The 288,358-nt window shown below is 36.8% G+C and overlaps 1 protein-coding gene across 5 annotated transcripts; it reads left to right on the forward strand.

Annotated features, from left to right (window-relative positions):
- The first annotated feature begins 60,791 nt into the window (after positions 1–60,791).
- On the forward strand, positions 60,792–177,245 carry SPAG16 (sperm associated antigen 16). Of its 5 annotated transcripts, none has more exons than XM_073020053.1 (10): positions 60,817–61,110; positions 72,188–72,234; positions 73,382–73,477; positions 87,410–87,528; positions 94,550–94,687; positions 117,549–117,656; positions 124,133–124,250; positions 137,906–137,975; positions 145,901–146,010; positions 174,550–177,245. In XM_073020053.1, the coding sequence occupies exons 1-10, from the start codon at positions 60,975–60,977 to the stop codon at positions 174,649–174,651; spliced, it is 1,044 nt and encodes a 347-aa protein (XP_072876154.1). In that variant the 5' UTR covers positions 60,817–60,974; the 3' UTR covers positions 174,652–177,245. The 5 variants fall into 5 exon arrangements, with proteins under 5 accessions (XP_037857504.1, XP_072876154.1, XP_072876155.1 ...); XM_073020054.1 differs by having other exon boundaries at positions 60,819–61,110; positions 174,467–177,245; XM_038001574.2 differs by lacking the exons at positions 124,133–124,250; positions 137,906–137,975; positions 145,901–146,010; positions 174,550–177,245 and adding an exon at positions 119,843–119,888 and having other exon boundaries at positions 60,832–61,110.
- Positions 177,246–288,358: the final 111,113 nt, after the last annotated feature.

Raw genomic sequence — 288,358 nt, forward strand, 5'->3', positions numbered from 1 at the left:
TAAATCTTCTATTTCCCAAGCCTTTGTCTCTCTCTGACATCAAAGATAAATGACTATTACTAGAATTAATATCTCTTAAATATATCATGATTCTTCAACATTATTACCAAAAGGCTGTTATGAAAACTTCACTAAAATAGAATTTGATTTTCTTTCTATGAACTGTAAGGGTGACTGATTTTTAGTACTTGTAGTGGAAATGTCTCCCATATTAACTCAGCAGGTTTTCTTAGAGGAATAAAATTATTTTATATGTGAGAAAGGAAATTATAAAATACAGTGGCAAAATTATTCTAGTTTTTTAATCTTTGGAAAGTATGATCATTTAAATCACTTTGAAGAGTTAATGTCACTTCCAGGCTCTGGATCTTGCTTTAAAATAACATGAACTTGGGAACAAAATAATACAACTTAATTGACCTAGGGAGAGCTCTTAAGAAACTTCCTCGAGATCTTTGAAGTACTCCTATTTCTAGTACCAGAAGCAAAAGATAATTTTAGTTTAATTTTCTTTGTACTATTGTGAATTACAAACATCATTTCTCTAGAAACTTGTGCGCATGTGAAAGCTACTATCATAGTTGCTATGGAACTAATTTCTGACATTAACATCATTAAGGCTTATTTTGGATTTGAAGGAAATGCATCTGTAAGACCTTGAAAACTGCTTCCAAAATTTGGAGCTGAGGAAGACAAATGTTGGAGAGTGGCAAAAAATGTAAGAAAATATTTGCAAGGGTCAGTTATGCATGAATATTTTACATATTTTATTGATGATAGTATCAGGAAAGCAAATATTTTATAGGATTGTTTCCTATGTCAACATCAATGAAAAGATCTTTTAACTTCTGGAATTATGATGCTTTTATTTTTATTTTGTTTATTTATTTATTTATTTATTTATTTATTTATTTTGAGACAGTCTTGCTCTGTCATCCAGGCTGGAGTGCAGTGGCATGATCTCAGCTCACTGCAAGTTCCCCCCTCCACCAGGTTCACACCATTCTCCTGCCTCAGCCTCCCAAGTAGCTGGGACTACAGGTGCCCACCACCACGACTGGCTATTTATTTATTTATTTATTTTGTATTTTTAGTAGAGACAGGGTTTCACCGTGTTAGCCAGGATGGTCTTAGTCTCCTGTCCTTGTGATCTGCCCATCTTGGCCTCCCAAAGATTATGTAGTGGCTTGGTTACATAGCCAGAGCCAAACAATACTGACCCACTTTAAATTTTAGAAATCATCTTGTTTATTTTCAGGTATGCTCTAGTGTAGGCAAAACTGTAAAATAATTTAAAAATGTACACTTATCCTATATGCCTGAGGTAGTTGGGGTTTTTATGCTTTCTCCATCTACCCTTTCTCACTATCAACAGCTTGTCTCTGACGATGAGGACATCAGTTTACACTAAGATGACAGTCATTGGCTATGGAAAAGCTAATATTCAAATAAAAAAATCATGTAAACTGTCTACCAATCCTTTCCCTGACTTGATTTTATATTTCTCTCCTTATATTTCCTCTTGTTCTGATCTTCCTACTCAACTCTTTAACCTAATCTTTTCCCCTTTATTTTAGAAGCTGTCCCAAATTTATTTTCAGATGAAATTGAGGTATGAATAGACACATAAAACTAATACAAATGATCAATTCAGACTGTGCAACAATTAGCATCATGTCATTTTCATAGGTAAGAATGCTGTAGAACAGGGAGGGTAAGTGACTTTCCTCAATTTATTAGCATTTTTTTAAGTTACAATTTAGGGCCTAGAGCTCAAGCACTTCTAGTTTAGAAATATTATTCTCAGTGGAACCCCTGACTTTTCGGAGGATGGCTGTGAAGCCACGTTGCTTGTTGTGACTGGAACACTAAATGTGTTAATCCTGTATTTGAAAAAGTAAATTGTTCACTTTTTGAAACATATCCCTTCCTAATTTTGTAATCATAGGTCTGAAATGTAGATGAATCACTTTAGACAGCTACCAGTCTCTTACTTACAAAGGATAAGCCTCTAGTGGAACAGGAGGAGGAGGTGAATCCTACATATCATGTGGCCTACAAGGAGGAGAAACTTGGCAGAGAGAGTGACTACTATTACAAAAAAAAAAAAAAAAATAAGCACACAGAAAAAAAGCTGAAAAGAAATGGACTCCTTTGTGTTGAGATCATTACTTCTCCATTATATCATTGTCACACCACCCCAAAAGCCCTCGTCGGCAAATTTGTGTTCTCATAAATGAAGTATATAATATACAATGAAATTCAGTTTCCACATTACCTTTGAATTTTATTTTTAATATGAAGATCAGATGTATGAAAGGATATGAGTTTGTTTATAATTAAAGCTAAATCACATTTGAAACTTCTGAGTTTTTCCACAATTTTTAATTTTCTCAGACTTCCTGCATATCCAGTTTGACTACTCGTGCAGATTTTTATCATCAAATTGTAAATTTTGAAAACTTTTTCTTCATAATGCTCCACTCTTTTTTTTAAAAAAAAAATAATGCTTATGTTTAAAACTAGAATAGTTTTTATAACATATATCAGTAAATAACATTTATGGCAAAATAATGAAATAAACAACCATAGGTAACTGCTATATACTCATCAAATTCAGTGCTACTAGGATGAGAGAAGAAATCTATTAAATCTCTGAGGAGGGAGAAAGAAAACAGAGAAAATGTGGCTGTATGTTTCTCCACTGAATGTATATTTCCCTGAGATTACTTTTATAACCTGTACATGATTTTCATTATATTGACACTTAACTAGTGTCACTAATTAAGACACTTCGTGTCCTTGTCATTATAATTTCTGGCCAATTTTTTTATATTTGACATTTCAGAATATTTTCTTCATCAGAAATACTATAAAATTTTTGTGTCCAGGCTATCACATGTATTTTCCAAAATATGTGCTGCCTAAAGTAGAAGTTTTTACATAACAATGTCTAGTTTTCTATGTATTAATTGAAATAACTATAACCTCTGTAACTAAAAATACAAAGCGATAAAAGGGTGTATTTTAAGTTTACCATATATTAAATTGGGGAAAGTTAATATAAATAAGTTTAAAAAGAAGTACCTTTTTCACTAGTGATTACTTACTGAAAGCATTACTATGGAAAAAATAATATATAAACGAGCTGTCTTAACTGCAAGTAGATCATTTAACATACAAAAGCATCATGTTTTCAAAGGTAGAAGGGGGTGTTGAATTAGATGAATTCTAAAATCTCTTCCAACTTTAACCTTATAAATAACCCTTCTTTTAATGTTCTCACTTAAAAACTACCTAAATAATGGAACTATATGGGAGTGCTCCTCTCTGTATTTGTCAAAATCTCATATGCTTTTGAGGGAGGTAAATTAGATTAATCTGGTCATATCATCTGTTTTACTTGTACCTAGGGGTCAGAGTAGTTGAAAAACATCTACTAACTGTTTATTCAGAGTAGTTGAATAAACAAAATGAAACTGAGGTTGTGACGTAAGGAAGTTCACGTGACGCGAGAGGGTATGAAGGAGGAAATTCACTACTAGAATACACTATGAAAGGATATGGTGATCCCAGGTTCTAAAGAAACAGAACTATTATTAAGAAAGATATTGCAGAGCAGTACAGTGAAGATATATTCCTTCATGAAAATCTATAGAATTGTGGAGGGTATGTGTGTGAGGCTAAAAGGAGATTAGAAACAAAATTAGGCAGTATCTCACCGTAGTTACCAGGCTGAACTTTAAAGTTGATTGCCTGGGCTCCTATCTTGAATATGTCACTTATAGCTGTGGAACCCTGGACAACTTATTTAGTCTCTTTGTCCTTCAAATTCCTCATCTGTAGAATGTGGGTGATGATAATACTTAACTCACAGGGTTATTGTAAGGATTAAATAAGATTGAACACAAATCTCCAGGCATAAAGAAGGTGCTCAATAAATATTAATTATTATCGCTGTAGAAGAGTATTAGACAGGACTTGACCAAAGAAAGTGAATAGATAATATTCACCTGGTGCAAATGACAAAGTTGGACTTTAAGTGCACATTTAACTGAAAATCTAATTTCTTGAAAGCTGAGCATTTCATAAGGTCTTGTTTTAGCTCACTGACAGTTTTCATCCAGTAAAAGGTGAAGAAAGTTATGGGAAATTGGTACTGTTGGCCTACACATTTTCATATTCCTGGAAGAAAAACAACACAGAGCAATGTACTGAAAGAAACTAGTATAACTTCCCAGGAAAGAACTGACAAGATCAGATTTTAAATTGATAAGACACAAGAAGAAAGGCTACCTACTTAAATATTACAATGATACTGACTGTCAGGATAATGTCAAAGGTACTAAAGTCTAAAATGAACTGTGATGTATGAAAAATGTTAAGGTTAACAAAAATGGAAAAATATATAAAGGAGTTTCCGAGGAAGTGGAATTAATGTATATGGTGTATATTCTTTGGCAAAAACTGCTGCTAATGAGGAAAGCTTGAGGCCTGCTGGTGAAGGAGATGATCAAACCCAGTTGCTATTTAGTAGAAAAGGGATAAAGATCCTCAACTTCTTCCACATTAGATTTAAAGTTGTGGCAATTGCTGGGATTAGCATTATCCTGTGTCTTTTAGTCTACAAAGGCAATTTTTCTCTAAGATAAAGTCACCATAAATGTAGGAAGAAATGGGGCTGCTGGGCTGACTCCTACACCAGGTCATGTTGGTGAATTAGAATCATGATTCTGAATTAATGAGGCAATATAATTCATGAAGGATACAGAATAGATGCTGTCTCTATTAACCAGGGGACAAGTTATGTGAGGCAATCTAGTAAGTTCAAACACTGCAACCCAAGTAACATGAGAAAAGGGTATGACAGTCAAGGTTTAAGAAAACTATAATGGGAAGAAATGGTATTTACCATTGGCAGCCCTGGAAAAGTTCAGCAGACAAGGAAAATATACCTTAGTGCTAGCCATGCGGAAGCACATGAAGTATGTTTTCTACTAGCCAGGTTTCCTGTGAACACCAGGCCTTTGCAGTTGGTGACCACACCAGGATCATGGTCTCATGCAAGAGTGCACTTGCCATCAGGAAGTGATTATGACTCCTCCAACCTCAAGGGAGCAGGTATGGGTTCTGGCTTGAGTGTTGAGAAACTAAAGCTAATTCTTCTTGAGTATAAAAAAGCATTTGGGAGAGAATCCAGCACTGGAGAAGAGCAGAGGAAATGAATTTACTATTTATTGAGATAAACGTAGTCTGGAGCATGTTCCTCTCGTAACTATGTTTAAAGGACCATTTTTTCCCCACTTCGTCATGGGCAGTTACCTTTGTAAAATAATAAGAATGAATTATTTGAAAAATAAACAGCAAATCCAGACACATAAAATAAAGCCATAATTATAAACGTACCAATTGCTCACTGAAAGTATGTGCACAGGTGATTAATATAGACTCTACTTATACATTGAGAGCACTGAACAATGTCTTCACTGGTACTCCCCAACCTCAGGACATATGGTACATATTGAAAATAACAATGTATAGGACAGTGCGGTGGATGGAACAGATAAGACTACTTAGGCCACTATAGGCTCCTCCTGGCTGTCCTAGGGCTGAGACATACTTTTAAATTTGAGGGGCAAAAAATGAGGCTACGGCCTTGTGTTTATGTAAAGAACACAGTGTTAGAAAGCTTTTCTAGCTCTCTCTCTGTCTGTCTGTCTGTCTCTCTCTCTCTGTGTGTGTGTGTGTGTGTGTCTGCACATGCATGCATGCTTCATAAGAAAGAGCACTTAGTTATAATTTTTTTTTTTTTCTCTGTCACCCAGGCTGGAGTGCAGTGGTGTGATCTCGGCTCACTGCAACTTTTGCCTCTCAGGTTCAAGTGATATTTATAATCTTTATTCAGAGAAAGTCTTACTCTCTATGATCAACAAACTGCAGATAAGATTGGAAGTCTTGAGACAAATCTTGTTCTACATAAGTGGCTGGAAATTTGGATTAAGTTGCGGATATGGAGCACTCTTTCATGGAAAATCTGTACGATAATCCTGGTGAGGATACCCCCATACAATCCAAACAGGAGCCTGACTTGTAATGTTGAAATTCTTGTATTGTATTAAAATGCACACGCTATTCTTAATATATTACCCTTTCATGTCAAAAAGAACACTAAATTTTATTTATGCAAGATTTTCATTTTACATTTAATTTAATGAGCAGTATCACATTTTATGGCCACTGTTTTTCAATTTTTAATACTCAAGGGACATTCGTAATGTGCTGACTTGACATAAGGAGCACATAGCTGCAAGTGGTGGGATCAGGTGTGGAACTCTGGAATGCTATAATCCCAAAGCAAAGGTCCTGTCAGGTAATAAGAAATCAGGTCTCCCTGCGTCCTGTTTCACGACTCAGGCTAGATGATGCCTATCCATATCACAAAAGAACTCAAGGGTTTAAAATGCTGGGAATGGGGAGTAATAAAGCAAGTCTTAAATGACTTCTACAAAGCAGAGTTATGGGAATAAAATAACCAAATATATAGCATAGTGAGAAGCACTATAGTAAAATGCATAATGAGCACTATATGGCCAGGATATCTGGATCTGAGTCCTGGCTTCACCACCTGTTGTCTGTCATTTGTTAAATGGTAAAGTTATACAACCTCTTTATGCATCTACTTCCTCTCTGTGATGATAGTGTCTTTCCTCATAGCAGGATCTGGAGAATTAAAAGAAATAATACACTTACAGCCTGGATAATAGTAAGTGGTATTTTAAAATGGTAGGTATTTTAACAACTCCAAACCAACTTAGGCCTAAACAAAATGAAAATCTCTTTTTTTACGGCATTAAATATTAATATACTATTTGGGGAAATGTGATTGCCCAGAGACAGTTTTGTGATTGGCTGTCGGCTGTTATTGATAACAAAGAGGAACATCAGAATCAGTAGCACTGGGGCCCTCACCAGGGTCTCAAACAGTGTTAGCCTTTCTGGAATAGCAGTGGTTGATGTTTGTTGAGCACTGGTTCTGAGCCACGTGGAAAACTAAACATTGAAATGCATTGTTGTCTCTTTTTATCCTTAAAAAATTCTGTGAGATAGGAACAATTGGTATCATTTTTAAAGAAGATTAAATAATAACAGAGATTTAAGGAATTTGCCCAAGGTTAAAAAAAAAAAAAAAAGGTGATAAATTGCCGAGCCAGTGTTTAAAACTGGCAGTCTAATCTCAGAATACCTATTAATACTTTGATACTACATTGCCCTTTGATGAATTCCTTAACATTTTCTTCTCTAACATGTGTATAGCAGTTCCTCCTTATCTTCTGGGGATACGTCCCAAGAGCCCCAGTGGATGCCTGAAACTGTGGATAGTACTGAACCCAAGCACTGTGGTACCATAGCAGTCATTCTGATCACTGAGGCAGTTAAACAGTGACTAACGGGCACATAGCATAGACAGTGTGGAGACACTGAACAAAGAGATGACTCACGTCCCAGGTGGGACAGAATGGGCCCATGAAAGATTTCATCACACTACTCAGAACAGACCATTTCAAATGTATGAATTATTTATTTCTGGAATTTTCCGTTGAATAGATTTGAACCATGGATAAATGAAACCATGGAAAGCAAAACCACCAAAAGGGAGAACTACTGTATTAAGACTGAAACTAACGGTGACTGAGTTATCCTTCCCTTCCTTATCTGGCTGCTCACCTGAAGTAAATTGAAATAAACCCAAAATCAAATAGAAAAAATTGAAATATCAGTTTCTCATTGCCCCTACGACTGTATCCAGATAACTCAAGTTTTCATTTGGTAAAACATGGCACCTCAGTTTCCTCCCCTGTAAATGGTAGTAAAATCTACCTTGTAGAGTTGTTACGACCATTAAATAAAATTTGTGTCAAGTACCTAATGAGGTGCTTGGAATACAGACTAAGCAGCGATTCTCATTATTGTTGTTATGTCTTGGAGGAGCTATATGTTTCCTTAGAGTAAGGAAAAGTGAGTTGAGCTTAGAAGAAAAAAATAACAATTTGAAGGAAGGCATGGGTAGTTTAAAGAGAGGACCTCAATAATGCTTATGGCAATGCCATGCAGATTTTTATTCAATTCTAGGGTTATTCGAATTCTCTCTTTCCTGCTATTCTCCTTGTTGAAATCTGTGTCCTTTTAAAGCATATGGGTAAGTATCATATTGTGTGTGAAAATTAAAGAGGCACTAGTCTAAAAATACGTAACCTGGATTCTATTTCTGGTCTAGCTATAGGCTCCTGTGAGTTTATTAATATGTGTATACTTTGATTTTTTATATATAGGTGTAAAACTAACTCCTTATAGAAATTTTGGAGTGATGATTTAGTATCCATAAATCTCTGAGTTCTCTTGAATTAAGCAGTGTATATAAGAAAGGTTTATTTTATTGGGTCGTATATGTTTTAGCTAAAAATGTGCTTTGGTGACAGAAAACCTATGCTTATAAACAGGAAACCATGTTTATTAATTGAAAATTACTTTTTTGTGAATTTTTGAGTTTTTTAATATGCTTAACATTATTGTTTAAACGATGCTTAACTTTTTTTAAATTAAAAATTATTGAACACTGATAAAGGAAATTTAGAAAATATCTACTTTACATCACTATGTTGACTTAATGCTAAGGCAGACATTGTTAGGTTAACATTATGTAAGGACTTAATTGTTACATTTGTCTTATTAAATGCATTTTATTAATGGTTAATGATCTTAATTCTCAACTTTGGAATTAGACAAATGAGCATAGATTTTTACATTATCTTACCACTATATTCTTTTACTTTTTATTATCCTAGGTTTCTCTATAAATATTTGATAATCAGACATTCTAATTACCTGTGGAGGTTTAAATATAAAATATATTTAATATGCATATGCATGCTAGGGCTTCGTCCCCACAAATTCTGTTCAGTTAGCCTGCCCTGGGAGCTATACATTTAAAATGGTCCCTAGGTGATTCTAAAATGTGTCCTTAATTAAGCTGTCTTTTTGCTTTCATAGATCTTTTGATTCTAAGGGTAAGTTTAGCTTTTCTCTAGTATTAGCAGCCACAGCTGGAGAAAGAACATGCTATTGATTCCTCAGAAATTCGTTTTCCAATCTTATGTGAGTTTGGCAAGAGTAGAAAAATAAGAATGTGGGAGAGAATTAATAGAGTATCTAGATTCATGAGGGCCCATTACCATGTCCACCTATGTGCAAACTAGAACTGCTTTTGTGTTCTCTTGTTCTGTTTGATCCTTACAACACTTGCCCACCTGCTGAGTGAATTTTTAATACGGAAGTGCTAGCATTTACAGTTCTTGTTAGAGAGTGGTTTGACAGCAGTACATGATATCTCAGTTCAATGTGGCAAAAATATTTGTTTTTGATGAAGTACTTTCTTGAACTTTGATATTTTTAGGTTTGCTTTTATTATATTACTCCTTAAATATAACTCATTGTAATATCTTAATGTAAGTGTTGTTATAATGTAACAAAAAATGATATCTTCTTGGTGTTGCCTAACATACAGTCAGGAGTGAGGAAAGGACTCTGTAATCTGTAAATAATAAGAAAAGTTGAATGAAATTAAAAATTACCTTCATGAATTTAATGAATCATAAGATGTTGATCCTTGCAGAACAGTTTGTTATGTATAGTTACTTCACCTTTTGCAAAAAGTTAAGTTCGCTTTCTTAGAAAATGTACATAGTTCACTTTCATCCGAGGAGATGGTTCAAAATAACTGTGAAAGCAAGCTTTAAAAATAATTATAAACCTACCAATCAGTGATTGTAACAAAGGCAAGCAATGCAGAAATATGAAAAATAAAAGGAATAGTCGCTCTTCTATCCTGTACCTCATGTTACAGAGACATATATTGTGTGTTACTCCAGGACTGTATTTATATAGAAAAACACACATGCGTATGCACACACACACACATACACACACACACACACACACACACACACATTCTCTGTCTCTGTCTCTCTCACCAGAGGCTTATTTTTCTTTTAACAAAAATTGTCCCTTTTTAGATGTGAAAAATGGTCCCGACAAATGTTTTAAGGCTCGTCTTAGATGCCTAAAGTCTAGGAAACACTGTGCTTGGGCTAATTTTTGGACGCTGAGGATATGAAGAGTGAAAAGCTGTTCATACCCAATTTTTCTGAATGTCAGGGAAAGGTACACCTGTTTTCAAGTCTTTACATCTCTGTGTCTCCCCAGGGGATAAAGCTTTTACTCAGGGGATTTCTGGTTGGGGGAAGAGGGTCTGCACCACAGTCTTACTCTAAGTGATTATTATCACACCGGTAAGTTTCCACTGTGGCTGCTGCGTGCAGGCTGTGAACACATTTGAAGTCAGCAGGGGACCGTTAGAAACCTCCCCTTTGCTGAGACGGAGCTGTAGAAACTTCTGCTTCACTGAAGCATACTTGCAACCTGCGGTCAGTCGCTTCTTTTTTCATGCAGTGCAGTTTTAAACTGTCTTCTATCCCACAGAGCAAAAACATACCCAACAAAAAACAGTACAAACAATCCCCATGAGTGTTTTTGAATTTTCCTCTGCTAATCTCATTGTTAATGGTATGAGGTCTTGCCAGGAGCCATTTGTGGTTTAGACACACTAAATAACATAACATTCACACAGTTAAAAACAATTAATATTAAGCATCAAATCAAAGGCTATTTGATGAAAAACATAGGCTAACTGACTTTACTACCTATCTTATAGAAAAGAATTTCATCTTTTTTACGGGTCTCTGACTGCTAGATGAGGAGGTTTATTTAGTAATCTGCAGAAGATGTAGGATGCTACATTTTAATAACAACATAATTGCATAAATTGCACACTAAGTTTGCATATTAGATTATCAGCCAAAGATTATCCTGTTTAAAATAAAAATGCTCTCCATTAGTTAGTGGAAAGTGATTCAAATCAACCTTGCCTTATCTATGGTTGTCCTTAGCTGGCAGTGGACTTAGCAGCACTTAAATCCCTATTTGGTATGAATTGAAAGGATGTTGTCCTTGGTTGACAGCACTGATTTTTCTATCAAAAGGAGTTTAAGTAGAATTACCATGTATAGTAGAAATTTCAGGGGGAATTTAAAAGTCATGCAAATAAAAAGAATCCCACAACCATTATCTCTAATCTACCCAGGACTAATTAAATTTCTGTTAAAAATACTTTGAAGTTCACATTGTATGCAAAACAGGATATGAGAAGTTTATGTGGTTACAGGTATTATTTGTCTTCCTAAATCATTAAAAAACTATATGGTAGAGACAAATCAAATCCCACCATCAACTTATTATGAAAACACTGGTAGGTCGTGGTGATGAGGCACATCCAGAAAGTTACTGGCTTTATTTATTTACTTATCTTTTGCCTTACTAATAAATCATAACATTGTTATAAATCATAAGCCTTCAAAAATGATTGAGATTATAGAAAGTAATAATCATGATAATTTTGTTACTTTTACTAGTTTAAAAGACATCAGAACCACTAGTTAAATAAAGAAATTGCTAGTTTAAAAACAGACTGAATAAAAGCACATATTCTTTCAATTTATATTGGTTATGGATGTTGCCATTGGATTAATTTCATCTTTGGCATTTGTAATTAAAAACACTGACTTTATTATTTGGAGTGCTAAGGTTGATTATGGGGCTTCAGAATTTTAAGATCTCCTTTATGTGATTTGGGGCCAAGTATTTATCTTTCTGAGCTTTGTTGATCTCCCTGTGAAGAGACACAATTATTTCTACCTCATTGGATTTGCTTTAAGAATAATGAAGAGTACTGGGCAGGAGAAGAGAATTCTATGCTCCTTTCCCTTCCCAAGGGAAAACAGCTTCCGCTCTTGCTTCTGCCCGCAAGGAGCAGGGACAATGCTCTGCTTGGCCTGGATTTCTCTTTAATTCATTGTTGATATTCCCTCTTCTTACTCTCCAGGTATTCTTCCTGTTTCTTTCCTACTTTTCCCTGCTGTTCCTCTTGTGTGTCTGACCCTGTCGGGTCACTGTGAGCACAGCCTGCCAAATACTTACAAAAAAAGAAGACCTGATGCAAGAATAGGAGATGATTCTGACAATCTTAGCAGGCAATTTGTGAATAATACAGTATTTAGGTTTTTCTGGTCTGAGGTTCTGCATCTTTGTTGTAGGTGTGTTTGGTGGCAGGGGGTAATGAATGCAGAGGGAGAAATCTTCTTATGATTGGCTGATCCTCATAATTTCTCAATTGTTTTCATTCATACTGTACTTAGGGGTAATTCCTTCAAGTAATTCCTGCTGTTAGCTGATGGAGCTTCTTTATTTTCTTTGCTGATGAGAAATTATACTGTTTTGTTTCTATTAATGTTTCATTGGAAAATATTTCACTGGAAAGACAGAGGAGACTGAGTTACATATTGTTAACTAACTGCTAGAGTGAACCTAAAGGCTCTAGAATGAAATGGAAAAATGTTTTTACACAAGTAACATATGTTTATTGAAGAAAATTAGGAGACAGAAATGATTCAAAGTCATAAATACATCCTCACCATAAAATTTTATTGTATATTCTTCTGGAATATGTTGTTTATAGAATAACAGATGATATTACCTATTTAAATATTATCATATGTAGTATGTTATTTATGTATTATGTTACATTTTACAATATTAAAACTCTTTTATAATTTACTTAAAAAATTTAGTATAATCTAAACATTTTTATATGTCAATAAATGCATTTTAACCACAGTATTTTTAGTTATTATAGGACATTCCAATTTCCTGTTGTTTTGTTTTTCCTACCTTAGCATACATTTTTTCAATGTATTTGTTATTAACACTGCCATTTGGTTTAGTGATTGTAATTGAAATTGTAAAGTATAAAAAGATTATTTTTAATATTTGAATTCTGTTTATAAGTACATGTCATTTTCAATATCACTACTTAATACTTTGTCCAGGTTTTTTCTTTTTTCTTTTTATTTTTCTTTCCTTTTTTTTTTTTAGCGATATAAACATTTGCTTGTCCAATGTCAGTAAAGTATAGGGTTCAGCCATTTGTCACCATGGGTCTGCATGTTTCTCTTTGCTTTTTCAGTTGAACTACTCTGACCTATAGGTTCCTAAAGTCTGAGACTTTCTTTTATGTTCAACTTGAAGATCTATTAAAATGAATTGAAATCCTAAAATATACAACAGTGAGAAAAAATAAATGTTAATTAAAACTACTACTTTTCACAACTAATTGCTAAAGTAATATAATTAGATAGAAAGGTATTTTTGCTGGTTCAAGCTTTTATGAATACAAATACATATATTTCTGTCTCAAATCACTCAAGTTCATGGTTCTGCACTTGGTTTTTAAGATGAAACTCAGTAGATTAATTACATGAGAGATCTGACAATGGTACTTCTTGCAGTATTTTGAGATAGCCAAAGAAAGGGCTCTATATCCATGAAACATCCAATCTTGATTTATTCTCATTCTGCTCAGTTCTCCTCCCTCATAGCTCACTGAACCACAAGAGAAAGAATTTCCCGACATGGTAACTTTGGCTTTTAAGAAATCACTTTGAGTCAAATCATTCATTATTCTGAGACAACATTTGGTCTTATTCTTCAGTCCTATTGAGGGACTCAAAATCCAAGTTTATACTACTAGGAATAATTCTGAGTAACTAACCAAAAAATTGGTAGAATAAGTGAGTTATTTTCTATTTGGAATAACTAGTTGCTTTAAAAAAACTATGTTCCTAGTGGAAGGAGGAATGGAACTTGAGGAAAAGGTAACAAGTATCATGTTTTTTTTGTGTGTGTGGGTCATCAATTAGATTTACTTTTACATAGGGAAGGTAGTACCATTCCCTGTTCTTTTTTCAAATGAAAGAGTTAGAGTGGCCAGAGGGAATCATCTGGAAATATTTGATAATGAAAACTGGGACCCAGCTGGTCCTCTCAGCTCTGTGTTTGTACAGTTAAGTATGAAAATAGATCATAAACACACAAATGCCTTTTGTTTCTTTAGCTAATCTAATTTTATTGGTAAAGAAATCTTTAAATGCATTGTGATTTCTTTCACATGCTGATTAGTATACTCTCATATCTTCATATTCTCTTTTTAAATGGGGGGAAATAGTGCCTCACTTAAACTATGATGTGAGAGGCTCTGATACAATTAAAACGATCTAAACAGCTGTAGAAATATTTCTGAGCCTTGTTGATGAAGAAGTAATCTCGTTTGATGGATGTCTTCATTTCTATCTTAATCACAGCATGCAAGATTAGCAATACATGTGTTTCACTTCACTTAATTGCTCAGAACACATGCACAAATACAGGGCTTTACTTCAATTAATTATTTTGAATTTCAATGAACTTAAGAGAGACCACATTGAAAGTATCTGATGGAGTCCTTAGATAAATGTAATGAATGTTAGAGAAACTTTATATAACAGCCTCCTCCAAGTCTTGATTTTCTGTCATCATAGTGAAAGAATCTGAAAATATAAACATGTAGAACATATAACAATAAATCAGATAATTGGATGACTTAATGTTCTGTCTTTAGCTATAGTCATTACCTGAGGGTTCAAAGAACACTGAAAAACTATTAGATTAACCGTGCCGTGGTTATAGGAAAAAAAGGAAAGGCATATGTTCTTACTCATACATTGATCTACCATATCTGACTCTTATCATAAATTTATTAGTGACTACTCTGTTGTGCTTATCTTGGAAAAGATTCTAGATTTAAGTCAAGATTGTTTTAAAATTTTCATCATATGTGCTAAAACATCATGTTCTAAACACTTTCTAATTACTGCATATGCAAAAAAGCAATTAGAGTTACTTTATAGTTAGAAACTGGAAATAATACTTTGACTCGATTAAAGGAAAACGTTTAAAACTGAGAAATAATATTAGAATATGGACTATAAGGAATTAAGCTACAAAGAGCACAAGTGTAATAAAAGGCAGTTTAAGCCTCAGGTTTGTTTATCAGAGACCAAGACTGGTGGCTGGTTCAGAATACCGTGGAGAGAAGACAGCAGGCTGTCATGGATGCTGGAGTTCACGAGAAAGGTACCGTGTAGAAACATGATACCCCAAATCAGCATAATTACGTGAAAGTCAAAATTTATTAGAAAGAATGGTTTCTGGGAAAAAAAGAAAAAAATGACTGGGAAGGCAACAGAAAATATGTATAAAATTAGGCAGAGAAATCTGTTTAAAAAGTACAGAAAAATCATAACAGAGAGAAAATAGTTTTTTGGCTTGGGCAATGTTAATTTACCGTAACAACTGAAGCTGAAAATTGTGCAAATATAAGTCTAGTAAACTTGTATTCCTAACCAGCTACCCTACATGGGCAGCACTGTAGATGTCTCCATGAGAGAAGAAAAATTGAAAATATTTTTATCTATTTTATCTTAAAATTTATTCCTGTAGTGAGGAGAAGTGCTAAGTCTGCCAAATTGGGAGGAACCCACCAACAGTACTACACAGAAATTAGCATTAATTTACTCCTATGTAAGCAGTAGGCATTTTCATGAGAAATAAAGATATAATATAAATAAATTTATTATTACGTACCCAGCAGCAGACCTCCATTGAGGTTTATTTCTCATGGAGACTTGACTTCTGCATTTTGACAGCTGATATATCCTAACTGCATTTGTCTCATGACTTAATGGCAAAATTTTTGATTTTTCCATTAAGGTCACGGGAATTTTAATTTGGACAATTTTTTTCTTTTTTTTTTTAAGAATTGCCTTCCTGGTTCCACTTTGACTCCTTTACTAAATGAACATTTAAATATTTTCTTTAAAAAAAGCAAAAAAGAGCAAAACAAGAGAAAAACAGAAAAGCCCCTGCGGATTTCAAAAACTCTACTGAAGAAAAAAAGCAGCAATGAAAGTCCTCTACTGATAACAAAAAGGGAAAACACCAATTTGCTTGAGGAGCAAAGCTATAGTATAACACAAGCTTACGAGCCCCTTCTAAAAAAACTGGTCAAATGGAAATGCTTCAGAGATTGCTGGTGTATTCTTGAGGAAAAATAGTTTGGTTGAAAGAACAGTTGCTTTCTGACTTCTGCTAAAAAAGCTGAATTCCAACATAGTTGTCAGATGAAACTGTACAATCCAAATCTCCTCTTATTGACAATGGAATTTGGTTTTGGGTAAGTGACTTCATTACTCATCTGTTAGTTATTCTTTGAACAAAAGCAGTCTTGTTGCTCAACCTAAAATCAGAACAGATAAACGTGTAATACCCTTTGCACTGGAACTTGGGGTGTTGCCAAAGCCATGTTGAGAATTCAAGAGTAAGTGCCATAATATTGAAGGCAGAATATCAAATTCATTCACACTTAAGGTTCGTAAGCTGCAAAAATACACAAGTAATTCCTTCTCCTGAGATAACTCAATTTTAAACTTTTCTATAGTTACCAAACTGGAAAGTTTAGTTTTTCTAAAACGAAGCCATCATGTGCCTTATTGACACAAGAACAGCCAGAAATAACTCACACTAGAAAAATGGAGATAGTTCCCAGAATATTATGAAATGAGACAAGATGGTCATATATATTACACAGATTAGAATGAACTATCCAGATAAAGAAGAGAGGCAGTTTGTTCCGAGTATGCATGTGGTCAATAAATGAAAGAAACAGATGCAAACACGAAGTTCTCACATAGGTACAAAATCAAGGTGGATTTCTTACTCTACATATTTTGAAATCAGGAACAAGTATGAAGGCTTATTTTTATAACAGAACAATATTAGTTGCCAGGATTTTAGTTTTGATTTAAGAATAATTACATATTTTAAAATGGAATAAAAAAGACAATTAACAACTATTGGTTAGTTGCTGGCTATATTTTTATATGACTTGATGTAATAACATTCAGTTAACTTTAACTTTAATTTAACTTAAAAAAAAATACTGAGCCTGAAAAATAAGTGAGTGTTCAGAGGTAAAACTCTCCTTCGAGTCTGGGCACGGTGACTCACTCCTGCAATCCCAGCACTTTGGGAGACTGAGGTGGGTGGATCACTAGGTCAGGAGTTTGAGACCAGCCTGACCAACATAGTGAAACACCGTCTCTACTAAAAATACGAAAATTAGCCGGGTACGGTGGCTCATGCCTGTAATCCCAACTACTCAGGAGGCTGAGGCAGAAGAATCACTTGAACCTGGGAGGCAGAGGTTGCAGTGAGCCGAGATCGCGCCGCTGCACTGCAGCCTGGGCGACAAGAGCTAAACTTCATTTCAAAAAACAAACAAGCAAACAAACAAAAACCTCTCCTTTGAGAGAGCATTGTTGAGTACTCACAGCCTATTCTTTTTGGACATTTATACTTTAAAATATCGTTACTTGGCCGGGCGCGGTGGCTCAAGCCTGTAATCCCAGCACTTAGGGAGGCCGAGACGGGTGGATCACGAGGTCAGGAGATCGAGACCATCCTGGCTAACACGGTGAAACCCCGTCTCTACTAAAAATACAAAAAACTAGCCGGGCGAGGTGGCGGGCGCCTGTAGTCCCAGCTACGCCGGAGGCTGAGGCAGGAGAATGGCGGGAACCCGGGAGGCGGAGCTTGCAGTGAGCTGAGATCCGGCCACTGCACTCCAGCCCGGGCTACAGAGCAAGACTCCGTCTCAAAAAAAAAAAAAAAAATATCGTTACTTTTGTAAGGCTCCTATTTATCCATATTGCATAGAATATACAGATATGCATCAAGACATCATAAAAACATATAATTGGAGAAACATTTGTTAGGTGAAAATCAACAGTCATTTAAAAGTGAAATATCTACACATATGTATACACACAAATATTATATATTTATATACGCTCCCAGTAACCCAAGGGAAATTAAAAATAGCATGCATTTTTCATTTGAATTTGTTTTGCCACACTATTTGGTTATTGACTCTCTAAAAATAGTAGATACTCAAAAAATGTTTATTGAATATTCAAAACTCAATAAACATACTTAAGTTTGACATGCTAAAATAATGCCTAGCATTTGAGAGTGGTTATATTTATTTTCAGATCTCATGGATTAGTGTTAAAAAGTGTGCTACTTTTATTTTAAAACCATTGTGCCAATGTAGCTCAGTCTATCTATAATTGAAAACATTTTGATTGAAAGATGATCCTTTTTTCTTAAACAACATTGGACAGTGGCCTTTCCAACTTTTGGAGATCTCCGGAACATAAGGAAAAGAAAGCTTAGTTTAATTAAATAATATAAGTCGGCACAGTACCTTGTCTGCCTTATTTGCTTAGCATCTTTCTACAACAGGTAATGATAATTTTCCCCCAATAACTGAGGTCAACAGTAGCTAATTCCAGTGCCTCTGCAGCCAGGCATGTAAGTAACCTCTGCAGTTGCTAAGTTGGTGTGGGAATTGAGATAAGTGGTTGGTATACTCTGCTTACAGGTATTTAAATTTAGTCTTCATTTTTTCTCAAACACTGTTCACCAGTGTTTTGCTTTCCTAACATTTTAGGCAGAGGGGCTGAATTAAAACAACAATTGTTCTACAGTGACCTCTGTGAAAGATAGGAACAGAATGACTTGGTTAGTTTGTTAATGCAAATTCTCATTCATACTTGGATATTCTAACTCTGTAGACCCAGGAACCCATATTTTTAGACACAGACAAGTTTATATTTCTTAGAATGTATTGTTAAAAATATACAAACGATAAAAAAAATCAGATACATACTTTAAAAATAATCAGAAATGACTGGTGAGTGACTGAAGATGCAGGATTTGCTGCAATAAGAGGTATCCGATGTGAAGTAATCCTGATGTTTTAATATTGGCTTGCTATACACATTCCTATCTACTGTATTTATTGTTTATGGCTTATGCTTTTGTAAGATATAGGTGCAGTAAACAGTAGAGATCAAGGAAAAAAGTATTTTGAGTAAGTAGATTAATGCGAATAAATCCTGAATGGTCACTGCTGATGTGTTTCAGTTCTCTTGATGTATTTTCAACTTGTTTAAATGAAAGCTCCCAGAACAGATATTGGTTACAGATACTGACACTTAACTTAGAAGGATATGTCATTGAATGACCTTTGGGAAATAAACTTTTACCATGCTTTTAGAAATGGTATTAGCAAATGGTTGTCTAAGCTATATTTGTTCTCTGAATCTGCTAATTTTTATGACAATTATATTTGGTCAAGAAAACATTCTACTGAAGTGATGCAACACTTCATCACTTTCCCCCCCATCTGACCTGTTTTCCTTGTTGCAACAACATTTTCAGTTTTACACCCACAGACCATCATCCCATGCGTAGACCCTGATATTTGAGGTCAGTGTTATTTGAACAACTGCATGGTCCTCAAAGGCTAGGGTGGGACACGGAGACCCTACAAAACACTGGCTGTATGATGAGAAGAGGTTCAGCAGCAAGTGGAGACCAAGTAGATAGGCAAATCTCAGAATCAAGAGGGTTTTGGCAAGAAACATTAGCCAAAAATCTATGCAATGTAAGAGTCAAAGGGAAGAAGGTAGCTATGGACATTGGGGCTTAGAAGAAAATCTCAAGTCTGCATCTTAGTCCTAGAGCAACTACAATCCTGGATGAGAACCAAAGCAGAAGTATGGGCAGCAAGGCAGAGACCAGAATCCTCGACCAGGAGTGGGGACAAAACATCTGGTATTAAGTGTCAAGTCAAGAAGCTAAGTTTTAGAAGCTGGGTTTAAGGTCAGAATGAGATTTGATTCTGAGTTTACTCCCGGGATTCTTAAAATCTTCCTGTCTAACACCAAAGATTTGTTCCAATATCAGATACTAGAAGTCAGAGAATGTAGTTGACCTGTTCAACATCACAAGCTAATTAGTGGTGGGGCCAAAATTAGATTCCAGGTTTTCAATTCTCACATCAGGGCTCATTAGGCCATGATTTGAATGAATGAGAAATGCAGATAGATATATTTAATTGTTTTTGACATGTTCATTTGTCACTACTGTTTCATAACTGCAAAGAGAATTAAAATTTTGGATCAGGTTATGGAACAGACAAATTGAAATAGTTCATAGACATATCTTGTAAAATATATATACATTTGTCTTAGAAAGGCTCAGAATTGACTGATTTTTCTGATTATTATTTATACATCTCAATGAGTTGAATATAGATGGATTCATTAAAGATTGTTAATAATTGTGTGATTTTCAGGTCAGAAAATTCCATTACCAGCAAATTGTTGAATAATACAAAATTTCATATATTCATCTTACTGATAGGTTTTTCTTTTTCTTTCATTATACAAAGTTGACATTAAAAAAATTCTGGAGATTTTGTGTCTTGGTTTAAACTTTATTGATCTTTTATTGCCTTTATTTACAAAATCTTTGAATTCAAAGTCTATAATGGGATAAATTCTTATATTATTTGAAAGTAAACCATTATCTAAAGTTACTTATGCTTTATTCAGTCATAATTAAATTTATAATTTTATGTTCTGTTTTTGTCTTATAACCTTCAAAGTTAGCATCATAGACCCTTTTGTCATACTGGAAATTGCTGACTGTTGTTTTCATTCTTGTAATTATTCCACCTCGGTCTTGCAGAATTGATATAAAGGAACTAATTTTTTGCATTAGGCAAAACATAAAAACAAGTAATATTTCAGGATTATACAAAATTTATCAGATAGTGGTGCCAGCTGATGAATTGTAGTATTACAGCCCAGTTGCCTTAGATATCTCTGGGTTTTGTTTGTTTTTAAGCTGAATTGATTTTTTAAACTGTTGAATTATTGAGCTTTCTGGCCTTCATGGGTCCACGACATTGATATTACAGTTTCATTTTACTACACAGAACCACACTGAAGAATTAAGGTGAACCTTAGACAGAGGTAGAAACTAACCTCTGAAAATCAAAGTGCCTACAGGAAGCTGCAGGTGTGGGGAGTGGGAGGAGAATGTGCCAAGGCAAGGGGAAGGGAGAGGTTTTTGAGGGAATTTCCGCCACTGAGAATATGAAGTCAGACAATTCACAGTGATAGGAGATTTTTTGCTTTTTTTTACAAACCAAAAACAGAGAAGAAAAGAAAAGGTCAAAAATAAATGGCACGTCCAGAGACTGGGAAAGAGCTAGAAAGAGGACAAAATATTACCATTTGCTATCTATTAAATATATCCAAGTTGAAGTCTACACCCTTGGTACTGAAAGTGTGGCACAAGAACTAGCAACATCAGCACCAGCTGGGAACTTGTTAGAAACGCAGACTCCTAGGCCCCAACCTAGACAGATGGAACCAAGATCTGCATTTTGACAGTAGCCTCCAGGCTGGCAGAACGCACATCCACATTTGAGAGTAAAGTTTGGGGAACCTTTTTTTTTTTTTTTTTAGCATTAACATGAATAGAAATATAAAGTTATCAAAATTACTAGGAATTTTTAATTTAATGTTCAAATTTTACATTTTAAAATGATGGAAAAATATTAGAAATCTTATCGAAATTTATGTTTTATTTCTCACTCAATTTTCTTCTTATACAATTAGTTATCAAGGTATTTATAAAGCATATTTAGTTAAAAGCACCCCAATACATGTTTTATTAAACATTTTACTTTTTAATGGATTAAAATGAACTATGAGCCTCCTTTCTAAGTTGAAATTACATTTCTTCCCAGGTTTTGTAGCTGGATGATGCTGTTCTTTCACAACATTATTTTAAATAAATTTGTGAATACAAAGCGTTAAGCTTGTTTTAAATACTCTACAAACTTGACAATATTCTTTTTCTTGATCTGGGTACTAGTTACACGAGAGTGTTTAGTTTGTGTGTTAATTGAGTTCTATGTTCATGATACATATTCAATTTTGTGAGTATATATAAAACATTTTAATTACAATTGTTTTCCAATTCAATAAATATTTCAACTTAATAAACATTTAATAAATAGTTTAATAAACATTACCATGATAAAAGAAACCTATACCAAGAGAGCACATCTACTACCCTTAAGGCAGGTGTTTTGTAAGACTTTTCGCATATCCACAAAGTGCCGATATCGCTGATATTATTTGGGAAATGTCTCATTGGTGGTTCAAGGAGAGTTTCAAAATAGTCTTTAGTATGACAACCCCATCGTGCTTACTTTATGGTTCCACACATCGTATTCTATTTTGGTTTGTTTTATTTTACCCATTACTCACCTTAACACAATTACTCATTAGTCTTAGCTGTAAATGTCATTTAAGGCTCTTTAAAAAATTCAAATCTACCATCAAAAACAAAGTTTTCTCATAAAGTAGATATTCAAAAATGTACTACCAGCATAGACAGGAGTTCACAAATGTGAGCTCCAAAATATATTTTGGACAAGGGCAGTATCAATGAAGTAAATATCAGTTTCCTCAAGTGTCTGTTTTCAAAAAGCTTACACTCATTTTGACTTATGTAATTCTGATATATTTGCCAAAATATTTATTTTATTGTCTTGAAGATGTATGAAATAGCTGAAAAAGGAAATCAACTAACATCCATATTGTGTAAATTTTTCTTTAATTTAAGATGAAAACCTAAGTACAGGTAGAAACAGGTAAAGTAGGTCACTATAAAAATGATAGAAGGTTCTAGGTTAAGTTTTCTATTGGAAATAAAGCCACTATCATGTTTCATCAAATATCAGGACTCGGCGCCAGGGATTTTATTATACACAGGGTATGAAATACTTTATAAATCACCATATCTGCTGACATTCAATTACATTAAGCCTTATTAATATGAACTGCAGAATGTTTTTAGGTGTCTACTGGTAGTAAAACTAGCTTTTTCATTTAAAAAGCTTGGCTTTCCCACATGGCCCCAAAGTTCATATAAAAACCTTTAAACATCCAAGATTTTAGTGCTGATTATTTTTCAATGTTTCAATTACCTGAGTGTCTTAAAGACAAACACCTGTCCATATGTCTAGGAATGGATTAAAATATGGTAACAGACCTTGTGCAAACCTGGTAGTGATTTTTCCATGAAAAAATAATCCTTCCACATCTTTTTCTATATAATCTCTATTTATTCCAGCATAGAAAGCTGTTGACAAATGTGAATTCCGAAATATATTTTGGATGATGGCAGTATACTGCACAATAATGTATTTTATCAAATAATAAGTGAATCTGGCCCATATGTATAATAGTTTTGAAATCTCTAGGAGAGGAAACAAGTGTCCTTCTTCTTGTAATGCTACAATAATAGGCCCTGTGCAGAACCAGGTAGAGCTGAGTGATTCAACACGTCACCATCCTCACACTTTTAGGTAACGTGGACTCATCTTTTCTCTTCATTTTGTATGTTCGCTTTCAACTGAAGAATCTTTATGTGCACCCTTTAGATCAGAGGTGTGAAACATTGGCTGTATCTTGAGTCACTTATAAAAACTATAAAACTATAAGTTCCCATAACTATACTCAAGAATTCTTATTTAATGCTCTTAGCTGACACCTAGACATTGTATTATTATTATTAATAACCCTTGCAATTATAATATGAAGTCAGGGTTGAGAACACACTTAAGATCATGGCTGTCGAGAGCTGAAAAGCCTCTGTTTAATTTTTCATGTGATAGAAGAGGGAAGAGATAATCTTGAGAGATGTGCTTCAGGCTTACACAAATTGCATGGACATTTATATGAACCACATCATTTTTTGAGATCTATTTACATATGTATATTGTACCATATAGACATGTCCTTATATACTTGGGTGCCTATGTTATACTCTGTATTTACATAGGAATGAATATTTTATTTGAATTTAGTTTAAAATAATATACTCAAAATACTTCAAACATTTAAAATATTATCTCAGGTATGCAAACAGCTTGAGTGAGAAATATTTTACATGACCACTAGGCGGTGCAAGTGATCCATGTTTGTAAATGGTGTAATTCAGCAATAATGTCAAATTGGCAATTATATATACATATATACTGAAATCACTTGCTATCAGCCACTTTTTTAAAAAGAAATAAATGCTATGATTTATAGTGGTAGGAATAGAAACTGCTCTCTATGCCATACAAGCAATTTCTGCATGCACACAAAACAGTAAGGAGTTCTCTTTCTTTGAAAATATTTTTCTCTAGAGATGTCACTTAAGTTTTCTAATTCAACTGCTTGCCTATTTTTACAGTGCAGATTAGTTAAAGGGAAAGATTAAAATGTTTCCAATGTCTAATTTTAAAAATATGTCTGATGCATAGTTTATTTTCTATAAAATGTTAGTTTTATCAGAACAAAAAATAACATTTATTGTTCTTATTACTGTGTATGATTCTGAACAGATTTAATTCTTCATTTATTTCCTAATTTATAAAATTCAAGGTTAGAATGTGCTCAAGGTTGACAAATATTCAAATGAAATTGTGGTAGCTTTCAGAACTTCGGGAGATACATATTTTACTTAGTTTGGATTTTAAATAGTTATTCTCCAAAGTTTTCATTTCTTTGTAATGAAAGAGTATTCTAAAATACAAATATGGAAGTCCTCTGTGATATTTAATCCAATAAACAGTATGAGTGTCTTTTATTTTGAGGCAGAAAGTGCTCGGACTTCATGAATAAAGAAGAAATGTCCCTTATTCTCAAGGGACATGCAATTTAGTGAATTAAAAAATGTCACAATAGTGCAGATTAGGAGAGTTATCATTCCCTCTCCCCTGCACCCTGTCCCTGATGTCATCTTGTTATGCCACAGGATTAAGAACGTTCCCACGTGACAAGAGTCAAAGTATCCCTCATGTTGAACAATAGAATTTCCATGTGGCACGATGAGCTTATATGTCAAGCATGAATTCTGTCTTCCAATATTAATACTTAAGCGATATTTTTGACTCTTTTGTGAAAGACAGCTATGAATGAAGCAGAGAGAAGCCTACAAACTGAACCAGGACACTGTTTTTTAGTATTCCAAAAACCTGAATTTTCTTACTCAGGAACAATTTCCTAGCACTCTTGTCCTCCAGTGGCTCAGCATGCTGATGTCAGACTGAATTCCTCAACCACGGCTTTCCCTTTTTTTTTTTTTTTTTTTCAGACAGAGTCTTACTCTGCTGCCCAGGCTGGAGTGTGGTGGCATAATCTCAACTTGCTGCAATCTCTGCCTCCTGGGTTTAAGCGATTCTCCTGCCTCAGCCTCCTGAGTAGCTGGGATTACATGTGCCCACTACCACATCCAGCTAATTTTTGTATTTTTAGTAGAGATGGAGGTTCACTATATTGGCCAGGCTGGTCTTGAACTCCTGACCTCAGGTGATCCACCGGCCTCGGCCTCCCAAAGTGCTAGGATTTCAGGCATGAGCAACTACACCCAGGCTGCTTTCCTGCTGAAGGCCTTCAAAGATCTCTCTGAGATTTCAAAGCCCTCAGAATGTACTCCTTTTGTGGTAACATTTATCTCCACTCCACACCGTCCATTTATTATCATGTACAAATTTGTATGCATTTTGATGTATGGGAACTTGGGCTGGATTCATTCATGATTTATGCATCAGGAAGTTAAAATGGCTTGAAGTCATCAGAGATGAGGCTGAATATAGTTAATATTGTTGTTTTTTTACTCAGAATTTTCTTGCTATGGATATTCTATGACTATTGCAGAGTTACTTGCATAAATGTTGATCACTCTGCTGTTCAGACTCAACTTGGGCTCAGGATTCCTGCTGCCTGGCCTTGCCTGCCATCAGCATTTCTGAATCATGGAGGTTATATGAACACTTGATGCCCTGCCTTTTCCCTTACTGTTGAGCCTTCTGATCTATGCTCTGACTTCACTAACCTGTTTGCTATCCGGTTTCACTGGGGCCTGTGGATTCTGATTCTTACTAAACTTTTTTACTTGAATCATTCACTTGGATGCAGACACTTCCCAGTCCACTCCCATACCTGACCTGTACCTTGATTACCCAATCTTGTTGACCTGATGTGACTTTCACAGTGCGTGCATGACACCGATACCTAACCAGCTTGTTACTGCTTGTCTCCCAATGTGGTCTCTCCACCTTTCCCAGGCCATGCTGGGCTGTGCCACAAACACCATGGGGTTATTTTCCTCTCTGTGCTCACACCCTGACATTCCCCTTCTCCACTTCCTCATCTATCAAAAACATAACTCTGGCCGGGTGCAGTGGCTCATACCTGTAATCCCAGCACTTTGGGAGGCTGAGGCGGGCGGATCATGAGGTCAGGAGAGCAAGACCATCCCGGCTAACACGGTGAAACCCTGTCTCTACTAAAAATACAAAAAATTAGCTGAGTGTTTTTGGCGGACTCCTGTAGTCCCAGCTGCGTGGGAGCTGAGGCGGGAGAATCGCTTGAACCCAGGAGGCAGAGGTTGCAGTGAACCGAGATGGCGCCACTGCACCCCACCTTGGGTGACAGAGCAAGACTTCGTCTCAAACAAACAAACAAAAAAACGTAACTCTGAGGACAATGTTTACTTCCACTTTCAAAACGTATCCCAGGATCTTTCTCCTACAAACCATAGAATTTTCTTCTGCCCTATCATCTGAAAGATTACCCTCTCCACATCCTGGCTATTTCATTGTTGCGCAGTTTTGAGGCAGATCTTTCTTTCATTGTTTTCTGAAGCTGACAGTCTGACCTTAGCGTTGATCGAGGGCACAACTTATTAACTTAGCGGGAGCCCGTTAAGATCCACGTTTGCGCTGTCTGCTGTCCGCATTTGATTTTTTTTTGAAATGAGGTGTATTTCAAACAAGTTCATTGCTGTGCTGATATCAGCTCACAGTCAGTGAATGCACCAAGAAATAAGCTAGACTTCACTTTGTAGTAGGAAAAAAACTGACTAGATAGGAAACACAAAATAGGATTCCATGTTAGTTTCTATTGTAGTTCAGGACAGATATATGCAACCACAGAAGATAATTTGAAGGAGTGAAAATGTAAACAGAAAAATCTGAGAAAGAAATAAAGCTGTTAACCCAGCACACTAATTTAAGTTGACTTCCGTGACTGGTGGACTAGGGGAGAGTCTTGAGGGAACCCAAAGAAAATGAATTTTAGTCTTCACAAATCCAGCATTCCTGAGTCATGCTTTGGCTTGGGGTTAAAGAAGTCAGAGTAAAATAAAGGAAGAAAATGAACTTTAGGGATCCCTAGAGAAAGGTAAAGCTGGTCTGAAATGGTTGGAGAGGTTTTTTAATTCCTAGAGCATCAAAGTGAAACGTATCTGTAGAAAACAAAAATGGTACATTCTACTCCATGTCAGCAACACCCCTATGTGGTTACACCTTGCCCCTCCCATTCACCTCGAGATTTACTGCACCACAGTAAGAAAATATCTTCTCTTTCATAATAATGGCTTCTGACGGTGTTCCTACTGGCTCCTTACTGACAAAACAAACTAGAAAAAGTAAGGAGCATAGCTGTGTGTTTACAGCTTTTGTGGCCATATATTCTCATTTAATTTAAGTAAGTACTTGAGTCATATATCAAGCATACCTTTAAGGGAATATCATAGGTAAATTACTTAATTTCTGTCTGTTTCCATTTCCTAGTCTATAAAATGGAGATATTAGTGTCTAATGTATAGGATGTGAGTCTAAACCATACAAAGGGTTGTTTAGCAGGATACATAGAAAGCATTTGATACATGAAATAATGAGAGTTATTATTAGCTAAGGACATTCTGGGGAAAGATGAAACTGAGGTTCCAGTCACTGGGGCTGTTGGTTACTTTCCTAGATGAAAAATGAGAAGCAAGTTGTTTGGAGCCCACTTCGGGGGTCTAATCCTCGCATTGCCTGTGGCCATACCGCCCTGAATGTGCCTGATCTCGTCTAATCTCAGCACTTTCACTTGGTAACTTGGTGTCCATAAAAATATCCTGCATTTAAAAAAACGATGGCAGAGTATTCCTGATGGTAAATTTTAAAAATAAACTTAACTATTGCAACCAACCAGTTTTCTTATCAACTGCCCAATTGTAAAAATGATGTTATCAATAGCTTTAGCAAACATGTATACTACTTCTGGTTAAATTGTATATTTTTAAAAAAATATTCTTTGACTTAGAGCCTATTACTTTCTTCTATGCCTGTTTAATTTTTGCCATTGTCTAGGTCTACAAGGCCTTTGTGACTTACATAACAAATGTGATTAATCTGTATGCTTTTTAATTAGAATTACATGTATGTGGTCTATTTATTCTGGGACTTCAAACTTTCTTCTATAGGATAGTTAATATATAAAGTACATTAGGGATTCACAATTACCATTTAAAACTCATTATTGACAGTGCTTAGCAGGAATACCATAATGTTATAAACACATCTATATGTTTCTTTTACTATCTTGCTTTGTGCAGTTGTCTCCCAAAACAAATTCTCCAAATTTAACAAGGAAAATTACATTGCTAATTAGATTTAGGAAACAGCCTGGAAGCTAATGAAAAAATAAACTTAGAAAGAAGGGACAATTATTTCAAAATTATCCATTAAATCTTTACTGCTGCCATATAAGGTACATTTTCAATTTATTTTTTATAATGTTTGTAAAACAGTGCTTTAAGTAATACATAAGAGCATGCAGAATAACTAGTGGAAAACAGCCCAAAATGAAATTCTTGTCTATGTTGAAAGAGTCTCTTCATCTTCTCGAATATTTTAGATAAATATTACTTAACATATAATTTTAAGATTTCTTTTACTGCATTGGATGGAATCCCCTATTTAAGTCAGTTTGAAATAAGTGATACCATAATTTGACAGTAGATGGCACTATTGTTATTCTCTAACAATGTGCTGAGTCAGAGTGGGCTCCTCTCAAAAGATGCACATTTTTTCTTTTAAAGCAGGGCTACCATCAAAGAGTCAATCTTGGAAGTCATTATTAATTTGAAATGACACCAAGGTTTTATTCTTTTGCCATTCTTTCATTTAAAAGAACAAAATTTCCTTCACACCTCTGCTGTTAATTGCTCTCTGGTGGTTGTCTAAAATTCTTTGATGTGTAATTTGATTTTAAATATTTTACTGCTTTTGCTGGCACAACAGAACAACGTTTTACATAAATGATGCTAAGAAAAATCTACCTCTTCATGGTAAGGATACTAAAACTCTTTACTCACCTTTGATATTTATTATCCTTCTTCAACAGTATTACATGTGTAACATAACAGTAATCATGAAAGTTAGAGTCAACTTAATTTTTATGGAGAAGATTATCTGTATTTACATTTTCTTACAAATTGTTGAAATTACCTCCTTCAGCAGTTTTTGTCAATCCTAAATCCATTTACTGCTACTTTTTATCCTACAAATAGCAAAACAATAATAGCAACAACAACAAAAATTTAGTTCATTACTTTTCCCTGTAGTGAATGGGCTGTTTCTATTGTCCAGCTTAATACCGAGTCAGCCATTAGTCACTAATGGATTAGTAGCTTGAAAAGGTGGATATTATTGACAGGCGCAAATGGATTTCTAAGCATTTCTCTGAAATTACTTGCTAATGTTCCTTTCACAGGAGCAATTAGGCATGTCACTCTATTTTTTGCAATTTTTGGTTTTGGTCCAATAAAAAAAATAGGGTGTGCCATCCTAGGATTTTCATTTTGCTTCAATCTTGGGGATCTAGTCTGCCTTTCAAGGATTTTCATAGTTGATTAATGGTGTGATATAATGCATTGATAGAGGAATTATTTGGAAGCAATTCTAGGGTGATATCTGTTTTTGTTTTATTTGCTATTGTGCTTTCCTCTAACTCAGAAAAGGGAAAGATAATTATTATATTTGGTCTTGTGTATATGTATGTGATTTTCTTCAATATACTAGGGGTGTCTTTTATCTGCTACAAAGACATTTTTGTCCAAATAATTTGGGCATAAAGAGTACACTTTGTGATTCCTCTATTCATTATATTTAATCTACTACTAGAGCCAAGAAAAGCCAAACTTAAATAAGTGGTTTGAAAATTTTGTGTTTAAACTGAAATGGTATAAACAAAGGTGAAACCTGGTTTATAGGAAGATTAAAAGAGATCCAACACGGCATTTTGTCTAGGTGCCTGGCATCATTCAACTCTACTATTCTATAGGTATTGCTATTCTTTGTATTTATGATTGGTATTAGTGGCAAAATAGCCTGCAGCTGCTGCTGAATGCCTCAGCCCTATTATTAGAGCTATTGAGATAAAATTATCTCTACTTTCTATTTCAAATTCGTTCAAGTCTATCAAGTTCAAGACTTTGACCTCTTTGTTTTCATTAGAATCCATGTAAGACGTGGAATATTATCTCTGTAGGTGTTTTAGACGCTTTATACTGTAATTCAAATAGGAGAGGTTTGTGTGTGTATCTTACAGTGAAGCAACATCCTTATCCCTCTTTGTGTCCTGTGACTGGGATGAGACCTTATACAGGCTAGTATGTTGTTCAGCAAATTATTTGTTAAAGCTTTAAATAGGACAGCTGGCTATATAAGCCTGACAATTTGCTCTTCAAAGTTTAATCTGTCAGGGACTACTCAGCCTGTCTTTAAAGCAGAGCATTGATTCTCTCTTCCACCTTCTCTAGGGACCAAGCAGTTTCCTAAAAACATTATCCTGTTCTACTTGTGCCTTGCTTTTAAAAATACCTGAAGATTCTTGCTCCTGGGTCGCATTTATTTTTTAATTTGAGACTTCAGCAAGATAATACAAACGATTAGCTGACAAGTACAGAAACCATACATTTGTAGTGTGTGATTTTGATAATCTATAAACTTGAAAATGTGATCTATTTACATCTAGGTAATTTATTTCTGAAATTTCTCTCAAGCATTTGAGGTTTAAACTCAGTTAAATTCAGGGTTTCATCTTGCTCCCTTCTGGCTGAAATCAATTTTAAATCATGAGGCTGTAGAAGGTGCTGGGGTTGCCTCTGGTTACCCAACTGTGACCTGCATCTCATGCTGCCATCTCTATTCTCCAGCTCCATTGCACCCTGGCACCAGGATCACATGCGAGGCTACTGCTTCTGGGAGTTCCAGATGTGCAGTGGGCCATTCTTTTTTTGTCTTGAATCAGCAATCTTATGTAGAGGTCTACTACTTTTCTCTCTACCTTCCTTGCTCCATCATCACCCACTTGACCTAAAGGAGAACAAGACCCAAGTCTTCCCATACCAGGGTGACATTCTCTCATGTTGACTCCTTAGGTTCTCTTCTTCAACTCCTCTTGGAAGCTCTTATCTGATCTAAGAGGAAGGTGAAAAGCAAAGCAAAGCAAAACAAAGCAAACACCTTCCTCCACAGACACTCTTCTACAGAGTTTACACCGAAGCTGGCTTTTCGAAACTTAAAATCTGAGAATTTACTCTAAGTTTTCTGTTTTTTCCATTAGTATCTCTCCTTCGGACATTGATTGTTGGCCTTCTGGGGTAACATACTTGTGTGGAAGTATGAGATGGGAAGGAGGCACTTCAACTAATGCCTCTCATACCACCCAGTATTTTGTTTTTTGGTTTTTGTTTTTTTTATTTTGAGACGGAGTCTTGCTTTGTCACCAGGCTGGAGTGCAGTGGCACGATCTCGGATCACTGCAACCTCCGCCTCCCAGGTTCAAGTGATTCCCCTACCTCAGCCTCCCGAGCAGCTGGGACTACAGCCCTGTGCCACTATGCCCGGCTAATTTTGTACATTTTAGTAGAGACAGGGTTTCACCATGTTGGCCAGGATGGTCTTGATCTCCTGACCTCGTGATCTGCCTGCCTCTGCCTCCCAAAGTGCTGGGATTACAGGCGTGAGCCACCATGCCCCGCCCATTCCAGTTTTAACACAGTATAATGAACTCTATAAGGAACGGGTACTGGGGACTTTTGAAATCTTTATAATACCTCTATAAAGGATTATTAGCTCTTGTTTTCAAGTGGACTTAGAAAGACAAAAATGTAGCAGCAGCATATCACAGAGCAGCATGAGGCCAGTGTAAATTCAATGTTACCCATCAGTCTTCTCTTACTGGGATATTAGTCAAAATGTTAGGCACAAATGTTAGGAAAATAGATTTGCTAATTCTGGTTTCGTTGTCTCCTGCTATCATACCTGTTCTCAATCATCTGCTCCTGCAATAAGGGATAATCTACATCTAATTTTTAAATTTATTCCAGTCCACGTCAGAATGGTTATATCTTGTATCAGCAATGATATCTTCTGTCTGGCATTCTTAGTATATAGACCAGGGGTTCTCAATCTTGGAGCTATTGACATTTTAGATCAGATGATTCTTGGTCATGCAGGACTGTCTTGTGTATTTTAGCGGCATCCCTGACCTTGGCCCCCTAGCGGCCAGTAGTACGTTCTCCAATCGGGCCAACCAAAAATGTTTCCAGACAGTGTTCAATGTCTCCTGGAGGGCAAAATCACCCGCCTCCCATTAAGAAATACTGCATAGGATTTTTATCTGTAATTTCACTGCTCCAGTGTTATTTCTATTCTTTACTTGAGAATCCAGTTTTGTAGGACTTCAGATTTATATCACTCTGGGTACTCTCAGACAAAAAGACAAAATTATGATAATAAAACTGAGCATAAAATTTAATAATTATTTTGAATGATAAAAAAGAAATTATAATAAATAGCAAATTTTGAAAAGCTGACAAACACAACTATCACAGAAATCAGAAAAAATACAATTTTTAAAAATTCAGCTGTTTATAACCCACCTATGGCCTACATTTTCTGCTGCCTATGTTTTCAATAAAACGTTATTTTGTATGTGTAAAAAACATTCATATGATTTTTTAAAATAACATTTTTGTCTGTGTGATGAATTTTTAATATTTTTAAAATAGAGGGAATAGGTGATTTACAGTTACCTATTACAGTGTTTATAATAGTAAATGTTGCATTATCGAGTTTATTCATAACAGGAGAATATTTCTGTTTTGACTTGTCAACCATGACAATAAAATTCTTTCTTCACAGTTTGATATTTGGAAGAATTTTCTATGGGCTGGCTTCTGGGTCCACACATTTCAAACCATTTCATCTTCCACTCCACACATTCTTTCAGTTCTCAGTACCATAGGACATGTTCATATAGAAATACCACCTGTACCTTTTCACATTGCTGTCACAATCCTGGGTATGCCACCAAGGGAATGGAGTGGGCATAGGACACCAGAAATGCTGGTGACCACCTTAATATCCCATTATACAAGATAGAACTGTGATGAGAGGACATTAGAGTGGACAGAGACATCTTTATTGACAGCAAAGCATCATATTTTTTGCAAAATTTTCAAATCTTTACTTCAGTATAAATACATTCCTAGGTAGCATCTAGGGCCATGGAAGTGACATGTAAATGAGGAACCCTGTAACATTAACATTAATGATTTAAAGCAAACACATTTAACCATAGCTGCTGCTACAAGGGAAACAATGGGGGAGATAGAGGATAAGAGAAGACCTAGGCAGGATATTTATATTAGGTTACAGGAAACAAGCAGGGAATTATGGGTTCATATTTTCTAAAGAAATGGAAGGGAAATTTCCTAGCATTAGTCAACAAAGAAGTTTTATTTTCTACCTTAAAGTTAATAAACCCCTCCCTCAAAAATATACATAGAAAAACAGTATTCTGTAGCCCTGATGACACACAGGGTACATTCCCACTGCATTAAGAGCACCCACTTTTTGATGGGCAAAGACTTCATGATTAAAATACCAAAAGCAATTGCAACAAAAGCTGAAATGACAAATGGGATCTAATTAAACTAAAGAGCTTCTTCACAGCAAAAGAAACTATCATCAGCTTGAACGGGCAACCTAAAGAACGGGAGAAAATTTTTGCAATCTATCCATCTGACAAAGGGCTAATATCCAGAATCTACAAGGAACTTAAACAAATTTACAAGAAACAAACAAACCACCCCATCAAAAAGTGGGCAAAGGATATGAACAGATACTTTGCAAAAGAAGACATTTATGCAGCCAACAAACATATGAAAAAAACCTCATTATCACTGGTCATTAGAGAAATGCAGATGAAAACCACAATAAGATACCATCTCATGCCAGTGAGAATGGCAATCATTAAAAAGTCAGGAAACAACAGATGCTGGAGAGCATGTGGAGTATAGGAATGCTTTTACACTGTTGGTGGGAGTGTAAATTAGCTCAACCACTGTGGAAGACAGTGTGGCAATTCCTCAAGGATCTCGAACTAGAAATACCATTTAACCCAGTGATCCCATTACTGGATATATACCCAAAGGATTATAAATCATTCTATTCTAAACACATGCACACATATGTTTATTGCAGCACTATTCACAATAGCAAAGACTTGGAACCAACCCAGATGCCCATCAATGTTGGACTGGATAAAGAAAATGTGGTACATATACATCATGGAATATTATGCAGCCATAAAAAAGAATGAGTTCATGTTCTTTGCAGGGACATGGATGAAGCTAGAAACCATCATTCTTAGCAAACTAACACAGGAACAGAAAACCAAACACCACATGTTCTCACTCATAAGTGGGAGTGGAACAATGAGAACATATGAGCACAAGGAGGGGAACATCACACACTGGGGCCTGTTGGGGGGTCAGAAGCTGGGGAGGGATAGCATTAGGAGAAATACCTAACGTAGATGATGGGTTGATGGGTGCAGCAAACCACCATGGCACATGTGTACCTGTGTAACAAACCTGCACATTCTGTACTTGTATCCCATAGCTTAAAGGATTAAAAAAAAAATAGCCGTTCCATTTCTAAGAGGTAATTTATATTAGTTACATGTGGAAAGGGGAAAAGTTTGGGTTATTTTTCGAAATTGTTTAAGTCCTGAGAAGTGTGACATGTTTTTTACTTTCTAATACTTCTATGAATAAAAGAGATACCCTAAATTAGAAAAAAAAATAAAGAATCACAAGTAAATTGCTTGATTTCTTTATGCCTCCATTCTCTAATCTGTACAATGGAAGACATTACTGTCTATTTATAGGGTATAATGAGTCTAATCCATACAGATGTCCAATACACAGAAAGAATTCAATACATCCAATAAAGAGAGTTATCATTAGCCAAGTACATTCTCTAGACAGATGAAGATTGAAGCTCTCATCACTGGGATTATTGGTTACCTTCTAGATGCAAACTAAGAAGCACATTCTTTGGAGTCAAGTCTTGGGTGTCTAATCCCAGCACTGTTTCCAGCCATATCACCTTGAATGTGCCTGATCTCATCTAATCCCAGCACCATCACTTGGTAGATTTATGTCCTTAGTAAAGTTCTTAACCTCTCTGTGAAGTTTCCTCACCTGTAAAGCTGAGGTAAACCCAATACTTCATAGGGTTTGCTTTTACTAGCGGTGCCATTATTATCATTATTTCCAAATCATATTCACATTTTTAAAGTACTACTTATATGAGGGAAACATATTGTTCAAGCAGATTTTGTGTAGCCTGTTATTCAAATCGAACAGGGTGAGTTGCATTTGATAATTGACTTGCATAATCAGGCTATTTTATAACTGTATGGGATTGTTTCTCTTTGTTTCTCCACGCCTTTATGCTGAAGAACACTTTGCCCTGTAACCTATAATTTTCGTGGTCTCACTCGATCAAAATATTCCCTCAAGGAGATTTTTCTTTTCTTTTCTTTTCTTTTTTTCTTTTTTTTTACAACCTGGTTGATGTTTATGGGAATACGTTGATGGAGATCTTTTTATCCTCAGCTGCTCTGTGAGATTTATGTAATTTAGAATTTTGTTGTGATGTTCTCAACAGCCGGGGGAAGACATGGAATTGTAATGGCACACTCAGACACAAAACAATCTGGGGCTGTGATGCATCTAGAGTTTTTATAGCCTAATTGCTGCAGAACATAAAACACCAAAAGCTCCAATTCTGCCTCACCTGGTAATGACACTGCCTGAAAATAGGTACTGGAAGGAGTTGGGTTGAAAGGGAAACCAAGAAGCTACTATGATTAGGAAAAAATGGCGTTGTTCATATAAGCTTCCATGGAAAATTATTTCTTTTAGCAAGAACAGAGGCATTGCAGAAACCGGTTCCAGGAGGCTATTGGGAATCACAAAGTCAGTAAAATATCCTGAATTTTTGCAAGCTAGAGTGTCTCTCTCTTCATTTTATTATCAAGTGCACAATAAGTAGATATGGACCTGATTTTAGTTAGTTGCATAAATTTAGTAATTTTATAGTAGTTACAGTGAAAACATGGTATATTCTCATGGGAGCAAAAGGACATTGTAGTTTTGAAAACAGCAATACTCTGTAACCTGAGTATTTACATAAAGGAAAATTTCGTGTATAGTTAGTTCATAAAGTGTGTTAGATACAACTAGACATATGTAGAGTTAATTGACTATTATATGGAAATCCAGTCATTGATGACATACCAGGTAACTCTGGAGTAATATCTTTTTTCCCCAGCTTTATTGAGGTATAATTGAAAAATTTTAATGATATATATTTAACGTGTACAACATTATGTTTTGATATACATATACATTGTGAAATAATTATCACAATCAAGTTATTTGACATATTATCCCACATAGTTCTCTTTTTTGTGGTGAGACTACTTAAAATCTACTCTCTTTGCAAATTTCAGGTATAAAATGCATTATTATTAACTATAGTCACCATGTTATACTTAGGTTTCCAGAACATATTCATCTTAAGACTGAAAGTTGGTGCCTTTGACCAACATCTCCCCATTTTCCCCATTCCCCTACTTCTGGTAATCATCCTTCTACTGTCTGTCATTATCAGTTCTACCTTTTTTAGATTCCATTTATAAGGCAGGTCATTCAGTATTTGTCTCTGTCTGGCTACACTATTTTAATCCCCACCAACAGTGTACAAGTTTCCAGTTTCTTCACATCCTTGCCAGAACCTATCTTTTTTCTTTTTGATAATAGCCATCCTAACAGATACGAGGGGGTATTTCATTAGTAGTATTATTAACATTTAATAGAAATACTATGTAAGGTTTAAAAATAGTAACTTGTGTGAAAAGGATAAAAAGTAGTCATGCCACACCATCCTTTCCTGCCTTCATATTTGATATGAGTAATTTGTATAAGATTCTGGTACAATGTGGAAATAATGATGTTATTTGTTTTATAAGGTTAACAAATTCTATTAAACTTTTTAGGATTAAAATATCACTTCAGAAGAATTATATTTTAAAATGAGACTGTATCTCAGCAATATTGCTTATTCTTCAATCTATTCTTTTTACTTATTCATTAAGTGGGGTTAATAAATTTCTGCCATTGTCATGAAAGCTGAACGTATGGCTGGGCAGCATAGTGGCTCATGCTTGCAATCCAGCACTTTGGGAGGTCAGGAGTTTGAGATTAGCCTGGCCAACATGGTAAAACTCCACCTCTACTAAAAATACAAAAATTAGCTGAACATGGTGGTACATGCCTGTAATCTCAGCTACTCAGGAGGCTGAGGCAGGAGAATAGCTTGAACCTAGGAGACAGAGGTTGCAGTGAGCTGAGCTCTCACCACTGCACTCCAGCCTGGGTGACAGAGTGAGACTCTGGGTCAAAAAAAAAAAAAAAGGTGCTTTGTCACCAGGTCATGAGTTATGCTTGTTCTATGTATTGACTATAGGTAGACTGAGGGTACAATATTGACACCCTCATGCTTTTTAGGCTGACATTTGGACTTCTAACCAACACCATTACGAGATTGCCTGCCTTAAAAATAAAAATTAAACTATAGGCCAGTCGCAGTGGCTCACAGCTGTAATACCAGCACTTTGGGAGGCTGTAGCAGGTGGATCACAAGGTCAGGAGATTGAGACCATCCTGGCTAACACGGTGAAACCCCATCCCTACTAAAAACACAAAAAATTAGCCGGGTATGGTGGCGGGTGCCTGTAGTCCCAGCTACTCAGGAGGCTGAGGCAGGAGAATGGTGTGAACCCGGGAGGCGGAGGTTGCAGTGAGCCGAGATCATACCACTGCACTCCAGCCTGGGCGACAGAGCAAGACTCCGTCTCAAAAAAAAAAAAAAAAAAAAAAAAAAAAAAAAAAAAAAATTAAACTATGTGCATTGATATTTTTTACTTGAATAATTACTTTAATGTGAATTTTAAATGCTTATTTTGTATTTTATAATTCACCCTGTACTCATTAGTTTTTTATAGTAGTTATAGCAAAAACATAGTGTATGCTCATGGGAACAAAAGGACATTGTAGTTCTGAAAACAGCAATTGAGAACTTAGAAATAAAGATGGAAGGATGTAACTTGAGCAGTGATGGTTCTTTTGGGGCTACTTGAATAATCAAAGGGCACCGGAGCGGTTTTATCTCATAGAAAAAGTTCTGTAAACTCTGTAAGAGTCTTACATATTCATTATAAACTGACAGATTTATTGAGTACATTTAAGTAATTTAGCATGGAAGCAATCTCATGCAAAATCAGAATTTCAGTATTTTCTTTTTTCTTGATTGGCACAATGCCAAAATTTTCATTAGTTCTAACAGGCAAGAAACTGATTTGTGGAAATGATATAATGAATGATGTTGGGGAGAAACTATCCATGTTAATTGTATTCAAGCACTTCTCTTTGCCTGCATAGAGTCTTTCTCATTTTCCAAACCATGTCGCCTTAGTCAGTCTTCTTACCTCTCTCAGGCTGGTTGAAGGCTAAACTTAAGAATGTTTTCCTAAGGTTTGGTAGATTGAATTCCTGGGCCCCAATTCTTCAGTCCTCGAAATGGCCTCATGGCAGGTGATTTTTAGACTTCATTTTCGAATTTTACTTTGGTCAATGCAGATTTTAGTAGGTGTGACATGTGCGGAGGCCTGAAATATGCTTGAGTGGTTAAATTTGCTCTCTTGTGCAGTTGCTTTCTGCTAAAGAAGAACATGCTTTGTGTAACCTTGTCCAAGGATAATGAAAGACACATGGAAAATACTTGAATTCAACTTAAAGTTTGGAGTCAAGGCCTGCTGAACCTAGCCTAAATCAGCCGAACCCCAGCTGAGTCACATACGCATATGTTGTCTGCCCTGAATTTTGGAGTGGTTTGTAAGACCACATTTTTGTAGCAGTAGCTGACTGATAAAGGATGAGAGATGTTCTGTTTGCTTAGTAACAGCTTTAGCTTCATTTTGCTGATGAGAAAAATGAAACATTAACTGATTAAATGATATGCCTGAGATCAGACCAAACATCAGAAAATAATCAGAGACCACCTGTGTCGATATTACTTTACCTTGAGCCAGGACATTTTAAATAAGACTCTACACCAATAAACATCCTGGTTGTTTGCTTCAGAAATTTTTTTGCAGAGCAATTTTTCTAGGCAAATAGTTTTCTTATCTGGGCAAATAACTATCTAGTAAGAACATTAGTTTGCTCACCTGAACAAACATCACCTATCAGGGTATTAATTAATTTATTAAGACTTACTTTAAAACTTTCATTTCAAATTCTAAACTATTAAGACATTAACTTGGTCAATTCTAACTAGTTCCCCTTTTTGCCAATTCTAACTAGTTGCCCTCTTGAAGACCTGGCTTATACCCCATGAGCACAAACTCTAAAATTTCCTATTCTTCCCTAACCTCTCTATCTTTGAGAGATGACTCAAACTGTCAAACTGATATTCTTTCCTACTGAAGTAAATTTAATCACTCAGCTTTGGCCAGGTGCGGTGGCTTACACCTGTAATCCCAGTACTTTGGGAGGCTGAGGCAGGCGGATCACGAGGTTGGGAGTTTGAGACCAGCCTGGGCAATATGGTGAAACCCCGACTCTACTGAAAAAATAAAAAAATTAGCCGGGCGTGGTGGTGTGTGCCTGTAGTCCCAGCTACTCAGGAGGTTGCGGCAGAAGAATCACTTGAACCCGGGAGGTGCAAGTTTCAGTGTGCTGAGATCAAGCCATTGCACTCCAGCCTGGGTGACAGAGCAAGACACCATCTCAAAAAAACAAACAAACAAACAAACAAAAATCACTCAGCTTTACTTGATCAACAGCTTTTTGGTGGTCTTGGTGTAAGAATTGACAGCGGACATACCTTAGTATTATTTTGTTGAGCATTAATAAATGCATGTGTTAGGAAGAAAAGCAAAATCCTGAACGTGTGCTTATTGGCTTCCAGTTCTTTTTGTTCTACTTGGGCACAATTGATCTATTTATCAGGCTGTCATCTATAAAGGAAAAGGATCAGAAAGATTATCTTGAAAGTTTCCAGGTCTAAAACTCTATGATTCTAAGATTCTGAGGTTTTCAAACACACATGTAAAATAACTACTGGAACAGTTTATTGTTTTTTAAATATCTCTTAATAGGAAGTGCACAAATCGTAAAAATTTAAATAAGATTATTTTATTATGGCTCCTTTAAGGAATCTATGATAACATGTCCTTAAAAACACTGGTATAGTGAATTCTTTAAATTAAAGGGTTTTTTTTTGTTACACAAATTGGTTTACACTAAGAGTCTGAATCTAAATATATTAGTTCCTTTATGTTAATTGTATTCTCCTCATATGATAACATTTCAACCATTTATAATTCACCAGCAAGCAATATTACCTATCCTGAATAGAAGTTCTACGTATCATCAGGAAGTAAGCAAAAAAAGCCTCCTGCCAAAGAGATTCCACCTAGGTTAATGACAACTTGTTTCATTAGGTCTTCTTTCAGAAGATATTTAATATTATTTTGCACACAATATTAACATGTCTTATATAGACTAGAAAGAACAAAATAAACTGTAGAGTGATGCTATATACAGGCACAGTGATAAATGTAGAAGTAAGAGAATAGATTATCCACAATGGAGGAAACCACATAATTATGAAAAGTAGCTATATGATCACAAAGTACAAAGTCTGGAGACATTTAAAATGGGCCAGTCTTATGCACCTTTGATTTACAGATAGTGAAATAGCAGATGTTCATAATAATCATGTTTCATCATCTGGTTGCAGACTTACACTCTCAGCAGAATTTTTTATTTAAGGATTCAGATAAATGTATAACATATTTTAGAAACATTTACAAACCAAAATTTTGCTTTTTACTTTTAGAGGTAAAACATCATATATCTATAAAATCTGATTATGCAAAATAATGTTATTCAAAGAATTCTAGACAGCTGGAGTTTTACAATTTTTAGCTTTTTGAAATGTTCTCTAATGTTTTCCTGATTTGCTCTCTCTTGGTTTTAAACCCAACATTTTTGATTCAAGATTTTATTTATTACATGTATATTTATTTACTATTTTATAAGCAGTTAATATTTTTATATTGGTAATAATAAAATTTTGTCTCTTATTTTTAGTTCCACCTTCCTTTTTTTCTTTCAAAACTCATTATTTCAAATATATCAGGAGAATCTCATTCACGATTCACTGGCAAAGATTAACTCTAAATAGGAAAATGTTTCGTTTTTAATTTAATCTATGTTTGCGATGGAAGTAAATTCAATTGAAAGAGACTTTTTCTCCTCTAAGTAAAAAACGTTCATTTCTTATACATAAAATACAGATTAATTACACCTTGTGATCCAGTTGTAATGATTCTATAGCCTTAGCAGAAAATAGTCTGGTCTTTTGGAGGGAGGTCACATTAGAACATCATTTTGAAGTGAGGCTTTGCACTCTTTCAATATTTTTGGCAGCTTAACTGCAGTATCTTTCATATGTGAAATAACGAGAGTATTTAAACAACTTATAAGAAACTGTTAAATAGTAAGAGTTCAAACTTCTGTTGCTCCACTAAGCACTATGAATATAGAAACAATAGGCAAGAAGAGGTAAAGAAAACAACTTGTAACCCTCAAATGGGTGATGGACAAAATGGATGAAGAAGGAAAAAATTTGTATTTAGAATTTACAAATTAAAATTTCTTAGCACAATAATAATGGCTGTGTCCAAAGGAAAAATTCATCAACCAGAAAAAGGTTGATATATTTCCTATATAACATTGATTTATTTCCATTAACAATGGTTTAAACAATTTATTTTTCGAGTTCACTATAATTATAAAATACTTTCTGACAAGCTGATTAATAACAGTACTACCTTATAAGCACAATCAGAGTAGCTCTAGAGATCTAGTGTTGAGTTCGATTTGTAACAGTGAAACAACAAAAGAGCTAGCACAACTAACTCCATTTTTGTTTAAGGGGCTTTTACCCTTTTTTGGACATAGGCAAGGATAATTTTAAAGACTAAGATGATATGCAAAACCAACAATAATGTAGTTTTTTTTAAAATTTTTATTTTGTTATTTTCTTGAGACAGAGCCTTGCTCTGTCGCTCAGGCTGGAGTGCAGTGATGTGATCTCGGCTCACTGCAACCTCTGCCTCTCAGATTCAAACAATTCTCCTGCCTCAGCCTCCCTAGTAGCTGGGACCACAGGCACACACTGCCACGCCCGGCTAATTTTTTATACTTTAATAGAGACGGGGTTTCGCCGTGTTGCCCAGGCTGGTCTCCAACTCCTGAGCTCAGGCAGTCCGCCTGCCTTGGCCTCCCAAAGTGCTGGGATTACCGGCGTGAGCCACCGTGTGTGGCACCACAATAATGTAGTTTTTAAAAACTAATTCTGGCTTGAAAAGGTAAGGACATAAACAACTATGTTTTGTTAAAGATTTATAGGACGCTGTGACCTGATCAAGGCCAAAGAAGTTCCCAGCCTCCTCGGACCCTCACCGGTGCCCAGATTTCTGCTATCACCAGTCACTTCTTGATCCCAACCCTGTTCTCTTCTGCCGACTCTTAACATAAGAAGAGCCTGAAATTTGTACTGAATTAAGATGGTATTTTAGGACACAAGTCCACCATCTTCTCAGTTTGCTGGCTCTCCTAATAAACCTGCTTTTTCTCTTACCAACTCTTGTCTCTCATGTTTGGCTTTTGACTAGCAAGTAGCCAAACTTGGTGTTGGTTACAATTTCATAGTGCCCAGCATGGGGCTGTGCACCCATGGATGTTCTAGCTTGCCCCATTTCCAACAGCAATGGAGCAATTAGCCGCGGTAGCGTACCAGGACTTCCCTGGTCGCGTTACTGGGCAGAGCAGTTAAATTAGTTTTTAATGATTCCATTTTAGCTAGAACTGGTTGAACACTATAAGAAAACCAAAATCTCCAAGTAAACTTAAATTTGTGAGTTTTATATCAACATCAGTAGCTTAATAACAGCAGATTCAAATTAGACACAAAAGAGAAAAATAGAATTTTAGAAGACTGTACTTATCTTTATAGTTGTAGGTTGATAATTTGAGCTCTGAATTTTTCTTACTGCAATTTGCCCATTAATTTTAAAATGTGCACAAAACAGGCCATAATACGTAACCCGCTGAAGTCCCAGAAAACTGGGCATGCCTTTGAAGTGTAAACCCAGGGCCCACAAAATATGACAGACAAATTCAAATGACCTGGTTCTCAGATTGCATTAAAGTCCAATGTTCTCAGATTGCATAAAAGTCCAACAACTATTTCTCCCACAGGATACCCCAATCAAATACAAAAACAAAGCAGTGAATTCTGAGGAAAAGCCCACTTGGAAGGGAAAGCAGTTCCTAGTTGCACATATTGAAGTGACTTACCCAGTCTTTACAGGCAGCTTTACAGGCAGCTGACACCATGAAGAAGGAAGAAGGGAGAATCTCTGAGACAAAAGCATTACTAGCAGCTGCTGGGATGTCTCTGGAATTCCAGTCATGGTGTCAGCTAGCCATGAGCAACTGGCACTCATGACTGGTTGTTGATCTGCCTGATAGTGTGAATGGGTAATTCCCGGAACACTGCTGCGGCTGATTGCTCCATCCATAGGAAATCAGGCAGGCTAGGACACCTGAGGCACACAGCCCCACATTGGGCACCATAAAACTGTAACCAGATTCACCTGCTCACTGCTCAAAAGCCAAACACAAGAAACATGAGTTGGTGGGAGAAACAGCAGGTTTATTTGGAAAGCCAGTAAACCAAGAAGATGGTGGGCTTGTATCCTAAAATAAGTCAGGTCAGTACAAATTTCAGGCTCTTTTTATGTTAAGGGTCAAGAGAACAGAAGGGTGTTGGGATGAAGAGGTGACTGATAATCACAGACATCTGGGCGCCAGCAAGGCTCTAAGGAGGTTGGGAATTATTTTGTCCTTAATCAGGTCACAGTGTTTCTATAAATCTTTAACAAAACATAGTCATTTACATACCTACCCTTTAATTCCAGGGTTAGTTTTAAAAAACTATATTGTAGTTGTTTTTGTGTAGTATCTCAGTGCTCTCTAGTTATCCTTGCCTATGTACAGGAATGGATAAAGGCCCCTTAAACAAAAATGAAGTTAGCTATGTTTGTGTTTTTTTTGTTGTTGTTTTTTTGTTTTTTTTTTTTTTGAGACAGAGTTTCACTCTTGTTGCCCAGGCTGGAGTACAATGGTGTGATCTCAGTTCACCACAACCTCCGCCTCCCAGGTTCAAGTGATTCTCCTGCCTCAGCCTCCCGAGTAGCTGGGATTACAGGCATCCGCCACCACACCTGGCTGATTTTGTATTTTTAGTAGAGATGGGGTTTCTCCATGTTGTTCAGGCTGGTCTCAAACTCCCAACCTCAGGTGATCCACCTGCCTCGGCCTCTCAAAGTACTGGCATTACAGGTGTGAGCCACCATGCCCAGCCTGTTAGTTCTTTTGCTGTTTTGCAGTTATAGTTTGAGAACAAACATATTTTAAAATAAATAAAGCAGCATACTAACTTCTACAAAACCAACCACTAATTCCCATTTGGTGATGCCATGCTCCATTTTTTGTTTCACTTAAGTACATTTGCCTTTTACTACCACATATTGTTTATGCTCACACATTTATTTAAATATCAAATTGAAATGAAGTAGAAATAATACTAAAAATCTAAAATTTTAAATAATTTTAAGTTTTAAAAATTTTTAAAAATTTGACTCTCAGAAAGATAAATGGATACTTCTTGTGGTCTCAGAAATTCTAGACTATAAGCTGATGAACTGCAAATTATCATTCACATTTCTGATTTAATGAGTAGATAATCAAGGGTTTTCAAATATTTTGAGTATGATTAAATGCAGGTTAAACTGGTATATTTGCTAAATTACTGACAGTTTATCTGAATTTGCATATACTTATTTGTGAAGTATGGAACTATCATTTTCCTGGATAACCTTCTGTTTTTAAACTATTTCCTTGCTAAGATTTCAGATCTATTGGAAAGAATTATCTTCTATTTAAAAACAGATATAAATAAAAATACAGGAATGATTTTGGTGAAATAAACATAAAATTTGCATTTCTATCAAGTTTCCAAGTGATCTTGCTGCTGCTGGTCTGAGCACTAAACTTAAAGAACTTTCCAGAGCCACTTGACAGAAAGATAATTGTACCTTGAAGTTATATAATCAGTATTACAGTTTTAAATAGAAACTAAACTATGGTATCATAAATTTTAAAATTTATTTTCAAAATGTATTCTCTATAGCTGCATGTCATTATATATTGTAGAATTCACTTTTTGGGATTGTTTTCCTCCTTGTTAGTCTTCATTTTGTTCTCAACCCAAGCTGTGTCTCCCCTCTTCATCATTGTTTTGGTAACATTTGTCTGATTTTATGGTTACTATATATTACTAAAACGGTAACTTCCTGGAGTAATTTTTCAGATAAGAATAATCATTAGAATGTAAGCTTCCTGACACAAGGAACCATGTGCTGTTCATCTTTAAATCCCCACTTCCATCTTATAACTAATGTGTAGCACTAAGCATTGTCCATAAAATAAACAAGTATGTATTGAATAAATATTATTACATTTTGACTCTATTTCTTTTTTTCTGAAGACCATAAAAATCACATATAGAGCTTAAATCATCTAAAATTTAAATATAGGGAGGTGAAGAAAGTAGGAAGAGAGGAAGGGAAGCCTATAAGGGTCTGTAGGAACAGAAGGTAGTATGACATGATTAACCCTGAATCAATCAGGATCTTAAATTATTAATTCATTTATTTGAATGTACCATGTTTCTTTGTTATTTATTTGGTGTTTTACAGCGCAATATATAAAGAGGAAGCAAACAATCCAGATATATTGATTAGAAATGAGCTTAAAAATTAAATAGAATTTTACCTGTTAATAGTTTTTAGAGGACACTGGCTAAATCCAGTCACTATTAAACAAGTTAAATGAAATGAAGTAGTAGAAAATACTTCATAGGACAAAATTAATCGATTTATATCAAGGAACTCATGAAAATAACAGGCAGTTATATATATTTTCTCAAGTGAGAGAATCCTTGTTTAATCTCTGAAAAAGATATATAGTAAGTGATTTTTATTATTCTACTATATGTTTGAAATGGAAATATTTCATGATATAAAAATGTGAAATCTTATTAAAAGACATAAAACAAAATTGAACAAATGGGAAGGCCTAATATGTCTTAGGAAGGTTTACTATCATTTGGAAGTCACTTCTTCTAAAATTAATAATTTAATTAAGTTATCGTTAGAATCCCAAAGTGTTTCATTAGGAGGGGGAAATGTGCAAATTAATATTAATGTTTATTGCCTGAAAGAGCTTAAGAGAGTATGCAAAAGGACCAAGAAAAGGATCTTGACTTTCCAGTTACCAGAATATCAAAACTGAAAACCACTAAACACAAATCAATATGACATTGGTATAGAGAAACCCAGGAAGTGGATGTTGCAGTGTGTGAAGATTGCATGACTGCACTCCAGTCTGGGCAACTAGAGCAAAACTCCGTCTCAAAAAAAAAAAAAAAAAAAAAAAGTACACAGAGTAATTACGATAATGGGTAACTAGCTTTAGAAAACAATTCTAAGTTTTACAATGTGTATAAAGTCAGTATAAAATTTGTGAATAAATGAAATATATGTAGATTTCTTAAAATCCTGTGATTTTACTTGGATGAAGTGAAGAAAGCCTATGTTTTGGGAATTCCCTACTGAATATTGGAGGGAACAAAAAGAAAAGAAAGAAAATAGGAAAATGATAGATGACATTTTACAATACCACAAATTGAAATGACAACAAGCATAAAAATGACATGATGTAGTTCACTATTTGTTGAGGAATGAAAACTAAAGTAATATTGAGATATCAGGTTACCCCCAAAGAAGAATCAAACATTAAAGAGAAAGTTGTATGTGTATATATTACACATAAAAATGTGAGGTTTTATAGTTTTTTGGGGAAAGCAATATGGCAATAGCCATTGAAATTAAAAACAAATACATCCTGTGATCCAGCTCTTCTGTAATTCTCAGAAACTTTACTATAAAAAGCAAAGCACCATTAATTAAAATTACATGTACATGAATTTTATTGTGATAGTGCTCATGGTGGCATTATATAGGGAAGATTAAATACATTCCATTATATGTACATGAAAGAATAAAATATAGCCACCTAAAATAAACTGTATTAATGCAAGTTGACTTAGATGCTTTTCTGAGGTGTTTTTGAGTAAGAAAAGCAAGATGAGAAAAGATAAATATAATGTCATCCATTTTTGTAAAACATAAAATAACCAAGAAGCCCTTTATTTTTATCTGAATATACATATTTGAATTATATGAATATCAATACTGCAAAGGGTCTGAGATTTTATTCTATTTGCAAACTAACAAGTTAGCCTTCTTATGTTTTACAGAATTTGATAGAAAACATGAGACTCCTGGGTCAGAAACTAAGAGCTTTATTACTCATGGCATAGCAAACAGAACGATCATTTTCATATTTGTAATTGTTCCCTTTGTCCTGGAGTCTCACAGGGGTGACATGGAAAGCCACCTGACATCTGCAGAAGAAGAGGGTTGCGTTATAGAATGGAACAATAGAGTCAAGGGTCCCGTACTTTTTGAGCAACAAAAAAACGTAGTATGCAGCAAAGAAGCTAGTCTCCCTCCTACTGGGAGCAAAAAGTTACCCAATAGGAGGTCAAGTTGTGATAGGGAGTCAAACCGTGGTCTCCTTGACCTATGTTGTTACTAATGTGACAAGAGAAACTGCTTGGTGTGAGAAAACTGATAAGTCTTGCAATCTAGCCTACTTAGCAAGAACACGAAGTGATATTCAGGGGCCATTGTGAGCTGCAAAGGAGCATGGAGAAAAATATAGAACATGTATCATATTTTCAAAACAATTGACTTTGCAGGGAGTGAGTTGATGTTGGGGGGAGGGTAAGAAGATGTAGAAGAATGAAGCAAACAAAAAAGAAATGAAAAAGACTGCATTTAATAAATACATAATCACAAACATGTATATACATTTATGTATAATTATGTTTTTAATTAAAAGTATAAGTTATGAATAATTTTTTTAAAGTTACAACCCCTGATATTTGGTCATTTTAATCTCTAATTTAAATACTTCAGTGGCTTCCTATTAATTTTAGGATAAGGTCTATATATAGTGCCTAAATACGACTTGCAGTGACTTCCACATATAATTCCTGCTTGACTGTTGATCCTCGCCCTTAGCTGCAGCCATTGTTCTACACTAGACATTCTGCATATTGTGACTATGCCAGAGACATGAAGCAGGAAAATTATGCCGACTCATTGATGCTTACCTTCAGTGATATAATAGTTGATTTAGAAACGTGACACTATTGAAGAGATACACGTCTTCCCTTATTACAGTTCTGGAGTTTCATTGCTACTCCAAAGAATGGTAGGTACAAAAAGAATTCTGCTAAACGTATAAATAATTTTTACACTTATGTTAATTAATGTTGGTCAATCACTACAATCTAAGCATTTGCTTTTTAAAAGATAATGATTTTTTGTTACTTTAAAGAAGTGCATCCATGTATGCTAGCAGTAAGAAAACAGGAAGACAAGTTTTTCTACAAGAGTATTTCAGAATTCTCTCTGGAACTTTAATTGTGTTACATTTAACTTTTTAACATTTCAAACCCCAATCAATTATAGAACTCTAAATGGTAAATATTTTAGTATGTGTGTAAGAGAAGTTTTAATAATCAACAATAATTTGGGTTAAGGTATTCCAGAGACAGAAAATTTGAGGAGGAGCATTTCCTGCAGAGCGTGTGGTACATTCTTGACCCTTCCTCTCTGATCAGCTTCAATTAGAAAGAAAGGGGCAGGTGCGGTGGCTCACGCCTTCAATCCCAGTACTTTGGAAGGCCAATGTGGGTGGATCACGAGGTCAGGAGTTCGAGACCAGCCTGACCAACATGATGAAACCCCATCTCTACTAAAGATACAAAAAATTAGCTGGGCATGGTGGCATGCACCTGTAGTCCCAGCTACCTGTGAGGCTGAGACAGGAGAATTGCTTGAACCTGGGAGGCGAAGGTTGCAGTGAGCAGAGATCACACCACTGCACTCCAGCCTGGGTGATAGAGCGAGACTCTGTCTCAAAAAAAAAAAAAAAAAAAAAAAAGAGAAAAAAGAAAAAAATATACAAGACTATACAAGCAGGCATATTACTTTGCTTTACACAATTGGTGGCCTACTATACCTACTTTACAGCAAAATATATTTGAAAAGCCAAATGAAAAATGGGAAACATGTTTTTTATGAAGAAAAGAGATAATCGCTTGCGAGGGAGAAAAACTGAATCACCACTCTCTTATTTGTTTAGAGTTTAGTGTAGATTAATGTGAGAACATCCTAACCCCAAAGGAACAGGTTATTTCCCAGGGAGCAGTTTTCTCTACTGTATGCAGAGACCAAAAGTAAGAGGCAAAGTGGTTCAAAGACAGAAAGGGTGAGGAGGGATATTGGCGAGCTTCACTACCAGGCTAATCCTCTCGCATCAGAGACAATTGCTCGCCCTAGGGGTGAAGACATCTTAGTCAGCACTGCTTAAACAAGGTAGTTTGTGCAGGATATGTATTGTGTCTGCATCTGAGTTTTCTCAGTGCTCCCTCAGCAACTACTTCAAACGATTATTGTGGGATCAAATAAAACATTCCAGATACAGCATCCAGTATGTGTTAGCTGTCATTGTTCTAATAGTCTCAGCATTGGAAAACTAGCAAAAATCATGAAATTGCTCCTAATTCTTAAATTAGACTTTATCTTGTACCCGCTCACCACACCAAGAAGTAGATGCCTTCATGTGGGTGGCATCAGCAGAACTCAGGCATAACTGTATGGGTGACAGTGGTCTGGGAGTGCTTTGAATGGTAGAGGGCAATTAGCTGAGTGCCCTTCACAGTAAGGTCAGGTAGAAAGATAGTGTCTCAGACACACTTTCCACATTACTTTTCACTCTCAGAAGCCAAAATTGTGAGTGATCTTACTAAAGAGAGGCAGTTTTTCATGACTGAAGCTTTCTTAGAAAATAGAATATTTGTTTCCCTCTAAATTCAAATTTATAATAGAGTAGCCATTGGCTTTTCTGGGATGTTTATGAAAAATATGTGATCAACCAGCAATAATTTTCAACTTTCTCAGTCTCTGGGAGCAATCATCCTTATTCAAATATTCCCTGGCTGCTAAGTTCACTCATCTGAATAGTTTATATTCTATTTCTTTTTTAATGTTTCAAATGTTTCTATGTAAAAACAAAAAATGATTCCAAGGCATTGACTGTTTAAAGTATGTAAATATGAAAAAATGGTAATGAATGGGTAGATTTACATAAGTAAACTTTGTCTGGATATTGGAATTATTAAAGAATTTAAAAATAACATTGTGCTGTAAATGCAAGAGTAATGTTAGGGAATATTGATAGGATGTCAGTTTTCATAGTTTGTAGTTAAAGTAGGGAAAATTGGAGCCTTCATAACTGTCAGCATAATTGTACCATCCTTGTCTCAGGAACCCTTTCTCCTGCTCTACTTTGTCATCAGCAACCATTGTCTCTAAAGTTCCTGTGATATTCTTGTGAACACAAGTTATTTTTCTTCTACAGTCATCTGCTTGTGCCTAATTAATTTATAAAGTTATCGATAAAGATTTATGAAATATGTAAGTTCTGAAAATCAGGGTGCGTCTGTGTCAGGTAGGAGGGTACCTCTAGACCTTAACTCAATTAATATCAAGGAAGTAATTTAGATTCAAAGAAGGGTTTAAAGCAAGTACACATATTGAACTGAAGAAGTGGTTTATCGTAAAAAAATTTATATTTTGGGGGCTTGGCGTGGTAGCTCACACCTATAATCCCAGCAATTTAGAGGGCTAAGGTGTGAGGATTACTTGAGGCCAGGAGTTCAAGACCAGCCTGGGTAATGTAGTGAGATCCTGTCTCAAAAAAGAAAGAAAAGAAAAGAAAAGAAAAGAAAAAGCTGGGCATGGTGGCATGCACCTGTAGTCTCAGCTATTCTAGCTACTCAGGAGGTTGAGGTGGGAGGTTTGCTTGGGCTCATAAGTTCGAGGCTGCAGTGAGTTATGATCATGTCACTGCATTCCAATCTGGGTGACAGAGACCCTGTCTCTAAAAAAAAATACACTTTTAATTAAAATCTGACTAACCCTTATGTATTTCACATATGGGTCTTAGCTTTCATTACTCTCATGTTTTCTGAATCTCTGATTTGTGTGGTTCTGTGCACAAGAATCTGTCTCAACAGTCCCAGGATCTGACCAGCCTGGATGCAATGTACTAACTGGCCTATTCACTACCAAACTTGCTTTCCTACCTCCAGGAAGGACAAGGAGCTAAAATGAGTTATCTTTTATACAGGGAACAATTTAAACTCTGCTTCCCATTATCCACAAAGAATTGAGCATAGCATTATATGCTTAGAAAAAAAATTCTTCTCTTTCTTTCCTTCCTTCCTCCCTCCCTCCCTCCCTCTTTCTCTCTCTTTCTTCTTTCTGGTAATATGCATAATTGCAGACATGTTAAGACATGTTAAAGTCAATCAGGGATTATACAATACTTTAGATAAATCTACTGTATTTCAGGTATAGGATGTGACAACTGAGTATCAGGAGAACATTGCAATGGCTGGAAGAAGGCTCTCTCCAGCAAGACTGTCTTAGAAATTGCTGTATATCCCACTGCATATCGAACAGTGGAATTTTCATAGGCAAGTCCCCACTGCTCAAAGTGGACATTAGATGTGTGTTAAATGTTCACTGCTAGAATTGTCATAATGCTTTCCTATGTCAGACTTCCATTTCTTTTTTAAATACATTTCAAACTTTTTATTTTGATAGAATTTTAGATTTACAGAAGAGTTACAAAGATAGTATAGCTTAACTCAGGTTTCCTTTATTTTTTATTTTTAACTTTAAGTTAAGTTCAGGGGTGTTGTGGTACATATACATCACGGAATAGTTTACACCCATTAAAAAGAATGAGATCATGTCCTTTGCAGGGACATGGATAGAGCTGGAGGCCATTATCCTTAGCAAACTAACACAGGAACAGAAAACCAAATGTGGCATGTTCTCACTTACGAGTGGGAGCTAAATGATGAAAACACATAGACACATAGAGGGGAACAACAGACTTCCATTTCTATCTACCTCTTTCTCTGCACAATTCTTCTGTCTTTCCAGTCATTGTCTTTGTTGTTGTCTTGACCACTCTTTTGAAGTCTTTCTCTTCTCAGTCTGTACATAGTGCCTGATGAGGAAGTGAACAAAATAGAGGAAGGTGCCCTGGACTTCAAAGGTAGCCCATTCAGTTTTCTCCTATGTATGAAAACAAACTGTATTTTTTCATCTGTGTGGTGAGAATAGCACTTTCAGGTCTAAATTCACAAAGGCACATCATATTAGCCCTTTTTGTGTGTGGTAAGAACACTGAATATGAGGTCTACCCTCTCAACACATTTTAAAGTACACGATAAATGTTATTGTATATCAGATATTTTAAGAAAAAAACTCTTGGCAGCAAAATAAATCTTCAAATAGTATGGAAGTAATGGTGATTCCACACAGAGTCAATTTACCAGGAGGTCTTGTTGAACTGCAAGTGACAGACAGCCCAACAGAAACTGACTTAAGCAAAAGGAATTTGTTGTTTTAAAAGAAAGGTCAATGGTGAGGCTTGTTTAAGGAAATGCTAGAATAAAGGTTCAAGCAACTTTTTAAAAATTAATTTTTTATTTCAGTATAGTTTTAGATTTAGCAATAAGTTGCAAGGATAATATAGAAAGTTCCCATATACTCATATTCAGTTTTCCCTACTATGAACATCTTACATCAATATGGTACATTTGTTACATCTAATGAACCATTATTGACACATTATTAGTAACTAAATAAAGTCCATACTTTATTCAGAAATCCTTAGTTTTTACATAATATTCTCTTTTCCCTAGGATCCCACATTGCATTCAGTCAGCATACCTCTTTAGGGATCTCTTGGTTGTGACAGTTTCCCATTTTTCTTGTTTAATGATTGATATGTTTTGACTGTGTCCCCACCCAAATATCATCTTGAATTGTACTCTCGTAATTCCCACATGTTGTGGGAAGAACCCCGTGGAAGAAAATTAAATCATGGGGGTGGTTTCCCCCATACTGTTCTTGTGGTAGTGTATAAGTCTCACAAGATCTGATGGTTTTCAAAACAGGAGATCCCTGCACAAGCTCTCTGCTCTCTTTGCCTGGTGCCATTGATGTAAGATGTGACTTGCTCCTCCTTGCCTTCCACCATGATTCTGAGGCCTCCTCAGCCACGTGGAACTGTGAGTCCAATTAAACCTCTTTATTTTGTAAATTGCCCAGTCTCAGGTATGTTTTTATCAGCAGTATGAAAACAGACTAATGCAGTAAATTGGTTCCAGGAGTGGGGTGTTGCTGAAAAGATAGCCAAAAATGTGAAAGCAACTTTGGAACTGGGTAACAGGCAGAGGTTGGAATAGCTTGGAGGGCTCAGAAAAAGACAGGAAAATATGGGAAAGTTTGGAACTCCCTAGAGACTTCTTGAATGGCTTTGCCCAAAATGCTGATAGCAATATGGACAATGAAATCCAGGCTGAGGTGATCTCAGATGGAGATGAGGAACTTGTTGGGAACTGGAGCAAAGGTGACTCTTGTTATGTTTTAATAAAGAGACTAGGGGCATTTTGCCCCTGCCCTAGAGATCTGTGGAACTTTGAACTTGAGAGAGATAATTTAGCGTATCTGGCAGAAGAAATTTCTAAGCAGCAAAGCATTCAAGAGGTGACTTGGGTGCTGTTAAAGGCACTCAGTTTTATAAGGGAAGCAGAGCATAAAAGTTTGGAAAATTTGCAGCCTGACAATGTGACAGAAAAGAAAAATCCCATTTTCTGAGAAGAAATTCAAGCCAGTTGCAGAAATTTGCACAAGTAACAAGGAACCAAATGTTAATCCGTAAGACAATAGGAAAAATGCTTCCAGGGCATAATAGAGGTATTCATGGCAGCCCTTCCCATCATAGGCCTGGAGGTGTAGGAGGAAAAAGTGGTTTTGAGGGCTGGTTCCAGGGTCCCCATGCTGTATGCAGTCTAGGGACTTGGTGCCCTGTGTCCCAGCTACTCTAGCCATAGCTGAAAGGGGCCAAAGTAGATCTTGGGCCATGGCTTCACAGGGTGCAAGCCTGAAGCCTTGACAGCTTCTGTGTGGTGTTGAGCCTGCCTGTGCACAGAAGTCAAGAATTGGGGTTTGGGAACCTCCGCCTAGGTTTCAGAGAATGTATGGAAATGCCTGGATGTCCAGGCAGAAGTTTGCTGCAAGAGTGGGGCTCTCATGGAGAACCTCTGCTAGGGCAGTGAAGAAGGAAAATGTGGGATCAGAGCCCCCACACGGAGTCCCTACTGGGGCACTGCCTAGGGGAGCTGTGAGAAGAGGGCCCCCTGTCCATCATACCCCAGAATGGTAGATCCACTGATAGCTTGCACTGTGCACCTGGAAAAGCTGCAGACACTCAACACCAGCCCATGAAAGCAGCCAGGAGGGAGACCGTACCCTGCAAAACCACAGGGTTGGAGCTGCCCAAGACCATGGGAACCCACCAGTTGCATCAGCTTGACCTGGATGTGACACATGAAGTAAAAGGAGATCATTTTGGAGCTTTAAGATTTGACTGCCCTGCTGGAGTTTGGACTTGCATGGAGCCCGTAGCTCCTTTGTTTTGGCCAATGTCTCCCATTTGGAATGGCTGTATTTACCCAATCCCTGTAACCCCACTGTATCTAGGAAGTAACTAACTTGCCTTGTGTCAGATGATACTTTGAACTGTGGACTTTTAGGTTAATGCTGAAATGAGTTAAGACTTTAGGGGACTGTTGGGAAGGCACAATTGGTTTTTAAATGTGAGGACATGAGATTTGAGAGGGGCCAGGGGTGGAATGATATTGTTTGGCTGTGTCCCCACCCAAATCTCATCTTGAATTATACTCCCATAATCCCACATGTTGTGGGAGGAACCTGGTGGGAGATAATTGAATCATGGGGGTGGTTTTTCCCATACGGTTCTTGTCGTAGTGAATCAGTCCCATGAGATCTGATGGTTTTAAAAACGGGAGTTCCCTGCACTAGCTCTCTTTGCTTGCCACCATCAATGTAAGAAATTACTTGCTCCTTCTTGCCTTCTGCCATGATTATGAGGCCTCCCCAACCACATGAAACTGTGAGTCCAGTTAAACCTGTTTCTTTTGTAAATTGCTCAGTCTTGCATGTCTTTTTCAGCAGTGTGAAAATGAACTAACACAATGATGTTGATAGTTTTGAGAAGTACTGGGTAAGGTATGTTGTAGTTTCCCTCAACTGAGATTTATCTGATGTTTTCTCTTGATTGGTCCATGCTTACGGGTTCTGGGGAGAAAGATCACAGAGATGAAATGCTATTCTCATTACATAATACCAATACCAACATGACTTATCACTGTTGATATTAATCTTGATCACCTGGGTGAGGTGGTGTTTATCAGCTTTCTGCACTGTCAAGTTGGGATTTTACTATACCAGAAACTCACTATGTGTAGTCTGTACTTAAGGAATGTGCAGCTATGCTCCATCTCCTGGAATGTAGAGTATCTACATAAATTACTTGAAATTATTAATCACAGGAGATTTGTCCATTCTTCTCCATTCATTTATTTATCATTTAATCATCTATTTGTATCAGTATGGACTCACAGATATTTATTTTATACTTTGAGTTATACTTCAGTACTACTTTATTAATTTGGTTGCTCAAATCATCCTAGCTTCACCTAGGACCACTGGCTGCTGTGTCCCTTTGACCTATGTCCATCACTTTGATTTTTTTTTTTCAGAGGCGGGATCTTTTTTACTTTCTGGAACAGTAAGATCCTCTAGGCTCATCTTGTTTATTCCCCATCAAGCCCTAAAACCAGCCATCTCTCCAAGGAGCCCTCTATCCTCTTAATTAGAAAATGGTATTAAAATCTAAAATCTGAAGTGCTCATTGTAATGGGGGTATTGTTGCTTCTAGGCCCTCTCAGCTGATAGAGCGAAGAAATACATGTGTGTATGCTACGGGTTCAAGTCATTGCATCTGGGCTCAAGTTTTCTCTTTCTTCACTCAGGTTTTCCATGCTGACTCAATTCTTAGATAGATAATTTCTTCATTCTTGCAATCATGCTGGAGCAACTCCAGAACTAAGTCCCAAGGGGCAGAGTAAGAATCTCCCAAAATTTCCAACAAATTCTTACCAAATCTAATTTGGCTCCTTTTAAGACACATATGAACTTCAGAACTGATCACCATAGCCAAGAATAATGAGGTATTCTTTTGGGTTAAACCTGGAACATATGTTCCTTGCCAGAGACAGAGGATTGACCCTGTTTGAACTACGTGGGCTCAGAACACTAGAGAAATGATTTTTCAGTGATTGTTGGTGAAAAAGGGAAATACATATGCTGTATGTTTGAAATGATAATTTTCCACCATAGTCAATTAGTACTACTTCTATGAATTCAGAAATCTAAAATTGGCCACCACTTACTGTTAAGTTTTGAAAGAAAATAAGATAGTTACTTTTATAAAAAGATGCATCAGTAAATGGCTTGGGCTCTATCTATAGCAAATGAATGCTCATAACTTCTGAAAATTGAATAGTACTTTACTATATTATTGCATGTAATTATTTTCTGCTTTAAAACTACAAATACAAAGAGTACATCCATTGTCAGCTTCCTTTCTGGTTTTGCTTTTTAAAATAATTTCACTTTTACATAAATGGAGCATTTAGGCTGGGAGGAGATAAAATTTGTTGTCTTTTGTGGTTGTTGCTTTATTTCTACTGTCTCCATTGGTTTTCTTTATTTACATTTTTCAGTAATACATTCAAAGGGAAAGTAGATAGTTTGCTGTTCATTCATCAAAATATTAAGGCGCTTTTTTTTTTTTCCACTCCAAGGAAGTTTGTGCAGTATGTTAAAAAAGGAAATATTATAGGATGGAAAGGCATTATAACTCAATCACTTTGGTCTGAATTTTTTGTTTTTTCTTAGTAAAGCGTTCACACTTCTTTTTAATTAAACTAGTTATTAACAGAATAAAAATTCAAATGTAACACATTTATTTTCAAATTTGTTCCTTGAAAATACATGCTAGTTTTAAGATATCAGCAGTCTTCCTAAAAGGTTGCATCATGTTTTTATTTGAATGCAATTATTGGTTCTGTTTATATTTGTTAAAATTATTTTTTGCTTTTATTTCATTGCTTTACAGACCATTGTGGAGACCAAAAGGTTTACAAAATAAAATGTTAATGTAGCTTTAATTGGAATTTTTAAAACCACTTCTGCTTAGGTCCCTGTGAAATGTGTTTCAAATTGTAGTTGAACCACACATATCTTGGGTGACTTCCAATTTTGAAATCCATGAAATGGATATAATCAAATTAGTAACTCTGAATTAAAACTTTGGCTACTTGAAACTTCATAGAATTAGACTTACAGGTTTTCATTTTTTTGAGGAATGTAGTTAATGATACTTCTTTCAGTCGTAAGTCTCCTGTTTTTGAACTCTTTGGAGAAGATTTTTTTCCCATTTATCCTCTACATTAAGCAATGGATATTGGTCATAATTTATTCATTTTATATGACCCTATTAAACTCTTTCCCTTTTTTGAGTGCTGCATATTTCTTTCTCTTTTCTCTCTTTTCCTCCTTCCCTCCCTCCCTCGCTTCCTTCCTTTCTTTCTTTCCTTCGTTTATTTCTTTTTTTTTTTTTGAGATGGAGTCTTGCTCTGTTGCCCAGGCTGGAGTGCAGTGGCATGATCTCAGTGCACTGCAACCTCTGCCTCCCGGGTTCAAGTGATTCTCCTGCCTAGCCTCCTGAGTAGCTAGGACTACAGGCGCGTGCCACCACACCCGGCTAATGTTTTGTATTTTTGGTAGAGACAGGGTTTCACCATGTTAGCCAGGATGGTCTTGATCTCCTGACTTTGTGATCCATCTGCCTTAGACTCCCAAAGTGCTGGGATTACAGGTGTGAGTCATCGTGCCTGATTGAGTGCTCCATATTTCTAAAAATATTTAAGTTTTATCTTAAATTGTTTCTGTATGTTTAAGTTTCTTACAAATACAATATCCAATTTAAGCTTGCATATTCATTCAATATTTTAAGCAAATTTTATTAACGATTATTTACTGAAAGCATTTGATATACCAGAAATGGTTATAAGTGCTTTTCACGTATTTTGTTTAGTCTTTATATTTTAGTAAGGTAGGTATTAAAATCTCTGGTTTACAGAACAGGAAACTAAGGCTCAGAGAACTTAAGGTCATACAGAAGAGGCAGGAGACAAACATCTGTAGAAGATGACACACTACATCTAAAATGTCAGAATGATGAGCCATTGTAACAAACAAAAACAAATAAAAGTAAACAGTAATTGTTCTGAGAGATCTCCTTCATGTCTTTTATGTTCCTACATGTCTTGCTAGATATGCCAAAAATGTAAGGCTTTGACCACTCCTTACTCAGGTCATTTGTGAAGGCTGGATTTACAGGAAACAACCTTGAGAAGGTAATGCCTTCTTCTGAAACAAAGAGCAACCTTTCTATAAAAGCAGTGGATTTTCCAATGTCAGAATTCTTCTCCTGTATTTTCAGCCTCATGTAATTGTTCCTTGCATTTAATGAGCACTCAGGAAATGTGTGATGTGAGAACTCAAGGACAAAGAGTAGGGTAGTAAAAGAATAGGTACCAGGAATGAATTACCCGACTATTATATCTACCTGTGACCCTTGATTATTCTAAAAAATAAACAAAATCAAACACATTTAATAGAAATAACAGCTAACATTTCTTAGTGTCTTCTATGTTCCTGGTAAGTTCTTAATGCTTTATGTTGCTTTACCCCTTGCAATAGCACTTTGAGGTAGGTAATATTGTTGTCTTTGTTCTACAAATGATGAAACTAGGGCCTAGAGGCATTAAGTAGTAGTTTGCCCAATGTGTCACAGCTAGTAAGTGATGGAAGCAGTCTCTGAAAGCTGTCTCTCTGGCTCTGACACATGCAGTCTCAAACACCTCCTTAGGAAGTTACTGCTATCTTTTGGTAATAAATGGGAGCTTTTATGGGATCACTGGCTTCCAGTTTTCATCAAGAAATGTAGAATGAAAAATAATACCATTCGCCCTAGCAATCCCATTACTGGGTATATACCCAAAGAAATAGAAATTGTTCTACCATAAAAACACATGCACATGCATGTTCATTGATATTCATAACAAAGTCATGGATTCAACCCAAATGCCCATCAATGGATTGGATAAAGAAAATGTGGTACACATATACCATGGAATACTATGCAGCCATAAAAGAATGAGATCATGTCTTCTCAGGGACATGAATGGAGCTGGAGGCCATTATCCTTAGCAAACTAATGCAGGATCAGAAAACCAAATACTGCATGTTCTTACTTATAAGTGGGAGCTAAATAATGAGAACAAATAGACACAAAGAGGGAACAACAGACACTGTGGCCTACTTGAGGAGGAGAGTGGGAGGAGGGAGAAGATCAGAAAAAATAACTGTTGGGTACTACACTTAGTACCTGGCTGACGAAATAAGTTATACACCAAACCCCTGCGACATGAGCTTACCTGCACATGTACCCCTGAACCTAAAATAAAATTAAGGGAGAAAAAAAAAGAACAAATATTTGCAAGGAAAAGGGCCTTGAATTTGCTTCTGATACATACGCAATATAACCTGAGGAAGATCCTCTCATAGCAATAAGACTACACATGATGGGGCAAGTGTCAACTATATACATTTGTTAGGACCAAATTTGTAGCTCATAATTTTTATGCAACTGTTTTTACCTTGGCGAGAATCAATGCTACAAATACTATTCCAAGTCTTAGTATATGGAACCAAACTCAAAACAGATGTCCAGCTAAATGCATTAAAGATCACAAGAAAGGACTTGACAAAGCTGAACACCCATAGTTCTTTATTGCTAAGCGTCTGGTAGCTACCCTGGGTCAGTCTTTCAATTATGATTTCTAGAACTTTATTTTTTCATTTTAAACTTCTAGGTGTTGAGAACTCACCTTTTTCTAGTAGTTTTCCCTGGGAACACTTGGGGATCTACAAACATCTGAAATTAGAGGACTGCTAATGGGCAAGAATCAAGAGAAAGGTAATTCAGAGACGACAACGAAGTGGGAAAGAAATTATAGGGTCAAAGCGAAAGAAAACCAAGCTGCTTGGGTAGGAAGGTGCAATGCAAGCCAATTGTTTATTGTATCTTGTCCGCTCCGAGAGCTGCGCCTGAGCTCTCGCGTTAACTAGGCAACAACGTTGCCACGGTAACCGGGAGGCCCGGGAGTGCGACAGCTACTTGGACTCCTGGCAACCCTTCCGTGCCCCGGGCTCCCGTGGGGCGGGGTGAGAGATGCCGGGATCTCGCGACAGCTGCCTGGAGCCGTTGGGCAGCGTCTTCGCTGTTGCCCTTAGGGACAGCTGTGGGCCGGCCGGTGGAGGGGGCTCGGAGCGCCAGAGATGGCTGCTCAGCGAGGGATACCGAGCTCCGCCGTGAGGGTGCTGGAAGAGGCGTTGGGCATGGGTTTGACGGCAGCTGGGGACGCGAGGGACACGGCGGACGCGGTGGCGGCTGAGGGCGCCTACTACCTGGAGCGTATCCTTCCCGTGGAGGCGCGGCTTGTGCGCTGTCGGGTAATGGGTGTTGGGAGGAAGGCGAGGGCCTCCCACTGGGGGCGCCTTTTGAGCCTTGGGGCCACTCTCCGGAGGAGACTTTGTTGGACTTCAAGGCGCTGTTTTTGCCACCGCAGTCTTCCTGAGAGCCACTCACTGAATTTCTCGCCCTTAGTAGCGCAGGGTGTCCCGTACCTGTTAGAAGAGTTGGGAGACCTTCCCAGGCCTCATACTTAGTAAGCACTCAGTACATTTTGGATGAAGGGTTGCTTTTTATGTTAAGGCAGCACAACAAATTGCTTCAACCCTCCTTGCAAATAATGGGTTTCCTAAGTAAGCCCTCAATCTTTCAGAAAGCCGTCCCAATAAATTCAACGGAGGAACGTTAGGAGACTAGGGAAAGACCTCTGCCGTTGGACTTTTAGAAGCTGAAGCTCAAAATACCTAACCTACGATCCAGTTGGATGGTCCAGTTAATGCTTAAATGCTTAGTTTTGATAGCATTATCTTCCTGGGTAGTTCCAAGTTTGACTATTTAATAATAATAATAGTATAGTTGCTTTTTTTTTTTTTTTTTTCCTTGAGCAAATAATGATCTGGTGAACTACACAGCTCAGAGATGTTAGGAAGAAAGCAGATAGTGATTAACGATTTTTATCGGAAGTAACAGAAAAATTGAATAACCATGTGTGGATAATTAGGTCCACTATTTCTTGTGTTAAGGCTTTAGAACTCCCTTCCTCTAGTTATATAGATTAATCCCTACTAGGGAGACGGGGAGGGTTCATGAGAAAAAGACATCTAAGTCCTTTATTCAGGCGGTAAGAAAGATGTTTATCTGTTCAGTTCTTAAAGACACCAAGGAATCTCCAAAATCTGCCAAATCTTATTTTTTTGTCCAACTGTAATCCTCCCCAGCTTTAATTCAAGATTTCAGAAATCCAGCAATGATTCATTTTGTGAGCTTTGACAAGCCGATTAACCTGTCCTGACTCAGCCTCAGTACACATCCACACTACAGAGAGCTGTGAAGAATTTAGTTGAAAGATTAAAGAACATATGTAGTATTTTATTGGGTGCCAAAACGACTTTTACAGGAATAGAAATTCAAATCGCTTGAAATCAATTTGAAAGAAATATGTGGGTGCTTTAGTGTCATAAGTGAGGTTTTATACTGTTTTCATAGATCTAACAGGCTGTCTTTTCCAGTAATATTCCTCTTTAACAGCGATTTTCATAATTCTTCCTAAGCGTATCTATATCAGTGCCCTCGCTACTGAATGGTAACCAGGCATCTTGTAATTTTGTTTGCATTAAAATTATTTCCGTAAACACATAGTTTAATTGTTAACATGAGATTGACACAATCAGGTAACTTTTTGCAAACATCTTTGTGAAATAAATGGTAGGAGTCTAACATGACAGAACTTTCAGCAATGAAAATCAGGTTTACTTAATTTGCAGGGAGCTCACTGAGTCCCACCTGCCAAGATGTAGCAGTTTGCAAACCTGTCTTACAAAGACTTCTTCAAATAATCACACTTATTGGAACTTTAACACATATAAGCAACTGTAACTTTTTAGGATTTTACTATCCACTGTGTAAATTATCCAACCCATTTACTTCTTTCTTTGCTTGACTGACTACTATTTTGTATTTTAACCAAAGGGTAGTCAGGGGATACACAGTTAAACATTTAACCAGTTAATTTTGCTATATTCCATGCTGAGGGAAGAGGTTTAGTCATTTCAACTCCCAGTTGAAATGAAGTTTGAGGATTGCTTGTGAATACCAATTTTTCCTGTATCCCTGGGCTCTCTTCACATGGTTAATTAAGAGTTGCCTGTGTAATGTTATTTGACATTGTTTCTTAAGGCAATTATGATAGTTGCTAAAGTGAGACTTCTTTTGGTTCAAAGTTTTTGCTTTCAGGTAATTTAATTGAGCTATTGTGGTGGGTAAATAAAAGTTATAATATGCACAGATGAATCAGAAATCTGATGTCCTCTGCTTCCCACATATACTCAGTGACTTCTAATCTGCATTTGGTCTGGACTTCCCTTATTTATGACTGAACAGATGCTCCTAGTACATTAGACAATGAGCTATCAATACCGAGCAAGACTTTCAAAGAAGTTGACTTGAATTCTTTAGGAAATCTCTCACTTTTCTGCTTTTAAATACTCAAATATGAAGAATATGAATAGACTAATGTCCAAACCAGAAACATAGCCAGGATCCGCCTTGTGGGGGGACATTAATAAAGGTCCCATGTCCTTTATGATGGTTTACACACTATGTTCAGGAAAAAGAGTTCTTACCTTGCAACACCCCTTCCCTGTAATCTCCTAACTCTAACAGTGCCACCTATTTCTCTTCTAAGGAACCTCAGAATATCATTGCTTTTATGTTTTAGACTTCAACAAGGTGAGATACAAACATACTTGACATGGTTCTTAGCTATTGTCAGAACACTAAGAAATTGAGTTATGGAGTACATGAATCCTCTCTAGAACTCATCATTAGAAAAATACTTGCAGCATTATAAAATATAAGGTGAGATTTTAGCTATGTGATAGATATGTAAAGGGTCAAGTAGGTATCTCCAGAACCTAGAAAGAAGGTTGGTTGTCTTTTGTGAAAGAATGAATCTCTTACTAGAAATCAACACAACTTGGGTGAGGTTTTCAATTGTAGTGAGGAAGGGCTGCCTATAAATGTGTGGCTGCAGACATTTGGGACCGCCCAGTTCCAATTGGAAGGCCAGAATGAATTTGTACTAAGAAAGCTAAGGGTTAATTGATTTTGTTGTTCCTTGTCTAAAGAGACTTTGTTGAAGGAAGAGTAAGTGAATACGTGGACCCTAGGAAAGTGGAGCCTCAAGGTATTGTTTTTGTTACATATCTCCCTCTACATGGACATCTGGCTCCTCTAGCTTTTGATTATTTCCTCTCTCTAGGCATTCTAATACTAAGGATTTGGCTTTTTAGATGATAGGTGTAAGTTTACTTGCCATTGAAAAGGTCTCCCCAACCCCCGGCAGCAATTTCTGAGAGTTGAGTAAGTTTAAGCCAGTTCTGTGAAGCTAATCAGCTCTAGATGGAGTCCCAAAGTCAACTCTTTCTGAAACTCCAAAATTAAGGACTCTAGACCCTGAAATACGAGGATCACACTAGACTGATGCCCTTATCTGAGATACTGAGGACTGTAATTGAAGTAGCAAGCCTGTAGATAAATATCTTAACCTCTACCATGCTACCTTTAGAAAAAAAGTATTTTTTTAAGAGATGAGGTATTGCTCTGCTACCCAGGCTTGAGTGCAGTGGCATGATCATAGCTCACTGCAGCTTCAAACTCCTGGGCTTGAGCAATCTTCCCACCTCAGCCTCCTGAGTAGCGGGAACTGCAGATGTGCGGTACCATACCCAGCTAATTTTGTTTGTTTGTTTTTGTGTTTGGTAGAGATGGGGGTCTCACTCTGTTATTCAGATTGGTCTTGAACTCCTTCAAGGCATCCTACTGCCTTGGCCTCCCAAAGTGCTGGGATTACAGACATGAGCCAATGTACCAGTTTGCTGTCTTCTTAAGTAACTGTTTTATCTAGTCTTTCACTGCAATAGTAATGTTCACTGATAACTTTAATTAAAATTTAAATTTTCCTTATTTTATTGTATTTTATTTTTTGAGACGTCACCCAGGCTGGAGTGCAGTGGCACGATCTCGGCTCACTGCAAGCTCCGCCTCCTGGGTTCATGCCATTCTGCTGCCCCAGCCTCTCAAGTAGCTGGGACTATAGAGACCTGCCACCACACCTGGCTAATTTTCTTTTTTTTTTTGTATTTTCAGTAGAGACGGGGTTTCACTGTGCCAGCCAGGATGGTTCACTTTGGCCTCCCAAAGTGCTGGGATTGTAGGCGTGAACCACTGCACCTGGCCTTTCCTTTTTTAAAATTTACTGTATGGTTTTTAACTTTTTTTTTTTAAAGCTAAACATTGTAGTTAAGTAAAACATTTAGAAAGGTGGATGCATAGATTTCTTTTTCTTTTTTAAAACTAGCATTCTCTTAGATACATGTGTTAGCCACTTTTTCTTCTGTTATAAAGTGGTACTTCTCTGAAATGTTTGTAGTATTAAGTGAAAAGACATTTCTAAAATCCTTAGTAATTGTTATGAACCCTAATAGTGTATTTCTTATCACTGGAACTTTACGCATGGGTTCTTAGATATTAGAACATACATACCCTATGTATATTCAAATGAAAAGGATACACAACCTGCATATAGACAGACTAAGAACTATGTTACCAAATCCAGAGTGTTGATATTTACCTGTGTGAAAGTCATAGGCTATTTGGAGAGAAAAAAATGTGTTTTGCTCTGTGTCCTTTAGTCAGACGTCAATGTGCAGGTGACTCACCTGTGGATCTTTAAATGAAGACTCTAATTCAGTAAGTCTGGCAAGGGGGCTGAGATTCTGCGTTGCTAAGAAGCTTCCCGGTGCTGCGGGTGCTGCTGGTCCAAGGACTGTAATTGAAGTAGCAAGCCTGTAGATAAATATCTTAACCTCTAGCCTTTATATTTTCAGATAGAAATATCACATGTAGAGCCCATATCTTTGGATCTCCTGGCTTAGAAGTTGGAAAGACTTACACCATCAGCTTCCATGAGCACTATGAGTCTTATATGCTGAACAGAAGTTATTTTCCAGTGATGAAGGTAGAAGATACGCAATAGCTATCTAGAACAGGAGTGGCCAGTACATTTCTCCACTCTTACCAATTCTATTGAATTGGTAGTGGCTCCCTGGTATAGGATATTAATAAGAATTCTGAGTCCTCATGAAGACTGTGTGGTAAAAACTGCAGGGAGCAATTGGCAAAAGGGAATGTGACCACAAGCATGCCAGCTACCTTCCATTTTTGTCTGTATTATTCAGTTATTTAAACTGGCCTTCCTAGGAAAGGGACCAAGACTATGGTATTTGCTATTTACAGTTTTTTTATTTCAGCTTAATAAGTAAAATGTTGATCATGGAAGATCCAGGCTAGATTTTAGATTGCCTCTGTGTACGTTGGCTCTGCAGTGATGGCAACGATTACAAAATGATTTCTGTCTATAGTAGCTTTGGGAAATCATGTAAAATATAATTAGTTATATGTTTCACTCCAGTTCTTTATAAAGATGCTGCTGCTGCTGGCAGTAAACACTACCTACAAATGCAACAGTGGAAGAGACCAGTGTGTAAGGTACTTTGTGTGCTGCTCGCATCTGAAAATTGTTCATTGGTTTCTGGCTGTGGTCCATTTGTGGAATGTTACTTGTCTCTCCCTCATACCAGTTGGCACCTCAAGCTCTGCGCCATTAGGCCAACCAAAATGTCTCACTGAGGTTTCTGGCAGTTGTGTACTCTGTAGTACTATGATGGGCTTAGGGCTCCCTGGCAGTTTCAGTGTGGGTGTTACATTTTCCCATTTTCCGAAAAGATTGACAGTATCAGGATCTGGTGCAGGCTCTTCTAGTGCAGAAACTATGAGATAGTTCACCCACGGTGACCAAATACCAGGGAACTAATTCATGCTATGAAACTCACAAGTGCTACTAAATTCCTTCCAGAGCAAATGGAGATTTGTGAGGAATGGGAGCCTCAGTCTGTGTCTAGGTTATGACTAGGAATACAGAACCTGGTCTGAACTTGGATGGTACTGTAGGCTGTGGCTTCAGGGCAGGGAGAAAAGGGGAGCCATGGACACTACCCTAGGCAAGAGCAGTCTAGAAAACCAGGCACAGTATTAAGTGTCAAGTCAAGGCCAAGTGTGCAGATAGGTAAGAACCAGATATGAGGGGAACAGATGGGGCAGAAGAAAATTTTGGGACTGAAATTCACCAGTGTTCTTCGAAGGAATACTAGGCAGTTAGAGGGAAGGGAGTTTTGTAAGGGCTCAAAGGCAGCTTGACGTTAAGAAACTGGTTTTAGGCCAGAATGCTAACTTATTATTTCAGTAGAAAAATAACTTTGCATGAGAACTGTGATTAGCTTAATTGTATGGATGTTTCCTAGAGAGTAGGATCACCTAAGAGATTAAATTACGGATGAGAAAGTTGCTCAGTGAAAGTAGAACCAGAGTATACAGAGTTTTATCATTCTTGACGAATTAACCTTTTCTACTCTGGCAAGATTGCTATACAAAACAATGCTTTCCAAAGTTTTTCACATACAGTACTCCATCACATCCTACTTCACTCTGCTTTTTATGCTGTCCCAAGGGCCAAGGGGATTGATATCTCTACGATGCACTATTCTTTTTGTGAGAACCCAAGAATGTCATTTCTGTCAGGCTTTGGAACCAGATATTGCTGGATATCTGTTGAGAAACTCATCTGTTTTCATTGGGTCGATACAGAGATAGTGTCTGATTCCATGTCCCTTTTTACCCTAGTTACTGGGAAGCTTAGAGTCAAATCTGGGGGTTATTTTTAAACAATCTTATGAGACCTATGGTATGTGCTGCATCTTAATCTTATTTCTATAATACTGTTTTCTTTTCTCCTCCACATTCCACATTCATTAATTGTCACATTTTGTATAGTGTGTATATTTGCAAACTGCTACAGAATCACTTTAGGATCAGTTTGTGCACCTGTCTCTATTGCCAGCTAGCTAGCCAGGTAAACAGATGCATACAAACATAAGTGTCAAAGTACATTTATGTCTTTAATAACATCGTGACATTTAAACTGAGTTGCCTTTGGGAAATTTTATGTATAAATTATATTGTGGATACATAAAAATCAATCAAAGTATGTATCTTCCTAGTTTGATTGTTTTGTCCACTACCTGACGTATTGTCTCATCAGTCTCTTGCCCTTGGTTAGATTTCGTTTTGAGTCTGTAGTCGGTAGCTCTTTTCTGCTTCTCTTTCCTCTGGGGGTCTTCAAATTGAGCTATTTATGTGATTTGATTTACTTGTTATTAATGTAATACTTGAGAGTTTTTGGAAAAAAATAGGTGAATTCATTACCTAGGGTATTTGTAAAAACATATTGTGTATTCCTATTGTCTCATTGTAGAAACAGTACGATGTAGCAGCAAATTTATGGCATTTGTATCTCAGGAATTTATCTTTGTCATTCACAGCTATGTGATCTTGGGCAAATCTTTTAATCTCTGATTCAATTTCTTCATTTTTAATTTAGAGATGATTGTATTTGTGCCATTTGACCTCATTGGGTTGTTGTGAGAATAAATATAGTTTTGGTCTGTGTGAAAATACTTTTAAGCTTTGTAAAATGGTATTTATGTTTTCTCTTAATCTTTTTTGATTGTGGGAAAGTAATACATTTAGGTGATAAAAAGCCATTGTCTAGAATATTTGCTGGGTAGGAGTATATAAGTGTTGTTTGATATTTTTTATGCTTTGAGGACAAATCACTTTTTTTCTACTGTATATTGCCATGTGACATCTTCCTCATATAATCTTATCAGTGGTTGGCTTATTTACAACTTTAAAGTCTATCCAGAAGATTTTAGAGTATTCTTTTTGAAATTATTGTAATGTGTACATGGTGAAGGATAGCATTGCTTTTCTGAAGACATACAAATGACTGTATACAAAATTACTTTCTAGGAGCTGTATCTCAGAAAGGGTCATGCTTTTTCGTAGAAAAGAGGCTGACTTCCTCTAGCTGAACCTTCGGAAATTTTATCTTATATAAAACTATCAGAAATATATAAATCTATAACTGGAGGGAAATTTAAAATGTCTTTTATTCATTTTAACATATGGGGGAACAGCGGCATGAGAAATGTAAGAGATTTTTTTTCCATAGATACTCTTTCCAGAGTGAGAAAAGAAATGACAACAAACACTTGTATATCATTTACTATAAGCCAGGCACTAATCTAAATGCGTTACATATATTGACTCTTTTAACACTCAGAGTATGGAAGGAAGCCAGTCTCTAAAATAAAATGACACCTTGATATGGTTTGGATCTGTGTCCCCACCCAAATCTCACCTTGAATTGTAATAATCCCTATGTGTCAAGGGCAGGACCTTGTAGAGGTAATTGGATCATAGGACCAGTTTCCTCCATGTTGCTCTCGTGATAATGAGTGAGTCTCATGAGATCTCATGGTTTTATAAGTGTCTGGCATTTCCCCTGCTTGCACTCATTCTCTCTCTCATGGTGCCCTGTGAAGAAGTGCCTTCTGCCATGATTGTAAGTTTCCTGAGGTATCCCCAGCCATGCAGAACTATGAGTCAATTAAACCTCTTTTCTTTATAAATTACCCAGTCTTGGGTATTTCTTCATAGCAGCGTGAGAATGAACTAATACGCATCCAATGAGCCCCACCTCCTAATATTCATGCTCTTTTGTAATCCTCACACATTGAATAGGCATGACCCATGTAACAAGTAGGATAATGAAGAAATGATGTGTGACTTCTAATCTTTGGTCAGAAAAGCTATTGTGGCATCCACATTGTTTTCTTGGACTGCTTATTCTGGGGATAGTTAGCCCACCATATCTTGAGGATGCTCATGTAGCCTGTGGAGAGACTCACATGGGGAGGAACTGAGGTCTTCTGGGAAACTAGTACTATGTCAGTGAGCTGCCATGGAAATGGATCCTGCTGCCTCATCTCAGCCTTCAGATGAGCCTAATCCTGCTGTCATTTTGACTGTGACATGAGAGACCCCAAGTCAGATTCCATGAGCTAAACCATTAGTGAGTTCTTGACCCAGAGAAACCACAGTATAATAAATGCGTGTTCCTTTTTCAGCATTATTGACATGTAATTAACAAAATTACATATATTCAAGGTGTACAATGTATTTTGATTTACATATACATTGTGAAATAATTACCACACCCAAGCTAATTGATCTGTTTACCTCGTATAGCTACCTTTTCATTTTTATATTACTTGTGGTGAGAATATTTAAGATCTACTCTCTTTACAGATTTTAAGTGCACACTACATTATTATTAGCCATAGTTAGTGTGCTATATATTAGGTCTCCATAAATTCTTCATCTTATAATGAATGTTTGTGCAACCTTGACGAACATCCCCATTCTCCCTACCCTCTGTTCATTGGTAACTCCCCTTCTAATGTCTGTTTCCGTGGAGTTGGAATTTTTTTTTTAGAGTCCACATGTAAGTGAGATTATGCAGTATTTGTCTTTCTGTAACTAACATTTCACTTAGCATGACCTTCAGGTTCAGTATCTGGAGTAGGGTGTTAAATAAGAAGTAACAGTGGCTTTGGAACTGGGGATTAGGGAGATGTTGGAAATACGTTGTTAGTGAAAGATAAAATACCTCGAACAGATTTCTAGTAGAAGCCTTATGTTCTTTAAAGAGGCTGATGGCAAGGAATTAGAGAGTGAGGCAAATACTATTAGAAGCTGTTCTACAGTAATAGATAATAAAGGAGATATTTTACTCCTTGTAGTATTTAATATGGATGAATTAAGGTTATGGAATAGACTGAAGTATGCAACTATTTTTGTGTGGTTGTTGTTTAATCATTTAACTAGCTATTTTTGAGCCTAATTACTTTTTGCTGTGTTATTAGGAGAGGCACTTACTCATGTTTGACAATAAAATACTGACCTTTTGACAGATACCTCGTGTCTGAGGGTTGGTCATAATGGAATGGGGCTTACGTGTCTCCTGCAAGTGATAGGGATAAGAAATACAGGGGAGAATGATTACTTGTGATGGAGCTTAGTAGCAATAATACATTTATAGGTTTAGATCTCTAAGGAAAATATTTGGCAAGCTCTTCATGTATTTATGTAGCACCAAAAACCCACACAGAACATGGAGAAGCAATATAATATGGTGAAACCTAAACATCTGGGTTCTTTTAGTTCCTAGCTGTGGAACCTTATGCCTCTGATTCTTGATTTGTAAAATAGAGTTATAGTTCCAGCCTCATAGACAGGATGAGGATGAAATTAGTTAATACATGGAAAACCCTTAGAACAGTTCCTATCTCCTATTAAATACTGTGTAAACGTTATCTATTCTTGTTACAAACAACAGAAGTTGTTACATACCCTTTCAGCTAACGCTTGGTTAGCATAATACCAGAGACATTTTATAATCAGCAGCAAAATGAAAAATAGGCTAATCCTCTCTTTGATTTTCATAACCACTGTCATGCATTAAAGTGTTTAATTCACACATTTTAAACTTGGCATAACCAAGTCAGTGTAATAAAAAAAAAATGTAAACCTAACAACAACAACAACAAACATTGATGGTGTGCGCTATGATTTAACATAAAATATTGTCTTGAAGTTTTCATATGTAATTAGCGTAACTTACAAGTTTTGAAAGTCTTAAAGCAATTCTCGTAGGATTATTTTATGTTAGAATCATTTCCATTGATATTTAATTTCTTCAGTATTTATGAAATTTTTAATTATGATAGCTGTATACTTTATATTCACTTAAAAATTAAGTTATCTTTCCTATAAAGATAATTTAAAAATGGAGATATATGGAAAAGTTAAATTTTGTTGATAAAAACATTGATACGTGTTCTTTACTTAAATATTGGTGTGCATTTGTTTTGTTCATTCACGATGCTTTAAACCAAATAAAGTTGCATTTTATTCACGTACTGTGAATAGTTAACTCAGGAGCTCTGGAAAATTCATTGTGGTTTAGATTGAATTTGAAAAATTTACTGTTTTTTCTTATCTCTTTCTAATTCACACTACCTTATGATATTGTATGTATTTTCATAAGCCTTGATAGAATCAAGTTGAAAATCATTAGATAGATAGAAAACAGTCAGACAGACAGAAATGTAGGTTTTCATGGATTTGAGTTGTGAAAAATAATGAAGTATTTTGTTTTAAAATATCTAGATTTATAGGCTATATGAGGAAGACAAATTTTTTGGAGATTAAATTATATATATTTACCAACGTCCTGGTGAGATAGTTGAATCCAATACTATATTTGAAGGTCAAATCAATTTTTGTGTAATAATTTTATTCTATATTTTTTGAGATTGAAACTTGACAAGATATTCAGAGGTCACCATAACTGAAGCATCTGAAGATGACTATGAATATGAAGAGGTAACATGTTAATTTTAGGTGTTTATTCTGTAAATTTATTGTAGTCATTCTCATGAAGTGCTCATTTTATTTTCTGAAACATGTAAGAACCATTTTTTTTTTGTTAAGAGATACTAGTTTTTCAACTAAATTTAGCTTGTATCAGCTGATTAAGAATGAGATGTGAAAATTCTATTTAAACATTTAAATTGGATAATATATCTGATTCTTTTGATTTTCCTGTTAATTGTCCTTCAGGTTCAACTCCTTATTGCCTGTAGATTCCTACCATAAACTGTTATCTCTGTTCAGGAGGCACTTCCTTCCTGTCATCCAGTTTGCTCTTGTCAAGGATTCCTAGATTCCCACTGCCCAGTTGGAGCTCAGGCCTTATGCATCCCTTCAGCTTAACTGTACTTCTGTCTAATGTGGTTCCTATCTCAAAGCTTTCTTTCCTTTAATTCTTTGTTCCCGAGACCTATCATTACTTTGGACACTTGGAGGATAAAATCACTGGTAGATGACAGGGGCTGTGAATGAAACTGTGTGGAAATAAGCCTGGTGAGCCTGGGTGAGCAAGAGATGGAATGAAGATTGGAGACAGGCTTATTACTGGTGAAATGGAGATTATATATACCACATGAAGTTCCTGAATGAGTTAATAAATGTAAAGGGCCTAAACCAGTGATCAATACATAAGAAGCTTGTGTTAAGTCTTAACTGTCATTAATGTAATTACAATCCATCACGTCCTTTCAAGATTTTAATGCTCAGTGAGTTTTATTTTTTAATAAACCAGAGATTTTCAGTTGCTAGTAGTTATGAAAAAGTGATGGCAGAGAGCACTTGGGATGGAGAGAGAATGGTGATATTTAGATAGCCTTATTATTTTTTCAGCAGAATTATTAGATTGTATTTTCTATTATAGATAAAAGCAGTTGCCCACAAACTAATCTTGAATTTATTAGAAGTGACACTTATTGACATTTACAAGGAAGTCAGAAGAAGGCAGTTATTCATTTTTCATGGATCTTCAGAATGACATGGTGTTTTACATAAAGTATTTCTTTGATCCTTTGATTTGTGAAGAAAAATTATTTCTAAAGTGAAATAAAGTATTTTATATTTCTGCTCACTTTTCCTATCCTTCTCTTTCTCTGTGAACTAGATACCAGATGATAATTTTAGCATCCCAGAAGGTGAAGAAGATCTGGCAAAAGCAATTCAGATGGCCCAAGAACAGGCTACAGATACTGAAATTTTGGTGAGAATTTGAACACTAGTGTAGTCTATAGTTTAGCAGTATGAAGTTTGGAAAGTTTTTTAAATGTAAATACTTACTAGTGCAGCCCAGTCCTATGTTGTATCATTTTCATTTCTGTATATTTGTGATCAAGCCTTCACTTTAAGATAAGCAGTCATATTTACTCTTTTTTGGATTGCCATTCTCCACATCATGGTCACTCTTGCATGACTTTGTATCAAGTGACACTTTCTCTCCGAACTCTGATTAATCTCACTGGAGGATAAACCAAGAATTTTTAACATTTGTGTTTAGAATTTAGTATCATATACAAGTTCTACAGTCTGTTTTGTAAACATTTTGTGTTTTTTTAAATGAAAGTATTAATCTTACAAGGAATACTTAATATATTATGACTTTTTCTTGCGAGGTTTATGAACTAATTATGTTAAAGAATGTGTGGGAGATGTCTTTTGATTATAATACAATGAGCTAAAAGTGCGTAAAACTGATGGTATTCCTCTAAAATTGAAAACTCATTAAAATTGTAAACCATTTAATATGATGGCAAAAATATTTTTTAAAATGTTTTATTTTGTACAACATTAAGAAGGATGCTTTCTTTCAGTGATTAACCCCTTTACTACTGAGAAATGTGAAGGAATTTGTGAAACTCCTTCTTGGTTGCAGATTTGCCTTCCTTAGTGTGGAATTGTATGTGAGACTTTACTGCATATTATATCATGTCATTCTTTCCATATTCTGTAGACTTCTTCAATCTAGAAGTCCAATAACTCCTTTTCAAAATGTCTGTCCACTCAAAATTGGAATAAAAGCTCTAGAGGAAGATTTTTTCAGGCCAGAATTAATTGCATTCTGTTGCAAATGGAGGGCTACAGCTCATAGTAAATGACGTTCTCTAGACATAGCTGCTTCTTGGTAGACACAAAGTGAAGTCTATTACATAGACTTATTAGTCTGTTGGATATCTCAAAGCAATAATTTGTAGGAATAGTTTTAAAATGTAGGAATAGCATTTTCAGTGACATGCAACTGATATGTTTATTCACTTCTCATCATCCTCTTGCTTCACATCACTAAGGATTTTGACAAATTCTTTATGTACCGCTCATTTGTATTGGTATTTGGTAAAGTACATATGGCTAATACAGAGCTTGGCACATAGTTGGCACTAAATAAATAGCAGTTAAATAAGAGAATGAATAAATGAATCATTGAATGAAAAAACTACGAACAAAACTAATTGGTTCTTTCGGCTATCATGCTCGAAAGTGTTTATAGTACAAAGATAAATCAGAGGGCAGTTGAGGAAGAAATCCATTGTAGTAGCTGTTGTATCTTCTGAGCCAAATATCAGTAATTCCTTTTTTATCAATTTATTGGAAGCTTTTCTTTATCATAACCTCACATGAGTTAACATTCTTGATTTCTGGCATGCCTATAGCTGATTGATTCTCATTAGCTTCTTTTTACCTCACTTTAAAAAATTCTTTGGAGGAACAGTATTATGCTGAAAATTCACAGAAGTTGTCCTTAAGCTGTTAAAATTAAATATGGATTCATTTTATCATAAGCATATTAGTTATATTTTTAATTTGCTTTTTATTTCTAAAGTATTTTAATCTTCAGCAATTTGAATTGTGCTATGGACTTTCTGTTTTAAAGAATACTTATTGCTTGTTAAAGCAGTTTTTTGTTCTGATCTTATATATATTCATAAACAAGATATATTTTCTTCTATGTTAAAGGATACAGTAATCTCTATGCACAGACCTCTTAAAATTTTCATTGAAGATTGCAAGTAAAAGATTATGATACTATTAGGAAAGTTAAGTTGAAATAATGTAAATTGTCTTATTTGTTAAAATATTAACAAAAATGACTTATTGAATAGTTGACATTTAAATAAGTTCTTATGATTTCCTTTTTTTTTTTTTTTTTTTTTTTGAGATGGAGTCTCGCTCTGTCGCCCGGCTGGAGTAGTCCAGTGGTGCAGTCTTGGCTCACTGCAAGCTCCGCTTCCCGAGTAGCTGGGACTACAGGTGCCCACCACCACGCCCAGCTAAAATTTTTTTGTATTTTTAGTAGAGACGGGGTTTCACTGTGTTAGCCAGGATGGTCTCAATCTCCTGACCTTGTGATCTGCCTGCCTTCGCCTCCCAAAGTGCTGGGATTACAGGCGTGAGCCACCGCGCCAGGCCAAGTTCTTATGATTTCCTTTAAACATGGGTGGTATAGATTAAATGTTTGAGAATTGATTGCATAGTTTGCTTTATAAATTTTAAATCGTGTATTTGATACTATCCGTTTTCTTGGTAGGTTCAGTGATCTGAATTCTGAATTAAATGTATTTTCATTATATTTAAAGTTATTCTTGAAAAATATTGAGAAGATAGGAAATGTTATTAATCTGTAACAGTTGTGTAGTTTGGTTATACTATCAGTTGTTTCTTGAAATTGAAGCATTTTACAAGTATGAATACAAGTAAAGATAGGACTATGTATATGTTCCTCAGATTTTGTCTGTGTGTCTGTGTGTATTAGGGATATTTGTATGTAAATATATGAAAAGAAAGGTCCACTTACGTTTAAGCTGGGTCTCCCCTTCTAGACTCTGAGCCTTTTTATAAGTGTATTTTTGCCATTTTTTTTTGGATAATTCTTTAGCCTCTTTGGTTATTGATATTTTATTCTGTTAATTTTCAAGGTGCAATCTCAGAGGTCCTTTATACTGCTATAATTCCGTAATGACTTCTAATTTTTATAAATGTAGAATTTTGATCTTTATGACAGTAGCAAGACACCCAAGTCGTATAACTGTTCAATTCCCTGATGCTTTTCCTCCTCCTGCTGCCCCTTTTCCTCCTTTTCCTTCTCTTTTTCCTCCTCCTCCTTTTCTTCCTCTTCTTCCTCCTCTGAGAATTTAAGTAGAATTTATGGAATTTCTTTGGAATACTTGACTAGTTTTGGAGAAGACTAACTGATGACTAACCCAAGTGACAATGTTCTTTACCATATGTATCAATAGTTCTCAAAGTATGTGGGAGGTCTTTTGGGGTCCCCAGGACCCCTTTTAAGGAGTTTATGTTGTCTTTCATTTTCCAACTACTCACCTGCTGGAGGATTCTCTTCACATAGCTCAACTGAGACAACATATCACAACAGGTGAAATGCAGAAACAAATATGGGGATCTAGCTGTTCCTCTAGACATTAAAAAGGTTTGTAAAAATTTGTAACAGTGCCACTCTTCTCATTAGTTCTTTTTCTGTTTTGGAAAATGTAGTTTTTATTTAAAAAATTCTGTCTATGTTATCTGTGTAGAAGTTTTGTTATAGTTAAAGTAAATAAATGAATATTTTAAAATTTAATATCTAATATGTAATTCTTGATAGGTATAACTCAGATAAATAAGTGCTGTCTGGAGTACTCAATAATTTTTAATAGTATAAAAATGTTGTGAGAACATAAAGTTTGAGACATTTTATAGATTTCTATTCTCAGAAATTTTCAAATACGTTAAGAATTAATATAAAATGTTTTCTTGCTATTATGTTAGTATACCAAAATATAGTCTAGGATTAATAAATTTGAATTCCTTTTATTTTGATCTTAATCTCACAAGGGATTAATACTGGGTTGGTGCAAAAGTAATTGCGGTTTTACCATTACTTTTAACGGAAAAAAAACCACAATTACTTTTGCACCAACCTATACCATTATGTTAACTCTCACATATCACAATGTTAATGGACTGAATTTTGAAACAATTTTCATTACTTTTATAGACTCAATTGCTAGGTCCCAAAAAAAAGAGCTGTTTGTCATTATTGAATTCGCATTCTCTTCATGTACACACTTAATTTTAGTTAGAGACCCAGGCTCCTTGTACTCAAAGCCAGGTCTGCAGATTATCCAAGCCAATATATTTGACTTAATGTGAATTAAGGAGTTGATGAAATGAAGCCCCAAATAAGGTGACATTTAAGCTTTAAGTTGGATTTCATTGTTTATTTTTTTGGATCTCACTGGTCAACTAAAGTTGTGAAAGGAACTCACATTAAAACAGTTCAAAGTTTGTCAAGATACTTGATTTTAATATGTGGTTTAGTACTTCTTGCAATTCAACATTTAATTAGTTCTTAAGTCTGGAAAGTTTTGTGTCCTCAACATCTTTCATATCCTTCTCTTTACCTTCATCCTCACTTAGTCTACCTTAAAGCTACCCTCTTTCTTCTCTCATCTGAACTACTGCATGCTGCTGGTACTATGCTTCCTTCTATTGCCACCTAAAAGATGTGTCTAATGCAAATTTCAATTTATCTCCCCTCTCCGTAAATTCACATAAAGACACATTGGGTGTCTACCCTTCCACCTACCTTTGCTTTCTTGATATGCTTCCTTTTTATCTTTTCCATTTTATCTTTGGTCCTTTCTCCATATGACTCTGAGTCTTAATGGATTGAATTGTCACCCTTGTTTTGCCTCAGATGTTTTATTGCCTTGAATATTGGTTTATCTTTCTTTATCTGTTGTATTTCCTCATTGTCTGTAAAGTTCAACCTAACAGTCTTGTTAACAAAGCCTTCATTCACCTATCTAAGGCAAGGGAAATACTCTTCTCCATTGTGTATCACGTCACCTGGCAGATTTCTATTGTTGCAATCGTAACACACTATAGAAACCTCTCTGTTAGGAAATGTCAGCTTTAGAATGTTCATAGACAAAATGAAGCTATGTGCTAGAGCTACCATTATTTGTCCTCAATAGATTTTTGGGTCACATGTGACTAGAGTAATGTTTGATCATTCAGCAGTTTGCAAAGTGAGACCATGTTTTGCTAGTTTGTAGATTGCTTACTTTTTTGTGCTTATTTTATGGTGTTTTGTTAACCTCATAATTAAGTTAAAAGCCATAATGAGAGTTGTTTATAATGTATAATAGGGATAAAAGTGCAACTTAAAGTTTCTTACGCATACATAATGGTTGCATGTATGATATCTGTGGATACATAAGTAGAATTCTGTCATCAAAATTTGTAACAAAAGAGCTTCTGTATTATAATGTTTTGTTTTTACTAAATGAGCCTTTCAATTTCTCGAGACAGAACTGTGTTTTATTCATATTTAATTCCCAGCATCTTTCATGGTACATGGGAGATGTCATGGTACATGGGTGATACGTAGTATTGACATTTTGGCAATATTGATTCTTCTAATCCATGAACATGGACTGTCTTTCCATTTTGTTGTTTGTTTTTCAATTTCTTTCATCAGTATATTATAGCTTTCATTGTAGAGATATCTCACTTGATTGGTTAACTCAACTCTTAGGTATTTTATTTGTAGTTATTTGTAAATGGGATTTCTTTCTTCATTTCTTTATCAGATTGTTAACTGTTGGCATGTAGAAATGCTACTGATTTTGGTATGTTGATTTCATATTCTGCAGCTTTACTGAATTTATCAGTCCTAATTGTTTTTTTGGTGAATACTTTAGTTTTTTTTCCAGTATAGTATCATAGCATTTGCAAACAAGGATAATTTGACTTCTTCCTTTCTGATTTGGATGCCCTTTATTTCCTTCTTTTGTCAGATTACTCTACCTAGGACTTCCAGTACTATGTTGAGTAATAGTGGTGACAATGGGCATCCTTGTTATGTTTCAGATCTTGAAGGAAAGGCTTTCAGATTTTCCCCGTTCAGTGTGATACTACCTGTGTGTCTGTCATATATGGCTTTTACTGTGTTGAGGTATGTTTCTTTTACCTTCATGTTTTTTGAGGGTTTCTATCATGAAGAGATGTTGAATTTTATCAAATGCTTTTTTCAGCATCAATTGAAAGGATAATAATGATTTTTGATCTTCATTCTTTTGTTATAATGTATCACATTGATAGAGTTGAGTAAGTTGAACCATCCTTGCATTCCAAGGATGGATCCCACTTGGTCATGATGAATGACCTTTTTAATGTGTTGTTGAATTAAATTGGCTAATATGGTGTTGAGGATTTTTGCATCTGTGTTCATCAGGAATATTGGCCTGTAGTTTTCTTTTATTCACATGTCTTTGGCCTTGATATCAGGGTAATACTGGCCTCATAGAATGAGCTTTGAATAATTTCCTTTTCTTCTGTTTTTAGAATAGTTTGAGTAGGGGTGGAATTAGTTCTTTTGTAAATGTTTGATACAATTCAGCAGTGAAGCCATTGTGTCCTGAGCTTTCCTTTGCTGGGAGCCTTTTTATTATGGCATCAATCTTGTTACTTGTTATTGGTCTGTTTGGCTTTTGGATTTCTTCATGTTACAACTTTGGTAGGTTGTATGTGTCTAGGAATTTATCCATTTCTTCTAGGCTTTCCAATTTACTGGCATGTAGTTGCTCATTGTAGCCTCCAATGATCCTTTAAAATTTCTTTGGTATTGGTTGTGATGTCGCCTTTTTCCTCTTAATTGTATTTATTTGAGTCTACTTAAAAAATTTTTTTTGGCTAATGTTTTGTCAATTTTGTTTATCTTTTCAAAAAACCAACATGTGTTTTATTGATCTTTTGTATTGTTCATTTTAATTTCATTTATTTCTGCTCTGATGTTTACTATTTTTCTTATATTTATTAGGTTTTATTTACTCTTCGCTAGTTCTTTAAAATGACTCATTAGGTAATTTATTTAAAGTTTTTGTTTATTATTGATGTAGGCACTTGTAGAGAGCTGGCAAAGGGATCATGACAAACTCAACATTCCAATGGGGAGGGTATTTGATCAAACAACAAACTATTTGTCAAGAATACAGGATATGGACAAACTTATAACTGTGCCTACCACCAGAAGGTTTGCTGAAAGCAGTCACTCCCTGGCTCTGTGCTCCTTGAGGTTATCTATTGGGACATCTAGAGCCTATTGTTTGAAGAATGCAACCTTGCAAGCCTGCTGTAAATCAAACTGCTGACTGACAGTCACCTGAGAGTCACCCCCTCTTCTCACTATCTCTTTTACCTAATAAATATGTAGGACTGAAAAACCTCAGGGCGCTTGTTCACTAGAAGCAAGGAGGCCCCGACCCTTCTTCCAAATATACTCTTTTGTCTTTTTCTTTATTCCTGTGTTCATCATCCTTTGTTCAGTCCCCCAAGGTCCATGCAGGTGGCAAAGTGGTGCCTATACAGGGACTTGAGGACATCGGCAGGCACTTATAGCTAAAAAATTACCTGTTAGTACTGCTTTCACTGTATTTCGTAGGTTTTGGTATGTTGTGTTTCTACCATCATTTGTTTCAAGAAATTTTTCAATTTCCTCTTTGCTTTTCTCATTCAGGAGCATGTTTAATTTCCATGTGTTTGTGTAGTTTCCAAAATTCCTCCTGTTACTGATTTTTAAATTTATTTTATTGTAGTCAGAGAAGATACTTGACATAATTTCAGGGTTTTAAAATTTTTTTATTTTTTAAGATTTGTTTTGTGGCCCGATATGCCAGGCCATATATATCCCGAGGATAGAGATAGTCTGTTCCTGAGAATGATGCATGTGATAAGGAGAAGAATGTGTATTCTGCAGTCACTGGAAGAAATGTTCTGTGAAATAGCTATTTCGTTCATTTGGTCTGTAGTGCAGATTAAGTCTGATGTGTCTTTGATGATTTTCTGTCTTGATGATCTGTCCAATGCTGAAAATGGGGTCTTCAAATTTCCAGCTATTACTGTATTGAGGTCCATCTCTCTCTTTGGCTCTAACAGTATTTGCTTTATATATCTGGATGCTCCATAGTTGGGTGCATGTATATTTACAACTGTTATAATTTCTTGCTGAATTGGCCCCTTTATCATTACATAATGACTTTCTTGTCTCTTTTTGTAGTTTTTGTCTGAAATCTCTTTTGTCCAATATAAGTGTAGCTACTCCTGCCCCTTTTTGGTTTTCATTTGTATGGAATATCTTTTCCATTCCTTTATTTTCAGTTGCTTATTTTCAGTTTTAGAGGTGCAGTGTGTTTCTTGTAGACAACAAATCATTAGGTCTTAATTTTTCATCCATTCAGTCACTCTATGTCTTTTTATTGGAGGTGGTTTTAGTCCATTTATATTCAGTGTTATTATTGATAAGTAAGGAGGAAGCACCTGCCATTTTGTTGCTTGTTTTCTGGTTGTTCTGTGGTCTTCTCTTTCTTCTTAATTCCTGTCTTCCATTTAGTGAAGATTATTGGTGGTATGATTCAATTTCTTGCTTTTTATTTTTTGTGTATCTGTTGTATGTTTTTTGATTTGAGGTTACCATGAGGCTTGCAAATACTATTTGATAACTCATTATTTTAAGCTGATGACAACTTAGCATTGATTACATAAACAAACAAAAAAAGCAAAGAGAAAACTACTGAAAAGTCTCCACTTTAACTTAATCCTTCTGCTTTTTAAGATTTTATTATTTCTATTTATATCTTATTGCACTACCTATATTTCAACATTGTTGTACTTTTTATTTGATCAGTTCACCTTTTAGTCTCTCTATTAAGGTATGAGTAGTTTACATACCACCATTATAGTGTTATAATGTTCTGTGTTTGTGTGCTTACTATTACCAGTGAGTTTTGTACCTTCAGATGCTTTTTTCTTGTTCATGAACATCCTTTTCTTCCAAACTGAAGAACTCCCTTTAGTATTTCTTGCAGGACAGGTGTGGTGTTGATGAAATCCCTTCCCTTTTGTTTGCCTGGGAGAATCTTTATTTTTCCTTCATGGGTATTTGAGGTTTGAAGGATAATTTCACTGGATATACTATTTTAGGATACAAGGTGTTTTTTTTTTTTTCTCATAACTTTAAACATGCCATACCATTGTCTCCTATCCTGTAAAGTTTCCACTGAAAAGTCTGCTGTCAGACATATTGGAGCTATATATGTTGTTTCTTTTCTCTTACTCCTTTTAAGATCCTTTCTTTATTAGTGACCTTTGGGAATTTGATTATTAAATGCTTTGAAGTAGTCTTCTTTGGGTTAAATCTGCTTGGTTTTCTATAATCTTCTTGTACTTGAATACTGATATCTTTTCTAGGTTTGGTATATTCTCTGATGTTATCCCTCTGAATAAACTTTCTACCACTATGTCTTTCTCTACCTCCTGTTTGCCTCCTGTTTACCTCCCTCCCTCTTACTCCATCCCTGCCTCTACCTTCTCTTTAAGGCCAATAACTCTTAGATTTGCCCTTTTGAGGCTATTTTTTTAGATCTCATAGGCATGTTTCATTCTGTTTTACTCTTTTTTCTTTCTCTGACTGTATTTTCAAATAGCCTGTCTTCAAGCCCACTAATACTTTCTTCTGCTTGGTCAATTCTGTTGGCAGGAGGCTTTTATGCATTCTTCAGTTTGTCAGTTGAATTTTCAACTCCAGAATTTCTGCTTGATTCTTTTTAATTTTTTTCAGTCTCTTCATTAAATTTGTCTGATAGGATTATTAATTCCTTCTCTGTGGTATCTTGAATTTCTTTGAGTTTCCTCAAAACAACTATTTTGAATTATCTGTCAGAAAGGTTGCACATCTCTGTCTCTCCACAATTGGTCTTTGGTACCTTATTTAGTTTGTTTGGTAAGGTCATGTTTTCCTGGATGGAAATGCTGTGGATGCTTGTGGATGTTCATCATTGTCTAGGTATTGAAGAGTTAGGTATTTTATTGTAGTCTTCACATTCAGGGCTACGCATCCTTCTTGGGAAGGCATTCCAGGTATTTGAGGGGACTTGGGTGTTGTGATCTAAGTTTTTGGTCACTGCCACTGTATGTTCATTAGGGGTCACTCCAATCTCAGTAATGTTGTGGCTTTTGCAGTCTTTTAGAGGTACTGGCTAAGTTGTCTTGGATAAGATCAGGAAGAATTCTCTAGATTACCAGGTACAGACTTTTCCTTTACTTCCCCCCAAACCATGGGTGTTTCCCTCTCTGTGTAGAGCTGCCTGGAGCTGGAGCAGGATTGATAGAAGCCACCCCTGTGGTCACTACTACTGAGACTGTGATGGGTCTGACCTGAAGCCAGCATAGCACTGAGTCTTCCCCAAGGCCCATTCACTGTAAATCACTGCCTGGGTAACTCCTATGTTCACTCAAGGCCCTAAGGCTCTACAGTCAGCAGGCGGCCAGGCTTGTGTTCTTTCCTTCAGAGTGGCAAGTTTCACCCAGCCTAGGTGCATTCAGAGATGCTGTCTAGGAGCCAGTGCCTGATTTGTTAATCTTAAGAATCTACCTGGTGCTGTATTCTACTACAGCTGTGCTAACTCCCAACCCTCAAGACAAAGTTTTTCCCACTCTCCCCTTTCCACAATCAGGGAAGTCTACCACCAGCGTGGGCCCATTGCAGATACAGCCTGGCTACCACCAATGTTCACTCAAGGGCCAAGGACTCTTCAGTCAGCTTGTGGTTGAAGCTGCCAAACCTGGAACTCTCCCTTCAGGACAGTAGTCTGCCCTCTGGCCCAGGGCAGGTCCAGAAATTCCATTTGAATGCAAAAGCCTGGATTCAGGGACCTCAAAGGGCCCACTTGGTGTTCTACCCAGCTAGGGCCAAGCTGGTACTTAATCTGCAAGAGAAAGTCTCCTTTACTCTTTCATTTCTTTTTCTCAAGCAGAAAGAATCTCTTCCCATAGCCACCACACCTCTCTGTATGTGCTAGTTCACACCTGAAGCCAGCTTGTCTCTGAGTCTCATTCACGACCCACGGCAAGTAGTGCCTGGCTACTGTTGCTGATTATTTAGGACCCAAGGACTCTTTAGTCAGCAAGTCATAAATCCTGCCAGGATTGGGTTCTTCCTTTCAAGGTGGTGGGTTCCCTTTTGGCTCAAGGAGTTTCTAGAAATGTTGTTTGGGAGCTAGGGCCTAGAATGGAGGCCTCAGGACCCTGCTTGGTGCCCTACCCTACTGTTGCTGAGCTGGTATCTATATTGCAAGACAAAGTTCTCTTTACTCTTCTCTCCTCAAGTGGAAGGAAGGAGTCTCTCCTGGAGTTATGAGCTGCACTGCCCGGGGTCAGGGGAGGTGTGACACAAGCCTCACTTGACTGTCCTGGCTGTTATCTCACTAAGTCGTGTGCTCCTTAAGTCCACTGGCTCTGAGCCCAGCATAGCATCAGAATTTCCCAAAGAATTACAGTCTTTGTGGTGTAGACTGCCTTTCAAGTTTATTTAGTACCCCAGAACCCTTTAGCCCATGGTGGTGAGGCTTTCTGGAACTCAGGTTCTGACTGCCGGGATGGGCAAGTCCCCTCTTGCTAGGGCTGGTTTAAATGCTCCCTCTGTGGGTGATGGCTGAGTTCTGCCTGGTGTTGCTTTCTGCCATGATGATGCAGCACTATTTTCTAATGTAAAAGATTCCATAATCACTGAAGTCTTCCTCCCACAGGACAGAGATTTTATCTCCATGCCACTTGGCCACTGCCAGGGTATGGGGGAGGTGTGGTGTCAGCAACTCCAGACTGTCTTTTCAGCGATATGAAGTTAAAGCCTGGTATTGTGATTACTCACTTGATTTTTGGTTCTTATGAAGTTGCCTTTTTGTGTGAATAGTTCTTCAGTTTGGTGTTCCTGCAGGGTTAATGATCGGAGGCTTCTATTCAGCCATCTTGTACTGCCTCCGTCCAAATTATGCTTCTTGAACTTTACAAACATAGTTTTACACTCTAACCATTTGTCAGGATTTTCTGTAGCCTCCAAATTTGCCTCATCTCACCACTATTGTGAATATCATAGCAGCTATCAGTAATAAACATCAGTGTTGAATTATATATAGCACTTTTGGAAAGAATTTTTGGGGCAGCAAAGATCCTTTTCATTGGATTTCTGTGTAAACATTCTGTATATTCTGTGTAACCTGTTACATAACCATTACCAGCTTGGGGCAGAGAAGGCGAAAGGAAAACTTGCTGCTGAGTTTCTGTAGGTGAAAATAGATCTGCTTATTCAAATGGTCAGCAAACAAATTAGTGACTTCTTGCCAATGCGAAAAAAATGATAGCACTCAAGAGATGATGATTCTTTTTTTTTTTTTAATTTTATTTTTATTGAGCAGCACTTCATTCTGTAAAATAGAATTAGTATTCCCTAGTCCTTGGTATTTTTAGGAAACTACCAATTATTTGATTTATTTTGTACCTGACTTACATGATATGATAGTCTTTCTGGCTGTACCAGTTTCATTTGTTGGTTGCTGAAATGTCTTCATTTTCTAGTTTTACATCTGCTAAGATGTTCTGTCAGAGTACTACATACAGTTTGAGTATCTTTTATCCAAAAGGCTTAGGACCAGAGTGTTTCAGATTTTGGATTTTTTTTTTCAGATATTGGAATATTTGCAAATATGTATCAATGATAATGACATTTGTAAAATATGGTTTGGTGTTATTCAAGTGCAAAGCTTAAGGATAGCCACCTGGGAAACACAGCCTCCAATAGAATGAGTGAGCATTCCAAAGTGGGGAAGTTAAGTTTTCACTTATATAGGCAGAAACAGAAGTTAACAGGGTTGCAACATTTTCCATACAAGGTCATTACGTAGTTTGTAATGATTTGATAGATTACAGCTTGCTGCATTCCAAGGAAGATTGCTTCGACATTTTGCAAGGAAGGGCAGTGTTCTAAAGGGGTCTGATCTCTGGTGGTATTCCATCTTTCCTAATCATTTTTAGGACAATAATGAAGACATTTAATCTAGAATCAAAAAAGCAGAAGTCGCAGCTGCATGCTATGTGGCTCAGGCCACATAATCCCATTCCTCTCAAGCCTTAATACATATAAAGTTCCAAAAGCTTTAGGTTTGGATTATTTAGTTTCACATATACACTAAGATCTCTTGGGACTGGGACCCTGTTCTAAACATGAAATTCATTTATGTTTCATATACACCTTTTACACATAGCCTGAAAGTAATTTTATACAGTATTTTAAATAATTCTGTATATAAAACAAAGTTTGTGTTAAGTACTTGCATGTGGAAATTTTTACCTGTGGTGTCACGTTGGTGCTTCAAAATTTGTGGCTATTGGAGCATTTCAGATTTTGGATTTTTGGATTAGGGATTGCTCAACTTGTACTTTAGGTTTTGAGGGCCATAAGGACTCTGTGGCTACTAGTCAACTGTCTCATGTAGTGCAAATGCATCCAAACATAATATGTAAACAAATGGGCATGGGCATGCTGTGCTCTAACAAACTTTATTTATAAGAACTGTTAGCTAACCCCTGATCTAGTTGATAGACTTACTTCCGTATGGAATAGTAGTGTAAGCTCCTTTTGTCAGTAATTATTTCCTCCATAGTGTTTCTAAAAGTCATGGTACTAAAATTATTATATTTCTTTTTAAATGATAATTAAAAGGATTAAAAGGTCCATGCATTCTTTTTTCTTTTTTTTGGTTAACATGCTATGTGCTATTGAAAGGGCAAACCTACCTTCTTACTATCCTTTAGGCAAGCCAGTCACACTCCTGCTGCAGGGCCTTTGCACTTACTGATGCAGATACAAACCAGAACATAAGACATTCTGCCTCTTTGTCTAGATTTATGCTAAGATAACAGTTTTATCAGTGATATCTTCACCACCCTAAATACATAGCAACTCAGCTTCACATGAATACTTGTCCTACACCTGGTTCTATCTTAAATCCTCTACTTTCTCCCCACCCCAAGGTACTTAGTATCGTCTATCATAGTATATGTTTTTTATTTAGTTACTCATATTCTGTCTCTATCCACTTGACTAATAGATATGAGGATAGAGATTTGTTTGCTTTCATCTGCTTTATCCCCAGTAATTAAAATATTAATGGTTCCTGGCATATAACAGTCAACAAACATTGTTGAAAAAAAATGAATGGATGAATGAATGAGTTGAAGTCTTATCTATATTGTTAATTAATGCTCTGATGTTTTCAAAATAAATAAATGCACATTTAAATTTCAGGAACGGAAAACAGTTCTTCCTTCAAAGCCTGCAGTACCTGAAGTAATAGAAGACTTTCTCTGCAATTTCTTGATCAAAATGGGAATGACCAGAACTCTTGATTGCTTTCAGTCTGAATGGTAAACAATTATGTAGATAAATAGTTCTCTTAAAATTCTAACATTTAACTTGTACACTTTTAAGTGTCTTGACTTTGAAATGACTCAGCCTATGAAAAATGGCTAGAAACTTTTCCCATCTCCAGCCGTGAAACCACAACACACACACACACACAACACACACACACACACACACACCAGAATAGCAATTGCAAAGACATTTTTATTAAACATCTTTCCCAAATATTTAAGTTTAAGTAATTTTCAAAAAATCAAGAAACTTGAATATCTCCTGGAGTTATAAAACACAGATACTTTATGAAAACATTTCCTAGTATTTTTGTATAATTATTGAGAGTATTTCCTGTATTTAGACATTATACTAAACAGTACGGCTTTACTTGCTTGTTTGATTTATAGTGTAATGGCTTGTCTTTTTCTACTCACATAGCTGATTAATTATATTTCTATGAATATTCTTCATTTAGAAGTAAGTGGAATTGTATTTTGAATATCACTTAAACACAAGATTTTCTTGTTATAATTGAAAATTTTAATAACTAGTTATGAAAATCAGCAGGTGTACCCTTTGTACCTTTATTCCTTTGTACAATAATAATGTCACCAGGCATATTTTCCATTTCCTGACATTGTTTAAATCAATTTATTAAATGATTAGATACAAAAATATATTTGAACTTTAATAGCTATTGCATATTCTAGGAAAGGGGATTAATATATCTAAAGATGTTTATAATTAGGACTAATTCCTAATTTTAAATAAACTTGCAATGTATGGATAATTTGCAATTTTTACTCATCCAGCTGTGGTATAAATTTTTATTGTTTGCTTTTTTTTGGTTCTCATCTTCTGATAACATTCTCATAAGAGCAGTCAGTTTCATTATTTTAAATTGCACATCTAACATTAATAAATTTTATGAGAATTATTTTTCATTAATACAGTCTAAGAAAAACAAAGTTCAGTGGAAGAAAAATAATGCTGCGTCTCTTAAATTTAGAAATTGTGTGAATTATTTTAAATAATTTTTAATAAAAATATCCCTAAGAAATATAATTACAAATGTTCTAGAAAATGTATTTTTTGTAAAAGTAGGTAGATGATTAATTTACAGTGCTAATAAAGTGAAAGATTAATATGATTCATTTAACTTTCTGTCTTCCAACAATGTGTGTTAGGACATGTGATGCTTATATGTTAGGCCAGTCCAAAGTGTAAAGTGATTTTCTTAGAATAGTGTGGATCCAAGTATACTGTTAACAATCTGGTGACTATTGTCATATTTTCCTTTTAGATTTAGCAATTTGAATTGATGAGATGAAACTTCAGGAAACTAAGATTAGTGTTAGTATTAGGATTTAAAGTCCTCCCAAGCTAGGCATACTAGTCATAAGATAAAATTGGTATAACGTATCTCTGTATGAGTTTAGAATATTGTGGTTCAGGTAATTTTATCCTTATCCCTAGCTGCCAGTTTGCAATGAGATTACACTGTATTGAATACCTTATTTCATATGAAACATTTTTTATTTTGATTAGAAAACTTTACTTATTCTACATAGTAAAATTATAGGAAAATTATATGTATTATTTTTTATCATTTTTACCACAGGAGAAAACACTTAGATTATATAATTGCTATGAATTCACTTAATCTTTCAAAACATGACCAAACAGGGATTTTCCTTTGTTAGTTTGTTAAAATAAGCAAACAAACAAAACACTGGGCAGTAAAATTTGACATAGGTTCTTTCACTCCTCAAGCGGAAAATGCAATGAATCCTTTAAATCCAGGGTTAGAAAACTAAGATCCTTGGGCCAAATCTGGCCTGCCTCTTGATTTTTAAAATAAAATCTTATTGAAACACAGACATGACCTTTCTTTAGGTATTGTATATGGCTACTTTCACTCTGTAAAAGCAAAGTTAATTAGTCACAACAGGGGTGATATGGCCTGTAAAGATAGTTTTGCAAATTCTAAAATATTTATTCTCTGACCCTTTACAGAAAATAGTTGCCAGAATGTAGTAGGAATTTGTTCTATGAACCACGAAAAATTTCCATTGCGGGTTTAGTCAATGCTTCAATTCTATTTGTATGCCTGTTATAGAATTATCAATGGACAACAATAATTTCTCAGGGGGGAGAAATTAAAGAAGAAATTAAAATGGAGAAAATATGGTAATCTAATTCCAGTACCTGTACCTGAGCATATGTCATCCATCTGTCTTCCTACACTGACTGTTCCCCTATTAACATTGTCAGAACTACTCACCCTAAAGATACATTCCTACTCTTTTTTTGCCTTTCACTACCACTTCTTTTTAAACCGTTTTTCCCTTTCCAGCCAATGTTTTGAAAACAAAGTTTAAATTTTTTTTCTTTCTTCACCTTTTTACTTCCTATTCAACACTTGGTTCTCTCCAGTTTGGCCTGTTTGCACCATTTCACTGAAGGTAGGGTGGTAATGAAAATGCTGTCAAAAGTAATAGTACAATTATTTATGACACTTAATTACTAATTTAATTTTTTTGTAATAATGGAAGAGTTTGCAAATTAAGAGTATATTTCATTAATTTGCATGAAATAAATTTTACAGCTTTTAGACAATAAAATTTGTCATAACATTTAATCACTTAAATGTGAGCAGTACAGTTACAACTTTCTGGGGATGGTTAAGTTTTAAAGCCACAGCCTAGAGTTAAAATTACCCTTGATATAGCCCTTACGTTGCCCAAGTATGTACAGGAAATATGTGTGGTGTTGTGTATACATTAATTACTCCCAGTGAACACTACACAAATATTTGTTCCTTTGTAATTTAATCTTATTGCTGTTTCTTCAATTGGTGAGGTCTTGGCTTCTAGTTATATCTTCCATAAGAATATTTTTTTCCCCAGTCATTATTAAGTTAAACACAGGAATGTAGTGACTCTTCTACATAACATAAAAGTTAGCAAAAGCTAATTTTTGCTGTGTTACATTATGATAAATTTGACCACTGTAAATACATCTGCACAGATTTATGTACTATGATATTAAGGCAACCTTTTAGGTGAGTATTTAATTAAAATTTTTAAAACAAAATTAATATCATGTTTATTAAATATGAGGGATTTAAAAATATTTAAGAGGGTGAAGGCTTAGGCTTATTACGCAGAAATGTACTTTGTATCATTTTTATTGATATAGTATATTCTCATGCATTATTTCATTTACTTCTCCCAACAACTGTATCGAGCAGGTAGCCACAGCCGTATTTCTATTTTAGGGATGAGGAAAGGGGATAGGGAGATTAGGAAGTCTCCTCAGTGAGTGTCACTAAGTCATAGCCAGTAAGTGGCAGAGTCAACCTAGGGACATACTGATCTTAAAGACCAGTCTCCTAACCACAAGGCTATATTGTGCAATTATACAAGAGAATCTTGGAAAAAATTAATAAAGGTGCCTTTTGGTTTGGCTGGATACTAAAAGGACCTAAGAAAATATTAATTTAGAATCCAAATTTGTGCCTATTTTCTATATTGATTTGAGGAATCATGGGGCGGGTAATAAACATTTCAACTGTGCTATATTTTTCTTGAGAGGGACTGTCTGGTTCTAAGTGATAGTCACAACAGTGCTGGGGATTCTAAGTTTGTACAGTAATTAAAATAATTTTGTCTATGTTGGTAATATATTTCCCTAAATCTTTATGAAAACTTGGGGGAAAAGTTCTCATTATAGGCTTCTTATAAGGAGATTATAATTGAGATGACCTTTCCCCTGTCTTTTACCTCCTATGCCTTGGGTGCCACCATGAGGGAAAAATAATCCTTATTCTTCTGACACCATTTATATGTTTACTGGAATTCTGTCATAATATTCATCATTTATGGCATTGGGTCTTAAATGCATTTGGTATGTAGACAAAATTTTGTGAAATTTCTATGCATTTTCTCCCTGAAATTCATATATATTCTCCATCTCTACATAATTCTAAGTAGTTTATGGATCTCCTGGTAAATATTAAGAGCATTAATGCAATTTTATTAGTGATAATTTATTGGCAGTTTCATTGAGAGCAAATTATATTTCAAATCTCTAATAGTTATGGCAGTCTTCTTTCCCACCTGAACACTTTTCAGTCTTACTTTAAGAGTGAGTGAAAAAGAAGAAAGAAAGTCGGGATGTTTCTTAAAACAAAAGAACAGATACATGCAAACTGAAGCAAACCACAAAAATATTATGTATGAGAATTCAGATTTTATTGAGAAGTATACTTCTGTAGTTTGTGCATTAAGATTCCTAATTACTTGTATTATTATCTAAAAGTGAGCCTAAAGTCATCTTTCATATTTTTATATGGATGGCAGAAAATTTACCTGATAATTTTTGAATATCCTGAGATATATACTATGTAATAAATGTTGTATTTGGATTTGTGCTTCTTTTATGACATATTATTTTATTTATAGTGTTTAATTTAGAGGAAAAACTATTAAATCACTTTTTTCCTCATAGAAAATTTCTCTAGTGGTTTTCCCACATTAAGTAAAGCAAGGTGCTGAAAATCAATTTTATGGTCAGAAAAAGCTTATGTCTAATACTTCAATCAATCCCTATGTCTTCTCTTCTGAGATAAGTGTAAATCACATTCCTAGTACAGATGACTGACTGAATTTATGATTCAATTGATACCTATTTCCTGTTTTATAAATTGTGGCAAATATGATGGAATATTGATTCAATTATCTTAATCTTCAGGATATTCTATGGGGGGTCCTCTTGCTCTTTTTTTAAGAAAAAATCATATATCACACAAAATATGTGACTTTATAAATATGTAACATTATTAAATTATGATTTATAATATGAAACTACTGATAATTTATAATTTTTAGCTCTAATATTTAGCTCATCTAGAGCAAGCTTTGTAGGGATTTAATAATAACTTTATTACTTGAAATATTTTTCTATGCTCAAATTGTTTTTTTTAAACTTTATTGATTTCCATACACAGTGATTAAAATTGTAATTATTTACAATCTACAATTGATTCTCTGATGTTGCTTCTTATTTCACTGAGAAAATACAAGTTCCATCTCTCCCACCTCCCTCTTTACCACCCCGCTGCCTCTGGCCTCCAGTGTTCTCTTCTCTCGCAGACTCTAATGTTACCTGAAGCCAGCTCTCATCTTGTCTGCTTGATACCAACCCCTCTCACTGACTTAAGGATACTACTCTTGTAATCATCCCTCTTTTACCTCTATTGTCAGGTTTTTCCCTCTTTGCTGGGTCATTCCCATAAGCATACACATGTACAATAATATCTCACATTTTAAAAAAGGAAGAGAAGAACCACCCTAGATTTCATATCTTCTTCTAAGTTCATCTTGATTCCCTATGCTCTGCTTTAGAGCATATCTCCTCGAAAAAAGTTTGTTGCCACTTCCTCATTTCCTAGTCTCTCAGTTGTTCTCTCAGTTTGTCTTTTGTCCCCATGACTCTATTGAAAACTTCCTTTTTTTTTTTCAATAGTGACGTTCACAGTGCCAACTTCAGTGATTGATTCTCAGTATTCTTTTCAGACTCCTGGCAGCATTGGTCACTGTTGTTCATTTCTTCCTTTTTAGAACACTTTCTTCATTTTCCCCCTGGGCACAACTCTCAGATTCTCCCTCTATTTCACAGGCCTCTCTAGCTTAGTCTTTTTTGGTAGTGTTTTCTTTTCCCCTCAACTCGGAAGCAGTGAAGTGTTTATGGCTCACTCCTAGGACCTCTTCATTTCTTTCTTACTTTACTTTCATTTCTCACTGCCTAGGTGGTCTCTTTCAGTCTCATGACTTTAAATAGTATCTATAATGTTGATTACCAAACTGCCCACCCTTTTTTCCGGAACTCTGAATGTGTATACTCAACGTTTATCTTCACTTAAATATCTGCTAGGCATGTTACATTTAACACGAATGGAAACAATCCCTTAATTACTCCAACCACTCTGCTCCTCCTGCGTTTGTCCCCACTTAGTAAATAAATGGCTATCTGTTGCTCAGCCTAAAACCTGGAGTCGCACTTGCCTTCTCTCATTTACCAACACCTGACAGTTGATCCATCAGATAGTCCTGCTGGCCCCACCTTGACAGCATTTCTAGAAGGTACTTACTTCTCATAATCTCCAGTGCTACCAACTTTCTTCAAGCCACCATGCTCTCTCCTTGACTATTGCAATAGCCTGCTAACTGGTCTCTCTGATTCTATGCTTGCTAGACTAATCCCTTTAAAACATAAATCTGGTCAGTGTCACTTGTCTCAAAACCTTCCTATGGTTTACTTCTGATTCAGAGTAAAATTGCTTTCCTCACCATGGCTCCCTGCTGTTTTCCTGACTCATCTTTCACCACTCTCTTCTTGGTCACTTAGTTGGCTTCAGTTCCAGGCACTCCAGGTACCCTGGCTGTTTGTTGTTTCTTGTAGTTGCCAAGAACTTCCTTGGTTCAGGGCCATTGCATTTACTTTTCCATCTGGCCCAGCTGCTTCTCTCCCAACTATCCACATAATACAGTCCCTCATTTCCTTTAGATCTCTGTTCAGGTATCACTTTGTCAGTCATATTTGTCATTCATGTCCACCCTATGTAAAACAGCACAAGCACCGCCATCAGTGTTTCCACCTCACTCTTCCTGTATCTTTTCGCCATCTTATTTAACTTCATAGAACTCATCACCCTCACCACTAGAATGGAAACTCCATGAAATAGGGACTTAGACATTTTTGTCAATTTTACTGTTGTCTAGACCAGTGCCTGGAACATAGGAGATGTTCTGTTATTATATTTTATATACCATGATGGTATTGGTACCTAGAAGTCATATTTTATTCTAAAATATATTATGAATGTTGGACATTTTAACTTATAAATGTAACACTGCAAGTAATTACTATAATACTCCCTGAGACTTAACTTTTCGAATTGTACATAAATTAAGCCAATGTGGCAGAAAGAAATGACATAAACCCTTTTGTTTGATTTTATCCTAGGTATGAGTTAATACAGAAAGGAGTGACTGAACTTAGAACTGGTGGGAATGTTCCAGATGTCTACACCCAGATTATGCTTTTGGAAAATGAGAACAAAAATTTAAAGAAAGATTTGAAGCACTACAAACAAGCAGCTGAGTATGTTACTTTTTAAATGACATTTTCTTATTTTTCTTTTGGACTAAATAAAAAGAGTTGAATGAAGTTGATTATATGTAATGTACCAGAGCCTTACTTTTGGAAAACTGGATTTTTCTAGTTGTAAAAAATGTGAGAGGCTTCACTAGCAAATTAATTAAACAGATGATCAGAACTATCATAATTGTAACTTACCAACAAGAAGGGAATGCAGGGAGTTGTTTAGGAGATGGTACATTTGTTATATAACATTCACTTCCTTATGTATTTGATAGTCTTTTCATGGTTTATAACATTTTCTCCTGTAAAGAGACTAATTTCTGAAATAATAATTAAATTTATAGAAAGCCGAGAGGAAAATGCTAGAGTAGAGGAATTTCGGTATTTGAAAATTCTCCAGAAGGAATAATATAAACTGTGGACTTTGAGGGACAATGATATGTAGGTTCATCAGTTGTTAACAAATGTACCTGTCTGTTGTGGGCTGTTGATAATGGGGAAGGCTGTGCATGTGTGGGAGTAGGAGGTGTATGGGACATCTCTGTATCTTCTAATCAATTTTACTATGAACTTAAAACTGCTCTAAAAATAAAGTTTATTAAAAAAATAAAGAGAATTATCTATACTGTTTTCCATACAGGTTGAACTAATTTACATTCCCACCAACCATGTATGAGTGTTCTCTTTTCTCCACATTCTCACCAACATCTGTTATTATGACTTTTTAATAATAGCTGTTCTGGCTGGTGAAAGATGCTATCTCATTGTGGTTTTGACTTCAGTCCAGCAATTCCACTACTGGGTATCTACCCAGTTGTATAAAAATTCCACCCATACTCTTACATTTATTGCAGCACTATTGATAGTAACAAAATCATGGAATCAACCCAAGTGTCCATCAGCAGATGATGGGATAAAAAATGTGGCATTTATATACAATGGAATACTATTCAGCCATAAAAATGAATGAAATCAGGCCTTTTGCAGCAACATGGATGGAACTCAAGGCCATCACTCTTAGTGAAATGACTCAGAAACAGAAAGTCAAAAACCACATATTCTCACTTATAAGTAGGAGCTAAGCAATGAGTACATATGGAGATACAGAATGGAATAATAGATACTGGAAACTCTAAAAGGTGGGAAAGATGGAGGAAAGTAAGGCATGGGTAAAATATCCACTACTTGGGTGATTGGTACACCAGATGCCCAGATTCATCACTATGCAATATGTCCATGTAAAACAACTGCACTTTTACCCCTAAGTCTATAAAAATAAAAATATTTTTAAAAGAAAACATAAACTATCCATAATTTCACCACCCAGGGCCAGCCACTTACCATTTTGTTGAATAGCAGCCTTGACTTTCCTCAATGCATATATATTAATGCATATTTATGAGTAACTTTTAAATATAAACTGCACTAATACCATATTTTGTAAGTTCCTTTTTCATTCAAGAGTACATGATTAATATATTTTATGAAAATAAATTTTATTCTAACTTAGAATTACTGAAAGGAAACCTTTGTTTAGTAATTTCCTGGCATAAATTTATTCATAGAAGAGAAGCCAAATCTCTCCACACCTTTCTTTCTACAATTGATGGAAGGTATGCAATTCCTGGTGAACAATTTTAGGTAAACAGCCAGTGTTATTCTGACAAAGAATATGTGAATGCATTAATTTGGGGTGAATCTGCTCATCTGAGGCAATTTTATATGGAAAAATCAATGCCCAGATGTGAAGCAGAGTTCATATTTTATTTATTCATTTTTATTAAATATAGTTAAAAAGAGGGCCTTTCTCACTTAAAGAGGCATATTAAAACCAAAATTAGATTAATAGAATTACCATATAGGAACATAATATTAAGATTTTTGATAAGTTTAAAGAAAGATGACTTTTCATTGAGAAGCAGAGAAAACATTTAAAATAAGCTCTTACTTGTGAACGATGGCAGTAAATAATTTGTATGATATCATTTATTCAAGTATTGTCCGTACTTGTAGAAATGTTTTTGCAAGGTATATAAATTTTGTATTATCTATGGATGTAATGTACCATTTAGAATTTTATATTTTACATTAGAAGTGTGTGATGATTCTGAAGAATATATTACTAGAACCAGTGTTCTCTCTATTCTTTGTTCCATTTCTCAAAAGTGTTTTGTACTATTTGCCCTGATGCTCACTATGATTTTGTATATTCATCTAATGGATTCACTGGGAATTTGATACAGCATATTTCTCACAGTGCTGCCTGACACACTTTCAGTTCCTGATCTCCTTTGAATTATTGCTTGAGTTTGCTAATTTTCTGTTAAATAGATCAAAGCAGCCTCTTTATGCCATAAGTTTAGCTCCAGTGACATTGAATAGTCATTGTTAAGTACTGGTCATTTATTGAATATTATGTTTAATAGCAATAATATAAAAAAACATATTACTCATGCAGATTGTTAACTTAATGTTAGAAGAAGCCAGGATTAAAATGCATCACTCAAATAAAACATCTTGTCTCACTAAAATATCAGATTATTGTTTTAATTTTAACAGTTTGTGACTTTCTCAAATCTATCTCATTCAATAGAACTTAAAATCGAAAAAGTTAGACAAGGAACATTTGTGTTTCCTTTACTGTACTTGACATGGAAGATTTGAAAGGAAGCTGCTTGATCCTTAGATGCTTAATCTTCATTTTACTGAGTGGATATTAAACATGGTGTGTTTTCACAGCACATTTTAGTAAAATGCTTCCTTATAACCTGGTTCTACTGATACATTCTTAGAAAATGGAGAATGAAGTTTTGTTCCGTTTTGTCAGTAGTTTTTTTGTTATACTTAATAATTGTACATACATTTATACATATGATAATTGTACATGTGATATTTTCATACATATGTATCAAATACATTTGTACATATGATAATTGTACGTGTGTTATTTTGGTTACATATAATGTGTAGTAATCAAATCAAGAGTATTTAGGATATCTATCACCTCAAACATGATTTTTTTGTGTGTGTTGGGACCATTTTAAATCTAACTATTTTAAAATAGATGATAAATTATTGTTAACTGTAGTCACCCTACTGTGATATTGAACACTAGAACTTAACCCTTCTATCTAACTATGTTTGTATCCATTAACCAATTTCTCTTTATCTCCCCTTTCCGCCCTACATCTCCCGCATACTTCCCAGCCTCTGATAATTATTCTCCCTGCCACCTCCATGAGATCGGCTATTTTAGCTCCCATGTGAGTAAGGACACACAATATTTGTCTTTCTGTGCCTGGCTTATTTCACTTAACATAATGATCTCCAGTTCCATATATGTTCCTGCAAATTATAGGGTTTCATTCTGTTTTTAAAAAATGGTTTAATAACATTCCATTGTGTATATGTGCCACATTTGATTTATTTAGTCTTCTGTTAATGGATACTTAGGTTGATTCCACGTTCTTGGCTATTGTGAATAGTGCTGCAATAAAGTTTTGAAAAAAGTTTTCCAAACTACGTCTGTCATGCTACCAGCCTGCCCCAAATGGTAGTGTTTAATCATCTAGGTTTTTCAATTTGACTTCTGAGGATAATTTTCAAATAGTAAGTAGTGACAAACATGAGATTCCGTTTATTGAACTTGAGCTAATGTTTATATTTTTAGGATTAGGATATTTCTTAAGGCAAAATAATTGTAGATATAAAATACTTTTGTAATAATAATTTTTAATACACAAAAAAGTCAGGTTGCAGATATATATTATTCTTGATTATACTAATAGCATTTAGTAATGTATCTCTAGAAAAATCAAATAAATGATACAGCTATAAAATTAATATTTATCTGGGGGAAAGTTGCCATGAAAAGAGTACTGATCTTAAAGTTCAAATACCTCGCTTCTAATACTCTGTTACTTATTAACTCAGTTTGCTGAATTACTCCCAGTTTTCTTATTGTTAACCTGGGAATCATTTTGCATAATGTTGTTAATTTCTATGGAATAATGTGATAATTAAATGAGACAAGCTATGTTAAAGAGCTTTGTAAATCACAAAGTGCTTTGAAATGTCAGCTATTATCAATAACTCTAAACGCTGTCATCTCTAGGTTTTTATTAATCACATCATTAGTATTTTTTAAATTCAGCAACGATGAAGCATGAAGAAAGAAATGAAAGGAGAAAATATTTCACACTAAAATATCATTTGAATTGCCGTAATTAAAGCAGGCAATTGTCATTTTCTCTGTTGTCAACATTACCAATTTTTGACTACAGGTTTTCTCTGTACCATCTATAAATATAGATTGTCTATCTTCCAAAATATAAAGTTGGGAAATAATTATTGAGAACATTTCTGTATAGATGTTTTTATGGAGAAAATGATCTTATTAAAAATTTATAGTTCCATTAGAAGTACAAGTATTTCCCATACTGGATATTGAAGAAGAATGTTTTTCTCAGAAAAGGAGAACATAAATTTTCTATCGAAATGTAGACCTATTGTTATTTTAAATGCAGAAATCTAAAGTTGCATTTAAAGCAGGTGACCACAGTTGGAGAGATTTGGTGGTTGAACGAAGATTATAAAACATCACTTAGAATTATGTCTTTCACAGTTTAGACACTATATTCATAAACCTTGTTTTATTTGGTAGTTGTCATGCCAAAAGATTTACTTTGGTCTGAAGTTTATAAATAACTATTATGAGTTTTATTAATTACAACCTTTTTGCTTGATCTTCTTGCCTATTTTAACTAGCATTTTATGTCTTCTTCCCATAGTGTAGGCAATGCAAAAAAAAAAACAAAAAAAAAAAACCTAAAAACTTGTTTGGATGATTGATTCCTAAAATCACCATTGTACTTGAACTTGAACATCTTGCAGTCTGGCTTCCATTTCACTTTTTCTCAATTGGCCTTGGACACCAGAGAACTGTTTGACACCCAAATTTTTTTCCATTTGTATATCCTGTTTTTTATTCCTATCTTCCCTTAGCATCTGTGACATCATACTGTGCTGCCCCTCCTACCTTAGTGACAGGCTTCTTTTCCTTTTCTTAACTCCAAACAGTTGACACTTTTTAAGTACATTAGGATAACCATTTACTACATGTGAATATTGACAAATACAACTTATATTAGGTAGTGGTAAGTGCTATGAAGAAAATAACATGCGTAAAGGAGACAGACGAGGTGCTGTTTTATGTAGGATTGGTAAGGGGTGGGACAGGGGGCAGGGGAGCACATCAGAAACCTGAAGAGACTGAGGGAAAAAGCCAAGTATAAACTTGGGAAAATGGAATTCCAGGCAGAGGAAATAGGAAGTATGAAGAGCACATGGTGGAGACAGGTTGGCTTGTTAGAGGATTAGCAAGGAGGCTATAGTGGCTCTAACCAGTGGGTTAGTGGTAGAGGCCTTTGCTAGAAGCTTGCTTTTTCCCCCAGGTGGTATGTGAAGCTAATAGTTTTGAGCAGAAGCATGTGAACAGGCTTCTGCTTGGAAAAATGCTCAATGTTACTAATTGTCAAGGAAATGCAAATCAGAAGTAAACGAGAAATTGCCTCATACTTTTCAGGATGGCTATTATTAGAAAAAAACAATAGGCCAGGCTCTGTGGCTCATGCCTGTAATCCCAGCACTTTGGGAGGCCAAGGTGGGCAGATCACAAGGTCAGGAGATTGAGACCATCCTGGCTAACACGGTGAAATCCCGTCTCTACTAAAAAATAAAAAAATTAGCCAGGTGTGTTGGTGGGTGCCTGTAGTCCCAGCTACTCGGGAGGCTGAGGCGGGAGAATGGTGTGAACCTAGGAGGCAGAGCTTGCAGTGAGCTGAGATCACGCCACTGCACTCCAGCCTAGGCGACAGAGCAAGACTCAAAAAAAGAAGAAAAACATAAACAATAACAAGTGTTAATGTGAATGTGGAAGAATTGGAACCCTTGCACATTACCGATGGGAATGCAAATGGTGCAGTCACCACTGAAAACAGAATAAAGGTTCCTCAAAAAATTAAAATTCAAACTACCATATGATCAAGAAATCCCACTCCTGGGTATTTATTTGAAGTGAATCAAATTGAAACCAGGATCTCAGGCAGATATTAGCATTCCTATGTTCATTACAGCATTATTCACAACAGCCAAATTATAGAAACAACCTAAATGTTCATTGACAGATGAATAGGTAAAAAAAATATGGTACATTCATGCAATGCAATACTACTCATCCTTTAAAAAGAGGGAAATTCTGTAATGTGTGAGGACATGCATGAACCTTGAGGACACTACGGTAAGTGGTATAAGCCAGTCACAGAGGGGTGATTACTGCATGATTCCCCATATATGAGATATCTAATATGGCAAAATTTATAGAATCAAAGAGTAGAATGGTGGTTTCCAGGGGACGAGGGGCATAAAGTTTTAGGTAAACAAAAATGAATGCTACAGATTTGTTATGTATCATTGTACTACAACTAACAATAGTGTATTGTACACTTAAAAATTTGTTAAGAGGGTAGATCTCATGTTACCTTCTTACTATATACATTATACTTACTATATACTCAAAGAAAGTAAACAGTATAGACTAATGAACCTCATAGACCTACAGGATAATCAACACTCTACTTTTGTCATTCTTTTACTCTCACCCATTCCCTACACCTCAAGTTATTATATATTTTTTACAGTTTTTGTTATGCTTTATATACATTGAAATATATGTCTTAGCTATATAATTTGACAAACAAATAAACTCTTAAACCTCCACACTCATCTCAAGGTAGAACATTTTTATCTATCCAAAAGTTTTCCTCATGTCCCTTCTCAGTTGTTCTGTATCCTGGCAATCACTGTTCAGAAATTTTTCACTATAGATTAGTTTTGTTTGAGAATTTCATAAATTGAATCACACCATATTATTGTGTTTGGCATCTTATACTCAGCATAAAGTCTGTACAATGTGTTATTTTTGCCTGTATCAGTAATTTGTTCCTCTTTATTGCTAAATAGTACTCTGTTGTATAATGCATACTACAACTTTTTTATCCTTTTTCCATTTAGTTATTTCCAACAGTTGGTTATTAAAGATAAAACTGCTATGAACATTGAGGCACAAATATTTGATAGGAATATGTTTTCATTTCTTTTTTATAAAAGCTTAGTGGAAATTCTGGATCGGGGGATAGATGGATGTTTAACTGTGTATGAACTGCTAGTACATATTCCCACATTCAAGTTGGTCTATTTTGCTTTCTCAGTAGGAATACATGAGAATTCCAGTTGCTCCACACAGCTACTAACATTGAGTGTTATTAGTCTTTTCAATTGTAGTCATTTTTAACTGTTGTGTTGTGGCATCTTGTGTTTTTGATATGCATTTTCTGTATAACAAATGATATTAAACACAATTTTTTTTTGCTTTTTGACCATTCTAAAAAGCATTCTACAAAGCATTTATCCTGCTTTCTGTATGTTTATATCGCTTGTTTGCTGAAGATACACTACTCATCCTTTTAAAATGATGAATTGTAATTGAATACAATTGTAATTGAATTGTAAGAGTTTTTTGTATATTCTGGATACAAGTGCTTTGTTAGAATATTGTGAATATTTTCTCCCAGTCTATGGCTTGTATCTTTAATTTATTAATGGTGTCTTTTGTTGAGCAGGTACTTTAAATTTTAATGAAGCATAGCTTATCTTTTTTATGGTATTTATTTTGACATTTTATTGAATATATCATTTTCTACTATAGGTAACAGATATTCTATGTTTTCTTCTAAAACCCTTAAAATATGTATTTTTATTTCAGCATAGGATATGTTCTTAAGTTTTGTGCATCGTGTGAGGTAGAAGCTAGAAGTTAATTTTCTTTACTATAGAAACACATAATTGTTCTGGCACCATTTCTTGAGAAAATTATCTTTAAGTCTCATTTAATATCTTTGGCACTTTTATTGAAAATCAGTTGACCATTTAGAATAAGTTTGCCAATTTCCACAGACACAGGTGACGCAGGTGTGACATAGGATGGGGATTAAGTTAAAAATATAACTTGATTTTGGAAAAATGTGTGTGCGTGTGCGCATATCTATTTTTTGAGGGGGAAGAATTGATACTATCACAAGTTTTTGTCCTTCTGTTTACATAGCATCTCTCTCCATTTAAGTTATATTTAATACTTTATATTTATTAAGCAGTTTGAAATTTATGCCCTTCACGTTTAATTATCTAATGTTTATATTTTGTTGTTGCATTTTGAGTTCCATATAATAGGGACTATGTTTTGTGTTCACTATATCCCCAGGGCCTATCACTGTGCCTGGTACATAGTAGGAGCTTAAGTGATTGTGTGCTATTAAACTTTTGGCTCTTTAGTTAAGCTTTTAATAATTTTTAGAGCAGTTAATTGGTGATTTTTGCCCCTTTCATGGCATTTATTTGGGGTAGGCATTATTTTCTTGGGAGTGTAACCAGTCTTTCCCCATTTTGAGTATTGTCTTCCTTTGCCAGGCTTTTACAGTAAGGAAATATAATGCAGACCAGAAAGGGTTTATTGAGAGCCCCGAAGAAAATAATACTGATTGGGATTACTAACAGGAAGATGAAAAACTACCATTTTAAAAATAATGAAATACTTCCTTTTACAATCTGCCAGAAAATATAGGCATAAAGAAAACCATAATTACATGACAATTAATATTAAGGAAAAGTTAAGGTGATTTACTAAGGGGCCTTTATTTCACTTTCAAAATTTACTTCTATAAAAGGTCAAAGAGTACCCAGCTTTTGTGAAGACCCATTTAGTTTTATGACTTTCAGAAACAAACACTGTGAAAATAAAGATAATAATGAGGCTCATAAAATTTCATGCTTTAGTGTTTAAGTAACTGCTTGTTAAATTAAGAAGGTATTTTTTCTGGATATGGATATACCGCTTTCTTTTTTGGCTAAGATATAATGAAAATTTTTCTCTAATCTGGTTGAATTCCATTTTGGCTGTCTAACAATTATTCCAATATAAAATTTAGTGGGTTAAATAAATTCATTTATAAACAATTGAAGATAATGGAATATTTGCTAATTATATAACTACTATTATCAGAAATTATTTTGATTCAATTGTGCACGTAAGAAAAATATATGACAAAGATGGCCTACTCCGATGCAGGTAAACAAGAAAATGTGTATATGATTTACTTTGCCAAATTGTAACAAAATAATCCACTAAACTCGTTATTAAGTGATCATTCAAAAATACTTAAAACTGTTCAGTTAATAAAATTATTTTACCATGGATATTCACTTCAAAATATTTTTGAGCATACTATTAAATAATATTCATATCATATTGAAAATGGAGTTTTGGGGCAGTAATTTTATAGTACTATAAGAATATCTGTACTTTAATATTGCATAATTGAATTGTAGACTTTGATGTGCTGGTTTCCTGAAATGGAGAAGTTAGATAGTCATTGTACCATTTTATTAAGACAAAGCATGTGCAAATTGTTTTCTTTATGATGTACACATTTAAATAGAATGTTCCACTGAGTAACTCTTAACTTCGTTGTACTTGAAACAGAATGTCTGTTTGCTGTGTTTTTTTAAAACACAAAGATGCTCTACTAATGTGATGAGGAAATATTATATAGTTTAAAATATTAGTTGCTTATATGAATATTTTAAACTTTATTCTTTAGTACAACTTTTATTTTCCATTTATTAAGCAGATGGGCAGCAGGAAGGTCATAATAGGAGAGGCACCACCATGAAATGAATTTAAATTTTTTTACTGAGTAGACTTCATTGTGCAAACAGAAAGCAAGTCCCTGAAAACCAATTTAATGGTCAGAAAAACTTTAAGGTCTGATACTTCAGTCAATTGCTATGCTTTGTTTCCTGGGATGAGCACAAATAGGCTTCTAATGTATATTTAAAAAGTGAGTTGATGCAATGCTGCACATTTATGGTTCTGTTTAAGAAATTTTGCAGCATTATTTCTTAAAGTATTTTTAACATGTTGTGGGTTTACATTTCACATAAGATAAAAATAAGCTCATTTACATAATTCAAGTGACTGAAATTAAGACAATTTAGTATACTCAGACGTTCACAAAATTTTAAATTCATTTTTTAAAAGATACACAATGTTACTAATAATCACATATCCTAATATTTTTGGTCAATTAGAGGATATTTACTTACTGGCACACTCCTTGTAGGAAGATAAATTTACTGCTTAGAAGAATTGTGTATGTCTCTTTTACTATACTAAATAGTAATATTATGAAATGATGATAATGATGGTTATGAGTACAGAAACATTTATTGAGTAATTTAGTATTTTCGACGTGCAAGACAGTATGTAAGCCACTTTACTAAAATATTTAATTGAATACGCTTTGAAGCTCATTATACGTCCATTGTGGAGGTGCTAAATTTGGTATTTACAGAGGTTATGTAGATTAACAAGGTCACATTGCTATGAAGAATTTCCTATATTGAATATGATATTATTATCATACTAGCATTGCTCCAGTGAAGTACCTGGATCTGTTAGCTGATTATAAAGACATAATATTGGATTTTTATCTACTGTTCTAAAAAAAATATGGTATTATTTTTTAGATAAACTGATTCAACTTGACATGCTTTAGAGCTAACTTGTTTTGATAGCCCTATCAGGATATTCTGTACAATTCTTTTTTAAAAATATGGGGTTAAAATAAATGTTCAAAGATCTTGTTCATTATTCTTTTTGCAAGTTATTTGAACAGATCCATTGATCCTTTTTCAGAACAATTGATCTCTTCTACACACAGCCTTTCTCCATACTTCTAATTGAAAATGGAATCATTTTCTAAATGAGAATTCAAGTGAGGTTCTTGTACTTTCACAACAAAGTGTCAACTCAATCATTTATTTATTTTCCATTCACTCTACTTAAATTCTCTCCTCCTCTTCACTTAGTACTTGGTAAGGATGATGCCAAACAGTCTGCCATCTCAGGGAGATGGCAGAGAGTTTCTGTCTTTTTAATCTATCTTCACTAGGGAGGTCTTGTGTACCTGAGCCTTAGGAATGAGGACTTTTCCTGTCTCTCTGTCTGTCCTCTGTGTTGTGGCCAAACTCTGCCTTCTATCTGTAGTTGGTCTTTGTAGGAGTTTCATGCTACTACCTCAGGAGTAGGATACTTCTACTTGCTGTGAGAGAATATTAGGCCTAAGATGGTTACCTGTTGATTGGTTTGGCTGTGTCACAACCCAAATCTCATCTTGAATTCCCACATGTTGAGGGAGGGACCTGGTGGGAGGTAATTGAACCATGGGGGCAGGTCTTTCCCATGCTCTTCTCCTGATAGTGAATAAGTGTCATGAGATCTGATGGTCTTAGAAAGGGGAGTTTCCCTGCACAAGCTCTCTTTTTTTTTGCTTGCCACCATCTATATAAGATGTGATTTGCTCTTTTTTGCCTTGCACCATGATAGTGAGGCCTCCCCAGCCAAGTGGAACTGTAAGTCCATTAAACCTCTTTTTCTTCCCAATCTCAGGTATGTCTTTATCAGCAGTGTGAAAATGGACTAGTACAGTAAATTGGTACCAGTAGAGTGGGCATTGCTGAAAAGATACCAGAAAATGTGGAAGTGACTTTGGAACTGGGTAACAGGCAGAGGTTGGAACAGTTTGGAGGGCTCAGAAGCAGACAGGAAAATGTGGGAAAGTTTGGAAAGAGACTTGTTGAATGGCTTTGCCCAAAATGCTGATAATGATATGGACAAAGAAATCTAGGCTGAGATGATCTCAGGTGGAGATGAGGAACTTGTTGGGAACTGGAGCAAAGGTGACTCTTGTTACGTTTTAGCAAAGAGACTGGTGGTATTTTGCCCCTGTCTTAGAGATTTGTGGAACTTTACACTTGAGAGAGATGATTTAGGTTATCATCTGGTACAAGAAATTTCTAAGCATCAAAGCATTCAGGAGGTGACTTGGGTGCTGTTAAAGGCATTCAGTTTTAAAAGGGAAACAGAGCATAAAAGTTTGGAAAATTTGCAGCTTGATGATGTGATAGAGAAGAAAATCCCATTTTCTGTGGAGAAATTCAAGCCAGCTGCAGAAATTTGCATAAGTAATCAGGAGCTGAATGTTAATCACCAAGACAATGGGGAAAATGTCTCCAGGGCATGTCAGAGACCTTTGTGACAGCCCCTGCCATCACAAGCCCAGAGGTTTAGGAGGGAAAAATAGTTTTATGGGCTGGGCCTAGGGTCCCTCTGCTGTGTGCATTCTAGTGACTTGGTGCCCTGCATTCCAGCTGCTCCAGCCATGACTAAAAGGGGCCAAGGTACAGCTCAGGCTCTTGCTTTAGAAGATTGAAGCCCGAAGTCTTGGCATCTTCCATGTGGTGTTGAGCCTGCAGGTGCATAGAAGTCAAAAATTGAGGTGTGTGACCTCTGCCTAGATTTTAGAGATGTATGGAAACTCCTGGATGCCCAGGCAGAAGTTTGCTGCAGGGGTGGGGCTCTCATGGAGAATCTCTGCTAGGGCAGTGCGGAAGGGAAATATGGGGTGGGAGCCCCCACACAGAGTCCCTACTGGAGCATTGCCTAATGGAGCTGTGAGAAGAGGGCCACTGTCCTTCATGCCCCAGAATGTTAGATCCACTGACAGCTTGCACTGTGCACCTGGAAAAGCCACAGACACTAAACACCAGCCATTGAAAGCACCCAGGAAGGAGGGTGTACCTTGTAAAGCCACAGGGGTGGAGCTGCCCAAGACCACAGGAGCCCACCTCTTGTATCAGCGTGACCTGAATGTGAGACATGGAGTCAAAGGAGATCATTTTGGAGCTTTAAGATTTGACTACCCTGCTGGATTTTGCACTTGCATGGGGCCTGTAGTCCCTTTGTTTGGGTCAATTTCTCCTATTTGGAATGGGTGTATTTACCCAATGCCTGTAGCCCCATTGTATCTAGGAAGTAACTAACTTGCTTTTGATTTTACAAGCTCATAGATGGAAGGGACTTGCCTTGTCTCAGATAAGACTTTGGACTGTGGACTTTTGAGTTAAGGCTGAAAAGAGTTAAGACTTTGGGGGACTGTTGGGAAGGCATTATTGTGTTTTGCAATGTGAAAACATGAGATTTGAGCGGGCCGAGTGTGAAATATGGTTGGCCCACCCAAATCCCATCTTGAATTCCCTTGTGTTGTGGGAGGGACCTGGTGGGAGGTAATTGAATCATGGGGGCAGGTCTTTCTGGTGCTGTTCTCGTGATAGTAAATAAGTCTCATGAGATCTGATGGTTTTAAAAAGGGAGTTTGGGAGGCTGAGGCAGGAGAATGGCATGAACCTGGGAGGCGGAGCTTGCAGTGAGCCAAGATCGTGCCACTGCACTCCAGCCTGGGTGATAGAGCGAGACTCCGTCTCAAAATAAATAAATAAGTAAATAAAAATAATAAAAAATAAAAATAAAAAGGGGAGTTATCTGCACAAACTCACTTTTTTTGCCTGCTGCCATCCATGTGAGATGTGATTTGCTCCTCCTTGCCTTCCTCCATGATTGTGAGGCCTCCCCTGCCATGTGGAACTGTAAGTCCATTAAACCTCTTTTTCTTCCTAGTCTCAAGTATGTCTTTATGCACAGTGTGAAAATGGACTAATACAGCTGTCCATCTGCCAGGGGTAGAGAGTTTTTCTTTTACTTTTCCTTCACTTGCAAAGTATCTTTGCCTGTGCCTGTGTGTTGCCCTTTCCCCAGGGGCCTCAGAAGCAGGCACTGGTTTGGGGCTTTTCTGCAGCACCCCTGGGTCCTGAGGCCCCCATTCCAGGCCTGAGCTCCCACATAACATTTCTAGACACTTTCTAGGATAAAAGGGACCCCACTGCCTTGAAGGGAAGAATCTGATCTTGGCAGGATTTACCTTCATAAGAATGTCTTATGTAATGATAAAGCAGTCAATTTCAGCAAGAGGATATAACAGTTGTAAATATATATGCACCCAACACTGGAGCACCCAGATATATAAAGCAAATATTATTAGAACTAAAGAGAGAGATGGATCGCAATACAGTAATAGCTGGAGACTTCCAACACCCCACTTTCAGCATTGGACAGGTATTCCAGACAGAAAATCAACAAACATCAGACTTAGTCTGCACCATAGAACAAATGGACTTAAATGATATTTCTGTTCTCAATGACAGACTATATGTTAGGTTACCGAACAAGTTTTAAAACATTCAAAAATTGAAATAATATCAAACATCTTCTTAGACCACAATGGAATAAAACTATAAATCAACAAGAAGAGGAATTTTGGAAACCATACGAACACATAGAAATTTAACAATATGCTCCTGAATGACCAGTGGATCAATGAAGAAATTAAGAAGAAAACTGAAAAATGTCTTGAAACAAATGATAATGGAAACACAACATACCATAATCTATGGGATACAGTGAAAGCAATACTAAGAGGGAAATTTATAGGCATTTATATAAGTGCCTACATCAAAAAAGAAGAAAAACTTCAAATAAATTACCTAATGATTCATCTTAAAAAGCTAGCAAAGCAAGAGCAAACTTAACCCAAAATTAGTACAAGAAAAGAAATAAAAAGGAACAGAGTAGAAATAAATGAATTTGAAATGAAGAAAGCAATACAAACGTCAAGGAAACAAAAAATGTTATTCTTTTGAAAAGATAAAATCAACAAATCATTAGGCAGATTAAAGCAGAAAAAAAAGGAAAAGACCCAAATAAATAAAATCAGATGGAAAAAGAAGCATTACAACTGGGACTGCAGAATTTCAAAGGATCATCAGTAGCTACTATGACCAACTACTTGCCAATAAATTGGAAAATCCAGGGGAAATGGGTAAATTCCTGGTGCAAGCTACCAAGATTAAACCATGAAGAAATCCAAAATATTAAAGACCAATAACAATGAACAAGATTGAAGCTGTAATATGAAGTCTCCCAGTAAACAAAATAACAGGACATGCTGGCTTCATGCTAAATTGTACCAAACATTTGAAGAACTAACACCAGTGCTACTCAAACAATTCTGAAAAATACAGGAAAAGGGTATCTTTCCAAACTCATCTACAAGGCCCATATTACCCTGATACCCAAACCAAAGACACATCTAAAAAGAAAACTACAGGCCAGTATCTCTAATGTTGACTCAAAAATCAACAAAAATGCCAGCCAACTGAATTCAACAATGTATTAAAAAGATAATTCATCATGACCAAATGGGATTTATTCCAGGTATGCAAGGATGATTCAACATATGCAAATTAATCAATGTGATATGTTACATCAAAATAAGGAAGAATAAAAACCATATGTTCATTTCAATTAATGCTGAGAAAAATGTAATACAATTCAACATCCCTTTATGATAAAAACTCTCAAAAAATTTGGTATAGAAGGAACATACCTCAACACAATAAACACTACATGTGTCATACCACAGTGTCATACTGGATAGGGAAAACTTAAAATCCTTTCCTCTAAGATCTGAAACATGAAAAGGATGCCCATTGTCACCACTATTATTCAATGTAGTAGTGGAAGTCCCAGCAATCAGACAAGAGAAGGAAATAAATGGCATATAATTGGAAAGGAAAAAGTCAAATTATCCTTGTTTGCAGATGATATGATCTCATATTTGGAAAAACCTGAAGTATCCACCAAAAAAAAAAAAAAAATGATGAGAACTGATAAATTCAGCAAGGTTTCAGGATACAACATCAACATACAAAAATCAGTAACATTTCTATATGCCAACAGTGAAGAATCTGAAAAAGAAATTAGAAAGTAATCCAACTTACAATAGCCATAAATAAAATTAGAAAGTAACTTAAGCAAAGAAATGAAACACCTCTACAATGAAAACTATAAAACACTGATGAAAGAAATTGAAGAGGACGTGACAACAGGGAAAGACATTCCATGTTCATGGGTTCTAAGAATCAGTATTGTTAAAATGTCCATACTACCCTAAGCAACCTACAAATTTAGTGTGACCCCTGTCAAAATACCCATGACATTCTTCACAGAAATAGAAAAAACAATCCTAAAATGTATATGGAATCACAAAAGATCCAGAATAGCCAAAGCTATCCTAAGCAAAAAGAACAAAACTAGATCACATTACTTGTCTTTAAATTATACTACAGAAATATAGTAACTGGTACTGACATAAAAAAATAGCCAAAGCTATCCTAAGCAAAAAGAACAAAACCGGATCACATTACTTGACTTTAAATTATACTACAGAAATATAGTAACCAAAACAACATTGTACTGACATAAAACCAAACACATAGACCAATGGAACAGAATAGAGAACCAGAAACAAAACCACACACCTACAGTGAACACATTTTTGACAGATGTGCCAAGAACATACACTGTGGAAAAGACAGTCTCTTCAATAAATGGTGCTGGAAAAACTGACTGGATATCCATATGAAGAAGAATCAAACTAGAATATGTCTCATCATATGCAAAAAATGAAATCAAAATGAAACTCCTAAGAGAAAATTAAAAGAAACTCTCAATGACATTGGTCTAGGCAGAAATTTCTTGAGTAGTACCCTACAAGCACAGGCATCCAAAGCAAATAATGGAAAAATGGGATCACATCAAGTTAAAAAGCTTCTGCATAGAAAAGGGAATAAGCAACAAAGTGAAGAGATAAACCCATAGAATGGGAGAAAATATTTGCAAATGACTCATCTGATAAGGTATTAATAACCAGAATATATAAGAAACTCTGTAGGAAAAACATCTAATACTCCAATTAAAAAATGGATAAAAATTTGAACAGACTTTTCTCAAAAGAAGACATACAAATGGCAAACAGGTACATGAAAAGGTGCTCAGCATCATTGATCGTCAGAGAAATGTCAGTCAAAACTACGATGAGCTGTCATCTCACCACAGTTAAAATGGCTTTTATCCAAAAGGCAGGTAGTAATTAATGCTGGCAAGGATATGGAGAAAAGGGAACCCTTGTACACTGTTGGTGGGAATGTAAATTAGTACAACCACTGTGAAGAACAGTTCACAGTTCCTCAAAAAACTAAAAATAGATCTACCATATGATCCAGCAATCTCACTGCTGGGTATGTACCCAAAAGAAAGGAAATCAGTATATCAAAGAGATACCTGCACTCCCATGTTTGTTGCAGCACTGTTCACAATAGCCAGGATTTGAAAGCAACCTAAGTGTCCATCAGCAGATGAATGGATAAAGGAAATGTGGTACATATATGTAATGGAGAACTATTCAGCTGTAAAAAAGAATGAGATTCTGTCATTTGCAACATGGTGGAACTGAAGGTCATTATGTTAACCCAGGCATGGAAAGACAAGTTTCACATGTTCTCATTTATCTGTGGGATCTGAAAATCAAAACAATTGAACTAATGGAGATAGAGAGTAGAAGGATGGTTGCCAGAGGCTGGGGAAGGGTAGTGGGTGGGTGTGGGTGAGGCAGGGATGGTTAATGGGTACAGAAAAAAATAGAAAATGAATAAGACCTGGTATTTGTTAGCACAACAGGGTTATTGTAGTCATAACTTAATTGTACATTTAAAAATAACTAAAAGTAAAACTGGATTTTTTGTAACAGGATAAATGCCTGAGGGGATGAATACTCTGTTTTCCATGATTTTTACACATGCATGCCTGTTTCAAATTATCTCATGTACCCCATAAATATATACATCTACTATGTACCTGCAAAAATTTTAAAAAGTAATAATTAAAAATTATATTTTCATTTAGCAATATAGATAAATGGTTAAAACTAGAAGTTTGTAGTATTTTGGAAGAGATGGAAGTATGCAAATAACAAAGACAATTCAAAAAGGGTTGTCACAAGCATAATGAACTGTTCCCAAAGAATCTCATAATGAACTTGAGAAAATTACATCCCTGTCTACAATCTAAAAATTGAAATATCTATTTTGAATATAGGCTTTATTGTCATTGAGATGCAAAACTGTCCTAAATTGCACTTTTTTGTTAAAGTGTATATATGTAACTCCTACACTAACACTAAAAAAATACACTATAAATATTTAAAGGAAAATAACCATTAATTTTTGTTTTTACAATAGAGACATCTTGACCAGAAGCAATGCAATGACAAGCAAATTAGAAAAATTAGATAACAAGCACTTCATTCAATATCATTATCTATATTATTTCTCAACTTATGTTGTCAACCTATATTATTTGTCAAATTACATTCTTGATATACACACATGGGTTAAAATCAGGAAAGAATACATTGTTTATCTAATCATTAGTATATTCCTCATATGATTTTTCAAGACTGAATGTTCGAATCAATCATTGCTTGCACATAGAAGATTGTTGGCATGAAAATGAGGTTGAGGTTTAGGTGGAGAAAGTTCACCATGAGTATTGTGAGTCACCTGAACATTGTTTATTTACATGTAATGAAAACTACAAAATTGGCAGTAAAATAAATAACAGTAGAGGTCATTTTTAAAAAATAGGGTGTACTGGGAGGTGGGGAGAAAGAAACGTAGAGGGCGGGAGCAGCCAAGCTGACCAAATAGAAACAGCTCCATTCTGTGGCTCCCACCAAGAAGGATGAAAAGAGCAAGTGAATTCTGCATCTTCAATTGAGGTACCAAGCTTCTCTCACTGGGACTGACTAGGTGGTTGGTACAACACAGGGAAAGCAAGGAAAAGCATCAAGGGCCCACCCAAGAGCTGCATGGGCATAGGAAGCTTTCTCCCTGGGCCAAAGGAGGTGGTGCAGGATTGTGCTACCCCTCCCTGAAAACCATGCTTTTCTCATGGATCCTTGCAACCCACAGATCAGGAGTTCCCCTTGCAAGCCCACGCTACCAGGGCCTTGCGTCCCAAGCACAGAACTGTAAAGACATGGCAGCTGCTTGGGTGGCTGGCCATTTGAGCAGGCACCAAGACACAGAGGATTTGCATACTCCAGCTCTGGGAACTCCCATGAGGCAGTATATCTGTCCACTCCTGTGGGAAGGGGGCTGAAGCCAGGGAGCCAAGTGGCCTCGCTTCCACAGAACCCCACAAGCTAAAACACACTGGCTTGGAATCCCTGCCAGCCAACACAGCAGGCCAGAGACTGCCTAAGAAGACTTAATTCCCAGGGCAGGAGGGGCGGCCACCATCACTGCGGCTTCAGTTGGCCATTGTCCCCTGCTGTAGGTGCCAGTGAGACTGGGTGGTCAGGACTAGGAGCAATTCCCCCACAGCACAGCACAGCAGCTGTGTCAGTTCATGGCTAGACTGCTTCCTTAAGTGGAACCCTGATCCATTTCTTATCACTGAGACAGGCCTCTCTGTGGGAATTTCAGCATCCCTAGACAGGAGTTCATGAACAGAACTTTGATATCCCTGAGAGGAGTCACTAGGAGAAGGGGCAGCTGTGATATAATGGATCCGTGGTCTTCGTCTTTTTCTGCCTGCTGGCTCTGGAGAGTCAGGGGAGCCCAGATGAGGGTGCAGCACACCTCCTCCACCAAGGGGCAGCCAGACTGCTCGTTTAAGCAGGTCCCTGATCCCACTCCTCCTGACTAGATGAGACCTCCCAACAGGAGTCCCCAGGTACCTCATACAGGAGAATTCCACCTGGCATCAGGTTGATGCCCCTCTGGGATACAGCTCCCAGAGGTAGGAGCTGGCTGCCATCTGTGCTGGTCTGTAGCCTCTGCTGGTGATACCTCCAGGGGTGGGAGGGGCCCAGGCAAATAGGGTCTCGAGTGGACCCCCAGCAAGCTGCAACAGCCCTACAGAAGAGGGGCCTGACTGCTAAAAGAAAAACAGAAAACAATAACATCAATGAAAAGGACTCCACAAAAAACCCATACAAAGGTCAGCAACCTCAAGATCAAAGGTAGATAAACTCATGACGATGAGAAAGAATCAACACAAAAATGCTGAAAACTGAAAAAGCCAGAGTGCCTCTTCCCTCCAAATGATGGCAATATATCTCCAGCAAGGCACAGAACTGGGCTGAGACTGAGATGGATGAATTGACAGAAGTAGGCTTCAGAAGATGGGTAATAATGAACTTCACTGAGCTAAAGAATTATGTTCTAACTCATTGCAAAGAAGCTAAGAACCATGATAAAAAACATTACAGGAGCTGTTTACCAAAATAACTAGTATAGAGAGGAATATAAATGACATGATCGAGCTGAAAAACACAACACAAGAACTTCACAATGCAATAACAAGCATCAATAGCCAAAGAGACCAAGCAGAAGAAAGGGTATCAGAGCTTAAAGACTATCTTGCTGAAATAAGGCAGACAAGAGTAGAAGAAAAAAAGAATGAAAAGGAATGAACAAAACCTCTGAGAACTGTGCGATTATGTTAAAAAATCAAACCTATGACTGATAGGAGTACCCGAAAGAGACAGAGAGAATGGAACCAAGTTGGAAAACACACTTCAGGATATCATCCAGAACCTCCTCAACCTAGCAAGACAGGCCAATGTTCAAATTCAGGAAACCCAGATAACCCCAGTAAGATACTCCATGAGAAGATCAAGCAAAAGACACATAATCATCAGATTCTCCAGGGCCAAAATGAAGGAAAAAATGTTAAGGGCAGCCAGAGAGAAAGGCCAGGTCACCTGTAAAGGGAAGCCCATCAGACAGCAGATCTCTTCAGACACCATACAAGCCAGAAGAGAGTGAGGGCCAATATTTGACTTTCTTAAAATAATTTCCAACCTAGAATTTAGTATCTGGTCAAACTCAGCTTCATAAATGAAGGAGAAATAAAATGATTTTCAGACAAGCAAATGCTGAGGGAATTCATCACCACCAGGCCTGCCTTGCAAGCACTCCTGAAGGAAGCACTAAATATGGAAAGGAAAAACCATTACCAGCCACTACAAAAACACACTGAAGTACACAGACCAGTGACAATATGAGGCACCTACATAAACAAGTCTGCAAAATATAACCAGCTAGTATCATGATGACAGGATCAAATTGATGGATAACAATATTAACCTTAAATGTAAATGGGCTAAATGCCCCAATTAAAAGATGCAGAGTGGCAGGCTGGATAGAGTCAAGATTCATTGGTGTGCTGTATTCAAGAGACCCATCTCACATGCAAAGACAGACATAGACTCAATCCCATTACTGAGTATATACCCAAAGGAATATAAATCATTCTGTTACAAAGACACATGCATGTGTATGTTCACTGCAGCACTATTTACAATCACAAAGATATGCAATCAACCCAGATGCCCATCAATGATAGACCGGATAAAGAAAATGTGGTACTTATACACCATGAAATACTATACAGTCATAAAAAGGAATGGGATCATGTCCTTTGTAGGGACATGGATGGAGTTGGAAGCCATTATCCTCAGCAAACTAACAGTAACAGAAAACCAAACACTGCGTATTCTCACTTATAAGTGGGAGCTGAACAATCAAAACACATGGACACAGGAAAGGGAACCACACACACTGGGGCCTGTTGGGGGGTGGGAGGTGTGGTTGGGGGCGGTGGAGTATTAGGAAAAATAGCAACTGTATGCTGGGCTTAATACCTAGGTGATGGGTTGATAGGTGCAGTAAACCACCATGGCACACGTTTACCTATGTAACAAACCTTCAGAACTTGCACCTGTGCCCCAGAACTTAAAATTTAAAAAAAAGAAAAGAAGAAGAAAGAAACTTGGAAGAATGGATCCGAGACCTTGCACCATAAGCCTCATGTAATTTGATCTTGCATCAAGAATTCACTGATCTTGACTTGTGCTTCATTGAGAGCCTTACTTTATCTCATAAACATCTTTGGTAGCATCCCATACACTGCTCCTCAGTGACTGGCTGTTCTGACACCACTTAAAGCAGAAATCTGTTCATGTGCATTTATTTTATGTGAATCACAATTTTGAAATAGTTGTGACCCAGAAAAGTAGATTTCTTCTGTTTCAAGCCTAATGTGAGGTAGCAGTCCATTTTTCAGAATAGAAATGTGACAGTATCAATGCTGTAGTACTTTGTCAGTTATCTGAGGTTGAGAATTACTTTTTCATTATAAATTATATTTCACATTATTATATTGAAACTAATATATTATGGAGGTAAGTGAAACCTTCTTATTAAATTTTCACATAGAACCTGGGCTTAGAAAGAATGCTTTCGCTTGCCTTATGCCAGAGGTTTGCAGAAGATGTATCAAGTTGAAAAATTTTTCTGTATTACAGCACCGATATTGAAGACAATTCTCATCAAGCTATGAATTATGTAATAATCAGATCCACTGATGACATATATTTATTTAATATATACCATAAAATCTTGGTTTTTTAGAATTTATATACTTTCTTTTCCCAAATATCAGAACTGAATAATCTAGTATATTCTCTTTAACTTTACATTCTAGGAAGTTCAGAGTTAAATTCCATAAAGTCTTTATTTTTAATAATTTTGAATTATCGTGTTTCATATATTTCAATTTTCCGAGCCAAACAAGTTCTCTTTGGAAGTAAATGGTTTATACTATGGACATGTTCTGGCAGCATACCTTTAATTTTCACTTTAGATGAAATGTAGATGAATCATATTTTTGGAACTACAGGTTTTGCCCTTTCATCCTTCACCCCCAAACCTAATATGACCTTATACAAATTATGTTTGATGGGAACCTTCAATGAGAATCATAGCAAAATATTTTTTTTCCTATTATCTTCTGAATGGCCCAATACTAGATTTGAACTCAAGACTAAATAATTTTTGAAAAAGGAATTAGCAGTGATTTATAAAGTTACTATTTTTTTTGCAGCAAAGCTAGAGAAGATCTGCTGAAAATTCAGAAAGAGCGTGATTTTCATCGAATGCATCACAAGCGAATAGTCCAGGAAAAAAACAAATTAATCAATGACCTCAAAGGGTAAGCTTATATTTGTTGGACTATTTATTAAAGAGTTATTTAATACATGTTAAGTAATTTGATTATGACAGAAAGTTTTAGACAAAGTTATTAGTTCCACATTTATTGAGCATAAGATGAGTAAGTTGCGGCCCTTGCTGTCAAGGGTCTCAGAAACTATTTGTGTGTGTGAAGTGGGAGGAGTTAAGTAGAAATATACTGAAATACACTGCATTGTTGCTATGCCACCCAAGAGGGCCATCATCCCAATAAGACTGGAATGTGAGATGACTCAAGGATTTATTTCCACAGGAATTAAATTCTCAAGTACAAGTAAGAGTAGACAGTGAGGAAGTGGGGTCAGCACAGTGCTGTTGGCAGATAGTACATCCTCTGCAAATGCGCCAAGACATGAAAAAACATGGTATGTTCATCAAATTGTATGCAAAGAGAGTGAAGTGCAGCTGTGGTATTGCAGGGATAGGGGACATATCTCTAAATGACTATGAATTTAAAAGTCTTTTATAAATTATTTTGAAGACATTATTGAGATTTACTTTCTCTCCTTCTTTACCTTCCTCCCTTACAAAAACAAGTAAAGAAATTTACAATCCTTAAGTAAAATTCTATTTGCTTGCTCTAGGGCAGTGCTATCCAATAGAACTTTTCATGATGATATACTCTATATCTGTACTGTCCAATACAATAGCCCCTAACCATTTATATTTAAAAATATACCATACTTCTTCAAATTCCTAATACGTTTAAAGGGAATACTTTTCATATAAAATTAATCACTTTATATGTTTTTTCATATTTCATTATTTCAGGCACCCTTGTAAAGAAGCACACATTACTTTGTAATATAGCTACACTTGGTCTATACTCAGATAGCCTTTATTTCTTCATTTAATCATTAAGAAGAACATCTCCATTTAGCAATCTGGATGAATCACTAAAGCACATTTTATAAAGACCTAAAACAAAACTTCAGTGATGCCATCAAGTCACAAAAAAGCTGGGCATCAAGTTAACCAGTCAAACAGTGAATACTTTGCCTGATAGCTGTGCTATTGCATAATAAATCAGCTATAGGATAGGGTGTTTTTGATGCCAGGCAAAGTTGGGGTCTGAGATCTCTTATGTCATATTTTACCCAAATACATTAATAGTGTATCCATATTTCCTTTCATTGTGAAACATTAAATGTTTACCTTACTTTTTCTGTAAATTTTTCAACTAGTTTGATAATAAATTTTATAGTATTTCTTTTTTGTTTGTTTGTTGTTTTGTTTTGCTTTTTAGAGTCAGAGTCTCATTCTGTCACCCATGGTAGAATGCAGTGGTGAGATGAAGGCATCCTGTAGCCTCCAACTCCTGGGTTCAAGCAATCCTTCCACCTCAGCCTTCTGAGTAGCTGAGTCTACAGGTGCATGCCACCATACCCAGCTAAATTTTTTTATGTTTTAATTTTTTTGTAGCGATGTTTTTTCTTTGTTACATTCTAGTGAAATTCTATGTGTTGTTAATTATTTTAACAGAAGATAGTCAAGCCATAGCTCATGAATGAGTTAAATTCCAAAGTTAGTAAAAAAAGGGAAATTTTGCCATCATTATTTTCCTTAAAATTCTTCAACCATCCACAGATTACAGTGTACATGGTTGTGTGTATACAATTCTATATCTGTGTGTTTTATGTATTTAGACATATGTAATGTTTATGGAGATTATAGTATACAACAAAGTATATATATGTATGTGTGCATATATATATATATATACATACATACACACACACACGAAGCTAATCAGAACGGAGGATAGAACTGTATGTACTACCTAAATTTTTATTTTTATTACTCTTTCTGAATGTCATATTAATACACATTAAATGTATATAAAATGCAACTGTACTTTAATACTTAATTTCTATTGCTATCATCAATGAGGTATAATGTGATATCCAAATTAATGACTTTTATAAATACTGCTATGAAAATATTATAGAAAATGAAAAGCTCTGTTTCAATTATTAATGAAATAAAATATTATTCTTTTGGAGGACTTTTAGGGAATTTCTGCTTTGTGCTATGCCATTGTAAATAGTATAGAATTAGCTCTCCAACTAGTACTAAACTAGCTCCCCAAATGTAAGGAACTACAAGACTGGACAAAATACATGAGGCAGTTTTTTTTTTTTTTTAAAGATGGTGGAAAATTGGCAAAGCAGGACCTTGATGCCTAAGAGAAGACAAACACAAAATGAGCAGGATGTTCACCCCACATATCTTCCTGAAGGTACTTTTCAGCCGACAGTTTGACCAGATATAACCCAAGCAGAGCATGGTGGTTTTCGGAGCTGAGGAGGCAGAGATCAGAGTTCAGGGCTGCAGAGGTAGCTGAAACTTGCAGCATGGTGTACACAGAAGGAAGGAGGTACATGAAATGTAGCTTAAGAAATATCTATAATGGTTCTCTTCAGTCTTTGGCCACGTAACTAACTTGTGGAAGTATAAGATGAGAGAATACGAAGCCTGGCAGGAAACAGCACCTGGGAAGCTATGAGCAAAATAGAGATTCCAGAGGTTGCACAGTGCTGGGAGATGTAGGAGTACTGATCAGCCATAAGGGAAGGAACATCACTGAATACTCTGAACATTTACTTAATATCCTCCACAAGCCATGCCATAGAAGCAGACCTAGTTGGTCCTAGAGAAAATGCTGCTTTAGACTTTTTCTCCAAAAAGCTTAAAGGTATAAGCTTTGAAAAACTCAACTGATTCACTGAGAAATTAACTCTCTGTCAGAAAATAACTCTTTAAAGGAAGAAAACAAAATTCAAACAAGTGTATGTCCAACATACAATAAATAAATAAAGTTTATATGGATTGATCTATCTATAGATATATCTAGAAGCAGGAAGATACGTCCTATAATCAGGAAAAAGCCGAAACAGACACAGAGAAAAGAGAATTACAGAATTAGCAGACAGGGACTTTAAAACAGTTATTATGAAATGCTTAGAGTTTTAAAGAAAATGGTGACTATAGGAGTGATAAACAGAATTAAACTGAAATTTGAGAACTGAAAAAAACATAATGTGCAAATGAAAAATTTACTAGTAGGTCTTAGAAGATTGGACATTGCCAATGGAAAGATCAATGAACATGAAGACAGGAAGATGGAAAATGATCCAACTGGTGCTCAAAGAGAAAAAAGCTGAAAAGAAATGAGCAGGGACTCAAAGAAAAAAGACTGAAAAAACATAAACAGAACTTCTGGAACAATATCAAATAGTCCATCATAGGTGTATTTGAAATCCAAGAAGAGGCTGGGCATAACCTTCCCCATTCTGCTAGCTTATTCCAATTATTAAGTATACAAATTCAAATTAGTTACTCAGGAAGACTGGAACTGATCACTGGGTGCTTACATGAACCAAATATGCTGTGAGCAGACGTTAGCCAGGACCCTACTTATTTCCTGTCCCTTATAGACTCCCATTCTAACAGGGGGGTCATGATTTTGCTTTAAGTTTCTGAATTTGCATGACAAATTCTTAAAAATATCTTTCCCCAGTAACTAGCCACTCAATTAAATAGCCAGGGGTAATTTGCAGAAAAATTGAGGCTATTTATAACAGTATATAATTGGTGTTATGGAGTGCTTCCTCTGCTGTCTGCTAGGGTAGCTCCAGCATTTCTACTTCACAGTGTTGGCTATCTTTTTCCAAGTTTCTAAGGACCACCCTAGAAGTGAATCTACCTTATTCGCTGGAGTTCTTCCTATAATGTTAAATCCATTGTGTGGAGGTCAAGGAATTATTGTTTATCCAGTCTTGCATTCCAGCCCCCCTTCATCAAGTACCTCAAAATCCAGCCTCTGGGGGTACTTTTCTGGTTCCTGCCAGTACATGCTGACTATTTATTGCAGCAGTTTAGATGTATAGTCTGTTTCCTCCGTAATCGCACTGAGGAGAGGAAGTAGGGAGACTTCCAGTGGTGGGGCCGGGGTGGGGACATCTCTTTCTTTGTGGGGAAGAGGGCTTTTCAGCATCTTGCAGCACAGCTGAAGTACTACTTCTTTGTAGGAAATGGGGCCCACCTCTGTAAGCCCATAGGGCTACAGAAAAACACTCTCAGGGGCATCCTGAGAACCAGAGAAGAGGAGAGTGACATTTCATACATTTCATGTAATAAAGAGTCAGTTCACCTGGAAGACATAATATTAAATATGCATTACTCTAATATAAGAGCTTCAAAATACATGAAGCAAACTCTGATAAAATTGAAAGGAAAAATAGATATTTCCTTAGTTATACTTAGGATTTTAACACTCAGTATTAGAAAGTGTAGGAAGAAATATACATAGATGTATTTGACATCCAAGAAGAGGCTGGGGATAACCTTCCCTATTCTGCTAGCTTATTCCAATTGCCAAGCATATAAATTCCAATTATTTACTCAGGAACACTGGAATTGATCACTGGTTGGGTACATGGACCAAATATGCTGTGAGCCAGGACCCTACTTATTTCCTGGCCCTTACAGACTCCCATTCCAACAGAGAGGACCAGATATAGCCTAAGCAGAGCATGGTGGTTTTCGGAGCTGAGGAGGCAGAGATCAGAGTTCAGGGCTATAGAGGTAGCTGGAACTTGCAGCATGGTGTACACACAACGAAGGAGGTATGTGAAATGTAAGACATATCTGCAATAGTCCTTTTCAATCTTTGGCCTCATAACTAACTTGTGAAAGTATAGGATGAGAGAACACAAAGCCTGGCAGGAAACAGTGCCTGGGAAGCTCTGAGCAAAATAGAGATTCCAGAGGTTGTGTAGAAGAGTGCTGTCAATCAAGTGAGCATAGTTAACATTTCTTGACTTCTACTTTGCTCTTTCCAGTTCACATGGAATTGTCACTAAAATAGATCATATACTGAACTGTAAAACAAGTCTCTATACATTTCAAAGGACTGATGTCATACAAAGAATGTTTTCTGACCAAAATCAAATTAAATTAGAAATCAATTTTTAAAAATCTCAGGGGATTTCTCAAATATTTGGAAATTAAGTCGTATGCCTTAAATAATCCATGAGGCAAAGAAAGAAATTAGAGAATAGTTTGAACTGAATGATTAAAAATGCAGCATACTGAAATGCAGCCAATGCAGCTTAAATTGAAATTGATGGCTTTAAATGCTTATTTTAGAAAATAAAGTTTTAAAACCAATGATGTCATCTTAGAAGCTTAAAAAGAGCAAACTACAACCAAGAAACATGAAGAAATGAAAAATAAGAGCTGAAATCAATAAAATAGCAAATGGACAAACAAAAAATCAACAAAGTTAGATGTTGGTTAATGGAAAATATAATAAAGCTGACAAATTTGATAATAAGTTGGATAAACTCTCATTAGACTGATGTCACCAGAGGTTGGCAAGAATGTAGAGTAACCAGGACTGTCTTATAGGGTTGCTGGTAGTATAAATTACAATCCAGCAATTAAACTCCTGGGTATTTATCTAAAATAAATGAAGATATATGATCAAAAATCTTACATGACTTATATAAGAATGTTTAAAGAGGCCTTATTCATGATAGCCCAAACTAAAATCCACTCAGATTTTCATCAGCAAAATATTGGATAACCACATTTACATACAAGTGGATACTACTCACAGTAAAGAGAAGTGAAGTATTGCGATGTAAAGTAATAGGAATAATCTAAAGAAACATTATGCTGAGTGAAATAAACTAGTTAAAAAAGAGAACATGTTATATGTTACCAAATACATGAAGTTCTAGAATTTTCTGGGGTGTTAGACATGTTTCATATTTTGATAATGTGTACTACTTGGGTGTGCATTTCTCAGAACTCTGAACAGTAACACTTAAGAGCTGTATGTTTTATCCATGTAAATTACACTTCAATAAAAAGATTTTGAGGTCATTTTCAAATAAAACAGATTTTTAAAGGTATCTATATTATATACTAGGCTGAACTATTCCTTCTGTTTAGGTATCAAAATGTTTTTATACTTAATTTTTAAAATAGAAGATTAGCCAAACTTGTTTTGAAGACTATCCTTTAGTTTATTTTGATGTGAATGACACTCCATGTTTAATCATCTATTATTTGTGGCCCTTGTCTTTCTGACAGTTATTTCCAAATTAACAAAAGGAATTTCATTTTTAAAAATTTCATGGGTAGCAGTAATATTCTGAGTACATACTTGGATATAGCAAAGGGTACTAGTAGGAAATAGAGAACTAATTAAGACGTGATTTGCTCCCTCACTGCACCCTCCACCCTCAAGTTGCAGTGAATTTGTGTGCTTTTTGTGCTTCTTGGCTGTAGTGTGTTAACCTTTATGAGGTTATTTATTTTTATTTCACAGCAAAAAAGACAAAGAAAAAAAGGTTTCGATGTTAGATGGAAATTACTGATTTAACTCAATAACCCCTTAAGATACTATTGACTTTTTATTTTTTATAGGTTGAAGTTACATTATGCATCTTATGAACCAACTATAAGGGTGTTACATGAGAAACACCACACTTTACTGAAGGAGAAAATGCTGACCTCCTTGGAAAGAGACAAAGTGGTTGGGCAGGTAAAGATACAGTCAAAGCTAACTTAAAATGATCTTTTAATCATTTTTTAAAAATAATACAAGTAGAAATACTGGTTTTGTTTCTGGGATTAATTTTAAAACATTTTCAACCAACTTTCATGTAAAAGAGATCCATTTGGAAACATTCAGAAAAAGTATTTATCCATTTAACTACATATAAAGATTATTATAAAATTAGGCCAGCCTGGTGGCTCATGCCTGTAATCACAGCACTTTGGGAGACCAAGGTAGGTGGATCACTTGAGGCCAGGAGTTTAAGACCAGCCTGGCCAATATGGTGAAACCCTGTCTCTACTAAAAATACCAAAGAAAAAAAAAAATAACCGGGTGTGGTGGCACAGGCCTGTAATCCCAGCTACTTGGGAGACTGAGGCATGAGAATAGTTTGAACCTGGGAGGCAGAGGTTGCAGTGAACCGAGATGGCTCCATACCACTGCACTCCAGCCTAGGCAACAGAGTGAGACAGTGTCTCAAAAAAATTAAATTAAATATCATTTAATTGAGACATAAATTTATAGCATATTATTAAATTGTAGTTTGAAGAAAAAACTTAGCCATTGTGGTCAAACTTGGGTTTAAATGCCAGCTTTGACAGCTATAAACGTTAACCTTAGGAGAGTTATTTAAACAAATTGGAGCTCAGATTTCTCATATATAAAATGTAGCTGCAAAGACCAAAGACATTACCTTTTAAGATTGCTGTGAAACTTACATGAGATATTTTAATAAATAAAAACTCCCTCCTAGGTACTGACTCAAGTCTTTTGTAATTTTTGCTGCTGGGTGACATCCTTTTAGGGTTTTTGTATAGGCCTAGACCTAGGGTAGTGGGTGAGATACCTTTGGCATGAAAATTTAAGAAAAAGAAACAAAACGTTTATATGCCACTTTAAAACCATTTAACAATTTTTTTGGAATATGTAAAACTGCAACTATGCTTAACATTCTATTATTGTTTTCTGGAGATTTTCATTTTTGGCCAAACATTCAGAAGCTACAAAAGCTTACATGATGATAATACTCTTTTGAATAATTTTATTGTTAAGACATGCTTTAATCAAGTTTATTTTATCTTTTGAGTGAAATTCTTAGCAACGAAAATGCAGAACATCATTGTCTTGATGCCCCTTGTGCTTGAATTTAATTTTGTGGTTTGAATGTTTGAATTTTAAGTAATATTGAATACAGTGATCATATGATTTGGCTGTGTCCCCATCCAAAGCTCACCTTGAATTGTAATAATCCCCACGTGTCAAGGGCGGGACCAGGTGGAGATAACTGAATCATGGAGGTGGTTTCTCCCATGCTGTTCTCATGATAATGAGTGAGTCTCACGAGATCTGATGGTTGTATAAGCGTCTGGCATTTCTTTTGCTTGCACTCATTCTCTTTCTTGCTGCCTTGTGAAGAGGTGTCTTCTACCATGATTGTAAATTTCCTGAGGACTCCCCAGCCATGTGGAACTTGAGCCAATTAAACCTCTATTCTTTATAAAATATCCAGTCTCGAGTATTTCCTCATAGTGGTGTGAGAATGAACTAATACAAATGAGTTTAACAATGATTTAAATTTTATGGCATTATAATCAAACCTTCAGAATTTCATACCCTTGCTTCTTTTCATCTAATCTGTCTTCCCCAGTCTCCTAACAAAAGGCCTTATTCTATATCCTGAGGTATTAGGAGCTAGATTCAGATCTCTTACTATTTCCTATTCCAGACGGGCCATGCTTGAATTTTTGCTACCCATCTTACTCTCTTTAGTCCTCCTGATCTCACACTTATCTCCTATATACCATGTACAATATTTATGTTTCAAGTTGCTCCTTGATGGTTTAGTGGAAAGAGCTAAGGACTGGGAATGGCTGGTATGAATTCCAGTTGTGTTATAAAACAGCCAAGTGAGGATTCAGGTTATTTAAATATGTCTTTTTACTCACTTATTAAATAGGGATAAATTATTTGCCTTATGATTGATATGTGTATAAGATTAAAACATGTTTTAAAAAGTTAAAATCATTTGATCTATGAGTTAAAGTTGAATTTTGCACACTACTGTTCAGATTTGCAAAGAAATATATCTTTATTATCTGCAACTGGTTTTGTCTTTGAACTCCTACTCCTGCTGAAGACAAAAGAAAAGATAACCTGCATATTAAAGACTATTCCAGTCTTTATGAGTTAAACCAGTGTCTTTGGGTTTAACACAGAGTGTTTGAATATTATATTAACTGAATGTTTAGCTAAAACATAGTTATTAGTGCTCATTTTCTTCCTTCAAATGGCATGCCCTTTTTATTCTTCCCTAGATGGTTCCTAGTAAAAAGTTACTTATCTATCCATATAGTTTAAAGTCTACAGGCTATATTCACTCTCCTGAGTACTGTGACTTGTTTGATTAGGTTGGTGGTGTTCAGGTACATGATAGCTGGATAGTTCTGGATAGCTCCTGGATAGTTCCAGGGTAGTTCTTTTGTATGTGAACTCAACACACCTTGCTAAATCCATGGCCTCTGCCACAATATCTGTGAACTCCTTTATATCTGTGACCTCATTATCCTAACCCTAGTTTTTTTTCTGCTCTAGTACATCAAATATTAACATTTCCGTGTGTCCCACTGAGGTAGTTGAGGCTTCTGATTTCTCTATATTGCAAATACAAGCCATGAGCAATTTGGAAACCAGTTAGGGTCCATCTACACAGATATACCTTTCTCAGTCCATTTTCAACATCACCTGGAGAGTAGTATGTTTTTCTAGCACAATGTAAAATATGAAGGAGTCTTTTAGGGGTTGTCAATTTTCCTAGGCTATTGCCTGAAAAGCTAAGAGCAAGTGTACTTAAATTCCTGGAGTATCTCTAGACTATCCGGCTTTATTTGCCCTTCATTTCCAACTGGCCCCACTTACATTTTTCACTTGGTAGATAAACCAGGACTCATGTCTGACCTATTGTTACCTCGTCCCTCAGGCATCTCGTCTGTCACTCAGGCACAGAACTCTTTTCACTTCTTTGTTCTATTGGTTGAAATATCTCCCTATCTTCTTTTATGTTACAGGATGTTCTATGTCCTCGTTTGTTCCAGCAATCCTGATTTACACCCATTTGCACAGGGTAATTTTTAATAAATTTAACTTTCACCCTAAAAATATCCCAATTTGGAAAATCTTTATTAATGGGAAAATTTTTTTTTTAACTTTAATTTCTAGGGTACATGTACACAATATACAGGTTTGTTACATAGGTATACATTTGCCACATTGGTTTGCTACACCTATCAACTCGTCATTTACATTAGGTATTTCTTTTAATGCTATCCCTCTCCCAGCCCCACATCCCATGACAGGCCCCGGTGTGTGATGCTCCCCGCCCTGTGTCCATGTGTTCTCATTTTTCAATTCCCATCTATGAGTGAGAACATGCGGTGTTTGGTTTTCTGTCCCTGTGATAGTTTGCTAAGCATGATGGTTTCCACCTTCATCCATGTTCATGTCAAAGGACATGAACTCATCCTTTTTTATGGCAGCATAGTATTCCATGATGTATATGTGCCACACTTTCTTAATCCAGTCTATCATTGATGGACGTTTGGGTTGGTTCCGAGTCTTTGCTGTTGTAAATAGTGCTGCAATAAACATACGTGTGCATGTGTCTTCATCGTAGCATCATTTATAATCCTTTGGGTATATACCCCGTAATGGAATCACTGGGTCAAATGATATTTCTGGTTCTAGATCCTTGAGGAATCACCACACTGTCTTCCACAATGGTTGAATTAATTTACACTTCCAACAGTGTAAACGTGTTCCTATTTCTCCACATCCTCTCCAGCATCTGTTGTTTCCTGACTTTTTAATGATCACCATTCTAATTGACATGAGATGGTATCTCATTGTAGTTTTGATTTCCATTTCTCTGATCACCAGTGATGATGAGCATTTTTTCATGTTTCTGTTGGCTGCTTTATGCCTTCTTTTGAGAAGTGTCTGTTCATATATTTTACCCACCTTTTGATGAGGTAGTTTGTTTTTTTCTTGTAAATTTGTTGAAGTTATTTGTAGATTCTGGATATTAGCCCTTTGTCAGATGGGTAGATTGCAAAAATTTTCTCCCATTCTGTAGGTTGCCTGTTCACTCTGATGGTAGTTTCTTTTGCTGTGCAGAAGCTCTTTAGTTTAATTAAATCCCATTTGTCTATTTTGGCTTTTGTTGCCATTGCTTTTGGTGTTTTAGTCACGAAGTCTTTGCCCGTGCCTATGTCCTAAACGGTATTGCCTAGGTTTTCTTCTTGGGTTTTATGGTTTTAGGCCTTATATTTATGTCTTTAATCCATCTTGAATTAATTTTTGTATAAGGTGTAAGGGAGGGATCCAGTTTCAGCTTTCTACATATGGCTAGCCAGTTTTCCCAGTACCATTTATCAAATAGGGAATCCTTTCCCCATTTCTTGCTTTAGTCAGGTTTGTTAAAGATCAGATTATTGTAGATGTGTGGTGTTATTTCTGAGGCCTCTGTTCTGTTCCATTGGTCTATATATCTGTTTTGTTACCCGTACCTTGCTGTTTTGGTTACTGTAGCCTTGTAGTATAGTTTGAAGTCAGGGAGCCTGATGCCTTCAGCTTTGTTCTTTTTGCTTAGGATTGTCTTGGCTATGCAGGCTCTTTTTTGGTTCCATACGAACTTTAAAGTAGTTTTTTCTAATTTTGTGAAGAAACTTGTTGGTAGCTTAATGGGAATGGCATTGAATCTATAAATTACCTTGGGCAGTATGGCCATTTTCAAGATGTTGATTCTTCCTATACATGAGCATGGAATGTTCTTCCATTTGTTTGTGTCTTTTATTTCATCTTTTATTTCACTGAGCAGTGGTTTGTAGTTCTCCTTGAAGATGTCCTTCACATCTTTTGTAAGCTGGATTCCTAGGTGTTTTATTCTCTTTGTACCAATTGTGAATGGGAGTTCACTCATGATTTGGCCCTCTGTCTGTTATTGGTGTACAGGAATGCTTGTGATTTTTGCACATTGATTTTGTATCTTGAGACTTTGCTGAAGTTGCTTATCAGCTTAAGGAGATTTTGGGCTGAGATGATGGGGTTTTCTAAATATACAATCATGTCGTCTGCAAACAGGGACAATTTGACTTCCTCTTTTTCTAATCAAATACCGTTTATTTCTTTCTCTTGCCTGATTGCCCTGGCCAAACTTCCAACACTATGTTGAATAGGAGTGGTGAGAGAGGGCATCGTTGTCTTGTGCTGGTTTTCAAAGGTAATGCTTCCAGTTTTTTGCCCATTCAGTATGATATTGGCTGTGGATTTGTCATAAATAGGTCTTATTATTTTGAGATATGTTCCATCAATACCTAGTTTATTGAGAGATTTTAGCAAGAAGGGCTGTTGAATTTTGCCAAAGGCCTTTTTGGCATCTGTCGAGATAATCATATGGTTTTTGTTGTTGGTTCTGTTTATATGATGGATTACGTTTATTGATTTGCATATGCCTTGCATCCCAGGGATGAAGCTGATGTCTTTGTGGTGGATAAGCTTTTTGATGTGTTGCTGGATTTGGTTTGCCAGTATTTTATTGAGGATTTTCACATTGATGTTCATCAGGGATATTGGTCTAAAATTCTCTTTTTTTGTTGTGTCTCTGCCAGGCTTTGGTATCAGGATGATCCTGGCCTCATGCAATGAATTAGGGAGGATTCCTTCTTTTTCTATTGATTGGAATAGTTTCAGAATGAATGGTACCATCTCCTCTTTTACCTCTGGTAGAATTCGGCTGTGAATCCGTCTGGTCCTGGACATTTTTTGGTTGGTAGGCTATTAATTATTGCCTAAATTTCAGGCCTGTGATTGGTCTATTCAGAGATTCAACCTCTTCCTGGTTTAGTCTTGGGAGGGAGTATTTGCCCAGGATTTTATCTATTTATTCTAAATTTTCTAGTTTATTTGTGTAGATGTGTTTATAGTATTCTCTGATGATAGTTTGTATTTCTGTGGGATCAGTGGTGATATCCCCTTTATCATTTTTTTATTGCATCTATGTGATTCTTCTCTCTTTTCTTCTTTATTAGTCTTGCTAGCAGTCTATCAATTTTGCTGATCTTTCAAAAAACCAGTTCCTGGATTCTTTGATTTTTTGAAGGTTTTTTTTTTTGTGTCTCTATCTCCTTCAGTTCTGCTGTGATCTTAGTTATTTCTTGCCTTCTGCTAGCTTTTGAATTTGTTTGCTCTTTCTTCTCTAGTTCTTTTGTGATGTTAGGGTGTCAATTTTAGATCTTTCCTGCGTTCTCTTGTGGGCATTTAGTGCTATAAATTCCCCTCTACACACAGCTTTAAATGTGTCCCCGAGATTCTGGTATGTTGTGTCTTTGTTCTCATTGATTTCAAAGAACGTCTTCATTTCTGCCTTAATTTCGTTATTTACCCAGTAGTCATTCAGGAGCAGGTTATTCAGTTTCCATGTAGTTGTGTGGTTTTGAGTGAATTTCTTAATCCTGAGTTCTAGTTTGATTGCACTGTGATCTGTGGTCTGAGAGACAGTTTGTTGTGATTTCTGTTCTTTTACATTTCCTGAGGAGTGCTTTACTTCCAATTATATGCTCACTTTTAGAATAAGTTCGATGTGGTGCTGGGCAGAATGTATATTCTGTTGATTTGGGGTAGAGAGTTCTGTAGATGTCTATTAAGTCTGCTTCGTGAAGAGCTGAGTTCAAGTCCTGGATATCCTTGTTAACCTTCTGTCTCATTGATCTGTCTAATATTGACAGATGTTAAATCTCCCATTATTATTGTGTGGGAGTCTAAGTCTCTTTATAGGTCTCTAAGGACTTCCTTTATGAATCTGGGTGCTCTTGTATTGGGTGCATATTTAGGATAGTTGACTCTTCTTGTTGAATTGATCCCTTTATCATTATGCAATGGCCTTCTTTGTCTCTTTTGATCTTTGTTGGTTTTAAAGTTGTTTTATCAGAGACTAGGATTGCAACCTCTGCTTTTTTTGCTTTCCCTTTGCTTGGTAACTCTTCCTCCATCCCTTTATTTTGAGCCTATGTGTGTCTCTGCACATGAGATGGGTCTCCTGAATACAGCACACTGATGGGTCTTGACTGTTTATCCAATTTGCCAGTCTGTGTCTTTTAATTGGGGCATTTAGCCCATTTGCATTTAAGGTTAATATTGTTATGTGTGAATTTGATCCTGTCATTATGATGTTCGGTGGTTATTTTGCCCGTTAATTTATGCAGTTTCTTCATAGCATTGATGGTCTTTACAATTTGACATGTTTTTGCAGTGACTGGTACCAGTTGTTCCTTTCCATGTTTAGTGCTTCTTTCAGGAGCTCTTGTAAGGCAGGCCTGGTGGTAACAAAACCTCTCAGCATATGCTTGTCTGTAAAGGATTTTATTTCTCCTTCACTTATGAAGCTTAGTTTGGCTGGATATGAAATTCTGGGTTGAAAAGTCTTTCCTTTAAGAATGTTGAATATTGGCCCCCACTCTCTTCTGGCTTGTAGAATTTCTGCAGAGAGATCTGCTGTTAGTCTGAGGAGCTTCCCTTTTTATGTAACCTGACCTTTCTCTCTGGCTGCCCTTAACATTTTTCCTTCATTTCAACCTTGTAGAATCTGACGATTATGTGTCTTGGAGTCGCTCTTCTTGAGGAGTACCTTTGTGGTGTTCTCTGTATTTCCTGAATTTGAATGCTGGCCTGCCTTTCTAGGTTGGAGAAGTTCTCCTGGGTAATATCCTGAAGAGTGTTTTCTAACTTGTTTCCATTCCCCCTGTCACTTTCAGGTACACCAATCAAATGTAGATTTGATCTTTTCACATAGTCCCATATTTCTTGGCAGCTTTGTTCATTTCTTTTTACTCTTTTTTCTGTAATGTTGTATTCTCACTTTATTTCATTAAATTGATCTTCAATCACTGATATCCTTTCTTCCACTTGATTGAGTTGGCTACTGAAGCTTGTGCATGCATCACAAAGTTTTTGTGCTGTGGTTTTCAGCTTCATCAGGTCATTTAAGGTCTTCTCTATATTTTTTATTCTAGTTAGCCATTCGTCTAACCTTTTCTCAAGGTTTTTAGCTTCCTTGCGATGGGTTAGACCATGCTCCTTTAACTCGGAGAAGTTTGTTATTACTGACCTTCTGAAGCCTACTTCTGTCAACTCATCAAAGTCTTTCTCCATCCAGTTTTGTTTCATTGCTGGTGAGGAGCTGTGATCCTTTGGAGGAGAAGAGGCACTTGGGTTTTTAGAATTTTCAGCTTTTCTGCTCTGGTTTCTCCCCATCTTTGTGGTTTTATCTACCTTTGGTCTTTGATGTTAGAGACCTACAGTTGGGGTTTTTTTGTGGGTGTCCTTTTTTTTGAAGTTGATTCTATTTCTGTTTGTTAGTTTTCCTTTTAACAGTCAGGACCCTTTGCTGCAGGTCTGTTGGGTTTTGCTGGAGGTCCACTCCAGACCCTGTTTGTCTCAGTATCACCAGCAGAGGGTGCAGAACGGCAAATATTGCAGAATAGCAAATATTGATGCCTGCTCCGTCTTCGAGGAACTTTGTCCCAGAGGGCCACTTGCCTATATGAGGTGTCAGTCGACCGCTACTGGGAGGTGTCTCCCAGTCAGACTACACAGGGATCAGGGACCCACTTGAGGAGGCAGTCTGTTCATTCTCAGAGCTCAAACACCATGCTGGGAGAACCACTGCTCTCTTCAGAGCTGTCAGACATGGGGGTTTAAGTCTTTAGAAGTTTCTGCTGCCTTTTGTTCAGCTACGCCCTGCCCCCAGAGGTGGAGTCTATAGAGGCAGTAGGTCTTGCTGAGCTGTGGTGGACTCTGACCAGTTTGAGCTTCCTAGCTGCTTTGCTTACCTACTGAAGCCTCAGCAATGGTGGAATCCCCTCCTCCCGCTAGACTGCAGCCTTGCAGGTCAATCTCAGACTACTATGCTAGCAGTGAGCAAAGCTCTGTGGGCATTAGGCCCACAGAGCCAGGCATGGGAGAAAATCTGCTGGTCTGCCTGTTGCTAAGACCATGGGAAAAGTGCAGTGTTTGGGTGGAAGTGTCTCGTTTTTCCAGGTACAGTCTGTAACGGCTTCCCTTGGCTAGGAAAGGGAAATCCCCCAACCCCTTGCACTTCCTGGGTGAGGCAACACCCTGCCCTGCTTCAGCTCGCCCTCCGTGGGGTGCACCCACTGTCCAACCACTCCCAAGTGAGATGAACCAGCACCTCAGTTGGAAATGCAGAAATCTGTCTTCTTTGTTGATCATACTGGGAGCTGCAGACTGGAGCTGTTCCTATTCAGCCATCTTGGAAGCAACCTTAGTTGGAAAATTCTAAAGAGCAAATTTCTTGATATCTAATATGGGACAGTTAGTTCTACTCTTAACATAATGTTGATAAAAAGAAATAAAACGGAGCAGTTAGGATTTATAAATAGCTTTTCTCCCCAAATCTGCTGTTCAAGGTGGTAGGTTCAGTACAATTTGAGAAAGTCAAATTTAAATAGGAGATGCTATTGCCGCCACTGGGCTGTCAGTGCAGGTTTTACCATGGACAATGCTAATACTGAATGCTTGATACTCTTTCTGAATTTTGTTATACTTGTCAATGGAAACTGGATGTGGCAGCCACCATTCTCAGGATAAATTCCAAACTCTACATTGTTCCTTATATCACTAGATTTTGTTCAGAATCCAAAATGGGTACACAGGATTCATGGAGCCAATGCAAGTCCTAGTTATAGGAAAGGCTGTGTAAATATTTGATATCTATTGCAAAAGGTGGAAGACTCATAATTCTCTAAACCCAAATTGCTAAGTGGCCAAAGTGACTGTCAAATATCCCTTATACAAGTCTAAACCAAGGCTTAATTAACCTACTCTCCAAATTAGGGCACAGAATATAGTCCTAGTCCTGTCAGCTCTCCAGGTGTGTCCTTGTGGAACAAGCCAAGGTTACCACTTAATGAATGGAAACTGTTTGTGTACCCTTCATATAAAGAATGATTTATGGCCAACTAATCCATTCCTTCTGTTGTAGCATACCAATCAGCTATACCCTGGGAGTACAGGCACAGGTTAGCCTTTTAAATTGAACATATTAGTAGTGTGTCATGAAGCTATAGAATGAATTTATTCAAAATATATGTACAGAGAAAATATCTTAAAATATGTGAAATGTTTCTCTATAATCTTTAGAAGATATATTACTTTTGTGCTTATCTTTTGAATATTTCTTTGTTTCAACGTTTGATGCAGTTATGCTTTGAGAATTCATTTCCAACCAAACTTTAGGATGTGAGTTAAGAGCAGTAAGAAGCATCTTATATTTTCTACCTGGATTCCTGTTGTTACTTCCTTAAAAACCTTATCTTAATGAGCATTTACTGTGTTTCTCCTTAAACGTATACCTTGCATGAAGAAGGATTGTATAATAATTTAAAATTTTTGAATATTAGCTAGTTTGTATATGAAAGAGTGAAAATACACTGTGGGATGATGAAAATCCAATAGGAAATACATGTTTTAAAATTTCTTTAGTAGATAATAGACAGTGAATCAACATTTATTTAAAATGTAATGAAAAACCTGTAACTTTGTTTTTAGTTTTGTGAAATTATTGAAAATAGTGTTCAAAATTTTGAATTAGAACTCCATGACCCCCAAAAATGGTGAAATAGAATTGATTTGTAAGTATATATGTATACTAAATTATCTTTTATCTTTTTTGGATCATGGGATTCTAAGTCTGAATATGTATGTGTGTGTGTGTGTGTGTGTGTGTGTGTATACACACTAAAAACTAAATCTATATATATATATTTTTTAGGTCTGTCTGCTTGGAGGGTCTAGAAGTTGTGACACTCCACCTGCAATGAGCATATCCAGTGTTGAGATCTTGATTTCTAATATCACTCTTTAATAAAAGGAAAGGAAACCAGGGTACTTCAGAGAAGTGTCTGATTCTAGAGCTGGGCAGAGAAAATACTAGATGGTCGTGGAGTACTTGAGACATTCTCTTGTGCTAGAAAGGAAGGAAATTATCAAAAAGTAGAACAGAAAAGAAAAAAAAACAACAATATAATAATGGGATATGTCAAGTTATGACAAAGGAACTGTAGTGGGCACCTGCAGAGGTCAGTGGATCCCCAACCAAATTTGATTTGGGTATTCAGACTGATAACACCACACACACACACACACACACACACACACACACACACACACACAGGCTGTGAATAAATTCACTACTTGTGTAATTGGATTTGCTAAGGGGAGCTGCACATTACCTCCCAAACATTTCTGAAATGGCTTGAGAGAGCAAAGAAGGGAGACTGGCTTGGGGGTTTTTATTGCAGTTGGGGATTAGGGCCAGGGTAAGATTTCTTATATGTGAGGTGAGACTTGACTTATTTGAATCTCCCATCAGTACCACAGAAGGGAATACCCAGGCATTCTTATCCAGTTGCCCAGATGTTGGGCACAAGGGAAGAGTGAGGAGGTAAAGCTTAAAGGCTGTTGACACTCAAACATCAAACAATAGAGTCAGGTTTGTCATTATAGGAATCCAACCTGAAGGAGCTTCCAGTGATCAAACCTTCTGAAACAATTTGAGCAACAAAATAATGTAGTGTTGGATTATAACCCAAAATATAAAATAAATATCCTTGATTCCTTAATGGTATAAATAAATGGTTAGTAAAAACATGTGAGAGAGTAAACAAATCTCTGCAGAAGAATCCCAAGTAATACATGTTGATAATCCTTCCCTCAAGTAGGTAGAGCTTAACAACTCAGCTGTTAAGTATTGGCTGCACTTAGTAAGTAATGACTTGCAACCAGAAATGCAATGGAAATAGGGAAGAAAGTAACTTTACAGTGGGGAAACCTGGCAGACTTCTCATCATGTGATCAAAGGATCAAGGTTAACATTATCAGTTTTAAGTAATGTTGGTAGCATGTATCTATGATGTAATATGCTAATAATAATGGCACTCCCCTGTGGTCTTCCTCTTGCAAATACATTACTTTAGTCTAACTGTGGGAAATATATCAAGCAACCTCAAATCTAGGGCTATTCTGTAAAATACTGTCAGACTAATGTTCCCCAAAATTGTGAAGGACATTAAAATCAGGGAAAATCTGTGTATTAGTCCATTTTGTATTGGTGTAAAGGAATACCCGAGACTGGGTAATTTATAAGGAAAAGAGGTTTATTTAGCGCATGGTTCTGCAGGCTGTACAAGAAGTATAGCACCGGCATCTGCTTCTGGTGAGGGCTTCAGGAAGCTTTTACTCACAGTGAAAGGTGAATGGGGAGCAAGTATGTCACATGGTGAGAAAGGAGGGAGGTCCCAGACTCTTTGAAACAACCAGATTTCCCATGAACAGTGGGAAGAGTCATAGGCCAATCATGAGAGATCTGCCCCCATGACCCAAACACTTTCCCCTAGGCCCCACCTCCAACATTGGGGATCACATTTCAACAAGAGATTTGGAGAGGACAAATATCCAAACTACATCAGACTGAGAAACTGTCTCAGTCCAGAGGAGGCTAAGGAGACCTAAAAACTAGTTGTAAGGTGGTATTCTGGATGTGATTTTGAAACATAAAAAGGATATTATGTAAAAATTAATAAAACTAAAACTATGGCCTCTAGTTCATAATAATGTATCAATATTGGTTCATTATTTGTAAAAAATGTATCATTACAATGTATGATGTTAATGGGGGAAAAGGGGCATGGGACAAAACAGGAATTCTCAGTACTACATTAGCAACTCTTCTGTTAATCTTATGCTATTCTAAATAAAAAGTTTATTTTTGAAATTTATAATTCTTTTGGCTTCTAGGAATAGATAGTAATATTTTACTTTTTTTTTTTAACCTAGGCATTTCATGAGCACTCATCTATAGATTGTAATTAATAAATTGTTATTTTCTATTAATAAAGAAATATTACTATCCAGTGATAGTAGAAAAAAGTATATATCTGTATGTAATTGAACAGATGGTATTTTGTATTGGTATAATCATATATAATGCAAGATGAAATAGCTTTTTAAGGTCAAATTTGAAATTTAAGTCTGTTTTTCAGGAATACAGGTAAATCATGACACCAAGCTAACAAATGTTCTTAATTATAAGACATGTTTAATAAAATAGAGAATATATGTGGGTGGAAAATGAGCTAAGAGTTTGGGGAATAAAAACAACTTCTTCATATTTTACTTTACAAGCGATAATTGCCTTATATTTTATAAATATAAAGGTGATAGTTATTGTGAAACAATTTGAACAGAGGAAAAACTGCTCTCAAAATAAGGAATTGAATAATTATTAAAGTGTACAATGAGTATTCTTAATTCAGGAAACTATGCCGTGAAATAAATGTTTCAGATGCTTACCTAAAATAAATAATTAATAATTAGCTGGTGGAATTATATTTCAACTTAAAAATATGTTTTTCTTTTGTTAAAATTTATGTTTTATTAAAAAAGGTATAAATTTAAAAGAGATTAATATTTTTTATATTTTACAATGGATATTTAAATACTGTGTTTTATGTAACGTTTTTAAAAGTCATTTAGTGTATAACTTCATTTCTTTGAATTTTATTTTTTAGATTTCTGGACTTCAAGAAATATTGAAGAATGTGGAAATAGGACATAGTTACCATGCTCCTGAAATGAAAGGTAAATGTAAAATGTGATGAAACTCTAATTTAATATGGTTTGGTGATTTCTCAACCTTATCAGTGATTAATATTCTAGAGATATTTAAAAGTGAATAAGTGGTGGCTATTTCACAAATTAAAATTTTAATAAAAAGATTAAGAAGAAATATAGATATACTGTATGGATTAATTATAGAGAAAAACAAGTCAACCATAATGGAAGGACTTCTGTTTCTGGTCATTATACCTGGTACCAGACTAGCCTTCTCTGTATAAGTAACTCTAAAGCTAAGCTGTAAGATCGGACAACTCCTTTTAGGCAATAGAAAACAGACAGCTCAAGTAACAGAAGGCACTTGGCAGAAGGAAAATTTATAAAGTGAGCTCTGCCATCACCATGGCTTTGGGTCTGTGGAAGGTTCCAAACTGAGCTTTGTGGAGATGGATGCCAATAAGAGCATGGCAATCCTGATAATTGGAAATATCAGAGACCCTAGTTCACAGCTTTTGAAGCCACTAGAATCTGTGGGGAAGGACATCAGAGAAGAGAGCTGCAATGAGGAGTGGCTCAGTTTGTGAGGGAGTTTACTATGAGTCCTTAACTGAGGCTGCAATACAAGAGAGATGCAATTATATAAGACCAAGAGGAGGCCAGAGATTCTAGAAGTTAAGCAGTGATGGGAGACATTGCACATCTGGCCATGCCTGGGTGGAAAGACCTCTTTCACACTTTGTTAACAACACATTCACATTCAGCATCCCATATCTACCTTATAAACCAGGAACAAACCTTACACAGCATTCTTAGAGAGGACACAGAATTTGGCGTTTGAGTCTTGCCAAGTTATAGGGCCTTGAGAAACATTTAGGGCTTTCCATGGATCCACCCTTACGAAGCATAAAATTAAGCCTAGGATTTTAGGGTCATCAGCCAAAAATGGAACTGCCTTCTAGAGCAAAAAATGACATCCTTTTGAGGAAGACAGTCATCTAGAGTCTTTACAATCTTTTACCCATACTTCCTAGTACATAATTAAACATTTCTAGGAGCAGGAAAATGTGACCCATAATCAAGACATCAAGCAATATATGGAAACCTACCCTAAAGGAGCTAAATTGTTGCATTTAGCAGATAGAAAGTACTAAAGCAGATATTTTGATTATATTCAAGGACTTAAGGGAAAATATTAAGAAGTGAACAGATGGGGAATTTCAGCTGAGAAATCAAAACAAGCATACATACCAAACCAAATTGAAGTTCTACAACTGAAAAATAGAGTAACTAAAATGAATTTTTTTTTTTTTTTTTTTTTGAGACGGAGTCTTGTTCTGTCACCCAGGCTGGAGTGCAGTGGCGTGATCTCAGGTCACTGTAGCCTCTACCTCCCAGGTTCAAGTGCTTCTGGTGCCTCAGCCTCTCCAGTAGCTGGGACTACAGGCATGTGCCATCATGACTGGCTAATTTTTGTATTTTTAGTAGAGATGGGGTTTCATCATATTGGCCAGGCTAGTCTTGAACTCCTGACCTCAAGTGATCCACCCGCCTCAGCCTCCCAACATGCTGGGATTACAGGCGTGAGCCACTGCACCCAATCGAAAATTTTATTGAATGTATTTCACAACAAATTAGAGATGACAGAAGTGTCAGTAAATTTCAAGAGAGATCAATAAAGGCATCTAGTCTAAAGAAGAAAGATAACAGATTAAAGGAAAACTTGCCTATTTAAGATATATAAAATTAAAGTCTCAAGAGAAGAATGAAAATGGAGCGTAAAAATATTTAAACAAATGATGGCCCCAAATTTCCCCAAATTCATGTAAAGTATAAACTTAAACACCTAAGAAGAGAGCTAATTATACACATAAAGAGAACCATTCCTGAACACACTGTGTTGAAATTGTTGAAAACTGAAGCGAGAAAATCTTGAAAGTGATAATATAAATACAGGCTGATTTCTCATAGGAAATAATGGAGGCTAGAAACAATAAAATGGTATTTTTAAAGTGTGGAAAAAATTTTAATTCAAAATTGTATATCCAATAAAAATATCCTTTAAAATTTAGATAAAATGTAGGCATTTTAAGATAAAGGAAAACTGAGAGATTTTGTTGCAAGCCTTTCTGTACAACAGGAAATACTAAAGAACTTTCTTTGGGTCAAAAAGAAAATTTGCCAGAAGGAAATTAAGATGTACCACAATTGAATACAGAGAATTAAAAATGTTAAATTCTGGTTAAAATAAGAAATATGTTTTCCTTTTCTAATATCCTCAGAAGAAAAGTGACTGATTAAAATAAAAATTATAGTGTCCTAAGGTAATGTTTATAAGATATGTAAAATAAAAGGAAAATAAATCGAGGTGTGATGGAAATGTTTTATATCTTAATTTTGGTAGTAGTTACATGCCTATTTATATGTGTCAAAACACACCTAACTGTACAATTAGAGTACATAATTTACATACAATAAAATGCATAAATTTAAGTATACCTGTGTTTATTTTTGGACAAAGAGGACTTTTTTTTTTTGGCTCAGATGGCTAGAAGGCACAGGCAGTGTTCTCAGACATGACTAGATCCAGAAGGATTATGTCCCTAGGACCTGGTCGCTGCCTCTCTCTTGTGAGCTGGCTTCATTTTTTAAAAAGGATAAACTTTATTTTTTAGAGCAGTTTTAGATTTATAGCAAAATCGAGCGGAAGGTACAGTGATTTTCCATATACCACCTGCCCCCACCCGTATACCACCTGCTCCCAGACATAGCGTCCCCTATTATCAGCATCGCCTACCAGATTGATACAGTTGTTAAAACTGATGAGTGTCCATGGAATTATTATCATCCGAAGTCCATAGTTTACATTAGGGTTCACTTTTGGTGTTGTACATTCTATGGAATTCAACACATTTATGACATGTATCCAACATTATAGTGTCATACAGAGTAGTATCACTGCCCTAAAAACCTTTTGTGCTTTGCCTATTCATCTCTTCTTCCTTCCTACTTTTCTAATATTTTATGTTAAAGTAGTATCAGTTATGCCCAGTGATTCCTAAGGGACTATGCACAAGGATGTTTATTGCAGTCATAATAGTAACACAACAATACAAGCAATCTCACTTTTTAACCACCAGTGAATGTTTATAGTTGATCATACAATAATAAAAAGTCTCTAAAAATCATGCATAAGAAACACTTATGTTACAATGTTAAGAAGTAAAAACATTTATATGGTACAAGTGTATGCCTGTTGAATATATGCAAAGAAAAAATATTAGAGGGTACACATCAGGATTTTAACATAACTTTCTCTGTGTTATGTGACTACTTCCTACCCTTTTTCTTTATTGTGTCTTTTACAAAGAATGTACATTTCTGTCAACATCACAAATTGTTTTAATATTAAGATAACTTAAGAAGAATATAATCAGATATAAATATTAAAGGATGGTTTGAAATTATCATAATTTCATGAACAGTAACTCCAAAAATGACTGAATATTCTGAAAAAGAATATATGTAAAACAGTTTAAAGGTTGAGGGATTTCGTGAATTGGGTTGATGTTTGCACCAATTAATCTCTAATGATTCATTCTACTCTAATGGTTTAAATTTTATATATTTATGCTTGACATATCAATTAAAATAAACTGATGCTTGACAGATAACTCATTTATGAAATTATCTCCTGGTGTTTAGTCTAATTCATACAAGAACATATTGCATGTTTTTCTTGAGTGATATTTTCAAGGTACTTTGGAGATTAAACTTGTAATTGTTATTTTGATCTGTGATATTTTCAAATAGCTTTTAGTCAAAAGAAATTCTGACCCAACATGGGGAAATAGTTTCTTTTAGTTATATATCCCAACTATCTGATCAAAAGTAATTATTTAAGTCCTGTACTGAATAATTTTATGCTCTTTGTAAACATGAACTCTAGTTTTAGATATGGAACTTGAAGCACTTTTCCCTAAGCTTCTGATCTCAGCATTTGTCTGTGGGCCCTTAGACTGTCATGTCTCCAGTTGCTAAAACTTGGTATCCTACTTAGTCAGGGACTGTAATTTGAAAAGACGAGGCGGGCGTGGTGACTCACGCCTGTAATCCCAGCTCTTTGGGAGGCTAAGGCAGGCAGATCATGAGGTCAGGAGATCAAGACCATCCCGGCCAACATGATAAAAGCCTGTCTCTACTGAAAATACAAAAATTAGCTAGGTGTGATGGTGCATGCCTGTAATCCCAGCTACTCAGGGGGCTGAGGCAAGAGAATCCCTTGAACCAGAGAGTTGGAGGTTGCAGTGAGCCGAGATCATACCACTGCACTCCAGCCTGGCAACACAGCAAGACCCCGTCTCAAAAAAAAAAAAAAAAAAAAGAAAGACAATCTATAGGTTAAGTGGTTGTTCCTCATAATTCCTGTGATTCTTCATATTTTCATATTACTTCCTCCCTCTTTACTTGCTCATTTAAATTTAGTTTTAAAAATACTTCCCTCTCTCTCTCATTTATCCATTCATCCACCCATCCATCCATCTATCCATTTATTTTGGGCAGAAGTTGGCGTGTCAATAGAGATTCTTCAAATTAAACATTATTTACTTTGAAGTTGGAAAACAACAAATTGATTGTTATTTACTCTAAACTTTGGGAACAAGACACATTAATTGTTATTTAATCTAAATTTAGGGAATAAGACACAAATTGGAATGATTTGGAGCAAAGTTAGCAAAGTATTTTAAACATACTTTTTTGACTACCAAAGTGATGTTTATTATAGAAAATGCAGACAATGATAACATATATTTTAAATAATCACCACATAATTGCTGCCATACAAAGATAATATTAATACTTTATTACCTAATCTCACCTGAAAAGAGTTTTCAATTTTACATTTATTCTGTCTGGTAGGTCAAAAGTAGAAAAATTTCTGGGAGAAACTATGAAATAATTATTATTGAGTAGATATTTAAACTGAAAATTATGGATGATGTTTTTATTTTTATTAAGGGTCATATTTATCAAATATTTACATGACACTATACAGAAAGCACTTTTTAGTACTACATATTATGAGATAAAACTTTTTTTGCAAATTAATTTCAAAAAGCTTATAAAATCTACTGGTTTTGATTGTCATCCTTGTATTAGTTATCTTGTTTGCTATAAGGTTGCAATTTCAGTGCAATAATGCCTATTTTTAAAGCAGATCATAATGATACATATAATTGCATTTTAGCATATCTTATAATGTATAGGAAATTATTAATTCAGGATGACCTTCTAGAAATTGGAAATGCTTGGTGAAGTGAAAAATTGTGAAAGCTGACTTCAGAGCTTTAAAGAGGAAATAAATGTCATGTATAGTAAAGCAAAGTAGCTCTTACATTAGTACTTCAAAATTAACAGTAGAGCAAGTACTGATTATTTCTTATAGTTTAATTAATTGCTGCTTTTTAAGTTCATGTTTTGTTGCTGCTCAGAACTGCATTATGAGATGCCAAATTCATGTAATTATATAGTCTATATGGTCTAATTAATAGAGACTTTTTTCAAATATAGCATCTTCTCATTTACCTCTATTATCTTTTTCTGAATTCTAATTACATAGATCTAACCAATCTTCTCATTTTAGTTTACGTGTGTTGCAATCTCTTAGACATTTTCTATTTCTCTGGGGTAAATTATAGAAAATGTCTTCAAAACCTTTTTCAGTTAAAAAATTCTCTTTTCAGTTTTATTTGCTCTATAAGGAAGTTAGGGAGTGGCACAAGGTAAGTGCTCTTTACATATTTGTTTAATTATGGTATTTATGTCTTTCTGATATTTATCCAAGAGCCTGAACATGTTAACATTGATTGAATGTGTACACACGTGAAAGAACAATTGAATGGGTAAAATTTAGCAATGGAAAGTATAATAAATAGAATTTCTATAAATGAAAGTGTGTTTGTTTATTTGCTGTTTGTTTTATCTCAAGAAAGTATGGATGCTTTAAAATGTTGACTTTACCTAAGTAAAATTTGGAAAACTACACAGTACCTGTTGGTTCAATAGCCTTTGTCATTAATAAGCATTAGATGACAGCCATGAGAAGCTATGATAGAGACAAAGACTTTGCTGGGATATTACTCAACATTGAGAAGTGCTATATAGAATCTGAGAATTACATGCACTTAACACTGAATGTGATACAGACTTTATTGTCTGCACCTTTCGTTTGTTCTGTAAATTTTTGTGTAAGTAAAAGTGATACTTATTTGCTGGAGAGTGGAAATCATATTTATTCTCACTACATTGAGAAATAATTGAAAAACATTTTTTTCTGCCAGTACTCTGTACATTCTGCAGTGTTTATTCCTAAGTTTTGCTTTTAAATGTGTAATACTTTCCTAAAATTTTATTAAGTGTGCATTTTTCATTTTGCTTGTAGAGCAACAACATATACACATAAACCATGCCCTTTTGGACTTTCCACCTTTGTTATTCTTACCATATTTGTTTCTTTGCTTGCTTTTTAATTTTATTTCTTTTATGAAGTGGCCTTTAGCAGTGTCTTACATGCTACATGAAATCTGCTTATATTGCTGGAAGTATCTGTTGGATTCTTGAGTTTCTCTCCCTACTGATTTCTCTTTTCTTTCCTCTGATATTACTATATGCATACCCCTTCTCAGATACAATGGGAACAAAAGGTAGTGTGACCTTCACAAGATTGTTTGCATAATTGCATAAAATTGTATATATAAGTTGTTTAGAATAGTGCACATTATGTGGTAAAACATCCATGAGGCTTGAATGTTAGTTATTGTTTTTAATTATTATCAGGGTGACACCCCTGGAATTTGAAGGGGAAAATATAATAAAAGAGAATCAGAAGTAAATATTTTCCCTTAATCTCAGCAAGCTGTAATTGTTGCCTTTCCTCTAGACTTCAGCATCCTAGATGCTATGGGACTCTAGCTTATAGCACCTTCGGGGAGGACGGGCAGTTTGGATACCCAGGTCTCTCAAGTACTTTCATGTAACATGGGGTTATGGAACATTTTTTAATGTTATTGTGGGAGTTATTTTGACGATTTTCTCCTTTGTCTAGAACTGGTATTGAATAGAAAAAATTAGTCAGAAAATAAAATAAAATAAATGCCAGCCATTTTCTTTCCTGCCTTTATAATCTCAGGATTTCTTAAGAGAGACTTGACATTGAAATCATCCAGATATTTCTTTGTTCATCATCTTTTCTCTGTTATAAATCTAGTGTTATAATTTGTAACATTTAGTTGTTTATTTGTGTTAGTGATTATAACCTTCTTAGTTTTTTGCAATCAACTTACTGTTTAAAAATACAAGTGGAAATATGTGTATGTATTATATGTAGAAAAATGTGAGAACTTTTTCTGTCAATTCCCCACTCTCAAATGATTCCATTAAGACTGCTTATTATATCCATGAGAAGTAGGAGACCAATGTTACAACTATTTTGAATATTACCCTGTGTTTTTCCTTTTTGTCCTTAACATAGGGAAGCATAGACAATAATATTTTATTAATACAATATTCTCTTTTTTATAATAAAAGTATGTATTATCTAGTTTCATGTGGGAAGTTTTGTCATTTCTTATCATTCTATTCTTCACCATCTTTAACTCTCTTTATAAACACACAAAGCCTAGTGATAACAGGAATTCGGATATATCATAACTGGGCTCTGTAACTGACTCGCCATGTATTTAGTTAACCTTGTAGTAATGCCACTCTGCATTTTTAGGAACAGAATCTTGAGACCACACCTAAAGCATTTGGTATGGTTTGGGTATCATTAATTTAATGAATTTTTAAAAAATACATGCATCATTAAGATCTTGGTTTTCATATTTTTGGTTGCAATCATTTTATACAGATAAACAGTGCAAATATTAAGAATAAATTACATTATCTTGTAGTTGGTCGTAGTCGTGTAAAAGAAAATACACCAGAAGGTCCTACTCAGAAAGGTCTTCGTGAAGCCAGAGAACAAAACAAATGTAAAACAAAGATGAAAGGCAATACAAAGGTATGATATTTGTTTTTGTTTGCATTAAGTCATACTTAACTCTCAGATCTTTAGATCCATTCACTCATATGGTATCATTATTTTACCAGAAAAGGAATTTAGAGGTTATATATTCCAGGCTACTTGGTTTATACATGGACAGTGGAAGTATCCAAATGTTACTAGTAAGTAGTTAATTCAGGGACACAGGCTTATTAGTAGCAGAGACAGCTCAATGGATCACTCTGCCACCTATCCCAATGTAATCATGATCATGTCTGCTCACTTGCTAACTTTTCTGCTTGAAATTACCTCTGTCTAAAAGAAATCACTCCCAGGTCATATCTTGTTATTTCTTTTCTCAAAATGTAATGTCAGACTTTACTTAGTCTCTTTAAAGGTAGAATGGAATAGCATTATGCTCCATTTAATGATCTCTTTATATCTTGAGTACCTTCACTTTGTAATCAGACTGGTAGTTTAAATCTTCGCCAGTGATTAAAGAAAATGGTATTAAAAATGGTTGGCCAAAGAGATCGAAAATGAAGAAAATTACATAAAACCTGTTAAGAGTTTAGTTTATTATTATGAAAATTACATAAAAGTCTAGCTCTGGTAATGAATTTTCTTGTAAGGCAGTTGTTACCTTAGAGTTCTAAAATATCTGGCACTTATTTTAAAATAAAAATATTTACAATTATAATAGCTTCTTAGTAATTCTAGAAGAAGAATAGATTTGTATGAATTCAAATAATAGCATTAACTTAGGTAATGCCAATAATTTTTTTTTCTCTCTAAAACATGCATTGGATTCTGGTATTGTATAAAATATTTGAATAAAATAAAATCTAATCACTTTTTGGTTATAATAAGCTTTTTATTATAATCTTGTACTTTTTCAGATTAGTGTTTTGTTGTTTTTCTGTCATCATAATTATAGATTATGGTATGTGAGGTAGACTTACATCAGATTTAAGGATTTTTGGAACGATGGAGGTGATTGTCATCAGAAACATTTTCATCTTCTAACGGTATAAGTATTCTCTTTCAGGTAGTAAGTCATATTTAGAAGTGATTTGTTGATTCATTTACTCAGTGTTACGGCTTGTGAGTTTAGATTAGTAATGCAAGGTTGACCGTCTGTGTGACAAAAAGCTACTAAAATGTAGGAAAAGTATGTTGCATATTTATGCATAGTATGTTATTTTATGGTGTTGCATTCTGATATTTAATGTAATACCTACAGCGTGATAGAAAACACAGGTCATATTAAAGGGCTAAAGTATAAAATAAAGTGAATCCTTCTCACCTTCATTGAGTAATCATTTTTAGTAATATTTCTCTTAATTTTCTTGTAGTTATTATTCTCACCTTCATTGAGTAATCATTTTTAGTAATATTTCTCTTACTTTTCTTGTAGTTATTATTATAACAAATGACTGAGTTCTGTTTCTATTTTTTTAATAATTCACTTCACATGGTATCTATTGACTCCGCTGTGACAAAGAGGCATTTAGAGCATTTTACTGACTTGATTTGAGTTACATTATTATGCATGTTGTCATAATTGATAACATTTACATTTGTTCTGTAGTCTTAATTCTATTTTCTATGCTTTGTCTGAAAATTAATACTAACATTTAATCCCATAAACAGCATTTAAATGGATTATGTTTAAGTAAATGTGATTTATTGCAGACATTGCAAATCTAACTAGAACTGCAGAGGAGGAAGAAGAATACCTGAAATGCATAGGACTGTATTTAAAGATTTCTCTTTTAAAAACAGTCACTCTTTTCTACTTCCTTGGCTTACACTCAGCTGCCCCTGTTATGTATTCTCATATTTTCCTTCGTAGATTGCTTTTTCTATTTTCCTAGAGTATATCCTTGAGTAATTTTCAAAAAGGGCTGATGGAGACAAATGATCTAAGTTCATATGTCTGAAATATTCTTGTTTTGCCTTACACTGAGTTGATATTTTGCTGGAAATAGAGTTCTAGTTTTAAATTAACTTTTCACCAGAATTTTAAAGGCATTGTTTTAATGTCTTAGAGGATAGCAATAATTGCTGTTGGTCTGATTCTTGTTACTTTGTTGGGAAGTAAAAAATACCATATACAATACAATGTACCAGTAAACTAGTATTTTGAACAACTAGAACAGTGAAGTGTAATCATAATAACAATTTTATTTATGTGACCTACTGATTCTTAAAGCTGCTCAGTGGAGGTAATTCAACCCTTACCCTAGGGTGGTAATTCATTTCAGATTTCATGAAATTATTAGTTAAGTGTGTGTTTACTCTGGTTGCAAAACACAGTCTCAAATCAGTAATTAAATATGTCCAGCTTTATGTAACACAAAAGCTCCACATTCGACATGAAGTTAAGCTGGGACCTTCTTTGGGCTAGACATTTGCAGTGTGGAAGGGGTTGTAATGGTGGTGGTGTGTGGCCATTCGTAAATCTTTTCCTCTTACTTTTTCCCTAGTTTGCTAACTGGGAAGGTTGAAGGTGCAAGGAGTGAGAAATTAAAGACGAATGAAAGAGTTGTTACTTGACTTGAGATACCTTATGATAGCTTAGAGTTTTTTGAACTTGGCAAAATCAGAAAGCTTTTATCCTGATGAGCACTGTATTAGGGCTCTCCAGAGGGATAGAACTAATAGGAGATTATATATATATGTATGTGTGTGTGTGTGTGTATATATATATCTAGAGGGATAGAACTAATAAGATATGTATATGGGGAGTTTATGAAGTATTAACTCACATGATCACAAGGTCCCACAATAGGCTGTCTGCAAACCGAGGAGCATGGAGAACCAGTCTGAGTCCCAAAACTGAAGAACTTGGAGTCTGATATTAGAGGGCAGGAAGAATCCGGCATGGAGAAGGATGTAGGCTGGGAGGCTAGGCCAGGCTGGTCTTTTCACATTTTTCTGTGTGCTTTATATTCTAGCTGCACTAGGAACTGATTAGATGGTGCCCGCCCAGATTAAGGGTGGGTCTGTCTTTCCCAGCCCACTCACTCAAATGTTAATCTCCTTTGGCAACACCCTCACAGACACACCCAGGATCAATACTTTGCATCCTTCAATTCAATCAAGTTGACAGTATTAACCATCACAAGTCCCCCCCTTGTCAACTTGAACCCGTACAGATCTGCTGAGATCATACATAATCTTCAAATAAAGACAATAATAAGGTCATAATTATGCCTAACATAACACAACTATCCTTTATATAACCAGAAATGCATCAGTTCCCAACTCAAGTACTATTACATAAAGTTAACAATACTTAAATGCTGATGTGAAGTCAGTAAATCTTATGTGATAAGGGAAAAAGGAAATAAAACGAAGGTATATTCTTAATGCAGTGTATACATGCACAACCATGGTTTTAACAAAAGAAGGAGGGAATACCCATGACAATTACAGTCCTCGTTTCTGCAGCTGGTCATGTGGTCATAGCTGGTATTGATTACTACCTTGTTCTAACCTGTATTCCCTTTGCCTTCAGCAAGTACCTCAGCAGGTTGTGGATTTTTTCCTGGTGGAGTGACCCAAATCTTCATCCTTGAAGGATCTGGGCCATATGCAGTCCTGCCCAGATTGGGCTGTTGTAATTTCCCATTGATCATAATCACAGGGCATGACAATACTAAGAGACACCCTAACAGATCTCCTGTATTCATGCATACTCGTTTTACCTCCATTGTGGGGTAGTAGACTGATTTCGTCTTGATAGTCTGGGCCATTCACCCCAGCCAACACTGTAACTCCCTTCTTAGCCTGTTGACTTAAAGGTAGGAGGAGCCCAAAGTGTCTAGGTGGCAATCTTAACTTCCAGTTAATGGAATACACACACACACACACACGCACACACACACACACATATGTGTATCTCCTATTAGTTCTATCCCTCTGGAGAGCCCTGACCAATACGGTGCTCATCAGGATAAAAGCTTTCTGATTTTGCCAAGTTCAAAAAACTCTAAGCTATCATAAGGTATCTCAAGTCAAGTAACAACTCTTCCATTTGTCTTTAATTTCTCACTCCTTGCACCTTCAACCATTGTTGTGTCTCCTGGTGGCAGCGTTCTTCCCTCTGGAACTAAGACCTATAGACCAGCAGAATATAATGTTGTGTGAACAAGAAGCAAGAATTTTGCTAGTGCAACCCCTTCTGCACTGCATCACTAGGGGTGATGGTGAGTGGTGCCACTTCCACTTCCACCCCTTGATTCCTGGACCCATGAATCCTGGCTATGGGAGAAACAGTACCATATATTGAATGCTGATTCAGAGCATACACACCTTCTGGAGAACTTTGCCTCAGCCCAGCAAAGTATCATCACCTAGTTGGTGTTGTAATTGTGACTTCAAAAGGCCATTCTACGGTTTTATCAATCCAGCTGCTTCAGGATGATGGGGAAACATGGTAAGACCAGTAGATTCCAGGAGCATGAGCCCACTGCTGCCCTACTTTAGCTGTAAAGTGAGTGCTTTGGTCAGAGGCAATGCTGTGTGGAACACCATGATGGTGGATAAGGCATTCCGTGAGTCCATGGATGATGGTCTTGGCAGAAGCATTGCGTTTAGGATAGGCTAACCCATATCCAGAGTAAGTGTCTATTCCAGTAAGGACAAACCTCTGCCCTTTCCATGATGGAAGAGGTCCAGTATAATCCATCTTCCATCAGGTAGCTGTCTGATCACTCTGAGGAATGGTGCCATATTGAGGGCTCAGTGTTGGTCTCTGCTGCTGGCAAATTGGGCACTCAGCAGTAGCCATAGCCAGGTCAGCACCATGGTGAGTGGAAGTCCATGTTCCTGGGCCCATGTGTAACCTCCATCCCTGCCACCATGGCCACTTTATTCATGGGCCCATTGGTGATGACAGGGGTGGCTGGGGAAAGAGGCTGAGTGGTGTCCACAGAATGGGTCATCCTATCCACTTGATTATTAAAATTCTCCTCAGCTGAGGTCATCAGTTGGTGAGCACTCACATAGGATACAAATATCTTCACAGTTTTTGACCACTCAGAGAGGTCCATCCACATACCTCTTTCCTAAATTTCTTTGTCACCAGTTTTACAATCGTGCTTCTTTTAAGTCCCTGACCATCCAGCCAAACCATTGACTACAGCCATAAATCAGCATGTAATCACACATCTGACCATTTCTCCTTCCATGCAAAGTGCATAACCAGGTGTACTGCTCTAAGTTCTGCCCACTGGGAAGATTTCCCTTCATCACTGTCTTTCAGGGATGTCCTAGAAAGGGGCTGTGGTGCTACAGCTGTCCACTTTTGGGTGGTGCCTGCATATTGTGCAGAACCATCTATGAACCAGACCCTAGTCTTCTCTTCCTCTATGACCTGATCATAGGTAACTCCCCATGATGCCATTAGTGTAAGCTGGGAGACAGAAGGCAGGGTGACAGGAATGGAGACGATGGACATTTGAGCCACTTCCTCATGTAACTTACTTGTGCCTTTGGGACTTGCTTGAGCCCGATCACACATATACCACTTTCATATGATGATGGAATGCTGCTGTGCATGACCTAGTTTATGGCTAGATGTGTCAGAAAGCACTCAGTTTATGATGGGCAGTTCAGGTCACATGGTGACTTGATGACCCATAGTCAGATGTTCAGTTTCCACCAAAGTCCAGTAACAGGTTAAGAGCTGTCTCTCAAAAGGAGAGTAGTTATCTGCAGAAGATGGCAGGACCTTGCTCCATAATCCTAGAGGCCTCCGCTGTGATTCACCTATGGAGGCAGCGTTGGATCTGCTGAGTCATACGGCCCCAGTGGTAGAGCAGCTTGCACAGCAGCCTGGACCTGTTTCAAGCATTCTCCTGTTCTGGACCCCACTCAAAACTGGCAGCCCTTTGGGTCACTCGATAAATGGGCCAGAGTAACATACCCAAATGAGGAATGTGGTTGCCTACAAAATCCAAATAGGCCCACTAGGCATTGTGCCTCTTTCCTGGTTGTAGGAGGGGCCAAATGCAGCAACTTATCCTTCACCTTAGAAGGAGTATTTCAACAGGCCCCACACCACTGGACCACTAGAAATTTTACTGAGGTAGAAGATCCCTGAATTTTAGCTGGATTTATTTCCTGTCCTTTGTCATGCAGATGTTTCACCAATAAGTCCAGTGTGTTTGCTACTTCTTGCTCACTGGATCCAATCAGCATAATGTCATCAATATAATGGGCTAGTGTGATATCTTGTGGAAGTGAAAAAGTGATCAAGGTCTCTCCGAATAAGATTATGACACAAAGCCAGAGAATTGATATACTCCTCAGGTAGGACAGTAAAGGTATATTGCTGGCCTTGCCAGCAGATAGCAAATTGCTTCTGGTGGGCCTTATGGACAGGAATGGAGAAAAAGGCATTTGCCAAGTCAGTGGCTGCATACCAGGTACCAGGAGATGTGTTATTTTTCTCAAGCGATGAAACCACACCTGGTACAGCAGCTACAAGTGGAGTCACCACTTGGTTAAGCTTTTGATAACACACTGTAATTCTCTAAAATCCATCTGTATCTGGGGAAAACCCCATTCCCAATATTCAATGTGGGTTCTTTTCTATTTCCCTAAGCATTGGCTGGTCTGAGAAATAAAGGGAAAGAGTACAAAAGAGAGAAATTTTAAAGCTGGGTGTCCGGGGGAGACATGACATGTTGGCAGGTTCCGTGATGCTCTCTGAGCCGTAAAACCAGCAAGTTTTTATTAGTGATTTTCAAAAGGGGAGGGAGTACACGAATAGGGTGTGCATCACAGAGATCACATACTTCACAAGGTAATAAAATATCACAAAGCAAATGGAGGCAGGGTGAGATCACAGGACCACAGGACGGGGCGAAATTAAAATTGCTAATGAAGTTTCAGGCACTTATTGTCATTGATAACATCTTATCAGGAGACAGGATTTGAGAGCAGACAACCTGTCTGACCAAAATTTATTAGGCAGGAATTTCATCGTCCTAATAAGCCTGGGAGCGCTACAGGAGACTGGGGCTTATTTCATACCTTCGGCTTCGACCATAAAAGACAGCTGCCCCCGAAGGGACCATTTAGAGACCTACCCTCAGGTGCACATTCTATTTCTCAGGGATGTTCCTTGCTGAGAAAAAGAATTCAGCGATATTTCTCCTATTTGCTTTTGAAAGATGAGAAATATGGCTCTGTTCCGCCCGACTCACTGGCAGTCAGAGTTTAAGGTTATCTCTCTTGTTCCCTGAACGTTGTTGTTATCCTGTTCTTTTATCAACGTGCCCAGATTTCATATTGTTCAAACACACATGCCCTACAAACAATATGTGCAGTTAACGCACTCATCACGGGGTCCTGAGGGGTACTTCCTCCTCAGTTTATGAAGATGACAGAATTAAGAGATTAAGTAAAGACAGGCATAGGAAATCACAAGGGTATTGATTGGGGAAGGGATAAAGTGTTCATGAAATCTTCACAATTTATGTTTAGAGATTTCAGTAAAGACAGGCGTAAGAAATTATAAAAAGCATTAATTTGGGGAACTAATAAATGTCCATGAAATCTTCACAATTTTTGTTCTTCTGCCACGGCTTCAACCGGTCCCTCTATTCAGGGTCCCTGACTTCCCACAACCCATCTGTCTTCTGTATAGGCCTTATGGGAAAGTTGAACAGGAATGTGGTGGGAATCACCACCACCCCTGTGTCTTTCAAGTCCTTGATGGTGGCACTAATCTCCCCAGTCCCTCCAGGAATATGATATTGTTTTTGATTTACTATTTTTCTATGTAGAGGCAACTGTAATGGCTTCCTTTTGGCTTTTCCCACCATAATAACCCTCACTCTACCAGTCAGGGAGCCAATGTAGGGGTATTGCCAGCTGCTAAGTATGTCTATACCAATTATGCATTCAGGCACTGGGGAAATAACCACAGGATGAGTTCAGGGACCCACTGGACCCATTGAAAGTCAGACCTGAGCTAAAACTCTATTCCTTTTTTTTCCTTTTTTTTTGTTTTTGAGATGAAGTCTCACTTTGTCACCTGGGCTGGAGTACAGTGACACAGTCTCAGCTCACTGGAATCTCTGCCTCCTTGGTTCAAGTGAGTCTCCTGCATCAGCCTCCTGAATAGCTGTGACTACAGACATGTGCCACCACACCCTTATAACTGTATTTTTAGTAGAGATGGGGTTTTGCCATGTTTGCCATGCTGGTCTCAAACTCCTGACCTCAGGTGATCCACCTGCCTTGGCCTCCCAAAGTGCTGGTACTACAGGTATGCACCACCGCGCCTAGCCTAACACTCTATGAATTACCTGACTTCCATAAGCCCCTACTTTAACTGGAGGAACACTATGACGTTTTGGGTTTCCTGGAATCAACATCAGTTCAGAGTCAGTGTTCAGTAGTCCCTGAAATGTCTGATCATTTCCCTTTCCCGAATGCACAGTTATACTATAAGAAGCTGGAGGTCTTCTTGGGGAAGGGTGGGAGAAAGATTAACAGCATAAATTATCAATAACTTAGTGGGATCCTTCCTCAAGGGGACCTGGCCTCCCCTTCATTCAAGGGATTCTGGGTTCATAAACTGGCTCAAGTCTGGAAATTGATTGATTCTCTGTTTTTATAATTCATATTAGTCTTTTGTCCATTCGACCTAGAAGTTTTCCACTTGTATTTATTAAGTAGCAATGCAGAAGGCTTCCTATCAGTTTCACTTCTAGGAACACTGTGATTAATTAGCCAATGCCAGAGCTCTACACTAGTCAGACTATTCTGATTCCTGATTTGCCTTGGCTGTCTATTACAGCAGCTCTGCCCACCTTGCCTTTGATGGTTGAGTGCTGCCACTTGGTCCCTGCCACCATGGAATCCAATTATTCCCATTGTATTTAAATTTTGTTGTTGAGTGACTTCAGTTCCCACTATTAGTTCTGCCATACAGAGAAGAGCAATCACAAGGCTCTTCAAAGATGCAGATGCTGCCCTCACAAATCTATTTTGCAAGGCATTGATCAAAGGCATATCTTCTGTATCTTCTGAACCCTCCCAGCTAGAATGAGTAGGTCTAAAGTGACTAATCTCCTCCACCATCCCAATCTCCCTAAGCCTTTGGATCCCTTCCTCTACATTAAACCAGAGGAGGTCAGGCATTTCCAGCTCGCTCACAGTGGGCCATCTTTTAATCCATATTTCAGCTAACCAAGCAAATAAACTATTAGAACCCTTTTTAACTCCGTAAGCTTCAACATTAAATGCAGAACCCCCACTTAGTCATCCAAAATCAATAAATTCAACCTGATCCAACTCTATGTTCCTTCCACCATTATCCCACACCCTTAATATCCATTCCCATGTCTGTTCTCCAGATTTCTGTTTATATAAATTAGAAAACTCAAGTAGTTCTTTTGGAATGTAGCGCACCTCCACATGAGTCACACTCTGAAACTCGCCTCTAGGGGCCCGCTGGGACTTTGGTCTATTTACAGGTCTAGAAGCAAACAGGGGTGTTGAGAGTGGCTCCTGAGGAGAATCAAAATTATCTTACCTGGCAACTGCCTCAGGGGAAGCCATCACTGTTGCCTCTGGCAGCGCGAGGTTTATCTCCTCAGACAAAATGTGGAAAGGTGGAAATCAAGTCGATACTCTGTACTAACCCTCACAAGCACTATCGTGAGCTCTTCAGACTTCTCTAAGAACTCCCTTTCCTGGACCAGTGCTAAGCCTCTCTATATTCCCCCTAGTGGTATACCTCATAGCTTCTTTTTACTTAGGTCTCTTTTCCCTTTTAGGCCACCTTCTTGGATATTTTCAAACTTTAGGCCAATATTTCTACTGGTATCACATTCTAGTTCCTGGATCCATTGTTAGAAGGGGATTACAATTTTTCCATAAGGTCTTTGTCTTGCTATTAGAGACTACAAATTAGGCACTGATCCACTGTGTTTTCTAGATATTAAGAGCAAACTTCAGGCTCCCTGGGGGATTTTGTTTGAGGCCCATGCACTGGATTTTAGAGTCTGAATCTCCTCCTCAAATCTTAGAGGAGTGGGACTTGTAGGAGGGCTTTCTCTAAAGAAATCTTTCTCACACATCCTCTCCATTTCCATCCTCTTCACTTGCTTATATCTTTGATATGTGTGTGAAGTTTAAAAGAGTCAATTGTTTTTAGTTAAATTGTTTAAAAAAATTTTTGCAGGTGATATAACACTTCTTTTGGAATATAGAAGGCATTGAATCTTTGTGCCTCTATAAAACTTCCAATTATATCTTTATCCTTCTTTTTTCTTTTTCTTTTAGATATTTTTATTTTTTTAAGGAATTGTCAAATTTCAGCAGAATGTAGCTAGGAGAAGCTATTAAGTATTTGCTATTGTTTCTCACATAACACATAGAACTTCTCAGTTTAAAGCCTGGTGTGTTCCTTTAGCCAGGGAATTTCTTTTTTAGTATTTATTTGACTTATTGTTTCTTTTCACTCTTTCTGAATCTCCCATTAGATAAATTTAGTTCAACTCTTAATAGATAAATTAGTGTTTCATAAACTTTAATTTTCTCCTGTATTTCTATCATTGTTGCTTTGCGTTCTGATGGATATCAGCTTTGCCTTCCATGTTAATGCTTAGAATTTGGCTTTATCTAGTTTATCACTATCAATCAATTGAATTTGTTTTTATTTTGAAAATTCTATTACTCATTTCCAAGGTTTATTTCTTACTCTCCAATTACTTCTTTTAGAAGTCTATGTTAATTAATGTAAAAAGTGTACTTATTAGTCAAATAATAACTGTCATGAATGTTTTAGAAACAGTAAACTTAAAAATGATTTTCTGTTCCTTGAATTTTCTTCTCTATCTTCTCCAGAGTGTGTTTATTTTCATTATTATCTTTTGTATTGTTTTGTTATTACTTTTTTCTTCAAATGACTATCGATCCTTGGTTGAGAATTCACATTCATGGATTGGGGACTAGATTAAGTTATAAAATTATTTCAGGTTCATAAGTGAAGATATTCAGTTCTGTGTCACAGTCAAACCCCCTACCTAGCATGAGTGTCTTCTCTATTGATGGATGTGTGAGGACTGACTGGATTCTATGTTAATGGATGAGAGAGTGAGCTGCCAGGGACATTGGAGCAGAGCAGGCAGGGATGCTGGGCAGCATGTAGCACCAATTGTAGCTAACGTAAATAGGGCAGTTGCAGAAATTTAGGGTTGAAACTCATTAGTATATTTTACTGATAACTTTCCTCTCTTATACACTATCTTGATGTCTTACTGCATCCTTCTGGATGGTAAGGTGCCAGATCTTGGTGGTGGACATAGGACAAGCTCTAGTATTACTGCAGGATTTACTTTTCTCTCCAGTCCCATCTCACACATGCATATCACACAGGGTAGTTTGCCCCCTTTATTTAGAGAGCAGTTTTAGTCTACCTGCAAAAGTGTCATAATGTATCTTTTGTATAAAAGAGAGAAAAGATTGTGAAGAATTATGTTTTCTGCTTTTGCAATTCCATAAGCAGTAATTTAGTGAATTTTTTGATGATTTGCATCTTCATTCAGGCAAAGTCAGGAAAACATCTAGGGTTTCAGACAGAAAACAGAACTACTTTAGGTCTTTTGAACAAAATTACTTTAATACACCGAAGTGGTTACATCGTTAATAGTAGAACTAAGACACCAAATAGGAGACAGGGAGACAACTAAGATGTCAAATGATGGACAAGGAGACAACTCAGAGCCTGGTAGTAGCAGGGCACTGCCACCATCTTATGTGTTGGAGGCACAGTGGGAGAAAAAGTGTTACCATAATCCAGAAGCTGGGGCCATCTGGTGGGAGTTAGGACTGTTGAGGAAGGGGCTTTCTAGTAGCAAATCCAGCCAAGGAAGACATGTGAGTATAAGAGAAGGAATTTCTAACACATAATATTGATTATGCGTGAAATCATTGATTTTATATATATAACAAAAATATTCATAGCTGAACAGTCGATTTCCAGTCTTGATAAGAAATTGATATGCGTCTTTCTTCTTTTAGTACTCCTTCAATATTTGTCTTTGCTTGGCCAGCACCTTGGCTTATTGGGGTTCTGTACTTGGGAGGTTGTCCCATATCTTCAGTCCTATGAAGAACTCTATGTTCCTTCCACCATTAGAGGGTATGAGTATTTAGTGCTCCTGTCATTGTAGATACCTATAACTTTTCATTGACATTTATCATTTCACATGGAAGTACTACAATGTGGCCCATGTTTTTTGTTGAGCTCCAGAAGATTCTCTCCAAAACCATCCATTAGAAGCAAACCAATTTCTACTTCACAATTGAGAGCCAGACTGTCAGAGAGGTCCATGAATCGTTAGATGGAAAACTTAACTTTCAATTTGCTGGTACCTTCCCTGTGTGCCATGGTCTACCCCCATACTCATAAACTAATATGAGATATTTTGACTTAAGTCATGCGATAGCATGGCTTTTGACTTAAGTCATGTAATAGCAGAGCCCAGAATTGTTGGGGCAGAAAGCAAAATCTCTGCAGGTTGGTTCTGAGATATAATAGGGAGAAGAGCTACTTCTACTTCTGTGGACTTTTGGTTTTTATTACTATGCGAGAAAAACATTAGTGGATTAAAAAAAAAAAAAAACTAACACAGTTAACTGAGTGTTTAATAAGCTGTTCCACTTTTCTGTTGGGCCATATGTATCTGGGTGATGTTCTACCATTAATGTCATGGCTGGTAGACCATAACCACACTTCTTTTACTGCACAATGCCTACTTTGGTAAAAAACACTTAGTCTTTGGTATTATATGACAATGAATAAGAGAATTTGTAAAATCGTAGAGCATTGACAGCAGTAAAGGCAAATATTCAATCTGGAATAGTAGCCGCTATTATAGATGATACCATATCAAGTTTATAAAAATCCACATTTATTTTCTAAGACCTGTAAATTTTCCTCTAAAGCCAAACTATCAATTAAGTGGAAATGTGATGGATATTTATCACTGATGTATTTCAAATGCTTTATGGTGGCACTAATTTCTGTAGTTCTCACAGGAGTGTACTTTGCTTTTGGTTTACTCTCTTGGTAGGTGTGGGAAGGTCTAGGGCTTTTATTTGGCCCTTCCTACTGTAGCAGCTCTTATTTCTTAAATCGGGAAGCCAGTGAGATTTTACTAATTGACTAATTTATCTATTCCAAGAATACAATCAGAAACCAGGGAAGCAATCAAGGAATGGGTCCATAAATCCACTGGGCTTACTGTAAAATAGACTTATACCACAACACTGTTGATCAGAATGCTATGATAAGCCTTTAATTTAGCTGTTAGATGGTGTTTTAGGGTTTCTAGGAAAGGACATTTATTCAGAGCCAATTTCTAATTCTATCTGAAAGGTATGAAGTAAAAGAATTCCCCATGTAAATGACCACTGTTCCTTTAGGGAAGGCTTGGAGGAAGACTTACAATCAGAGTTCTGTAGTGAACCCTTCATGATACAATGAACACATATTTTGTCCAGTGAAAATTAAAAAAACACGGACCCTTCTAAAATGGTCCAACATAATAAGTATGCCAGTAGGTGACTGGCAGGTTTTCCATGGTAGGGTGCCATAACAAGGGTTCCGTGTTGGTTTGTGCTGGACACTCAGCACTGGATGGTAGCTGAATCAACTTTGCTTAGGAGAAGTCCTTGTTACTGATTCCACACATAGTCTTCATCTTTAACACAATGGCTACATGATCCTATTGAACATACAGTGGGAGAATCGAGGAAAATAGCCGGTGTTCACAGGATAAGGCATATAATCCACCCAATTATTGAAAACCTGTTTTGCAGTGGATTTTTTAAAAATAAGTATACCCATGGGACACAAATATTTCCACACTTTTCCCTATTGTGAGAGGTGTAGCCACTAACCATCTCCTTAGATCTTATCTCAAAATTTCCAACCTTATTCTTTTATAAACCCCTAACTAGTCAGCCAAACTGATAGCCGCTGCCAATAAATAAGTATAGATGTATCCACCATACCATTATGTTTTTAGGCAAAACAGGTGATCAGATATACTACCGAGATTTCTGTTCACCTGAAGGCTTTTCATTCGTCACTGTCTTTCAGAGCTCCCATTGGAAGAGTTATAATCCAGTGACTGTCCACCTACAGCTGAATTTTGGTGGCACATTGTACAAACCCATATGGAAATCAGGCTAGTTTTTTTTTTTTTAAATCCATTCTCTGATAGCTGGTCATGGTGAGTATCTTACAAAGCCATAGGTATAGTTGAGGGACATATGACATTGAAACAAGAGTGGAAGTTTGGAAGTTTTCTTGCTTATGCAACTTACTTGTGCTTTTCTGATGTTGTCTAGCACAATTTCAATTATAATTCTTCCTTTTTTAAGATTAATTGCTTTTACGTGTCCAGACTCATGACTTTGAGGACCTCCTGGTTTATGATGAGCAATTCAGTTTACTTAGTCACTTGGTGTTTTAAGTCCTCAATATCTATCAGAGCTTATGAACATACTAGGAATTAACCCTTAATGGAGAATACGTAAGAGTAGTTATCAACAAGGTAGACATGCCTTTTCTCCAGAAGTCTAGAGGTCAGTACTGTGGCCCTTTGTTGGGGCTTGTTATAGGCTTCCTATAGTATCTTTATTTTCTACAGATAGTTTGAGCACCACTGGGTCTTCTGGGCCATAAGGCCCAAGAAGAAGAATTGTCTTATATCCTGGACATGTTGTAGACTTTCTGGGGTCCAAACATCATTTATACTATGCTCTTTATTCAACATGGAGGACAAAAGATACAGTAACTTTGCCTTTTATTTAGAAGCATTATCTTACCATGTTCCAGGCTTCAGAATTTCTTTGGTGTTTATTTCTTCTCTGGCACAAGCATATTGCTAAGACATCTGGGATACTTGCCAATTCCTGCTCATCAGATCCATTTAGGGTGATGTTAGCAATATAGTGGAATATAGAGATGATCAAGATTACTTTAGTTTAACAGAGAATAGGGGAGTTTATATGGCCCTGAGGCAAAGAAGTGGAAAGATTTCTGCTGTCTTTGTCATGTAAAGGCAACTTGGTTTAGCTACCATCACAGATGCGAGGAGAGAATAAAACATTCACCAAATCAGTAGCCTCATAACAAGTAGTAGAGGCTATTTTTATCTGCTTCAGTAAAGATACCACATATGGCACAGCCCATATGTTCCAGATCTTCACATAATTCTCTCAATCTTGTACCCTATTATTTTCTGATTGAATTCTTAAACAATGTTTGGACAGTAAGATTCCACTCCTGTCTCTCTTACGTTGGATTTGGCAATCTCCTTTTATAAAAGTAAGCAGACATAGTGCATACCATATGTATAAACACTTTATACATTGTAAAAACATTATGTAAATACAAAGATGTTATTAATGTTGCTGATATTATTCCTATTATTATAGAAATATATCCCCCAACATGATACTAAGATTGCAGATTATTTAGTATCTTGCTGACCCTTCTTGACTTATCTTATAGCTCTACTTGTTCCTGGCCTTCTCATAATGAAGTACAAAAATAAGCTAAGGTTCTTATAGGTTGTCTTGGATGTCTAAATAAGCTGTTCATTTGTTTTGCATGTTCTAGGTCTTAATCCATGTATATGAAGATTATATGAATCCTCTTAAATGATGATAGACACTCCAATAGAGTGTATGCCACTTGAGTGTATACCAAGTGGTGGATACACTCAGTGGATATAAAGCCTGAATGAATTGCCCCAGAGATTACAAGTTTATAGGACCTTATTCTCCTGGCATTCCAAAACTGTGTCTTCTCTTGAGCACATCTGTAGATAGTCAAAATATGTGAGACATGAACTACTGTCCTGTTTGCACCAACTAGCTCCTTTTGCCTATAATTATAACATACAAAGCTTATTATTAGTAAACATCGTGTTTATCCATTCTGATTAACATAATACAATAAATAGTGATGTTCTACAATATTTCTAGACAGCATAGTTCCCTTCAGACAATTTTATGACTAGAGTGGAATGTTAACCTTGGCAAGAACATAAACATGTGCTGTTGTCTACCCAACTGAATGCACATTGCTGCTAATCTCACTTTATGAAGACACATTTGCCAGATCAATGACTACACATAATGTGCCTCAGTACATGTTAATCTGCTGTTGCAAAGATACCATATCAGGTAGAACAGTTGCAATTTAGGCTGTTACTTGGTTGAGTTTGCAGTAGTCTCCTGTCATCCTCCAGGATCTTTGTTTATTATAGAAACTAGACTAGGGAATTATGTGAAAATACGATGAGCACATCCACATCTACATCCTTTGTTTAAGTCTGTGCCATTGTCCACCACCCTTCCCAATATGCAATATTATGTTTGATTAGCTTGACAGGGAAAGGAGCAGTTTTCAAGTCTCCTACTTGGCATTTCCCACCATAGTATCATGTATCCCACAGGTCCAGAATTAATGTGGAAATTCTGCAAAATACCAAGTATGTCCTTTCAACTTGTTTGGAATCTGTTAAATGACCATCAGATGGGTTCATGGATTCTATCTTATTATGAGCCAGACCTGGGCAAGCTATATTTATTACTTAGTCCCAGTATGCCTCAGCCTCAACTCTAAGATGGTGAGGGGTGGAGGGTGAGAGTTATAAAACTACGAGTCCCTGAGTATCAATGCCATGCTAGACCCTGTGTCAACAGTTTCACAATGTCTGGGTCTTTCTTTTTCTCCACGGTATTGTTACCTAAGCCTTTGGGGAAGAAATGGAGGAATCATTGTATGTACTTGCTGTGGTGGAGGAGGATCCTTTTTCATACGGACTGAACTTCTGCCATCAGTAAGTTCAGTGTGTGAAAACTGGCTAAGGTCTGGAAACCAGGCAAGAGATAGTGACTTTTTACAAGGTGGCTGCTCTCAGTATCCTGATTATCCATCCTGTTTCTTCTGGTAGTACAGATTGAAATTGTCATTGTTAGCTTCCCATCTTTCAACCCTCTAAAGAGTCTGTGTTCTATTGACTATCTTCCTAGTGTTCTATTGTTCAGGATATCCTGATAGCCCTTACCACCTTGCTCTTCTTTTCCATAATTGTGCCCACCTTACTTTTGGCATTTAGGTGCTTCTGGCTGGCCCCTGCTTTCTCAGGAGTCTATAATCTAAATTGCTTTCAGAGAGCATAGTTCTCTAATAACATACTCCCCACTATCATCTTAGAGACCCACAACTGAGCTTCTCAATGATGTTGCTGCTTCTCTTACCTTACTGCTTTCCTAGTGGACATATTCTCTGGTCATCTGGTGGACATGATTATCTCATGGGATTTTGGCCTTGTATGGTGTATCCACTCTTACAGGTTCACTTCTTTGAGCAGTTAGATCCTCCTTTGTTGTATGTAGCATTGGCTTTTCTAGTTCACGTAGTTTGGTTATCACTTTTTCCCCTAAGCTTCGAAGAGCCATCCTAGCTTCATATTAGCACCAGTTTCCTTGCTAGGGTGTTAAGTTCTGTCTTACAAAAGAGTACTCTCATATTGATAAACTGCCTTTTCCAACTTTATGTTCTACCTCTCTTATCTCAACGACCTCAGGACCCAATTCTGCATGTACTCGTGGCACCCATAGGTACGTGTTGGCTAGTTCCTGCGGTGCCTTGGGAGTAGTTCTTTTCATCTTTGTTAACAGAGTCATTACTTACCTAAGTAGGTTTTATTTTTATTTAAGTGAATTTTGGACTGTTGGCCAGTAAGGAGGGTGGGGAATATATTGTAAGAATGGCATGTATTGTCTCATAAGACAGAGGACTAAATTGCCCTTGGTCGAGAGAGGTGTGCTCGTCTCTAAAAGAGAGAAGCAGGCCATTTTTGCAGGGCCAGAGTTCAGGGAAATATGAAGATTTAAGATTTTTAAGTACATTGCCTCAGATTTCTTCATTTCTGTCACACACACACACACACACACACACACACGTATAACTTCTTGTAACTCAGAATAAATTTATTTTTCCATAAAATTCATGTACTAAAATGCTATTGGTTTTCCTAAAATGACTTTCCTATGTTTTCAAATTTCACTTCTTTGCTGATGACTTTCAAATTTTTGTGTTATTGTACTATAGCTTTATAGCACTATTTGTAGTCATCTACAGCAATTTACATTTTGAGATGAAAAATAACATGACAATTCACAAATAACTATCATATTTCACAAACAGGTTAATTTCTTCATCTTTGAAATGTCTTCTAATAGTATCTACATTCTACTAGTTTATTCAGTTCTGAATTGTGGCCTTGTCTTAAATCGTATTCTTTCCAATGTCTTCCAAACTCCTATTGATGCCTTTTTTCCATATTATTTAACAGGTTGTGAATTTCTACTGGGAGTGGGGCATGGGTTCATATCCTGTTGGAAAGGGCCTAAGAGACTTGTCTTGAAATTTCATTTGCAAAACAAACTTAGATTAAATATATATAGTTTTTGGTTGGATTTAGGAGGGCATCTAGCAGAGATTGTGAGAGGTCTCCTGAAACTATCCAAACCTCCTACTGCAGTTTCCCTGTTTTCCTTTAATTCTCTCTCCCATCCTTCTAAATCTGGTCTCCATGGGATACATTCACAATCTCATAGGCTGTCTTTCAATAGTTCATTCTATGTTTCATGGATTGATAACTTTTCCTCAAATGCATGCCTCTATAAGCTGGTCTAATCTTCCTTAGACAATTGTATATCTTTACTTCTCAAGCCAGTTAGGTATCTAACTTCTGGATATTCCATGATGATTCTTATTTATTTATAACATTATAAATCACATTTTACTTATCTTTTACAAAGTTGATTATATTTTAAAGTCAATTCTTATGGTTTAAACTATTTTCTCTTGAATTAGGAGAACAATTTTTGTGAACATTAGGGAAGCCATTTTCTTCTGAAAGTTTTTTAGCCAATCAGTGGGTTACTAAAGTAATCAATGGATTAGTCTTTGTAAAGATAGCTAAATATTACAACATAATTTCATTTAACCTGTGGAATATATTTTATCCTAAGAAATAGGAGCCATTATGCAATTAATTGGATGGTTTTTGCAATCTCATAAGTCAAAATTAAGAGAAAAAAGTTACTGCTTTATTGAGACTAAGAATGATGATTATACATGTGAAACTTTCAATGTGTCAACATATTTTAAGGAACAGCAAAATGGAAGAGTTCCATATAGATTTGAATAGTTTTAAAAGGTAATACTTATACATAGAATTTCCTTTTCTATTGTAGAAGGGAAAAAAAGGATCAAATGGCATCCACTGTAGTCCAAATTTATTACTGTAATGACTCCTTGTAGAGTTTAATTGGAGCTAGATTATAATATTTATAATATATTAAGAATCTACCTCTCACCTTATATTTTGACCTATATATTCAATGATATATTCAAGGTGCGGGAAAGGTGAAAAAGCACCATTATTAAAAGTATTTTAAGAAAAGAGAAAGGAAATTAGAAAAGATAAAGGGCTGCTAACTTGTTTCTTCCATCCTTTTTTTGCCCAAATTAATTCTTAGTCTCTTTTGGGTTGGAATGAACTACATGCTCTTTTAAAAGAAAATTATTCCCTAATGAAAAAATATTTATATTGTTTTGTTTCTATCTGTAAACATATTTATATCCCTAATACCCCTTGTGGGTTTCTGCTGAAAACCATGTTTTAAAACATTGTAAAGATGTTACTAAGAAAACACAGAAGGGAGGATTATGGGAAGATGGCAGAATGGGAAGCACCACGGATGCCTCCTCATCTAGACAACAATGGCACTAGCAGAATCTGTGTGATATAATGATTTGGAAAGTCTAGAGTCTGTTAAAGTCTTTCAGTCTCCATAGGAAGGATTGAACAGTAAATTATAGTTAATTTGGGTCAATTTCAACTCTTAGTATATCAGCATCTACCTTCAGCCACCCTAGCTCTGTGGCAGGCAGCTGCACACAAATTCTAGGAGTACCTTGCAGTAGCCTGGGTGGGCAAAAAGCACCCTGTCCTGCAAATATCAGGGATCTGTGCTCTTATCTGTAACTACTACTTTTTATCATAGAGGTGCAGACAAAGAGGCTTATAGCCATTGTTGTTTTATCTTACCCCATTATTCACCCTTGTCTTCCTCTCTAGCTGAAGTAATTTCCAGGGACTTAAAGGGCCAAGACTCCTTTTCCAACCTTCGTTTTTCTCATTCCCCACTTTGGGAAGCCAAACATTAAAGTCTATAACATTCAAAAGCAACTACATATATGGGGAAAATTAGAAAGTGACCACACAAGCCCAGGAATATGTGCAGGCTCAGAAAAGTCCTAAGAAAACAGTAAGGTTACTGATGCTTGGCCAGAGACAGTCCACAACAATAAATTTCAAAAATAAATAAATAAACACAAACAATATTTAAAAACCCATGAAACCCTGGGGAAGGGGTAGAATCTGATTTCCAGACTCTAAATTCCAACAGAATATCATTTGTATTTCTATACACTAACAATAAACAATCTGAAAAGAAAATTATCAAAACATTTTTAGTTGCAATAGTGTCAAAAGAATAAAGTACTTAGGAATTTATCAAAGAGATGAAAAACTTGTACAACGAAAGCTAAAAACACTGCTGAGGGAAATTAAAGAAGATGTAAATAAATGTAAACATATCGTATGTTCACAATGTCTATCAAAATCCTAGAGACTTTTTTTGCAAAATCATAAAAACCCATCCTAAATTTTGTATAGTCTCAAGGGACACTGATTAGCCCAAACAATCTTGCAAAAGAAGAACAAACCTGGAAGGCTCATACTTTCTTATTTCTAAACTACTGCAAATCTACAGTAATCAAAACAGTATGTACTGGCATAAAGATAGACATATAGACCGATGGGATAGACTAGACGGCCCAGAAATAAACTTTCACATATATGATCAAATAATTTTTACAGTAGTACCAAGACCAATCAATGGGGAAAGACAGTCTTTTTTTAGCAAATTGTGCTGGGAATACTGGGTATCTACATACAAAATAATAAAGTTGAACCCTTACCTAATACCATATGCAAAAATTAACTCAAAATAATCAAAGACCTAAATGTAAGACACAAAACTGTAAAACTCTCGGAGGAAAATATAGGAGAAAAGCATCATAGCATTGATTCTAACAATGATGTCTTAGATATGACACCAAAGTCACAGGCAACAATAGAAAAATTGGACTTTATAAACATTTTAAAATTGGGGGCATCAAAAGACACTGTCATCAGAGTACAAAGGCAACTAATTGGATGGGAGAAAATATCTATAATCATATATCTGGCAAGGAATTAATATACAGAATATATAGAGAATTCCTAAAACTCAACAACAACAGAAAGTCCAATCCAAAAAAGGACTTTAATACACATTTCTAGATAGAAGATATACAAATGGTAAAGTACATGAGAAGATGCTTAACATCATTAATCATTAAGGAAATACAAATTGAAACTACAGTAGGATATTACTTCAGACTAATAAGGGTGGTTTCCATTAAAAACAAAAAGAAAGCTGGTGAGGACATAGGTTAATTGGAACCATTGTCACTACTGGCAGAATGTAAAGTGGTATAGTCACTGTGGGAAAATAGTATGACAGTTTCTCAAAATATAAAAAATAGAACTACCATATGATCTCACAATGTACACTTCTGCCTATATACACAAAAGAATTGAAGGCAGCATGTTTAAAAGATATTTTACACCCATGTTCATAGCAGTGTTACTCATAATAGCTAAAACATGGAGACAATTAAGTGTTCATTGGCAGCTGAAGGAATAAGCAAAATGTGGTATATACATACAATGGAATATTATTCAGCCTTAAAAAGGAAGGAATTTCTAGCATGTTCCACAAAATGAATGAACCTTGAGGATATTATGCTAAGTGAAATAAACCAATAACAGAAAGACAAATACTGTATGATTCCATGTATATGAGGTACTTTGAGTAGTGAAAATTATAAATACAGAAGTAGAATGATGTTTGTTGGGGCTGGAGGAGAGGGAATGAGGAGTTATTGTTTAATGAGTATAGAGTTTCAGTTTTACAATGAAAAGAATTCTAGGAGATGGGTGAGGATAATTGTTGCAGAAAGTTATATAAATGCATTTAAGACCATTGAACTCTATCCTAAAATTGACTGTAATGCCATTAATAACTTATGATGCATTATTTTTATTACAATAAAAACATTATTAAAGAAAGATCATTTCCAGATGGATAGGAACAGAAGGCATGTTAGGAAGGATACATAAATATTGCAGTATGTACAACAAATATGTTAAAACATTTTATATCTTAATAATTCAAATGTCAAAGATTAAAAGAAAAAAATAACTTACATTTTGGGAAATATTCACATCATCTTCATATTTAAATAAGATTTAAAAAACTTTTAAAGCAGCAATTAAAAAGCCTATAGTAAAATTTTAGATTATTTGCTTAGGCAGCAGCTGGTTTAGCAACGTTTATTCATAGCTTACTATAAGAAAAATATCTTTTGCTAAAGTTTAAAAAAAATAGCTTCCAATTGCCATTAATAACTTATGATACATTTTTTTAATCATTTAATTTTATGTTATTAATCAATAATACATATTATATACAAATGGCTTTTCAAAGCTTAGTTTATACTACCGATATAGCTATTAAAATAACAGCTTTCTCATAAGGTCTGAATGAGTTTTCACAAGCTATAGCTGAGTTTTCATTTTTGCCTATTTATTTTAATACCTTTAGGTCTTTAGAAATGATATGGCCAAGTGTGGTGGCTCATGCCTGTAATCCCAGCACTTTGGGAGGCCAAGGTGGGTGGATCACGAGTTCAAGAGTTCAAGACCAGTCTGGCCAATATGGTGAAATCCCGTTTCTACTAAAAATACAAAAATTAGCCGGGCATGGTGACACGTGCTTGTAATTCCTGCTACTTGGGAGACTGAGGCAGGAGAACAGCTTGAACCCAGGAGGTGGAGGTTGCAGTGAACCAAGATGGTGCCACTGCACTCCAACCTGGGTGATGGAGCGAGAGTTATTACCTTTACAAACATGGGCACATTACCTAATTTCTATGTTTCCATCTCTATAACTGGAAAGAATACTATATTTATCAAAGGGTTTTTTGTTAGTATTCAATGAAATAATATATATAAGATATCTAACACAGTGCTTATAGCAGGATTTAGACTCAAGTAATTTTGTTTCTGTAGAAAAGGTTATTTACTAAGGGAAGATAAAAGATCTCTAATTTTTAATACTATTTTTCTCTTTTAAGTGTGTCATAAGTTACACTGAATATGTCTGCTAAAGACTTCCAGATGCATTACTTTTTAACCACTTTGGCCATTTTATTATGCAATGGCATGAACAATTTACCAATAGTTTTCCCTGATTGTGAGTATAGCTTCCCTGTTTCAGATTATATACAAATAGAAACATAGAGATTAGAGAATTATGGTGGCTAATTCTGATGTTCCAATGTTTTCATGTCCCCTGTTACATATTTAAAAGTGCTTCTGTGCTCATAAAACCTGTGCACAACTCTCAGTTTCTTTAGGGCTATTCTGTATTTTGATTTCTTTAATGAAAAAATGGAATGTTATTTAATATCTTTATCATAACACCTGCCAGTTATTATATAAAATAGATTGTAATTTAAATGTAACCATATGCAAATGTGAAAAGGACAGAAAGATTTCCTCTACTCCGATACAATGGTATATGCCATTGTGTTGTGTTATATCACCCTGGCATGATAATGGCACTCTTCAACTAATCCACTTAAGTGCTGATACCTTGCATTTATTGTAGCGAGTTTAGTTGGATTTAGTACAGTATTCTTGAATGTTTCTTTGCAACTATTATTATTATTATTATTTTTGCCTAAAGTGTCATTGCATAATGCAGAGTGACTCTGGCATCAACCAAGGATCTGGTTGCTATTTTGCAGGATTTGTAAATATTACACCAAAATGTTAAATAATTTTACTTATCACATATGGAGTTTCTAAAAAAGAATTTAGTTTTACATTTTTTCAGAGTTTGAAAATATGAAAGTTGGTAAGAAATCTATAACCATATGCAAATGGGAATTTTAATAGTAATAATATGAAAATAGTGTTGAGGCCGGGCACGGTGGCTCACGCCTGTAATCCCAACATTTTGGGAGGCTGAAGTGGGTGGATCACGAGGTCAGGAGTTCAAGAATAGCCTGGCCAACATGATGAATCCCTGTCTCTACTAAAAATACAAAACAATTTGCCAGGCATGGTGGTGGGTGCCTGTAATCCTAGCTACTCAGGACGATGAGGCAGAGCATTGCTTGAACCTGGGAGGCAGAGGTTACAGTGAGCCAAGATTGCACCACTGTACTCCATCCTGGGTGATGGAGCAACACCCTGTCTCTAAAAAAAAGAAAAGAAAGGAAAAAAAAGAAAATAGTGTTGAATATCTTCAGCAGTTGAAATAATTCATTTAAACATCTCTGAGGAAATACGTTAACCAAAATATTTATTCATAATATCATGCCATGTTAAATAGATAACAATTAAGCCAACATATTTATAATTCTATGCTAAGTAGAAAATCAAATAAATAGAAATACTTATATTATTACACTAAATATGCTCTGCTTACATAAAGAGAAGCGAATGTGAATCAGAATAAAGGTAATTAAGAGATACTAGTTATTCTCAGGTTTTAAACTCTTCTACCTATTTTTGAAGTATGCATGTATAGCCCTGGATAATTTGAAAATGCATAACTGAGATTGCAGTGAAAAAAATGCTGAGGATTTACAACATTTTGAAAACTTCGGTCATTATACTTACATTAGCTATATTTCAATTGTTGATTTATGAAAAATAAGAATTTATAGATTAAATATAGCATAATTAAAAAATAATGTTCACTCAGTGTTTCTTTAGTTAAAATATATAATGTGTATTTGAATATAATATATAAATTAAAATTTATTTTAAAAATGCAAATTATGAAATACGTATATAGTCTCTAACTTGCTTTTTTGATTTGATTATTGTTTCTAAGAGTCTTTAGTGTTGCTGTATGTGGCTAATTTCACAATATTTACTTTTTTGTATTGTTGTTACAATGTTCAGTTTGTTTCCAATGTCTTGGAAATAAACAATGCTGCCAAGAATATTCTTGTTTATCTCCAAGTGCATTAGTGGAAGATTTTCTGTAGGCCACTAACCTGGGATGGAATTGGGGATGGGAATTTTATAAAATAGTGTCATTTTTTTTCCCAAACCAGTTGAAAGTATTTATAAACCCACACACAGAGTTCCTACTAGTCTACATCTTTCTCTGTATTCAGTATTGCCAAGGTTTTTTATTTTTCCCAAGCAAATGAAATATGTCACCTCACTAGGTCTTAATTTCCATTTTTCTGATTACTAATTAAATTGAACATGTTCTTTTTCATGTTAGCTTCTGTGAAATAACAGTTCATATCTTTTACAATTTTTTTCCATTACATGTTGGCCCTTGAAGTATACTTGAATTATATCATTGACATTAATTTTGTGATCAATTCTATTAATGCGAATATCTTGTTCCACATGATGACTTTTATTTTCTATTTCTTTGTTATTTTTTCAATAAATATATTCTTCATTATAATGTAGTAAAACTAATCAGTACTTTCTTTTATGGTAGCACTTATTGTCATTTGATTAAGAAACCCTTTCTTATCTCAAGATCAGAATACAATGCTCATATTTTTTCTTTTCAGCATTTTTATTGTTTATTTTTTCCTTTACCAACCAATTCAGACATAAAAACATAGATATTATCTTTCATAAACCCAATATAATTATCGAAATCAAGAAATTAACATTGATAAAATACTTTTATTTTAATCTATAGAAATTATTTAAATTTTACTGTGTTGTACTATCTCTGTAATTTCTTAAAAGTAATATTTTTACTTTGAGATAGCTTTAGATTCACATACATATGTAAGATATAAATCAGAGAGATCTTATACAGTCTTCACCCAGTTTTCCCTAATGGTAACATCTTACAAAACTATAGTATAGTATCAAGATTATATCAATGTTGACATTGATATAATCAAGGTATGGAATAGTTCTGCCTGCCAGAGGATCCCTGGTGTTGCCCTTTTATAGCCACACTGATTTCCCTTCAGCTCTGTCCATGCCTAACCCCAGGAAACCACTAATCTTTTCTACATTTCTGTAATTTTTTTTTTTTTTTTTTTTTTTTTTTTTTGAGGCGGAGTCTCGCTCTGTCGCCCAGGCTGGAGTGCAGTGGCCGGATCTCAGCTCACTGCAAGCTCCGCCTCCCAGGTTTACGCCATTCTCCTGCCTCAGCCTCCGGAGTAGCTGGGACTACCGGCACCCGCCACCTCACCCGGCTAGTTTTTTGTATTTCTTATTAGAGATAGGGTTTCACAGTGTTAGCCAGGATGGTCTCGATCTCCTGACCTCGTGATCCGCCCATCTCGGCCTCCCAAAGTGGTGGGATTACAGGCTTGAGCCACCGTGCCCGGCCTGTAATTTTTTTAAGATTGTTATTTATTATATAATATTTAACTTTTGGGGGTTGACTGTTACACTTGGCATAATTTCACTGAGTCATCAAGATGTTATGTGGATCAGTAGTTGATCGTGTTATTAAATTGCTGAGTAGTTGTTGATTCTCTTTAAAATATTTGGGAGAATTCACCAGTGAAACCATATGGACCTTGGGATTTCTTGGATGGGAGGTCTTTAATTATTAATACAAATTTAATTTCTTTAATGCCTATATGACTATTCAGATTATTTCACTTTACTTGAGTTTTGGTAGTCTGTGGTTTTTTAGGAATTGTTCCATTTCATCCAAGTTGTTAAATTTATGGACATAAAGTTGTTTATAGTGTTCTCTTATTATTATTTTAATAACTGCAAGATCTCTAGTGATACCACTGTTTCATTCTTGATATTTGTGATTTGATTCTTCTCCCATTTATTTGTGTCAGTCTTGCTATATAGCAATATATCAGTTTTATGGATTTTTTTCAAGCAACCAGCTTTTTGGGTAAACCTTTGTATTAATTTCCTATTTTCAATTTTATTGATTTTTGCTTTTATCTTTATTTCCTGTCTTCTTCTAGCTTTGGGTTTACTATGCTCTTCCTTTTAGATTTTTTTTGAGGTAACAAATTATTGATTTGACTTTTTAATTTTGTAATGTAAGAATATAGTGCTACATATTTTCCTCTTGGTATTGTTTTTGCTGAATCCCACATATTTTGATATATTGTATTTTTGTTTTCATTCAATTCTAAATATATTTTACTTCCATCGAGTCTTCCTCTTTGACGTATAGATTATTTAGAAGTGTGCTGTTTAATTTCGAAGTGTTTAGAGATTTTCCTGTTTGATTTCTAGTTTGATTCCATTATGGTTAGAGATCACATTGCCTTTTGCTGCTAGATTGGGAGTCAGTGCTGGCTCACCTTCTTCTGTTGGGTGGGGAGTGATAAAATGCCCTATCATTATGCTCTTCCTCCAGTCCTGGAGTCTCTGATCATTTTACCTTCCTGTTTCCACCTTTCAGAGTTCCCCTTAGACTTTCTCTTGCATCATTTCCAGGGTTTATAGTTTAGTGACCAGGAGAGAATGGAGGAGAGTAGAGTCTACACCATTTTGTCTGGACAGAATATCACTTCAATTTTGCTTTACAATTTTAAATATTTAATTACCTTGAAATTGATTTTTAATGTAGAGTATAGTAGGAATCCAGTTTCACTTTGTTTTATTCAGATAATTGCTGTTTCAACACAATTATATGGTTCTTCAGTGGTCTGAAGTATCAGCTCTGACTGTTATTTAACTAGTTTCCATGAGTCCATGACTTTGCTTCTGGACTTCCTTTTATGTTTCACTGGTGAGTTTGTTTATTCCTGTGGCAGTAGCGTATCTCTAGATTATTTTAGTTTTTAACACATTTGGATATATCCTAAGGTAATTATCTTTACCTTACTATTATTCTTCAGAAGTGTTTTAGCTGTTGTTATACCTTTATCTATCCCTATAAATTTAATAGTAGGCTTGCTAAATTCCTGAAAAAATTCTCATAACTTTTATTGAAACATTTTTGGTTTTGTACATTAATATGGAGATTCTAGCATCTTTTCGATATTGAATCTTTCAATGCCTGAATGAACATAGTTTATCCCCCCACGTATTTGGACATTCTTTAACATCTTTCAATAACAATTGTATAATTTTCCCCATGCAGATCTTGTACATGTTTTTGTTAAATATAATTCTAAGTACCTTATAGTTTTGCTCTTGTATATTATATCTTTTAAAATAAATAAACTTGTTCCTTTGTTGACTTTGAGGCCTCCTTCAACAGAATCAAGAGAGAGCTTATGAGCTCAGTGTGAGACCAGCCCTCTGTCTAACTCCATGCCTCTGTCAGCAGGAGTGGAGAGGGAACTCTCGAACTTGGAATAAGACTGTACCTCTGCAGGACACTATTGGCAGGAGACAACAGAACAACAGAGCACACCAGCATGTCGACTAAGACTGCCTATCTTCAGGACATTTGTCAGTAGGAGCCAAATGGGAAATTCTGAGCAACAGTTGTTCCTGGCTTGTTGTCCTTCAATCCTCCCTTTCATCAACACCCATACCCTTTTTCCATGTTCTTTACAGTCTTCATAAAAGGAGTCCAGGACTCACAGTTAATCATTTTTCCCACAACTCTAATCCTCCATAAGGATCCTTTTTTTTTTTTTTTTTGACCCAATATTTCCCTCTTCTGACTCCCAAACCCTTTCTTTGTACTCTGTTGAATTCAAGGTCAGTCACCAAAAAAGTCCTTTATATTTTAATCTTTTACTATGAATGTTCCCTTTACCTTCTGTGCTAGTGAAAATCTAGATATTCCTTCATGATAGTTTCCCCTGCATCCACTGAGGTTCTGGTAAATGTTTTAACAATCAATTCTTTGGAAGAAGAAAACAAAAGCCTTGATTTATAGTGTTTTCCAGTTTCTGTGCTGTTAAACACTCACACCATAGACATTTAAGCTACCATCTCACTTCACTGAATGAGGAGCTGGGACTTGATATCCACACTCAGCTCTCCTAAGCCAGTATGAGAGAGCAACAACCCATCATGTCTTACAGTATCTTTAAGGGTAACTGTTCTCTCTACTCCACTCAAATGTAGCATAGGTCCTGGAAGTCGGATAAGTATCCCCTTTGCTTCTCATTGCTGCTTTCAGTTTGTTCTCCCTCCCTGCTTCGTGAACATACCCTTCCGTGAATCTCATGTCATCAGATTTGCACACTCATGTACCTTTTTGTTATGGGCACCTCTTCTTACCTCATCATTTTATCAATTAAAAAAATTAATCCCCGTGATATTGTCACTTTCTTAAAAGTGATTCCTCCATAATGTTTCATGATTGAAATGTTGATATTGATGATCCTTCTAACTCTCTGAACTTTCAATTCCTTGACAGCCTCTCCTCCAGTGATCCACTTGACTCACTTTCGTAGTCTTTTCGTAGGCCTTGTGATTGCCAGTAACTGCCATAATTTTTCACTTCCTCTATTGTTTGCTCCCTGCCCCCCCAATCTCTGCATACTGAGGTGTTTCAAGGCTCAGTTCTTGACCCTCTATTGGCTGTCTTCACTCCCTAGGTGATCTCATCTAGTCTCATGGCTTTAAATTATGCCTATATATTAATTACCCCTTAATTTACATCTTCAACTGTGATCTCTTCTCTGAACTCTAGTTTCCTATATCCAACTGCTTAACACCTACAGTTAAATGTCATTTCTTCATTTCAATTATGTCCCCTTCCATGTTCTCCTTCTTAATTAATGGAAACTCCACACTTTAGTTACTTAGCCAAAACACTCTAGAGTCATCCCTGAGACATCTCTCTCTCACACCTCTCACATCTGATATGAAAAGAAATTATTTTGTTTCTATCTTTGAAAAAATACCTATATTTTCATTTTTCCTTACCACCACCAGCACTTTTGCTCTCTGGTTGGTTGGTTTTTTTTTTTTTTTTTTTGTCTTTATTTTCCTTCAGTCTGTTTTGAACACAGCAGCCAGAGTCATCTTCTTAAAGCATAAGGCTGCCCATGACATTTCTCTGCTGAAAATTTTCCAGTAACCTCCCAACTTACTGAGTTATAGGTAAGGTCATTATAACCTCTGAGGCCCTACATTACCTAGATCCCTTTTACCTCTCTGACATTATCTCCTGCTGCCCTCCCATCTTTTGCTCAATTGCAGGCACTCTAGCCTCCTACAAATTCTACCTATTTATAGAATATTGTAAGTATGCCCTGCCTTGAGGCTCTTGCACTTGAGTTTTTAATCTTCTGTCTGTGTTATTTTCCTTCAGATAATTCAGATGGCTCATCTCTCACTTTATTTAAAGCTTTACTCAAATGTTCCCTTTTCAGAGAGACTTTCCATAGCCACCCAATCTAAATTTTAATGCTGCCTCTAATTCACTGGCACTTCTTTGGCCTCTATCCTGCTTTAATTTTTGTTTCTGCCTATCTTACATATCTCTCATATCTATGTTCTACTTATTAACTCATTGTATCACTTCCCACTAGAATGTAAGTCCCATGAAAGCAGGGATATTTATTAATTGTATTCACTGCTGTATTCTCAGTGCCAAAAAATATGCCTGGCAAATAGTAATTACTCCATAAATATGTAAATTTGAATGAATGCATAAATAAAAATGTTTTGTTAGTTGCTGTTGTATAGATATGCATTGATTACTACAAGTTGATCAGAAATTCAGTATTTCTGCTAAACCCCCTATGTCTATAATTTGTCTATAGGGTTTTTGGAAATTTTCTTTGTAAATAATATCATCTGTGAAAAATGATAGTTGTGACTTTCATTTTTCAATCCTAGAAATTTTTATTTTTATTTCTTATGTTTGTGTTTTGTCTAGGTCCTCCAGAAAGTTAAATACAAGTGGTTAAGTAGAGGTGGTTATACTATTTGTGATTTTAAAGGTGATGTATCTGATGTTTCAACACAAGGAATGATATTTATTGTCTTTGGTGGTTATTCTTTGTCAAGTTGAAAAAATTTGTTTTCCTTTCATATATAAAGTTTGTGTTTTACCATGAGTATGTTAATTTTTTTGACCATAAGTGATTGGTAATTTTTTTATCATGTTTAAGTTTTAAGATTTTATTTTAGCATGAATAAGTATTGTATTTTCTCCTTCTGAGACTATTTTCTCCATTAGCATTTTAATGTGGTAAATGTTGCCATGGATTTTTAAATGTAAACATTCTCTTTCGTTCTTGGAATAAAACTAACATATTCATCATGTGTTATTTGAGTTATATAACACTGGATCTAGTTAATTATTTTTTCATAACTATAATTTCATAGTTAATTATTTTTCTAGTTTATGAATAAAATTGATCTTTAATTTTTCTGTTCAGTCACTGTCTTTTTATAATTTTAGTATCATTGAATTAGTTGGGGAATAGTTCCTCTTTTCTATTATTTGAAAGAGTTTTATACCCTGGAAGACTTATTCCTTAAATGTATGGTGGAAGTCTTCTGTAAAACTAATTGGAACTGTTATGTATTTATAGGAAGATTTTATACCATAGATTCAGATTTGTTTGTAATGTAATAGAAGTTATTTCTTCCTTAATCAATTTTTATAAATTCTGAAGTAATGTGCTTACATGAATATGACCATTTCATCTAAGTTTTAAATTTACTGACTTAAAATATTTATCATATTTTTAATTATCTTTTAAATCTCAGATGGATCCATAATTATATTCTCTTTTCATTTGTGAATTATATTTCTTGCCCTCCCTTCCAACAGTTTTCCCCTCGTTCCCATCTTGCATCAGTCTTCCTGTAAATATATAAATTTTATTGGTACCTTTGAAGATCCAAGTTTTGGATTTTATAATCATTATGCTTAGCTTTTTTCTTTTACAAATTTGGAGTTTCATTGTTATGATCTTCTTCTGTCTATGTTCTTTGAGTTTACGCTTTATTTCTTTTTCCAGCTTCTTAAGTTGATTCATAACTCATTAATGGTTGGCTTTCCTACTATTTTAAGTATTTTGTACTACTAATTTTACCCAAATACTCTTTCAACTGCATCCCACAGATGTTTATATGTAGCATTTTAATTTTTATTTAATTTTAAGTATTATAAGGTTTCCATTATGGTTTGTTCTTTGTCCTGTGGCTTATGTAGAAGACATTCTCAAATTTACATATGCCTGAGTTTTGGGTTATCTTTTTATTTGGGTTATGATATATTTGTAGTTGAAATAAATCATGATCAGAATGCATGGTTTGTATGAAACCAATTCTTGAAATTTCTTGGGAGTTGCTATGGCAGAGATTTCTAGTTTTCTACCAAAAAATGTTTTCTTTATTCCTGTAGTTTTCATGATATAGCTGGGCATATAGTTAAGTACCTATATTTCTCAGTATCCTGTACATCTAGATATTACCATGAAACTAAATGTTGCCAATGGAATTTGCACTTAATAGATGTGTGTTTGTGAAATTACTTTTCAGAAATATTTACTCCCTCCCATTATTTTAAAGAAAGGATCCTACTTCCCTGATTTTTTAAGTCTTTTTTATTTTTTATTTTTTGAGACAGTGTTTCACTCTGTCACCCAGGCTAGAGCTCAGTGGCATGATCACGGTTCACTGTAGCGTCAACCTCCCAGGACTCAGCTGATCCTCCCACCTCAACTTCCTGAGTAGCTGTGACTACAGACATGCACCACCACGCCTGGCTAATTTATATATATATATATATATTTTATCAAGATAGAGTTTTGTCATGTTGCTGAGGCTGGTCACAAACACCTGGACTCAAGAGATCTGCCTGTCTCAGCCTCCCAAAGTGCTGAGATTACAGGTGTGAGCCACTGCACTCAGCCTTTTCCTGATTATTGCTGTAGAGCTTGGCCATGTAACTTATTTTGGTCAATGACAATTTGAGAAACCTTATCTATAGAAGCTTGATATATGCTTGCACATTTAGGTTTGCTCTCTCTGCTATGGGCATGAAAATAATACGGCCGTTTCCCTTGGTAATATATGTTCTTCAGAAACGTTAGATAATGTCATAATGCATTATTACTTGGATATTTCACAGCGCATTTTATGTTCCCATTCTACTCATTTTGTTTATTTCCATTGTTTTGCTGTTTCAAATAATTCTATGAGGCAATTCTTACACATTAAATTCTGTTCATATCTCATTGTTTCCTTGGTATAAAACTCAAGAACTGGTGTTCTTGGATTAAAGGATATAAACAAGTGTTTGTTCTATTCTTCATTTTTACAGTAAAATACAAAAAATCTCCTTTAAAAAGCTACTCCTTGCATTTCATGTTAGTATTTGCCTGATACATCTTTTTTCATCCCTTTATTTTCAACATTTCTGTAATATGTTTAGTTGTTGTTTCTAGTAAATAGTATATAGTGGGCAGTCTCTTTCATTTATCTGGTAATTTTGTCGACTTACATTTTTAAATATTTTCCACTTATTTTGATTATTGATGTTTTTGGATGTGTTTCTACCATCTTATTTTTTGCTTTATGTTAATTTATCTTTTTATGCTTACATTTATCTTTCCTTGCTTTATGTTGATTTGTTTTCACTGTGTATTTTTCTCTTTTAGTGTTTGCTCTGAAAAAATTTAGCATGTGCATGTAATACAATCTAAAATTAATTACTTGAATAATAGAAAAACTTCAAACACTTTAAATGAGATCAAAACACTTCCTATTTACATATATTTTGTCTGATAATTATACTTTTTAATATAACAAAACACATTATTATTATTTAAGAAAGATCCTTACTTTATAAAGACAATGCTTATTTCAATTTATCTTACAAACTTACTAATTTTATTTTTATGACTGGTTTTAAGATCTCATCTTGTCTTTTTTCCTAAGTTACATCATCATAATAGGTATAACTTTTTAAAAGTTATTTCATGGACTGTGTTACGTTTCCTGTATTTAGGTGGCATGTCTTTTATCATTTCTCAAAATTCACACTCATGATTGCGGTAAATATTGCCTTTCCTCCATTAAAAAAATTCATTCCTTTCAGAGATTCATTTAGATATGTTATACTATCTAATTCTATCTTCCATATTATTTAAACTCTCAAATTTTTTATATTCTTGTCTCCTTATGCTTAATTCCCAAAAATTTACTTATTCTTACTGTCCAGTTCTCTTTCTATGTGTTAAATCTTTTTAAAATTAATCCTTTGTATTTTTATGATGAGTAATTGTATGTTTTACTTCTAAAGGTTACATTTGATTCTTTAAAAAATTTTTAAAAATTATCGGTAGCTCCTTTTTACTTGAAATTATTTGTGTGTATACTTTTTGTTTAACCATTTCTAAGATTATGCTTCCAAAGCTTATGGCTGACCTAAAGCTTACTCTCCAAATTGCAGTTCTGGTTTTGGCATTTGGCAACATAACCCAACAGTAAGCATGTGCTTATGGTTACTAGCTCATATACAGTTATTTTACTTTATTTGTATATGAGCCAGTAACCGTATACACATGCTTTACTTTTTCACTACTGTTGAGTGTAACAATGCAACAAGATGAAACTAAGTTTTACTTAAGTGCCAGTTGTTTTTGTAGTGGGAGAATCCTTCAAAGTATGTAGTCTTACATATTGCTGGAATTAAAAGTCCTACAGTTAATTTTAGCTATTAAGATTTCTATTTTTTATTTTTTTTGGAAGAATACAAGTATATGATTGTCCTAATTTAATCCATGGAGGAAAATTATAACAATTTTTTAAATTTTATACTATCATGGATACATAGTAGTTGCACATGTATATGGGATACATGTGATATTTTGATATAAACATACAATGTGTAATGATCAAATCTGGGTAAATGACATATCCATCACCTCAAACATTTATCATTCCTTTCTGTTGGGAACATTCTCAATATTCTTTTCTGGTTATTTTGAAATATACAATAAATTATCACAAACTATAGTTGCCCTATGGTGCTATGAAACACTAGAACTTATTCCTTCTTGTATAACTGTATTTTTGTACCCATTAACCAACCTCTCTGCCTTTTCTTTCCCTGCTTCTTTTCCCAGTCTCTGGTAACCACCATTCTATTCATTACCTCCATGAGGCCAACTTTTTTAGCTCTAATATATGAGTGAGAATAAACAATATTTGTCCTTTTGTGCCTGGTTTGTTTCACTTAACGTAATGTCCTCTAGTTCCATCCCTGTTGCTGCTAATAACAGGATTTCATTCTTATTGAAGTTCTTTATTCAGAATTAAAGTATTTTATAGTCAATGGATAAATCTAACTCTTGATTAGTTTATATGTTCTGTAATGCCCAGACCGTTTGTTCCCCAAAGAAGACCACCAGAGTCCAGAGTCAAAGCCAAGTGGCAAGGATCTTTTACTGCGAGTTCGAACTTGGTCCCTCCATTCCACAGCATGCAAGAGGGCCTCGAACAATGCGAGTGCTTGCCTTTTATAGCCCGATGTAAATAGGATACATAAAGTTACAGAGGAACAAGGGAATTCTTTTGGTTACAGCACTACAATTGGTTAACATTTTAAGTTATACATTTAGCAGTTTTCTATTGGTTCCCGCGCTTTCAGTAAAACCATGAACGGCTGTGTCCTTATCGGAGACTTTCCAGGTGGTTTTTTCTAAAGTTGAGATATATGGTAGTCTCTGAGTTGAGAAATGTGTTCGTACTGGGCTCAGGAAGTTGAGAGATATATGGTGGGACGTGTTTGTACTGGGCTCAGGAAGTTGAGAGATATATGGTGGGACGTGTTTGTACTGGGCTCAGGAAGTTGAGAGATATATGGTGGGATGTGTTTGTACTGGGCCTGTTTGTGTTGAGTCCGGGGCTGAGGAATGTGCCTGTTTTCTTTCATTCCCCCCTTTTCTCAGGTACCTCTAGAGCCAATCTTGGGTCTTATAAGTCTGATTCTGTTTCAGCGTTTACAGGTTGGTATTGGGCTCTGAGGACCATGAGCTGTATGGTGTCAAACCTTTCCCTGACAAACTGTAAAATTCTGTTAACAACACAAGGTCCTACGGTAAACAGAAATAGTAGACTTAGCAGGGGTCCAAGGAAGGGAGCTAACAGGGAAAACATAGAGGAATTCCACCATTGGTCTGCAGCTGAAGCAAACTGCTGTGTTTTTACTTCTATGCTTAACTTGCGTAACTGTTGGACCCGGTTTTCTACAAGCCCTGATTCATTTATGTAGAAACAACAGTCTTCCTTTAGAAACATACATGTACCACCTTTTTCAGCAGTGAGTAGGTCTAGGGCCCTCCGGTTCTGCAAGGTTACCTGAGCTAGGGACGTGAGCTGTCACTGAAGGGAGGCAAGGGACTCAGCCGACTCCTCCACAGCAACGGCAAATTGTTGGTACAACTTGTTGCTTTCTATGAGGGTGTGACCTAGGGCTCCCCCCACCAGTCCGGCCGCAATGAGGGATGAGGTGAGGGAGATTCCCGCAATGAGGGGGAGAAATATGGCTCATGCAGATCTCGGTCTAAGGACTGGGTGAATAGCAGTACTAGTCCAGTTACCGGTGTACCCCAGGAACTCGCCGGGAGTTAGTAGAGTCAACCGGGGAACTAATGTGACAGGAAGACACAGTAGGTTGGTAACAGAGGGACCAGATAGGTTCTTAGATAATGTTCCATTACACCAGAAGAATATGCCCGGCGGAGCCCTTAGGGTGGTACTAGGGGGCGTTGCAGTGATGTTGCAGAGGCTGGAATTAGTTCCTGAGAAACAGTAGGGAAACTTCTCCTGACTGGGGTTTAGGTATAGTGGCACGTTAGGGATAGGGGCATATGAGAGGTTTTGGAGGTTGTTAGCTTGGGCAGAGGTAGAGGATCCCCATGGCAGAGGGACAGCAGTTAGCGGTGGACGCCCTAGAGTGGCACACAGAAAGCAGCCAGACAAGCTGTGAAGTCCTGTAAGGTTAGCAAGTTCTAATCCTTCTTGTAATAATTTTAACCAAGAGAAAGGACGTAAATCTTGTGTTAGTCTGTTTTCTTGTTGTTGGATATTCCCATGGACCAGGGGCAGTACTTGCACTAGGCCTCGCCACAGATAGAGGTGACTGCTAGGCCATGTGGAGGAGGAGGAGGAGTATACAGCCCCATGTTGAGGCGTGGTCCAGCGGGAGTTCCAGGGGTCTTTGACTATCCATGTATATGAAAAGTCCCCATCCCGTCTACGATGGAAGGGCCACTTAGGATCTAACTGTTCTTCCTTACCCCAATAATGGGATTTATGGATGTTACAATAGTTATAAGGGCAGCCGGCATTTTGGTGCCACCAATAGTGTTTACAATTGTATTTAGTCTGATCAAACTCAAAGCATATTATTGGTGCCATTGGTTTGGCTATTTGAAAACCAGTAAAATTTAGTAAAATTGGGATATTGCACCCTGAGGAGGGGCAGTCAGCACTGGCCAATAATTTCCTGGGCTTATGAGGTTGCCCAGGGTGGGTTTGGTTTTCATAAAGCCACAATCTCCAGATAAAGGGATTAGGAGCTGGTTTTGTGTTTTCCCCAGTGGCCACTAGGGCGACTAACGTTAGGGTTAGACTACCTAACTGCATGTTTGCAGTGAGCTATGCTGCCGGCACAGGGTGAGTTTTAAGGGGTTGTTCTTAGCTCTGTCCACAGTCCACGTGGGCGGTGCTTCCGCCGCCGCCGTGATTGGCCCCAGAAGGTCGGAGGTTGGGTCCACTGGCTTGACGTGGGTGTAGTGGATCCACAACGCGATGCCTTCTACCTTCAGGGCGGTGGGTGTGGTTAGGAGTATCTGGAGTAGTCCCTTCCACCTGGGTTCTAGGGTCTCTTGTCGGTGTCGCTTAACCAGGACCCAGTCTCCCGGCTGGTACGGATGGGGTGTCGGTGGGGGACTGGTCTCGTATAGTTCCTTCAGCTTGGGCCAGATTTCTTGATGAATTTTCTGCAAGGCTTGTAGGGAAAATAAGAGTTCAGAGACATTTTCTGTTTCAGACTTGAGCAGATCATCTTTTAGGCTGGGAACCAGGGGTGGGGGTCTGCCATACATGATTTCGTAAGGGGTAAGGCCCAGTCTGTAAGGGGTATTACGGGCCCGGAACAGAGCATAGGGGAGAAGGACCACCCAATTAGCGCCATAATCAATTTAGTTAAGGTCTCCTTTAAGGTCCGATTCATCCTCTCTACCTGTCCTGAACTCTGGGGCCTGTAAGCGCAATGTAGTTTCCAATTTGCCCCAAGGATGGAAGCCAAATCCTGACTTACCTTAGCGACGAAGGCCGGCCCATTATCTGACCCTATCTGGATGGGGAAGCCATACCTGGGGAGGATATCTTCCAGAATTTTCTTTGCTACAACCTGAGCAGTTTCCCTTTTGGTTGGGAATGCTTCAGTCCACCCTGAAAAAGTATCTACAAAGACAAGTAAGTACCAATACCCATATTTTCCTGGCTTTATCTCAGTAAAATCTACTTCCCAGTAGATACCGGGCCTGGTTCCCCTGAGCCTTGTTCCCGTTGCAGCCTGGGATTGGGGGTAGGCATTGTTAAGCTGACAGACTTTGCAACCTGTCATGATGCTGCTGGCCGTCTCGGCTATATGTCTGATTTTGAGCTTGGAGCGTCTGATCAGGTCTATCATCTGCCGGGCACCCAGGTGGGTGGTTCGGTGGATGTGTTCTAACACTTGTTGTCCTAATTTTTCTGGTAGGATGGTTTGGTCATTAGTATCAGTCCACCACCCATTCTGGATCTGTTTCAGGGGAAGTTTGTCAATCCACTGGAGATCTTGTTCTGAATAATCAGGGAGATATGGCAAGTCCTGGGGGCCCGGATCAGGGAGCTGGAGTGCAAGGAGTTGGCTGGGAGCCTTTGCCACACTCCTTGCAGTTTGGTCTGCCAGAAAGTTGCCTTGAGCAATTGGAGTGCTTGGTTTCTGATGCCCTGGGCAATGTACAATAGCCAATTTTTCTGGTCTCCATAGGGCTGTTAACAGGGCTAGGATCTCTTGCTTGTTTTTTATCTCTTTTCCTTCAGCTGTTGGTAACCCTCGCTCCCTGTAAATGGCCCCATGTATGTGCGCCGTAGCAAAAGCATATCGGCTGTCTGTGTATACTGTCAGTTTCTTCCCTGCCCCTAAGGTAAGAGCTTGGGTGAGCGCTATCAGTTCGGCCTTCTGGGCCGATGTTCCCGGGGGCAGGGGTTCTGCCCAGATTACCTCAGTCTCTGAAGTTACTGCTGCTCCAGCGTACCTCTGGCCTTGGTGTACGAAGCTACTCCCATCAGTGAACCAGACTAGGTCAGCATCAGGAAGTGGGCGGTCCTGCAGGTCCTCTCGAACTCCGTGCACCTGAGCTAGTATCTCGGTGTAATCATGGAGCGGGGCGTCCAGGTCCGGGTTGGGCAGCAGCGAGGCAGGGTTTAAGGTTGTTGGGGGCAGGAAAGTTATCCTGAGGGGATTTAGTAGTAGTCCTTGGTAGTGGGTGAGCCAGGCGTTACTTATCCATCGATTAGGTGGCTGTTTGAGTACACCCTCGATGGCATGTGGGTTAACGACCCGTAATTCTTGACCCATGACAAGTTTATCAGCATCTTGTACCATCAGGGCCGTGGCCGCAATCATTTGGAGACAAGGGGGCCACCTGGCAGCCACTGGGTCTAATTTCTTTGACAGGTAGGCAACTGGCCTCCGCCAGGGGCCTACGTTCTGAGTTATTACTGCCTTGGCGACACCCTTGCTCTCGTCCACGTATAAGTGGAAGGGCTTGGTGACATCAGGTAGTCCCAGTGCAGGCGCAGAGAGTAGGGTGGTTTTGATCTGTTGGAAAGCCGACTCTGCTTCTTCTGTCCAATTAAATGGCTGCTGCCCCCCTGTTGCCTGATACAAGGGTTTAGCCAGCTCTGCGAACCCAGGTATCCATAGTCTACAAAATCCCGCCGACCCCAGGAATTCCCTTACTTGTCGGGTGGATTGTGGCCTGGGGATCTGCAGAACAGTCTGCTTCCGGGCGTCTGTTAACCAGTGCTGCCCTCCTTTTAGCAGGTACCCCATATATGTTACTTCTGATTTACAGATTTGAGCTTTCTTTGCCGAGGCTCGGTAGCCTAGGTTCCCTAGAGCTTGTAAGAGACCCTTGGTCCCTTGAATACAAGCTTCTTGGGTCTCAGCAGCAATCAGGAGGTCATCAACATACTGTAGTAAGGTTATTTCAGGGTGTTTGCGTCGGTACTCACCCAGGTCTTCATGGAGGGCCTCATTGAACAGGGTAGGAGAGTTTTTGAATCCCTGTGGCAGTCTGGTCCATGTCAGTTGGCCACTTATGCCCCTCCCAGGGTCAGTCCACTCGAAGGCAAAGAGCTTTTGGCTCTGAGGGGCTAAAGGCAAACTGAAGAAAGCATCTTTCAAATCTAAAACAGTGTACCATTGATGTTTAGGGTTTAGGGTACTCAGGAGGGTGTATGGGTTAGACACAGTTGGATGTATGTCCATAACCCTCTTATTGACTTCTCTCAAGTTTTGTACAGGTCTATATTCTCTGCTATTAGGTTTTCGTACCAGCAACAATGGAGTATTCCAGGGCGAGTGACATGGGCGAAGGACCCCTTGGTCAAGGAGCCGGCGAATATGTGGTGCAATCCCTTCTTTGGCCTCTAGGGGCATCGGGTATTGGCGTACCCGAACAGGGTCTGTCCCAGGCTTGAGTTCAACAAACAAGGCAGGACGGTGTTTTGCTAGTCCTAAGCCCCCCGTTTCTGCCCAAGCTCCTGGATATTGCTGAAGCCAGGTTGCTATGTCCTGGTCAGGGGCCACTCGCTCCTGGTGGAGCCGGTACTCATCTTCTAGGGTTATAGTCAGGACGGACACGGGCTGATTTTGGGAGTTGGTCACGACGGGCCCCTCGGGGAGGAAATGGATCTGTGCTCCCATTTTAGTTAGCAGGTCTCTCCCTAATAGGGGACAGGGGCTCTCAGGGATGACCAGGAAAGAATGGGTTACATTCCTGGCTCCGAGGTTTACTATTCTTTGTGTTGTCCAGGGGTATTTCTTAATTCCTGTGGCCCCTTGTACCCACGAGGACTTGGAGGATAATTTTCCATTAGTTTTAACTAGGACCGAGTGCTGTGCTCCTGTATCGACCAAGAACTGAACTGGGGACCCCTCCACTTGCAAAGTTACCCTAGGTTCGGGGAGGGGGTCCGAACCCCGTCTTCCCTAGTCTTCGTCTTGAGTGGCTAGTACGGGTGTAGACCTAGGGGGTCCCTGTCCTCATTGTTTCTTTTTGGGGCAGTCTCTTACCCAGTGGCCAGCTTCCTTACAGTATGCACATTGTTCTTTGCTCAGATTATCATGTCTGGGGGACCGCCTAGGTTGGGTGTTCTCTGGCTGTAGATGCTCTTTCTGTACTACTGCTGCCAGGACCTTGGTCATTTTTTCAGTGGCCTTAAATTGCTTTTCCTCTGGAGTATATCTGTTATTGTAAACCCGCTGGGCTATCTGAAGGAGGTCCTGAATCTGTTTTCCCTCTAAGTCTTCTAATTTCTGGAGTTCCCTTTTAATGTCTGGGGCCGCCTGATTTACAAAAGACATTATGACAGCTGCCTGACTTCCTGGAGCCTCTGGGTCTATGGGGGTGTACTGTCTAAAAGCTTCCATTAATCTTTCTAAGTAGTTAGCTTGGCTTTCTGTCTTTCCCTGCAGAACAGAGTATACTTTAGCCAAATTAGTGGGCTTGCGAGCAGCTGCCCGGAGATCTGCCATTAGAGTCTGGCGATAAAGGTGTAGCCGTCCCCTACCTTCTGCCATGTTGTAGTCCCACGCCGGCCTGGTCAGAGGAAAAGTCGCATTTATGAGGTCGGGGTTGGCAGTCCGTTGACCGTCGTCCCCCGGGACCTGCTTTCTAGCTTCTACCTGTATTCTCTCTCGCTCCTCCGTTGTGAACAAGATTCGGAAGAGCTGCTGACAATCATCCCAAGTGGGCTGGTGGGTGAACATGACACTATCCAGTAAAGCCATTAAATCTTTGGAGTTGTCTGAGAACCGAGCACTCTGAGTCTTCCAGTTATACAGATCACTGGTGGAGAATGGCCAGTACTGGAGCCTGGGGATTCCCGTGTCATCTGGGGGTCCTATTTCCCGAAGGGGTAGAGCCACTGTGGAGTCAGGAGGCTGGGGGGGGCTAGCCCGCAAAGTGCACCCTCGCGTCTGCCCTGCCGGCCCTTCAAAGTTACTTTCACTTTCAGTGGGTCTGGGTGCACCGGCCACCTCCCGTCCACCTGCTCCTTCCCGCGGCTCAGCCCGGGGGGCTGGGGCCTGGGGCCCAGAGGGGTACGGAGGGGGTTCTGTGGACAGTGGGTCCCCGCTATCAGGTAGAACAGGATGGGGGGGGCAGTCGGTTGCTTGGATTTTAGCGGCCGAGCAACCAGTGCCTTACAGGGTTCAGGGGCTAATTGGAAAGGGGACAGCCAAGGAGGCGGGTTCTCAACAAGGTCCTGCCATATGAGGATATATGGGATTTGATCCAAGTGGCCCGCACGCCCAGGTAGGAAAATCTTGGACTTTACTCTAGTGATGACAGGAAGTTGGAACGTCCCTTCGGGTGGCCACCCCACATCAAAAGCAGGCCATTCGGAGCAGCACAGAGTAATTAGCTTTCCCTTCCTGATTTCCATACTAAGATCATGGCCCCTTACTCTAACATCCTTGAAATTACTTGTAAGGAGAGATAGGGGAGTGCTCTGGGTATTACCCATCCTGTAATAATTTGTAGTCTCTTCCTGTAAAAGAATATGGGTTAGAGTTCCTGTAAAGGAAATCTGGCGTATAAATAATATCTAGCCGCAAGCGCGCTCTGGAAGCCCGGGTCAGAATCAGTTCAGATAAAAATCTAGATCAGACGAGAGCCAGGGGACGTCTCCCACCGGTCTCCACTGGCTGTCCTATAGCGCGTCCGCCAGGACTGCGGCAGCTTCAGTTTCAGACCTCGTCAGTCACAGATACAGGTTCAGAACAGACACAGACAGACAAACAGAGACGAGCCGGCTCACCTATCAGCAGATCGATCCTGGTAGATCCATTGACCAGGGGTCTGGTGGGCTTGGGGAATCCTGGACGAGCCCCCAGATGTAATGCCCAGACCGTTTGTTCCCCAAAGAAGACCACCAGAGTCCAGAGTCAAAGCCAAGCGGCAAGGATCTTTTACTGCGAGTTCGAACTTGGTCCCTCCATTCCACAGCATGCAAGAGGGCCTCAAACAATGCAAGTGCTTGCCTTTTATAGCCCGATGTAAATAGGATACATAAAGTTACAGAGGAACAAGGGAATTCTTTTGGTTACAGCACTACAATTGGTTAACATTTTAAGTTATACATTTAGCAGTTTTCTATTGGTTCCCACACTTTCAGTAAAACCACAAATGGTTGTGTCCTTATCGGAGACTTTCCAGGTGGTGTTTTTCTAAAGTTGAGATATATGGTAGTCTCTGAGTTGAGAAATGTGTTCGTACTGGGCTCAGGAAGTTGAGAGATATATGGTGGGACGTGTTTGTACTGGGCCTGTTTGTGTTGAGTCCGGGGCTGAGGAATGTGCCTGTTTTCTTTCAGTTCTAGGGAGGATAACAGAAAGCAAAATAAGACTTTTGAAAGTTCTTTACTCTGATTAGCACAAAGGCTATAGAAGTTGAAGTATGCCTAAAAAGAGCTTTACATTTGGATAAGAAGAGGCATAAAGTAAAATAAAATTATAGTCAAAACTAGTGAGGTTGCCTTAGGTTCAGCTGATAGTGACAGTTAAGCTGATAGTGGCAAAAGCAATGGTGGATTAGTGTAAATGTCACTTTCTCATCCTTTTCAATAGTTTTCTGTTTCCCAGAATTATCATTATTATTATTATTATTATTATTATTATTATTTTGATGTATCATGAATTGGATAGTGGAGCTTTGTAGTAGAAGAAATGGCTTGTTAACTATGTGCAGTTGCTTTATTCATTCATTTCTTTACTCATCAGAAATTTGCATGCGGTTTGGGAGGCAGTGGGTAGGAATCGGAGATACCAAGGAAGATGGAAAAGCCCTGCTTTTGAGGATTTCACATGCCAGATCAAATGGATTTTATAATCAAAAAGAAAAATTATTTCACTTGATTCTAAATTGCTAACTTTGGAATAGTTGTGTATATATACTTATTGAGAGCCAAGGTGATGTCATTATTTTATTTAACCATATGTTGTTATAATTTTTATTTATGTGATTTACGAAATAATTTTATGAACCAAAATAATTCAAAGCATTGTATTTTAATTAATCAAATATAAACATTTTTAATTCCCTCTATTAGGATAAAGGATGTCACCATATTATACAGAAAAAAAGTTCAGTTTAGAAATAAGACCTAAGCAGTGTATTCACCATTGTTCCATCTCTACAGGCACACCCTTCTATATAGAAGCAACTTACCTTGCTGAGAATTAAAAAGAAAATTTTATATTTGAGTGCTATTTCTTTTGTGGCACCACAACTTTATATATAACAATTTGGGGTCTCACCCAGGATTACATTCCCCTCCAGGACAGTCTCTCCTTCTCGTGAGGAGGTGCGCCCAGTCCTGGTATGGTGGCCTCAGGGGTGAGAAATCAACACCCACCCCAGTGCAAGGAATAATCCAAGCTCTCAGCAACGTGGATTTAAAAAAAAAAAAAAAAAAAAAAAAGGAAAAGAAACTGGCCAGCAACCTAGCTTAAAGGATCCTCACATACTGTGGCGACCACTCTGTGCACAGACCAAGGAAGGAGAAGCCACGGGAGTGGCTAAAGTACCTTGGTGGTCAAATTCTGGAGGGCTTGTACATGAATGATCATAAACAACCCTGCTTGCGGTGTTGTGTGGATGGTGACAAGTCCTACTGCTGGACAGAGTGAGTGGGTCCTCTCTGCGGTTCTACCTTGGGGGAGCGGCCAGAGAGGACAGCATGAGTGGGAAGTGTGTAAAGGACCTTTGGGGGGAAAAGGGAGAAACAGGTCAACCTTCCAGGACAGGCAAGACACTCCCTGGTTTGAGGAGTTGAGTCTTCCAAAGCAAACAAGGCAAGATGCCCCCTGGTTTGAGGGGTTGAGCCTTCCAGGATAGGCAAGGCCAGACACCCCCTGGTTTGAGGGTTTGAGCCTTCCTGGACAGGCAAGGCGAGACATCCCTAAGTGTTGAGTGGTTGAGCTTTCCGCGTCGAACCTGACACAATCCCCCCACCCACTTTCCTTTCTTCTCTGGAGAAGAAAGAGTAGCTCCACTCCCGCAGGTCCCTACCCTAGGAGAGAAAGAGAGAGAGACACAGAGGAGAGAGAGAGAGAGTGGGGGAGAGAGACAGAGAGGAGAGAGAGGGACAGAGAGGTGAGAGAGAGAGAGAGAGGAGAGAGAGAGAAAGAGAGACAGAGGAGAGAGAGACAGGAGAGAGGCAGAGAGAGAGAGACAGGAGAGAGGCAGAGAGAGAGGCAGAGAGAGAGGCAGGAGAGAGAAAGAAAGAGAAAAATAGAAGTAGTAAAAAAACAAACAAGCAGAGAAAAAAACGAAAACAAAAAACAGTGTACCCTATTCCTTTAAAAGCCAGGGTAAATTTAAAACCTATAATTGATAATTGAAGGTCTTCCCCGTGACCCTACAACACTGCAATACCACCTTGTTGTAAGTGTAAACAAGGGCGTAGCTGGAAAGCACTGATGCCACTGACAACCTGTAGCCTTCCTATCAAAAATCCTTAACCTAGTAATCTGCAGATGGCCAAATGCATTCAATCTGTAGAGGCAACTGCTTTGCTAACAGAAGAAAGTAGAAAAATGACTTTTAGAGGAAACCTCATTCTGAGCACACCTCACCAGTTCAGTTCAGAGCTATCCTAAGTCAAAAAAAGCAAAAAGTAGCTTACTAACTCAAAAATCTTAAAGTATGGGGCTATTCTGTTGGAAAAAGATGATTTAACATTAACCACTGAAAATTCCCTTAACCCAGCAGGTTTCCTAACGGGGGATTTAAGTCTTAATTACCATACAAAGGTCTGACCAGACCTAGGAGTAACTTCCTTCAGGACAGGACCATAGATAGTTCCTCCCCAGTGACTGAGGGAAAAAGACACAATGGGTATTCAGTAATTGATAGGGAAACTCTTGTAGAAGCAGAGTTAGGAAACTTACCTAATAATTGGTCTGCTCAAATGTGCAAGCTGTTTGCACTCATCCAAGTCTTAAAGTACAGAACCAGGAAGGAACCATCTCTACCAATTCTAACTTAATTTGGACTAAACAAGGTCTTACTAATAGCAGAGAATAATTGAAATCCCAAACTTAGAATGTTTTCAACAAAAGTAGCTTGCTAAAACTTAGCAGTGTAACGCGTATTATCCTAACTTTTAATCTTGTGGCCTTAGACAATCTAGTCCACAGACATGAAGGAAATTCACTTTGAAAAAGAATGGTTGTCTTCAAGAGGAAAAAAAAAGATGGGGCAGGGGGGAATTTATATAAAAAGGAATGTTATATGGTATATTATTATACTAAAATAAATTAACTGGTTGCTTAAAAAAAGGGATCTTTGCGAAAAGACAGAAAGTTGAGGCATGTCGAAAAATTATCTCTGAAAGTCGTAGGGGAAAAAAGGTTATAACAGGAAATTTATGTAAGAAATGCTGTATAATTTAAAAGTAATTAGGCCTCCTGAATGTAAAACTATTCTAGAAGCAGTTTATGTGCAAGGTGTGTAAGAAAAGTAAAATATACTTTTGGTAAAAAGATTGCAAGGAGGCATACGAATGTGGATTTTTACCTACATTAAAAGTTTAAAAAATATATATTTTGTTTTAAAGGTTTAAGCAAGTTTTAAACGTTAATTGTAAAGAAAATTCTATGTGTATACATATTAGCTAAAGTTAAAGAGGCATCATCCAGTTTTTCTGTGAACTGGACATTAAAATAAAAGCATAACAGGTTTTTCTTAAAGCACTAACCTGCTCTTCAACAAAAATTATAAAAGGTTACAAAGAGTATAAAATCTTACCTTATGGTCAGACATTAAAAGTTGAATAAATATATCTATAAAGTTTTATTAAAACTAAGTTTAACATTAATAACACACTAATATAAAGGTGAAATTTAGCTTATTGGGTATAAAAATCATACAAGAAGTGTTGTCAAATATAAAATGGTGTTTGGCTTTCTTTGGTCTAAAAACTAATAAAAATAGGTGCTAAAGGAAATTTCTCAGTAAGAAGGCACAAAGGACTATAAAGTCCTCTGCTGATGTCCCCACATTTAAAACAAAAGGTCAATTTCTTATAAATTATATACTTGGTTTATCTTCCACTTTCCTTTTCCTCAAAACTAAAAGTCTTTTAGCACAGGTACCACCCCTAGAATTTCCAGTAAACCAGAACCAGCCTGAAGATCATGTTCTTATCAAACGGTAGAAAGAAAGAAAACTTGAGCAAGCCTGGGAAGGACCCTACCTTGTGCTGCTAACCACCAAGACTGCTGTTGTACAGTGAAAAGGGGATGGACTCATCACATGCGAGTCAAGAAAGTGCCACCCCCTCCAGAGTCGTGGGCCATAGCCCCAGGGCAAAACCCCACCAAACTAAAGCTGAGAAAAATTTAACTCTCTTTCATCTATTCTATTACTCTTTATTCTTTCGTCACTGTATTGCTGATCATCTTGTTATTTACATAACCAAGTCAATTTTGCCTCAAACTATTGCATTTAATGCTTGCCTTGTTACACCCTGTAGGAACTTACCAAGTCAAAGACAGTTCTCTACTTCAGAAAAGTACCTCTGTCCCTCCTGACTCTCCTCAGAATTGACATGAGTAAATTGGGACCATTTAATCCGAGGAGATTGCGATAAAGACCCCAATGTCAACCAGGAGTCTTGCCCCTTGATGTAGAGCTTTCATGCCATAGCTGGTCCAATGTTTTGTGGACCACTAAAGAGCAAAGATGGACTGCCCCAACTATTTTTTATAATTTCCTAAAACCATACATTCATTTGACTAGAGAATCATAGAAGTTAAAGACTTAAAACAAACTCTGGCAATTAAGACAGGAAATCAATATGCAAATGCCTGGTTGGAATGGATCAAATATTCTGTTTGCACGTTAAACAGAAGCAATTGTTATGCTTGTGCGCATGGCAGGCCAGAGGCCCAGATTGTCCCCTTTCCACTAAGGTGGTCCTCCAGTCGACCAGGCGTGGGCTGCATGGTAGCTCTTTTCCAGGATTCTACACCCTGGAGTAATAAGTTGTGCCAAGCTCTTTCTCTGCTATATCCTGAAGTCCGGCACCCTGTGAGTCAGCCCCCAAGGGCCATCCAGCTTCCATCTCCTATCACTAAGTTAACCTCGTGTCTCTCATGATAGGGAGGAAACTTAGCGTTCCTTAGAAACCTGAAGGGATGCAGTGAGCTTAAAAATCTTCAAGAGCTTATCAATCAGTCAGCCCTTGTTCATCCCTGAGCGGATGTGTGGTGGTGGTGTGGTGAACCTTTACTGGACACTGCCAAATAACTAGAGTGGCACTTGGGCCTTAGTCCAGTTGGCTATCCCTTTCACCCTCGCATTTCATCAACCAGAGGACAGAAAAATAAGACATCGTAAAGCGAGAAAAGCCCCTTATGGGTCTTTCCACTGTCACGTCTATTTAAATGCAATTGGAATCCCACGGGGAATACCAGAGCAGTTTAAAGCCTAAAATCAAATAGCTGCAGAATTTGAGTCAATATTTTGGTGGGCGACAATTAATAAAAATGTAGATTGGATAAACTACATCTACAACTAACAGCGATTTATTAACTACACTAAAGATCCTGTTAAAGGAATAACTGAGCAATTAGGGGCTACTAGCCAGATGGCTTAGGAAAATAGAATAGCCTTAAACATGATATTAGCAGAAAGAGGAGGAGTTTGTGTCATGATTAAAACTCAATGTTGTACCTTCATCCCAAGCAACACCACCCCTAATAGAAGTATAACAAAGGCATTGCAAGGTCTGACTACTCTATCCAATGAGTTAGCCAGCAGCTCAGGGGTGAGTGACCCCTTTACAGGATGGCCAAAAAAGTAGTTTGGTAAATGGAAAGGAATAATAGCCTCAATTCTTATTTCCCTTGCAGCCATAATAGGTGTACTTATTCTTGTCAAGTGCTGTGTCACACCATACATCTGTAAGTAGATGCAGAGGCTCATAAAAATGGCACTTACTAAAACCTACCTTAAATATTCTCCACCTTATCCAGAGAAACTTCTTCTTCTGAAAAATCAAACAAAACAGCTAAGCCAAGACATTTAAAAAAAAAAAAGTTTGAAAAGAAAACTGTAAAGAAATGCAAGGGGAGGGATTGTTAGATGAGTTCTAAATTTCTTTTCAAATTATTGATGTGTTGGTATGTTCAATTCTTTGCCTTCTACTTTTAAACTTCCTCGTAAAGCAACCTTTTTCATTTGCCTACTCTACCCTGACTCATTCGGATCACCTACTCCACCCTGACTCATTCTGATCACCTACTCCACCCTGACTCATTCCGATCACCTACTCCACCCTAACTCATTCCGATCACCTGCTCCACCCTGACTCATTCCGATCACCTACTCCACCCTAACTCATTCTGATCACCTACTCCACCCTAACTCATTCTGATCACCTACTCCACCCTGACTCATTCGGATCACCTACTCCACCCTGACTCATTCGGATCACCTGCTCCACCCTGACTCATTCTGATCACCTACTCCACCCTAACTCATTCGGATCACCTACTCCACCCTCTCATTCGGATCACCTACTCCACCCTCTCATTCGGATCACCTACTCCACCCTAACTCATTCGGATCACCTACTCCACCCTCTCATTCGGATCACCTACTCCACCCTCTCATTCGGATCACCTACTCCACCCTGACTCATTCTGATCACCTACTCCACCCTAACTCATTCGGATCACCTACTCCACCCTGACTCATTTGGATCACCTACTCCACCCTGACTCATTTGGATCACCTACTCCACCCTGACTCATTCGGATCACCTACTCCACCCTAACTCATTCGGATCACCTACTCCATCCTCTCATTCGGATCACCTACTCCACCCTCTCATTCGGATCACCTACTCCACCCTCTCATTCGGATCACCTACTCCACCCTGACTCATTCGGATCACCTACTCCACCCTAACTCATTCGGATCACCTACTCCACCCTCTCATTCGGATCACCTACTCCACCCTCTCATTCAGATCACCTACTCCACCCTGACTCATTCAGATCACCTACTCCACCCTAACTCATTCGGATCACCTACTCCACCCTGACTCATTCTGATCACCTACTCCACCCTGACTCATTCTGATCACCTACTCCACCCTGACTCATTCTGATCACCTACTCCACCCTGACTCATTCTGATCACCTACTCCACCCTGACTCATTCAGATCACCTACTCCACCCTGACTCATTCTGATCACCTACTCCACCCTGACTCATTGGGATCACCTACTCCACCCTGACTCATTCGGATCACCTACTCCACCCTGACTCATTCGGATCACCTACTCCACCCTGACTCATTCGGATCACCTACTCCACCCTAACTCATTCGGATCACCTACTCCACCCTAACTCATTCTGATCACCTGCTCCACCCTAACTCATTCCAATTACCTGCTACCTGCTCTGCCCTGACTCCGGCCAAAGCACTCACCCTGTCATTCTCTTTAAATTAGCCAATTGGAATTAGTTTAGCCTGTGTGGTCTAACCCTAGCCAATAAGGGAACAGCACAGCAGCAGGGGCCACATGTGTCAGGGATAAGAACCCCTTCCCCTCCCTTGTCCAAATGTGTGCTCACCATTGTTCTGTCTGTAATGGTGCACCCTTCTATATAGAAGTAACTTGCCTTGCTGAGAATTAAAACGAAAATTAAAAAAAAAAGAAAGAAAGAAGACCTAGGCATTGTTATTGTAAAGATCACCTCATTTGACTTTTATGAATGAAAGTTTTATCATCTGTTTGTCCTCAATAAATCCTATCATACTTCCCATATTAATTTCTCTAAGTTAATTAAAGTGACATCTTGTGCCACTCTCAGTGTTTTGTTTATTTATTTTTTATTTTTTGTTTTGTTTTGCTTTTCACTTCTCACTAGTTTCCTACCCTCCAGACTTTCCCACTTTTGGAGAAGGGCTAAAGGCTTAGTTCTGGAACTGATGCTATGTTACAGGGGCGATGAAGAAAATAAATGAAACCAGCATGGTATAAAATATAGAAGAGTAAGAGGAGAATATAATGATAAGAGATAGATCCCAGCAGTGGAAGCAAATAGTAGTGTCATAAAGGAAAGATTAAAAAATGAAAATTAAAAATATGAATTGTCTCATCCAAAATGAGTTAGAAAATTAATTTAAAATATTATTATTTGATAATTTTAAAATGTGCAATATTAGATTTGTAGTACTGAATCTGCATACTATGTGTAATGTGAGGATCTTTAAATCTATAATATCAGGTAGTCTTGAGTTATATTGGGTAATGCTGTTAATTAGTATGTTGATACTGTAAATGGTGTTTTATAGTTGGTACTATAAATGATACTATAAATGAGACTGTAAATGGTTTTGCTGAAGCATAAATGAATAGGATAATTGCATTGCCATTCTTGTTGCCTTTTCTGAACATGTTTTCTAGAGAAAATGCTATGCTATTTCATAGACGTTTATGTGTGTCATAAACTAATTCTAAGTGTTCATTCATTACTAATCGTATCTGTAAGATTAAGTATTATTTAATTTTTTTTGAAGTATCAGGTTGCTGAAATATTCCTCTGAGGAAAACAAAATCCAGTAATAGTTTTTCTTCCTACAAAGGTCATAGTTTTATACATGTGCATATGTATCTATGTGTGTGTATATCTACAAATTAATTAAAATTGTTGAGCATCCCACAATGTGCTAGACATTGTATAGGTTATACTTTATATATGTTTCCAATTTAAAACCGTTATATGAAATTTAAAAACTTTCTTATAACTATTGAGAGGACTACATATATTATTCAAATATTATTTATATTCATATTTTAAATATGTTTTTAAAAGATTAACTATCAAGCCAAGCACTTGTAGCACAAACTAGTGCATAATTAAGGTTTCTGATAGATTTGGTGAATTAACAAAGAATTGTTAAGTTGGTAGTGAGCTAAAAAGATGGCAGGGTACATTAACAAAAATGGAAATATGTGATACTCCATATTTCATCCCTTGGAATTATGGACCTGACTACATCATCATTATATCTGGCCATGACAGCACAAACCCACAATTTAACTTCTTTTCAATCTAATAGAGTTTGGTACATGCCATAATCATATTGTTAGTTTACTGGGATATTTCACAGTGCAAACAAAGTTGTGACAGATTGATCAGAAGCCCTGGATCTGGTAAAAATAGAATAGCCCTAGTCTGTTTTTCTCCAAGTATCATTATTCCTCAGATAATCTTGATGTTTAACTTTGTACCTGAAAATATAAAAGAATAGCTAATTGTGCTTTCCCATTTCATTTATGTTTCTTTAAAGAACCACAGGATTTTTATGTTTAATAATTCATTTTAACCACTTTTTTCCAATGTAGAGATTAGGAAACACTAAATGCCAAAATATGTGCAGTAGGTAGACTCCAAATATAAACCCCTCAATGAACTACACCTCCCACTATTCAGTTCCTTGTGTAGCTCCTCCTACAGTGGGTCCGAGCTAATGGATCTAGGAGCTTTCTTTTAGCATTAATTACTTGGAAACAATTTTAAGTTTCTTAAAAATTCAGTTTACTTACTTCAGTATGTTATCTGAAAATTTCTTTATTATTTTAAGATTAGTTCCTTAAGTAATTTGACATTTTTTACCGTAGGAAATTTATAAATCTCAGTTCTTTATTTAAAAAACTGAAAATTTTAAATTTTAGTTTAATTTATAACTTGAATCTAGATTTCAATTTGTGTATTCTTATTTTAGATTATGACTTCTGAGTTTTCAAATTTTCATTTTCAAACAGAAACACGAATACAAAAATGTAGTGTTGAGGGACTGTTTTTCCCTCTGAGTCTGCACTATCACATGATTAATGTAACACATAAGTGATTTTATATCACAAAAATGATAAATTCTCATTCTTGTGACATCCTGCTAATGCAAAACTTTAAGCACTGTGCCTTCAATAGGAAGCCAACATAGTCTGACTTAAATTTAATGTAAAATAAGTAATAACCATTGATAAACCAGTTGACCTAGAGTCTTATAAATGATAAATGAGGACTTAAAGCTCTAATTTGTCCATTCTTAATGGACTATATATTTATATAAGTAACTGATGTCATTGCTCTATTCTTGGTAGAATGTACTATCTGTTCTTTATGATGTAGTAAAAAGGACACTTGAAAAATAATTTGGTATCAGTTTCTGACTACTAAAGAATGTTTATAGATTTGAAATTTTATCTCATTTCCTGGGACTCTGTGTCTTTGTAAAATGAAACATTTTTGTTCTGTGTCTTTTCCTCTTTTATTTTAAAAAGGTTACTTTTTTCATGGTTAAAAATTTTATAAAAAGATTAATGAATTATCTCTTAACCCATATCATATATTTATTAGATAAATAAATCGCCATATTTAATATTCAGGTAGTATCTATTCTTGAGATAGAAAATCAAATTAGGAATTAACATATTAGCTAAGAAAACTGGCATTTATTTAATGTCCCCAAGATAGTTTTGGACTATCTTTCCTATCAGTGTTTTAATGCCATTTTAAATGTAACAGGCGGTTATGTTTTCTGATACTAAATATTTTTTGAAGCAATGCTGTGTGCCGGTTTACTTTGGCAGAGCATTGAATAAAGCAAACATAGTTCCTACTCATCACTGACATAGATTATAAGCCTTAGAATATAGTAGTTGAGGCAGAAATACTTATAAAGCAATTATAAAAACTTGTCTGCGGGAAGTGTAGTATGTTAAAGGAACACAGGGAAACACAGTGATTCATCTAGATTTAGGGGGTCACTAAAAGCTTCCTGCATAAAGAGGCAGTGCTTTAGTCTGTTTTCACGCTGCTAATAAAGACACACCCCAGACTGGGCAATTTACAAAAGAAAGAGGTTTAATTGGACTTACAGTTCTACGTAGCTGGGGAAGCCTCACAATCATGGTGGAAGGCAAGGAGGAGCAAGTCCCATCTTACATGGATGGCAGCAGGCAAAGACAGAATGAGGAAGATGCCAAAGTGGAAACCCATGATAAAACCATCCCATCTTATGAGACTTATTCACTACCAGGAGAACACTATGGGGAAAACTACCCCCATGATTCAATTATCTCCCACTGGGTCCCTCCCACAACACGTGGGAATTATAGGAGTACAATTCAAGATGAGATGTGAGTGGGAACACAGAGCCAAACCAATCAGGCAGCCAAGCTAAAGCTTGATGGGGTAGGCAGGAGCAAGCTAGGTCAGAGAACAAGGAGAGGCTCTGCCAGCACATGCAAAGACCTAGAGATCAGCCCCAGGCTTTTCAGAGTGGCCAGGGAAGCATGCAAGGAGCGTGCAGTGTTGATAGGTGACCTGGGCCAGGCCATCGAGTTCCTTTGAAGCCATGCTTAGGAATTTAGGGCATTATCTTAGGTACTTCCTCAGATTCCAACCCTCTGAAGAGGCTTAGAAACTTTGTGCCTGGAAAGATCATTTTTCAGCCCACGAAAAAAGAATTGAAGTGGAACAAAACTGGACTCAATGCCAAGTTGGGAATAAATGCGGCAATCTATCTAGGTGAGAGATGGGCACAGGTTGACTAAGAAAGTAGCAGTGTAGTGATGGAGAAGAATAGACAGATTTGGTACTTATGAGGCAAATCTTCATGGTTGATTACTTTTGTAGTGCGTGTATGAGAAACAGGAATATCCAGATGTTTTTGGCTGGGTTGACACTGTTCTCATTCATTGGAATGGAAGAAAAGATGAGGGGAAGGTTTTGGAGGAGAGGATATTGTTAGTTGGTTTATGACATGAGGAAATTTGGGTGTCTTTGGGACATCTGAGTAAAGCTGCTTGGTTAACTGTCATACATAGGACACTGGAGTTTAGGAGAAACTTGGGAAAATGAAAAGCCTCAGGTTGCTGCAAGGGAGCAGGGTCTAAGGAGAAAGACCTTGGTTGCAATTAAGGGAGGAAGCTGCATGTAGTGCTTTGTGAAGATGTTGAGGTTGTAGAGGAGTGGTTAATCATAAAATAAGGATAATATAAACATGTAATGGGAAAGATTGAACACAGACGTGGAAGAGTGTGAAGATGAGATGATGTGAATCAGTAGAAGGCCAGAAGGGACACACATTGTGAGTGATAACTGATGAGCAGGATGTCACATACAGTGAGTTTGCTGGCCCGAAGCTGTAAGAAAGAATCAATGCGAGAAACTCTTGGCTGAATGGGAGTTGGGAAAGACTTTACATTCTCTCAGGAGTCTGAATAGATCATACTTCCAAAATCCTAGCCTGTGGTAGATACGGAGACTTTAAATGCGACCAACTCTACCACACACATATGCATTATCTGTGAGCTATAGGCTGCTGTTTACGCAGGTACTCAGAATGTATCAGGGACCAGATCTTGGTATGATGAGACTCGGGGTAGGGTCCTAGCAGTGATAAACCTACTTTTAGGAGCCAAAAGTAGGTCATAGACTATATTGGTTACTGGAAAATTAGATCAGCTTCATGTGTAAACACTATTTCAGGGAATGTGGTCCTACTCTTGGTGTTGTGAATACAGCATGCTATACAACACTTGGTTTTAGTCAGCATTACTTGACCTTTTTTTTTTTTTTTTAAACACCACAGCACTTGGGTAAAACATTTATATGATTTACTGAGATAAATGAACAAGGCATTTCACTGATGGAGGAGACCAGCCATTGGGCTCTAGCAGTCGTAGGTCTCTCCTGGCTAGCCCAGGCTGGGGGCTAAAGAGGGGCATTTTGTATTCTTATATGAGATGGTCAGTTGGGTCCAGCCGCAAGAGGAGACAGAAAAGAGGATCAGGAAAACAAAGTTCATTATACTCATGATCTTAAAGACAGTGGGCACGGTAAACCATGCCACCTGGGAAGGACACCAATGTGGTCAGGAGACAAAATATAGGAGCAAGGGAAAAGGATTAGGCCAGAGCCTTTACTGAGGTTTCCACAGGAAGCGCAAGGCAGGACACACTGAACAGTTTAGAATTGGCGAGTTTGAATAATTTCAGCAGGCTCTGTGCTGTAAGTGTGGTTCCTGGTTGCCTGGTACCTAACTCTGGGATGATTAAAGCAGAGGAACATTGACTCGTGGGGTGTATGGGCCTGATAAAGGAGGTAAAGCTCTGGATTGGTTAGTTTGCTTATCAAAGGCATGATCTTGGCTGGACTTTCCTGTCTTTAAGAATTGGCTAGCCTCAAGAGGTCAGAGGTCAAGCATCTTAATATATAGAAAAGTATAGACACACACACACACAATACAAGGAACAATATTTTGGGTATAGCCATTGCCTGTTTGAGGCAAATAAACTGGAAAACTCTACTTCAGGGAGATACATGATTGTTATCAGGGCTTTTGCAAATGCCAGGACTTCTGACAACTGTTTGGTGTTCTTGCTTTCACAGCTTCACAGTGTCTCATATAGAGAAAATGGTGTCATACATCTAAGAAATTACTGTTGTGCAACATACAGGGAACTAGACCTGTTTTTCTCCTTTTTGACTCTAGAGTACTCACTGTCACATGGATTTATGTAAATATTAAATGGTTATAACTTGCTTTGTTAAAAACTGTTATAGAACTAGTCCTGCTGATTTCAGTGTAAATTAATTTTGGAAAACCATAACAGTTTCTCTTTGTAACTTAAATTTTTTAAATAGAAAATACTATATTCACATGGCAAAGCATTCAGAAAGTATATTAAGGCATAATGAAGAAACTAAAAATCTATAATCCTACATTCTGACATGGTAATTATGCATAATTTAGAAACTTACCTTTTTACTTATCTATAAAAATATATTTTTATATGAGTAAGTATATATGTAACCATTTCAGTCAAAAATATTTTCCTCCTATTTTTCCTCTTTTTATAAACAAAGATCAAATTTAGAAATTTATTGTATTTCAATTTTTTTTTTTTTTTGAGACAGTTTTGTTCTTGTTACCCAGGTTAGAGTGCAGTGGCACGATCTCGACTCACTGCAACATCTGCTTCCCAGGTTCAAGCAATTCTTCTGCCTTAGCCTTCCAAGTAGCTGCAATTACAGGCATGCTCCACCACACCCGGCTAATTTTGTATTTTTAGTAGACAGGATGTTTCACCATATTGGTCAGGCTGGTCTTGAACTCCTGACCGTAGGTGATCCACCTGCCTCAGTCTCCCAAAGTGCTGGGATTACAGTCGTGAGTCACATGCCCGGCCTACAGTATATATACTATTAAACATGTATACATACATATGCATACATGTTATTTGTAGATATATATGGATATATCTGTCGACACACACACACATACATATATACATATATATGCACACATGTACACTTCTACCCACAAACATACACACATTACTGTAACAAGAGCATCCTTCTTTGTTACCAGGATCTGGAGTTCCTAAAGGATGTTCCTAGAGCATTCTAGGTGATTTCCAGGGCATGGTCTGGAGGATTTCCAGGAAGAGGTTTCACTTATATCATATTTTACATTCTCCTTTATACTAAAAATTTTGGTTTGAGAATATGTTTGATTCAAAGAGCTGTTTGTTATTCTCTAATTTTTTCATGACTTCCTATTTTTCTTTAATGGATCTTGATGAATGCAGTATATTCTTCAAGGGTAATAATTAGATTTATTTTGTATTATCTTTTGATCCTGGCACTACTCTTTTATATGGAATCTTGCTTTTTATTTTTTAAAATGTGTTTTATTGTCTCCTGTAATGCTTCAGGATTACTGTAAAAGGCTTCTGGTTATTGATTTTATGTTTACTTTTATGAATGGCTCAATGTGAAATCTGAGTTGAATCCCTACATAGATTACATAGGTATGTCCTCTGGAAAGCTTTGTATAGATGAGTGGATAGGCAGCTGATCATTACTCTGGGTCTTTTAAAAACCAGAATTCTAGGAGCTTTGCTTAGGGGCACCATTGACTATACTAATTACTGACTGATTTATTTCTTACTCTTACCCAGTATTTGATCAGTTTCTTTAGAAAGGAACCATCTTCTCCCAAGGTCTAAATGCCTGTTTCCTAATGGTGCTGTGCTGCAGGAGTAGTATGGTAGGAATAGAGAGAGAGATGAGGAGTGGGAATGAAAGGGATAAACTGTCCTGTGTAGATCAATGATTCCTCTACTCTTAGCTCCTCTTCTCACTGCTGTGAGAAGCTTACCTGTTTTTTCCTAGTGCTATTTTCTGTGTGGATATGCAGATGAAGGGAGTTGTCTCTGAACAATAACTCCTTCCTGAAAATTCTAGTCTGTGGTTCCCCCTTGTATTCTCAGTCAATATTTTTCAATAACACTCATTTCTCAGTACCTCATGTTTTCTTTGTATTTGTATACATTTTAATTTTTCTTTATATTAAATATTTTAGCCATTGCTCTTTCCACTCTCCTCATTATGCTGCCTTTTTTACTCCTTAATATGCTCATACAGAAGGTCATCTTAGTAGCACTAATTGTGGTCAAATGAATAAGGGATGAGGAAGAAATTATTTATAGAAAAGGATCATATGCTGAGATTTATAGTACTTATATGGCACTTATGCCAGGCAATATATATGTGACATGAATGGCTGGCAGACATTCAAAATATAATGATGTCCAATAACATTGAGAAAGAACACATTTTAAAAAAATTAAGATTGTTTTTCTCTTGAAAATAATTTTGGATTAAAAGCATGTGCTACTTTTCTTCTTTGAAAATAATTCACATTACATGTGTGCTGCTTATTGATATATGAACTACATTGTGGTTTGGCATATTAGATTATAGGTTTTGAACCAAAAGTGTGATTTAAAAGGACATGTTAAAAATAAATAATGAAGAGAGTTTAATAATGTAAGAGATCGGTATGAACAAGTAGTGCTAACGATGTATCTCACTTCAGCTCCTGCAGTAGGACTTTCACATGCAAAAAGATGCATTATGGGAACCAGTTATATGTAGTTATCTCCCTTTTCCTCAAGTAGATGAACATATGACAGGTTGCATTTATAATAATCCCTATGGATAATATTTTTTTCTGAGTATATACAAGATAAAATTTTTATACCTTTATTTTATCAAACATTAAGCAATAACTAAAACAATAAACATTGGTTTACAATTTTCATTTAACAAAAAAAAACTAGCCGGGCGCGGTGGCGGGCGCCTGTAGTCCCAGCTACTCCGGAGGCTGAGGCAGGAGAATGGCGGGAACCCAGGAGGCGGAGCTTGCAGTGAGCTGAGATCTGGCCACTGCACTCCTGTCTGGGCGACAGAGAGAGACTCTGTCTCAAAAAAAAAAAAAAAATTTTTTCATTTATACTATATCTCAGTTGCAATGTTGCCTAGCATGTGACATATCTTCCACAGACATTTGTAATGCATGTCAAAATAAAAATGATGTTTATTGCTTTCTTGGAACTTACTCTTCATGGAGAATAAACCCTGGATAAATGATGCATTTGATCTGATGATGAAATATAAGAACAGTGATATGTATTGTTTGGAATAATCCATCAAAAGACACTGTCAGTATATCTCTAAAGAATGTGCTTATACTTTATATGTTGCATTTTTCTTCAGAAACTGACTGATAGTACCTGTTTTTGAGATGACAAAAAGAGAACAGAAGAAAACGGGTTGCTACATGAAGCAAAAATGAGTGCATTATTACTCACAAATAGTGTTATTGTAAACTGGAAGGCACATATACACACTTTCACTCTGAAAGTCAAAGACCAAGAAAATATTTTAGAATTTGCACAGCAATGAAAGAAGTGAATATGTATGGAAACATGCAAGTTGCCTTAATACTCTTGAAGAAATTAAATAATTGTCTCAAGGCCATATGTTGTTTAACCATGGCTTATTCTGTGTTATGTAAAATTCGTATAGTTCTTTTAATAACCTAATACCACTATGGAGTTTCTAGAAGCAATACATATTTGCTATAGAATGGCTTATGGGTTAATTTTAGTAACTTTTTGTTAGTCTTTTAAATTCTTAAAAAAAAATTAATCATTCTTCCACATTCCAAAAAAAGGAAGCAATACTCATCATGCATGTTCACATATACACATACCGAGTCACTAGTCTGCTTGTTTGGTATGTGGATGGGAAAAACAGAAATTATATTGATGGCAGCAGTGGCCCATCTGAAGCGGCTGCTGTGAAGACAATGGCTGCAGCAGGGGAGGTGTGACCAGGGCTGTAGGAGAGTCACAGCCAGGGCTGCATCCTCCCAGAGCCAGCGGGCCCGAGACAGGTGGGAGCCTCGCCCCCTACCAAGTGGTGGAGCAGGAGCCCCATGCTCCGGGCACCAGCTGCAGCTCTGGACCTTGGCACCCATACACTCTTGGGCTCCCAGGAAGCCACCCTGCCCCCACAGGCTCAGAAGTGCCTGTTCCCACTGTCGGGCCTCTCCCTGCTCCTGGCACCCACTCTGGGGCACAGCAAAGTTGTGGCTGAGCCCGGGTGCTGTTGCAACCCAGCCAGGTGTGCGCGTGCTTGAGGTGATGCCAACTCACCAGTCCCCTGCCATCTTGGTCCCCTCCAGGCATTGGGCACCAAGAAACATGGGAGAGAGGCCAAAGGGGTACTGAGGCTGGCTCAGCTCAGGTCTGCAGGTGCCCCTTGGCACGAACAGCCTGAGTGCTGTGAATGGCATGTAGATGGTGGCAGGAGCCAGACAGGCTCCTGGGCAGAAAAATGTGGGTCCCTGGTGAAGCCCCACCTTCAAGCCGGGCATGACCTAATACCTTGGGGCCAGACTCCCAATTCCAAGTGGAGTCCGCAGCTGGGAGTGAGCACTTATGGTGCTTTTTCTGGGCCTACCTATGGCCACCCAAGGACCAATCAGCACGTACTTCCCCACTTCTGAGCCCACAAAAAACCCCAGATGGACCCAGCCAGACTCACACAGACATTGAGACTACCAGCTGTGGGAAGGAGCTACCCAATTTGGGTCTCAACTCATCCAGACAACCTGCCTGCAGATAGGAGCTACCCACTCCAGAACTCCTCTTTGCTGAGAGCTGGACACTCATCAGGATGACCCGCCGCAGAAAGGAGTTACCCACTCTGGGTCTCCTCTCTGTGAAGGGCTGGAAACTCACTGGGCTGACCTGCCTGCGAAAGGAGCTACCCACTTTGGGTCTCCTGAGAGCTGTTCTCTGTTCTGTCACCCAGCAAAGTTCGTCTCTGCCTTGCTCATCCACCTGCCAGTTGTTCACGTACCTCATTCTTCCTGGATGTGGAATGAACTTGGGACCCACTAACTGGTGAGGGACTAAAGAAGCTGTAACCCACAGAGGGCTGAAATGACCCCCTGCTTGCCACCTGCAGGTGATGAGAAGGAGAGAAGAGGTGTGGGCCCTTCAGGGAGCCCAGACCTAGGAGCTCCATGAGCCAGGACTGTGACACCCTCTTTGGGGCTGTGTGGTTTCTGATGTCTCCAAGCATCCAGACACCACTGCATTCTCCTCATCCAGATTCGGGTGCCCAAAGCAGAAGCTGCTTGGAGTGCATCTAATCCAGCTCCAGGCTTGCACAGAGCCAGCGCCTGTGCCAGAGCCTGGAGCTGCCTGCCCCACTGCAGCAGCTGGCATGCCTGGCTGTGCACAGTGACCGGACCTTGTGCTCACTTGCTCACACACCCTTCACCTCTCTGCTCCTGGCTTGCCTTTGGCCAGTGTGGGATCTGGACTGCAGCAAAAGCCGAGCATAACCTGCCAGGCCGAGTGGGCAGAATGAGCCCAGCAGGCCTGAGCAAAACTCGGACAAAGGTGCCACCAGCCACAGAGGTTTCTGACTGGAAAACTGACACCCTAAGGATCCTGTGACAGTATCACAGAGTTCCTTCCCCTTACTCTCCCTCCCTCCCATCCTCCGTACACACAAGACTGCAATTCTAATTTCTGACCCAAGATGGATGATTCTTGTAGGCTGTGTAATTTACTCCTTTGCTGACATGGAATTAATGGTTCCTCTAGATGAAGGATTAACCCTGTGGCTACCATTTTTCCCATCTTGGTGTAACCTGAGAACTAGCATTTGACATCCAAGCCTTACCCTCAAGATACGGATATAACTCAACTAACAGCATCCTCAGTCTGTGATGACAGTTTAGACTTCTAAGTACTTCTCATCCCTGTCCTAGCAGGGATTTCAATTAAAGCAAGGCTGTCTTCTCTAGTCTTCCTTTCCTTAGGCTGTTACTTCAAACACTAGAAGCTTGTCTTTTATCGACTTATTTTCTCACAAGTCAGACAGAGGTGCAAGGGTTTGGCTACTGTTGATATAAACTTTTATCTCATTTAGGGAGATGAATCATTCTTCTCTCTGGATTGTGTTAACCAGGACCAAATTATCTTTTGTTTTTTGATAGATTTTGATCCAGTACATTCTTGCTATCTAAAACCTGAATGTTCATCTACCCTTAACTTCTATTTTTTCTTCAAGGGTAGAATATAATATGAAGAAGGAAATTCCTATTCCTAGACTGAAACTTGCTTCACTTTCTTTGTGTGTAGCTCCTAACATTAGATATAAACAAACATGTATTTAAGAAATATTTTAAAATACGGTTAGGTTACCTTAAAATAATGATAGAGGATAGCAGTGTGTTGAAAATTAGACCCTGGAGAGAGGGATGGTGCCTGTACTCAGATGCTAGGTTGGTCACATACTACCTGTGTGGCCTTGTTCAGTTACATAGATTCTCTGTGCCTTAGTGTCTTCATTTGTAAAAGGGGGATAAAAATTAAATCTGCTGCCTTTGGTTGTTGTGAATCTTAGTGTTTCAAACGATTTTATTTCAACTATTAGCAATTGTTAATCATGATGGCAATACTAACACTCTTAGCGAAAGACAGTTTGTATATGTCATTTCATTTTGGTTCTTTCAACAATGCTGAAATAAGAGATGTTATTCTCATTTTTTAGGTAAGAATACTAAAGCCCAGGAAGTTTTATTAATTTTCACCAGGTCGTTCAGTCAGTCTATGTCTAAACTAAGCTCAAATTTAAGACTCTCCCTCAAAAGCCTTTTTTCTCTTCTTCAATAGACAGTCTCCCTTTATTTACTGATTTTTGTTATAATGAGGATCCTGGGTGAAAACTAGTGTTATCAGAGGTATCTTATTTTTACAGAGCATTTCAACAGGTACATTTCCTACATTCATAGTTGGCTGTACAGGTTATTGAACTTTATCATATGATGCAGGAACTCAAAGAGAACTTTCCATGACAAACTTAATTTCCTTATATACTTATTCTAGAGATACAGAGAGAAAGGAAGATGGAGGAAGGGATTCTTTCAGGGGGAAATAAGTATAAGGATGTTATAGGGGGCACTTTGATCCTCAGAGGGTCCATGAGAAAGGAAGTTGTGAGAAGGAATCAAAGGTTAGGCAGATATATGAGAAGGGAAATTTTCAAAGATGCTTCAGTTCCTTCATAATGTAGTTTAGTCAAAATAATTGTTATTAGAAGGATTAGAAGAAAAATTAAATGACTTTACAGAATGAAATAATTTATGTGCGAGAATATGTCTTTTTACCCATTATAGACCCTATGATTTGAATGTATATTTTATCACATTTATTTTTTAAACCTGACTTTATGAATTAATACGAAAAGATGGTCACATTGTTCTTTTATTAGCAGAGTCATATTAAGATATATTATTAAAACACTCAATTAGTAAAAATGAGATCTTTTTATAGCTAATTTACTAGAGTTATCTTTTTTTAAGACATCAGAGCTTATTTTAAAGTGAACTTCTTAATAATTTGATAACCCATATTTAACTTTGAACATGTTAATTTTGTGTTACTTGAATGACTCTAATGACATAAAAATAAATAGTACATGTATGCATCATTATGTTGTTCTGTTTCATGCTGCTGGGAACCCATGCTAGAGATGCTATAGTCCTTACATTTTTTTAAAGATACCTTTTACAATTTGAGCTTTGAGAATATAGAATTTTAGGGATCTTTTTCAGGAGTCTTCTTGTTCTCTTAGGCTCTGGGCTTAGGAACAAAACCTCTACTGAGCTGGGAATCCAGCCACTGAGTTATATTCATTTCTTTGCCATGGCCTTTGGGGAGACCTTATAGTTTGGAGAGCCTTTGAAAAGAAGCAAGATTTGTTGTATTCACTGCCAAGAGTGTGTCTAGTGTTTTTGTCAGGAATAAGGGATATACTCAAGGTAAGAGTATATAAGAATGTGTGGCAATATAGCCGGGCGCAATGGCTCATGTCTGTAATCCCAGCACTTTAGGAGGCTGAGGTGGGCGGATCACGAGGTCAGGAGATCGAGACCATCTTGGCTAACATGGTGAAACCTCGTCTCTATTAAAAATACAAAAAATTAGCCAGGCGTGGTGATGGGCGCCTGTAGTCCCAGCTACTCAGGAGGCTGAGACAGGAAAATGTCATGAACCCATGAGGCAGAGCTTGTAGTGAGCCAAAATAGCACCACTGCACTCCAACCTGGGCACAGAGCAAGACTCCATCTCAAAAAAAAGAAAAAGAAAGAAAAAGAATGTATGGCAATACTACATTTGTGCATATAAATGTTGCATAGGCTGGGTGTGGCGGCTCATGCCTGTAATCCCAGCACTTTGGGAGGCTGAGGCGAGCGGATTGCCTGAGGTCAGGAGTTCAAGACCAGTCTAGCCAACATGGTGAAACCCTGTCTCTACTAAAAATACTGCTGGGCGACACAGCAAGACTCCATCTCAAAAAAAAACCGTTGTGTAAATTATTGCAGGAAAAGTTGTGTATTTCCATTTCTACTATACTATCAGCATTATATGAATATTCTATCGACATTTTATAAGATTTTTCAGTATACTAAATCATGCCTTTTAACAATTAAAAATTTTATTTCACATGCTGACATGGCATTTTACTGTGTTAAAAGTGGTGGCATTCACGCTGCAATAATAGAAAACAGGGTTCTGTGGAGTAATTGCTGATACTAAGCTTGGGCCAGGAAACATACAGGTTGAGCCTGGATCATGTTTTAGTGCCAGGAAGCATTTTCTCATTCCATATTCTTACCAATATGTGTTATCATATCTGCCAATAGTATAGGTGAAAAATATTTGCTATTATTATTTTAACTAGCATTTCTTCAATTATTAATTAAACATTTACATATATTTATTGGCCACTGGCAGTTTTCATTTTATGAAATGTCTGCATAATATTCTCTACTTATTTTCAGCCTATATGTGATCTTTCAGCCTATAAATGATCTTTATTGAAGAAGGACACTAATTCTGGTCTTTCTTGTACATTGCAAACTACTGTACATTGTATACTATCATTATTTTAAATTTGTTTATGATGATGTTAACCATAGAAACTTTTTATTTAGTCAAATTTATCATTCTTCTTACTTTTTGGATTAAAAAAATTTTTTCTCATTTGAGATTATTGAAATGATCACCCAACTTTTCTTCTAGTACATTTATAGTTTTATATTTTATATCTCTAATTTACCTGGAATTTATTATTGCATATTTGGTGTTAGCTTGCAATCTAATGGTTTTTTTCCTGTGGCTAGTAAATGGTTCCTTTTTCACCAAACCTAGTAGATTTTAGAAAATCTATAACCTACACAGACCAAAAATATTCCTGATATTTGTATTGTGTATTATCACTGCTGACTAGTTTTTATAATGATGATGTTTTAATCCTTATTTTTGCTTCTCTGGCTAGAAGTTAGATACCATAACCTTCTCTTCTCCTATACTACCATCATCTCTTTAAAACCTCATTAAGTGTTCTAAAAAGGGTGAACTGTTCTTTAAAAGCATAAATCTGGTGTGTGTGTGTATGTTTATATTTAAAAGGATGAACTTTTTCAAAAGATTAAATATATGTATACATACACACACACACACACACACACACTCACACACACAGGGCTATACTTTATAGGATCCATTCTTTGATATTTTGCTCCTTGAATAAATAATCAAAGATTTTTTCTTATGTGAATGGAGTTAAATATTAAATTTCAAGTAATTGCTTTTTTTCCTTTTAAGATTATAGGTTTATTTTGCCTTTTTCCCAAAAAACAAAACTAGTGAAAATTAAAGTATAAAAATAAATACAGTTTACATTAATGGACATTCCATTCAAAGTAAAAATAATGATAATAATACATTAAAAGCTCACAGCATTGTCTGACACTTGTATAAGAAAAAGCTGTGAACATCAAATAATATGCAAAATACATAGGCTTTTACTTTTAAATTATATCACACTCAAGTTGCTCATCCTTAATCTAAAGCTAGCTTTAACTTTCTTCAAAACATACTATTTATTCTAGATAATTTGCATTAGTATACTGAAAACATTTAGCATCTTTCTTACTGGAGAGATGCACAGTGATATGAGTAAGCTGTAGCCTTAGATTTTTTTGTTTTGTTTTGTTTTTTTATCACATTTAGAAGATAATTTGATATGCTTTGCCTGTAAATTTAAAATTAGTAACTTGGATTTTTTTGACTGGCTTCTAATTTGATATACCTTGCCTGTAAATTTTAAAATGGTAACTTGGATTATTTTGACTGACTTCTAATTTTCTGGTTCACTCATTCTATACGTAACACATCTCAATAAAGAAAGTCAAATTTACATGCAGAGTAAATTATCATTTTCTGTCTATAGCAGGATGTGAAAGTTAAATTTTAAGTTGAACAGAAAAATCAGAGAAAATGATCTTTATCTACATATTCTCATCCTGAAAGCAAAGACAGCAAGGACCAAGTTGCTATTCTCCAGAAATAGTTGATATATTAAATTATAAGGATATTTTCCATCATATCTCAAGTCTGGTTGTCAAAACTGAGCGTCTTATCTGCTTTATAATGACTGTTTAGGAAAGATTGCTTTTCTGGAAAGTGGCTATCAGTGGCTCTCAGTAAAATATTCAGTGTAGATTTAATTTTCTTTGATATATATAATTAATCTAAAAATTAGTACATTGTATTTTCTAATTGTGATATTGAGGGAAATAGTGCTAAATAGAGAATCTAGCCTTGCTTGGCCTCTTATGTAGTTAAACACATCATCAAAAGTTAATATAGAATATGACAGATTAGAGGGTTTTCTAGAGTGTCTCACCCACTTGGAAGAAGCAACACAGTGTGTAGAATTCACAATGTGAAACTTTATCCAAGAAGGCAAACAGAATTCAACATAAAGTGAATAAAAACTTTAGATATTGGGGAAGAGAAGGTAAGTGGGCAGCCTGTGTGGTAGTGTCTGACTGAGAACTGTGAGTGAAGTCCCAATACAGGAGAGGGAGAAAAAGTATCCCTTTGCAATCCACATTTCCACTGGGGATCCATGCAATCCAGGATATGGGAGAATATCTTGTCCTTCCCAAGCCCTGAATCTAACTTGGAGACAGGCTAAAACACTATAAGAAGGGATATCACTAGGAAGCACCCCAAGCATTTTCCAGTACTTGGGAACTGATAGAAAAATGTGATTCTCAGTCCTAGCTGATACCAAGCCAAGTGGGATTCTGTGACCTAGCAGCAGTGGCAGACTTGAGCATTAAAGGGACTTGGACAGGGGATTGTAATGCTGGGTTTGGGGAAACAGAGGGGCTCCCACAGCCAAAACTGAGAGATGAGTGTGGCATTTGCTCCAGCTGTGGGCATTTTAATGGGGCTCTCTCTCTTCATGGGTGGAGCAGAAGGAGATCTGCCAGAGAGGCATGGTTTTGTCCCAGTTTCAAGTTATGCAGTCCAGGGTGACTTTGCAGACTAAAGGTAAACTGCACATGACTTTACCGAGTATCTCAACTTGTACCCTTTATTGGGTTGGGGAGTGAGCCCTGCCAGGTCTAAAGAATGAGAGGAGAAGGTCGGGCACGGTGGCTCATGCCTGTAATCCTAGCACTTTGGGAGTCTGAGGTGGGTGGATCACGAGATGAGTAGTTTGAGACCAGCCTGGCCAACATAGTGAAACCTTGCTCTACTAAAAATACAAAAAATTAGCTGGGCATGGTAGCGGGCTCCTGTAATCCCAGCTGCTCAGGAGGCTAAGGCAGGAGAATTGCTTGAAGCTGGGAGGCAGAGGTTGCAGTGAGCCAAGATAACAACACTGTACGCCAGCCAGGTGACAGTGTGAGACTCCATCTCAAAAAAAAAAAAAGAGAGAGAGAGAGAGAGGAGAGAGGTGGGTCCTATATTCGTTTGCCTAGACTAGGGACCGGGCTGCCTCTCCCTTCCTGTGCCAACTTGATGCAGCAATAATTGCTTTGCTTCTCCTTCAGGAATATCTCCAAGATGACTACCAATTGCTCCTGAATTCCCATCAGAGCTGGTGCTTGTACACACCATTGCAAGGCCTGAGTACAGAATTTCTCTATTGCCCTTTCCAGCTTCACCCAACTTGACTCCCACCACCTTCTCACAATGCTAGACCACAGGACCTAGATCACTAAGTGTTGCCTGGCCTACCTAATTGCCTGGGACAATGGATTACTTTTCCTGGTTGAAAAAGATCAAGTATAAACCCTATTGCTATCACCACAGCCAGATCTTATCTGCAAGCATGAACTATTGGCCTAAAGTTCCGCCTACACAATCCAATACAAAATTTACTGGTAGAATTGCATAACATTTGGAAACAAGATAAGTTTCACATAACTTGTGCTACCACCATCTTCCATGACACCTCAGCTTCTCAGGAGGACATGAGTCTGCTCACCCACCTGGTACACCACTACTACAACCGACATTTGAGAAAGCCACTACCCTAAGGCTATTTATAACCAAGGAAATTCTACAGATTCTTTGCCACAGAACACACCTAGAGGCAAAGCCAAATGACTCTACTCAATATATATCATAATCACATTCTCAAGAAAAAAATAAAAGTCCTGCCCCCAAGAAAATAAATTCAAAAATAAGAAGTGACTATTTCTCCAAATATAAATAAATTAGTGTAATAACACAGGAATATGAAAAAGTAATATGTAACGATACACATAAAGAAACACAGTAATTCTCTAGCAATGTGTCCTAACTAAAAAGAAATATTCAATATTCCAGGTAAAGAGTTCAAAATATTGATTTTTAAAGAAGATCAATGAGTTGCAAGAGAAATATGAAAACCAATACAAAGAAATTAGAAAATCAATTCAGAATATACATGATAAATTTACCAAGGAGACAGATATCTTAAAAACAATCACACAGAACTTCTGGAAATGAAAAGTTCATTGAAAGGATTACAATATACAATGGACAGTTTCAACAATAGATGAGACCAAAAAGAAAAGAGCATTTTGGAACATGAAGGCAGGTCTTTTGAATTAATCCAGTCAGACAAAAGTAAAAAGGAAGAAAAACAAATGAAGAAAGCCTTTGAGAAGTACAGGACTACATAAAGCAAGCTTTTCTAACCTGTGGCCCATGGGCTGCATGCAGCCCAGGACAGCTTTGAATGTGGCCCAACAAAAATTCGTAAACTTTCTGAAAACATTAGGAGATTTTTTCCAATTTTTTAAAGTTCATCAGCTATTGTTATTGTTAATGTATTTTATGTATAGACCCTGACAATTATTCTTCTTCCAATGTGACACAGGGAAGCCAAAAGATTGGATACCTCTGACATAAAGTGACTGAACTTACATATCATTGGTATTCACAAGAGATAAGAAAAAGCAAAAAGTTTAGAAAACCTATTTAAGGAAGTAATTGATGAAAAATTCCCTAGGCTAGCAATATATTTAGATATCTAGATACAAGAGGACCAACAAACACCAGAAAATACACAGCAAGATGGATTTCCAAATTACATATACTCATTGGACTGTCTAAAGTCAACACAAAGGAAAAAAATTCTAAAATCAGCATGAGAAAAGCATCTAGACACCTATAAAGGAAACTCTATCAGAATAAGAGCAACTTTCCAGCAGAAACCTTATAAATCAAAAAAGATTGGATCCTATTTTCAAAGTGCTTAGAGAGAAAACTGCCAACCACAAATTTTATATCTTGCCAGAATAAGCTTCATAAATGAAAAAGAAATAGTTTTTCTCAGACAAGTAAACACTGAGGAATTTATCACCAGCTCTACCAGAAATGCTCAAATGAGTTCTAAACATGGGAAAGAAAGGTTGATATTTGCCATCATTAAAACACATAAAAGTATAAGATTATCAGGTCTTATAACACAATTACACAAAGGAAGAAGAGAAAGAAATCAAATGGTAGCATAACAGGAGTCCACCAAACCAGAAAGGCAAACAGACAGGAAAAAAAATAATCTACAAAACAACTATATAACAATTAACATTATGACAGGCAGAAAACCTCACATACTAATAATAACCTTGAATGTAAATGGATTAAATTCTCCACTTAAAAGATATAGATTGGCAGAATTGATATAAAAAAAATTATATGCTGCTAACTGGTAAAAAAAAAAGATATTCCATGTAAACAGAAAGCAGAAGCAAGCAGGAGTAGCTATACTTATATCAGACAACACATACATTAAATCAAAAACTGTAAAAACAATACAGTCATTATATAATGATAAAGGGATTAATTCAATAAGAGGATATATCATTCCTAAATATATATATATATCTAACAGCAAAGGACACAGATTCATAAAACAAATATTACTAGACCTAAAGAAAGAGATAGCAACACAATAAGTGGGGGATTTCAACACCCTACTGATGCACTATAAAGATTATAGAGACAGAAAAACAACAAAGAAACACTGGACTTCGATGAAACTTTAGACCAAATGGACCTAACAGACATTTATAGAACATTTTACTCAACAACCACAAAATACACATTTTTCTCATCAGCACATGTGACATTCTCCAAGATAGACCATATGTTAGGCCACAAAACAAGTCTCAATAAATTAAAAAAAAAAAGTAACTTTATCAAGTGTCTTAGCTATAACTATAGTAAAATAAAACTAGAAATTAATACCAAGTGGAACTCTTGAAACTATACAAATATAGCAATTTAAAAACATGATGCTAAATGATCTTTGAGTCAATGATAAAATTAAAACAAATTAATAAGTTTTTTGAAATGTAGGAATATGAAAACACAACATATCAAAACCTCTGGGATACAGCAAAAGCAGTGCTCAGAGGCAAGTTGATAGGGTTAAATGTCTACGTTAAAAGAAGAAAGATCACAAAATAACAACCTCACATCGTGTTGGAAGGAACTAGAAAATCAAGATCAAACCAAATCCAAAGGTGGCAGAAGAAAGAACAAAGATCAGATCAGAGCCAAATGCAATTGAGACCAAGTTAAAGAATAACAAAAAATCAATAAAATGGAAAATTTGTTTTTTGAAAAGATAAACAAAATTGATAAACCACTAGCTAGATTAACCAAGAAAAGAAGTGAGAAGATCCAAATAAATGTAATCAGAAATGAAAAAGAACACATTACAACTGATACCACAGAAATACAAAAGGTCACTGGAGACAACCATGAACAACCATATGCTCATGAATTAGAAAATCTAGAGTAAATGGCTAAATTCCTGGGAACATACAACCTTCCAAGATTGAACTAGGAATAAATAAAAATCCTAAACAGAACAATAATGAGTCATGAGATTGAATTAGTAATAAAAAATAATCTCCCAACAAATAAAAGCCCAGGAGAAGATAGTTTTAAATTCTGGTTGCTGAATTTTACCAGTTGTACAAAGAAAAACTGGAACCCATCCTCCAGAAACTGGTTCAAAAAATTGAGGAGGTAGGAATCTTTCAAAATTCATTCTATTAAGCCTGTATCTCCCTGATACCAAAGATCAGAGAGGACAGAACTAAAATAGAAAACTATAGATGAATATCCCAAGTGAACAAAGATACAAAATCCTCAACAAAATACCAGATAATCATATCCAAGAGCACACTAAAATGATAATACACCATGATCAAGTGGTTCCCCCACTGCCAGGGATGCAAGGATTGTTCAGTATTTGCAAATCAATAAATATGGTTCATCACACAAACAGAATTAAGGACAAAACCATAAGATAATCTTAATAAATGCAGAAAAAGCATTTGATAATTTCCAGCATCATTTCACTATAAACACCCTCAACAAACTAGGCATAGAAGGAACATATCTTCTATAATAATAAAGGGCATATATGACAAACCCATGACCAACATCATACTGAGTGGGGAAAAGTTTGAAGCAATCCCTCTAAGAACTAGAACAAGATAAGAATGTCTACTTTTGCCAATCAACTTAGAATGGAAGTCCTAGCCAGAGCAATCAGACAAGAGAAAGAAAGAAAAGGCATCCAAGGTGGAAAAAAGGAAGTCAAATTGTTTCTATTCATTGTTGATCTTATACTTAATTAGAAAATTCTAAAGATTCCTCCAAAAACGCTTAGATTTAATAAATGTATTTAGTAAAGTTTTATTATACAAAATTGATGTACAAAAATCTGTAGCATTTCTCTGCACCAGTAATGGTCGAGCTAAAAATGAAATCAAGAATGCAATCTCATTTACAATAGCTACAAAAGAAAAAATAGCTAGTGATATATTTAACCAAGGAGATGAAATATCCCTACAAGGGAAATTACAAAATACTGATGAAAGAAATTGTAGGTGATACAAACAAATGGAAAAATATTCCATGCTCACAGAGTGGAAAAATTAATAGTATTAAAATGACCATATACCCAAAGCAATCTACAGATTTAATAAAATTCCTATCAAAATACCAATGTCATTTTTCACAGAATTATAAAGTATAATCTTAAAATTTATGTGGAGTCATAAAAGAGCCCTAATAGCTAAAGAAATTCTAAGCAAAAAGAGCAAAACTGGAGGTACTCACGTTTTACTACAAGGCTATGGTAACCCAAACAGCATTGGGAAAGGACACTCTTCTTTTTTCTGTTATCTTTTTTTTTTTTTTTTGAGATGGAGTGTCATTCTTGTCACCCAGGCTAGAGTGCAATGGCCCTATCTTAGCTCACTGCAACCTCCGCCTCCCAGGTTCATGCGATTCTCCTTCCCCAACCTCCCGAGTAGCTGGGATTACAGGTGCCCACCACCATGACCGGTTAATTTTTTGTATTTTTAGTACAGACAGGGTTTCACCATGTTGGTCAGGCTGGTCTTGAACTTCTGACCTCAGGTGATCCACCTGCCTCAGCCTCCCAAAGTGCTGGGATTACAGACGTGAGCCACCCCACCCCGGTGGGACAGTTTTCAATATATGGTGCTGGGAAAATTGGATAGCTGTATGCAGAAGAATGAAACTAGACCCCTATCTCTCAACATATATAAAAATAAACTCAAGTTGGATTAAAATCTTAAATACAAGACCTGATACTATTAAAATACTAGAAAAAGACCTAGGAAAACACTTCTGGACATTGATTTAGGCAAGGAATTTTTGACTAAGACCTCAAAAGCACAAGTAATAAAAACAAAAATAGATAAGTGGGACTTAATTAAACGAAATAGCCTCTGCCCAGCAAAGGAAATAATTAGCAGAGTTAACAGACAACTTGCAGAATAGGAGAAAGTATTTGCAAACTGTGCATCTGATAGGGGACCGATATCCAGAATTTATAAAGAGCTCAAACAACAACAAAAGAAAACCATTAAAACGTGGGCAAACAACTTAAATAGATATTTTTCAAAAGAAGATGTACAAATGGCTAACAAGCATAGAAAAGATGTTCAACATTACTAATCATCAGGCAAGTGCAAATTAAGACTACAATGAGATGTCATCTGACATGAGTCAGAATATGGCTATTTATAAAATAGAAAAAATATAATAGATTTGGTGAGGATGTAGATAATAGTGAAGAAACACTTAGACACTGTTTATGGGAATGTAAATTAATACAATCACTATGAAAAGCTGTATGGAGACATCTCAAAGAACTAGAAATACAACTACATTTCAATCCAGCAATCCCACTACTAGGTATCTACCCAAAAGAAAAGAAATTATTATATAAAAAGGACACCTACACTTGTATAGTTATTGCAGCACTAATTACAATAGGACAGATATGTAATCAACCTAAGTGTCCATCAGTGGATGAATAAATAAAGAAAATAATGTACATATTTTCTTTATCCAGTGGAATACTATGGAATACTATTCAGCCATAAAAAGAATGAAATTGTGTCTCTTGTAGTAACATGGACATGTAATACTGTATACTTATGATGCCATATCATTAAATGGATATGATATTATCTTAAATGAATTGCAGGTCATTATCTTAAGTGAAACAATGCAGAAACAAAAAGTCAAATGCTGTATGGTCTCACTTATAAGTGAGCACTAAAAAATGGATACACATGTACATAGTGTGGAATAATAGACATTAGAGCCTGGGAGGGGTGGGTGAGTGGAAGAAGGTGTGAGGGACAAGAAATTACTTAATGGGTACAATGTACATTATTCAATTGCTGGTTAAGCTAAAAGGCCAGACTTCAGCTTACGTAATACATCCATGTAACAAAACTGCACTTGTACCTCTTAAATTTATACAAATAAGAAAGAGAAAATACTGTAATCCTGTTATAATAAAAAAGTAAGAAGCTAATATTTAAAAAGCAAGGGGATAAAAGAATTTAAATATAACAATTATTCTCTTTAGTTATTGGACACTTTTCATCCATATGGAGCTCAATATAATTTAGTTTAATATTTATTGAATCTAAAATGACTGATAAAAGACACATTGTTCAGGACAGAAAACAATCTCAACTCATTTTAGTATAGCAAATTATCAGTTTTTATCTGTTCCATTAAATAACATAGACATAAAATATGTATTAAGGGCCAAGGTTAATAATATGTATGCCAACTATCTTTATAATCCCAGAACTACTTGCTATCTATATAATTTTGGACAGTTAACTTAAACCTGGTCTTTGGAACTAGCTCATGTTTCAATTAGTTAACACCATATTCCCCAGATATTCCTTTTATTCTTCATATTACTTATATATTTTAATTCCTTTATGCTCATTAACTTAGATGACTGAGAACTAAGTTAAGTAATGCTCAAATTTCTAGTCAGATGTAGCCAAAAGTATATTGGGCTTGGGGTCAGAAGCCCTGAGTTTCAGTCCAAGCTGTTATTTATTAGGTGTTTAATGTTAAATAAATGATTTAATCACATTTTTCTACAGCATCTTCATCCATGGTATGTAGAATGTGAGTAGGAATAAATTGGGCAATTAAAAACAATTTCTAGGGGTTTTCACATTTTTGAGTGAGGAGAAATATCTGTGGCTAACGGATTGGGTAAAGAGTGGGATGATGCAAAAGATTAGTCTTGTTTTCCTATGAAAGCAGTTAAATTTATTTGTTCCCTATATGGCAAGCAATGGGGATTTAGGGGCAGTTAGAAAAATGTGTAATACTGTAGGCTTATGATACCATGTCATTGTATCTACACAATTAACACAAATAAAACTGCTGTTGATGTAATTGTATCATTGGATTATTTTACTCTTATCATTCCATTACATTTGTTTCAATGTATTGTCCGGTCAAGTAGCTCATGAGTTTATTTGAGGGTTGGAAATATTGATTTTATTGTATTACATTTTGTACTTAATATTACCCACACATTATAATGGTATATATTTAATAAATCTTGAGAAATTAAATTATATGAATTCACTTTCACTTTCTTTAAAAATATGTAGGTTATTAATAGCAAATCTGTATCTGAAATAATGTTTCTTTCCAAATACCATTTAATTTATTTTCAAATAATTCTAAATTTCTTCTCTTTTATGGGAACATTTGCATTGGGTGTCACTAGTGGCCCTCCTATAATAAATCTTTTGGATGTTTCTAATTTCCAGTGTGTTCATTCTCAGTATATAACATACAATATTATGCAAAAATGAGAAACTCTTTTTTTTTCTTTTTGAGATGGAGTCTGGCTCTGTCGCCCAGGCTGGAGTGCAGTGGTGTGATCTCGGCTCACTGCAAGCTCTGCCTCCTGGGTTCACGCCATTCTCCTGCCTCAGCCTCCGAAGTAGCTAGAATTACAGGTGCCCACCACCGTGCCCGACCAATTATTTGTATTTTTAGTAGAGATGGGGTTTCACTGTGGTCTCGATCTCCTGACCTCGTGATCCGCCCACCTCAGCCTCTGGCTCAGCCTCTGCGCCTGGCCAGAAATGAGAAACTCTTAGTCTTTAAGCATTGTTATGAAAGGTAAGAGATTTAGAATCACATTGCCCATGCCTTATCTCTTACTAACTTTGGGACCTCGGGAAAATTGATTTATCTGACCTTCAATGCTCTCATTTATAAAATCAGCGTTATAATATCCCATTTTTGAAAATAACTTTTAATGGGTTAAATAATAAAATGCCTTCAAAGCATTTAGTCAGGTGCTTAGCACATGGTAAACCTTTATGTTGTTATTACTAATAAAATCCTCCTGAATTTTAAAGTAGTTTCCTAAAAAAATCTTTTGCCTCTTCATTTTGTAAGCTTTTTGTTCTCACCTATTCTACCACAAATTCTGCCATTATAGGGGTGACTTCAATGCCCTCACAAATGATCCATTAATACCTCAGTCTTGCAGATGTTTGACTTATTCTTCTACAGTGACCTTTACTTTTTACCCCAATCCCACAATAATTCCTGAATATTACACTTGTTAAAAAATAGAGAAACATGGGTGTTTGAGCTAAAAACAAAATGGGGTAAACTTAATTTACTTTGGTATCAAAGTGCTCTCCCTGAATATTTATATTATTCTTCCTGCTCTTTCTTTCAATGAGTAAGCAGAAAATATAGGTAGTTTTCATTAGTTAATACAGTAAATAGCTCTGTCACTCTTAAACTTGGTTCTTTTGGTTGCAAGTGACAGAAACCCATCTCAAACCAACAAGTCAAAACTCATTTCAAAGTAGCTTCGTTTTAGCTAAAAGATGGAAAATTATTGATTAATGTTACAGAGAGGACCAGTGCTGGTTTTGGATTTAGGGATGGTTGCATCTGAGAGGTTCAGGCAATGTTTACTTTGTCTCTCTTCAGCTCTTTATATCTCTTCGTCTGTCTCTGCCTTTCAATCTACCTTAACGTTTTGGCTTTTTTGCCTGTTATCTTTTATTTTTAGACAGGTACTAGAAGGAAGACTTCTGGCTATCTTAGCCCTATATTTATAGATATCAGAAAAAGTGATAACATATTGTTAATAACTCTCCCAAATATTCTGGTAAAGACTTTGATTGACTCTGCTTAGGTCATGTGCCGATTTTTGAAATAGACAACAATGGCCAGGAGTGGGGAGTATTCTGATAGGCCATGCCTGGTTTATTTGTTCAATTCAAGGTGTGAGGATGTGAGATTTATTTAAACCTGTGATTGGCAAACTAGGGGCCACTGCTCGTTTTTATATAAAAAGTTTTATTTGAACATAGATATAGCCATTTATTTACATATTGCATATGGCTGCTTTCACACTAAAATGGTAAAATGGAGTAGTTACAGTACTGACAATATTACCCACAAAGCTCAAAATATTTGCTGTCCGATTCTTTACAGAAGATGTTTACTACTGTTCTAGGTGGAGGTCAAAGATGATCCCCAATGACTCACATCCTTGTGCTGTGAGCAAAACCTTCCCCTTGATTGTGGGCAAAACCTGTAAGTATTATGAGATGGTACTCCTGGGATTATGTTACCTTATATGTAAAAGGGAATGTTTACAGATATAATTAGTGCCCCCAATCAACTGAGTTAATGAAAAGAGGCTATCTTGCATAGGCCTGAGCTAATCAGATGCATTTTTAAAAAGAGAGTCTAGAAATTAGAAATGGAGACGGTCAGAGAGACTTTCTCCTAATGGCCTGGAAGAAGGTAAACATTTATACTGTTAACTTTCTCTGGGGCCTTGTGACAAGGGGCTGTGGGTAACTACAGGGAGCTGAGATTGTTCCCTGGATGATAGCTGGCAAGAAAATGGGAACCTCAGTCATCACAGCTGCAAGAAAAGTAATTTGGCTAACCTTGGATGAAGACTCAGAGACTCAGATGAGAATTGTAACCTGGCTAACACCTTGATTTCAGCCTGGGGAGATCATGAGCAGAGAATCCAGTCAGATCCTACTCACACTCCTGGCCCATGATAACTGTGAGATGATAAATTTGTGTTATTTTAAGCCAATAATTTTGTGATAATTTGTTACTCAGTAACATAAAGTTGACATTGACCGTTGTACCTGAAGTTGGAATGCTTCTGTGAATATCTTAAAAAGGGAGTGGCTTTGGAACCAGGCAGTCTGTGGAGGCTTTGGATTTTTAAGAAGTATGATAAAGAATATCTAAGTTGCCTTAAACAGACCATTAGTAGAGATAAGGATATTGAGAATACTCATGGTCAGGACTTAGAAGTAAGGAAATTGCTATTTAGAACTGGAAGAAGGGCAACTATTGTTATGTTGTGGCAGAAAGCTTAATGGAATTGTGTCCTGCAGTTAAGTGGAAAGCGGAACTTATAAATGATGAACCTGGATGAAAGGAAATTTCTAAGTAAACTGTTCAAGGTGTGGTCTGTTTTATTCTTGTTGCTTGTCGTAAAATCAAAGAGGAGTAAGATAATTGAGGGAAAAACTGTTAAACAAAAAGGAATGAAGGCTGCATGGTTTTGAAAATCCTAGGCCTCTCCAGATGACGAAAGATTCTAGAAGTTAGAAATGGCTATGAAAATTATGGCATTGGTTAAAGAAACTGTAGATAAACTTAGAATTAATAAGTGAATTTAGCAAAGTTACTGGGTAATGAATAAATAAACAAAATCCAATTATACACTTAGATTTATGCCACAGTAATTAGGAAATGAAAAACAGAGATGCCATTTACAGTTACAAAAAACTCTATGATAATTTATCTAATAAAAAGTATACAATACCTCTTTTGAAAAGTGTATAAATTTTTGTTTAGAGGACATAAAATTTTATAAATAAACGGAGAAATCCACCATAATCAGGAGTTGGAAACCCTGATACTGCATAGTTGTCAATTTTGCTAGACTTATCCATATATCTATATAATCTGAACTGAAATTCCAGCAGTTTTTTTTTGTGTGTGTGTGTTGTTAGCAAGCTTGCCCTACAACTAAATTCCATGGACCATGAATAAGCAAGATCAACTCAAAGAAGCACAAGTTGGGAGGTATTTTCTCTACCCGATATCACTTATTTTAAGACTGGAATAATACAGAAAAATATGCAATGTAGGCCAGGTGCAGTGGCTCACACCTGTAATCCCAGCACTTTGGGAGGCCGAGGCAGGCTGATCACGAGGTCAGGAGATCAAGACCATCCTGGCTAACACAGTGAAACCCAGTCTCTACTAAAAAAATACAAAAAAATTAGCTGGATATGGTGGTGGGTGCCTGTAGTCTCAGCTACTTGGGAGGCTGAGCAGGAGAATGGTGTGAACTCAGGAGGCAGAACTTGCAGTGAGCCGAGATCACGCCACTGTGCACCAGCCTGGGTTACAGAGCAAGACTCCATCTCAAAACAACAACAACAACAATAAATAGACAATGTAACAGAATAAGAAGACGAGAAAGAGATCCATGCATACATGCTTTATTCATGAGAAATGTGGTACTACCGAGTAGTGGTAAAATAACAGTAGTTTTAATTAATGATTTAAATAAATATGCAATCATTTGGTTATATGTAAAAAATGAAACTTTATCCTTACCTTACACCATATACAAAGAATAATTACAGGTTTATTGCATATCTAAACACGAAAGGTATATTAATATTTTCTTGAATAAGAAACGATTTCCTAAGCAGATAATCAAAAGCATTAACCAAAGAAAAAAGGGAAATGAATTAGGTTGCATTATAACTTAGAAATTAATTCCATCAAATGACACAACTAAGAGAAGGAAAAGGTAAGCCCCAGCATAGGAGAAGCTATTTGCAACACACCTAGCTGGAACTAAATTTTTTTAGAATTTTCATTTATTATATGTGGGTGAATAAATTGGCATAATTACTTTGCGAAACTGCCTTACCTACTAAATTTGGAAATATGCATATATTATAATACAACAATTCCACTTCTAGATACCTGCATACAAGAAATATGGGCACATGAGTAACAAAAACAAAACTAAGCCATACATATAAGCACATTCAACATAAGCAAGTTTATTTCAAATAGATATACATTGAATACACCCCAGATGTCCTATCAGTGGTAGAATAATATTTTAATTTATAATGATATATTATCCATCTATGAAAACATAGAAAGCACTGTACTATGGAGCAAAATGAATGACTTTTATAAGCATAGTATGGAATGAAAGCAGCTAAAAACAACAACATATCTACATATGCAGATCTATATATTTCAAGAATGGAAAACAAAATCTATGATTTCATATTTAGGATACTAGTTCCCAGAGACAAGAGGTAAAGGGGTAGCAACAAAATGGAATAAGGAGCTGGACTTACAAAGTATCAATAATGTTCTCTTTTTTGACCTGGGTGGTGATTAAACAGGTGTGTTTATTTTTGTAAAAATGATTTGAGCTGCATGCATAGATTTGTGTACTTTTTTCTGTTTGTTAGAATTCAATAAAATGTTGAATTTATAAAGCAAAAGACATTGGGAAGAAATAAAATTACTTTTGTTTGAAGATGACATGATTACTTATGTAGAAGATCTGAAATAATTTGCCAAAAACCTCCTGGAATTAATAAGCAATTATAGCAAGTTACAGTACAAGGTGAATATACAAAAGTCAACCACTTTCCTATGTACCAGCAATGAACAAGTGAAAATTGAAATTAAAAACACAGCCAGGGGTGGTGGCTCTCATTTGTAATCCCAGCACTTTGGGAGGCTGAGACAGGTGGATCACTTCAAGTCAGGAGCTCAAGACCAGCCTGGCCAACATGGCAAAACCCTGTCTATACTAAAAATATTTTTAAAAAGTTAGTCAGCTGTAGTGGCGCATGCCTATAATCCCAGCTACTCGGGAGGTTGAGGCAGGAGAATCTCTTGAACCCGGGAGGAGGATGTTGCAGTGAGCAGAGATCGCCCCACTGCACTCCAGCTTGGGCGACAAAGTGAGACTCTGTCTCAAAAAACAAACAAAAACCACAATATCATTTACATTAGCACGCTCAAACATGAAATACTTAGGTCTAAGTCTAATAAAATATGCATAAGATCTGTATGAGAAACTGTTATGAAAGAAATCAAAGAACTAAATAAATGGAGATTTATTTCATGTTCATAATTAGCAAAACTCAGTATTGTCAAGATGTTAGTACTTTCCAACTTAACCAGCATATTGATTGCATTGCCAGTCAAAATCCCAGCAAGTTATTTTGTGAATATCAACCAACTGATTATAAAGTTTATATGGATATACAAAAGACAAAATAGCCAATGCAGTATTGAAGGAGAACAAAGTTGCAAGACTGTGACACTACCTGACTTCAAGACTTACTATAAAATTACAGTAATTAAGACAGTGTGGTACTGGCAAAAGAATAGACAATTAGATCACTGGAACAGAGTAGAGTGGCCAACAAATACACCCACACAAATGTAGTCAATTGATATTTGACAAAGGAGAAAAAGCAATACAATGTAGAAAAGATAGTATTTTCAAGAAAGGCTGCTGGAACAATTGGACACTCACATGCAAAAACAATAAATAAATACAGACACAAGGCTTACACCTTTATAAAAATGAGTTCAAAATGGATGACAGACTTAAATGAAATTACCAAACTATGAAACTCCTAGAATATAACAGAAAATCTGGATTACCTTGGATTTGGTGGATATAGCACCAAAGACATGATCCATGAAAGAAAGAATTGATAATTAAGTAATTTGAATGGATTAAAATTAAAATATTCTTCTCTGCCAAAGACATTGTCAAAAGAATGAAAAGATAAGCCAAAGACTGAGAGAAAACATTTGCAGGAGACATATCTGATAAAGGACCATTTTACAAAAATATACAAATGACTTCAGAAGTTGTATATATTTAAGATGTAAAACATACTGTTTACATATATATTATACATGGTAAAATTATTACTACAGTAAAGAATTTTAATCTGTCCAGCACCTTCCATAGTTACCTTTATATTTTGTGGTAAGAGCACCTAAAATCTACTTTCTTAGCACATTTTTAGTATATAATATTATTGATTATAGTCCTTATGATTTACATTAGATCTGTAGATTTATTCATCCTATATGTTTGAGCCCTTTGACCTACTTCTGTCCATTTTCTTTCCCGCCTTGTCACTAGTAACTACCATTCTATTTTCTGTTTCTATTTTCAACTTTTCTTTAGATTCTACATATAAGTGATATCATACTTATGTATGATGTTATAATTCTGTATCTGATTTATTTCAGTTAATGTAGTGTCCTTCAAGTTCACCCATGTTGTAATAAATGGCAGTATCTTTTTTTAGGGCTGAATAATATTCCATTGTATATGTATTCCACAATTTCTTTATTCATTAATCTGTCAGTAGACACCTATGTTGTTTCCATGTCTTTGTTAGTGTGAATAATGCTGAAATGGATATGGGAGCACAGATATCTTTATGAGGTGCTGATTTCATTACCTTTGGGCATATACCCAGCAGAAAGATTGCTGGGTCATATGGTTTGTTCTACTTCATTTGTTGTTTTAGTTTATTTATTTTAAGATAATAGCTATCCTGGAAGTGTGAAGCAATGTCTCAGTGCTTTAGGTGGGAGCATAAAGGTTGTGGTGCTTGATGCATGCACAAGTGTTTCCAGGGAGATTTTGCAGACCTGGATTTACCACTGGAGCAAGCTGGAGGAGAGGTGTGGGAAGTACTCTCACTCCAATTCAGGCTCCTGGAGGTCAATTGTTTATCTGCCTTGTTGGTTCCCAGATACAGGCTATTTAAAAGCCTAACAGAAAAAGTGTGCAGATTTCCGGGGAGAAACTGGGAACTGGGCACTTCAGCCTATCCTTTGCACTGATTCTTGGAGGAGAAGTGTGAGTAGATCCTCCGGAAGTACATGTGTGTCCATTTAAAATCCCTCTTTGTTCTATAGCCTAAAGAGACACAAGTGCTGAATCATTTTCTGTTTTCAGAGTCAGGTGAATTAAGGGCTCAACTCTCTGGGAGGAACCGTTAACCTTGGCGCTCTACAAGTATAATTCAAAATGTTTTCTTGTCAAAGAGAAGTTGAGAGTTAGAGGCACTCACCTGATTATAAAAAACTGGTCCTGGGGTGGAGTTGGTGGCATATGTGTGTCTCAGCTTTTCCTTCCATTTCTGATGCAGATATTTTATCAGTTTCCCAGTTTTTAGGGGTTTATCAACTAGTTTTGAGATTTGTCCTAGAGGGAATTGACCTATAAATAGCTGTTTACTTGGTACATCTGTAAGAGGAGGGAAAGTCAAGAATTTCCTATTCTGCCATCTTGCTGATATTTCAAGAACATCTTTCTGAAGTTCTTAAAATACAACAATAAGAAAACAAACAACTTTTATATTTTGATAGGGATTGCATTAAATTTGGGGTAGTATGGGCATTTTAACCATTTTGATTCATCTAATCTGTGAACATGAGAGAGATCTTTCCATTTTTTGTTTCTCCTTCTATTTCTTTCATCAGTATGTTAGCTTTTTATTGTAGCAATTTCTTAAAAAACAGAATTTTTTCACAGGAAAAGAAAAAAATTCTAAAATTTATATGAAACCACAAAATACCCAGAATAGATATAATAATGCTGAGCAAAAAGAACAAAGCTGTAGTCATCATACTACCTGGCTTCAAAATATATTACAACACTATAGTAACCCAAACAGTATGGTACTGGCATAAAAATAGACAGATAGACTAATACTAGAAACAGAAGACAAAATTCAGAAATAAATCCACTCATTTACAGTTAACTCCTTTTTGATAAAGGCACCAAAAAACATACATTGGAGAAGGGAAAGCCTCTTCAATAAATGGTTCTGGAAAAACTGAATATCCATATGCAGAAGAATGAAACTGGACCCTTATCTCTCACCATACATAAAAATCAAATTAAGGACAGGCACAGTAAGATCACTAAAACACAGGTGACCAAGGCTAAAATGGACAAATGGAATCACATCAAACTAAAAATTCTCTGCGCAGCAATGAGAACAACCAAACAAAATGAAGAGACAGTCTATAGAATGGAAGAAGGTACTTGCAAACAATTCAACTGACAAGAGATTAATAACCAGAATATATAAGTAATTCAAACAGTTCAATAGGAAAAAAACCCAAATAATCTGATTAGAAAGTGGGCAAAGATCAAAAGAAGACATATCAATGACCAAAAGATATAGCTGGGTGCGGCGGCTTACGCCTGTAATCCCAGCACTTTGGGAGACTGAGGCAAGTGGATCACCTGAGGTCAGGAGATCAAGACCAGCCTGGCCAACATGGTGAAACCCTGTCTCTAATAAAAATACAAAAAAATTAGCCAGGCGTGGTGGTGGACTCCTGTAATCCCAGCTACTTGGGAGGCTGAGGCAGGAGAATAGCTTGAACCCGAGAGGTGGAGGTTGCAGTGAGCCAAGAACATGCCATTGCACTCCAGCCTCAGCGACAAGAGTGAAACTTTGTCTCAAAAAAAAAAAAAAAAAAAAAGAAATGACCAACACATATGTGAAAAAATGCTCAACATCACTAATTGTCAGATGAATGCAAATCTAAACTACAATGAGATATCATCTCACTTCAGCTAAAATGGCTTTTATATTATCAAAATGACAAAAATAAGTGCTGGAAAAGAGGCAGAGAAATTGGAATACTTGTACACTGTTGGTGGGAATGTAAATTAACACAGCTACTATGTAAAACAGTATAGAGGTTCCTCAAAAAACCTTGAAGGACTGGAGAACCAAGCTGCAGACCTGGTTCCAGCCCCTTAGGTTTAGAGCACACAACCCAGGAGTGCTTAGCTGAGGCTTGGCCCCCTGAAACCATCCAGAAATGAAGCCAATTGACTAAATCCAACTTATACCATAGTCAAACCCTAAAGAGCATCAAATAATATAAAAGCAGAAAGGCCGATTCCAAAGACAGAGACTCCAAAGGTTAAAGGAACATCAGCCCACACAGATGCATAAGAACCAGTGCAAGAACTCTGGAAACTCTTAAAGCCAGAGTGTATTCTTACCTTGAAATAACTGCACTAGCTCCTCAGCAATGGTTCATAACCTGACTGAAAAGACTGAAATGACAGACATTGGTTCAGAATCTGGTTGGCAAGGAAGCTCATCAAGATACAGAAGAAGGTTGAAACCCAATCCAAGGAAAATAGTAAAATGATTGAAGAATTTCAAGATGGTATAGCCATTTTAAGAAAGAGCCAAACTGAACTTCAGGAAATGAAAAATTCACTACAGGAATTTTGGAATGCAATTCAAGCATTAATAACAGAATAGACAAAGCTGAGAAAGAATCTCAGAGCCCAAATACTGCTCCTTTGAATAAACATAGGCAGACAAAATAAAGTAAAAATTTTAAAAATGAAAAATAGGTTTTATTTAATAATTCTCCTCCTTATATTTTCTGTCTCACCAGTTTCCCCTCAAACTCACTTACCTACTACACAAAATTATTCCTATTGGGCTTGTGTGCCTTTTCCTCCACTTGTTCTACCTCTCACCTGGATGGATGATCCTGTGGAAATCTATACTAATGATAGTGTGTGGATGCCTGGAGCTACAGATGACCGTTGCCCCACTCAACCAGGAAAGAAGGCACTGCATTTAATGTTACTCTGGGTTATATACCCACCTCTGTGCCTCAGACATGTACCTGGTTATATCCATCTAGAAACTCAAGATTGGGCTGCTTACCTTCCGGAGAGATCAGTCACAAGGGAACAGGGACATTTGGTCTCTGGCCTCTCCCTTTCTCCTTTAAGACAAATGAAAGGGGAAGCAATAGGAGATACTCCACACTTTCAATATAAACCTGTAGGAAAACCATGTCCTAAAAATTTTGAGGGTCCATCTAAAACTTTAATTTGAGAAGATTGTGTTAACTCACATGCAGTAGTATTAAAAAATGACTCATATGGTTTAGTAATAGACTGGGCACCAAAGGGCTATTTAAAAAACAATTGCTCCTCTGGCAGAAGGGAATGCCTGGAGGCTACTTATTTTATTTCTTATTGAGAGGACCAGGATCATCATCCTACTTTGCATAGGAGGTTCAGCTCATTCTTTCCCTTAAAATGGGAAGATAAGGGCATTACCTCCCCTAAGGCCTTGTATGATATTCCCCATTCTGAGCCCAGAACATCCAGAACTTTGGAAATTGGCTATTGCCATGTCCGGACGGCGGGTATGGGAAGGGGTAACTTTGCTGTCTGTTGTCCCTACTACCATCCCTTGCATCTGTGATCCTGAACCCCATGATAAATCCCCTTTGAACCCTTTTCCTCTTTTTGATGCTGATCCTCCTTTATGGGACTCCGATTGGCATTATGATAATTCTTGACCGAGGTATGTCCCCTACCTCTTCAGCATCCCCAGGTACCTCGGATTGCTTCTTTACACCGGAGAACATCAGGCGTTGCCACCGCTGCTCCTCTCCCTCAGTATCAACATAGATTCAAACATTCTGCTTTGTTTACCTCCAGCCTGACTATTCCTATGCAGAGTTGTGTTAAGCCTTCTTACATGCTGTTAGTAGGAAATATCAAAATTTGGACGAACAATCAAACTGTCCAGTGCATTAATTGCCATTTATACACTTGTGTTAACTCCCGTTTTGACCTCAGGAAAAGTGTAATCTTGTTGATTCGAGCTCGAGAAGGAATCTGGATACTGTAGGTAACTTTACCCCGACCTTGGGAATCTTCCCCCTCAGTACATTTAATTAGTGAAGTGTTACAACGAATTCTCAAAAGATCTAAGATATTTGTTTTTACTTTAATCGCTGTGATCATGGGCCTAATTACAGTCACTGCACTTGCCACCACTGCAGGAGTGGCATTATACCAATCTATTCAAACGACTCATTTTGTTAATGATTGGCAAACCAATTCCACCCAAATGTGGAATTCTCAACAGGGAATTGATAAAAAATTAACTAATCAAATTAGTTATTTAAGACAGTCTGTTATTTGGTTTGGAGATTGGCTAATGAGTCTCGAACATCACATGCAAATGCAGTGTGATTGGAATACTTCTGATTTCTGTATCACCCATATTCCTACAATGAGACCGTTCATTCATGGGAAATGGTCAAAGGACACTTGCTGGGAAGGGAAGATAATTTATCCTTGGACATAACTAAATTAAGGAAACAAATTTTTGAAACCTCTGAAGCTCATTTATCCATTGTGCCTGGAGCTGAAGCATTCAATCAGGTGGAAGAAAGTATTTCTGGACTAAACCCTATGACTTGGATTAAGTCTACTGGGGGCTCCACTGTAGTAAATTTTGGAATGATGTTTCTCTGTTTAATCGGCTTGTTTTTAGTGTGGCGGACCAGTCAAAGAATCCTGCATTAAAACTGAGAGGATGAACAAAATTTCATCCTCATGGCATAGTTATATAAAAAGAAAGGGAGAAATGTTGCAGGAAGTCAGGGACCCGAATGGAGGGTCCCTGGAGCTGTGGCAGAGGAACATAAATTGTGAAGATTTCATTTTAATGTGGATATTTATCAGTTCCCAAATAATACTTTTTAAATTTCTTATGCCTGTCTTTACTTTAATCTCTTAATCCTGTTATCTTCATAAGCTGAGGATGTACATCACCCAGGACCACTGTAATAATTGTGTTAACTGTACAAATTGATTATAAAACATGTGAGTTTGAACAATATGAAATCAGTGCACCTTGAAAAAGAACAGAATAACAGAGATTTTTGTGGAACAAGGGAAGACAACCGTAAGGTCTGACTGCCTGCGGGGTCAGGTAAAAAGAGTTATATTTTGTTTCTTGCAGAGAGCCTGTAAACAGACTTGCAAGTAGGAGAGATATCACTAAATTCTTTTCCTAGCAAGGAATATTAATATTAATACCCTGGGAAAGGAATGCGTTCCTGGGGGAAGGTCTATAAACGGCCGCTCTGGGAATGTGTGTTTTGTGCAGTTGAGATAAGGACTGGATACACCCTGGTCTCCTGCAGAACCCTCAGGCTTACTAGGGTGGGGAAAAACTCCGCCCTGGTAAATTTGTGGTCAGACTGGTTCTCTGCTCTTGAACCCTGTTTTCTGTTGTTTAAGTGTTTATCAAGACAATACGTGCACCGCTGAACATAGACCCTTATCAGTGGTTCTGCTTTTTCCCTTTGTTCTGTTCCCTCAGAAGCATGTGATCTTTGTTAGACCCTTATTGGTAGTTCTGCTTTTTGCTCTTTGAAGCATGTTATCTTTGTACCTACTCTCTGTTCTTACACCCCCTCCCGTTTTGAAACCTTTAATAAAAACTTGATGGTCTGAGACTCAGGTGGGCATCACGGTCCTACTGATATGTGATGTCAGCCCTGGCGGCCCAGCTGTAAAATGCCTCTCTTTGTACTGTCTCTCTCTATTTCTCAGTCAACTGACACTTATAAAAAATAGAAAGAACCTACGTTGAAATATTGGGGGTGGGTTCCCCCAATAGATAGGAGGGTGAAGACTGAAAAACTACCTATTAGGTACTAGGTGCAATATCTCAGTAGTGACATCATTTGTACACCAAACCCCAGCAACGCACAATTTACTCATGGGAGAAACCTGCACATGCACCCTGTGAACCTAAAATAAAGGTGAAAAATAAAAATAAAATAGATAAAATAAAATGTAAATTAAAATACAATTTGAATAGAGTTTTATTTTTAGTAGAATTTCTACATGTTTCTAGAGTGAATGATTTATAATTAATGTCTACTCATGTGATTATTTTATTTTTATTTTCCACCTATATATATTTTAATATATTCTCTTTTATAGCCCTTTCCACACTTAGTCTTGTTATGATTAAAAATAAACTATCAGGCCAGGGATGGTGGCTCACACCTGTAATCCCAGCACTTTGGTAGGCCAAGGCAGGTGGATCACCAGAGGTCGGGAGTTTGAGACCAGCTTGGGCAACATGGTGAAACCCTGTCTATACTAAAAATACAAAATTAGCCAGGCATGGTGGTGCATGCCTGTAATCCCAGCCACTTGGAAGGCTGAGGCAGGAGAATTGCTTGAAGCCGGGAGGCAGAGGTTGCAGTGAGCCGAGATCATGCCACTGCACTCCAGCCTGGGCGACAGAGCCAGACTCTGTCTCAAAGCAACAAAAAAGAAAAAAAAGAAAAGAAATCGTTTATTGACATTTGCTTCTCTTACTCAATTCTAGTTGAAATCAGTGCCTACGCTTTGATTATATCTTCATTTAACTTGGTTATATTACATATCATTTATTTTGGGAGACAGTAGACTCCTATCTTAGCTCTTTAGGTGTGCACATATTCATCTTTACATATAAAGGGATTTGAGATTTTTCTGTGATTTCATAAAGTTCTTTGTGGAGTTATCTTCTTTAAATTCACTTTTACTTTACACTAATTGAATGTGCATTATTTTGGCTGATCTATTTTTTGGAAGTATAATAAATTGCTTTATGTACACTTCAGTGGCTTTAGATTTTTTATTTATGATTTTTAGCAGCATTATATGTTTGCCTTAGAATTTATGTGCACAGAACTATTATGTATTTGTTCACATTAAATACAATTTATGTATATTTTAATCAATATTCACCTGTGTGTAGCTTGCTCTGAAAGAACTAGAATGTTTTCATTTTCCATACATATAATTTTTTTTCTTTATCTCTGGAGAATAATGTTCTGTGTATTTTTGAAATATATGGGTAGGACTATGCTTTGTGAAAGAGTCCATTAAAGTTTACCATATTTGATGAGTTTTGTTTGGGAATTAATTAAAACCTGAAGCAAAATTGATCTGACATATAATTATATGTATAATTATTATGGTTAATGTGTCATATAGTAATTAGGCATAATATGAATTTTATTTAGTTTTACTGTTTTTATGTAACATATCCATCATTGTTTTAGTCAGCTTGGAAAGAACTGTAGGTAAACAATTATCCACATTGTCTGTGAAGCACTTTCATGAGTATTATCTCATTATATATATAAATAGGTTATGATATTTATTTCATTTCAGGATAGTAGAGGGGCATTTCAAAAACAAAAAAACTACATTTTTTAAAATGAAAAAATCCTTTAATTTCAGTAGGGTTAGAAACGAGTACTTTATCCTCTTTTCGTGGGTAATTTATCCCTTGCCCACAGGTTCAGTTACCATCTCTATGACATTAATTCTCAAATATTCAGAACAGATCTTTCCTTTGAAATCCAGATGTGTTCAGCCAACTTCTGGTCCCAAATGGGTTGCCAAGTGGTAGTAAAAATGTCAGGGTTTTTATAAAATGGGCCAGTGAGGAAGGTGTGTCTTATCTTGGTAGGGCCTGAAGAGCTGGTTAGGACCGGGTGTGCCATATGCTTAAAACAGAGTTTCTAGCAACCCCCACCCCTTGTGCAGGCCGACTCTTAGTTTGTGCTGCCCTGCGGTGCTTATCTCAGCATGCTAGAAGGGGAGGGAGAGTTTCTGTGCTGGTTCCAGGCACCTTCTTGCAACTGCAGGCATCCCGGACTTGCCCTCCACCCCGCCCCCCGCCCCATCGGGAAAGGAATGTGCTTATTATGGTATACTGTTTTTACTGGGGCTTATAGTATGTATGTGAAGTTTGGTGATTACCCAGGAAACTTCCAGCTCTTTGCCCAAGTTGCTTCTCTGTGTTTTTCATCCTGATCTTCCAGGCTGGTCTTTGTAAGAAGAGAGGTGATTTCTTTGAACTGTGTGAGGTTAGAAAGGGAGCAATTTCTGAGCTGCTTTTTGTTAGAAAGAAAGTTTTCTGCCAGGGACTCTCTTTACCCTAACTATCTACCTAAATGATTTCTTTCCATCTCCTGTAACACTACTTTGTTACATATTTCAGTGACTGTCATCATCACCCATCCTGTTAGGCAAACCAGAAAACTCAAAGCCATCCTTGTTGCTCCTCTACCTCTCTCCCTCTATATCCAATTTACCATCAGATTCTTTATTTTTCTATTCTCAGCTCTCTAATATATTATATCCATGCTTTGCCATGTTTACTGTTGGAACTAACCCCAGTCAAATCACATTCCTCCTTTGTTGGGAGTATTACAATATTCTCTACAAGGTATACCCACTCAGGAAACAGAGTGATCTAATTAAAATATAACTATTTTTAGATCAAATCTTTTAGTGACTTCTCATTATTGTTGAGATGAGGACAATAATCATTAACAAGGTGAACAGGGACTGGGATGTTCTGGCCCCTGCCATTGCTTACTGAATCTTGCAACAAACCCCCTTGTCTCTTTTTTTTCAGGTGGTTAGATACATCATGGCCTCTCCTCAGGCTGGGCCTTTGCATATGCCCTAACACAACTGAAAATCACCTGTCTTTGAGAGATGGGCTATTGTATCAGCTAGACTAATAAAAATTTTTCTCCAAATAATCATGTTTATTATTAATTAACAAACATGAAAAAGATACCATGTAAAATATTAGAATTCAGTTTTCTTTTGCAGAGATCTTTTTGAATTAACAGCTTTTAAGGCTATTAGCTCCTATGCATTCTTCAGATATCAGTTCAAGCCTCATTTTCTTAGGGAAGTTTTTCTTCTGTTCACTCTAGTTCAAGTTATGTTTAATTCCCTGTCTCATAGAACCTAAACTCTTGTTTCTTTTTTTCTTAGAACATTGCCTCGGTTTATGGTTCTTGTATTGTAATAATACACTTATCAATATCATTCTTGATCAATATTTATTTCTTCCATTTCAAGTTCTGAGAGATCTGATAGTCTGTCTCTTTTAGTCCATTGCTATATCTCCAACCTCTCATAGTGTCTGGTTCATAATGATGAATAATGTTCAAGTCAATGAATATAAAGTGGTAGTAAGTGAGAGAGCTGGGATTTGAAATCAGAGCTGACTCTAAAACTACTATTCTGCAGTGACAGTGTATTTTTAACATATGCATTATAACAATAAATTTTATTGGATGTTCAGCACTTGTCTTGGATATATTCAAAAGCAAAACATGAGTCTTAGCTTTTCCAGTTTAAGCAATTTAATTATATTTTCATAATTTATAACATTAATAAAATGGGAAATTGTGGTAAAAGAGATGGTGAGGTGCATATAAAAATGTTTGCAGGATGAGCCACTTAAGTAAGGGAGACCCAGTGGACATCTGCCAGTGGGAGCTGGCTGTGAAAGGCAAGAAGATAGAATGAAGCAGTTGCTGTACTTGAGGGACCCAGGCACCAGGCAGTGAGTGTGGCACTGATGGCCCACCTTGGTCTCTCCTGGCCCAGCCTCAAAATAGAGTGGGCAAAGGGAGTCTGTCACAATGAATTGGTTCTATGGGAAGAGTACAGCATATGAAGGGAAACTTCATTGGAATCACATAGATAGATTTTTTTTGTGTTGTTGGCTATTGTGTCCAAAAACATTTCAGAGGAAAGATTAAATATTAAAAAGCAAATTGGTTCATTGCTGAGAGAATGTAAAATTTATTCTCATTATCGTTCCATCGATTCCTCTTTTCTTCCCTTCTTTTATCTATTACTCTCTTTCTTCCTCTCCTTCTCCATGACTTGCTATAACCTCTAATTCTTCAGTATGAAAGTAGTGTACATGGACAGAAATCCCTAATATACTTGTTTCTAATGGCAAATGGGGAACGTGTAGCCACAACTCTCCAGCGAAATTGAGATCCTGGCCACATAATCTACAGCTTTTTCTCTCTTCTCTATGTAGATTATAATAATAGTTTTATTTAATAGAAAACAAAAAAATTATGTATTAATTTCAATTTAAAATTTTTCTTGATGTTAGCAAATTATTGATCATATCTTAAGATAGCAGAGTATATTTCTTACCCAAATTCTAACACTAAAATATTTTAAATATTATTTATTTCATTTGGTTTTTAATCTACATATTTGTATGTTAGTCTATAGGATAATACCAAGATTATATTTTCTCTGTATCTGTCTTGCCATTTGTAACTTTGTGATTTTTACATATTTAAAACACAGTTAATAGGATTGAAGTTGACACTGCATTTCTATTCCAGATGTTGATGTCTTCAGAATTGCTTTGGAAATTGTCAGATTTCCAAATTAATATCACAGATTTACTTATTCATCTCTATACTTAATCAAAATTTTCCAAGAACTAAAGATATTTGGTCACCAGGAAGACAATTGTAATGCTTAGCAGTGACTTTCTGAGCAGTCTGAGGTGGCTTATTAACCAGAGTCTGCTCAGGCCTCTAGATCTGTTGCTGCCCACATGGAGGCAGTTTTTCTCATAAGCCTAACTAAGGGCTGAGCTCTTCTTTTACAGTCATTTTGTAATGCACACCCAAAGCTAAAAAAGGAGTGGTCAGTTTAGGTTATTGTCTATTAGAATGGATGAAATTTTGTAATACAAGCACAAATGTATGTATTCTTTCCATCTGTTAGACACACATCTCTTTTAGAGTTTTAAACTATATCTTTTTATATTCTATATCCTATAGTTTTGTTTGATTCTGTGTTATAAACTTCCAGAGTCATTCTAAAGATCTTGAAATAATCTAGAGTTCATTCTAATATAGTGGAAAAATTATTTTAATGTCTTCTCTTTTGAAACACAGATTTCAAAACTACCTAGTTAGCAAATGCCAGAGAATGAAATTTGTTTGTTCAGAGTTTCACTTTTTATTTATTTTCTTACCCCACTAACAAGAGCACCTTGAAGTTCTCTCATCATTAATGAGATTTCTTAAAATATGTGATTCTAAAATTTTACCTGAGGAAAAAGAAAAACTCACATGTACTTTTGTGATGGAGTAGCTTAGCTTCAAAATGCATTTTGAAACAATGTTTCCTTTCTTGGTTTTAGCCTTGAAACATACTTTAAAACTCTGTTTACCTCCCTCCCCACCAGACATCCTCTTGTACTGGTAGCTTATCTAATTATGTCCTTACTTAGAAGTTCCAGGGACTAATCTTGAAACTGACAAGGCATGGAGACCTGAAATTCCAGAGATTACCTCAAGGTGGTTTGTCAACAATCTGGCTATTGTTGAGATGATGTCTGTCTATGCTCCAGGTCAGCAGTCCCCAAACTTTTCGGCACCAGGGACTGGTTTCATGGGAGACAGTTTTTTCATGGACAAAACTGTTCCACTTCTGATCATCAAGCATTAGAATCTTATAAGGAGCTCACAACCTAGATCCCTCACATGCACAGTTTACAGTGGGGTTTGCGCTCCTGTGATAATCTAATGCTCCTACTAATTTGACAGGAGGCAGAGCTCAAGTGGTAATGCTCCCCTGCCCACGGCTCACCTCCTGTTGTGTGGCCTGGTTCCTACCAGGCCACAGACTGGTACCAGGCTACCACTGGGGGGTTGGTGACTGCTGCTTCAGGTGGACCATGACTCAAGATAGCCACCAGAACAGAACACACACACCTTGTATCCAGCACCACTCCTGCATGCCTTCCATTCCAGATTCCCCTTTTAAAACCCCTCTCCCCAGTCTAAAGTTTGGAATGGTCTTTTAAGGGAATAAGCTTGTCTATTCCCCAACTACTAGGATTTGAATAAAGTTGCCTCCCTTTCACCACACCTTGCCTCTCATGCTTTCTGGCTCTCAGCAGTGAGCAGCCAGACTTGGCATGTAGTTACACTTTTGTGTGTAAGGTATTTTAAAATCTTCTATATTACGTTAGCATTTATAATATTGTTATAAAGTTCTTTCATGTCTCCCATTGCTAGCTGTGCTTTTAGAAGAATTTGTATGTTGTAATTACGTACTTTCTTAATTATACTCTCCTTGCATATTCAAGTGCTACCAAAAGTCTTTACCTTTCACTCTATTTTTGATTTACAAACTGAGGAATGCGAATACTTCCTTGTATGTACTTTAATCCCAAACCCTATTAAGGAAGCCTTATTCAGTGTGTGTGGCTAGGGAGACAGTTTCAATGCCTAAGAAGTGAACATAGCAGAAGGAAGAAGCATATATATGTCTGACATACTTTTTTGATGTTTTGAAAAGGTATCATTCCCTCGGTTGTTTCCCCGCCATTCTTCAGTGTTCCTTAATACATTTTCATTTGAGTTGATTTTCTCTTAGGTATTTTGTAATTTATTTTTTATTTCTTAAATAATTTTGTCTTTTGCTTTCATTTTTTTCCTGAGTTGCTGGCTCTTTTTATTTCTTTTCTCTTTCCTCCTTTTCTGCCTTTAATGTTTATGTATCAAGGATCTTTTTCCCCAAATACTTTGAGTGTATTTAACTCAGTTTTGAATTGTGACTTACAGTTTTCTTCTGCTTCATGAATATTTTTGTGAGGGATTTTTGGTCAGTTCAGACGTAATCAATTGTTTTATTTTAATTTTTGTAACAACTCTCTATGGATTAATATTTTTTCTTCTGCTTATTTTGGTTGATTTGGTATTGTTTCTAGCATTCCTAATTAATTAATGTCTTCTATCTTATAGCAAAGCTGGTTTGGTAGTGGATTTTTTTGGGTTATGTGTCCTTCATTTTTTTTTTTTTTTTTTTTTTTTTTGTGGTGTAGAATCCTAAATGTTCGCATTGCATTTTTTCCCTTTCGTTGTTCATCTGCCAAAGAGCATAGCTACTTTTCCTTTTGGCCTTTTCTCCCAGAAATCATGTCTTTTGAAGTCCTTTACTTAACACTGCATGTTTTTCTAATTTCCTTCCCTGAAATCCTGTCTACCAGGAAATTGTTTCCCTATTTGACTATTTAGGACAGATTTATTCTTTCTGTTGATGGTTGTGCTTTGCTAGCGTTCCTCTTTTCCGTGCATTTTTTCTCAGGTTGCTCTTCCTCTATGAAGGTTTAGAGGAGGGTGGAGACATGAGAGATTGCTTACTGGAATTTGGCAGTTTCTTTCTATGTACTTCAGGTAGTTGTATATCTGAGCAGACTATTCTGAAGTTCTAATTTTTGTGGTTTCTTGTACTTCACACTTTTTTTGGTATTATTTTTAGAGGACATATACTGAGATGCCATTATAGGCATACTTGTTCTTTTAAACGTTTGAGGTTTATAGTTTGAGACAACAAGCAGAAACTTTAAAATTGTTTTATCTACCCAGTGACTTTTAACATCATGGGCATCCCTTTTCTTTTTTTTAAAACCCTTGTATTAAAATCTTTGTGTATTTTTCAAGCCAGGCCAGATTTATTTTTGGTGTTTACATGGTATATACTTTTCTTCACTTTGCTTTCACTGTTTTTGCATCTACATATTTTACTTTTGTATTTTGAACACAGCATATGCTTAAATTTTGCTTTTAATTTCTGTCTGACAGCATACTTATTTTGATTAGAGCATTTAGTATACTTACATTCAATGTAATTAGATGACATATTGGGATAAATTTTACTACATACTTTCTTCTTATTATTCTCTCTTCTCTTATTTTTTTCCTTCCTTGGCCTTTTCCACTAATTTATTACTTTCTTATTCTATTTTTCCTCTAGTGTTAATAATAGCTTGTTAATATTTAGTGGACATATTACAGATGACTGCTTGAGTCTTTTACTCATCACATTCTAATATAAACCAGTACTTTTACTTCTTTCCAGGAGCTTAGAACTTTCTTTATTCTCTTTCCTTTTTTGCTATTCTACTATTGCCACATTTTCATTTGAATAGATTTTTTATTCTGTAAGACTCCATTATTATTGTTAACACAGCTAATTTTTTTTTAGATATACTCACATATTTATCTATGCCATTTATCATCATTACTTTATATATCCCTGAGTTTGTGTCTGAGATCATTTGCCTTCTAAATGATAAAGATTTAAAAAAAAATCCTTGGCTGTGTGCAGTGGCTCATGCCTGTAGTCACAGCACTTTGGTAGGCCGAGGCAGACAGATCAAGAGGTCAGGAGTTTGAGATCAGCCTGGCCAACATAGTAAAACCCTATCTCTACTAAAAATACAAAAAAAAAAAAAGAAAGAAAAATAGCTGGGTGTGGTGGCGAGTGCCTAATCCCAGCTACTACAGAGGCTGAGGCAGGGGAATCACTTGAATCCAGGAGGCAGAGGTGGCAGTGAGCTGAGATGGTGCCACTGCACTCCAGTGTGGGTGACAGAGTAAGACTCAGTCTCAAAAAGAAAAAAAAAAATCCTTAAATGTAAGCCTACTCATAACACATTATTGCGTTTTGTTTAAAAATGCTTTTATCTTCAGTTTTGAAATATATTTTCACTGGGTACACAGTTGGATATTGGTAAATATTTTATTTTAGCACTTTGAAGATACTATTCCATCATCTTCTGGCTTTCCTTATTCTATTGAGAAGTTGTCTGTCATTCTTACTGCTCCCCCTTTGAATACAATGTATCTATATCTCCCTCTGACTACATTTAAAATGTCTCCTTTTTCTATAATAATCAGTAATTGTATTTTAACATACAAAAATATGTTTTTCTTTTTATTTATATTACATGTAGTTTACCATGCTTTTGAATTTATGTGTTGATGTCATTCATCAGTTGGGAAAATTCTCAGCCATTATCTCCTAAAATATTACTTGCTGCTTCATCATTTTCTCTCTGTTCCAACCTGGGACTCCAATTTACATTTTTGAAGTGTTTCTCCCCCTTTTTTTACTACCTTCTATTCTTTTCTATATCTTTTAACTTCTTCTTATGCCAGCCAGTTGCTTTCTTTGGATCAGTCTTTCAGTTCTCAAATTAAAGGTTGTAACTGATTTCTTCATTATCTGCATTCTTGTTGGTGAGTTTCTAATGTCCACCATTTCTCCTGGGTTTGGTCATACAGTCTTATGTTTCATATGCCTATTGTTGTTGCTGTTGTTGTTTGGTTTTATTTTTTTCTTTTTGGGTGCAAGACATTATTTCCCTGAGAAACAGAGGGCTAACTTAAGGCTCAAGAGTGATACTATCTTCTTCCAAAGAAATCTTACACTGACATCTAACAGGCAACTGTGCTAGAAGCACTATTAGTTCCATGTCACCTTAATCCAGTTGGTGATTGAGATGATTTGAAATTTCACTATAGTCTCTGTAGGTCAAGTCTATTTCTAGGAATGAGAATCATTCTTATTCCTTGTATGCAGCCCTCAGAGTCTCAATCCAAACCATGGGGTGATCACTGGAACCCATTTATTGGAAGGCCTGCAGCTTCAATTTTAGTCCTTCTTATTTCAATTTATTTGCTTTCTCCATCAGAATTGTCTGCCAGCAGCCACAGATTCGGAAGAAAATGAACTCTAAGTGCAAGGCTCATCTGCATGCATGTCCCTCTTCTCTTGGGTTGTGAATCTATTATTCTTCACTACATTGCTACATTATCCAATGCTTTCAAACACATTTATCTTTTGTTTATATTTTGACCATATTTGCTACTTGATTTTCTACATAACCTTGTTCATCATTACTGAAAATCTCCACAGCTTTAAGGAAAAATATAAGTTTACATTTCTATAATTTTGTGTAGATTTTACCCCCACTGAATAATCTGAAATAGTATATTATTGTTGAAAAATCAAATATATGTTCTAGAATCATATTCTTGGCCAGAGATTTTAGTCCCTCCACTGTATGTGAAAGTCCAGTTGTTTTATCTGGTATTCCTCTTTCTTCATGGTCTTCTGCCACTCACCTTTGCAGACTTTCCATTCCTGTCTACTTCTGCTGTTTATTTGTTTTCAATTGCATTTTCATCTTTTTCCTTCCATACTCTGCCTGTAAAGATACCTGCAGTAGCAGGATTTGATTTTCCTTGAGTCCAAATTATATTTTAGATTATTGCATGTTGTTTGCTCCCATCTTCTCCAAATATAATACCATTTTCTGTGTGCAACACTGTGAATCCCTTGAGCTTGTAATTAGTTGATCTATATCCATAGAACAAGTGTAATGCCACTGTATCAGGATATATCCATACTAGGGCCTCTACCCCTTTTTAGTTTTTTTTTCCTCTGCTGAAAATTACATGGCTGTAAATAAATGTGCTTTACTTCCTTTTATGTGCTTGCTAATGTTGCAGGGACCCTCAATCAGGAATAAAAAAGAATCACTTGCCAAAGAGATTAAGCTAATTTTGACCATAAGAAAAATGTTTGCAATCATTTAAACAAGGTTATCTTGAATTGTCACTCTTTAATCTTTGATTTTGTTATGAATGCATAGTAAATTTGATATACATGTGCATGGCTAGAAGTCAAAAGATAGAACTTAAATCAGACTCTCTGAAAGATATTACTAAAATGTGTTATGGCTTAAAATCGTAGTTACATAATGCTGCAGTTGGTCACAGTAAATCAGTAAATGTATTTTTTAGAGCCACTAAATCTTTCACACTCATTATCATTCTATAGTGCAAAAATGAATAATGTTTTCAGCAAGTATCTTGTAGTACATACCACCTAGTGACTGAATTAGGGAAATAACTTTCCTAAGTAAGTTCATGTACAAAAATATAAATTATAATTTTACTTTCATGCCATTTCTACCTCAGAAGAATAGGTTAAATCTATTCCATGAATGAAACATAAACAAGACATTCACTTGTAGTAGAGCCATTTGTTCACTAAATACACATTTATACAGTGACTATTATGGATAAGATATTATGCTAGAGAGACAAAAATGAATAATATGCCATCCCTGTTTGCTAGTAGCCCATAGGTGAATGGAAGGACTATACAATGACACAATTGCAATGTTTTGTAATAAATGCAGTTCTACATTAATAACAGAGGCAGCAAAAAGGAAGAGGTAATATGGCATGGCTTAGTATAGGGTATTATGTTTATTGGAGCAGTATAAGATAATGTTAGAGAGATAGACTTGAGTTATCCCTATGGATGATCTTGTAGAGAAATCTTAGATATTTAAACTTTTTCCAGTGGGTAGCAGAGTGCCATTTGATGGTAATACATAGACAAATGATGTGCAAGTATATATGTCTTTTAGTAATGTTATTTTGTGTGAGAAATCTGTTAAGCAGGGAGACATGTTAGAGGCTGCAGCAACACCTTGTGAAAACAATCAAACCTATAATAAAGGAGTAAGTGAATAGAGAATGAGCAATGGATTTTTAATATGTGATTTGAGCAAGCTTAAAATAATTAGAATAGTGGCACATTTCAGGTTGGCAAGTGCCATTAATCAAAATCATGAAAGCAAGAAGAGGAACTAATTTAAGTGAAAGTTAAAAAAAATGTTTAGTGGTAGACAGAGGAACAACCAGGTAGAATTAGATGAAGCCAGCAAAGATACAATAGGATAAGCCCTAGGCATGGACGAAAATGCTATAGGAATAAATGAGGAATAAGAAAAGATACAGATGGTTGTGGACTCAGGAGAAGCTCAATGTTTAAGGGACATGGATGTCTGTGTATGTGCATGTGTATGTGTATGTGTATGTGTATGTGTATGTGTATGTATGTATAGTATTCTGCTTACTAAACTAAATACAGTGACAATGCCTGGACAGGCCAGGGAAATTGTTGGTTAACATTAGATTTTCTGTCATAAATGAGATGTTGAAAAAAATGTTGAAAACATTGTATTCTGATTATGACTTAAAGTGTTGATGGTGACACATTCACAGCAAATGAATAAGAGGCAAGGCATTGTGTAGTGCAGTTTTTAAGGGATTGACTTGTTATCTTACCCCATACTGTCAAACACCACTTCTACAGAATTGCTGGACTTTTGGAGTGAGGACAGGGAATTCCTACAGTCAAAAGCAATACGTTACATTAAACAGAGCCCACATAACTATGCAGACGGTATATGGAGTTAATTTTAGCTGGACACTATTATATTCAGTCATTACTAATTGACGCCTCAGTCATGAAAGAACCTCAGTGCAATCTCTAGAAATTAGATGGCTTCGTATTGTAAGCCTTTTTGAGGAGTTGTATACAAAATAAGTTTTTGATTGTATTTGGAGGAGATCACATGTTAGTTGGGGGTTTGATAAGATTAGACTCTGTGTCCCTACCCAAATCTCATCCTGAATTGTAATCCCCATAATCCCCATGTTTTGAGGGTGGAACAGGTGGAGATAATTGAGTAATGGGGGTGGCTTTCCCCACGCTGTTCTCTTGATAGTGAGTTTCACGAGATCTGATGGTTTTATAAGCATCTGGCATTCCCCCTGCTTGCACTCACTCCATCCTGCTGCCCTGTGAAGAAGGTGCCTGTTTCTCCTTTGCCTTCTGCCATGATTGTAAGTTTCCTGAGGCCTCCCTAGAGATGCAGAACTGTGAGTCAATTAAACCTCTTTCCTGTGTAAATAACCCAGTCTCGGGTATTTCTTCATAGCAATGTGAGAACGGACTAATGGATTAATACAGTAAATTGGTACCACAGAGAGTGGGTGCTGATATCAAGATACCCCAAAATGTGGAAGCAACTTTGGAATTGAGTAATAGGCAAAGGTTGAAACAGTTTGGAGGCTCAGAAGAAGACACAAAGATTTGGGAAAATTTGGAACTTGCTAGAGATTTATTGAATGGCTTTGACTAAAATGCTGATAGTAATGAAGTCCAGGCTGAGGTTGTCTCAGATTTAAATGAGGAACTTGTTGGGAACTGGAATGAAGGTCACTCTTGCTATGCTTTAGCAAAGAGACTGGCAACGTTTTGCTCCTGCCCTAGAGATCTGTGGAACTTTGAACTTGAGAGAGATAATTTAGGATATCTGGTGGAAGAAATTTCTAAGCATCGAAGCATCAAAAAGGAAGTAAGCATAAAAATTTGGAAAGTTTGCAGCCTGGCAATGTGATAGAAAAGAAAAACCTGTCTTCTGGGGAGAAATTCAAGCCAGCTGCAGAAATTTGCGTAAGTAACAAGGAGCTGAATGTTAATCACCAAGACAATGGAGAAAACGTCCTCAGGGCATGTCAGAGACAGTCTTGGTAGCCCCTCACATTACAGGCCTGGAGCTCTAGGAGGAAAAATGGGTTCATTGAATGGGCCCAGGGCCCCCTGCTGTGTGCAGCCTAGGGTTTGGTGCCCTGCATCCATCCCAGCTACTCCAGCTGTGGCTAAAATGGGCCTAGGTACAGCTCAGGCTGTAGCTTCAGACAGTGCAAGCCTTAGGCTTTGGCAGCTTCCACATGGTGTTGAGCCTGCAGGTGAACAGAAGTCAAGAATTAAAGTTTGTGAACCTCTGGCTAGATTTCAGAGGATGTATGGAAATGCCTGGATGTCCAGGCAGAAGTTTGCTTCAGGAGTGGAACCATGTGCGTCCATGTGAAGAGACCACCAAACAGGCTTTGTGTGAGCAATAAATCTTTTTAATCACCTGGGTGCAGGCGGGCTGAGTCCGAAAAGAGAGTCAGTGAAGGGAGATAAGGGTGGGGCTGTTTTATAGGATTTGGGTAGGTAAAGGAAGATTCCAGTCAAAGAGGGGTTGTTCTCTGGCAGGCAGGAGTGGGAGTCACAAGGTGCTCAGTAGGGGAGCTTTTTGAGCCAAGATGAGCCAGGAAAAGGAATTTCACAAGGTATTGTCATCGCTTAAGGCAGGGACCAGCCATTTTCACTTCTTTTGTGGTGGAATGTCATCAGTTAAGGTGGGGCAGGGCATTTTCACTTCTTTTGTGATTCTTCAGTTACTTCAGGCCATCTGGGTGAATACTTGCAAGTCACAGGGGATGCAATTACTTGACTTGGGCTCAGAGGCCTGACAGAACTCTCATGGAGAAACTCTGCTAGGGTAGTGCAAAAGGGAAATCTGGGGTTGGAGCCCTCGTACAGAGGCCCCACTGGTGTTGCAGATTTTTTGCTTCTGTAGTTCAGCAAGTGGGAGGGTCTGGCTTCCAGCAGCTTCTTCACTCCCATAGATCAGTGACCATCTGTTCCACAGTGGAATCTATTTCAGTGACCTTCACTGCCGAAGGAGTAGAAAGTACAGTGTATGGTCCCTCCCAATCTGGTCCTAGAGAGGGAGAAAGAGAAGGAAGAGTCTTTACCAGTACTAAGTCCCCTGGGTTGAATAAAGGTGGCCTTGGTTCATGGGTTTTGGGCCTTTGACAGTTGTTTCCATTCCTGCAGGAAATGGGTCAAAGAATTTACATGGTTAATCAAATCAGAAGTTACGTGGTTAATCAAATCAGAGGTTTCTTGGTCTAGAAGGAAATCATTGGTGAGAAAATGCTGTCCTTACATCATTTCAAAGGAAGTGAACTCAGCTTCGAAAGGGTGTTTCTAAAACATAGTAGGGCCATGGGCATGAGAGTAATCTGGGGAGATGAGTCTCTTGAGAAAGTTTTCTAAAGTGCCTTTTGATAATATCATGTTTCTTTTCTGCCTTTCCCAAAGATTGTGGTCTCCAAGCACCATGAAGATGGTACTGTATACCTATTGCTTTTGAGACTCCCTGGGTGACAGCCACCTTGAATGAGAGGCTGTTATTGCTCTGAAGGTACCTAGGGAGTCCAAAGTGAGGAATTATCTAGTTAATTAGTACTTCTGTCACGTCAGAGACTTTCTCTGTCTGACATGAAAATGCTTCTATCTGGTTAGTGAAGGTATCTACCCATACTAGGAGGTACTGGATGCCCCTTATCTTTGGAGTATGGATGAAATCCATTTGCTAATGTTCTCCCAGGTAGCCTCCCATTCTTTGGGTTCCAGAGGGGAGACGCCATAGACTGTGGGGATTATTTTTAAGGCAAGTCTCACAAGCATTAATGACCTGTTTGACCATTTTTACCCGACAACCACCTTTGGGCCAATTGGTAGGTTTTATCCTTTCCTACATGGAAGGCTTGGTGAAAGATTTCAAGAACTTTCCATTGACTGGAATTTGGTAGATGAAGTTTGCCATCCTCCAATTGTAGCTGAAAGGTATATTCCTGAGAGGAGGCCCATTCTGTTTCTGCAGGAGAGTACAGACCTTTTGTTTCTTTTATGGAGCCCTCCCAGATTAGAGGGGCCTCAAGTGGATCAGAAATCCGTGGTACTCTAACTGCCAATTTAGCTGCTTGATCTACCAGTTTATTTCCCTCAGCAATTTCATCTATCTCCTTTTGGTGGCCTTTACAATGTATTATGCCACTTCCCGTGGAAGGAAAACCAAGGACAATAGTCTGTTAATTTCCCAATGGTATTTAATGAGAGACCTATTAGCTGTGAGGAAGTCTCTCTCTCTCCCAGATCATGGCATGGGCATCCAGGATTGGGAAAGCATACTTAGAATAAGTATAAATGTTAACTGCTTTCCCTTTACTTAATTCAAACACCCTCATGAGGGCATTTAACTCAGCTAGCTGAGCACTTGTGCCAGAGAAAACAGGTGCACTCATAATAGTGTCATTCAGGGTGACTACTGTAAACTCTCCTTTATCCCTTGTTCTACAAAAGAACTTCCGTCTGTAAAGAGAGTCCATTCTGCATCCTCTAAGGGGGTTTCTTTGAAGTCCTCTCTGGCTGCATAGGTTTGCACTACTATCTGTTCACAGTCATGTTCAGGCTTCCCAACTTTCTCTGGGAGGAAGGTGGCTGGGTTTAGGAGAGCCAGGTTCTTCACTGAACTGTAGATACCTCCAATAGCAGAGCTTGATATTTGACGAGGCAATTGTTTGTTAGCCAGAGAATCTCCTTAGAAGACAGCAGTCCTGCCAGGTTATATGGGGTATAAATGGCTAAGTTCTTCCCCATGATTAACTTAGTAACCTTTGGCACCAGCTAAGCTACCACTGCAACTGCCCAGAGGCAGATCAGTCATCCTTTAGCCAGTAAATAAATTCCTTGTTCAAGTAGCCCATGGGCTGCTGGGCTAGGCCTCAGACCTAGGATAGAACTCTGTGATGGTTAATATTGAGTGTCAACTTGATTGGGTTGAAGTATGCAAAGTATTGTTCCTGGGTGTGTCTTTGATGGTATTGCCAAAGGATATTACATTTGAGTCAATGGACTGGGAAAGGCATACCCACCCTCAATCTGGGTGGGCACAATCTAATAAGCTGCCAGTGTGGCTAGAATAAAAGCAGGCAGAAGAATGGAAAAGACTAGACTGGCTTAGTCTCACAGCCTACGTCTTTCTCCTGTGCTGGATGCTTCCTACCCTTGAACATTGGACTCCAAGTTCTTCAGCTCTGGGACTCAGGGACTCAGGCTGGCTTCCTTTATTCTCAGCTTGCAGATGGCCTATTGTGGGACCTCACTTTGTGACTGCGTGAGCCAATACTCCTTAATAAAGTCCCCTTTATATATACATCTATCCTATGAGTTCTGTCCCTCTAGAGAACCCTGACTAATACACCTTCCTCGCTGATACCTAAAGATTTAACATCTTCCCCATGGGAAGACTAAGGGCTCGTACCTCAAGCAAGGCTTGTTTCAATTGGTGAAAGTCTCTTTTAGTCTTTGGTTCCCCAATTATGGAGTGAGTCTTAGCTGCCTGAGTTTCTTTCATTAGGTGATATAAGGGATGAGCCATCTCACTGTGCCCAGGTATCCATAATCTGCAGAATCTTGTAATGCCCAAGAACCCGCTCAGTTGTTTGAGGGTTTAGGGAGGGGAAAGTAGGAGATGGGCTTAATCCTTTATTCACCTGGTGCCCTGGTCTCCTCTGGCAAGAGTAGACCTAGATACTTCACTGAAGTCTGGCAGAGCTGAGTCTTAGATTTTGAGATCTTATATCCTCTGTTAGCCAGAAAGTTAAGAAGAACCTTACTGCCTTCCTGAGTGATTTCCTCAGTTAGGACATAACAGAAAATGTCATCTACATATTGTAAGATTTTAACCTGAGGGTAAAGGAACTCAGAGAGACCCCTTGTCAACACTTGCCCAAACAGGTGGGGGCTGTCTCAGAATCCCTGAAGTAACACCATCCAGGTTAGCTGGGTGGTCTGGTTGGAGGGATCCTCGAATGCAAACAAATATTGAGAGGAGGGGTACAGTGATATGTAGAAAAAGGCATTCTTTAGGTCTAGGACTGTGAGCCATTTAGTTCCCTCAGGTATTTGAGTTAGCAAAGTGTAGGGATTGAGAACTACCAGATATATCGGAACCACAGCCTCATTAATGAGGTGGAAGTCCTGGAGCAGTCTCCATTCCCAGTTGGATTTCCATGCTCCCAATATTGGGGTATTACAAGGGCTTTTGCAGTGTTTGAGGAGGCTCTGCCTCTTCAAGTTATCAATGATGGCTTCTAGCCCTTTCCTAGCTTCTGGTTTTAGGGCTCACTAAACTAGCTTCTGGTTAGTGAAGGAGGTGGGATGCTAAAGGTGGAATCGTACCAGTGTGGTGGTTGTGGCTTCACCAATTTTCCCTTGAGCTGCCAAAACTTCTGGATTAGTATTAGTCTCTACCAATGGGAGACAAAGAGTCTGCCCTGGAGCCCTAAGGATGGTAGTTCCCTTATGAGGTAAAATATCGCCGTGTAGCAGAGGAGTTGGCCTTCAGTCATGATTTCAAAGGCATGAGTAAGCAAGAGGTTTCCCCAACTGCAAGTGAGTGGTTGGGAAAAATATCAGGTTAAAGTTTTTCTTGAGATGCCCCTCATAGGCATGCTAAGGGAGGAGGGGAGGCCTGGATTGGAGAGAACAGAAATGACTGTGCTGGTATCCAAGAGGAGGTTCACTTTCCTCTCTTCAACTTTCAGAGTCACTCGGGGCTTCTGAATGGTAATGACACTTCAAGTTATTGGAGCCAGGGAGAGGAGCCCAAGGACCCCTCAGTTCTGCTGGACTATTTGTGAATCTGGCTGTGGACTCAGTGACCTGTATCTCTGGGGACAGTCCACCCTCCAGTGGTTCCCTCCAGAGATTGGACAGGGTCGGGGAGACTTCCTCATGCTGCCTGGGCAGTTGTTAAGGTGCCCTGGCTTGCCACATTTGTAGCAGTTATCAGGTGCATCTCAGGGATTCTGGGTTTTTAAGCCTGCAAGGCAGCCATTAGAGCCTCTGCCATTTCTCTTGTGTCTCCTCTATCTCTCTTGAGTCTCTTCTCTCTCTCTTGAGTCTCTTCCTGATCCCTGTTGTAAAAGACCGAAATAGCCACTTTCAGGAGGTTCTCTAAAGTGCTATCTGCTCCCATGACCTGCTTCTGCAGCTTCCTCCTGATACCAGGGACTGTCTCTTAAACTTACTCTTTAGGATTAGTTGTCCCTCAAATGAATTAGAGGATAGGTGTACCAAGGCTTCTGTTAGCCTTTCCAGAAAGGAAATGGGTCATCTGACCCCTGGTCTATCATGGATAGTTTGGAGTAATTGAGAGGCTTAGTTCTAGTCCTTCGTAAGCAACCAATATGCACATCTAAAAGTGTTTCCTCCTCCATTCTCCCATGTTGTATTAGCTAGGGTTCTCTAGAGGGACAGAACTAATAGGATATATATATGTGTGTGTGTGTGTGTGTGTGTGTGTTTGTATATAAAATAATATCTCCTATAATATACATCCTATAATATATCCTATTTTGTATAATATATCCTATTTTGTATATATATGTTATATATATATCTCTTATGTATTTTTTATTTATATCTCTCATATATATATATATATATATATATATATGGGAGTTTAAGTATTAACTTACAAAATCACAAGGTCACAATAGGCCATCTGCAAGCTGTGGAGCAAGGAGAGCCAGTTCGAGTCCCAAAACTGAAAAATTTGGAGTCTCATGTTCCAGGGCAGGAAGCACTCAGCATAGGAGAAAGATGTAGGCTGGGAGGCTAGGCCGTCTGGTCTTTTCACATTTTTCTACCTGCTTTATATTAAAGCCACACTGGCAGCTGATTAGCTTGTGCCCACCCAGATCAAGGGTGGATCTGTCTTTTCCAGCCCACTGATTCAAATGTTAATGTTCTTTGGCAACACCCTCACAGACACACCCAGGATCAATACTTTGCATCCCTTAATCCAATCAAGTTGACATTCAGTATTAACCATCACAAGTTGACCCCTTGTCAACTTGAATCCATAAACATGTCCTGAGATTACACATAATCAAAGACAACAATAAGGTCATAATTACAGCTAACATAATAAAACTATCCTTTGTACATCCGGAAATGCACCAATCCCCAACCAAAATACTATTACATAAAGTTAACAATACTTAAACGCTGATGTGAAGTCAATAAATCTTATGTCACATGATAAAGGAAAAAGGAAATAAAATGAAGATATTTTCTTAGTACAGGTGTATACATACACAAACATGCTTTAATGAAAGAAGGAGGAAATACTTATGACAATTACAGTCCTCATTTCTGCAGCTGGTCACATGGTCATAGCTGGTACTGATGACTATCTTCTTCGACTACCAATTCTGTATTCCCTTTGCCTTCAGCAAGTGCCTCAGCAGGTCATGTTTTTGTTTTTTGTTTTTTGTTTTTTCCTGATAGAATGACCCAAACCTTCATTCCTGAAGAGTCTGGGTCATTTGTAGTCCCACCTGGGTTGAAGTGTTACAGTTTCCCATTGACATTAATCACAGGGCATGGTAATACTGTGAGATGTCCTAATGGATCTCCTATATTCCATGTATACTCTTCCTTACATTTATTGTGTAGTAGTAGACTGATTTCATCTTGATAGTCCAGGTCAATCACATCAGCCAACACTGTAACTCCCTTCTTAACCTGTTGTCGTAAAGGTAGGAGGAGCCCAGAGTATCCAGGTGGCAATCTTAACATCCAGTTTAATGAATCATTGTTGTGTCTCCTAGTGGAAGTGTTCCCCTCTCTAGAACTAAGACTTCTAGACTAGTAGAATGTAATGCCATGGGAACAGGAAGCAAGAATTTTGCTAGTGGATCACAAGAAATGATGGTGAGTGGTGCCACTTCCACTTCCACCCCTTGATTCCTGGACCTGTGAATCCTGGCTATGGGAGAAACAGTACCATATATTGGATGCTGATTCAGAACATACATGGCCTTCTGGAGAACTTTGCCTCATCCAAGCAAAGTATTGTCACCTAGTTGGCATTGTAATTGTGACTTCAAAAGGCCATTGCACGGTTTTTATCAATCCAGCTGCTTCAGGATGATGGGGAACATGATAAGACCAGTGAATTCTGTAAGCATGATCCTACTGCTCCACTCTTTCAGCTGTAAAGTGAGTGCCTTGGTCAGAGGCAATGCTGTGTGGAATACCGTGATGGTGGATAAGGCATTGTGTGAGTCCATGGATGGTAGTCTTTGCAGGAGCATTGTGTACAGGATACACAAACCCATATCCGAAGTAAGTGTCTATTCTATTGGGCACAAACCTCTGCCCTTTCTATGATGGAAGAGGTTCAGTATAATCAACCTGCCACCAGGTAGCTGGTTGATCACCCTGAGGAATGGTGCCATATTGAGGGCTCAACATTGGTCTCTGCTGCTGGCAAATTGGGCACTCAGCAGTACCCACACCCAGGTTAGCCTTGCTGAGTGAAAATCCATGTTGCTGAGCCCATGCATAACCTCCAATCCTCCCATCATGGCCACTTTTGTCATGGGCCCATTGAGCCATGACAGGCTTGGCTGGGGAAAGAAGCTGAGTGGTGTCCACAGAACGGGCCCTCCTATCCACTTGATTATTAAAATCCTCCTCTGCTGAGGTTACCCAGAGGTGAGCACTCACATGGGATACAAATGTCTTCACAGTTTTGGCCACTTAGCGAGTTCCATCCACATATCTCTGCCCCAAATTTCTTTGTCACCAATTTTCCAATCATGCTGCTTCCACATCTCTGATCATCCAGCCAAACCATTGGCTATAGTCCATGAATCAGCATATAATCATACATCTAGCCATTTCTCCATCCATGCAAAGTGCACAACCAGGTGCATTGCTCATAGTTCTGCCCACTTTACCCTGTAAAATAATTCCTTTTACCACTGTCCTTCAGGGATGTCCTAGAAAGGGACTGTAGTGCTGCAGCTGTCTTCTTTTGGGTGGTACCTGTATATTGTGCAGAACCATCCATGAACCAGGCCCTAATCTTCTCTTCCTCTATCAACTGATCATAGGTAACTCCCCATGAGGCCATCAGTGCAGGCTGGGGAAGAGAACGTACAGTGGCAGGAGGGGAGCATTTGAGCCACTTCCTCATGTAACTTACTTTTGCCTTCGGAACCTGCTTGAGCCCAATCACATATATACCACTTCCATTCGATGACGGAATGCTGCTGTGCATGCCCCACTTTATGACTAGATGGGTCGGAAAGCACCCATTTCATGATAGACAGTTCAGGTCACATGGTGACTTGATGACCTATAGTCAAACGTTCAGTTTTCACCAAAACCCAGTAACAGACCAAGAGCTGTCTCTCAAAAGGAGAGTAGTTATCTGCAGAAGATGGCAGGGCCTGCTCCAAAATTTTAGAGGCCTCTGCTGTGACTCACCTATAGGGGCCTGGCAGAGGCTCTAAGCTGAGGTGGACAGCTGCCACTGTCACTTCAAGCACTATTGAATTTGCTGAGTCATATGGCTCAAGTGGCAGAGCAGCTTGCACAGCATCCTTGACCTGTTGCAGAGCCTTCTCCTGTCCTGGAGCCCACCCAAAACTGGCAGCCTTTTGGGTAACTTGATGAATAGGTCAGAGTAACACACCCATATGAGGAATGTCTTGCCTGCAAAATCCAAATAGGCCCTCTAGGCATTGTGCCTCTTTCTTGGTTGTAGGTGGGGCCAAATTCAGCAACTTATCCTTCACCTTAGAAGGAATGTCTTGAAAGATCCCACACGACTGGGCCCCTAGAAAGTTTAATGAGGTAGAAGTTCCCTAAATTTTAGTCAGATTTATTTTCCATCTTCTGGCATGCAAATATCTCACCAATAAGCCCTGTGTGTTTGCTACTTCTTGCTCACTGGATTTAATCAGTATAAGACATGAATGTAATGAACCAGTGTGACATCTTGTGAAAGTAAAAAGCAATCAAGGTGTCTCCGAAAAAGATTATGACACAAAACTGGAGAGTTGATATACCCCTGAAGTAGGACAGTAAAGGTATATTGCTGGCCTTGCCAGCTGAAAGCAAATTGCTTCTGGTGGGCCTTATGGACAGGAATGGAGAAAAAGGCATTTGCCAAGTCAACGGTTGCATACCAGGTACCAGGAGATGTGTTAATTTTCTCAAGCAATGAAACCACATCTGGTGCAGCAGCTGCAAATGGAGTCACCACTTGGTTAAGCTTTTGATAATCCACTGTCATTCTCCAAGATCCATCTGTCTTCTGCATAGGCCTTATGGGAGAGTTTAACAGGAATGTGGTGGGAATCACCACCCCTGTGTCTTTCGAGTCCTTGATGGTGGCACTAATCTCCACAATCCATCCAGGGATATGATATTGTTTTTGATTTCCTATTTTTCTAGGTAGAGGCAGCTCTAATGACTTCCATTTGGCCTTTCTCACCATAGTAGCCCTCACCTTACTAATCAGAGAGCCCTCACCTTACCAGTGAGAGTTCTGCCAGCTGCTAAGTATGTCTATACCAATTATGTGTTCTAGCACTGGAGAAATGACCACAGGATGAGCCCAGGGACCTACTGGATGCACCACAATTCAGACCTAAGCTAAAACTCCATTAGTTACCTGACCTCCATAACCCCCTACTTTAACTGGAGGACCACAGTGACATTTTGGGTCACTAAGAATCATGTCAGCTCAGAGCCATTGTCCATTAGTCCCCGAAATGTCTGATCTTTTCCCTTCCTCCAGTGCAGTTACCCTAGTAAAAGGCTGGAGGTTTCCTTGGGGAAGGATGGGAGAAAGATTAACAGCATAAATTGTCAGTGGTGTAGTGGGGGTCCTTCCTTAAGAGGTCTTGGCTTCCCCTTCATTCAGAGGGTTCTGTGTCTATAAACTGGCTCAAGTCTGGAATTTGATTGAGGGGCCATGATTCTCTGTTTTTATGATTCAAATTTGTTTTTTGTCCTTTCTACCTAAAAGTTTTCTGCTTATATAAATTAAGTAGAAATACGGTAGATTTCCTATCAATTTCATTTCCAGGAACTCCATGATTAATTAGCCCGTGCTAGAGCTCTACTCGAGTCAGACTATTCTGATTACTTCTTTGTCTCTGCTACCCTTTATGGTACCTGTGCTCACCTTGCTTTTGACAGTTGAGTGCTGTCACTTGGTCCCTGACATCTCAGGATCCAATTATTCCCATTGTATTTAAATTTTGTAGATTAGTTACTGCGGTTCCCACTATTAGATCTGACATACAGAGAAGAGCAATTACAGGGCTCTTCAAAGATGCAGGTGCTGCCCTCACAAATCTATTTTACAAGACATTGGTCAAGGTTATATCTTCTGGACCCTCTCAGCTAGGATGAATAGGTGTAAAGTGACTAATCCACTCCAGCATCCCAATCTCCCTAAGCCTTTGAATCCTTTCCTCCATATTAAACCAAGGTAAATCAGGCACAGTGGGCCATCTTTTAATCCATATTTCAGCTAACCAAGCAAATAAACCACTAGAACGTTTTTAACTCCCTAAGCTGCAATATTAAATGCAGAGTCCCTACTTAGTGGGCCCAAATCAATAAATTTAGACTGATCCAACTCTATGTTTCTTCCACCATTATCCCACACCCTTAATATCCATTCCCATGCCTGTTCTCCCGATTTCTGTTTATATAAATTAGAAAACTCAAGCAGTTATTTTCGAGTGTAGTATACCTCCTCGTGCTCACACTCTCAACCTTATCTCTGGGGCCTGCCGGGACTTTAGTCTAGTTTTAGGTATAGAAGCAAACGGGTGTTGGGGGTGACTCCTGAGAAGAATCAACATTATTTTTTCCTGGCAACTGCCTCAGGGGAAGTCATCACTGTTGCTTCAGGCAGCACCGGGTTTATCTCTTCAGACAAAGGTGGAAAGGCTGATGGCAGCATTGGTTAGGGAGGGGATGTTGCCACGACTGGGCATGGGGATGCTGTTCCTTCTGGCAAAAAAGGTTCATCAGAGTTTACAAATTCAGTGTCCCCATCTTCATCAGCATCCTTCCACATGTTCCCATTCCAAGTTGCAGGGTCCCATTCTTTTCCAATCAATGCTTTCACTTTAATGGTAGACACCTGGCAAGGCTGTGCATGCACTTTTTGTTGCAGGTCAGCCACTCACATGGTAAGAGCCTCTGTCTGTTTTTTCCACAATTTCAGCTCATTCTCTACAGGAGATAGGTCTCTCACTCCAGGAAATCTTAGCAGATTTGAGGCTCAGTATCTGCTTCTGGAGCTGGGAGATAGAATCCCTGAGTTCCTCATTTTCTTTCATCTCTTTGCCTACTGAACTTAGGAGCAACCAACCAACTATATATGGTCAAAGGTATTATGTATAGAGTCACTTAACTCCTTGCCTCTCACGTTTGGTGAGTCAGGAGTGTCAAATGCATTTATTTTGCATATCTCTATGAACAGTTCACACCAAGGACTGTCAGTGTTCTCCATACCATTAGTAAGTAGAGTCCTTAGCATTTTTGAGTCTAATTATATTAAACAGCCAGCTCCAGAAACCCTAAAACCAATGAAACAACTCCATCCTTAATATTCTGTTCCTCTAGAACTCCTGGTACCAAAATCTGTATTAGCTAGGGTTCTCAAGAGGGCCAGAACTAATATGATATATACTGGCAGCTGATTAGTTGGTGCCCACCCAGATTAAGGGTGGGTCTGACTTTCCCAGCCCACTGACTCAAATGTTAATCTCCTTTGGCAACACCCTCACAGACACACCCAAGATTAATATTTTGCATCCTTCAATTAAATGAAGTTGACACTCAGTATTAACCATCACACATGTCATCACTGGGGTCCCATTTAGGGTCTTCCAATGGTACTGCTGTTTTTCCAATTGTATAAGGCTCTTCCCCTTCCTTGGCACTATATGAGATACAAAGCTCATCCCCAAACTTCTCTGCCACTTGCAGGGCTGTCTGCTTCTCAGCAGTAGTCAGGATTTGATTCCAAGTAACATTACATCCTTCCAGGAGAGTTCAAATACTTGGGTTAAATTCTGGAAACCTCTATATAACTGTCCAGCTCATCTGAAAACTTGCCAAGATTCCCGTTAATTTGTCTTAAGTCCTGTAGAGTTCAGGAGACCTGTATCTTAATGAGGTTATATTCACAAGGCATTTCATGTAGGGGCATGAGCAAGGCTTGGACCTCCATAAAATGATTTTTAGAAGGGAGGCAAACTAATATAAGACATTTTTTTTTCAAAGTCTGAGGGGTCACAGGAGTCCCAGTGATTCAGGATACACTTGAGGGGAGTGCAGGCTACAGATGGCTTGTTACCCACCTGAAAAGACAGAGGGGAGAAAAGTCATCCCTTAGTCTCTCCCTTGCTCATCTTGAATTTGAAGCATCCCTCAAATCTCAGTACCTGGTACTGGAACCATGGATGGACTCTTGGTGCTTATGCCATGGTTGTGAGCATGACCTTCCCCCATGAAGCAGGAAGGACTAGTCGGCAGGGATAGTCATGCTTACCTGCACTGTGTCCTAGCCTTCTATTGTTGATTTCCTGTGGTTCCTCAGATCTAGTTTTCCTTTTAGGGCTCTAAACCAAAGCATGAAAAGTACACTGGAGTAATAGTAATGTGAAGCTATGAAAGTAGATCCTTCTCAAACAAAGGAAGGAAAAGGAATCCTGGGAACTGGGGACCTGGCCTAATAAGATGTCTCCCAAAAGGAAAAAAATCAATCCTTCACATAGAAAAGCTCCTTGTATTTTCAGGATTATGTTGATTCCTGACATGGTGGGGAACAAACAAACAAACAAAAAAACAAACTTAAATGCTGAGGAGGGAAGATCCCTGAGGGAAGTAGTCTCTTGCACTATGCTAATGGGTTTCTTCAACAGGGGAAAGAAAGCTCTCTTAATTTTTACATCCCCCTGTTTCTAAGAATAGACAGAAACAACATTGTTCGGGATTACACTCCTGATGACTAAGCCAAGTATTCATTCTAGCCACTAATATTATTTTTTTTGGGTTGCAAAAACACCTGTTACATTGTATATAAAGAGGGGATAGCAGCCACAGGAGTCTTGAAAGAAAGAAAATGTGATAGGAAAGACTGGAAGTTTTTTTGCAACACCTGAACAGACTGTCGGGAATTGGAGCCAATCCAGGAGTCTTCTGGTAATGTCGAGGTGTGGCCTTGGCCAGATACCTTCAATTGCCCCAGGACCTTATTCTGATCCCACATGACAGCTAGACTTCTGGAAGAGGAGCTGGATTGTATTAAAATGAACATCCCCCAACACCTGAGGGTGAAGGGGGATTGACAAAATCCTCCCCAGCAAGCCTGTTCTCTGAATCTTATAGACCAGCAACTGCACTATCCACTTTTAACTGGTTGACAGAGGCCCAGTGTTCTATCTACTTTTGTAAAAAATCTGAGGACAAGAAGCCTCAGAATGAAAGTAAAGAGTCATAGGTATACTCTTACTCAAACTTTCATTGATCCTGGATGAACCCCCAGAAATGTTGTGGCATTTTTGCTTCCATAGTTTGGTGAGTGGGAAGAAGTGGCACCCAGTGTCTTCTTCACTCCCATAGCTCAGTGAGCAGGAGGGAGTGGCGCCCAGTGGTTTCTTCTCTTCCTTAGCTCCAGAAGTGGAAGGGAGTGTAACAGCTCTTTTACTCTTACTGCTCACAGCTTGGTGAGCAGGAGTGTTACAACTCTTTCATTCAAGCAGTTCAGAGATTTCTGGGTTCTTTTCCTGTGACCAAAAAGAATAAGGTATGTGGACACTGGAGAGTGAGTAAGGCAGAGTAGAATTTTATTGAGTGACATAAAGAAAGCTCTCACAAGCAAGAGGGGACCCAAAAGCTTGTTGCCATCTATGAGACTGAGTCTGGGGTTTTTATGGGCTTAGAATGGGGGAATGAATGCTGATTGGTCCATGGGTGGGCTTGAAAAAGGCATCATTTGATTGGTTAAAAGGCATCATTCAGAAGAACCCAATTGAGAGAGAGTAGATAAGATGGGGATGGCAGTTTTCACTCTGGTCCTAGATTCTATCTAAAACTGTCTGGCATTTCCCCTGCTTGCACTCACTCTGTCCTGCTGTCCTGTGAAAAAGGTACCTATTTCTCCTTTTCCTTCTACCATGATAGTAAGTTTCCTGAGGCCTCCCCAGCGATCTGGAACTGAGTCAATTAAAGCTCTTTTGTTTATAAATTACCCAGTCTTGGGTATTTCTTCACAGCAGTGTGAGAATGGACTAATATAGCATTGTATATCAGAAGTCATATAAAGATAGAAGAATATCAAACAGGTACATTTACATTTTGCCATGAGGTTATGACAAGTCACTCTGACTTTAATAAGCAAACCACCTGAGCTGTTTTGTCATCTTAAGTCTAGCTAGCAAAATAAATCACTGTCTATATCAATGTAGCAGTACATGTAAAAGGGATTTGTAAATTCTGTAATGTCATAAATATGAGTACTATTTTTTTTACTAATGGAAAATTTTTAAGTGTGGCTTGTTCTTGTGGCCTGTGAATATGAACGTGATGGTAGCTACTATTACAAAAATACCCCCTCTTCTTTGCTCTAGAGGATGGTGATTCACCAGCAACAGTTTCTTTTTAGGTACTTTGAGATCAGGGAATGCTTTTCATAGTTCCATATCCCAGGCATTTAGCCTGCTGTTTGCACATTAATACATTTTTCTGAATGAATTAATGAAACTATGTGACTGTTCTGGAAGATTCTGCCATATTCCTACTCTGTGAGTGGTGGGAGGGGGAAGCCAAAATCAAGGAGGCTCCACTTAATTATTTTTATCCATTCTTCTTCTGAATACTCTTAGGAATCTTCAATTTAACCAACAGTCTTAAATAATCTTACTAAGGATTTTTAATACATTTAATGATTTATAAGTCAAGGATAAGGATAGAAAATTGGCAGTCCATAGATGCATTTTGTTTGGTCCTCTCAATGTTGACATTTCTCAGGATTAAATAATTATAATAAAAATTTGCTGTCAGCATTCAAAATTTGTTCTAGTTTACTTAAACATGTATTTCTTTTCTCTCTTTTTTCTCCAGCCACACTGGCCTCCTCTTTTTTTTTTTTTTTTTGTAAAATGCCACATTTACTTTTAAATTCTGGACTTGGAACTGGCTTTTTACTATGCCAGGAATGTTCTTCTTCTAAATATCATCATGGTTAAATCTATCACTGTCTTAGTCTTTGCTCAAATGTCACCTTCTCTATGAGGCCTCACCAGATTGCCACATGTATAATTTCATACATCATGCACCACAAAATTATCCCCGTGTACTTCCAGTCTCTCTTACCCTGCTGTCTTTTCTTTCTTTCTACTGCATTTTTAATCTAACATTTTATGTGGTATACTTGTATATGTTTATTATTTATTTGCTGTCTCCTCAATATATTGTAAGCTACATGAGGATTGAGATCTTTGTGTGTGTGTGTGTGTGTGTGTGTGTATGTGTTTACTAGTGTATTTCAGGCAATTGGAATAATATTTGATAAATTAGGAGTATCAATAAATATTTGTTGAATGAGTCAATGAAAACCCCAAATATATGGTTCCTTTTGGGAAAAAAAAAGCGCTATCTGTTAACATTGGGCTTACATTCCTACATCCCCCATCATTTGTTGGAACTGAGAGCCAGCAGGTGCTTTAGGCAAGACATGCATGCTTTCCTCAGTCCTCTACAGCCATTACCACCACACTTGTCTTCCCAGTGCTGAGCCTTATCTGCATTGGTATTTATCTTCATATTTCCTCATTTTTTTACAGTAAAGAGGAAAATTATGTTTAGTACTCATGTCTATATCAAAAGGGGGTAACAGGGGATAAAGAAAGATCTAGAAAGTTGTATGTGTATTGAAACAAGGGGGATAGCATGTTTCTATGTTGGAGTGATCTATGTGTTAAACATGTGGAATGTATCTCTTCATATGTCCACCTAATTCATTCATTTGAATTATTTTTCTGATGCCTGGCTTTTGAATGTCTGACCTCTGCTCTAAATAGTCATAACTGCCACTTTACTTAAAATTCAAAGATAAGAAGTATGGAAGCATATGTTATCAGAAAGAAGATAAATGTTATGAAAGCTTACAGTAAGATCAAGTATCTTGAGTAGCTAATAGTAGAAGTTAGTTATTTTACTGTGGAATTTTATTACATTTTAAGTTGCCAACCCACACGAAGATAATCCTTATGGACATCTACAGAGAATGACATTTTCAGTTAGCTAAGACGCTATCACTTTGGGCATAAACTTGCATTTATAGCTGGGCATGTAAAGCATACAGATGCCAATTGGTTGGGACAGTACTATTAGGCATATCCCCTTAGCCAATAATGCAAATAAGTTAGCCTTGCTACAGCAAAATTTTGCCTTGCCTTTGAGGAATGGAAGCAGGTTGAAGCAGAGAAGAGATGTCAATATCATCCATACTTTCTGTCCACAAAACTAATCAGAAAATCTTTGACATTTACTCAGGGTAATACCATAACTGAAATAGGTGAATCTATGAATTCTTAATTTAGTAAATCTGTTAGAAACGAGGTCACTATTTTCAAAAGCTGTTCCATTAATTGACTTTTGTGTAAAGCATTGTCTAGCACTGTTTCAGCACCCAGTATTGACAGAAGTGATCACTTGTGTCATCATATGGCACACACTTTTCTGAACCTCCATATGCTTTTGGCTACCTGTCTTTCTATTTTGTACACTCTCCCTTTGAATATTTTTAGGTTCGTAACACTTTTATGTGATTATCATAGTGTTAAACAAAAGTTATAACTTACTGTCTAGGATTATTTTACATATAACATATAACTGACCCTTTCCAGAGGTTTTTGTTATTATATAACAAGCTTATCAAATAGAAAAATTGAATAACTTAGAAATAATTTTTATTAAATTGTAACTATTAACCTGTTAGCATTAATGTCAGAATAAGATTGCTGAGCTGTGCTGTAATTTCAATTACAAAAATATGTGCTTATTCTTCATTTTGGAAGCCCGCCAACTAAAGAATATATTAGGCAGTGAATACAACATGACAAGCCATTCAATTAAGCAATTTCTAGTTGGTCAGATACATCTTCAGTCAAATTTAACCTTTGTAAGGCTTATTCTTGGTCTCTGCTTTGTAGAGATTACATAATTGTTTATTTTAAAGGAAAATTATATTGAGAGGGGTATAATCTAAAAGTCATTGAAATGTTCACTTCTATCAATTTTAGGTTACACACTGCTAGGTAAGAGGAATTAATAAAAGTTTAGAAAGTCTTCATTCATTTTCAAAATAAACTGCTAGTAGAGAAACTACCTTACTTTCCAAACGTTAATAGAATACATTTTTATTGATAAATTTCCAATTCATTGACTTTTGTCATCTTTCAATTAATTGCTTACATTTTTGTTTTTAATAAGGTTTTAAAAGTTCTTATAACCATTTATCACAACTGTGAACTGACTTGACTTAAAACCATCAGCAAAATAAATACTTGTATTTTAGTAGCTACGCATAAGCAATATACTGGATACTGTGTAAGTGCCCCCTGACCTCCTGAATCCTGCTTCAATTTTGTTTAGCCTCTGTTTAAGCTCCTGGGGATTATGTGAGCAACCAGGACGGCTTCCAAATAAATAGAGGGATAAATAACCCAGGTGTGTCCTCTTTGTGCCAGTAATAGGAACTATGCCAGCTGGCTGCCCTCTGGCACTGTGCATAGTGAACAGAATATTTCTTGCATTCCCCAAAAGGAAACTGTAGTAAAAGGAACACAAATGAATTGGATCATTATTCCCATTTCTCAGAAAAGGTCTGTGCAAGAGAAGGGCATAGACTTCATTCTTTGCTTTATGACACAAGTTTATTAAGGTTGCCATTGCAGTGATTTTTGTAAATGAAGGAAGCATCGGAACATCTGAAATACATACTACAATTGGGAATTCCAAACAGTAATAGGATATCTTGACTTGGTAATGAGAACAGAAAATGAGACTTCCCTAAACTTTTTCTCAGTACGTATGATCTTATCTAAAACTTGAAATTTTCGTATCTGCACAGAAACCCAACTCAAATATCTCAGTGGGTTAAAACAGAAAAACATACCTCTCTTGCACTACCTTGTGCAAGGGGGCTTTGCACATCATAATCACTGAGGGCCACAGGCTGGATGGGAGTGCCTGCCTCATACTTTCATATTATCAGACGAAGGGCGCAAAGCGGTGGCCAAACACATGCTGGCACTTCAGGCTTGCTCCCATGTTGCTTTTGCTCACATTTCATTCATCAGGTAAATCACATGGCCACACCTAGGTACAAGAGGGTACAGAACTGACATTTGTAAATAACTCTAAAACTACTAAACATCCTCATGCTGAGTTTGTCTCAGTTTAAGGAAATGTCAGGATCGAAAATCAGTGCCATGTGCTGGATTTTGACAGTAGTCAGATCATAAGCATATTCTTATTTAGTAGGAAGGAGGAGGTTTATAAAATCAAATGGTATAATGATTCTTCTAATTTATATGTTCATTTTTATTAACTAATAAATGGAGATTTAGGTTTAGGTATAATTATGTTCTTCTTAGGTAATTACAAACCATCAGTGGAACGCGCAATTTGAATTATCTGATTACTCCCTGACAAAGAGTCTGGAAATAGATGAGAAAAAGTCTCTGTGAATCATGGTTCTGATTAGAGTGTAGAATTACGTGGCCAGGAACCAGATTGTTAATAAGGTGGTAAAGCCTATTTATGTTAGAGGAAAAGGAATATTAAATAGATAAGCCATTAAGTTAATTTGCTTATATTCTGTTAAATATGATATTTATAGATTGTGTACATATTTAATTCCATGATTTTTTGTGTTAAAAGTGATATTAATTCCTTATAGAAAAATTTGAATATGTAGAAATGAATGAATACAAAATATTATAAAATAAAAAACATATGAAGTTAGTTACTATTAATATTTGGACACACTTTATTTTACTTGCACATATGTGTAAATATATCATACATATATCATCTATAGTATGTGGACACTTTCCTATGTCCGTATTCTTCATGAATATTATTATATTTTTATTAATAACTAAATAATGTTTCATCGCCTGGATGCATGGCATTCTATAGTTCAATCAAATTAAACACCCTTTATTTGAAATTTAGGTGTTTCTAGTCCTTCACTCTAATAAATAATGACCCATAGAAAACTTTATATGTAGAGCTTAGCAAATAGGTCTGAATATTTTCTGAGAGTACATTTTTAGAAATTGACGTACTTACAGAAAGTGTTTGGTCATTATTTAATATAATTGATACATATTACCAAATTTCTTTCTAGAAAGTTTGCATTATTACCAGCAGTGTATAAGAGCACTTGTACAAATTTACATGGTATATATATTGAACCTATTATGGTAATGCTTACAGATAGGCTTTATAAATCTTTTAACTGTTTGCTAAATTTTGAAAGATGGGTTGTTGATCAGATGGATTCTCAAACTTCGGTAAGCCTCAGAATCACCTGGAAAGCTCACTGAAAACCGATTGTTGGGCCCCATTCTCGGAGACTCTGATTTAGTAAGTTTGGAAAGGGGTTTGAGAATTTGCTTTGCAAGTAAGTCCCCGGATAATGTTGATGCCCTGGTCAGAGGATTGCTTTTGGAAGAACTGTTGAAATTGACTGATGGCAGTTTGTTTTAAAGTAATAGTCATTATTATTCAATATAGTAAAAATACGTGCTTATTTAACTTTAGAAGCTAAATATTTTCTAAGCGTATCACTTTTTGTGTTAGCCTTTAATTGTATTCTAAAAGTGTTTTAAAATAATTCCTTCTATGCAAAATACTGTGCATACTAAGAAAAGATAAATCTAATCACTTCCTATGTTTTTAAATCAAGTAGATCTTTTATCTATGTTCTGTTAGTTTATGGCACAAATAAGTTTAGTTTAGAAATATAATGTTAAAATAATGACGTTGTGAAGTTTGTAAGTGAATGTTTATGGATGTACATCTTTTTTGTTCGTTTTATGGCTTCAGCCTTATATGAGTCAAAGTTGAAACAGTTTCAGTGATAAATTTAAAATACATTAAAACTATTTTGTTTTATATAAACATCTAGAATAGAAACTTCAAAGACTAGATAGTTGATGAGTACTAAGTTAAAAATATTTAAGTACATTTGGGGAAACATCATTTTTGCAAATATAATCCTTCTCCCTACGGTCTAAAGCCCAAGAAGTGAAAACAAACATAAAGGTCAAATAATTGAATAAATATATGAGTAAGAAAGACTTTTCCTGACCCATTCTTATTTTCATACTTAGACAGTGAATGTCAATTAGCTCAATCAAGTCTTGCTGATAATGTCAGCTGTCAGTCACTCCTAGGTAGTGATGTGTGAAGTTTGTCAGCGAGTAATGGGCCATTTGAGTGATGAATGAAATAATGAGGGCACAGAAGCCTAAGCAAAACGTCTCCATTTTTGGTAAATTCCTCTCCACATGGGAAATTAAGACAAGGAAAGAAAAGCCATATAAAATCTGTTTTAATAGGGTGTTTATTTTAAAAATATCTATCTTAAAATATCTTTTAACTTTTTATTTTTAAAAATTAATTTAAATGGTCACTGATGAATTATCATCATTTCCCAGTAATATTGATCAGTGTAAGCAACACTAGGTACTGCAAGAGATAAGCTTGCTCCCAGATTCACACTGATATTTTGACTTGAATTGAATATTTAAATCGAACTTCTTCAGAAGTTTATCAGCAGACTTTCTGAGTCCATGGACTATATATACTAGTAAGACCTTGCTTTATATCTCTGAATGAAGTGTAGTTTCTTTCTTTAGGTTTAACACATTTCTTGTTAGTGTTCTAGTAGGTCTTTATATCTGATTGCTGTTAGAGTTAGTGGAATATTTTTCTTTTCTTTTCTTTATTTGGAGACAGTGTCTCACTCTGTCCATTCAGGCTGGAGTGCATTGGCACAGTCCTGGCTCACTGCAACCTTCACCTCCTGGGCTCAAGCGATCCTCCTGCCTCAGCCCCCCAAGCAACTGGGAGTACAGGTGGGAGCCACCATACCTGGCTAATTTTTGTATTTTTTGTAGAGATGGGTTTCACCACATTGCCCAGGCTGGTCTCGAACTCCTGAGCTCAAGCGATCCACCTGCTTCGGCCTACCAAAATATTAGGATTACAGGCATGAGGAACTGCACCCAGACAATATTTTTCTTTTATGTCTTCTGTTAATTCATTGCATACTAGCAAAACTTACTAATTTTATAATTTGTCAGATGTAGTCAGCCATAGTAAAATGGCCTCTTTAGTTTCTTTTTCCTTTTGGCTTGTCTATCTAATCATCTATCAATGTAATCATAATATCTGTAATTAATGATAATTTTATCTCTCCTTTTCCAACAGTTTTATTGCTTATTTATTTGCTTATTATCTTTTGCATATTTTTACTCTAGCTTTTTCCAACGATTTTTTTTTTTTTCCACTTATGCTGTACCCTTCACAGGACTGTGAATCCTTGGAGTAGAAGGAATGTATTCTATTTATATTTGTGAACTGGTAATTAACGTAATTCCTGAAATAGAGTAGATACTCAAATGTTGACAGAATGCCTGATTGAATAATTTTTCACTTCCACTTACAAATTGTTTGGGGCAATTCCTGTGAATGTTAGTTCAATGAACAGCAAATAACAAGATAGGGAAGCAGAGACCTCTGTTGAGTGGCACAGATCTAGGGTTGGGGGGGAAACCTGGGTACCCAAGGGACTCATGGGGAAAGAGGCCCAGTAGATAGCTTGGCTTCCCATGGGATGCCTAACTGATGTGTCACTCAAGTTAAGAAAGAGGTGCCCATTGGGTCTTTGACATTTAAAATATTTTATTATTTTTTATTTTTTTCAGGTTACAAGTGATAATTTATATAATTTGTAACGTTCACATCAGTATAATTCAGGTACCCGTCACCTTAAATGTTTGTCTTTTCTTTATGTTAGAAATATTTGAATTATTCTCTTCTAGCTATTTTGAAATGTACAATAGATTATTGTAAACTACAGTCATCCTACTGTTCTACAGGACACTAGGTCTTCTTTCTTCTATGAAACTATGTATTTGTACCCATTATTCAGCCTCTCTTCAGCCTTCCTTCTCCACTGACCTTTTTGGCCTCTAGTAACCACCAATCTATTCTTTATCTTCTTAGATCCACTTTTTTAGCTTCCACATGTGAGTGAGAACATGCAAAATTTGTATTTCTGTGCTTGGCGTATTTCACTTAATATAATGTCTGCATTCTCATGTTTATTGCAGCACTGTTCATAATAGCTGAAATATGGAATCAACCTAAGTGCCCATGAATGGGTGAGTGAAAAAAGAAAATATGGTATATATACAATGGAATATTATTCAGCCGTAAAAAAGAATGAAATCTTGTCATTTGCAGTAGCATGGATGGAACTGAAAGTTATTATGTTAAGTGAAACAGGCCAAGCACAGGTCTTCCATTTTTTTAAACGTAAGACTATATTTAATTCCAATTGGCCCATAAAGCAATAACTTATTTTATTATTGGTACTGGGACATATAGAGATGACCAGCCATTAACTGGTTATGAAACTGGGATTTGGGGAGGTAAGATTATGTCAAAATCAAGTCTGCTTCAATCAATATACCAGGAGAATATTAAACTTATAATTTGATTAATATAGAATTATTTCATAAAAAATAAGTGGAGTATGAAATAATTCATGATGAATTTGCTTACCAGCTGAAATTAATGTGCCACTAGTTGCAGAAATAATAAAAATAGCAATATAAATAGATAACGTTTACTAAGAATTTAATGAATGTGTTAGATGACTAACATGTAATGAATGCTTTGCAGAGATTATCTCAATCTTCATGCAGCGTTTAAGACAGGTATGATTGGGTTTGCATTTTACAGATAGAAATATATATATATATATGCATATATGTGTGTGTGTGTGTGTATATATATATATGTTTTGAAAGCTTGTTAAATAGCTTGCCTGAGTTTGCACTCATATGTGGTGGAGCTGAGTTGCTAAGGAAAGCCATTATTTTAACTCTGACTTCTATTTCACATAGAAATCTTTAAAATAAGCACCAGTGCCAGAGCCTTACTCTCAAATCATTATTTAATTTATTTGGGGTGTGACTCAGTGATACTGGTATTTTTTAAAAAGCTGCCTAATGAGTTCAGCGTGCACTTTGAGTTGAGACCAATGAACCATTAAAGCACACTGCTGAGAGCTTAGCTTTGCCTTCCAATTGTACCTTGTCAATACAAAAAAAGGCTATGGTTTTTTTGCTTGGAAGAATAATTTTAAGATTTGTTTTACTTCTTCCATCCTGTACACATTGTTCTGATTTATATCTCTCACATTTACGTCACTGATCTTGCCTTCCCATGTATTGGCCATTGTCTCCTGAAATATTTCAGCATACAGGCTGGGTGATATAAGAAATCTGATGTTTACCTCTGCAAGTGAATCTATGCTTAGATTGGACTGTTCTTATTAGGGTTTTGCTGCTCTTGATGTAAATCTTTTTATAAATAGTTGTTCAGTTATCATCATATTTTACTATTTTTGTTAGCTCTACTAAATAGGCAGCAGGACCTAGTTGATTAGGTTTTATTAAATACCTCTTTCTATTTGTTTTATATGATGATTGGTTTAACAATGCTTATAAAAATTGCTGTGTTTGTGGTTTCAGATATTTTCATGCAGTACAAACAACTATATAAGACTGGATTTGGATCCATCTTGCTATATTTTCTAACATACTAATTTATGTTAGAAATTCCTTCCCCTATTTCCAACCCAAGCATCATCATTAAAATAAAATACAAGCAAAACAATAGAAAAATAAGCAATCGGCATAAATATGCAATTCAGAAAATATGAAGTAAAGCAAAGAAATAACAAATATAGAAATGTTTAACTTAATTATATATGAATTGGCAATAAATTTTTTCACAGGTTTTTTATTTTATAGATATAATATAGTATATATGTTCATTATTTATATTGCCCTAGTTGTTGCTTCTTTTAGAATGTAAGCTCCATAAGGGAGATAATTTTGTCTATTTTGTTTAGTGATATATTATAAGAACTGAAACTGATGCCTATCATAAAATTGACACTCAGTAATAAATATTATTCAAAGGAAATAACTATTGAAAGAATGGATTGTTTTAAGTGCATGTGTGTATGCACATGTGTGTGTATATGCCATTAACAAAGATATGGTGAATTGCACACAGTGCTACGTGACTGGCAGAAGTATAATTGGTAAAGCTTTTCTAAAAAGCAGTCTGTGAAAAGGGATCATGTTTTTCTCAAATATTTATTCTATTTGAATGATTTACAGTTCTAGTACTATTCTTTAAGGAAATACTTAGTGAAGTGCAGATTTATAGACCAAATACTCTGTTCATAACGTTGATAACCATAAGAGAGACAAAAATCACTGAATAAGTAAAATGTGGCATTCATCATTCCTTCAAAACAGACTAAATGATGTGAAAATGCAGCACTGATAAATGAAAAATGAGAGAAGATAATAGAGCGTGGTTCCAATTTTGTAAAACTTGAGAGAGAAAGATGGGAAAATATTAAGTAATTAAACCACAGTGTTAATAGTAATTTATCTGGGTGGTGAGACTAAGTTGCTTTTAGGTTTTTGTAGTATTATGAAATGCACAAAATTTCTATATTAATATGTACTACTTTGTTAATTAGAAAAATATTATTTCAGGCCAGAGGCGGTGCTGACGCCTGTAATCCCACCACTTTGGGATGCCAAGGCAGGCGGATCACCGGAGGTCGGGAGTTTGAGACCAGCCTGGCCAATATGGTGAAACTCGTCTCTACTAAAAATACAAAAAATTAGCTGGGCGTGGTGGCATGCGCCTGTAGTCCCAGCTACTCGGGTGGCTGAGACAGGGGAATTGCCTGAATCTAGAAGGCAGCGGTTGCAGTGAGCCAAGAACCCACCCCTGCAATCCATCCTGGGCGACAAAGTGAGACTCTGTCTCAAAAATGGAAAAAAAAAAAAAAAAAGAAAAAAGATTTTTCATGCCTAAAACAATGTTTGAGATAAATAATTTTTGAATGCGTAAATGGGTGCAAAAATTCATGATATGAGCCTTCTGTCAGAGCAATTTTACAGAATTAGCTAGTAGGGGATTCATAACTTGTTTCTTTGAGTCGAGTTAAGTAATTAATCTATCCTTCATTATGTGTTGAGTGCTTATTCGTAGCATGTCTTTTTTCCACTGAGCAACGACTACTTTCTCATGGACTGAAAATGCTCTTTGATCTGTAGCTATGGTTTGCTTGGTGGAGAGGGAGGTGACCAAGAAATGATATGTGGATTCTAATGTGTGTGATTTGACGAGATTAATAGAAACGATTTACTTTCAGTAAGTGTTTTTAAATTAGTCCTGTGTCCTTAGATTTAAAAAGAAAATCATAATCAATCAATTAGCAAATGTTAACTTTGTTACCCAATGAAAGTGTTTTTAGTCTGCCATTTATAGGGGACAAAAGGGGCATAAGAATTATGGACTTTTGACTGCTGGCATTGTTGTTGGGCCTGGAAAGCTTATTTAAAAAAAGACAATTAACCAATAATATATGACAATGCTATATTGTGCTTCATTGGAATTCAAATAGGGAGTATTTTCAAGTAATTTTTAACATGTAGCTTGAGGCTTAGAATTGTAATTGGTTATATAAATTGATATGTGCCTTATTTAAAATTTTATCTTTTTAAATATTTTCCTCAAAACTGAAATTGGAAATGAAGGACTTCATGTAAATTCTGGGCAAATATAATTATAATGTTTATGTTGTAATTTAGTATTAAATCAGAGTATCAACACGTGCAGTGATTTTAATATTTAACGCAGAGCTCTTGTTTAATATTTTTCTCTAGGATTCAGAATTTCCCATAGATATGCAACCAAATGCAAACCTGAATGTTTGTAAAGAAAATCTTTCTCCAGCAAAATTTGACTACAAGCTGAAAAATATTTTTAGACTCCATGAACTTCCAGTGAGCTGGTAGGATTTTTGATGTTTTATTACTACTTTTGAGATTTTTATTTTCATGTCAAAATTTTGGTGCTCTTACAGCCATTCATGGTCGACATGGTTTGCTTTCAAAATTGCTACTCATAACAGGGAAAGAATTTGCTTATAGCTGCTGTAAGAATCTTAAAAGTAATTGGTTTAAGCACTTGGAGGCAGCACAGACCAAGTGCACTATTATGTATTTTATTGTAGAGGTTGGAGTAAAAATGCACAAATCATTTGTAGAGAAGTTTCTAGGATTACTTTAAAGATAGGATCTCAGCAACTATGCATTTCATTTGTTTTTTTTACTTACCAATTTTACCAATGTTCTGTTTCCCCAGTAATAAGTTATTTTTACTTGTTATGAGGACTGTAATTTTGTGAACTATAACTACGTAGGTTTAAAGATGAGACTTAGTATTACTCAACATTTATTGAAATAAATTGTTTTAAAAATCTGCATATTTATATTCATAAACATTTATTTTAAAACTTATAAAATGGATAGTATTTTTATTCAAAATTAAAAAAATTTCTGTAGAAAATATGCATATATAATCCTTATAATTCCATGGTACATTTACATTTAATTAAGTGGCCAGTTTTTGTTGATCATCATGGATACATCATTTTCATTATGGTTTAGTTTATATAAGTAGCATTCTTTTCTTGCATTTTGTCATAGAGTCCCAAATTTATGTAACTCATCTTCAAGAAATCTAAGACTTGTACAAAAATATATGGCATTTGTTTTGTAATTGCTCCTATTATTCTTAAGGAGGACTAATGACTCAGAAGAGACATTAACCACTCTTTAATACATATATTTTACCTGTAGTGAGTATTTCTTTTTTATTTGCAAAACTTCCTCTGCTCTTGATGACCATATGGCATGTGCAATCTACTTCCTAAACCCTATTTGTTGATTATTTCCTGGTAGCAAGAATGTTGTCTGTGGTATATGTCATGAGAACATAGCACATATGAATACTTCTCTCATGACCAAAAGCAGCAGGTGAATGAGTTGAAAAAGTCTGTTAGTAAAGGGAACTGTAAAAATGATACATTTATACCTTAGTGTTCTATTTCAAGATAAAACAAGTACCTGTACATTCATATGCTAGTCTTTTGGTGTAAGGTCACGACTTTTTCTTAAATGTCTATTGATTGGAATTCTACACAATATTTCTTACCTAAGCCATGCCAGTAATGAGTCTTCTACAATTTAAATTTGTCATTTCTTTTATCTAAAATAAGAACTTCAGACAACTTCAGTTGATCTCCCCACCTTTATGTAACATTAATTTTCATCGAAAGCAATTTTGTTTATCATTCTCACATTTCATCACCATAACTAATGTTAATACTACAATAGCAAACACAACTGGCTTATAAACAGATTTAGGACCAAACTCCTGTGACTGTTTATAATCATGAACCTTGGCTGATGAGTGTAGTCAGTGCTGGTCTACTTGTGTGTGATTGGAGAGCTCTGAGCAGTTGGGGTTCAATGAGTGCAGCTTGTGTGTTTTATGGAGATAATGGAACATATTGGTCAATACAACAATTATGTGGAGGTTAAGGGAAAAGTTTCTATTAAATGAAAATGTGAAGAAGAAACAGAGGGAAACATTTAGCTCTTAGTCAAAGGGAAAATATGTATTTCAGCTTCATTTATTTTCAGCCTTTGGAAAGACAGCTGTCCTGATTACTACTACTGCAACTCAAAGAATAATGTTTTTGTAACAATCTTCACTAGTTAACCTATTAGGAGGGAAGGCTGTAGCATTATTAGTTTGTTTATTGGTAGAATAATAAATCGGTAAAAGAAAATTAAACACTAGTCTCTTAAGGTAACATACCTCAGTGGAAGATTAAGTTGTGACTTTGGGACAACTTATTTACATGGGACACTTTTTGCCTGTCTACTTCATTTCCAATTGGTCTCATTTTCTGCTTCCTTATACTACTATTTCTTTTTTTGCTATGTGTGTTTGTCACTCTCCCAAACACATGGCAAAAGTAGTAGTTTATTCTGCTACTTCTTTCTCTGTACTCTCATTCTATACTACCAGTCCTTAACTAGACATAATATAAAACTCAATTTAAAATTATTAGTGTTTCTCAAATAGTTTCATAATCTGTGTCCTTAATTTTAAAACCAGATACCACCCCCTCTACAGATATACACATACAGAATCTTAGTACTTAGTAAGTCTATAATACAGTGTTTATTGACCCAATTATATGCCTCTTTAAGGAAAAAGACAGGTTTTTTTTTGCTTGGAGACTATGTATTTTTAAAGTTTATTTTTGTTTGTTATTTGCCATCAGTGGAAAGAAAGTTCTTCAGCTATGGTGTATAGGTTTCTTAACTTCAAAAATATAGCAATAAAAGTAATGGCAATGACAATGGAAATAATATAAATAACAATGCTTTACTGAACCTCTGTAAGTACCAGGATTCAGCTGCTATATACACACACTATCTCTGACCTTTATATTTCTATAAGGCAGTTGTTATTTTTCTCTCTGTCTCTCCTTTCTCCTTCTCAATCACACACATACACGAGACTCAGACACCTTGCAAATCACAAAGAAAGAATTTGTGTCAGATCTGGTTAACCCAAAGGCAAACTACAAAATAGTGAATAAGCCACACATTATTTTAAATACATAAAATGAAAAAATAATCTCTGTTTTTATAGTTGGGCATACAATTTTGCCAGTAATACACAACTGTATGTCCCATGATTGGGGCAAAATGCATGACATGCATGACCTAGGATAATTGCTATAAATTTAAATATGAGAATAAGTAGTTAGATTGTGTTTAAGTGTAGAATAATTATGTATTTTTTTCCTCTGGAAAAACAGATTTATCAAAATGTATTTTTATAATGTTTTTCTAACAAGGTCATAAAAAATAAATGCATATTAAAATCCAGGTAATTTAAAAATCAGTGATGTCTTACTAGTTTGCATTTTCATAGAGTATGGTTTCATAGGTCAAAGAACCAGAAAGATTTTAAATTAAATTAGTTAAGAGAGTTTTTAAGCTCTGATTTAGGTAGATGTCTTTCTTCTACTCTTACAGGTTGCTTCCCATCAGCCTACAACATGTCTTCCAGTGATGGCCACTACTTGTTTGTTTGTTTGTTTTGTTTTTTTAGATAGAGTCTCGCTCTGTTGCCCAGGCTGGAGCGCAGTGGTGTGATCTCGGCTGACTGCAGACTCCAATTCCCAGGTTCAAGGGATTCTCCTGCCTCAGCCTCCTGAGTAGCTGGGACCACAGGCGCCCGCCACCACATCTGGCTAATTTTTGTATTTTTAGTAGAGATAGCATTTCACCATTGTGGCCAAGTCGTTTAACATTTTTTCTTTCTTATCCAGAAAAGTCCCCATCAAACCTATGCTATTTCTTCATATCCTGCTCATTGTCTCTAAGGAGGCTGACAAAGGTGCGGACTTAACTGACAGCCTCCACTTGTCCTTGCCATTCTCTCCTGCCATCAGGTTCTCTTGCTTTCCTCTCCCAAAACTGCTCTTGCCAGTCATTAGCCATGCCCCATGTCCACCACCCATCATCACTCACTCGTTCTCATTTTCTTCACCTCTGAGCTGCTGTCAGTACAACTGACCACTCCTGCTTTTCCTCTCCTGACTCCTATTATTTGCGAGCTCCTAGTATTCCTGCTGACCCCCAGGCTCATATCCTTCTCAGCATCTTCAGTGAGCTGCTCCTCTCTGGCTAGATTTCTGGTTGATAGGTTGGCCCTAGACTCAACTTTATAGCTTCCTCTTTTCACTCTCATTTGCAGGTGGCTTCTTCCATTCTCTGGCTTTAAATACTTTACATATGGTGGTGTCTCTACCGTGACGTCTCTCCTGAGCTTGAATATCTAATAAGTTTCTCCAAATTTTCATCTGTCCAAAAAATAACTTTGGTTCCCCCCAGAAAACCTAATCTTCTCCTTACCTTCCTTATTTTTGCAAAAGTACCAAATCTGTGTGAACTTACTTAAGCTAAAAGCCTAGGAGTCATTTAAAAAATTCCTCATTCTCTCACCCTGCAATTCCCACCATTAAATCTACCAGAAAGTCTGATAAGCCTTTCCTCCAGAATATATTTAATTGTTTCCCACTTCTTTCTATCTGTATTACTATGGTCATTTCTCATACTCTTGCAAAAGCCTCCTAATTTACCCTGTCTTACCCCATAATAATTACTCATGTCACAATAGCCAAACACATTTTTAAAATGTAAATCAGATCATCAGATTTCCTGCTTTAAATACAATGACGTTTTCCCCTTGTTGAAAAAATAAAACCCAAACTTCTTACTGTGCGGCCTTTGCAAGCTGAGACTCTTGCCTACCTCTTTGGCTGTATACTCTCCCACTCTCCCTTTGCCTATCTCCTCAGCGACACCAGTCTTCTCACTATTCTGCAAACACGCCACACTTATTCCTACTCCAAGGTCTTTCCACTACCTTCTCCATGGACTCCCCGTATTACTTCTCCAATTTTTACATGTCTAGCTCATTCTAACCTCTCTTAGCTCAAATGTTACCTCTTCAGAGAGGCAGTGCCTGAAAAATCTAGCTAATATTTTACTCCTCACTCCCTTAGTCACGTTCAGTCCTTTCATTCTACTTTATTTCATTCTTGGTTCTCAGTAGGCATGCAGTGTTTTCCTAGTTTATGTGTGGCAGAGATGGGTAGATGCTCACCAGTCCAGTTTCCTCTTCTCTGAGCCCATTGGGAGATTATATCTTCAGTTTGGAATACAACTTGGGAATTTGGCCATGTGCCTAAAAATAAACCAAAGGCGGTGCACATCACTTCCAGACCTAACCCATAAGACTTCCAGTGGGATTCACTGTTGACTCTGAAAGTTCTAAGCCATGTGATAGAAGAAGCATGGTTCCCTGAAACATGTGTTGGTTGTAGAGTTCTCCAAACTTTATCAAGCTTTAATTTTCCAGTCTAATGGGCTATCTCTTTGTGAAATTAGATGTTAGGCCATATATGATAAATGAATTTTAAAAATAAAAAGATTGAAGAGATTTTCACATTCACTCATTCACACGCACAAAAATATTATACGTGTCAGGCACTATTCTGGGCAGTTAACTAACCAGGCACAAATCTGTTCTGAGGGAGATTACATTGATTGAGGGAACAGTTAATAAGCCAATAGTGAACACATACTGTATTTGATGGCCATAAATGCTATAGAAAAACATAAAACGAGACAGAGGGAAACTGAGTGTAGGATGAATTCAGTTGTAAAGAGAGTGGCCAGGACTTTTTTTGAGAAAGTGATATGTGAGGGAAACCTGAAGCAGGTGATGAAGTGAGGCGTGTGGAGCACTAGGAAGAAACTTAGAGTCGGAACAGCAAATGCAAAGTCTTGAGGTGGGAGCATATCCAAAATATTGCGGGAACAGCAAGGGGTCCTGCATGGACAGAATAAGTGAGCTTGGAGAATAGGAGGGGGAATATAAAATTAAGTACTTGGGGATCAAAGAGGCTGTGACTTAGGACCTTATAAATCATAGTAAAGAGAACTTTGAATTTTAATCTGAGAGTGTTAGGAAGATATTAGAGGATTTTGAACAGAAGAATTATGCAATTTTACGCAGGTAAAAACAGAGTGTCTGTAACTGCTGTGAGGAAATTATGCTGTTATGGGGGTTAAGAATAAAAGCCGGTAGACTAGCAACTATTTCAGAAATCCAAGAAAATTATAAGGTTTCCTGGACTAAGTTGACAGTGATATAGAGGCTAATGAGTATTCAGATTTTCATTATTTTTTTGATAGGAGAGTCAACAGGATTTTCTAATGAACTGGTTGTGGAGTGAAAGAAAGAATTTAAGAATGATTCCAAGGTTTTTGGCCTGAGAACAGGAAGAATAAAGTGATCATTAATTTACATGGGGAAGACTAAGGGAGGAACAGGTTTGGACAGGTTTGACATGTTAAATGATTGATAGTAATTAAACTAAGTGAACTTAGATATACATAGGACACCTTGGACTGTGCTATGAGCAAAGTTCACAATTGTGTATGCTACCTAGCGAACAGGTTCATGTCAGTACTATTTCATGTATTTTAATTGAAACAGACACCAGAAATAAAGTTACTAAGTAGCTTTTACTGTGAAAATATGGGCATTATAGAAATGTAACTTTTGGACATGAGTCAGTATAAAGCTTAAGTACTTAATTATACATATCCATATATAAACTATATTAATTAAATTATATGTTTTCATAATTAATCACATATTAAATTATATGTTTTCATAATAAGTTCACATTTTAAAATGTGAGTTTTGAAATTAAATATCTTGAAAATAATTATAGATATTTATATTTTCCTATGGTTATTTATAATAAGTTTAAATTATGTTGTAATTTTCATGTTTACATCCCATCAAAACAAATAAGCAATATATTAGAGAAAAGTCTATATTTAAATTTTGCATTTCTGAGAGAAAGAACGTATACTCCATTAAGCTTCAAGAAAATTCCCCTTAGGAAGGTGATAATTACATACAATTAAAACACTTGTGGTCATTATTTATAAATATTTTACAGAATAAGTTAAAATATTTTCTATAATATAAAGATAAATTCTGCTAGTTTTTTTATTTATTTACTTATTTTTTATTATTATTATACTTTAAGTTCTAGGGTACATGTACATAATGTGCAGGTTTGTTACATATGTATACTTGTGCCACGTTGGTGTGCTGCACCCATCAACTCGTCAGCACCCATCAACTCGTCATTTACATCAGGTATAACTCCTAATGCAATCCCTCTCCTCCCCTTCATGATAGGCCCCGGTGTGTGATGTTCCCCTTCCCGAGTCCAAGTGATCTCATTGTTCAGTTCCCACCTATGAGTGAGAACATGTGGTGTTTGGTTTTCTGTTCCTGCGATAGTCTGCTGAGAATGATGGTTTCCAGCTGCATCCATGTTCCTACAAAGGACAGAAACTCATCCTTTTTTTTTTTTTTTTTTTTTTTAAATTCTTTTTTTTTTTGAGACGGAGTCTCGCTCTGTCACCCAGGCTGGAGTGCAGTGGCCGGATCTCGGCTCACAGCAAGCTCCGCCTCCCGGGTTCACGCCATTCTCCTGCCTTCGCCTCCCGAGTGGCTGGGACTACAGACGCCCGCCACCTCGCCCGGCTAGTTTTTTGTATTTTTTAGTAGAGATGGGGTTTCACCGTGTTAGCCAGGATGGTCTCGATCTCCTGACCTCGTGATCCGCCCGTCTCGGCCTCCCAAAGTGCTGGGATTACAGGCTTGAGCCACCGCGCCCGGCCAGAAACTCATCCTTTTTTATGGCTGCATAGCATTCCATGGTGTATATGTGCCACAGTTTCTTAATCCAGTCTGTCACTGATGGACATTTGGGTTGATTCCAAGTCTTTGCTATTGTGAATAGTGCCGCAATAAACATAGCATTAAATAGGATTCCCTATTTAATAAATGGTGCTGGGAAAATTGGCTAGCCATAAGTAGAAAGCTGAAACTGGATCCTTTCCTTACTCCTTATATGAAAATTAATTCAAGATGGATTAGAGACTTAAATGTTACACCTAATACCATAAAAACCCTAGAAGAAAACCTAGGTAATACCATTCAGGACATAGGCATGGGCAAGGACTTCATGTCTAACATACCAAAAGCAATGGCAACAAAAGCCAAAATTGACAAATGGGATCTAATTAAACTAAAGAGCTTCTGCACAGCAAAAGAAACTACCATCAGAGTGAACAGGCAACCTACAGAGTGGGAGAAAATTTTTGCAATCTACTCATCTGACAAAGGGCTAATATCCAGAACCTACAAGGAACTCAAACAAATTTACAAGAAAAAAACAAATAACCCCATCAAAAAGTGGGCAAAGGATATGAACAGACATTTCTCAAAAGAAGACATGCATACAGCCAACAGACACATGAAAAAATGCTCATCATCACTGGCCATCAGAGAAATGCACATCAAAACCACAATGAGATACCATCTCACACCAGTTAGAATGGCAATCATTAAAAAGTCAGGAAACAACAGGTGCTGAAGAGGATGTGGAGAAATAGGAAGTTTTATACTATTGGTAGGATTGTAAACTAGTTCAACCATTATGGAAAACAGTATGGCGATTCCTCAAGGATCTAGAACTAGAAGTACCATATGACCCAGCCATCCCATTACTTGGTATATACCCAAAGGATTATAAATCATGCTGCTATAAAGACACATGCACACATATGTTTAATTCTGCTAGTTTTATAGTTTATTATCAAAGTACTAAGGTACTCAGCTGGCTTCTATTAAATAATAATATTTATGCCATTAAATTTTAAGAAGAAAGGTACAATATGCAGCAAATGTAAACATTCATTTTAATGAGCTATTTACCTTTTTGGGGTATGTTCTGTGAATAAATACATTATCTAATTAGTAGATTAGATTTTCAATTTATTTCAGATTGTCTTTAGAGCCATTGCATGTGTCTATCTTCAACTTTAAAGTATGTTTGTTTAGAGACTGGGTTTTCTGAGCAGCTGTCATCATCCAGAAGGTGTTCTACCTTGTTTTTTTTTTTTTTTTTTTTTTAATTTATTTATTATTATTATACTTTAAGTTGTAGGGTACATGTGCACAACGTGCAGGTTTGTTACATATGTATACTTGTGCCATGTTGGTGTGCTGCACCCATCAACTCATCATTTACATCAGGTATAACTCCCAATGCAATCCCTCCCCCCTCCCCCCTCCCCATGATAGGCCCCGGTGTGTGATGTTCCCCTTCCCGAGTCCAAGTGATCTCATTGTTCAGTTCCCACCTATGAGTGAGAACATGCGGTGTTTGGTTTTCTGTTCTTGTGATAGTTTGTTAAGAATGATGGTTTCCAGCTGCATCCATGTCCCTACAAAGGACACAAACTCATCCTTTTTTATGGCTGCATAGTATTCCATGGTAAAGGATATGAACAGACATTTCTCAAAAGAAGTCTACCTTGTTTTTTTTCACGGTCAACTCACAGCTAAAATTATGGAAAGGCTTTAACATTGGTCACAGATGATGCACAGAGCATTTTCAATTCCAGTGTTTCACAGACTCAGTGATAGACCGACAGTTGCCCTTCTGGGACTATAAACATTTTTCATTCCCTTTTAATTATCTAGATCTATAGTAATAACCACAGTGACCTACAAGAAGGCATTGTTGGACATACTATAATTATATACAGCAATTATGTGTAGTGCCAACAATACATAAAAATCCCACCCTTTAACTACGCTTGATAAGAAATGAAACTATGCTTTTCTGCCTTAGGACATAGTTTCAATTTTTGAAAAATTAAGACATTCCATTTTTACATAAAACTTTTTCTGGAGTATGTTATTATGGTAAGGCAGGTCTATTTCCATGGACTGACAATACATTAAGAATAGTCCAATAAATATAGAAAGCATCTCTCACTCCAGCTTCCTCCTTAGCTACATACTGGTATTTCCTATTTCATACTGTGTAATAGAAAGGGAAATGCAAGTTCATAGCAAAGGTTAATCTTTGTAATGCAGAATGTCAGAGAAGATGGTTTAGAACAATACCAATAAATCTCTTGTTCTCTTTGAAAATTTATTTAGTATTTCAAACTATATTATATTCACACATGTACTCATTATTCTGTTTAAATAATTAAAGGTGGCAAGACCTGGTGAAGTATGAGCAATTAGTAGTTTTGATTTAGGTGAAGGCAGTAGTAATTGCCACTTGCCAATGTCTTGGCAAGTTGAGGTGAAACCAATGTCTTTAGTCCATGTTAAAGTCAATGCATGTGGAATGGTATCCCATAATTGCCTTTTTTTTTTTTTTTATGATGAATGGGTTGTAAACATCAGTGCTTGTGTCATAGATCTAAATCTTAAACCAATTTTGGCAATTTCTTATAGGACCATGACTAGAATGATATGGTCATATTGGTTTATATCATTAAATTTTTCATATTAAAAAGGCTTTTATAGTCCAATAGAAAGTAATAAAACTTTTATTAGATTTATATACCTAATATATAAACAATATTGATGCTCTGATTTCAACTTTTAAACTCCTGACTAATCCTAAGCTGCAATGACTATTAATTCAGAGTACCTCATGAAATAGGACATTTCAACTTGCATATCTTGTGAGCACCTCAAATTCAGCAGATCTCAATACCAGCTCTCCTTTTTCATCATTTTCCTCCTCTCCATGCTCACCAACTTTCTCCCATTTTATTTAATGTTATTATCATCCATATAGTCGCCTAAGATGACCTGTGAGTCTTTTTAACATCCTCTTTACCGCTTATTTATCACATGCAATCCATCACTTAAGCCTGTGTATTTTATGTCCAAAATGAGTTGTTCAGTCATTCACGTCTGTCAAAGACCATCATCTGTCACTTAGGCTTCCCCACCAGCTTCTTATGGTCTGCCTCTAGTCACTCCTCCAACTGGAATTTATCCTCCCTACTGCCGTCATAGTAGTCTTTCTAAAATAAAGATCCAATATCTCATTTCTGCTTTAAAATCTTTATTTTTCAAGCCCTTAAGACACATTTGGTTCTTCCCTATGTAGCTCTAACCCATTTTTTTCTAGTTCTATTGTGTCCTTTGCTTCTGCACCCCTTATGCTCTATATTCAAAGAAATCCCTTCATGTTTTCATGCATTGGCTCGTATTCCTTTCACCATTATGCATGTTACCTCCTTTTTCCACTTGTCAATATTCAAGCAACCTAAAGTATGTTTCTATACTAAACTAGAGCTCCTTTCTGTACTCTTGATATTAGGCATATAACATAGAAAATCCATAATATAGGGGTGCATAGAACAGATCCTATGGATTCCCTATGATTTATTTTTGTGTCTATGTCTCCCAACACCCCAGTAAGGACTCTTAAGGGCACAGATCATATCTTGTCATTATGAATAGTCCCTGACAGATAGGAGGTGACTTAGTATGTGTTGAAAGCATGAATGCATTACTTAAGTTATTATGATTGTCTGTTGTTCTATAGCCAGGTTTTTCAACATACTGTATATTATCTACTTATAACCTAGGTATCACCAGCAGTCACCCTATCTTTTAAAATTTATTTAGCTTGAATATCAAGAAATTTCTATGAATGCCTGTGGTGTGATTTCCCCACTCATTATTGTAACCGTAACTGGCATTCTCTGTGCCTATAGGGTAGCTATAAACACTACTCTCGTAATAATTAGAGTTACTTCTGTCATGTGCTCATGACCCAATTCTCTCACACTTTTCAGAAAGCACAAAGAGGACCCCTTTTTTTTCAGCCTGCCTTATTCGCTCCAATTTCTAGGTTTCTTACTCTCGCTTGTCTGTTTTCTCAACAGTCATTCTCCAATTCTGATATGGACTTTCTCCTCCCAATTTCCAGACATCTGGTTTCTTTAGTATTCCTAAGACTTTCACTGGATTCCTGAGTCTTCTGCTTTTTCCTTATCTATTTGGCTTTCTTGATTCTGAATTTTGACAGCCAATTAACCTTTAAACTTGAGCTTGCTAAACTGACACCTGGCTTTTTACTCCATAATCTCCCAGTTCTATTCTTTAACTGTCCAATCAGATTCTCTTGGCATCTGTATTTTATATCATTCTCCATTTGGGGAGTGAGGATACACCTGACAAACCCACAGAATGCGTTTGTGGGGAAACCCAGTAACAAATATAAATTTAGAGTATATTGTGTATTCTGGATTGAATTCATGGGCTTAGGATTTTTCAACTGATGAGTATATGAAAGGAAAACTAGGCATTTCAGGTACATTTGATATATGAATGTCACAGATATGGAGTAAAATGTAGTCAAAATCTCCTCCCTTTTTCAATAAGACCACCAGTAGGAGGAAGATAATTGATCTGGTCAAGGCCAAGAATATAATTGGGTCATATTGCTAAAACTTGCAACTTTATGTCAGAGGAGAAAAGTAGTCTTGAATTGAGAAAAACACAGTTATTTTCCCTTGGTTTTCTTCATTTATTTAATAGTTATATACTCAATTCCTACCTTATGTTTTAAATATTAGGAATAAAATGGTGAGTGAGAGAGAGACAGAGATTTATTTCTGTGCTTCTTTTTATCATAATGCTAGCACAACCTAGAGATCCAATTATTGACTGTGGGCCTAGAAGAAACGGACAGAGAGCCACCGATGTTATTTTAGGCCTTGGAGTGGGGTTGTAGGTAATAGGTTGAAGGAGTCCCGCTGTCATATTTGAGAGCAGAGATTAACTAGTTTGCATTAACCTGAGTTCTTTTTGCATATTTTCTTCAGAAGGAATTAAAAGGTGCCTGAGCAAGGACTTGGGCCTCCTAGTTTCCAAACTGCTCTAGCTCCTAATCACAGCAGAGCAATATCAGGAAAGGGATAACCCAAAAGATTATAAATCATGCTGCTATAAAGACACATGCACACGTATGTTTATTGCGGCACTATTCACAATAGCAAAGACTTGGAATCAACCCAAATGTCCATCAGTGACAGACTGGATTAAGAAAATGTGGCACATATACACCATGGAATACTATACAGCCATAAAAAAGGATGAGTTTGTGTCCTTTGTAGGGACATGGATGCAGCTGGAAACCATCATTCTTAGCAAACTATCACAAGAACAGAAAACCAAACACCGCATGTTCTCACTCATAGGTGGGAACTGAACAATGAGATCACTTGGACTCGGGAAGGGGAACATCACACACCGGGGCCTGTCATGGGGAGGGAGGAGGGGGGAGGGATTGCATTGGGAGTTATACCTGATGTAAATGACGAGTTGATGGGTGCTGACGAGTTGATGGGTGCAGCACACCAACATGGCACATGTATACATATGTAACAAACCTGCACATTATGCACATGTACCCTAGAACTCAAAGTATAATAATAAAAATAATAATTAAAAAAAAAACAAAAAACAAAAAACAACAACAACAAAAAAGAAAGTTGAAACTGTGTAGGTCATGGGTAATGAGATATATATTTTATGGTATGCAAACACATGGGTAATTCTTGGTGAGGGGAGAGACCTTTCGCATAGGAGAAAAGGTACCTGTATATTTCTAATCTCCCATCCAAGTACTCACCAGGTCCAACCCTGGTTAGCTTCCAAGTTTTGACGAGATAAGGCATGTTGAGTGTGGAATGGCCGTAGACTGCACATTCCTGATCTCAATAGGGAGTTCTAGACTAAATCTTTTAAGGTAACTTCTATCTGCAATAATTCTTGCAGATGCCATTGACAAGTTTTATAACTTTCATTTTGTTATGTTAAATTGGGCTAACGACAACTTCTCAAGAAGCCTAACAAATTGGTTACGTTAGGTATCATTTTCCTTGCTTTAGTAATAATATTGAACATTTATTAAGCTGATAATAATAACTGCCTGAGAAATTGTGATCTAGGAATAGAAAGAATTTACCTGCATTT

Source organism: Chlorocebus sabaeus, chromosome 10, assembly GCF_047675955.1.
Source record: "Chlorocebus sabaeus isolate Y175 chromosome 10, mChlSab1.0.hap1, whole genome shotgun sequence".
NCBI lineage: Eukaryota > Metazoa > Chordata > Mammalia > Primates > Cercopithecidae > Chlorocebus > Chlorocebus sabaeus.

What these genes read in the sequence shown, in the direction of transcription:
- SPAG16 (XM_073020053.1), top strand. Translation starts at nt 60,975, where the DNA reads ATGGCTGCTCAGCGAGGGATACCGAGCTCCGCCGTGAGGGTGCTGGAA. An exon ending in GAGACAAAGTGGTTGGGCAG is followed by an intron (nt 124,251 to 137,905) that starts GTAAAGATACAG and finishes TTTATTTTTTAG; the next exon opens with ATTTCTGGACTTCAAGAAAT. An exon ending in AGATGAAAGGCAATACAAAG is followed by an intron (nt 146,011 to 174,549) that starts GTATGATATTTG and finishes CTCTGTCAGCAG; the next exon opens with GAGTGGAGAGGGAACTCTCG.